Raw genomic sequence first — 285016 nt, 5'->3', positions numbered from 1 at the left:
CTTAGCCTGTTCTTATTTTCACAGTTTTGTAGTATTTTTGTCTATTTTCCTAAGAAATCGAGTGTTTTAGAGTCCGCGAAGCCTTATAAAAGGTTCTCAACTTGTTCTTAGTATTTTGATAATCGAAGTTTTATGTTCTTATATAGTTTGTTCTTATAAAAAATGTTAAATTGAAATTGGGCAAAGAATGATATGTTTGAATGAAATACAGTGTATGTCTTTTGATATTTAGGATTGGGTAATTTGCTGACAGACTTTTTACGATCTTGAGCAAGAAAATACTTTTTGATTTGGTTGATAGCGCTAAAGGTTTGGCAGCATTTTGGAATTCATTTTTTCAGTCAGTAATAGACGATATCGGCTTCATATGAAAACTCATATTTGACCCCCGAAAATTGTCCACAATGCTTTGCGCGGAAAAAAGTTCGCGGTGAAATTTTTTTTCGCACAAAGCATTGTGGGGAATTCTCGGGGGTCAAATCTGAGTTTTTTATGAAGCCGATATCGTCTATTTTGAACCACTCGATATTCTTAATGTAAAGCTGAGCAATACGTCAACGATTTGCAACGCAGAGGAATAGGTTCAAGTTTTCTGGGACAAAATGTCGGCAATAGTTGTTGTGTTAGTAGAGGAGGTCTTTAAAATTAAGACCATCATTTTAGAAATTAAAACAATCAGCATTACAAAAATACATAATCTAAATATTAACTCTTATCATTTAAGGGATAACAAAAAATAACTCTAGATCGAGCTGATTAAAATAAAAATCGAAATGGAAAACATTACGTCATCAAGTGATGACTATTTCGCTTCAAACTATACTGGAACTGAACAAACCGTGTTGGCAACTATACTCACATTTATTATAGTATTCTCTCTGTACGGGAACGGTGGCATGATTATCGTACTATACAAAAACGATCGTATGTGGAATAGTACAAACATATTAATCGGCAATTTAGCCGTTGCTGCATTCCTTACAACTCTTTTAATAATGCCGTTTAGTTTAACATCAATGGTGTTGAAATACTGGCCTTTCGCTGAAGGCCCTATATGTAAATTCAACGCATTTTTAGCGTCACAATTATTACTGTATACAATCTTTATACATACTATGATCAGTATAGATAAATATTTCGCTGTCGTGAAACCGTTTAGTAGAGCAATGACCGTGAGGCGCACGTGGACGAGTAGCTTCATCTTATGGACTATAGCAATTTTTATGTCTCTCGGGCCGTTGATCCATATTGGCGAATACCGTTACAACAGAACGGCCCTTGTATGCGGGGTCGGTTTCCCGAAGAACAAAATCGATTCAATTTACATGTTGTTTTTATTCGCGCTTGGATTTATTATACCGAACATTGTGAACGCGCATGTCTATTTCAAAGTATTCCGGGCTGTCCGTATTCATACTAAGCGGATAAGCAAAACATCGGTCACTAGTACGTGCGATGTTATGAAGCTCCAACAACGTTTAGTGTTAACTGCGTTTTGTAGTTTAGCATGTTTTCTATTATGTTGGACTCCCTTCGCTGTTTATGTTGCCATGGCAGTAACATCGAAATCGATTGATAGTATCCCACATGGTTTGGGCGTGTCCGCATATTGGTCCGGATACATGTATAACGCAATTAATCCACTCATCATATGTACGATGAGTACGCGATTCGGAGATGGGATTTACGAGCTAACAATCTCAATATTACGAGCTCCTTTCGATTTTTACGATTTTTGTAAACGTGGAGGAGGTTGGGAACAAGGAAAAGAGGGCTCAAATACATCATCAACTACAAATTTACATCAAATGAAAAGACTCGAACCCAGTCCTACAATTGAAACAGAGTTATCAACTTTACCGCGAACTCCAATTGGTTCGGATCCGGCACTTTATTCTTCTTCCTCCTCAGTTTCGGTCACGGCAGAAAGTTCATTGCTAACGATTGATTGTAAACAAAAAAGCAAGGAGAATGGGGCGAAAAACATTGTCTCGTCAGCTTCTATTGTTTTAACAACCAATAAGAGTCAAGAATTACTGCATACAGATAGTAACCCAGCATAATTTTTCTTATTTTTTGCACCATTGATGAGCTTTTATAATTGAATTTTCATGAAATATAACAATTTCTGAAATTAATTAACTTTGCATAGCTTTTACTGACATCCTGGTATCGCCTCAAGGATCCTGAAAATGTGATACACAGATTTTTTTGTATTTTTGGAATAACCAATACACGTTTTTTTAAGGAACCTTAACTTAGCTGGGATTCCTTATATTTCCAGAGAATTTCAGCCTCGACGTTCCTTATCGAGTTCTTTATTCAGCTGCTAAGTTTGGACTTGCCAAGTATGTAACTTAAGTTTACAATGTATAGCAATGTGCCCTCCCGGTTATTACCATATGGCTTTATGGCAACTCCTGAACTTGGGCACAGGATGTACGGTTAAGTTTAAGTATGACAATTTTAACTACAGTCCAGAAAAAGACGTTTATTTAATGTTGCTTCGTCAATATTTTGTCATCTTTTTGTTTAGGCTTTTGTGTAAATGTGTGCAAATTTAAATTTAACTCTCTGTTCCTTGGCTGGTTTTCTTATCCTCAGCCCAACGGATTAGAATAAGTGGATTAACTTCTCTCGTTGCTCCCAAGAGAGATCCATTGTCTTCTTATTGTTACAAGAAAAATCTGTAAATGACTCTGCGCACTCCTCGTTTAGTTTTTTCATTGTTTTTATAAGAACAATTTTCCAATTTATACAGTTTCGAAAACGAATTTGTCCTATGATTCGATCAATTTTGATGATTTTGCAAATATTTTAAATCCTGCACTTAAGTTTTAGCATCAACAAACGCTAGACCAGTTTTAATGTAAATTTTTAATCTTTTGTCAATGGCAATCTTCAGATAAGTGAAAATTAACGTATGGTCTATAACTAAGAAACTATCGATGGGTCACGAATGGGTTGCATACTGGTGAAAGAAGACTGTATTTAGAATTAGGAAAATAAATTTCAAATTATTTGGCTAATTTCTGCATTGGATAGAAAGGGCTAAAAAAGTGCATTTTCTTATTTAAAATGTACCACGTGATACGTAATGACCAATGAAAATGTTGAAAGTAATGATTTTTTACAACTTTTTTACAACTTATCAAGTTTTAATTGCTAGCAAACTCGTAAAAAAGTTTGATAACCTAACGAGGAGTGTTTTCTATGAGTTCTTAATCCACCTATTCTAATCCGTTGCTCAGCCTGAACAGTTCCTTAACAATTCCTTGATTTTTGAACAATTTTCAGCCTCGCGTACCTTATATAAAAAAACAACGTGTATTCTTCTTTTCAGTGTCATTGAGAATGAATTGCCCAGATGGACGTTGTGAACGTTATATAAACGTTGAAACAACATTGTGTGCCAGCTGTGTGATAAAAAATTAAAAATGTGCACCTACCTTTTCCACAAAACCAGACTTGTTCAAGATTTTCTACTTTTCTTCTCTACTGTACCCATGACAAAGGATCTAGATACATATACCAGCTTTTCAAGCCATACTTTTGTTATTCGTTTTATTTATTTTTCTATTTTGTTAGTTACACCTTTTGTTAGCTACACCTGAAAAAACAATAATGAAAGATCATGCAGTAAAGGGATGGTTATAAAATTCCATTTTTCATTTTTCGTTAAAAAGAAGATATCTTAAAAAACTCGATTAACTCTGTGTTTAGGGGGGAAGGACCCCCTCCATTTTATGAAATTTTAATGAAAAAGTGCTTCATACACGCTTTTTTTTAATAAGAATACACTTTATAAGAATGTCCATGATGAAAATGGCCAAAAAATTAAGAATATGCTAAGAATATCACCATCATGGAATTTTGCTACTCAAGCTAAGAATGCCATTTTTAGAGCATTTTCAATTAGGAAAGAAAGGCTCACGCCTTTCACAAAAATGCCAATATCCATGATGAAATGGATTTACACCATTCTTTAAAAAAAAAGCGTGTAGGGGTTTTGAGAGAATCACCCCAAAATCATCCTATCCTGTTCTTGCAAAGGCTTCAAAAAATTTGAATGTTCTTATAAAAATATGTGTTCATACATCTGGTACGTTGGACTACGTTAAAGTCTATTTCGAATTAGCTGGCAGTGTTTTTTCAAACCTCAATAACTTTTGATAGAATTTGAATTAAGTTAGCGGTTTTGTGCTTATTAAAAAGATAATCCGGAGTGGAATATTATCAAAAAAGAAAAAATTCAAAAAGTGGAAAAACGAAGATGAAAAATGAAAAGAAGAAAATCAACTTCTTGTAGAATAATGCTATGATCTTCATTAATTGTATCAGAAACTCTTCAATCTTAGAAGGTCATAAATGCGAAAAAAGATTTAAAAAATATTCTTTCAATCAAAAAATACAGATTAAAACTTTGCCCTAGTTGACTTAAAAAAGGGCTCTTTTTGGTTGTTTTTTGATGATTTTTGAAGTCAATCATTCATAAACTTTGGACTATATCTTTCGATGGAATAAATTTTTTTGAATTTTTTTTACAATAATGATGTTCTAAGATCAAAGAATCACTCGTGTGAAAATGATAATTATAGCACAATTATTGAAGAAATTGATTTTCTTCTTCTTAATTTTCAATCTTTATTTTCCGGTCTTTTTAACAATATTCCACTCCAGATTATCTTTTTAACAAGCACAAAATCGCTACTTTATTCAAACTCTATCAAAAGTTATTGAGGTTTGAAAAAACACTGCCAGCTAATTTGAAATAGACTTTAGTAAAGAATGGGGAGGAATAAATTTTTTCGGACATCTTTTAACTTTTTGCCATGCAAAATCTATATACAGTAAATAGTTAAATGTTATAATATAATTAATACTAATTCAAAAATTAGTCCAATCAATAATTCTGTGTAATCAAAAAAATCGGTTTATGTACAAACTAAATGTGTAGTATAAAGTGCCTTGTTACTATAAAGTAAATAAAAATCATGAAAAAAACTTTCTGAACTGAACTGACTGGAACTAGACTATCTAAACTGAAACAATATATATTCTAACTAACAAAGGAGATATTTTATGGCAAAACATAGTTGCTTGTTTGCAAACTGAGATTATCATCTCCCTGAAATAATATCTAAAAACTAAAGGACCTTAAGAGTCTAACAAAAATCTGCTACAGTTGACTGACGTTAATTCGAACTCGAACGGAGAATCTAATTTGTTCGAATTACAGAGAAATTCAAATTATAGAAAGTATTTTAAGAGTGTTTTCCCCCTTCCCCTTTCCCCTTCGTCCGTGAATTTTTTTGCGCAATGCATCATGGGTAATCATTCGGGGAGAATTCGGAAAGCCGATATCGTCTATTATAGAAAGATTCGAATAATAGAAGCTCGAATTAACGAAAGTCTACTGTACTCCTGTTTCTAGGTCTTATTCTAAGAAATTATCATCTATGACAACAAAAATGGCGTGCTATTTACAGTTAGGGTGTAATTTAAAAAACTATGTTTAAAATGATAGTCGCATTAAAAATGGTATGTAAAAGTAAAAAGTAACTTTTCAAACCTAAATGAAGGTTTAGATGGATTCCAAAGAATATAAGAAATACGAGATTCAAAATGTTCCAGACTGGTCATAAAATTTCAGAGCATAATCATATAATCCAGCCTTTTACATTTTTTTATATAAAGGTAAGGTATATAATATAAGATGAAAAACAGTAAATGTCAAATACTGAGGATAATATTGCTGCAAGTAAAAGTTAAAAAATTGTAACGAATGCCAAATAAAAAAGGGACGGGAAAATCTATAACAAAATTTCAGATCTAAAAAAAAAACGGATTATAAAAAAATAATGCACTTTACATACTGTAAAAAATACATGATCTCATAGAGCGTATGTTATTGGTAGAACATTTTGGTTGCTTTGCTGTGGACAGTGGCATGCTATTGAACTGATTTCTCTTTTACATTCTCAGCATAATCATTTCCCACTTTTTAAGAGTTTATTGTTTCATAGAATTTTTCCCCCAATTTTAAGGTCGAAAAAATCATTGCCCACAAAATTGAATTTGAAAAAACATTAACAAAGTAACGATCGGTTAAATCATTGAAACTATTTCATCGTTGGCCTCCAAATGGGAAGAGAGAAACCAGCAGCACGATAGCACGATCGACAAAATTCGATTTTTTTGAAAATTTCATGAGACTTGGTGTTAAACCAATACCACAATCTGGTGCTAAACCGATACCAAAATCTGGCGCTAAACCAATACCAAAGTCTGGTGCTAAACCGATACCAAAATCTGGTGCTAAACTGATACCAAAATCCGCCCTCAATGAAAGGCGAATCAATCATTACTTCATTTCAACATCTCTTCTCAACTCGGTTGATTTTTAGAATGGTGACTTCCATGAGAGTTATGACTACTATTATACGAAGGCGTATTACAGCCACCGCTATTTCCACGTGCACGCCCTCGGGACGATCCGCGGAAACGCCCACCACCCCTAGGCGTGTCACCTTCACTTTGTACGTATCTTTTGGGCTTATTTTGTTGATCACCGCCCTTGTGTGGTGGTTGGTCACTTTTACTTCGACTATAGCGACCACCTCCTCTCCCGCCACCACGGTAATAACCACGATGGGCGCCTTGAGGGTGGTATTGATTTGTCCTTTTAGTGGATTCCTTTTCAGAAGCTTTTTCACGTGAACTCTTAACAACAGTCCATCCTTGTGCGGTAGTGTTCTTTGATGCTGCATTTCCTGAGTCCACCGCTTCCTTTTCTGAGTTGGCGCGCGACCGTGCTGATGTTGGAGTGAGAAACCCATCAATAGGTGAGCGGCGAGTGGATACGGGAGAAGGTGTTGGTGGTGTACGCAAGAAAAAGAGCGGCGAATCTAAAAAAAAATGAATAGTGAGTCATAGATTTTCTTTTGCTATTAATCTGTAGCTCGACAGAGAAAAGAGTCTTGAATATTACAGTAGACTTCTAAAAGTTAGAGATTGTTATAACTACTCATTACATGAGAAGCACCCTTTCTCGTGCGCGTGCCACTTCACGACTCCCTCAAAAACCAAACCAGTGAACTACTCGTGACAGATAATATAAAGAAGATCGGTTTACTTAAAACAAGAAAACCACTTACTAGTCATATCCCTGCTTAAAGCAATTTCTGCTTTTGCGTCTGAAATTTTCCTCGGCGCAAAGGATTGAGGTGTTCCACCTTTGACTTTAGTTGCCCAAGAGATGGCAGGCTTCTCATCAGCCAGGTCCAGTTTGATGGAGTTAGTTGTGGTCGAAACGCGAGAAGAAAGCCGTGAACTTGTCTGAAATTACAAAAGTGGTATATCTATTGTCAAATATCTTTACAACGGTATTACCCACGAAGTGTAAGACTCTAACAGTTGCCAAATCATGGTTATGGAGCGGTTAATTGGAGTTCTATGCCGAGTATCAAACCTGCGTCTCACAGACCAGAGTTAAAAGCGAAGAAATCGCAACGTAAACACGTATAAAGAAAATGTTTTCGGTTACACGATCTTCCTTTTCTGCCTTAAAAAACAGCAGTTTATTTTCAATAAGAATTTCTCAACCAGCCGAAAAAAGGTGGAAGTGATCTTAAAATTAACATAAAGAAAGGACATAAAGAAACAAGTGATACTTACAATGGATTGACAAGGAGTTGTCGAATATCCTTCATCGCTGGTCTGTGCGTTAGCTACTTGCTGTTTCAACATCAGCTCGATTGTTGTTTGGTACACCGAACCACCTTCCTTGATCAACACTTCGTGCGTGTGTTTCGTTTGTTTTGGTTTTTTGACGTGTGACTGGTTGGTAAAAAGAAATATATGGTGTGAAGAGAAAGTATAATACAGAAAACTCTTTGTAGTGACTCTTCGAACCTAACCTTACTTAAATCGACTGTACGAATCTCTATCGTCTGATTAGCAGTTATACTTTTCTCCATATCTGGAGCCTACGAAATTCGGACGTATGTCTCCGTAACTCGAGTTTGGTTTTCTCAACTCTTTATAGAGGATTTTCACCTTTATTTTCATTCTGTAAGTAGACAAAGATTACTGATTTCCATACTTGAACCCCAGTAAACGTATGTAGTACTGAACATAAAGACCTAAACTACACAATTTTTGAATTTTCTTAGAAAATAACATAACCGACACGACAGAAATGTTAATACTGAAATTTTTTTCTCAATTACATGGATGATGAAATGCATACTTCGTAAGACACCAATATATCAACGAAAATCGGTGAATTGTCATGTCCAGCAGTTTTCCATTTGCTCATGACGAAAGGTTGCTAAAAACAAAGAGCAAATAAATATATATAAAGATGAATAATAAGTATTATAACGATATAAGATATCGGGAATAGAAAAATACTTTATGTAGAACTACCTGTTATCACAGTCTACTTAATTAAAGTGTTTCTCTAGAAACCTGAACTTGACAGAGTCCTCAAAATAACAAAAATGGACTGAATTCAATGATACACGTCTTCTTTTTTATAAGAACATTCAAATTTTTTGAAGCCTTTGGGTTTTCTTATCTTTTCAAGTTTTAAGCCTAATGATGTTCTTATCATCGGTATTGAATGCAAGCCTTTAAAAATGTTTTTAACCTTGTTCTAAATATTTTGTCCATTGAAGTCTTATGTTATTCTAAAAAACATTTACCTGTGTCATGACGACCTGTTCCTCCGTACTTTTCAACGTAACCTCCTAAAAAGCCAAGAAAAAAAACATGTCTTTAGAGACAGGTAGGATTTAAGAGTGGCTATTTTTACGGGAGATTAAAATTAAGAACCTAATAACAATTCATTAATTGTTCCAGGCGGCTCAGATTTATTGAATTTACTGACTAGTACTCTGACTCCTATAAGTTGTATCGATATTGTATTGTATTTAATTTCTAGACTGGTTGGTTTCCTTGGTTGAGATTTGATGGAACATTCATTTTTTACGATGCATGTCAGGCTTCTTTCATCGTCATATTTTTTTTTTTACATTTCACTGTACACATTTTGGTAGGATAATTTGGTGATACCTTAATAGCAGTAAGCACATCTTCATCTCCATCAACTTCTACATACACTTTCCACTTATGGTCCTGTGTGAAAAAAACGATTCCCGATCATACATGGTTGAACGTTTCTTAGTTCTCAACAAAAGATAGACAGATGATCAAGTTTTGGTCAAATTTTGTAACTATGGCCTGCTTAAGCTGCTCAAGGCAAATAAATGACTGGATGGCCCAAGCTCAGAGTAATTACCGCCGGGTTTACCCGAAATAAATTACCCTCTCTTACAAGGGAGATTTTTCAAAACTTATTTCGAAATCGTTTGGAGGAAAGCCTAACTAAAAATTTGGTATTTTACTTCATCGGTTCATAAGTTATGTTCAAAAAACTAAAACGACAATTTTAAAAATGTCAAAAAGAGCGAAATACATCAATTTATGAAAGGATAGGACACTAACGTATTGCTCCCCACCTTCTTCCCCACAATATCAACTCAAAGAGGGTAACTTATTTCTGGCACACCCATCCACCTATTCAATTCATTCTGAAGAATTTTTCTCAAATATAAGGCCCATCTGCTAAAATCTTATTTTCTAACATAGAAATCTTCCATTTTCTACGGGGTCTTACCATTGGTGTGGGACCGAGGCGGCAATGATTACCGAACAATAACGTTAGATTAACACATTTGTGTTGAGCGCAATCGTCCTCTTTACTTGGTACCTGAAAAATTTTGAAAGGCGGCATAAAATTAATCTACATTCAACGCGTCAGGTGCACTGACCTTTATATCTTCTGGACACTTCTGTTTTTTCTGACGAAATTCTGAGATTCTGACGAAACAAAATTTTTGATCAGAGTTTTTTGAAATTGGTTTTCTACTCGTAGCACTACATACTCAATGCTGGTGAAAAAAAATTAATAGGAATGTTTCATTGCAATACAAATCATGGTACCACTTTTCTCCCGTCAAATTTGTCACTTGTAACCAATCAATTGTTGTATAAAAGCCGTACTGTTAAAAGAAATTGCAGTGGTGTATGAATTCATGATATGCACCACTGCAATGTCTTCTGACATTACGTCATGGAACCAATAGCTCATTGGTTGGAAGTGACGTAAAAGCAGTCAATACGTCACTTTCAACCAATCAGCTATTGGGTGGAACGGAAGACATTGCAATGGTGCATATCATGAATACCTTTTGCAGTGGAGGGAAGTGTGAAAGATGTTCCAGTTCTTCTGTTAATTTCGCTATCTGTGCCTGAGAAGAAAATTAAGTTTATATACTAAGGTCCTTTCAGGCTATATCACAATTTAACGCATCAAAGTGTAAGATTAGACTGTAGAATTTCGAATTGAAAGTCCAAACGGATGGCGATATGAACCTATTTAGATTATTGATGGAACATCAACGACGAGGTGAAAATTTCAAACAGTTGAAAATTTGAATTTCTAGATATAACTGCTTACAAGTAAATCCATGCGATGGCCATACGATAAGATGTTCATTTCTTTCAAGTCTGCATCAGTCAATTGGATAAGCCTGGAGAGAGAAATAACAAAAAAAATCACCGGAAAGATTACGGTAAAGAATTAATTCATTGTTCGTCCAATAGCGTTTCGGTTATCATGCTCACAAAATGTTATTTGAGTGCCTTAATATTGTGGTAGTTAGTGGTAATACTCTTGTTTACTAGGGTTGTCAAAATTCATTACAAAAACAAGCAATATGCTGAATGGACCTACCTGATAATGAAACTTAGATAGCAAAAAGGAGAAAAACAATCATTAAGAGAATATAGCGGTTAGCAAAAATGCATTAAATTTCATCATTGATTTTTGATGAGGGGGGGGAGGGGTTTAGGGAAAAAAGAAATGATTTTATTTCGAAAACCGGGCTCCGTCACATTTCGGGTATACCATTTTGCATCATTGTGCCAAAAATCAGAAAAAACTAATGAGCCAATATCGAGAAAAGCTGGTAACAGACGAACGGACGGACGGACTGAACGAACGAACGAACAGACAACAGTTAATTCATAGGACCTCCACCGGGGCACCCGGAGGTAGGTCCAATAATACACGTTTTTTTATAAGAACAAACTATATAAGAACATAAGGCTTCGGTGGCCAAGATCTTAAGAACAAGTTAAAAACAAATTTTTAGGGTTGAAACCCGAAAAGTTAAGAACATCTGAAGGCTTCAAAATTGTTGGATGTTCTTATTGCAAAAAGGTGTATTGGAGAGACCAAAAGCTTATCATAGACTATAAAAAAGCGTTTTTTTTACATGTTTGATTCTCATCGAACCTTACTCCAATAAGAATAATACAAAACTAATTCATGTTTTACCGTCTACCATTGATGTGATTCTCTAAGAACACTTGTGCATATTGGTACAAATCCACAGCCTCGTTTCCCAGTTGTTCCATCCAGATAAGCACGTCGGTTGTAGCCCATTCAGAAAGTCGCATTTTATTCAACCGTTTAGAAATGTTCATTTTACGTTCTTTTTGGAGAACCCTCATTTCTCTGTCCTGGAGCTCTTTCTCTTTAGATGTTAGATTTCTTTCAACTTTCTTTAGCCTCTCGATCGTCATTTCAATCTCGTATTTCCAGTCTAGTTTTGCATTTAAGAAATGATTTGTAGCTTCTTCGAGTTCATTGTCAACGCACATTCGACCCAATATGTTTTGCATCTCATGAAAGAATGGCCTTGCCTATATCATATTATGAAAAAGGTTAAAATTAAGAATCAATTCGAGTTTACATAATATTGGAAGTTTCCATGATGGGAGAAGTATCTCTCGAAATGTAGCAAAACTAGGAAAACCAGGCCAAACTCAAATCTCGTGATCTACTTTCAGAATATCATTGGATTTATTTATTTAGATTAATCAAATTTGCGTTTTACTCCATACCATTTAGACTAGGCTGAACTAGTTAAAACGATAGCACCAATGAAACAGTAGCTACATGGTTATAAACTATAACGAAAGTAATATTTCTAGTCAGAGGTGACGGATAAAGCTTTCTTTTTAAGATGATAATACAGTAAATTCTCCCTTTGAATTCGAACTTCTATTATTCGAATCTTTCTATAATTCGAACAAAAAAGATTCCCCCCGAAATAGCGAGAGTCAAATGTACATACAGCGGAACCTCTAATTTGCGGACACCATCGGGAATCGGATTAGTGTCCGCTAATTAGAAGTGTCTGCCTTTTTCTTTTGGAGGGTTTTGAGTTTCACAGTGTTAACTTTCTTTCAAAATGGTGTTACCTTTGGGTCTTTGAGCCAACAAGATTTCAATAGCTTTGCAAATTCAACTGGACAGCTACTCGGAATGGTCAACCGCTATGGAATAAAGGAAAGTTGAACAATTGTTGGTTTTTAATAATTATAAAATGATTTGGAGAAATTATTGGAATGAATCTCGAGAACTAAAAAGCCGATAAGTTATCAACCTGAAAATCTGCCAGAGATTATTTTTTTTAATTTTTGCCATCTTAAAGCTTCCAAGGCAATGTATCAATGAATATAATTCTAGTAAATGTTTTTTATTTTGTTGTAAAGATTTTGCAGGATACTGTCAAATTGTTTAGGAAAGTTAACTGTGAGTTGTCCATGGTTCCTGTCGATGAATAAATTAAATTCGCACAGTACATCTCAAAATATCTTAGGAAAATGAAAATACAATATTGATAAGTCGTGAAGTGGACAAAAATATCATACCTCTTCCTTGACGACAACTAACCAAGCCACTTGTACACCTTCCATTCCTTTAAAAGGAATTTCACCGGTCAGCATTTCCCATAAAACAATACCATATGAATAAGTGTCGCACGTCTCTGACACAGGCATCGATTGAATGACCTACATAAACCACATATCATTTACTTTTACACACTAGATAGTCTTAACTGCTTACAGATTTCACATGGAAGTGTGTCCAGTCTTGAAGTCGACTATAGTGCACCATGATGTTTTCTATTTTTACCTTATAATTTCGAACATTCGAATTTCAAAACATTCGAATCGCGCTGTCGACGACCAGAATTGAAAACAAGATGGCAGATTAGTCAGCTCTGAACCTGGACAGGCTTTCTATTCACGAGAAGCCCGATCAAGCCAAGTAGGTAGAGATCAGTTAAATAAACAAAAACAAAAAGGGGAGAAAGTTGAAATTTAATTTTTGGGACTAGAGTAGCTCAGAATAAACTAAAGAAAAACTAGTAACGACTAGAAAATGTGTATAACAGTGCTGCAACCACATTTGGTAAATCTGGACGGAAAGTTCCAAATTATTTATAAAAGATTACAAAATTTTGTTCTTCCAGGACTTACAATCGGGAGGGAAATCTATGGGCAAATTTCAATTGGGCAGATTAGTGTGCACAGACCGAAAATTACCACACTGATATAAAATAGACTGCAGATAGGTAACAACTCCTGAGTTAAGTAAAAAAGCTATCTTCAAAATTCAGGGTTGGTACAGGAGAAAGTCAAGATGTTGTTATTAAAAAGAGGTTTTGCACTCTTATATATTTTTGTTGTACCTCAGGAGCCATCCAAGGGAAAGTACCAGCCATAGACATCTTAGTAGTTTGATCTAAGTACCTTGATGAGCCAAAATCGCAAAGCTGTAGGAAAACAAATGAGGATTTTACATAAACAAATACACTTTTAAAATCCACATGACTATACCTATTAGACATTTTATTTGTATTTTATACATGGAAATTCTCCATTTTCATATCTTTAAAAGGTTAAAAAGGTTCGAAAAACATAAACAATGAAAATATTCATGAACTTATGGTACCTTTACTAGCATATCTCCAGTAATAACAACTAAAAAATAAGAAAAGATGAGATGATCTTTGATTTTGTTTGAAGAGAAATATTAAAAATAAAAGACATAACCCTATGAATATCAGCCTGTGGACGACAAAATATAATTTGAGAATGATTTGCCTGGCATGAAATGGAGTAAGTCAAGAAAATAATGTTCGTCTTGTGGTGAAAGTGAGAGAATCTATCCCCCTTTTCTAATTGTGCTAGACTTTAAGTCAAATGCTTAAGTAAAGTATCACATATTCATCTATTTTCATTGCAAATTTTAACTGTGTCAAAAAGAGCACTGTCGATTAGATTTTGTCAGATATAGAGAAATGCTTTTTGATGCATGATGAGGTTGTTTAAAAAGAAAGACACATTGTTGAGTGAAAGAGTCACAAGAAAATCTTACTATTTTTCGACTTCAAATCACGATGAATGATTTTGAATGGTGCTTCATTGTGAAGATAGCTTAATCCTGAAAATACAAGAAAACAATATCAATAAAAAAGTAAGGCTGATCAGATTATAGGTGGATTAAAGTTATTACACGTTTTTTTTATAAAAACATCTAAAATTTTTGAAGAATTCAGGATGTTCTTAACATAACACGTGTATTTAGTAATAACAAATACATATAAAACATGTGAAATAATATTAAATACCAGGGACTGGTGTTTTAAAATTCGAATAAACAGGTGTGGGAACCTTGATGCCTTTGATTTATCAAACAGAAAAAACTCACCAAGAGCTATTTGTTTTGACCAGCTCAAAATTTGATGGAAATCTAGCTTGTTTTTTGCAATATAATCGTACAAGGAACCAAATCTGGCATATTCTGTGATCAAACAAAAATTTGGCTTCTGTGATACAGCCCCATAAAACTGAATAATATGCTTGTGACTCAAAACACACAGTACGTCAGCCTGAAAAAAAGCAATATGCGGATAAATCATTAACAATGGAGGTTAGTTCACATGAATTTGATTCTACGATCAATTCTGTGTCATTTGACAGAATGAATATTTCCTAACAAAACTCTATTATATTTGAACCATTGTTTCTGTTTAAAATTAATGTATTTTGAGACAAAATTTTATTGTAAAAGAATCATTAAAAGTGAAAAAATACTGCTTATTTGAATTTATTTTGTTAATTTCTTCAGACCTGACGTGACGCTGTTTTATAGCTTCCAAAAAGATTTTGTTTATTGTACAGCAAATGGATAGTGGAAAGACTGTTTTTTTATGCGATACAGTACTTAATATTTCAACAAACCTTAGTTGTAGGTCTTCATAACAATTTCAGGACTTTGCAAGAGAAAAACAAAAACTGCACATTACTACTGTTAAAACAGTGTTTGTTCTGTTACCCAAAATAATATCTTTTTGATTATCTTACACTATGCACTACATTCAGCTCTATTACTTGAATCTTCAAAATAAAGTTTCTGCTTCTGACTTTGGCCCAATGAATGAAACTCCCATGTCCCAATTGGAGTTTTATGTAAGTAGCCTTTTCTTAAGCAGCCTGCTAAAATATTTCAATTTCAATGTAATAAAAACTGAAAACTAGTTTGAAGAACAACTTCCCAAGAAAAAGATCTATGGGGGAGACGGAACCCACCTAGATTTTGTCTCATTTTTAAGTTTTAAAAGTTAAATAAATTAATTGTCTTGGGAGCTTGAACTTGATTCAGGTAACACTCATCCTTGTTGTTGCAAGTACATTCTGTAAATGACTGATGTTGTTTTTTCTGAAAGCTTGATTTCTTAGTGCATGACTAACTGCCTGGAGATCCTTGAGCCTCTAATCAAAATAAAATATAGACCTTATATGTCCGACATTTTTGCATACAATTAAAAAATATTTGATGCAATGACTTGTAGAAAGGTCTAAAGACTGATTCAAAGTGACCTCATCTCAACTTGGATCATCTATTTTTCTGAAAAAATAGCAGAAAGGATATGTATACAGGGTTAGTGATGTTTTTTATAAAAAAATATAGAGAGGGTTGTTTTAAAAGGTGGTACTGTACCATGGGGTACCCCAATGGTGTACCTTGTGGTCTACCCCCCAAATCCAAAAAAATTTACAGACCAGACTAGAAAGTTACAGGAATTTCAGTGCCTTTTTTTTGTCAATTTCTTTTCAATAGATAGTCCCTGCCTTCCTTCAGTAAAGCTTCCTATATATACCTTTTCTCCTTCAGAAAAACCAAACATATTGGCCTTAATTGTTTGCTTTCAGTTCCTGTAGCCAGAAGTGTGACCCCCTGCATCTTATCTCATTTATATACTTTAATTAGTAGAGGCTTCTTCAATGTTTGGGGAAGGTGAGTCTATAAAAGTTATTTGTTTTTCGGTGGAAAAAAGTGTTTAAAAAAGTATTTTTGGTACTCAAGGTTTATTTTTCTTCGCAAATTTTTGTCTTCAATCTTAAATAGATGAACAAATATTTCACTGATGGTTATGATTTTTTTCATAGAACATATTAAAACTATTCAGGTACTTGGACCTTTTTACAGAATCTTAAAAAGTCTATTAGTTCTGGAGATATATTGAAAAGTTTAGACATCAGTAGTTTGCGTTTGCATTCCCAAACCAAGCACACGCGAGACAACATTTCGCCACAGTAGGCCGATGAAATTTACATATGAGTTTACCGTCGTGAACTTACCCAAAAATAGATGCGGCATGATTTCATTATTCATTATTCATTATTTTCCCAACAGCACCTTATCCACCATTTCTGCCAATCATGCTCTCTCAAAATAAAAAACTTTGCTTCGCTTCAACCCTTCGCATCTTTTGCGAACGAAAAATAAAGATCGATTGCTACAGTGGCGCTAGATTTTGCAAAAAACTAAAATGGCGGTCAGGGCGGTTTGGCAGATATATGGGCGGGACGCCCACTGCAGTTGTAGGATTGAGGGCGGCAGCATTTTCTGTATAAATCTTCTTTGTTTACCCGTGTAAACATGCGTAGAGACGATTTTAACAAAGATAGAGGTTGTAGTTGTAAAGAAATATGGAAATAATGAAAAATTTATGAATTTTGAAAATAATGAAATTTTCATGCGGGTGCTTTTTAGAGATGCGGGCGGCCGACGGTAAACTCATATATAAATTTCATCGGCCTAATTAACAAGACTACAATAATTTCAAAATGATGGAACTCAATAGCCTGCTGTAGTCTTTTAATGCAAAAAAATAGTAGGCTGTCTAACCTGAATCGGAAAATATCAGGAAATAACATACACAATACATTTTCTGGCCTGTAAAATTTCAAAGAATGTTAGTAGACGTCTACAGTAGTAGTAGTAGTAGTACAGTAGTACTAGTACCCAAAAAAGGAACTGTACGTAATCATTGGGCCATTTTTGGTTTCATAATGGGCAAGGCAACAATACATGATCTTGGTTGATAATAACAGTTAGGGAAACCATCCAGGATCCTGCCATTCTATAAGCCAGAAAAAACTAAATGACACTTGTAAACTTAAGTTTCTTACTATTTTCCATCAAAAACAACCAAAAACATTGCTACTTCCCAAAGCTGGAGACCAAAACAAATTATCTTCCAAGATTATGGCGCCCTTTTAGATCTTTTGTTATGGCCATCTAAAATGGTGGAAAGAGTTGCGGAAAGACAGGGGCGCCCGCTAGCTTCAAGGGCGGTAACGCCAAAACGCCCAATACGATCTTCCAACAAAAGGCAAGTTATTTACCGCGCAAGTTACGTCATACACTCCACCGCAGCACACAACGAACGGTGTTTCAGTGAATATCAATAATTATAAGAATATTTTATGTGCTTAAATTCAGTAAACTTTGAGTTCTTCATTGAAGATTAAGAAGGTGAGAAGATAAAAAATGCGCTGGATAATTTTCATTGTAACAGTTTGGTCAATCATAGCTGAAAGTTTGAAAAAGTTTTTCCGACGCAAAAAAAAATTTCAGCCAATTAAAAGCACAATGTGCTTATATTTACTATGTTTGCTACATCGTCTAGGCTAAAAAAAGTGCGAAAAGACACGAACGTCATTTTTTAATGAGTGTTGTTATGATTTTTAAGATCGCGGTTGCGTACAGGAACTCGCCAAATGTTCCTAACTGAATAAAAGAAAAGTAACATAGATCTTTTCCATAGATCTGTTTGTCATACATTTGATTGAAACAAATTTAGGCTTTAAAAGCAACCCACAAATTAATGTCCACAACAACATCATAACCTACACCCCAAATTTTTTATTCTAACGACCTGCCTAAAAAAGGTCTATCTAGCCCATTACTTAATGGGCAGGTCTAAAACGCCTAATACCTACTACTTAATACTTACTACCTAATACTTAATACTGACTACCTAATCCGTTTGGATACTTTACAGACCAGAACTTCCAGGCGGCCCTGGCTCTCTCCTTCGCCTTCGAAATCTCTATTCTAAGAAAATTGGTTTCGTAGAATTTGAATGTGTTATCTAAAAGAATATTTAAACATTAACTAAATTTTTTCTTCGCCTCATATAAGTACAAAGCAAAAGGTTATTATCTTAGTTTTTCTTCCTTTTACTGCTCTTGTGACTTTGATTTAATTATAAGAACACATGTGCAAATATCTAAAACAGTAATATTCTTATACACACCTGTCTCCTTTATAAAGATCCAAATGGCTAAAACGTTATTAAAACGTTCTATGAGGTTAAATATAGGTCATCATATATTAAACATAGGCATCCTATCAAGTAAAGTGGTGTCATACATTAGTTTGTAGGGCTTTATCATCTCAACTGATTCTTATAAATAAAACTAATATGAATGAGCAAGCGAAATATTTTTCTCCTACGAAAAAGTGTGTCTTGACAAAATGTGTGTAGTCTGTAAACTTTATAGAAAAAGTGCGGGAAAATGAAGTGAAGAGAGAAAATATTTTCATGTCTTTAAACGCTATAAGACAAAAAGTTGAAATTTTTTTAACACCAAATTTTCAGATTTGGTCATATTTGGTATGCTGATTATTTTAAAGGTATTTTCGAGCAATTTTGAGGTATATACAGTAAATATTAAGTATTAGGTAGTAAGTATTAAGTAGTAGGTATTAGGCGTTTTAGACCTGCCCATTACTTAATTAGCATTTTAAGATGTTGTTGGTTACCTCTTCTCCCAGAGTTAAAATCTTTTTTATGGCAACTTCTTTGTCTTGAGATTTCCATCGTCCCCTGTAGACTGATCCAAAACTTCCATCACCAAGTTTTTCAAAAAACTCGAAATCATCATATGCAAGCTCAGCAAAAGGCATCCTTTGTTTCGAAAAGAAAGTTTACATCTCAAATTTAAAAATGCAGTAGAGGCAGTAGCTATAAATGGCTAAGCTAAAAACTGCAAGAAATTCCAGTGGATAGTTCCGTGCCCTGCGGGAAATATTTGTTTGCATAGCTTTGCTGCCATTATAGTACCTTAAAGCCCTGTTTTCACCTAAAGAATATTTCTATCTTTTAAGACCCGGTGCTCACTAGCAACATAAAAAACTCAATCAGCCTGAGCAGTATAGTAGACATACCTGTAGGTGGTAGGTAGAGGGTAGAAAGAGCCAACACCAGCCACAACCAAGCAAGAAATTCCACCAAACAAAGATGAAATGGTCAGGTTTTGAGGGAAGTTACTTTTTTTATATAGTATACTATTAAAGTTAAAATGCAATTTGTTTTATCATCCATCTAAAGACTGTTTTTTTGGAAGCAGTTTATTTCTGTATTTTTCTAAAAAGACAGAACATTCATTTCATTCTCAGTACATACACACCGTAAACGGCTCTGTAGCTATAGAACTTGGGACGATTGGTTGAAGCATGGGATTGTTGATAGCTGGCCTGTATTTACATCTCCCACCTTCTTGATAAAACAACATACTAAAACTAACTGATACGCAACAGGCAACATGGCTTTCGGAAAAATCGTTCATGTGAATCTCAGCTTTTACTCACCATTAATGACCTTGCAAAATCGCTTAGGGGCCGTCGACAAACGACTTTCCTTTTTTTTAACGGCCTGAGGCCGTTAAGGCTCAGACCCCCCCCTACGTCTTTTAGCGGCCAAAAAAATTCTTCAAAAGTAAATACTTTCACTGGTCCATGGCCGCCATGTTCTTTCGATTCGTAATCCTCAAAGTTCTTCTTTTCGCACGGAATAAACATGTGGTTTTGAGCCGTGACCTTGTAATTTTGAAACTCCAAGCCCCGCAGCAAGTCAGGGCGGGATGGGTGGAGCAAGGAGTCAACTAAGGCGGAGGGAAAAATTGCCGACTTTCGTCACGTGACAAGTCATTTTTCTCTTCGAAGCATTTAATTGGTGATCGGGAATAAGGTGAATGTTGTGTGGTTGCTTTGGTCTTAGCCTTTCTTCACATGTTTCTACTTTTTGGACTGATGAAATTTGTAAGTGAGACTTTCCCTTTTCTAAAAACTTTTTTAACGGCATTGCAGTGACCCCCTCCCACCCCTTACGGCCAGAAGCCGTTAAAAAAAAGGAAAATCGTTTGTCGACGGCCCCTTAATGAGGGAAGTCAAATCGATTCTCCATCTTGCTTGACTTTTCCAAAGCATTTGACAAGTAAGGTAGACCATGACAAACTGTGCATTAAGCTTGATCACTACGGAATAAGAGGTAATACTCTCTTCTGGATTAGAAATTACCTTGCAAACAGGACGCAAACTGTAGTTGTTAACAGCAAGAGCTCAGACAAAGCCATGGTATAGACCTTTTTTCAAAAAGGACGTCCTGTTGAATAATTATGTAGTCCAGCCATAAAAACAATGATAGAGCCATGCATAATTACTGTATCATGCATATTGTAATAATTATGCATGGTTTTATCATTGTTTTTCTGCTGGACTACATAATTATTCAACAGGGTGGCCTCTTTGAAAAAAGGTCTATTATCTGGTGTTCCCCGCCCAAGGGACAGTATTGGGACAACTACTATTTCTAGTATACATAAACAATTTGCCATTGTGTGTGAATTCTCAAATTTGTCTTTTTGCGGATGAAGCTCTATTATACAGAAAAATTGAATCAGTCAATGACGCTTATCAACTTCAACATGATCTAAATAATCTGATTGAGTGGGAAAAGCATTGGTCCATGGAATTCAATCCAGACAAATGCAAGGTCCTCTCAGAGTCACCAATAAGCGCAAGATCATCCTATCTGACTATTCCATGCATAACCAGATCCTTGAGCTTGTTGACTCAGCTAAATACCTCGGCGTATTTATACACAAAAAGTTATTACCCATGTCAACTACACCTCGAAAAAAGCCAACCAAATCAGATGCTTCCTCCAGCGTAACCTGCGTACATGTAACCAAGTAATCAAGCTCCAAAGTTATCGTACCTATGTGAGGCCGATTCTTGAATACGCATCAGTTGTCTGGGATCCTCATACTGCAGCAAACATCAACCAATTAGAAATGGTCCAACACAAGGCATCAAGATTTATATCTAATGATTGGAGATATTCCAGTAGTCCAACCACCATGATTCATAATCTTAACCTCAAGACCCTCCAGCAAAGACGGCTTGAAACTAAGCTGAACTACACGGTTTGTGTAATTTACGATGCGCGATCCAACGATTCACAATGCGCGATGCACGATCCATGCATATATTATGTTAATTATTCTAATTATGCACGAATAAGTTTTCATAATGCTAGCTACAAACATCATATAACAATAACGAAAAGAAAATTAAAAAAAGAAGGGGAAATAATTTATTATAATCATAATGATTAAAATAACTTATATCTTCTGTGTAGAAAAAACCAAAAATTGATAGCGAGAGAAAGAAAATGTTCGCCGCATGCCTCACTCGTTTTTAAAATGAAAGAAAAAAGCCTTGACGTCATAGAAAAGTTTTGGTGTGAAAAATTTATTAAAACACAAACTCATTTTTGTACGTTCCTTATTTTTTTAAGAACAGTGAATAAGGTAAATAAGGAATCATTGGCTACATTATTACTTTTGGCATGTTCTTATAAAAGCCTTTCGCCAACTGAATTGCAACTGGTGCTTTTATTTATTTGATATTTTTCTTTGTTTGATGATCAAGTTAATTCATTTGATCTTTCTCAAAAAAGGTGAGTTTATACACGCGCTCTTCATTAAAAAACGTCTTCCCTACTTTACCACAACATTGTAAATTTTTGTTTATAACCCTGTCTCAATCCAATGCATTTGGTTGGTTTAATCGGAGAAACATTTTTTTTTAAATAAAGAAAGCAAAAAGGTATTCAATTCAAAGCATGGGAAAAAAGTCTATGTTTTGATTTGATTTGATTGTTGAGGTTAAAATATATACACGCATGCTTTACATTGATTTTCCAGGAATACAAAAGAAGGAATTAAAATATGTGATTACTAAAACCTGAAAATGCATAATTAGAATAATTAACATAATATATGCATGGATCGTGCATCGCGCATCGTGAATCGTTGGATCGCGCATCGTAAATTACACAAACCGTGAACTACATCCATAAGATTCTACACGGTCGAATTGCTTGTTTATCTTCTGATGTATGTCGTGCTCGTACCGCTAACGCAAAAATGATACCAATAAATGCACGAATCCAGTCGTATGAATACAGCTATGTCCCCTCAACAATTAGGTTGTGGAATGCCTTACCAACCCATATCGTTAATGAAGAAGACCCTGATAAATTTAGCCTTAGCATTTCAAACTACGAATTTTAACTTGTGGAATATTTTTATTTCTTTTTATTTTTACTTTTTTCTATCCTGAGCTAGTCCTTTTTGTCTCAAAATCTGAACTGATTTCAAAATGTAGACATGTCAACAAGCACACCCTCGCCTTGTTTGACAGCAAAGACTGAAATGACGTCAATTTTGACAAATGAAGACACCATACTGTATAATTGAAGATTGACATTGCGAATGTCGTTTTTGTAATTTTTTTAAAATCTGACTGAAGACTGCCTGAAACGGCACGAAACTCTGAGTATCGGAAAATAAACTAGTCTCTATTATTGACTGATATATCGCTCTACCGATGGTATAGAGCACTTTCTTGAATCGCAAGTCAGATTTGCAAAAAAAAATATTATTTTCATAAATATACTAAATATTTTACAAATATTTTTATATAATAATCAATCAACTTTCCACACAATACATATAAAGCTAAAGATTTCTAAGAGAGATTGAGAACAACACAAAGCTCACATCTGCAACCTCCCAACCCTCTGAAGAATCAAAAGATCTCAACAAGACCAACAACAATACACCTCCAACCTGTCGATTCTATATGAAAGGAAAATGTAAGCATGGTATTCGCGGTACACCCATCCTAAAGCCTGTCCAAAACTCATGAAATACGGAAACAAAGGTCCAAGAGGATGTAATGCTGGAACTAACTGTGCACAATTTCACCCCAGAATGTGCTCTTCCTCAATTAAAAGTGGTACATGCTTCAATACCCACTGCACTTTTGCACACATCAAAGGGACCAGATCCATGTCAAAGAAATCAGATCTTCCAACAAAGAACCACAGAGAAACTAACGATTCATTGGATTTTCTCAAAATACTGGACAACTTTCGCCTGCAAATGATCTCATTCATCAACGAAAGTCTCAAACTACCACCCAAAATCACCCGTTCTCAAGAAGTTTCCAAGCTGGTAAATCAACAACGATACCAAACCCAAGCCACAATTCCACCACCACTTCACTTGGGGAATCTGAACTTCCACCATATCCGATTCCCATAATAATCACAACCTAATGTATTTTTAAGGCATTTTAAAAGTTGATTAACAATTTAATCACACACACGCTGCTCACATCGTGATGCCATTTTTTGTTTGTTTTTCTCTAGAGACTTTTCCCAGTGTGCGTGATTAAAGGGGAATTAACGTTTCAAATTTGTCAACAAACAAATGACAGATTCAAATAGAGCTCATTGAGACGATTTCAAATATATATGGTTTATAGGGCTTTACTCTTCTACATCCGGAATAAGAGTTGTTTGAAAATTCCCTTGTGTTGCTATGGATACGAAAAATGTGACGTAGGGTGCGAACTGTGTTTCTCTTTTTTATAAGGGAAGAGTGGTGAATGATGATTTATAAAATGCATTTTTTGAGTTTCTTTTTACCGTTAGAGAATTTACTGCACCTTTGGAATACTAACTACATTCTCCTAGTTTTATGTCTTCAACGTTTTGCTATAATTACTCTAAAAAAGATTCATTTCTAACGTTTTATATATCTTTTAAAACCAAATAGAATGTAACAGTGAAAATAGTTGGAGCACACTTTACGTCACAAAATACACAGAGGGGGAGTTTTTCTCCATTGTAGAGTCAAAATTGTAAGAAATTAAAGATTAAATAACTCAATGAATAAAAGACATTTTGAAGTGGTTCTTTTTTTGTTCGATCACATTTTTCTTCTACTTTAATGTTTCGAAAAAAAATTTCAGGGTTAAGGCCTGTTTCCATCGATCGCGCGAGCGTGCACGGTAGGCCAAAATTTCCTAAAATAGCACATCGACGTCACTATTTAAATTTTCTTGTACACAAAATGTGTACGCTCTTGTACGCTTTTGTGCTCTTTTCTACGCTGAAAATTTTCAACTTTTTTGAGCGTACAGGAGCGCACATCTCAATAGATAATTTTTCAACTAATCAAGAAAGAGAAAAACTGCTGAGTAAAAAAAAAATTATAAACATACAGATTGTGTTCGAGTCCACCTCTTTGTTGATGGAAATCAAACATTGATTGCGCGGAGTGTGCGGCCAAATCTATTTTAAGAATTTTGGCCTAGCGTGCACGCTCGCGCGATCGATGGAAACAGGCCTTTAATTCCAAACGTTAATTCCCCTTTAAACAATTTAATCACACATTGATTGATTGACATGTCAAAGTTACTGAGTTTCCATAACAGATCTCACTTTTTTTATATCTGTGTTCGAACACTTTCGCAATTGCATTTACACGTTTCTTGTTGCAAAGAATTGTTCCTTTTGTTTGCAGTGTGAAAGCCTACCGTCAACTGCTCTAACTTGGGATGATTGGTTGAATAATGGCACTGTTGATATCTGGCTTGTATTTTTACTTACTGAAGCCATAAAATATTATTTGTACCGTCAACTGCTCTAACTTGGGACGATTGGTCGAAACATGGGACTGTTGATATCTGGCCTGTATTTTCACTTACTGTTAAATCTCTTTGACAACAAATTTGTTTTGATAACTCCACCAAGTTTATCAATCATACTTTCTGTCATAACATGTCACGTTAACTTTCACTGATAGCACACCGCTTGCATTTTTTGTGGAGAAAGTGTTAGAAGTGGGAAGTGTATATTGCGTTCCTTCAAAAAGTTATTGAAATGATCGAAAAAGGGGCATTTCGGCATATAAAGAGTCAGCAATATTATAATAAAGTTGCTGAAGGAGTTTGCAGCAGTCTCAGGCGTCAGAGTTAGATGTCAACCGGGAGACAGGGTATTCTGAGTTGGCTCTGCTTGATATTAGTTCCCAAACACCAGACCATACTTTACATATGCGAAATTTTTGAAGAAAATTTCTATTAAGTGATATTTTTGCCTCGCTTAGTCAGAATGAATGACTATCATATCCCTAAATAGGTTATTTACTTGATACACCAGTTGTAAACAGAGACCATGGTAACCCATTATAGAATATTCCCTCGCTTTACAGGATTCCCTCGTGTAGGGAAATCCAGGAAGCTTTGGGTCATGTGATAAATCTGGACAAAAACGAAAATGAAAGTGGTTATATAGTATTGTTAGTAATGTCGTTTTTTGGAGTGACTTGAGGTCGGAAGTATAGTAGTAGAGGGCTCGAACTAGGGATCTTGGTGTTAATTATAGAATCTTTCTTTGGATTCTTGGGACTTACCTTTTGCTTATTTTGGAGATGATTGTGCTAGGTATTGAAGACTTAAATTAAGAATTTCTGCAGGTGTTATCCATGGTTTAAGTTTGTATCTAACTTTGTTTTGCACAATAATATTTATTTGTATTATACATACATTATACAGTTTTGTTTCCTGCAACTCCAGAAGAACTCATTTTTGGGCTTTTCAGGAAGCTCTAAAAACCCTACCCTATCAATTTTCTTGTTTACTCTTCATATAAAATCAAATTGTCACTAATTTTAGATTGATAATTAAATAAAAACATTTTCTTTGGAAATGGTAATTGATAATTTGTTGTCATCATGGATAAGTATGTATTTGGAATGTATGGCAATGAAGATCAACTAGATAATCATGACAGACTTTATAACAAGGTAAAGTAATATAATATCGGATTTATTTTCTTGCAACATTGATTGATTCTAACTGAACATTTTAACTGAACATTCAAAAAGACAAAGAGAATGGTCTAGGGCTAGTAATGTATAATACTTCAAATCATTTCCACTCTATTCTTACTTTAGTTTCTCGATATATTTGTGCTTAACCCAAGAACACACATCAAAAGAAGAAGAGCATTGTATACTGACTATGAAGTTCATGTCAAGGTGAAATTGAAAGTTTCCTGTTTATACTATTTTGAATACATAGCGTCAGCCTATGTTTAGATCCCAGGCAAAAATTAGCCCGCCTGAGTTTTCAGTCCCCCAAATATTCATGGATTTTTTTGTAGCCCCCAGGCTTTTTACCCTCAACACTTTCAAAAATTTGTTCTACCAAAAAAGTGTTATTCAATGTAAATTATGTTGCAGTTCTAAGCTTAAGATAAGATATTTTGCTCATTTTATATGAAAATATTGCGCCACAGGCAAAAGTTTTCAGCTTCACAAGCTTTGATTTGAGTAATTGACGCCAACCATTAAGCTGAAGTAATCAAAGTAATCAAGTAAAGTAGTAGACTTTTGGAGCGTAACTTCCCCCCGCCACTTTCCAGGGGGGAGTGATGGTCAGGAATATTCTCTAAAAAGACGAATGATTCTCATTTAATTACAGTTTATAGAAATTAAAGCGATTTTTAAATACTTTTCTTTTTACAATTAGTGCTTCAACTTTTTATTTACCATTCAAGTTTATTATTATATTTATCGTGACTACAGTAACTCTGGTTCTTAGGCCGATAAAACTGGTAGCAATATATTTCAAATTATTGAATAACATGTTTTTTTAATAGACAAACCATCCAGAATTTGCAATCAAAGATTCTCAAGTACGAAGAAGATACTCTGAATTTGCGTGGTTGAAAGCCCGATTGGGAATGAATGACATCATGATGACGTAAGTATTGGAGAATTTTAAGATAATAGTATGAATTTTAACAGTGCTTTTAGGATCCCAAATATGTATTACATAGACGTAGAATTGTTGATAAAAATAGACCAATTTCAGTGTAGTTTATTTGTTGAAATTGCCCAGCTATACCTTTTGTCACAAAACTTTTTTTATAATATCTTTCCTTACTGCAAAATATTTTGATGACATCAACAAACAACTCCTTCAAAACATTGGCCTAGAAAAAAATTGCTATAAGCAGACATGAATTTTGAGGCCGATTTCATATCTTATAACAAAACAAATCAAAGCAGATCAAAGGGAGTACTACTCACGTAATGCCAAATGTCCCATCGTTCAAAGACAATTCTTTCTCGGCTACCGTTTATTCAATATCAATCTTTCACCAATGAGTCTTTAACCTATTTTGTATATTATCTTTATTTCACATTTTAGATTTTTAATCTAATAATAAGGATTCTTTGTTTCAAAAAGAAGCTATTTTTTAGATTTCTACATTTTCATTCTATAGAACTGCACCAAGCCTACCTGGCAAGAAATATGTTGGCCGATTCAAAGACCCCTTTCTTATGAAACGCCAGATGGGACTGCAGCATTTCATGAATAAGTTTGTTTGTTTCTATATTTAATTTGTATTTAATGTATTGTCAGGTTAGCAGAATGACATTTGAAAAAATCTCAAATACTATATCTTCCGTCCAGGGTTATGGGTGAATTGTGTCTTTTTTAATCCATGTTTGGGCTTGTCATGCTTCTCACATCTCGTCTTCCTAATCTAATCTTCCTAATGTGTCTCATTTAAGTTAACAGGTTACAGTATATTAATTCTTTATCCTACACAATAACAATATTTTATTACTTTCATTTCATTTTCCAGGGTTGTAGAAGTGAATCCATTTTTGTCTGACCCTGCGCTTCATTTGTTTTTGCAAACTGAGCTATCAATATCACAAATGGAAAGTTATCTCAAGCACAGTGTATTGCTAAGTAATATTAGAGACCGTGTAATAGCTGAACAAAAGCTGAGAGAGCAGAGGAAGAAGAACAATGAAGATAACATGAACGAACTTGCATGTTCTGATCAAAATTGCCTTTTAACTCGTTCATTATCATTGGACACTATTTTATCCCTCCGTAAGGATGAGAAAACAAATGAGAAAGCTCCTGGGCGTGGCTGGTCTAATTTTATTGGAGAAAGGGGCCAGAGGAATCAGGTGTTTGCGGATAGAGATGTCATTGATTTTCATCGTAAGTTTTCACACTCATATTTTTCACGCACTACGTAATTTTCTTCATACATTTATTACCTTAAGGGAACTTATTTTGGCGGGAACTAATTTTGGCGGGCAGCAAATATCCTAAAATCTTTTAATTTTGGCGGGAACTTCTTTTGGCGAATAGTGAATTTTTTTAATTTTGGCGGGAACTAATCCGCCAAATCCACCAAAATTAGTTCCTGCCAAAATAAGTTCCCTTAAGGTATATTAAGATTGCTTTTAGGAATCCCCCCTGTTGTTTTACTTTGGAAATGTCGATGAACTCAAATTTCTCTTTTGAATGTTACAGGAAAAAAGAAAAAGATTAGACAGTGTTGCATGGCTAGGCATCTATTTTCGTGATTTTCTGCAAAAAAAATTCGGTAAATTTATTATTCTATTATTGAATCTACAATACAATAAAGGGCTGGATGTGATCGTTGCATGTAATTTATTGTTTTTATTTTCAAAGGTTTTGGATCTTCAGAGACTTACCATAAAGAATCCAAAAAGACAGCTTGTGTTTTACCAGGTGGTCAACTACAGCTTGCTGATACTGACGACTCTTGCGACCGAGTTGATGGTTTTGAACCGTCAAAACACAGGCGTTCGGCAAGTTGGCATGGAAAAACATTAGATATGATTGATTTCTTACTAGACAGTTATGACGTGATTGATATTGATAAAGCTAGCACTATAGACTCATTTTCAGTATCACAATATTCGAACCCAAACTCGAACAGCTCTGGCACTCTTGATGATAATGATTCATATAGTGATGATGGAATTGAAATTGACATTGATTCACGTTTATCTGAATATACCATCATATCTCCTCTTACGTCACCGAATAAGAACGAAATGCCTTATGGGCGTCAATTATTAGAAGCTGTTGAAGAATCGTTGAACAATGGACATGATATGGTGCTAAAATCTCCTACTCCAAGTCTGCGATCTAATGCACCTAAAGTTATCCAACAAACTTCAGAGAACACCTTTGCTTCATTGGATACTGAAGGCTTTCATCATAGTGATAGTGATAGTTTTAGTTCTTAACAAATTTATAATACATTCTTTTTCAATTTTTAGAAAGTTTATAATAATTATAGTAATTTAGTATTAAAAAACACCATGTCTTTTTTATACAGAGTAAAACACCAGGTATTTTATATTGAATTAATTTATTAGTTTTAAAAAATGCAAAATTTTTTTTTTTGAAACCATTTTTAAACCTTTTTCAAGTCCTCTACAATTCAAAACATACTTTCTAAAAAATAAGTAACTTTTTCACCCTTAAAAGTTTTTGATCAGTTATTATGAATTTGCCACGAGCCTTTGAGTCTGTTTGAGTAAGGATTCACAAGTAACAACATTAGAATCTCTTAAAATGTTTTTCCTCAAATATTTATTATAGTATAGAATTTTCAAATTATTTTTTTAACTTTCATTAATTTCTTACCTACATTTGACATTTTTATAGATGCATCAGATTTGGGGGGGCTAACTTTAGTTACATGTAGATTAGAGTTAGTATAAAAAAGGAAATTAAAGCTTTGCTTGTGTGAGTTTTATACTGAAAACACACTTAAAATTTCTTTTTTATGTACATTATTTAAGAATTTTACGTTCATGAAATAAAACAGGAAATTATGTTTGCTTTTTGTGTCTTTCTACTGTTTTGACAAATCGGACCGGGTCTTTTAGTGAGAAATTATTTGCCTTTTGGAGGTTAATTTGCGAAAGGGTTATCATATACCTTGTGAAAATTTGTCATGTTCTTGATGAATTTCCAATGTCCAGAAATAATATTATCGCTGAATCGGTGTTCGTTCAGTTTCAGGGACGAGAAGGCTTGGAGATAAAAGTTTTCAGTAAGATTGGGCTCTTCCAGAAAAAGATTTGAATATTGGGGGTGGAGGATATAAGATTTTTCAGAAATTTACCCCCGGACAGTGGATCTCACCCACATTTTCTGGAAGAGCCCATTATTAGGGATAATGTGCTTCAAGGATTGTTTTCTTATGAAAAGGACCCAAATAGTTGTTTCTGTTACTTTCTTAAATATTTCAACGTTATTGTGTTCATTACTTTCATCTTTCTTATACTTTCTATTTTACAGATAAATACATTATAAAAATAAGTAACAAAAAAAAAGAATAAAGAAAAAGAAAAACAAATGAAATCAACTTCGCCACCCAGCCATGGGTTGAGCGAAGGAAAGGAGTATAGTTTGAGGCTTGGTACAAGTTTTGAGAAAGGATCAAGAGCTCAAGAATCTTTCCACGTGCTCCGCTGTAAGTTTCATAAAATAATTAGCCTTTCAGGAATCAATTTTTCTTATTATCTTATTTGCGTTGGTCACACATTACAACTAAATGTTCATCAATTGAGGATGATGACAACATTGTTATATGACTTGCTTCTGTGAACCCTAACTTTGGTAACATTATACACGATATAAAGAAACTGTTGAACAAGTCTGGGGACTTGCAACAGAAAAATTGATGTGCAATTCATATCTAGACAGTACACTGTAAGTTGGTCTAATGCCGACATCCATCTTCAGTGCTGGGAATAGTATGAAGGTCGAAATCCCTGATTGAAACTTTGACTTTTCTTTGCTTAGTGGTAAGAGAAGAGAACATCTTTTTCAATCAGCGTTTTGGGCCTTCCTATTTTTCCTATCTCTAAAAAGGGTGTCGGAATTAGATGAGGGATGTCGACATTAGACAAACTTAGGGTACACCTATTCCCTGCAATACAATGGTGAGAAGGGGTCGGCCTACTTGCAAAATATTAAGTAGTCTTCCTGTGAGATGTATTTATAAAAACTTTTCATCATCAATTTTTTTGATTTCTTTTTCATACCAGATGATTTCAAACCAGCATCAATTGATACATCACAACCAGCAGAATTGACATTTGGAAGTAACAAAGAATGTGTTGTCACATATCCAAATCAAGTGAGAACACACCATTATCGTTTTCTCTTATATTATATTGCTCTTATATCTCTCATTGAGAGATGAAAGCCTTACCTAAGAAATCAATGCTAAATTTACGGTCAAAAGGGGAATAGTCAGTGAATAGTTAGTGTTAAGAAACATTTTTGTATGAATAAGAAGAGGTATAATCGATGAGATGAAATTTTTCAGACAGTAATAAAAGCATCTTTTTTAAAAGTTCCGTTCTCATTGGAAATTATTCTAATACTGTAAATATTATTTCAGCTCAAAACAAAATTGACTAAATTAGATGTTTGGAATATTTTTGGGTTGTTGGGCAGTTACAACTAAAATATAAGGGGGATATGAAAAAAGACTGAAGTTACAGATGAGATAAAGTTTTTATTAGATACTTTAATAGTTGGTCATTTGAAGTAATAAAAATGACGCGTTCTTTAGAAAAAGTAACAAAATTGTTTTATTACTGGTGAACGACCAACCAAATCAAATAAGACCTTGTATAAACTCCATCTCGTCCCTTTCAGGATCAAGGCTCAACGACATTCAAAGGTGGAAGAAAACCTGGTGCCAAAGAGTGTATCCTAATCATTGATAAAGAAACAGGGGTAAGTTTATATTGGGCTTTTCCAGAAAAAATTTGAATATGGGGGGGGGGGGTTGAGGATATAACATTTTTTGGAAATTTACCCCCCGGGCATTGTGACTTTTGACCCCCGGGCAGCAGGTCTAACCCCCCTGGACTAACATCACTTGACCTTATGAACTATCAAAATTACCCTCAAACAGAGCCCGGACAAAACAAATTTTGTAGATTTTTCACTACTCCATCCCCCATGTACGGACATTTTCTGGAAGAGCCCATTTGCCATTTAACCGCAGATATCATATACTTTTACACACTTGATAGTCTAACTGCTCAAAGATTTCCGTGGGAAGTGTGTCCAGTTTTGAAGTCGACTAGTCCGCCATGATGTTTTCTAGTTTACCTTTCACCGATTTTCGAACGTTCAAATTTCAAAATATTTGAACCGTGTTGTTGACGACCAGAATTGAAAACAAGATTACGGACTAGTCAGCTCTTAATCTGGACACGCTTCTTATTATACGGGTAGTCCGATCTAGTCAAGTAGTTGGAGATCAGTACCTTTCAAAGCAGTTTAAAGGTTTTATTTTTACATAAGTATTCCCGTTTCATATCAGGCACATATCCTATATCGGTGTCGATGGCCGGTGTCTCTTTTTATATTGTGTTCGATTTCATGCTGAATAAACAAAAAATTGTTTTTATATTCCTCTTTTTGACCAATCTTGCTCCATATCTGTCTCAATTCAATGTGAAAAAGCTCGTAAATTAAAATTAACGAGTAAGCAAACGATATCACTCTTATTTAAAAACCTTTAATAACATTTTCTACATGAAAGACTTAAATTGACCAATTTGATATTTATGTGAGAAATTTTTTTTGTTTATTGAGAGGCCCGGTAGGTTTTTTTTTCAGACAAATGATGGACCAAAACTCGATGGGGATTGATAGTCCCATGTTTCTTTATGTGGGCTGGGGATTTGAATTCAATTATTTTCGAGCCAGAAAATTCAATGGGGATGGAAAAAATAAAACAACATTTTGCAGTGAGGATTTGCTTATCTGGTTATTTTCAGCGGGGACAAAAGTAAGATTAGAGTAAGATCTCTCACTGAGGACGTTATTTTGGCCAATTTTTCCAGTTGGAAGGGGTTCCAGTGGGTATCTGTGAGAAGGGGGTGTAGAATTCGAGTAACTATGTGTTACCATTTAAAGAAATTGGCCAGATTTTTCCAATGTTGACAACATTCACAAAGACCGCATCCGAGCGTATTATAAATCTTTTCTAGGATATCACACTAGAAAGAGTATCAACCACCATACCATTGAAGAAGAGCCGAAGTGGAACTGTTGATAGGTAAGAACATTATAAGAACAAACTATATAAGAACATAAGGCCTCGATGGCCAAAATATTCAGAACAAGTTAAGAACAATTTTCTAAAACACCCAATTTCTTAAGAAATTGCACAAATTTTTAGGGAAAATGAGTAATTCTCGCAATTGGCCTTGGTATTTTCGTGTTACATTATCCTTCAGGTAGGTCCATTCAGCATGTAGCTTATTTCTCTTGAAATGAAATGTAACAGGTATTGACTTTTACCGATTATTTACCGTCGTTTCTTATAAGTTTCCCATTTCCGCACCAAAATTCTTCCGCTATTTTTCCCGGGATAAACGGCATGAGATTGGAAAGGAATTGTTTCTATAAAGGTACGGAAAATCTTGTGTTTATTCACGAAGCTTTCTCATTTGCTCATTTTTCAACTACCCGAAGTCCTGGTCTTTCTCCGCTAGAAAAGGGGCAAAGGAATCTTAGTGCGGAAATGGGAAACTTATTCAAAACGACGGTACCTCCTTCACTGATTCTTTACTTTCTGTATACTGATAGATCAGCTGAAATGACGAGAAAAACAAACACAACACCAGTGAGTTTACCACGTAAAAAAGCAACATCGCATAGCAGTAAACACAAATCACACGATACTTCATCCTCCTCAAACAATCAACAACATGACTCGTCCCAAACCTCCTCAGGTTTGCATATACGTTTTTTATGAGCTTCGATGGCCAAAATATCAAGAATAAGTTAAGAACATTTTATTAAGGCTTTGCAGACATCCGATTTCTTAGGGAAATGGGCAAAAATACTCAGAAAATGGTAAAAATAACATGTTCAGATCATTTTTAGGTTTCAAAAATTTTAGATATTCTTATAAAAAAATATTTATGCTGTCTTAACCCTATTAGCCCCAAGCTTTTTTGACTTTTGTATCCCCAGGGGGGGGGGTAGAATCTACCACCCTCGATTATTTTCGATCTAGAAGAGCTATGGCCATGAAATTTGGTACAGATGTTCTCCGTCATGATACAATTTTCCAGGAAGAAAAAAAAATTTGATTACGTCATTCAAAAACTGATGACGTCATCACAAAATTTCCAACTGTCGGAAAAAAGCCAAAATAATGGTTTACAAAAATGTCTATTACAGTCGAACCAATAAAGATATTTCAGTTCTGTTTGAAGATTCTGAAAGATAAAAGACTCTTCTTTAACATAATTGCCGGTTTTGCATATTCCATGAAGAGTTTTTCTTAAAATCTATGCTGAAGATGAGTAAAATTTTGAAAATTTGATGACGTCATAAATGATGACGTCATCATTTTCAAAATTTTCTTTTGATTTTTTGAATTTGTATTATCAATGCCTATCACGTGTCAAAATTTGAAAATGATTGAATAAATAGTTTAGAAGTTATCAGCCCTTTAAAATTTTGAGTTTTAAGCGATTTAAGCTGGGTTTTATGTCATGTTTCACAATAAAGTCATAAAACCTGATCTGGACAACCTATGACCCTAAAATTTTGCACAAGTACTCTTAATAAGATTTTATTAAAAGTCAGAAAGTTTCAAGTCGTTTGAAAAGTTTTTCTCCGAGATATAAACAAAAGAACTCCAGCGTGGTAGATTCTACCCCCCCCTGGGGCTAATAGGGTTAAAAAAAAAGTTTTACAACTTTTCGCATTTAAATTTCAAACTTTAGAACTCCTTTCCACATAAGCGTGAAAATTAGATGGCAGCTGTATACCACCGGAAAGCTTCTTCTTTTTTTTCCGAAATCGCTAAATTTTTGCGCCATTGAATTAAGTGGTCTGGTGCTAAGGCTTTAAGAATGGCTGCTTGCATTTTAAATGCCTTGAAGTAAGAAATTTTGGTGGATTGCCGAAAAAAAAATTTTTCAGATAGAATTTCATTTGACGCATGACTTACCAGTAAATAGTTTTGACGGGGACTTCGTTTTGGCTAAATCCGCCAAAATGTTTCCCTTTAGTGTATTTCATAATTCATTATGAACTTTCTCAGTATTTGCCTTAAGTATCATATTAGGCCGCACGCGACCCCAGAATTGATTTTGATATAGGGGATGTGTATCATGTATAAATCCCGTCCGAAGAACTACTCCAGAGGTCCACAGTATAAACTTCTAGCCATTCAAATTTTTAATTAAAAGTTAATGAAATTTAAAGATCTCTCATGTTAAAACTTACTTATCAAGCTAATCAAGTTTCTTTAACTCGATAACACGAAGACTGGGGTAACTCTTGGATGAGAATTTATACAGCCCCTATATCAAAACATATCAGAGGGAATGCGCGAATCCTAGTGTTATACTTATGATAAGAATGGAGTATTCAATTTGATATACATTTTCATATAAGGCTTGAAATAAAGAATATTACAGATCTATCTCAGTATTATCTTGTATCATCGCTTCTGATCTTTATTCGAATAGGATATGGGAGTCAAAACTCTGCTCAAAGTAAATCAAACGTTGCACAACAGCAAAGTAAACAGCCGCCTGTTCAAAAACCTGTAAGTTATGTTTTATTTAGGAATCCACTTAGTCCACTGGAAAAAAAGGTTTGTCACAAAAATCCTGACACACGTCTGGAATTAAAAATCTATTGTTTTACTATTTGGTCATTTCTTGGACCACCTTAGATTTCCCTCATTTTACTGACCCCCTGGATTTTTACACTCGAAAAACCAGACCCGCTGGATTGTTTTTTGCCTACACAGCATTTTTAAACAAAAGAAAAAAACAATTTTTTTCTCACTTCTATGCTACGTGAGCACAGATGTTGAAAAGTTTTATTGTTTATTCTACTTTTTCAACATAAAAACGCGCCTACTTTATATATCATAAAAAATAATATCTTTAACCTGAATGAGACAGGAACTGAACTTATAGTTGTTTCACAATATTTTCTTCACTGCAGGCACAGCCAAAGGATACAAGTGGGTCGAGTTCTTCGGATTCTTCAAGCGATTCGGACAGCTCCGACTCTGATTCGGACGTTGAAGAGCAAGGCAAAGTGCTCCTGGATCAGGTATACTTTGGACCTCTTAGGATACGCCTAGAACCTCTTAGAAGGCATAGTGTGGTATAGTGGTCACTGACCTTGGTTGTTGCACAGGCGATTGACTGAGGTTCGATTCCCACTCCAATGGTTCACTTGGTAAGTGAACGAGCTCTCGCCAATCCAGCCTTGTGAGGGGAATCGTGTAGTTAGTACAAGGTACTGACGGGGCTCTCATCGAAAGCGTCTATAGTTGCAAGAATAGCCCGCAGAGCCTCCTGCAACTCAACCAAATAGAATAGAAGAAATATCTGAGAAAGACGTGGCTCAGATTAAAATTCAATAAAACAACATACATTGGAAAAATGCGTTATATTGATGATTACTTGATTGGGTAAAACATATTGATAAACCATGGGCCCCGGCGAGGCATTTTGAGCAAGGGGGCCAGCATTTTGGAAAAAATGTCGCCCACCATGGTTGGGCGACGAAGAAAATTTTTCACTTTTTACACCCTCAAAACACCTCAAAACGATATCTAATTGGGGAGAATAATAGTTTTTGTGGTTTGATTTGGTTTCAAACCAGCCTAAAATAGTAACTCTTAAAAACGTATGACATGGTCTACCAAAAAGTATGTTAAACGAGGCGAAAATCCTTCTTGATCAACCTTCAGTTCAAGCACATCAGAGCTTCATAATTCAGAGAAACTCGTTTCAAACAAAGATTGCCAATATTCAGACATCAATAAGCATCGCTCTCATTTATCTTTTAGTTCAACGACAGCTCAACCCCGTACGAGCCACCACCACCTGCTCCCGATACTAACAAAGGGAATAATATCTGTAAGTTTTGCTTTTTATGGCTATCAGTATAAACTACACTGCGAACATAGTAAGTTTAAGATTATAAGGGGCGTTTATTCGAGGCGGCCTTTTTTATTTGAAGTATTAATAATGAGTCGGTTTTATTTAATGGATGGTGATCGCTGTAAGATTTGAAAACGAATAGATGTGTTATAAATGAAAGTTAAGGATTTCCATTGGAGAAATCCAAGCAATCCCTATCAGACAGATTTCGCCCGCCCTGGTGGGTGTGAGTTCCCGCCTCACTTCTATTCCTAACTCACTTGCCCAGAAGTGTTACCCAAAAACGATACGATACTTCGTATAGATTCCACTTGCATCTATGCCATTGTAGTAACTGTATCCATTTTCTTTTTTTCAGTGCAAGATTTACAATTGAGCGATTCGAATAGTGACAGTGACAGTGATTAAAATGGAGTAGATATTCCTCCACTATTATTCATGGTTTTGTTTATGTATTGCAATTGGGGAAATTATTCATATTTTCTGGTGAATGGTGTTGGCGTCCGTCATTGTGTTGAAACAAGCTTTTATATCGTTTTTTTTTTGACGACGGGGGACCACTGGAACGTCCTAACCCTTAAATTTGAAGACGATCTAAGATATTAAACGTATGTGGGTCACTCAAGCCTTTCTCTATCGCCAAGAAGAAGACTTGAAACAGAAAGATGTGTATTTACTGACATGCCCAGATACAAACCTGTGGACTCTTGTGTGAACTCAATAACTAATATAATATGATGGTAACAGATTTTAACGACGGTTTATTTATTATGTTATACGAGGGGGTTTATCTAAAGAATCCTGCATTACTAAAAATAGACAAAAAGAACGAAAAATTTCATAAAAAACGACATATTTCGCCGTCCACAACCCTCACAGAAATAAGTTAATGTAGTTAATTCCCGTTTATCACGGGAATTAACTACATGTGGTTTAAAAGAACGAAAAATTACGCATGCGTGTTACAATGCCGGATTCTTTAGAGGAACAGACTGATACTGTTGAAAGTACAACGGTGGTTCATTTTCGATTTATTAGTTTTGTCTCGAGTTTAATGTTTGTGAAGAGTGTTTCTCTGATCAAACAATCTTAAAATGGTCGAGGTGTTTCCTAGGCTGTTTGCATCCACTAACGAATTCGTACTCATTATGGACTACCTGCTGTTTTGTAGAGGTCTGCGATTCATACTAGGTTTCTTCTTCAAAATTTATATGATAATAACAGGTTTATCGATTACACATTTTTTTATAAGAACATCCAAAATTTTTGAAGCCTTGATATGTTTGAGTTTTAAGCCTAAAAATGTTCTTAACATGTTCTTATTTTCGCCATTTTTTGAGTACACGTTTTTTTTTTATAAGGAACCTTAACTTTGCTCTGAGCATGGAGTTCCTTATTTTTACAGAGAATTTCAGCCTCAAAGTTCCTTATCAAGTTCCTTATTTACATAGCTGCTAAGTTTGGATTTGCAAAAATTGGATTCCTTAAAACTTGTTTTCTTATTCTCAGCCTGAGCAGTTCCTTAACAATTCCTTACTTTTTGGACCATTTTCAGCCTCGAGTTCCTTATAAACGTGTTCCTTATAAAAAAAAACGTGTATTTTTATCCATTTTCCTAAGAAATTCAGTGTTTTAGAGCCTTAAAATGATCTTAACTCCCGGGGGGGGGGGGCACTCGATCTGAAAAAGACCATACGTTCGGCCCAAAATTTGGCTTCTAAAATCGGACCCTTACAGTGCAGTGAATTTCCATGAAAAATCATACCCTTACAGTGCACTTTTTCAAAATTTCTCGCTCGTAAGGGCAAAAATTTTTGCAATTTTCCAAGAAAATGTGGAATTTTCCTCCAAAATTGACCAATTTTGTGCCAACTTTACCAAAAAATTGGCCTTTTATCACAATTTCCTACCCTTACAGTGCAGTTCAGTGCAGTTTTGTAATTTCCTACCCTTACAGTGCACTAGCTGAACTATGAAAAACCTACCCTTAAGGGCCGAACGTCTGGTAGGTCATTTACCTTGAGTGCCCCCCCCCCTCGGGTCTTAACTTGTTCTTAACATTTTGGCCTTATGTTCCTATATAGTTTGTTGTTAAAAAAAATGTGTATGAGTCTTTAATCTGTCTCTGGATAATGCTTTTCCTGGAAATAAGACAAATAGGGTATCAAGAAAAAAATCATGAGTGAGATTAATAAGCAGCTCTCGAAGTTTGAATTTTTGAAACATATGATAATTTGAATTGCAATGTTATGACTTTTTTTTAATTTTCTATTTCAATGAAATATTTACTCTTTAAATTATGAGAAGAAACTAATTCTTGTTTTTATAGTTTGAGACTCTCTTTGTTGACTAAATACATATTAATGTTTTGGCTAATATCTCACCACCTGCAGATACTGACACCTATAAGACAGGACAATCAACTCCCCGAAATTTCATATTTAGAAGTCCTTTTTGGTTGGCTGAGTTAAGCATTCGCCTAACAAAGAACTTGAATTTATTAAGTTTTTCAAACGCTCTTTCATATTTTGTTTGTTACGAAGACACATTCTCATATCGATAATTATAAACTTTTTTTCAAGACTACGAAGATGAGCTTGATATTGTTAAACAAAACTAGAATTTATAGACCGACGCTACAAGAAATTGAAGTTCTACAACTTGCATTGAAAGTGAATAATACCTATTTTTACCAAGCAATCATTCCTGTATGCTGTGCTTTAGGTGCTTTTGGAAATGTTTTAGTTTTCATCTACTTTACCAAAATTCACCGGAAGAATATGAGAAAAATGAGCACCTATCATTTCCTATTAATCCAATTGGCTTTCGCTGATTTTTTGGTTTGTTCTGGAAATGCTATTATATCATATTGTGTAGTTGAGCCAACATGGAAATTATCAACGTTTGGTTGCATATTCCTAACTGAATATTTTATTGGTGTTTGTCCGATGGCTTCTTGTTGGATCGTAGTTTTATTATCATTTACAAGATATCAAGCTATTGTCAAGACATTCTATAATGGATTAAGCAAAACAAAGTTAACCTTGATTTGCTTTGCTATTTGGGTTATATCGATTGCTTTTCGAATTAACGCTATACTTGAAAGACGGGTAAAAGTTACGGATCAAGGATCCATAATTTGCAGTCATGACCAAAGAAAATCGTTTATTTTGGTTAACAATATTTTAACAACATTTTTTGTGGTGATATTACCAATTTCTTTGATGATTTATTTTTACCGTAAAATTGATCAAAGGTTAATATTAAATGATACTTTGAATTCAATGCAAATTAGCAACAATAGAAGTCGTACCAGAAATCAAAACGCCTTAAAAACCATAAGATATCTCATACTGATGTATATCATTTGCGTTTCGCCTGGATATCTTATAAACATTGTAACCTTACTAATAGATGTTTTCTATTTAGACGGATATCAACCTTCATTTCTGTTCATACTTATCAGTTATATAATTTTCTTGAAAACGCTATCATACTTTGTACTGTTTATGAACAACATGATAAATATTATTGTCTATGCGACAATGATTCCCGGCTGCCGTCGTTTTATAATAACTCTTTTAACACTTGGTTTGAGAGGAAGAAGAAAACGAGCAAATCAGCAAAACACAACTTCTTCTACTCAAAGCGGTACCACAATGAGATTGAGGAGGGATGAACATGGCACAAACTCTTCCTTGACAACCACATTTTAAAACTCTTATTGACAAGTTTGACTAGTTAACCACGTCGTTGTTCGCTGCAGCTTACCCTCCAATGGGCTCACTACGTTCACTGAATACTTTCCAAACCACTCTCCAGCGGCGATTTTTACTTTTTATTTCTTTAGTAATAGAGATGTTGGGTCCTGTTCCTTGTATACGTACGTCAGATCCCCGGACCCGGAGCAAAATTTCGAAAAAAAGTCGTTATCGTCCGAATTCAAAGAAATTACGCACTGCACATAATAAATGTTGTAGAAACTTACAGTAGACTCCCGGCTATTCGATCGAACCTTAATTTTTTTCTAATAATTCGGTTATTCGAGATGGCGTTCCCATTGGATCTGTTTATACCCAACTTAGGCAAAAACACCCTCGGTTATTCGAACTTTCAGTTATATATACGATCGAAGCGATTTCTATTCCCCTTACGGCCAATCATAGGCTAAATCACCCTCCGAATAAATCCATGCCCTCATGCAACGATGTAAAAATAATAGATAACCAACTACCTCTAGAAGGCACTTCTCCCAAGAGAACAACCATTGTTTTCCTATTGAAATGAGCACTCTATTAAAAAGCTCTGTGTGCAGTGCGTGTTATGCTTTTAGCTAGATTTTGACACACTTTTTGACATCCACTGAATTGATAGAAAATTTGAATTGCTATTTACTGCAAATTTTGGAATTTTTTTTCAAAAGATAAAGGTACCAATCTTTAGACAAATTGACTACGGATCGGCCTGATACCACTTAATCTTCATCTGGATAAATAAACGCTCATAAAATGCTGTTATCTGAAAAATATATGTGTGATTTGAAATGCGATATCTCACGTATGAAAAGTGCATAAAGGTTGCATGATGCAAAATAAACAGATGAATGTTTATAGAACAATAATATCTAATTAAAAAATTCCTTCTTTGAGGCTACCTATAGGAAAATACACTTTATCTAACCCAAATTTTGGAAAAATATACATCACGTGATCGATTCTGTCCAATGGAAGGTTGCAAATGAAGCAAGTTTTTATTTAATTGCCCTTTTTACGATGCAAAATGTCATTAATATTTTTACAACCGTAACACGGATGTTTTTTGAGAATCAAGGCAAGTTGGTTATCTATTATTTTTACATCGTTGCCTCATGTTTTCGAATTTTTCTTATTGGGAGATCGTAGAGTCATAACATTGCTTTTCTGTGATTTTTGTTGAATAAACCAGGTTTCAATATCCCGGCGGGGGGGGGGCACTCATATTGTCCGAACCACGGAATGTGCTGCCCTTAATGCTAAATGCACTGTAAGGGTGTACTTTTGATAAATAGCACTACAAGGGTCTATTTTTATTTGAATACACTGTAAGATGGTGTTAGGGAACTACTGAATTGCAAGTTTGACAGTAAAAATCTAATATATCTTTATTGTTTTGACTCGCACGCGTACCATAATTTTTTGTTTCGCACGTCGTGTCGACATCTCAGGCTCGTTTTCAGACGGCCTCAGCAAAATAAGATATAAAGTCAAACTATACTGTAAGGGTCAGAAACGTTCGGTAAAATGCACTGTAAGGGTACCTTTTCGCTGCTCAAGGACTGCACTGTAAAAGTCCGATTTTGAAAGCCACTTTTTTGGTGGCACATGCCGTCGTTTAGAAATCGAGTCCCCCCCCCCGGGTTAATATTCATGGCTATTTACACTTATCAAGCAATTTCTTCAAAAGTTCAATATCCTCAACTTAACCACAATGCCTCAATTACTTCAGAATAGTGAATTTTTCAGTTACCTTATCGACCCTTTTTACCACGGCCCTTATTACGCCAAAATTTTTAAAAATGGCTACTTTAGTCTGAATCGCAGACCTCTACAAAACCCCAGGTAGTATAGGTCTGCTTAATGATCTACCAACCGCTTTCCGGTTCGCAAAGGAAATCTTGACGAGTTAATAATTTGATTGACATTGATGCGTACGCAAAAACGATCATTTCGAACGTTTTCAATGGAATGTTTACATTCGAAATTCGAATCCCAGACCAGAAAAACAAAACAGAAAAAAAGATAAAAAACAATCTGATGCGCGCATTATGTACAGTCTGTAGATTTATTTTTGACTTTTGCTTTATAACATATCTGGTCTGTAAATTTATCAAAACTTTTCCATCAGCTCTTCGGTCGAAGCTAAAAAAATACAAATATGAACACAAAAGTGAAAGAAAACAACCAGAAACACTCCAATCTTATCAAAGAATTGAAGCTAAGTACCTGACAAGATACAAAGGCCACATAGTATTAAAAAGTGAAAGTGCCAAAGCTGAAGAAAAGTTCTTTGTTTGTTTGTTTTAACATTTAAAGGCCCTTGTTGAAGGAACAACAACACTCCCTTTTGTAGAATCATAAAGAACTAATGTCAGAAATATTCAGTATGACCCCCAAAATGTACTGTATATACATAACTAGAATACCTTGAAATAATCTGCAACATATCTGTAGAACTGACAAAACAATTATCTAGAGCCAAAGTGATCAACGAATCCAGTGTGGTAAAAAGTTATGCACTCATACAAGTCCAAATTCAAGCATCAAAATGTAGTTTTATGAAGCAAAATTTTGTTGGTGCACACAGAAGATACATCAGGGCACTTAAATTCAATAAATCTAATTTCTCATCTTTTACAAAATCTCCACATTAAACAAGAAAGGAGGAAGAAAAACAAGCAAACTTTCTTCCGCCTACTTTTTTTTCGAAATCCAAATATATTTTCCAATCTATGATTTGGTGCCTCACAGAAAATCTAAACATTACGTAATGTTATATTTGTAGACACTCGCCAGCTAAAAATGTCTTTAGCCGTATATCGGCTAAAGGCGGCAAATCTCTGGACAAAGGAAATATAGCTTATTAAGCATCCTCTATAAGGAGCACGAATCCGTTAGTGGATGCCAGCAGCCTATGGCTACTTATGCTTCAAATTAGTAAATAATGACTAAAATTTACATTAAAATGTCATTTTTCAGTAGTAAACTGTTGAAAATTCCATCGAAAATCACAGATTTTCAAATAAATTAAATATTTCACTGATGTTTTAAATATATGGAGTGAAACAATGGATAATTTTCGGCTTCGAATCATACCTAAAATCCTTTAATTAAGTTGAGAAATAATGATAAGAAATTAACGCCGCATTTAGGTTAAAATTGCGGTCCTTATTACGCCACGAGCCAAAAAATAACGCCGATAATAAGGGCCGGTGTAAGGGCCGATAAGATATTCGAGCTACCGGTTATTCGAAGAAGTAAATTCTTACCCACCCACCCTCCCCCCTGGAGCTTCGAATAACAGGGAGTCTACTGTATATTTTTATTTCATGTAGAATCCTGGAGGTAATAAGAAATAGATGGAGAATTAACTCCTTTTTATTTAATTGTACCTAATCATCGGAAGCAAACGGCTCCTTGGTTGCAATGGGAAAAAATGATCAATTTTGTGTGCACTCATGGGAATATTTAAGTTCATAAAAAACTGAATAAAAAGATGTTGGATTTTTAATAACTCTATTGCGGAGCTGGATAACGCACATTTGAAAAAGCCTTGTTCTATCTCTGCCCCTGACACTAAAATTTGATATGAAATTAAACTTTTTAATTTACAAATTCGTGAAATTTGGATTTCTTTTTAGCCAATGATTCTGCTGCTGCATTTATTGTTCACGATTAAAAACTTTTAATTATCAAGAGGGTTTGGAGGGTCTGTAAAACATTGGTGAATGACAATTAAAAAAAATGAAAAAAATTGTTTTCATTAGTAAAGTTATAAGAAATTTTTTCTGTAAGATTATAAATAGCTCTTTTTCATTTGAAATACCGCGCTACACCGCGGGGTGCCTCACTCTCTAACTGATATTTTCAGATAGCAAGTCGGTATGTCTGATTATGGAAAAAAATTCAAGTCAATTGAAACAATATTTGTCAAAATATTTACATCCGAAATTTTTAAAGAGAAATCATGAAAGCTTCTCAAATTCATAACACACGCTGATAAAATTAGATTTCATTTACAAAGAAGCTTTTGGGGTATATTTTGCAAATATTATTTTGATGAAAAGCGGGAACATCATAGCAAAATATATATGCAAACGTACTGCATGACTACTTTGTCTGCTTCATTTTTCTTATAAAAACAGAACACTCAAGGGGACAGAGATGGATTTCTATTATGAACAGTTTACAATTAGAAAAGACAAAGCAGCAATCTGCTAAGGAATTCTCGTCCTTCATCCAGCTCCGCTATAACATATCCCTGATTTCATAAAGAATTCTATATTACGATTAGGTAACCTTTTAATTAAGCATCCATCAGAATTTGAATCCATCTCCCTTTTAAAATTTTCAAGGAAAAGTGCTGAAGTGAAACTCTCAAAATTAGCACAGTGTTCGCCCAAAAATACATCGATATGAAATCATAGAACTATTGTAACCTTACTTTGAGAAAATTATTTTTGTATCGCGTTTGAACAAGAACTTTTTGTATAATAAATATGTTTATTTCAATCAGGATAAAATTCTCACTTTTGCTTCCAATGATGGCCTCAGGTGAGTTAAGGCAAGTCTCAAACATATTTTGCGTGACGTGCACCGCTTCCCATTGTTCCTTAACTTTCGTATATAGCTCAAAAGAAGCGTATCAAGGAGAGGATTTCGGAAAGTGCTGGGCCGAAAATTTAAATTAAGCCAATCTCAAGATATCGACTAGACGATGCTATCGTCCGTTTAAAGTAAATGCGAAAAAGAGTTAGGGCGTCAGGGCGGTTTAAGGGAAAAAAGTGGTGGTAGAGTTTTGGAACACTGTAAAAATCTCCGCCACTGCTTACTCCACCCGAATTTATCACGCCTCTCCTAAACTATTCCCTTTTTAGTGATCTTGTGTAGACGATAGGATCGTCTAGATATCGACCAAAAACTGATTTTGACGTTATGAAATATATCGAAAAAACACGTCATAAGTAAGATTCAAATGACGTCATTATTGAAAACAGCGATAACTTCAAGTCTATTAATGCAATCGACACCAAATTTTGACTACCCTGAGTATCAGAGGTTAAGTTTTCAAAAAAAATAGTAACCTCTGAAGACAAATAATAGAAATTTTATCGCGCATGTGTCAATCTCATCACTGTAGAAAAAATCAAAGATGAAGAGCAAATATTACCATATTAATGTCTAGCAGACTGTATCAGTATGCAGTTTACTATTTACGAATTCCCCAGAAACCTCCAAGTGTAGTTGAAATGAGTTTATTTCGAAAGAAATCTTTTACATGATCCCCAAATGTATAACAGTAATTACTAAACTTTTAATTATGGAAATGTCACTTTAATTGAATCGAAATAATAGACAGACTTTATGTTATGATTCTCTATCACTGACTCTTTTTACAAAGCATTGATGACTTTTTGTAAGTTGTGTTTTCAACGACGGGAATAAAAATATCGACTATGACGCTCATCCAAGATCTTGGATGGTCGTCATGGTTACTTTTGTCTTCGCTGATTGCGCGATGAATAGAATCTCGATTCGTCGGCACAGCGTAAATATATGATTTTGAGCTGTGCTTTTCACGGTAAATTTTGACTGGAGACGTTGGTTGTTGACGTTGATTGCGGTGCGCGTCACGCAAAATATGTTTGGAACTTGCCTTAACTCACCTGAGGGTACATCAAAGAAAAGCCGCTTTGAATAGATTTATAAAAGATTTCAACGACCATTCAGGTCATTACCGAGACGTTTTCTCTCCATCTATATCTTTATTACCTCATGGTAGAATCAACGTAATAATTTTTCACAAATGACGTCATAACTCGGGTTTTTTCGTATAACCCGGTTTTTTGACTCGGTGGAAATAAGCTCGGGATTTCCGAGCCTCGTTGTGTTATGATTCGAAAATGGATTGGAAGTAGCTGATCTTAATTTTGAGCGCGGGAAAAAAATCAACACGTGTGGAAAACGGAAAACTGTGGAAAACCAGGATAAAATTCTAATCTAATGGAGGATATAATTCAAGAGTATGCTTTAATCAGATCAGTGAGGTGAGATTTTACTTCTTTCTTCTAATCTTATAGATGTTTATCAGTATAAAATGGCTAGTGTGCTTAGTGTGATTGATGATGCCCAACAACTTCAGTTAGGTAGGGAAACCATCCAGGATCCCGCCATTCTATAAGCCAGCAAAAACTAAATGACACTAGTAAACTTAAGTTTCTTACCATTTTCCATCGAAAACAACCAAGAACATTGCTACTTCCCAAAGCCGGAGACCAAAACAAATTATCTTCCAAGATTATGGCGCTCTTTTGGATCTATTGTTAAGGCCATCTACATCTTAAATGGTGGAAAGAGTTGCGGAAAAACAAAGGCACCTGCTGCTTCGAGGGTGGTAACGCCAAAACGCCCAATATGATCTTCCAGCAGAAGGCGAGTTAGTTGCCGCGCTAGTTACGTCATGCACTCCACCGCAGCGCACAACGAAGCGTGTTTCAATGAATATCATTAATTATAAGAATATCTTATGTGCTTACCTTCAGTAAACTTCGAGTGCCTCATTGAAAAGGAACAAGGTAAGAAGATAAAAAGTGCGCTGGATAATTTTCATTGTAACAGCTTGGTCAATCATTGCTCAAAGTTTGAAAAAGTTTTTCTGACGCAAAAAAAAATTTCAGCCAATTAAAAGCACAGTGTGCTTATACTTACATACTATGTTTGCTACATCGTCTAGGCTTAAAAAGGTGCGAAAAGACACAAACGCCATTTTTTAATGAGTGATGTTATGATTCTTTTGACTACGGCCGCGTACAGGAACTCGCCAAATGTTCCTAACTGAACTTTAGTTTCGAAAACAAAACTTGCTTCTTTTTTGGGATATTGCTCTCCAGAAGAACTCTACTTTCCTTAATTCCAACTTCTCAGAAATGGCCTGGAGAAATGTGCGCTCCATGGTTGTGTATAAAATTGTTTTGGAGGTAAAATGTGTTTTTGCCTGCACTGGGAAGGGTTAGGGAAAGTCAATTTTCAGCTTCTAACACTACCAATATCTTTTTGGGAAAAAATTTCCAGGCTGGTATAATATCATAAATGGAAAGAACATATTAAAATTTCTGTTAGACAGAACTTCAGAAAAGCTAAAAAAACAACTTTCCCTAAAAGGTTACGCAGGCAAAAATGGGCTTGTTAGGGTTAAAATTGATTAGGGTTTTCAGAATAAGATCTGAAAACCCATTTTTACTAGCAGCCTAGGGCCAATGTTGTTTTTATTGGATTGACTTTGGGTGACAATTCCAAAAGCCAAATCCATTAATTTTTGGTACAGAGGTGCAAAATGGTGGTGGCCAAAATGTGACAGAGCTCAATTTGTGAAAAAAAAAATTTTAAAGTAAATTTCAGCCAAAAAATGGCTAAAAATAGGGTTTTTTTTGGACTTGGTGAAAATTAGATCTGATTGGATCACCAATTAATAACTAATTAATTTTTTCTCTTTTTTTGCATGAATAGGTAAAAGTTGGCTCTCTACTTACTTGAAGGTTACTTGAAATAAATTTTTCTAAATATTGAGACCACCTATCTCGGTAAAGGGTGCCATGACAGCCATTGTGTTTGTTTCAGCTTGCCTCATGACAGTGTAACCTGAAACTAGAGGTTAATCAGGGACCATACCCAGAAATTTATCAGTAAGTTTTCTTATTGCTTTTGGCAGACAATTAAACAGCTTGGCTGGGCAGACAATTATGGAGATGGTGTTATATTCGACTTTGGTAGGTGTTCCGCTTATGGAATATTGCACTTTCTCCACTGTCTAGGCTTTGTGTACCACAAAATGTCTCTGTCTCCACCTCCAAACTCCGCCAATATTTGGTGTTACAACTTCAGGGTCTTTAGTATTTCCCAGTAGTTTACTGTATATTCTTGAGACACTTGATTTGTCTTGTGAAAGACCTTTGTTCAATTGATTAGATAATCCCTTTTTCCAGTGGATTCCATAGTTGGGAGCAATAATCGAGATGGGGGATGACAAGTGATTTCCACAGTGTAAGCATTACTTCTTGATCTCTGGATTTGAAGGTTCGCATGATCCATCCCACAAGCCGAGTTGCAATTTTGATCACTCTATTGATGTAGTTTGTTTCGTTTGATATCATCATGCCCAAGTCATTGACAATTTTCTTTTCTCTTTGATAATTTTTGATTGTTCTGTGATGTAGGAGTTAATCTTGTACTGCTTCCCATAGTGTAGATGTTCAAATGTCTTTCCATTGAGCTTCATGTCGTTGACTTCAGACCATTTATATAATCGGTTTAGGTCTGCTTGGAGTATGAAAGTGTCAAATATGCTTTCTATAGCCTTTTTTATCATAGTGTCGTCTGCAAAACTTGATAATGAAGAATATCCTATGTTTTCATCAATATCACTGATCATAATGATAAATATAAGTGGTCCTAAAACTGATCCTTGAGTAACCCCAGACAGAACTGGTTCAGATGAGGCACCTTCAACAACAACCACTTGTTTGCGATTCTTCAGGAATGAATTTATCCAAGTTAGGAGTTTTCCATCAATACCAAACGCTTTCAATTTACTCAGTAGGATCTGCCCTTAAGCAGATTTTCATTAATAATTTTTTGGCTGTAAAACAAATCTTTTTCTATAAGAATCGTGTAAAGCAAACATGTGAACAAGTTCACTTTAAAAGTTCACGACATCAAGGACTAAAATGACGTCAATTTTTGACGAAGACCCTGCAATGTTATTTTTTGTAAGAGCAACGGAACTCTAGTTTAAAAAAAAAATTATTTTCAACTGAGGATTGTTTGTAAAAACATGAAACCTCCAGTATTGAAAAAATAACTTTCATTATTTTAACTACGAATCAATATTTATAAGCATAGATCAATGTTCTTAGCCAAATTATTATTTCTATATACTATTATTTTTTTAAGAAATGACCATGTCACGGTGGAGCACGATGGTTTGAGTTTTTTAGAAACACTTATCATTAATAAGCTGTGCATTTTTCTGATAGTGGGTTGTTTTTATAAAAAAAGCCCTTAATAGCTTTTTATTTATTTTTGAAAAGTCTTTTTCAATAGTGTTGCTAGTTTCTCCTAATTAATATAGAAATAGGCAAAAATCCATTTCGGCTGAATAGATGATGCCATCGACTTTCATAAATCGAGTATAGAATATAATAAAATAGTATAATATAATATAATAAATCAATAGAGGCTAATAGCAATCTTAATGATTTTTGTGAGTTTTATATACTATAACCAAATTAATTTATAATTTTCTTATGGTTGAGCAAAAAAGGTATACATTCAAGCAGAATAGATTCATTCTGTGGTTGACGTATCTCGGAGCAAGGATGACTAAGCAAATTCTAGAGTATTGTCAAAAATTGCAAAACCTTGGTTCAGGTAACTCACTTTTTTATTGGTTTAATTGATTAAATTGTTGATTTAACATTAACCATTAATCATAGCTTGAACCAAAAAAAATTAAACATGATTGAATGACTGTTTTTATCTTAACTTTTCTCATTGTATACAGATTATTTTTATGACATTTTCATGACTTTTGTAGATTTTTAGAAAAATTAACGATAAAATTTTTAATTAACAAACTATGGTTTTCGATCTCATGGCATTGAAAGAAGCATAATGGGAATATAGATTCTGTCAGGTTCTGATCTGTTTCATTGTACCTATTAATAATTGGATTTTTTTTGTTCAGTTGAAACAATCTCTGAATTAATATAACATATTTTGTAATTTAAGGTCTTTAGACTGCATCAAATTCCTCTTTCAAATTATCTGCTACTGATTCTAGCACTATTGAGCTCCCTGAGTAATGTTTTTAGTCTAATTTTTGAATATATTTGATAGCACATCCCCCTTATTACAGATCTGTTATGATTTTTTCAGCCAATAACAGACTAAAACTCATTGGGGATTTTTATATTTCCTTATTTTTTTTATGGCTGGAGATTTGAATTCTATTATTTCAAAGTCAAATAATTCAGTGGGGTGGTAGTGAGGATTTGTTAATTTCATTATTTTAAGCAGGGACAACAAATTAGAGTGTAATTTTCCACTCCCACTAGCGACAATATTACTTACTTATTTTCTATGGCACGTGCTAATTTGAAGTTTAAAGTCTTCAAAAATGGGGCAGAGGTACATTGAAGAATTTATATTTATTGATAGGCGACATAATGACAGTATAACAATTTTAAACTTTTAACATGAAATAAAATCTTCTAAAACATTTTTTTTTTTTTACAACAAACTTTGAAAAAAGTTTAGGTTAACATAGCACCTTTTTAAAAGAAAAAACAAGAACTTATTATTAGACACCTTTAGCTAACTATTGCAAAATAAATATTTTCACAAAGAATTAAAAAAAGATATTCTATAGTTCAGCTTGGTATGCCTATAATTTGTAGAGTCTTATTTATTTACCCCCTATCCTTCAGAGAGGAACGTGTATGTTATATAATTATTACCATTATGTCAAAAAAAAAAAATAACATACGAAGTCTATTAGTTTTTGGACTCTAAATAGTAACTTAACTTTTTTCTTATGTATTTTCAAACACCTGAGGTAATTTGTCCAATATATAAAGACACTTGAAGACATTTGAAATCCTTCATTCAACAAACTAGCTGAGTAGAAATCATACGCATTATAAAGGCTTCGTTATGCTGCTGAAGACTTTTCTCTTATTAGTCACAGGACTATGTTTGTTTAGCTCTTTGGTTAACGCTGCTTGTCTAAACAATTACAATTATAAATTTCAAAATGAATGGGCTGCCAATGGTGGCTGGAAAACCAATGGTGTTCTTAAACCAAATTTCAACTATCGCCTCAGGAACTGGAGACTGGAGATTGAATTTGCTCAACCACTGATTCGTGACTTTGAAACTGTTGTCACCAAAGGATGGAAAGGATCAAGTGGAAAATCGAATACAATATTGACTGCAGTAGCGTGGAATAAAATCCTTAATGGACAAAGTCCGTTCGAAATGTCGTATTTTGTTGTGTTCAAGAACAGACAAGGAAGGAATCATATCGTCTGCGCTCAATTTTGTGGAACAAGAACAGATACGGGAGAGAAGATATGTGATACTGCTCATGTAACCACAAGGAAACCTACAACTCCAGCCGTAACACAGAAGACAACTCGAGCCACGACTCAGAAAACAACACGAACCACAACCCAAAAGACAACTCGAGCCACAACTCAGAAAACAACACGTGCCACAACACTGAAGGCAACTCGAGCCACAACCCAAAAGACAACACGTGCCACAACACAAAAGACAACTCGAAAGCCTACTCTGAAAACAACTAAGAGATACACAACAGTAAAGACAACGAGGCGCCCAACAACAAATAATCCTACAACAAAGAAATCTACCACTCCAACCACAACAACTACAACTCCTTCCACAACAACAACCACTCCAACTACAACAACTACCACTCCTTCCACAACAACAACCACTCCAACTACAACAACAACCACGTCAACCACTCCTTCCACAACAACAACCACTCCTACTACAACAACGACCACTCCAACTACAACAACGACCACTCCAACTACAACAACGACTACTACAACAGCAACAACCACCACAACTCAATGTGCACCAAAGTACAATTATGCAGAGGTTCTTGAAAAATCTCTTCTCTTCTATGAAGCTCAAAGATCAGGCAAGTTACCTGAAGACCAAAGAGTTAAATGGAGACATGACTCAACTTTGACGGATGGGGTAATTGCTGGTAAAGATTTGACAGGGGGTTACTTTGATGCAGGAGATTATGTCAAATTTGGTTTCCCAATGGCTGCCACCATCACAAATCTTGCATGGGGAATGTTGGAATTCAAGAAAGGTTACACTTCATCAGGGCAATATGAATATGGATTGAAAGCCATCAAATGGGGAACTGATTACTTCATCAAATGCCATCCAGAACCTAACAAATTATATGGACAAGTTGGTGATGGGGATATAGATCATTCATACTGGGGCAGACCTGAGGATATGAAGCTTGTAAGACCAGTTTATTCTATCGATGAAAACATGCCAGGATCTGACCTTGCTGGTGAAACTGCTGCTGCTTTAGCTGCAAGTTCGCTGGTGTTCAAAGATGTAGATACTGAATATTCAGATATTTTATTGCAGCATGCCGAGGAACTATATTTTTTTGCAATGGATTTTAGAGGACACTACCACGAATCAATACCAGATGCAGCCGAGTTCTACAAAAGTCACAATGGATACAAAGACGAGTTAGCTTGGGCATCTTTATGGTTGTTTCGAGCAACTGGAGATGCAACCTACAAAGACAACTTCCTCAAAGAGTTTGACAACGATGCGTCCACTGAAAGCCCTGGTGAATTCTCATGGGATAACAAATGGCATGGGGTACAAGTTCTTGCACAACAATTGGATGTATCATCTGATAAAGATTACCTTGCAAACCTCAAATCAGTTTTAGAACAACCAAAGAAAACAGCAAAAGGGCTATTCTTTGTTCAAAAGTGGGGAGCACTTAGACATGCTGCAAATTTGGCTTTTCTTGCACGTGTCGCTTCAACAATGGCTGATGCAGAGTTCTACAATGAATTTGCTCGCAGCCAAATCCACTACATACTTGGAGATGCAGGAAGGAGTTATGTTGTTGGCTTTGGTACAAATCCACCACAGCAACCCCACCATAGAAGTAGCTCGTGTCCAGTCAACGGTCCTTGCAGTTGGGACAACCTGTTCTCATCATCACCCAATCCTCAGATCTTATATGGAGCTCTTGTTGGTGGACCAGATGCAAATGATCGTTACACAGATAAAAGAAGTGATTACGTAAAAAATGAAGTCACCGTTGATTATAATGCAGGCTTTCAATCAGCTATTGCGGGTTTGATAGAATTAGTTCAAGAAAATAATTGCTGATCACGTCATAAAGAAGATTATAAAATAAATTACAATAACTTGAAATTTAAATACTTGAGTACAAATTGTACAACTTGTTTGTTCAAAAAGTTATTACCCTATTATATAATGTTATTTTGAAATTTTAAGAGAAAAGAAGTATTAAATGTACTAGAATAATTAAATTATTTAAATAATTCTTTTACCAATAAGTAGGCTAGTGAGAATCTGTTACGCCGATGCACTATAAAAATTGACCAAAATGAAAACTTTCTTCCTTTGCTTGTACAGAGGAATGTAAAGAGATGGAAAAACAGTTTCTTGAAAACAATTGAAAAACGGCACGCTATATACCAGGTCTCTTGCCCTTAAGGGAGTTTATGTCAAGTTAATAGGTTTCTTTTGTTGGGATAAAATTCTTTTGTTTCAAGCCTGATTATGTGCAAACTTTTAGGGCTTATATTTTGGGTACACCTCTCCTATACGAAAAGGTACCTATATCTTCTTGCTCAGAATTTCCTAGCGATTCTACTGATGTAACCGCATCATGACCGCACCATTATATGAAAATCTAGAGCTCGATTATTCATCTTGATTTTACTCGATTCCTGACAGTTTTACAAGAATCAATTTAATATCATTGCGTTAAGAATTTCTTTTGCTATACATTGGTAAAAAAATTGCTCCTCACTCCTAAAAATTGAGCTAGTAATCGGTGAAAAAGGAAAAACAAATTTTCATTTTTATCGTCAAATCATGTAGAAACCGTCCGATTTGTATGGCGAGCCGTCTTTTCTTGACTTTCATTTAATGACCTAATCAGCGTTTTTAAAATTGAATTTTCAAAAGAAGTGATCGTTGAACTTTGAGTAATCAGAAAAGCTGTTTCTCTTTACATTCCTCTGGCTTGTATTAGTTGAAATTTGACCACCATATTATGAAAAACTTAATTTCATTTTTCATATGTCAAGGCTGGGTGACCACGAAAAAACTTCAGACAGTTTTTAAGGCAGATGAGATATCAAAGTTTTTGGATCCATGATGATTAAGTGAGCAAAAGTTGAATTGTAAACTAAAATCGTCTTTAGAAAATGGTTCCTAGAGTTTTAAAAGGTCTTTATTTTCCTAAATAATCAATAAATTACGGTTAAAAGGATATATGTGGTATGATTAAATAAAATTATATACTGAAAATGTGTCAATTTTTATGACATCTTACTATCACAGATGTGATTATGCTCAAGGTGTGAAATTTCACAGTATGTTATTGTTTTGTTTACGGTTGACTGTTAATTGATTTATCAATAAATTTCAACCGCGATGTCTTTGTAATTTTGATTTTCGTCATCAATCTTATCGATTCGCTGTTCAAAAACCTTGAAACCTTCATAAGTTTGTATCGGATCTACGTTGACCACATACTGCTGTTCATAATCTTGCTCGAAGCAAGAAGAACAACACTTTCCAGCAACATATCTATTCCATTCAAGCCAGTTCGATGCGATATACTTTCCTGGGTCTTTTTCAATCTCCTCCAACCTCTCCTTAAAGTATGTGAAATCGTCTTCTGCCATTTCTACAAACAAATTGGCTTCGATCCAGTAATGTTCGCAAGATTCTTTAATGACTTTATCCTTTAGGGAATTGAACAAGGCCCAGAAAAATTTGCCTTCAGTCCCTTCAGTCGGACGGCCGTTATTTTCCAGCTCATAAAGAAGAATGGTCTTCAAAACATAAGATGGTATAGGTTTTCTAGGTTTTTCATAACTCTTACCATCATCCTTGACGAAACGCTTTCTTGAACGATTGATATGTGTCTTGATAACAGCTTTGAAAGCCATATAACTTGTTCGTGCGGTCTCAGGCACATGATCAGCTAGAAGCATCTCAGCTTGTGAAAATGAATATCTCCATTCCAATACTGCACTTGCACCAAGGTAATTCTCTGAACTTTGTTCTATAAATTGATGAAGAAAGATTTTTTCAGGGACCAATGATTTCTATGCAACAGTATATTTAGTTGGAAATAAGGGCTACGGAGTGACATTATAGATTAACAAACATAATGATAGTTGTTGGTAATCATTGGTCATTTTAGAAATAGTAAGGGGCGAACCCTTTAGGACCCGTGACATCTTTTATGCGACGCAACCAAACCTTGTCGATTTCAAAGGATGGAATATTTAGAGACTAAAAATTCTGTCCTCTTTTCGTTTATATAAGTTACTTTTCTTCAAAAATGAAAATGCACACATTAAAAATCCAGAAAAATTGTTATTGCTGAGAAAGTTCAAATATATTGTTTACATAGTAAGAAGTATCTGTTGGATCTTACCTTGTTGGAAAGTTGCTAAATATTTCTTCGAAGGTTTAGGTACAACATGACATCCAAGTTTCTTTATATTCTCGAAAGCTTTTTCATCTTCTGGCCATCGTTTGCCCTTCGTCTCATCTTCCCAACGTTTTAGAAAAACTAAAAAGGAAGAATGAGTTATTTGGCTTCAACATGATTATTGCTCCGGCCTAGGAGCCTTAAATTCTCTCTCGTCAGACGACGACGACGACGACGGTCAAGACATTTTTGGTTTGTTTATCTAATCCGATGATCTATCCCGATCTAATAAAAACGGATTATCTGATTTGATTGGCCGAAAGTATTTAAGAAAAAGATGGCTGCCGAGAGTGGACTAGCTGACTGTGAAGCAAATACTGGCAAATCTCAGTGAAAAATCGATCATTTTCATCATTATTCATGATGTTTTGAACATGATTTATGAGAAGTTTGATGCATACTGGCTCTCTAACAATGTGGAAAGACTTTGGAGAAATTTTGGCCATGAATCGTCAGCTGATCGAGTTCTTAAAAATCTTGCATATGGCTATAACAAAACCATAACATAGTGCCGGGTTACACATTATTACAACATAAATTACAACATTACAGTGCAAATTTGAAAACAATCTGAGTAGTTTTTGTGGTGTTATGTTTATGGCTGAAAATGATCCTGTTTTGTATTCATCATTATTGTTGACTGGTGACCGTTCCTTTTGATTCTTCAAACCTGACACATATTTTTTGCAAACATGTCACTATGGGGATTCAATAAAGGATACTAAAACACAATTCCTGTGTAAGTTTGAACAAGAATGGAGAAATTTTCACAGTATTATGGCTGAAAATGGTCGTTTTTGGTCTTTGTCGTAATTTCATCGCGGCTTGCGACCGTTCCTTTTGATTTTTCAAACCCGACACAGATTTTTTACAAACATATCACTATGAGGATTCAATAAAGGATACTAAAACACAATTCCTGTGTAAATTTGAACAAGATTGGAGAAATTTTCAGTGTTATGACTGAAAATGATCGTTTCTGGACTTTGTCGTAATTTCATTGCGGCTGGCGACCGTTCCTTTTGATTTTTCAAACCCGACACAGATTTTTTACAAACATATCACTATGAGAATTCAGTAAAGGATACTAAAACACAATTCCTGTGAACATTTGAACAAGATTGGAGAAATTTTCACAGTGTTATAGCTGAAAATGATCGTTTTTGGACTTTGTCGTAATTTCATCGCGGCTGGCGACCGTTACTTTTGATTTTTCAAACCCGACACAGATTTTTTACAAACATATCACTATGAGAATTCAGTAAAGGATACTAAAACACAATTCCTGTGTAAATTTGAACAAGATCAGAGAAATTTTCAGTGTTATAACTGAAAATTATATTTTTTGGACTTTGTCGTAATTTCATTGGCTGGGGCGACCATTCCTTTGAAAGATTTTTCAAACCCGAAACAGGTTTTTTCCAAATATACCACTATTTATTACATACACACAATTGTACCATTTTATTTGGTTTATCCTACTCTCCTCCAAGTATTATCCCAACAGAAAAAATAATGCTTAGCTAAAAGCCGTGGCCTCTAATTTAGGCTATTTTTCTCCCCAAAATTGTATCCGGACAATCAAATCAACAGCGCATCATGGCTTCGCTATTGGCAAGTTTAGAAAAAAAAAATTATAAGAACTTGGAAATATTCACTTCTAAATGTTTATCTCCTTTAGCTCCAATTTTGAACTTTTTAGTGGAGGATGAGTGGGCGGGGGGTGGGGTTGGTTCTTTAGGCAAGAAAGTGCATGTGTAATCACTTAGAAGAGCTAAACTTCCAGCTGGTTTATTTATTTGTTAAGATTATTTCTCATACTCGCTCTGCAATAGAATTATTACTTTGCTTTCTGATCTGTTTTGATTAGTAGTTTGTGGGCAACGTTCTAACACAACTAACTCAACAAGCTCATCTTTCACATCTTTTAATCTCTTAAGCCGGAGCTTCCAGCGCAGCTGGTTTATTATCATTATTTTTTATTCGAAAATAGCTGTGTGGTGCTAGGGAGGAGACATTGTCCTAGCAGCCATTTTTGATTGATTGGTTTGATTGGTATCAAAGTGAAAAATTTTTTTTCTTCTAATTTTCCAGTCCTGGTTAAACCATCACGCTTCTATTAGAAAGGCTCTTAGAGGCTGTCCATGTAACGTTTCCAGACCATCTAAAAAGAACGACAAATAACTAATAAAAACGACAAATGTTATATTTCGTCGTCCACAATCCCGATCGAAAGTCTCATTTCTCTTTGTTTACCATGGGAATTAACTACACATGTGGTTTAAAAGAACGACAAATTACACATGCGTATAATTCTTATTTGGGTGAACTGGAAACATCACATGAACTAACTCTTAATAGAATACAACCCCATAATTACGAATACTTCACCTTTTTTATGTAATTCGTTTTTTTTTTCACAGTGTTTCATGTTTACTTCCTATATTTTCGAATCCTTATAGACTCATGCTCACAGAATTAAGAAGAAAAGGAAAAGTTTTCACAACTTACACTGAGCAGCATTTGGAAAATTGGGACAAGCCAACGCAATAGTGAAATCAACGTCCAAAATGGCGTTGCACACAACACTACCAGAATAAAAAGGTATTCTTTTTTTCTTTTGTTTTTCAGTGATTGATATATTCAAAGCAGGTCCTGTTCGTTCGCTTCGTACTGTGTATTTACATGATTGAGTACCAGCGAGATTTTCATCAATTTCGAAAATCTCTTCATTATCTTCTTTGTTGAGGTGGTGTAAACGATCTTTGAGTTGTTTCAGAAACTCTTTTTTGCCTATTTGTTGCATGATTATATCCAAAACTGCCAGTTGTGAAAGGTAATATACCACTAAAAGATAATATACCACTGTAAAGATAATATACCACTAAAAGGTAATATACCACTAAAAAGATAATATACCACTAAAAAGATAATATATCACTAAAAAGATAATATAATCACTAAAAAGATAATATACCACTATACCAGATAATTTTTGAAAAAAAAGGAGGAGAAAAATTAGCCATGTTAAAAATGATATCTTGGTATTTTTCTTTTTTCGGACTCTTTCCCAGGTTCTAAAGTACAAAAATGGCTCATTAAGGCAAAACCTACGTTTTGGGGGCCATATACTGTAAGGTCGAATAAAGTTTTTAACAAAACAAAATGAAGCCTCTGGTTTATTCTTTTAATCATTAAACATTTAACCCAAGGGCAAAAGTATTGCTAGCAAAAAGTATTCGAGTTAAAGATATTATGGAGACTCAACTTTATTAATCACTTACCTCCATTTTCCGTCATTCTTTCAAAACATAACTTTTTCCAAACATTTGGTGCTCTTTCCGATAGTTTTAACCATAAAAATCCTGTTTCTCTCTTTTCTTCAGAGATTTCTGGGTTTTTCTTCTCTTTGATATCTTCGGTAGTGAAAGATTCTAACTTGTCACCAACTGTCTCGGTATCCGCATCATAAACATAGATGCCATCCGGAACAAGCATCAAATCATAGTCACTAGCTAAAACTGACGTTGACGGAACAGGGAAGCCAAATTTTTCTCGGATACTTCCGGAAGGTAGGATCCGGAAATAAAATTTTGGTTCTTTTCGATTCAAATATTCAATCAGGAAATTAAGGTGAACATTTTCTTGAATTTGTTTGACCATTTCTTCCCATTCATTTGGTTTTCGTTCACCGTACCTTTGAACAGCTACCGAGATATCATCTCTATGAATATCTTTGGTAAAATTGAGTTTACACCAGCCCCATTGTATCAAGCAAGCCATATAACTATGCGCAAACCACGAAAATCCTTCATTTCCACGCTTCTTTTTAGTGTGCGTTACTGGTGGATATAATCTATTACCCTCGGGTCTTACAACAGTACAACACAAATTAATATTACGCGTGACAGTTCTTTTGTAGCGCTGATATAAATAATAAAGCCAGATGATCGGTAGAAAGGGTAAAGAAATCAACAAACAAAGGCAGTTTGCTTCTTTTCCACGCCCTCTACGCCCTCTGCAACAACAATAACAACAACATGTGAGTAGTATTCCGCTTGATACCAGACCTATTACCAATTTTAGTATAAAAGATGTTTCTCCACCACCGCCAATACTGTCAGTACTAGTACTGCACGACACAAATTGATTACCCTCCATCCTTAGACCAGCATAACAAAGACCTTTCTCCCATATTGTGCCTGCAGACATCTTGTATGACAGTACGCCGATCAAACGTTTGCCAGAGACAGTTAAACACACAATTCTTCAACCTGAAATCAATGATATCGTCATATATTTCCACTTGATCCTTTCATTTGCCTTCTTACTTGAGTCCAGCCTTTCGCTCAAAGACCTTGTTTAGTGTCTTATGCGCTCGACATCTTTTCATCGTCTAGTGAACAGGATAAGAAGGTACACGATGTTTATATCCTTGAAATTACTGTATTACGCATTCAATCAAACTCTAAGAACATTTCTGGGGACTTTTTTTTTATTCTAAGATTCTAATCCAAAGATAAAAACTCATGTACTTAACTCCTGTAAAACCTGTTTTGTGAATTAAAAATGTACGTTACTTTCATAGTAAATCTTTTCCATGAATACAAGTGTCAGGAAAGTACTTTTCCTTTACACGTTTTTTTATAAGAGTATCCAAAATTTTTGAAGCCTTTGGATGCTCTTAACTTTTTTGAAATTTGAGCCTAAAAATTCTTCAAATGTTCTTAATTATTCCATTTTATGATTACTGTATTAGAGTATCTTCCTAAAGAATTGGGTGGTTTAGAGCCCACAAAGCCTTGAAATGTTCTTTACTTGTTCTTATAACAAACGTGTACATTTTGTAAGGAAATTATGACGAAATTGGTAATTAGTAATAACTACAAGAATTTGATAATGATATTTATTTCTTTTATTTTATTTTTTTTTAATTTTTTTTCTCATTATTATTAATTTACTTATTCAAAAGTTTAATACACGTGCGTCATCCTTATCAGTCAATCAAGACCATAATGTGGGGGCACTTAGTAGGTGTGCACTCTTCCTCTCTAATAATCCTCCTCATTTTTCTTCGAATCTCCTCTAAAGTCTGTTCACGATAAGTGTGCACTCTTTTTTCTTTTACCTATAACGAGGTCCCCCCAGAGTACCCTCAATTCACGCAATCACGCAATTTTTTTTCGGAATTCACGCATTCACGCAAATTTTCCTCAAGTTTCACGCAATAACCCTCAGAAATCGGAAAATTTTTTTGGAAAAATCGGGGAAACATTGGAAAATCGGGAAGACTGCACATAATCGGTGGAAAATCGGGAAAATTCACGTATTCACGCACAAAATAGCCCAGATTCACGCATTCACGCAATCAAAAAGTGGATTTTCACGTTCACGCCAGTTTTTTCAATTCACGCATTCACGCATTTTTTTTTCAATTTTCACGCATTCACGCAACCGAAAATGCCCATTCACGCATTCACGCAAACCGCTGGGGGGCCCCTATAACTTTTGAAGGAATTCTTCAATCTTTATAAATTTGTTATCGACGATCCAAAAAATATCTGCAATCTGATTGGTTAAAAAGAGTACAATATATCTTGTATTTTACATGTAAAAATATAAATTGATGAAAAGATGTTGTTGCATTGTAGCGGTAGCAGTAATCTAACGTCACTTTGCTACAAAACTGCCTTGCGCTTTTTTCTAACACAAAAAGTGCATTTTTTGGGTCACCGATAAACTAGTTATCAGACACAAGCTCGTGTACAATACAGAAATATTTTACTCGTTCCGAATTTTTTTACATATTTTCCTCGCCTAAAGGCTCGGAAAATATTGTGCAAAAAAATCTCGGAACTCGTAAAATATTTCTTGTATTGTACTCGCAACTGTCTGATAACTATTACGTATCGTTGGAGAGATATTTGTGAGTGGAACAATTTGAAATAAAAAAGTCTTTAAAAAAATCCTAAAAACGAAGATGAAAATAAAGATTCACTTCAGTGAAAATGAAAGTTATAGCACTTTTCTACAACATCTTAATTTTTTTCATCTTCATCAGAATTTCTTAAACTCCACTTTTTGGACCTACCTTCTTGTCCGTTCGTTCGTCCGTTCGTCTGTTGCCAGCTTTTCTCGGGATCGGCTCATTAGTTTTTTCTATTTTTTTGCACAATGATTCAAAATGGCAATGCCCAAAATGTGACGGAGCCCGATTTTCGAAAAAAAAAATTTTCCGGTCGCCAGGGCCGGAAATGTCCCGGAAAAAGCGGTTTTTTGGGATTTTCTCGAGATTTTATCATTAGTTTTTTCTGATTTTTTGTACATAGAGGCGCGTTAGTACTGCCAAAAGGTTTCGAAAACCGTTTTCCGAAAAAAAATTTTTCCGGCTTGTAGAACCGGAAATCGCCGTTTTTTCGTATTTCCGTGACACTTTTCAACTTATTTGATCGTTTTTTTACAGAAAAAGGTTCTCTATGGTGATACCCAAAACTTTGCATCATTTAATTTTCAATAAAATCATTTGTTCAATCCGGAACTCCTTAAAAATCGTAAAACAGATATCCTTCATTTTTTCGAGTTATACTTGACAGATTTTCATGATTTTTTGCACAATGATGCAAAATGGCAATGCCAAAAATGTGACGGAGCCCGATTTTCGAAAAAAAAAATTTTTGCTGGAAATATGCCGGAAAAACTGTTTTTTTGGCATTTTCTCGAGATTTTATCATTAGTTTTTTCTGATTTTTTGCTCAAAGATGCATATTAACAATGCTCATCACATGACCGAGTCCGATTTTTGAGAAAAAATTTTTTCCGGCCGAAAGTGCCGGAAATATGCCGGAAATCGCCGTTTTTCTGGATTTTCATTGGACTTTTTCCTTATAATTAGTTGTTTTTTCATTCAAAAACATTATTAATAGCAATACCCACCATCAAGCATGTTTCAATTCTCAATAAATTGATTTTTGAAGCCGGAACTATTTAAAAATCGCCGGAACAACCTATTTTCGCCGGAAAGACAGTATTTCTTGAATTTCTCGAGCTGTACTTTATATTTTTTTATGAAATTTTGCACACTGAAATGACAATACCTAAAAAGTGACGGAGCTCGATTTTCGAAAAACCTTTTTTTCCGGCCGAAAATGCCGGAAATATGCCGGAAAAACTATTTTTTTGGCATTTTCTCGAGATTCTATCATTAGTTTTTTCTGATTTTTGGCTCAAAGATGCGTATTAACAATGCCCAAAAGATGGCCAAGTCTGATTTTTGAGAAAAATTTTTTTTCGGCCGAAAATGCCGGAAATATGCCGGAAATCGCCATTTTCTGGATTTTCATTGGACTTTTTCCTTAAATATTTGGTTGTTTTTTCATTCAAAAATATTATTAATAGCAAAAATATTATTAATAGCAATGCCCACCATCAAGCATGTTTCAATTTTCAATAAAATTGATTTTTGAAGCCGGAACTATTTAAAAATCGCCGGAACAACCTATTTTCGCCGGAAAGACAGTATTTCTTGAATTTCTCAAGCTGTACTTTATATTTTTTGTGAAATTTTGCACACTGATGCAATATGACAATACCTAAAATGTGACGGAGCCCGATTTTCTAAAAACATTTTTTCTGGCCGAAAATACTGGAAATATGCCGGAAAAACCGTTTTTTTTTATTTTCTCAAATTTTCATCCTTAGTTTTTTCTGATTTTTTGCAGAAAGATGCGTATTCGCAATGCTCAAAACATGGCCGAGTTCGATTTTTGAGAAAAATTTTTTTCCGGTTAAAAATGCTGGAAATCGCTGTTTTTGCAAATTTTCATTAGATTTTTTCATTGTATTTCTATGTTTTCCACACAAAACACAAAAACATTATTCATAACAATGCTCACCATCAAGCATGATTCAATTGTCAATAAAACTGATTTTAGCGACCAGAACTTCCTATTCATTATTTCCCTACAACCCTTCCCCCCCATCAACAATCAATGATGAATTTATTGCGTTGTGTATTTTCGCTAAACGCTATATTTTCTGACTGATTTTTTTTTCATTCTTCTTTTCGCATTGCTATCTAACGTTCATCATCAGGTAGGTCCATTCAGCATGTTGCTTGTTAAAACTTACGCGAACGAAGCGCGCACGAAAATTTTGGGGTGTTTTCTCTCTTTTATTAACACTTTGCCTTCATTACACTAAATCTGGACATGTATGAAATTAGTAAACAGAGGCGTCTTTTTGCGCCCTTTTAATTTCGGCCCCCCACCATAAAGATAATCGACCGCTGGGGGGGCTAACCCCGTTCGAGACGACTCTGCAATAAAACTTTTTTTCACGCTTCGCTTGTGTACATATGCGTTTCCTTAGCAACTTTATCGATAAATTCTTAAACTACTGATAACACTTTCTATTATAAACAATCTATTATAAATTAATTGACATCAGGCTTTAGTTATATCAATGTTTATATACGCTGTACAAACTTTGAATTTTGTATCGGTTGACCCATGAAAACTTTTTCTAACATTCTGAGACCTATCAAACTGTCCAGTTTATGCTCTCTTATTCGACATTTTACTATTACGATAAGCTACTTGTTAATACAAGTGACTCTCCCTGACTCGAACTTTTATTATTCAGTTAGGAAGTATTTCTTCAGTTTTTTACAGTGCTCAATACATGTGTAGAGCGATGTCAGTCAGGAAGAAAGAACACTTTTTTATTCTTCTTTCTATGACAAACAGAATAACCAGAAGCATTTTTGTTTTTTATTAAAAACTATATGTTCGACCTCACTCACAAGAGGTCATCATCAGAAGATCTTCTTTCTATAATTCGAACTATAACTTAAGTCCCCGTCAAGGAGGGGAAACCTTCTTAAAACGCTATCTATAATTGGAATCTTTCTGCAATTCGAACAAATTAGATTCCCCGTTCGAGTTCGAATTAGCGAGAGTCACGAACTTTATATAAAAATTCTCCAGCGAAGACTATCTGTAAAACTTCAATTAAAGTCTCGCCCGCTGCTGGTACAGTTTACTCTCTTTAATTCGATCTCAAGAGACCAAAAAAAAATTTGTTCGAATTAGAGAAAGATTCGAATCATCGACTTACAGTGAGTAATTTAAAACATTTTTCAGCTGAGGGGACCAATATTTTAGTTCGAATTAGAGAAAACTTCGAACCATCGACTTACAGTGAGTAATTTAAAACATTTTTCAGCTGAGGGGACCAATATTTTAGTTCGAATTAGAGAAAACTTCGAATAATAGAGGCTCGAATTAGAGAGTGTTGACTGGTATGTCAATTACAGTTATCCGTCAAAATGAGAAAAAAAAGACAATGCTTTCGGGCAACATTTCCAATTTGGTTGAATTTTTTTCTCACTTGATCCTTAGGTTTAGGGTAAGTATATTCTTTTATGGGCCTAGAGAACACCGCCAAAACGGGAAGAAGGATCGATATAATGTATGGAGGTTGAGAATATCATCTGCTTATACTGCTTATACTTCATTTTAGCTTATATATTTGAAACGAGACTAATGGACACTTTGAAAATGTTCCAATCGATTGAAATCTTGTACACATCCTTCTAAGGTCAAACCTTTTGAGGTCCTTGAGGTGTTTTATTTATTTTGTCAACACTTATTTCAGGGTTTCAGGGTCTTGAGCGAATTTCAAGAATTTAGCAGCTAGCCCTCGTACTCGTTCCTGCTTGTAAAATTTAAAAACAAGACAGATAATACTGAAATAATTTCAAGAAGATATTTCGAAATTGATTAAGAAAAAGCGTCGTATCATGCTTTATTAGACGTCTCACCTTGTAAGAAAAATAGTTTATATGAAAAAATTAACAGTCATTCTCTTCTTCAGCAAGTTGGATCAAACCAGCAATAGCTGATTGAAATCCAGCGTTATAATCAACGGTGACTTCATTTTTAATGTAATCAGCTCTTTTATCTGTGTAACGATCATTTGCATCTGGTCCACCAACAAGAGCTCCATATAAGATCTGAGGATTGGGTGATGATGAGAACAGGTTGTCCCAACTACAAGGACCGTTGACTGGACACGAGCTACTTCTATGGTGGGGCTGCTGTGGTGGATTTGTACCAAAGCCAACAACATAACTTCTTCCTGCATCTCCGAGTATGTAGTTGATTTGACTTCGAGCAAATTCGTTGTAGAACTTGTCATCAACAATTGTTGAGGCCACGCGAGCAAGAAAAGCAAGATTCGCAGCATGGCGCAACGGTCCCCATCTTTTCACATAGAATAAACCTTTGGCTGTTTTCTTTGGTTGTTCTAAAGCTGATTTTAGGTTGCCAAGGTAATCCTTATCAGATACATTCAGTTGTTGAGCAAGGACTTGTACCCCATGCCATTTGTTATCCCATGAGAATTCACCAGGGCTTTGAGAGTATGCATCGTTGTCAAACTCTTTGAGGAAGTTGTTTTTGTAGGTTGCATCTCCAGTTGCTCGAAACAACCATAAAGATGCCCAAGCTAACTCATCTTTGTATCCATTGTGACTTTTGTAGAACTCGGTGGCATCTGGTATTGATTCATGGTAGAGTCCTCTAAAATCCATTGCAAATGAATAAAGCTCCTTGGCATGCTGCAATAAAACATCTGAATAATCGGCATCTACTTCTTTAAAGACCAGAGAACTTGCAGCCAAAGCAGCAGCAGTTTCACCAGCAAGGTCAGATCCTGGTCTGTTTTCATCAATATCATAAGCTGGTCGAAGTAGTTTCATGTCCTCTGGTCTTCCCCAAGCAGAGTGATCTACATCTCCATCACCAACTTGTCCGAATAGTCTATGTGCAGAAGGATGACATTTGATGAAGTAATCAGTTCCCCATTTGATGGCTTTCAATCCATATTCATATTGTCCTGATGAAGTGTAACCTTTCTTAAATTCTAACATTCCCCATGCAAGGTTTGTGATGGTGGCAGCCATTGGGAAACCAAATTTGACATAATCTCCGCCATCAAAGTAACCCCCTGTCAAGTCAAGACTAACATCAGATCCATCTGTCATAGTTGAATCATGTCTCCATTCAACTCTCTGGTTGGCTGGTAGCTTACCAGATCTTTGTGCTTCATAAAAGAGAAGAGACTTTTCGAGGACCTCCGGATAATTGTATTTTGGTTTGCATTGAGTTGTAGTGGTTTTTGTAGTTGGAGTGGTCGTTGTTGCGGTTGGAGTGGTCGTTGTTGCGTTTGGAGTGGTCGTTGTTGTGGTTGGAGTGGTCGTTGTTGTGGTTGGAGTGTTCTTGCTGGTTCTTGCAGTCGGAGTAGAAGTTATGGTAAATCTCTTTGTTGTAGGATTATTAGTTGTCGGGTGTCTGGTTGTGTGCTTTGTTGTGTATCTCTTGGTTGTTTTCAGAGTGGGTTGTCGAGTTGTCTTCTGAGTTGTGGCTCGAGTTGTCTTTTGTGTTGTTGCTCGAGTTGTCTTTTGTGTTGTTGCTCGAGTTGTCTTCTGAGTTGCAGCGCGAGTTGTCTTTTGTGTTGTTGCTCGAGTTGTCTTCTGGGTTGTGGCTCGAGTTGTCGTTTGGGTTGTGGCTCGAGTTGTCTTTTGGGTTTTGCCTCGAGTTGTCTTTTGGGTTGTGGCTCGAGTTGTCTTTTGGGTTGTGGCTCGAGTTGTTTTCTGAGTTGTGGCTCGAGTTGTTTTCTGAGTTGTGGCTCGAGTGGTTTTCTGAGTTGTTGCTCGAGTTGTCTGTGTTGCGGCTGGTGTTGTAGGTTTCCTTGTGGTTACATGAGCAGTATCACATATCTTCTCTCCCGTATCTGTTCTTGTTCCACAAAATTGAGCGCAGACGATATGATTCCTTCCTTGCCTGTTCTTGAAGTCAACAAAATATGACATTTCAAAACGGGTATTCCATTGGTTGAGAATTTTGTTGTAATGTTCTGGTGTTAGTTTGACTGTAGATTGACCACGTCTTCCTTTATCTCCCTTCGTAACCCAACTTGTCAAAGGCTGTAGTAAGGGTTGGTCGAATTCTATTTCCAAAGTCCAGTCTTTCAAAGGATAGTTGAAGTTGGTTTTAATGATGGCATTGGTTCTATAGCCTTGCCCCTTTTTCCATTCGCTTGTGAACTGATATTGATAATTATTCAAGCATGTCGCATTAATTCCAACCAGCATAAAACTAGCTATTGGGAGCCAAGTCAATAACATCTTGACTTGCTGTTTTTTTGCCAATAGAATTATTTTGTGTTTGCCTGGATCCCCTTCTTTTATAGCCTGTAAAATTTGACTGGATTTTGATCTGATTTCATCCGAGTATGAATTGGAATTCTATTATTTTGATTAGGAATATAATATTTATTAACACTTTCTGAATAGAAATTTCTCAGCAACCTATATTATAGTTAAGATGTTACAATTCAATTATGCTGTGGAAAAGTTTTCGATTGTGAAAAATTAATAAACTAGTGAAAACTAACACACTCAAACAATTTTGAATTTGTAATTTTGCAATTCTACTCTTCTCTTTGACACGCTTTTTCTTTTAAGAATTGTGTCTACAGTCAACTCTCTCTAACTCGAACTTTTATTATTCGAATCTTTCCCGGGGCTGGAAAATGGTTTGAAATACTTCCTGTAATTCGAATCTTTCTCTTATACGAAGAAGATTCATTGTTCCTTAGAAATCGAATAAGACAGTCTGTGCCACTAACTCGATCGGGAAGATTCTTCCGAAATGGGAAGAACCTTCCCGAACGGGAAATTAACTTGACACCCAAACGGGTAAGAGTTAAAAAATGGACTTCCAGATCGGGAAAATAAGGAAAATTCGATCGGGTTGGAACTTCCCGTTTGGGAAGTTTACGCAGTATTTTCACAATTTAACAAGATTTCTACGGTAAAGTTTACTTTTCTTTCGGTGAAAAACCTTAGAATTTGATGCTTTTTCACCTCCAAAAAGTTTCAACTTTCGCCGGTCATCGTACAGCTTTGCCGAAGATTCAGTCAATTTTCAACTTCCCAAAGAGGAAGAATCTTCCCAAACGGGCAGAAAAAATTAGAGTAAGTTCTTCCCGTTCGGAAGAATCTTCCCGACCGAGTTAGTGGCACAGACTGTAAGAGACTGTATAACAATTCATAACCAGCCGATAATTTTAAAAACCACAAAACAAAAGCAAGTCCGAAAAGATTCACCCTGACATCAAAATATATATAAGTATAAAAATACCAGGACGAAAACCAGGGTGACAATCGACCAAATCGTAAAAATACCTTAAAGGACTTTTTTAAAGGAGATTTTTCAAATGGATAAGAATAATATTTGGGGAAATTAAAAAGAAGCATTCATCAACAAACTTTTTTGACTCTGGATATATAAACAGACATGGGAAAATAAAGTTACTACATATAAAAGCCACACTAAAATAAGATATCATACGAAAAATAGGTTATGAAAATAACAATTATCTCATCTTTAGTTTTGGAAGGGTATGAATTTCACCGATTTTTCGCTTCACTGTAAGGGTGCGATTCTAAAAGCCAATTATTTCGCCGCACATACCGTCAGTTGATAAAATGATAAAATCACTGCCCCCCCCCCATCTTATGAAAATAAGATCAAACTATTTTTGGACTTTTAAAAGCTAGAAGCTTTTACAGCGGAATTCAAAAAAAAAGATCAGAGCAATGAGCTTTTAATGTCTTTATCAAAGCTTATCGATCAGAGCTTTAGGGCCCTTTAGGCGTTTTGGTGGCAAAAAAAAAAGAAGGAAAAATGGGGAATTTGTGCATAATTCATGCAAAATTTAATACTTTTTTTACCACAAAACTTTTTAATTAAGAAAGTTGGAAATTTGCTGTGATACATTTTCTGCTCAGTTTGAACAGCTCTATAACGTGATGTAGGGTTTTTTTGAAGACCCCTCTCCCCCCGAAATACATGATTTTTTGGGTCTTACATTTATCTTGGAAAGCCGAGCCTCATCAAAGATTTTACTATATGGTTCTTATAAAAAAAAGATGTAAGCAATGAGAGTAGAAACACTTCTTGTACATTCTTGATGGTAATTAGCTGGATATCAATTATCACCATCATTCACACAGCAAGCGTGGGTAGATAAATTATAATGAATCAGACATCCTATTAAAAATCTTCCTCTTATAAACTTACCCTTAGACATGTAATTAACGTTTCAATTGTTCGTTAATTATGCATCACAAAATTTACATAACTTGGTAATTTTATACCTTCAAAATGTCATTCGATACAGAGGGTAGAAAAAACTATACTCAGCTCATTCGAAAAATTCCACAGTATCGCACGGTTTTACTTGTTTCATTTTGCAAAAAAAATTTTTTTGCATTTACAGCCCTGCAAAGAAGACCAAAAATCCACCAGTAAACCATTCAAGGTACAGAGTTTACTTCAAAAAAGTCACAAGGACCATCAGCAGACAGCTAAAAGTGCTTCCAAACCCAGATTACGCAAACTTTGAAGCCCTCTACAGGAGGTGCTAGAGATTTTCGGGGAAAATTTTGGAGACTCAATTTGATTTTTTCTGATTCCCTACAAAAGTTTCTTGAAATCCACTGTAAATCAGCTTTCTAATGTACTTAAATAAAAATTCATTGGCTTTCAAAATCTACTCCCTACCAGAGTTCATGATTTTAAGGGGTCAATTTTTGCCTAGTAGCCTATCTTTGAGACGCTGTATCTTTAATTGAAATATCAAGGTAATCTTGTCCAAATTTCAGCAAAATCCAAGAGGGTGAGGTATCACAACCTGAAGACTCTTAGGAAAAATTACTCTTAAATCACATTTGTTAAAATTAAAAAACAAAAGATTAGAATTATTGGTGGTTAGGAGCAAACTAAGCTATAGCTCAAAATCTTTGACTTGCCTTCGCAATTTAAATCTTTCTAGTTCATCTTTACCTGGTATTGTAGAAGCTTTCGAAGTTGACTGCAAATTCATAAAAAATGGCTTTAAAAGTTTCACTAATTTTTGACTTAAGGTAGAATTCTTTCTTATCAGAAGTTTTTTGGGAGTATGAGCTAATTTCCCCTTTTTAGAATTTATTAGGAAGGAAAATTACGATAATAACGATATTTTTGATAATAATTCTTATACCAGTCATATATTTTACCGTTGCGTTTGTTAATTAAGGAATCCTTAACACAAAGATGCCAGAAATCCGTCTCTGATTTATCACGAAAACATCTTCCCGTACTGGTGAACAATCATTTTTCAAAATTAGACTCTTTCGAGCCGCCATTGGCATTTGTCATTTGCGAACAAAGCCTTTAAATCAGTTGTTTTCTGAAACAATGGAAAGAAAATCCTTTGCTCTCCACCGTTTCATTCGATGTTAATCCAAAGTCTCTATAATGAATCCATGGAAGTCTCTCTTCTCTTTTTTTCTTCAACAATTTCAGTAACGCTTATTACACACATTGTCGATAATATTGTTAGCACTTTACAATATAGATTGCTAGTACTCACTAACATGTTGTTTCGAAAATATGTTGTTTAGTGTATATAGCCCTTGAGGTAATCTTCGTCTTTCTAAAAATCCCACTATTTTTTAAAATGGTGAAAAATTGATGCTGCTTTTAGATAATGGAGTAATAATGATAACTCGAACTCGCATGGGGAACAAAAGTTTGTTCGAGTTAAGGAAATCGAGTAATGCAGCAAGGTTTATATCGCATTGTTAACTAAAGGGACCAAAGAACTTGGTCGAGTTAAGGAGAGCTTTGAGTAATAGGTTCGAGTTAAAAAGACTCTACTGTACAAAAATTGACACTTTATAAAATATAAATACACTTCATACACTTTTTGACACACTGCATTTTTCAAGTAATTTTGCCGCAGTTAAGGCCGATAATAAATGCCAACAGGGGGGTGTTGTAGAAAGGGCCACCATTTGCCGACGAATTTTTTAGCGATGAGGTATACCAAGTCACGTTTTGATTTTATCCTTGTAAAACCTTTTTCAATGGTAGATTATATTCTACGGAAATATCATATAGAGCAATCCTTAACCTGAAATTATCGAGAAGGTGTCACAGACAGACATTTCTAAATACAAAAGATGATACTAATGTAATGCTACAAAAGCACGTATCGGCAATTCTTCCCTCTTATTACAGTTGAAGAAGATTCTTCCTCTTATTACAGTTTTCAATGAAGAAGATTATTTTAACGGATGATGACGCTGATTAAATTTCCTACAGTCGTATTCTTAATTAGATATCATTCATAGGGTGTACTCTTAGGTTCCGAATAAAGGAGGAGGGTTCGAATAAACGGGTGGGGGAGGGGGTGTTGAAAATTTTTCACCATTTTAATTAACGGGGAGGGGTTCATTTGGAACCTAAGAGTATACACTGTTGCTTGAAGGTTGCTGGAAAATATGGGAACTAAGAACACATTTTTCTATACTTTTTATGCCTTTCTTGACGCCTGAAATTAACGAATAGGTGTAATATGGCATCACATATCGGTTCATCTTTATAATCTCAGCCACCAGCAAACTGTTGACTACTGTAAGTAAACGTCGGGGTTCCAGGTACACTTCATAAATTCAAAATTTAATCTCCAAGTATTTCTGTCTTAAACTTCTGCAGAAACAATACATGAGATACCTTAAACTTGAAATCATCGAAAAGGTGTCTTAGACTTAGGCATAAATAAATAAATAAATACAAAATATGATACTAATGTAATCACGTATCGGCAATTCTCCCTCTTATTACAGTTTTCAATGAAGAAGATTGTTTTAACGGATGATGCTGATTAAATTTCCTCCCAGCCACCCATACAGATATATTCCTAATTAGATATTATTCAAACTCTTTGAAAATTCGATTCTTATTCATTAACAATGATGGTGAATTTTTTGATACTTTTTATGCCTTTTTTATGGTCTGAAATTAACGAATAGGTGTAACAGACAGTTTCACCAGTAAACCATTGACTACTTCAAGTAACGCCGGGCTTCCAGGCATACTTTAACAATATTTTAAATGAATAATGATCTTAGTAGTCTAAAATGATTCGGGTAAATTGTCTAAAATGATTGGTGGAAATTAATAGTCAGCAGAAAATAATTTTCAATAAACGATACACCATCTAACAATATTTTTTACCCGTGACCTAAAATAATATCTATATTTCAATGAGTCTCGTTTTGAATAATTTTTATAAGTAAACTTGAGTTTTTAGATACTAACCCTGCGTCAAACGTTCTCATATATGTGTAATCTCTTGAAAGCTTGTAAGCGATTGCCAGGAACGTTGTATATTTTGATGAATAGTAATCCCTTTATATATTACAGACAACCCCCAAAAACCTGTAACGATTGCCATGCAAATTATGTTTTGATGATTAGTAATGCTTTTATCGTTTTCATTCATTTAAGATTCGGACAAAGATGAAGTCTTCCTATCTGAGGAATTGGAAATCAGGACATCACGTTCGATGTTCCTGATACAATGATGCCAATTTCAAAAAGAGGATTTTCGTCTCACGGATACTAAAGCAGATCTCAGTCGTCCGACAAAGACTCTAAGTGGTATGTAAATTTCCTTTTATAGACTATTGACTGACAATACTACATATTGGTAGGTGTTTTGTCTTTAAATACGGAGCTTGGAAAGTTGCTACGGAAAACTGATCCATTGTTTTTTTCTTCTTTTATAATTCAATAGTTTCTTTGTCATTATGTCGGACACTGATTTCTAACCTTGTCAGTATCCGAAACAATCAGTTTTTAAATTCAGGCATCAAACGTAATGAGATTTATAAACCGGAATAAAACACGTATATGAAAAATACAATGTGGTTGACATATCTCTATAAAAGACCTGGATCGAACTCAAAATCTTCAGTCAAGAAGTTGTATCTTCACTTAGTGAGATACAAGTCTTTTAAAAGCTTCGCCATGAAGTGTGTTGCAGTGTTCTTGTTTGTAGCAGCCATCAGCTCCATCTTTGGTTGCCAAAGCAACTATGAATACAACCAAGACCCTCACCAATGGTTTCAGAATGAATATTGGGCCATCAATGGAAACGTAAAACTGAAATATCAACTGAAACTCAAAGATTGGACTTTGAGATTGGAATTTAATGAACCATTGGCCAAAGATATAACTGTTCATTCCGTGAATGGAGCAGGAGTTGGGACGGCCCAACAAAGTGTTGTAAATATTTCGCCAAACTATAAGCCAGCGTATTTACACAAAGGAGTGACTATATCTTACACTGCATTATTTGCAAGTAAGCAGGATCCATTCAACCACTTAAAATGCGCTCAATTTTGCGGCACGACAGAAACGGGTGACAATATGTGTGACGAGGGAACAATTATCACAACATCAACAACACCAACAACTTCCGAAGCTGCAACATCCACTTCAACGATACAACCAACAACGACAGTTGCTTCAACTCAATCAACATCCACTTTATCTACTCGACCAGCTACTCAAAGTTGTCTTAACAACTACGAATACAAATACGGAAACACTTGGAAAGTCGGAAGCCTATACAAAATCACAGGTGAAATCAAACCAAACTTTGAATATAAGCTGGACAACTGGCAAATCCAAATGGAATTTTCACAACCGTTAGCTGCTGATTTTGAAACTTACAGAGCAAATCCTACCACCGAGACTAAAGGACGAACAAAAATCACTCTAACAGCAAAACAATGGAATAAGCAACTGAATCCTTATGATGAAAACAGCTCTCTGCACAGCTACACAGCATCATTTGAAAATAACCCTGGATCAGGAAGTCAACATCTGGTATGCGTCCAGTTCTGTGGTACTAAAGTAGGTACGACTGAAAAGATATGTGGTGGATCTGTTGTAATCACTTCGACTCCACAAACAACTACCACAACGTCCACCACAGCATCGACTACCACAACGGCTTCCACCTCCACCACGGCTTCCACCTCCACCACAGCTTCTATGCCCTCAACGGCTTCCACCTCCACCACAGCTTCTACGCCCTCAACGGCTTCAACCTCAACCACAGCTTCTACACCCTCCACGGCTTCTACGTCCTCCACAAGTACTACAAAGAACCCAGGAGCTTGCACAACAAAATATGACTATGAAGAAGTCTTGGAGAAGTCTCTTCTATTCTACGAAGCTCAAAGATCTGGTAGATTACCAGACGATAATCGAATCTCGTGGCGTGGTGATTCTGCATTGAACGATGGTCAAGATAACAACATTGATCTCACCGGAGGTTACTATGATGCTGGTGATCATGTCAAATTTGGTTTCCCAATGGCTTCCACCATCACAAACCTTGCATGGGGAATGTTGGAATTTAAGAAAGGTTACACTTTATCAGGACAATATGAATATGGATTGAAAGCCATCAAATGGGGAACTGATTACTTCATCAAATGTCATCCAGAACCTAATAAATTCTATGGACAAGTTGGTGATGGAAATGCAGATCATGGCTACTGGGGACCTCCTGAAAAAATGGAATTGGAGAGACCTTCCTTCTTTATCGATAAAAACAGACCAGGATCTGACCTTGCTGGTGAAACTGCTGCTGCTTTGGCCGCAAGTTCTCTGGTCTTTAAAGATGTAGATTCCGAATATTCAGAAGTTTTATTGCAGCATGCCAAGGAACTTTACAACTTCGCCATGACGTACAAAAAAAAGTACAGTGACTCAATCACTGACGCTGCCAACTTTTACCGAAGCTGGAGTGGTTTTACAGATGAGTTAGCATGGGCATCTGTATGGTTGTACCGAACAACTGGAGATAACAACTACAAAACCAACTTCTTTTCCTTCCAAAGCCAAGGTCTCAACGCGAATGTTAAAGAATTTTCATGGGATAACAAATGGCTTGGTGCCTTCGTACTTGCTGAAAAAATGGGATTTGACACCAACGCAAAATACCTTGGAACTTTGAAAACCGCTATTCGTACAAACCCGTATACACCTAAAGGTATGATCTATATCCAACAATGGGGTACACTGAGACATGCTGCGAATCTTGCTTTCCTCGCTCGTGTCGCTTCAACAATGGCTGATAAAGATTTCTACAATGAATTTGCTCGAAGCCAAATCCATTACATGCTTGGAGATGCAGGAAGAAGTTATGTTGTTGGTTTTGGAAACAACCCTCCACAGCGACCTCATCATAGAAGCAGCTCATGTCCAGTCAATGGTCCCTGTAAGCAAACAGGCTCATCTGATCCAAACCCTGTAGTCCTACACGGGGCACTTGTTGGAGGACCTGACAACAACGACAACTACGCAGACTACCGTGGAGATTTCGTCAAAAATGAAGTCGCTTGTGATTACAATGCAGGTTTTCAATCAGCTATCGCTGGACTGATTCAACTTGCTGACGAAGGACAATGCTAAAAATGAAAAATTTCTTTTATTAGAAAAGCTCAATTTAATTTGCTTTTCTTCCTTAAAAACACCAATTTTCTAGCGTTTATTTATTTTGATTTTTTAAAACGCAGTTCTTACTAACATTGAATAAAAAATTTAAACAATGACTATATGATATTAACAAACAATTTTGGTTTCAGTTCTCTGTTTGGAAAAAATTTCCTGAAGCAGTCAATTGAATGATTGTTTGTTTCATCTTGAGCCCTAAAAATACGAACACATCTCTCTAATCCCACACGGTCAGACGTTCTGTATGTTTATTTTGTAGTCATTATGAAATGATAATAATAGGCCTATTTAAATTATCTACCTATTATTGCCTTATCGTCTTAGATGCATCTATTAGTGATATCTTATCCTCATAATTGCATGTCTACTGAAAAGTAGGTCATTAACATTTGCTGCAGTTTAATTAAGATAATCAATTTGTCTACATCATAAGTAATTTGAATTTGGTAATATAACAATCGGAACCCAATTTTTACGGACGATTGAAATTAAGTGTGTCTGGAAAAACAGGAACATATTACTTTTGAGGCCCCCTTGTTAGTTATCTTTTAGCTTATTTTGTGATCAAGTTCCCTTGGTTCAATCTGAAATCAAGAAATATGTTTTATGTAAAAAATGACAACAAACAACAACAACATTACTGTAGTGTTCAGCGAAAAATTCAAGAAATATTTCTTATGTCAAAAATGAGGATCAATGAAATAGTCTTCCAAGTCTTTGATATGCTCAAATTAATTTTCTCATTGGTCAATACAATTGTTATCCTTGTTTGCCAGGTCAGATAGACATCTTGTTTTACACCAGAAATTTCTACGCTAAGATTATGTAACTTTGCCAATGTGTGGCATACCTTTGTTTACCAGGCCAGACAGAAATAAATAAATGCTACGATTGTATAACTTTGTCATTGCCAATTCATTTCATAAAAACAACAACAACTTTCGTGTTCAGCGAAAAATTCAAGAAATATTTCTTATGTCAAAAATGAGGATCGATGAAAAAGTCTTTAATGTTCTCCATTAATTTTTTCATTGGTCAATAAAATTTATCTTTGTTTGTCAGGTCAGACAGAAATAGATAGATGCTACGATTGTATAAATTTGCCATTGCCAATTCATTTCATAAAAACAACAACAACTTTAGTGTTCAGCAGGACATCAAGAATTAGGTGATCGGCTTTTCGTAGGATTTCAAGTAACAGCCGTTGTAGCTACTGAGGAAAGAGATATATAGAGCTCTGCGAGTCTACCCTCAAAAAGCGATTCAAAACACATAAAACTTCGTTCAATCTGGAGAGATATCGGAATAAGACAACATCGGCTTTTTTGTAGGATTTTAAGTTACAGCCTTTGCAACCACTGAGAGTATTAATGGAGTTTCCTTCATATTGTCCTAGGATATTTTACTATCCCGTGATAGGGTCCATACTGCCCATATCTGCACCCTTCCTTCAACCCCTCCCAATAAGGCCTGTGTAAAATAGGAAGAAAAATTCGAGACGGAAAGCCTAAAACGACAGTTTACTGTGCAGCTCATAATGTTCATTACGTAATGTTTTCTACGGAAATATCCCGGTTTTTGCCAGTAGTGGCAAATCTCAAATAATTTTCTATCTCATATTTGCCATTTCTGGCAACTACTGGTTTGTTTCCGTAGAAAATGTTATGTCATGAATATATTAAATTTATACCATTGTGTAACAAACACCACCTTAAAGGCCGGTCTCCACTTTCGCGCGAAAATGAGCGAAAACTTTTTCTCAACCGTTTTTGCCCTCAGAAACAATGCACAATGATATAAATTCAACATATACGACCACTACGGTGGCTAATCAAAAATGTCACTAACTATCTTGAAGAGGTGTTTTTTTCTGTAATCACTTACTGATTTCTAACACTTCCTCTACACGTTTTATTTATAAGAACATAAGGCTTTGATGGTAAAAATTTTAAGAACAAGTAAAATGATTTAAGGCGTTATGAACTCTAAAATACCCAATTTATTGGTAAATTGCAGAAAAACACTCAAAAATGTTGAAATTAAGAACATTCCAAGAACATTTTAATGGCTTCAGAGATTTTGGATGTTCTTATAAAAAAACATCTATAGCTTTAGATCGGACACACAGTTATTGTCAGCAAAACTAGAAAGGGTTCTAATTATATCTTCCAAATACTCTCACGTGGAACAATTATCAAAAAACAATTATTGAACAAATATTCAATTAAAGCGGAGGTTTCGTACCCCTATAAAAAGCCTGTCTGGGAACAGAATTCTTCACTTCAAAGTATATCTTCTTCGAGATAACAGAAGATACTACGAGAAAAGCTACAAACAATGGCTTCACTACAATACGTCGTGCTTCTTTTGGTAGCTTTCAACCTGGCTTTGGCGTGCCAAAATAATGCCAGACTTATAAGAGCAAATGAATGGCGACAAGGTTCCCTATGGACAACCAATGGTGTTGTAGTACCTACTTTTAGCTACGAATTAAAAGATTGGAGCCTCAAATTGGTGTTCTATAACCCACTTGCTACTCACTTAACCACTTGGATAACCACTGGACAAAGCAGTACACAAGGGAAAATGGAGGTGATCTTATACGGTGACTTCAATCATCAAATCCTGACAGTTAACAGAGACGTCTCGTATTTTGCTCGATTCACAAAGAAACAGTCCAACACACCAAGAGGACATCTCCAATGTGCACAGTTTTGTGGAAAAATAAAAGGCACTAATACAGAAATTTGTGATGGAAGTGCCCCTGCGCCAGTTACCCAAGCACCATCAACAGGGGAAGGTGTGTGTTCTTCTACCTATAATTACAACAAAGTCTTGAAGAAATCTCTTCTCTTCTACGAAGCTCAAAGATCTGGCAAGCTACCAGCCGACCAGAGAGTCAAATGGAGACATGATTCAACTATGACAGATGGATCTGACGTTGGCCTTGACTTGACAGGTGGCTATTTTGATGCAGGAGATTACGTCAAATTCGGTTTCCCAATGACTGCCACCATCACCAATCTTGCATGGGGAATGTTGGAATTCAAGAAAGGTTACACTTTATCAGGACAATATGAATATGGATTGAAAGCTATCAAATGGGGAACTGATTACTTCATCAAATGTCATCCAGAACCTAACAAACTATATGGACAAGTTGGTAACGGAAAAGCAGATCATGGCTACTGGGGAAGACCGGAGGATATGAGAATAAAAAGACCTTCCTTTTATATTGATAAAAGCAAACCAGGATCTGATTTAGCTGGAGAAACTGCAGCTGCATTGGCCGCAAGTGCTTTGGTATTTGAACAAAAGGGAGATACTGGCTATTCTAACAAACTTAAAAACCACGCCAAGCAGCTCTACAATTTTGCAATGACATACAGAAAGAAGTATAGCGACTCAATCCCAGATGCAGCAAACTTTTATCGAAGCTGGAGTGGATATAGGGACGAATTAGCTTGGGCATCTTTATGGATGTTTCGAGCAACTGGAGATGCAACCTACAAAAACATATTCCTCAAAGAGTTTGACAACGATGCATTCTCTCAAAGCCCTGGTCAATTCTCATGGGATAACAAATGGCATGGGGTACAAGTTCTTGCACAACAGCTGAAAATCTCGAACAAAAATTATCTTGGCAAACTCAAATCCACAATACAATCGAAGCCAAGGTCACCTAAAGGTATGATCTATATCCAAAAATGGGGTACATTGAGACATGCTGCAAATCTCGCTTTCCTTGCCCGTGTTGCTTCAACAATGGCTGATGGCAAGTTCTACAACAAGTTTGCCCTTTCTCAAATCAACTACATGCTAGGAGATGCAGGAAGAAGTTATGTTGTCGGCTTTGGAAACAACCCTCCGAAACGACCTCATCATAGAAGCAGCTCGTGTCCAGTCAATGGTCCTTGCGGATGGCCTCAGGAGGGCGCACCAGGTCCAAATCCTCAAATTCTACACGGAGCACTTGTTGGAGGACCTGACAACAACGACAATTACGCAGACAACCGTGGAGATTACGTCAAAAATGAGGTTGCTTGTGATTACAATGCAGGCTTCCAATCAGCTATCGCTGGACTTATCCAACTGAAAAATGAAGAATGTGGCTAAAACGAACATTTGTTTTAAGCTTTTTTGTATTTTATAGTAAAATTTTCTTTTTCCGGATGTGTATTTCAAACATTTTACCTTAGATACTATGATGTTTTTGGTGTCTGCCGTAGATTCACCGCTTATCAACTTTTTCAATTTTTCGTAACTTTAGTTTGACTTTATTTTTATAAACTTCAAAGTATATCTGAAAAGCTTTCCTATATATGACATAATCTTTTTGGAAGAGACTTAAATTTTAATTAAATACTATTTGATTGATGTTCTTAATATTTTCATGATATGAATAATTATAAATTTCAACGGGAATTATCTTTTTGTCTAAATGAAAGATTCTTGATATTCACCTTTTAAACTACAAACAAACTAAGATTTCCAAATAAGCGAGCGACATTTCTCATGGTTGCAAAACGGAGAGATTTTAGAAATAAAGATACTGTTTTATCATTTATTTTGGGAAACGAATTTTACGATTTTTTTGCGGATCTATTAATCTTTCAAGTCGATTATCTGTTTTACAATAGTCAGGCGAAGCTCGATACTTAGTGTTTTGAGCACTCTATGCTTGCTTACCCGAGCCGCACTGATGAATTATGGGAGAAACACGTATCTGCGGATAGATGTCCAATGAAGGCTTTTGTTTCGTTTGATTGTTGAAAATTTGGGCTTTCGCACATGAATGAATTTGTGTTCCATATAGCTTTTAATCATGTGACACCTCTCACAAACCCGCTGGGACCCCTTCCCACTGAAAAAATTGTCCAAAATATCGTCCCCGGTGGAAAATTATTTTCCAATTTTTGTCCCAACTGAAAATAATTACATAAACCAATTTTCTGACTTGAAAATAACAAAATAACTGAAATTCTCAGCCATAAAAAAACATGGGAATTTTTTTTTGAAGCTTAAAGCTGAAACAAAAGCTTTTCAGTCCGAAGTTGTTTATATTTACTACGGTCATGCTGAATGGTCAGAATTCATATAGCTTATTGTTCACTATCTAGATATATTTGCTGCTCCGATTTTGCTGAAATTTTGGCAAAATACCTTTATCATCAATACCTAACACTGATCAACTTTCAAGTTAATAGCATTGCCCTGTAATAAACATTAATACAAAATTTAGCAAAAAGAGAAAATTTAGGCCGGTCTGTAGAATATAAAATATAAGAATTGGAGTGTCGAATATTGCCGATGTTTAATTGGCTAGTAGAAAAAACTCGTCTTAATTTTCAATCTAGAGGGGTGTATTTTTTTCTTAATTTCCCATTCAAACCCTTTTTTAAGTCATTAAAGAGGTCAATAAAAATACTTATTATTCAAAGTTGTAGCTTTCACATTACAAAAAAGAGTGAAATTTGCGTAAAGAAAAAAAATAAACTTTACAGTATGTAAAAATAAATCTGATGTCCTTTATAACAACCTTTATTTTTAACACTCTCCTTCGTCAGCAAGTTGGATAAGCCCAGCGATAGCTGATTGGAAGCCTGCATTGTAATCACAAGCCACTTCATTCTTGACGTAATCTCCGCGGTCGTCTGCGTAATTGTCGTTGTTGTCAGGTCCTCCGACAAGGGCTCCGTGTAGAATTTGAGGATTTGGACCTGGTGCGCCCTCCTGGGGCCAACCGCAAGGACCATTGACTGGACACGAGCTACTTCTATGGTGGGGTCGTTTCGGAGGGTTGTTTCCAAAGCCAACAACATAACTCCTTCCTGCATCTCCGAGCATGTAATGGATTTGACTCCGAGCAAAATTGTTGTAGAAATCCTTATCAGCCATTGTTGAAGCGACACGAGCAAGGAAAGCGAGATTTGCAGCATGTCTCAATGTGCCCCATTGTTGGATATAGATCATACCTTTAGGTGATCGTGGCTTCGATTGTATTGTGGATTTGAGTTTGCCAAGATAATTTTTGTTTGAGACTTTCATTTGCTGAGCAAGAACTTGTACTGCGTGCCATTTGTTATCCCATGAGAATTCACCAGGGCTTTGAGAGAATGCATCGTTGTCAAACTCTTTGAGGAAGTTGTCTTTGTAGGTTGCATCTCCAGTTGCTCGAAACAACCATAAAGATGCCCAAGCTAATTCGTCCCTATATCCACTCCAGCTTCGATAAAAGTTTGCTGCATCTGGGATTGAATTATGGTAATCACCACGATGATTCATAGCAAAGTTGTAAAGCTGTTTAGCATGAGTTAGACAATTCAATGCATTCATCAAGTCACCTCGATCTCGAAAGATAAGATAACTAGCCGCCAGAGCAGCTGCAGTTTCACCAGCAAGCTCTGATCCTGGTTTGCCTTGATCAATATAAAAGGAAGGTCTTTGTATTTTCATATCTTCTGGTCTTCCCCAGTAGCCATGATCTGCATTTCCGTTACCAACTTGTCCATAGAATTTGTTAGGTTCTGGATGACATTTGATGAAGTAATCAGTTCCCCATTTGATGGCTTTCAATCCATATTCATATTGTCCTGACGAAGTGTAACCTTTCTTGAATTCCAACATTCCCCATGCAAGATTGGTGATGGTGGCAGCCATTGGGAAACCAAATTTAACGTAATCTCCTGCATCAAAATAGCCACCTGTCAAGTCAAGGCCAACGTCAGATCCATCTGTCATAGTTGAATCATGTCTCCATTTGACTCTCTGGTCCGCTGGTAGCTTGCCAGATCTTTGAGCTTCATAGAACAGAATGGATTTCTCGAGAACTTCTGAATAATCGTATTTCGGTGAACACGATCCTGGGTTTGAAGTAGTGGTCGTCTTTGCTGTCGCAACTGTTGTCGGAGCTCTTGTCGTTTTTGACGTTGCAGAAGTTTTCTGTTTTGTGGTCGTGTGTTTTGTGGTGGTTTTTAGTGGTGCAGATGTTGTCGTTGGGTTTGGTGGAGGTGTTGGTATTGTTGTTGCTGGTTTTGGTTGAGTTGTTGTAACAACAGGTCCTTTGGTTGGAGCCTTTGTTGTAGCAACTGGAGGTGGTGGGCCAGAGTCGCAGATATTGTCACTTCCTCCAGCTTTGACCCCACAGAATTCCACACACTTGAGATGATCTTGACCAATAGGGTTTTTGAATGTCACGAAATAAGACATATCGAAGCCAGCTGGATACAGAATTCGATTCCATTGCATTGGTTTTAAAACGACTTTAGATTGTCCTGCAGATCCACCATAGCCTTTTGCAATCCAAGCTTTCATATCTCGGTGTAACGGCTCTTTGAATTCAATCCTTAATTCCCAGTTTCGGAGTTGGTAATCGAAGTTTGGTTTGATGTGAGCATTCGTTTTCCATCCCCCTCCTTCTTGCCATTCACTTAAGAACCGAAACTCGTAGTTATTTAAACACCCATGTGCCAGCGATGCACTTAGGGTCATCACAGCTAATAACAAGGTACGAAGCATTTTTCCAATACCTTTCTCGCCAAATTAAATTTTCATATGGTACATTTTAAAAGCTATCCTGTATTTATATAGATCAGAAAAGGTCGAATTTGCTTGGAAAAGTAAACATTATGTTTCAACATGGACAAATTTCAAATAATATCATTTTTGTTTTTTTCCAAAACTCTCCTGTTAACAAGCTTCCATTTTCCCTATAATGGTGTTTTCTCAAATAATGCCCCCTCCTCCGTTGGGTTGTTTCTGCCTAACCTTCCAATGCATTGAATGGAAAGTCAAACAAGGTTATGTTTGCAGAAAAAAAAGAAATTTTAATTACGATTTTCTTGTTTACATAGAACCTGCCAGCAACTGCTGTATTTTCACATTGTAGAAATTGATTCTCGTCATCAAGTGAATTTCAAAATTCATCCCACATACAAACTGTAATTGACAGGATATTACCTACTCTTTTTGGACCTAATTTTTTTTCACTTTCATTTTCACGCTTTAAATTTTATAAGGTAAAACCAAGAGACATATTTTGGGGGCGAGGAAAATTTTGTGGCACCTGCCAGTATCGTGTTTTTTTACAGACTGGCCCAAATTTCCCTTTTTGCCTGACCAAGCCTTAGACTTCCCTAGACTTTATTGACTGGAAATTTGGGCAAGTGTTAGGTTTGATTTTGCAAGCTGAGCAGTTGTCGGGGTTTTGCGGGTTTTATATTTACGAATTGATTACTAATCTATTTTAACTCGCAATTTCTAGTGCGTGACCCTATAAATATTTTGCTTGCAACGAATCGAGTGCGTAACCATATTAATATTTTGCTTATAACTTGCGAATCAAGTGACCTCTGCCTCTTTTGCCGCAAGAAATGAGTATACTGAGATAGATAGAAAACGGAAATCTTAAAACCTCACCTAGGGCTCTTATTTTGGTTTTGCGAAGGGGTGAATCTCGCCAAAGTGAGTGTACATTTTGTTCTGATTTTTCTTTTATTTTTATCTTTTATTCACAGATAAGGTAAGACAAGGAGGAACACGGAACCCAGTTGGAAAGCTATGGGAAGTTCGTTAAGGCAAAGAAAATGAGGTACCAAAAGTTTATATTTTAAGCAATTTATTTCGATTTTAAATAAAACACAAACAATAAATCGTGGAAACTGACATTCTGGTTGAAATTAAAATATTGCATATAAATACTAGGTAACAAGGCCATTATACAGATAAAGGTTGTACACGCTGTTAATTTACCACGATTATTAAATTTCACTTTCACCTTTTTTCCAACCCCGTGAGTAAAAAAAAAAATTCCCAGCAAGAAAAAGATATCAATAAAGCTTATTAAGCATTAGTGTTGTATTTCAAAGTCTTCTTTTTCCGTTTACCAACAAAGTTTAGCTACGAAGGTTTGGAAGACTATATCTAGTGCTAATGCCTACTGGGTTCTTTTTTTTAAAACAGGAAATAAAAGTAATAGCCTCTAGAAGGTAGCTCAGCAAACTTGAAAAAAGCCTGTTTTTCATTGCTTCTTTCTGATACAAAAAGAATAAATGAAATATAACGGTTTATGCACCAAAGAATAAAACGGTCGATTTTCATCTTCAATTCAGAAAAGAAACATTTCTGAAACAAGCTTTGTCAAAAATTGCAGTGCTCTGAATTTTCTTTTCAACGTTATATAATTTATTCAAATTACAAATTTCACAATTACAATGCAAAATGGGATTTCTATCGACTATTAAAGAAAATCCTAGTAATGAGGAAGAGTAAAATAAATCATATTTGCAGTACAGAAAAGCCTGAAATGGATATTTTAACAAAAATTGTGAGGAAAATTAAACACCATAAAATTAGTCTCTGACGACGTCTGAACGACTAGTTGAGGCGGTATTGAACTCCAAAACCGTAAATATTATATAATAAATCATTTATTTTTTCTAACAATCTCGTTCTTTAGATAATTGTATCAAACCAGCGATAGCTGATTGAAATCCAGCATTGTAATCACAAGCAACTTCATTCTGAACATAGTCAGTGCGATCGTCCACATAGTTATCATTTGCATCTGGCCCACCAACGAGAGCTCCGTATAAGATTTGTGGGTTTGGGTCTTTCGAATTGTATTGGTCCCATCCACAAGGGCCTTCATCAGGGCAGGAACTACTTGCATGGTGAGGTTTTTGTGGAGGATTTACACCAAAGCCAACGATAAAACTTCTACCGGTGTCTCCAAGCATATAGTTGATTTGAGAATGGGTGAATTCGTTGTAGAAATCTTTATCAGCCATTGTTGAAGCTACACGAGCGAGGAAAGCAAGATTCGCAGCATGTCTTAACGTACCCCATTTTTGAACGTAGAATAATCCTTTAGGTGTGCGTCTATCAGTTTGTTTAAGCAAGTAATGAAAGTTGAAGAGATAGTTCTTATCAGAAACTTTCAGTCGTTGAGCTAGAACTTGAACGCCATACCATTTGTTATCCCATGAAAATTCACCAGGCCATTGTTTCAAAGCTTCAGTTTCAAACACGTCTAGAAAGACGGCTTTATATGCAGGATTTTCAGTCGCCCGGTAAAGCCACAATGATGCCAAAGCTAGTTCGTCATTATAACCGCTGTAGCTCTTGTAAAAAGGAGCAGCCTTTGGAATCGAGTGCGAATAATTCCCACGGTATTTCATTGCGAAAGAAAACAATTCTTCTGCATGTCTCAGAAGCTCTTCAGAATAGTTAAAATCAGTTGTTCTGAAGACCATTAAACTTGCAGCTAAAGCAGCAGCAGTTTCGCCGGCAAGTTCAGATCCTGGTCGGGTCTCATCGATGAAGTAAGTAGGTCTGTTCATGGTCATATCTTCCGGTCGTCCCCAATATTTATGATCCATATCCCCATCACCAACTTGTCCATAGAATTTGTTAGGTTCTGGATGGCATTTGATGAAGTAATCAGTTCCCCATTTGATAGCTTTCAATCCATATTCGTATTGTCCTGATGAAGTGTAACCTTTCTTGAATTCCAACATTCCCCATGCAAGGTTGGTTATGGTGGCAGCCATTGGGAAACCAAATTTGACATGATCACCAGCATCATAGTAACCTCCGGTGAGATCAATGTTGTTATCTTGACCATCGTTCAATGCAGAATCACCACGCCACGTGATTCGATTATCGTCTGGTAAGTTGCCAGACCTTTGAGCTTCGTAGAACAGAAGAGACTTCTCCAAGACTTCCTTATAATCATATTTTGTTGGACAAGGGTCACAAATGTTTCGGTTAGTTTCACTTTTCACACCACAAAATTCAGCACATTTTAAGTATCCTCCTTTATGTTGATGTTTAAACTTCACTTCATAAGTCATTAAAAACCTCTCTGGGATAAAAACTTGATTCCATGATTCTGGTGTAAGAATCACTTCACTTTGACCAGTTGATCCTACATCACCATGAGTTATCCATGTCTTCATATCGGTTGCTAAAGGCTCATGAAAAATCATCCTCAATTTCCAGTCATGCAACTTATAATCAAAGTTAGGTTTTATCCGTGAAACACTGGTGTAAGTAACATTATCAAACCACTCACTGACGAATTGATTATGGTAATTACCTAAACACCAATTCTCATGCTTCGGTTTCTCCATCAGTGTCTTGGCTACTTTTGTCTTGTCAGCATTGGTGGTTATTGGTTTAGGGTTGTTTACATTACAAGTGTTAATTCGAGTCCTTCCTTCAACTCCGCACAACGAAATACAACTCAAAAGAGTTTCTTGTTGTTGTTTCTCCATAAAACTAGCAATAAAACGAATCCTTATTTTCCTCCTGGTCAACTTTGTCTTCTTCTTTGACTTCAAAGTTATGATATTTCGTCCTTTAGTTTTCGATACTCTTTGTAAACGTCTACTTCTGAAATTACTCTGTAACACATCCTTAAATTCCATGCTCAATTTCCAGTCTTTGAGTTTAGTTTTAAGATTCAAAGTGACCACAGCTGTTACTTTCCACAGTCTTCCCATCCTAGTCTGCTTTTTTATCTTAACTATGAAATCATCGTGACATTGTTGAGCTTCCACAATAGCCAGAGCTAATGTCACCATCAGGAGCAGTGTCTTCATCTTGAGAAGGCTACACAAAGAGTAATGAAATCCATTACTAATTTCTTGCTGTCCGTGGATAAATACAATATGAGATCTGGAGAAGGAGGGTGCTGTTTTCCCCTTATTCCCTATATGGAAGTCGACATTCTCCGTCAATGATATCGAGACAGTTCTGAGCCGCTACTATTGTATTAGCATTCACGAGTTGTCTTCCTGTTGTTGAAGGATACGGCTTCATTTGATATATTGAAAGTGATTTCAAAGAAGGGCAGTCTGATAATGAGCTATTGTATTGATTTGAAAGTTTTCATCTCATTGTTTTACAACTCTTCAACTCCGGCCATCTCATTGTTGTCTTTGAAAGTAACACCAAGACACAAAATCCTCAAAATTATTAATATCTTACAGATTATATCAACGGTACGGAGTAGGGTAGTTCTCCCATTTTTTGGTAGTCGAAGAGAAAGGGTTGTGGGGAGGGCACTCAATATAAATGACCTATCGTACTTGCGGCCCTTAGGTCTTTTTGTAAAGGTTAAAATGAGCAAAGAGTGCAATTTAAGGGTGTAAAATTTGGAAATCTAACCATATTTTGCCTTTAAAAATGGTAAAAAAATTCAAGGAAATGCACCGTAAGGGTCGATTTTTCGCCCAAATTTGCTTAAAATTGATTAAGTTTTCCCTGCTGAACTCAGTCTCCCCCCCCCGGGAAAGGTTCTATATAATGACTGGATATAAACTGTAAACTTCAGTTTCCCACTTGGATATGTTTAATCCTTACCTCCTTGTAGTCTCAAAGATTGGTTATTCAAATTTTATTAATAGCTATGTTCGGCCTCTAAGCAATTGATTTTCATCAGTCAATTCGGAGATTGGATGTTGCCAAAACCTGAAAAACCGCAGTGTTTTCTAATATTGTTCTTTGTCTTAATCTAAATAGGCCCAATTCTTTTTTATTTTCGGTCCCAGCTTTCTTTAACTTTAATATATAGCTAGAATTCTAATTAAAATTCAACGCTTGATATTTTCATGGTTTGAAAAATCCCTATTTACAGAATTATATCTATTTTTTCCTGATAAAGAAATATGGTCTGGAAATCTTGACCACTGTACCCTCTAATGCCTCACGTTTTACATCCATTAGTATTTCCTCTACGGAAATGAATTTCTTTTGACTTTCTATAAAAATAGGGTCTGATACAGTAATAATCTCCACTGACTACAAATATTACGCATTCCGCAATTTTCAGTTGAATTGAAAAGGTCATTTGTAGAGCCACTCAAAGCTCATTAGATCCAATTAATACTCTGTAATCGTTTTAAAAAAACTACTCAGGAAATGAATTCCAATAATTTGTCCTTATATATTTTCTAAATTTCAGCCGAATGAATGACTATTAATGTCCATGATGGCATAAAGATGATGGTAAGAAGTACCCAGAAGGCCCATTTGGAAGCCGTCGCCATGAGGTTAGATACTTTTTTGAGAATTTCCCTATTGCCTTGATTAAAAAAAAAAATGATTTCCTGGATTACCGTTAAAAACACCATTCTAGTAAGAATCACAAGTTTTAGACCACGTTCACACACTACGGTTCCGTTTTGCTCCAAAACGATATGAAGCCATTCTATTGGCTGAATTTCAGTTTTACGTCAATTTTCGAAGGAAAGCGGAACCGTTACGTGCGAACATTATTACCCCGAACATTAATATGAGGGGCTTATCTAGAGAATCCTGCATTACTACAAATAGACAAAAAAATTTCCCCATTGACAACCCCAACCGACTGTACCACCCTACGTATTCATTCCTCTTTGTTTATCACGGGAATTAACTACATGTGGTTTAAAAAAAACGACAAATTACGCATGCGTATTACAATGCAGGAAACAAACTGTATGTATCCGAAGCTAAAAAAAGTCTTTCTCATTTACAAATCATGATGATCTCATTTCAAATATCATTTACCAATTAAGTGTCTGGAATTTTGAAGAGTGAAGTTGAAGAGTGAGCATTTTACAAGACTGACTTTGATAACCTGATAACAGCTGGTCATCATGACTTTCTTACGGGCACGGCAAACCTATGAAGGCCCTTGAAAATTAACCATCTGAGGAAAATAGTCCTCCTGCGGAAAATTCTACAACAAGAATCTTGTTGTGCGCTGGAAAATCAAAAACTAAGTTTTCTGATACGGAGCCCTATTTTTTAACACAATCATGCAGCTTTGTTGTCATTCCCAGTCCTATTAGACGAGCGCGGTCCTTAAAAATTTGGTATTGCATATTCGCCAGATTGTTTTGTTTTCACCCATCCCTTTAGAGCTTCAGCGTGGGGGGGGGGGTAGAAAAAGGGTGACGTATAATAAGGGTTAGGTTGCTATACCATCCAATGTTTCTGTCCTCCCATATTCAACTGTTTTTTCATGCAACGAATCTTTATTTCTGCAGGGTGCAAAGTATGCCATCATTTATTCAAACCAATTATTGCTTCAGCCATGACATTCGAAGACAATATTCAGAACTGTAAGTTTTACCTTTAGTAGTTTATAATAACTGTCTCTTTCAAAGAGCTGTTTTTTTCGGAAGAGAGTGAGGGGAGCCCTAATCTTTCAAGAGATGGATTGTAGATTGATATCGGGGGATATCACTAGAAATGTTTTTTTGTCGAATTTATCGGATTCAACCAAAGTAGATCGGAATGATTGACCGAGTCAATCGAATCCAATCGCAGATGAAAATTTTTCCTTGGTTGATTTGATTCGATAAATCACTTCGACCGACTTTGAATTTGAAAATATTGGCTTTTAACTTTGAGTAGCCTCTACTTTAATTTTTTTTGTTAGGCCTGCCCTTATTTGATATCAACCATTTCAAAAACGTGCAGATTAATTAAAAAAATCCAAAATCCGCCATTTTGAAATTCTGCCATTATGGAAAATGCCTAAGTTGAGAAAAGTGGCACTCGACGGTTTTTCACTCCTAAGGACCTTAGTGAACTCATTTCAATCAAATAATTCCACGTGGGCGAAAATTTTGGGTCCTGTTAAAAAAAATTCTTCAGATAATGTGATCATATTTCCTTGCTTGAAAACTCAAGAATTTGTCGTGACGATTTAAAAAAAAGTCCCTTTTCCATCAAAAAGGAAAATGCATAATTAATCTTCGATGCCAACTTTTATGACTGCCCTTTTAAATAGAGATTAAATTAATGCTAATGGAAATTGGTTGGTTGATTACCATTGCAAATTGATTATAATGATGACCTATGAAAGCCAATTGCGATGCTAATCAGAAAAGAAAACCGATTAGATTGTAAGATGCGCTTATACTAGTGAAATACATACCTCTGCACTGAAGAATTTGTCGTCAGAAATTGTTTGATTATAAGGAAAAGATACGAGGATGTGTGTTGACTGTATTTCTCATTTTTGTATTTTTGTCATGGCAGTATTTACGCTTTGTCAATATTTTTTGGTTTAAAGTCCTATTCTTAAACTTGTATTAATCAAAAACACTCGATGATGGTGCGTTGGGTTGTTTCTTCACTTCGGTTTAAAGCTGGCAGATTTTTATATCCAGTAGAAAATGCTTTTGATGCTTCGTTCGAATTTTCTTTGGAAAATGTATTCATCGGTTTTATCTTGCGAATCTTGCGAATTTTATTCTCAGAAAGTTGTAATTGAAGATTATGAAATATTTGTACGAAACCTTCCAGAATGCAAAACAACTTTCATATCGAATCATTTTTAATTTATCTCTTGTGCAAATGCCGACTTCCTTGTTACCGCTTAAGAAGATAGGGAGCGGTGGCCCAGTGGTTCTGCTCGACTCCGCAGCTAGGTCACCTCTATCTCGTGCTATTAACCCTACGTGTCTCAGGGCCATATGTGAACCAATTCTACCGTTTGAATGAAACTCCAAACCCTAAGAAAAATCTCTCAAAAAAATATACTTTTATACAAAAACATTTTTAAAACATAAATTACAGTTAAATAAAGGAAGAAAGCTCAACAATGGAATCTCAAATGAAGACTCAACTAATCCAGAACGCAATCTTCTTTTTACTGGTTATATCTGGCGTTCTTATTATCGCTAAAATACAACAACAAGATTGGATGACAGAAGAAATTAATTCAGATTATCGTCACTTCAGATCCACTTTTGAAAAAGTTGCCAACAAAAGTAACTATTCAGCCTTATTATTCACCAGTATCTATCGTATACCTGATGACGCAATTATCCGTGCTCAACTATTGTTCGGAGTGAGAACCACCTGTCAAAGGTTTACCCTTCATAATTTGAAGTCGAAATATTTGGAGTTTGTCATTCCAAAGATTGAATGGTGTGTTGACAATGATTTGTTTACTAACCCGGAGAATTATGAGGTTCCGGAAATGGATTTATCATTTGCTGCTTATAAAAATGAAGCAAAAGGTATTATTGTGTATTTTTGAATTTCTTTCATTGTTGGTTTTTCTAATGCAGCTTTCACTCGTATTCGTCATCCGTCTGCACATGACTCGTAATTGGATTTATAGGTCAATTTTCATTAAACTCTTTAAAGTCTCTGAGCCATAGCCATACCAACTTTTTTTCCCGATTTTTAAGGCTAACATCACCAATCATTGACAAAATAATATGGCATTATTCTAGCAGTTTAGCATGAGGAGGGGGTGATCATTTTCCGGCTTCGTGCCATGGGTTTTGTCAATGGTTGTACTTCGAATTCACAGCTAGCTTCTCATTTTTCTCTTTTTAAAAAAACTGCTTTTTATTGGTTTGCAAAGACGTTTTCTTTAAGGCCAGATCGACTTTGACTAATCCCTGTATATTTAATTTCTTAGCATTGAACCAAGCATTTATATGCATGGTGATGGCAATGGTGCTGGTGTGTATAGCATTTATCATGCAGATCTTGAAGAATTTCAAATGGAAGATGAAACTCAACATCGCCATTATCATTTCCACACTGATTGCTTGTAAGTTGTATGTTTGTTTTTCAATGATATTCATTCGTAAGGATCTTTATTACACACAGGTGTATTTGTTCGAATTTAAAAAAAGTTCGAATTATAGAAGTTCGAATTGGCGAGAATCCACTCTAGAACATAAGGCTTAGATGATAAGTAAAGGCTTTGCGGACTCTAAAATACACTAATTCTCAGGAAATTGCACAAAAATACTCACAAGATGGGTGAATTTAAGTACATTTTAATGAAGAACAATTTCAGGCAAAAGGCTTCAAAACTTTGGATGTGCTCTTATATAAAAAATGCATACTTTCTTACGCTAACTTCTCTAAATAGACGTGCGGTGGGGTGGAGGTCCTATAAATTAACCTGTGTTCGTTCGTTCGTTCGTCCGTCCGTCTGTACGTTCGTCTGTTACCAACTTTTCTCAGGATTGAATCATAGGAATCTTTTGATTTTTGGTACAAAGGTGCAAAATGGTAGTGGTCAAGATGTGACGGAGCCCGACTTTCAAAAAAAAAATTTGGGGGCCAATTTGGGCTAAAAAACGGCTAAAAAACGGGTTTTTTGGACTTTGTGAAAAAATGGATCATTAATTTTTTCTGATTTTTTGCATGAAAGTAGGATACCATCATAGGTAAAACATGGCTCAAGTAGATTTTTTCAAAACAATTTTGTTGGCTCAAAAAACGCATGTTTATCTATAAGAATCACTATTAATAAGCATACATCAATGTTCTTAGCCAAATTACTCAATTTTTTGATGAGATATATGTTTTTTTGTTCATGAGGGCTTACTTTTAAAGAATATGTGTGACAGGAAATTCTGGTTGCTTGGTGTGTTTTTATAGAAAAACTGGCCAAATTCGTTATTTTTTTATAAGCACATTATCAATTACTTAGGTACTAGCTTTTCTCGAGATTGGCTCTTTCATTCTTTATGATTTTTTGCACAAAGATGCATAACTATAAATCCTTGTTTGTGACGGAGCCCGATTTTCGAAAAAGATGTTTTTGGGCAAATTTGGGCCCAAAAACGGTTTTTTTGGACTTGGAAAAATTGGATCATTAATTTTTTCTATTTTTTTGCATGAAAGTAGGGTACCATCATAGGTAAGAGATGGCTCAAGCTGATTTTTGCAAAAAAAATTGTTGGCTCAAAAAACGCATGTTTATCTATAAGAATCACTATTCATAAGCATATACATCAATGTTCTTAGTCAAATTACTCAATTTTTTTAAGAGATAGATGTTTTTTTTGCTCACAAAGTCTTGAATATGAAAGAATATTTCAAGACCACGAAATTTTGGTTTCTAAACGTTTTTTTTATAAGAAACAAACGACTAATTTTAATAGATCGTCACTATTTGTGTTCTGAATGATTGTTTAATGGTCACGTCACGTAGATATCAATTATAACTGTGTTAAATGCATAACCAGGTAGGTCCATAAAAGTATCACTTGCTAGGTACAGAAATCATCTATACTCGCAATATATCATTAATCTTAATTTTCTGAGAGCTTTTCAAAAATATACCATAGGTCTCTATTTTCTCAAGCTAAAATTTTTATTAATTTTGACCCTATAATTTTTGCCTTAGACTGTCATATTTGTCCGAAAACCAAGAAAAAAAATTGACACCCAAATTATTTTGATTCGCCCACCCCTTAGCTTTCCAAAAATGTATAACAAGTGCTTTGACTAAAAAAATCGAGCGATTTTACAAATTTCCCCCTACTAAATGACCAAAGTAGCAAATTTTAGTGTAGTGTAAGCACCAAATTTCTTTTTGTTAAACTATAAAAATGTCACGTTTGTAAATCCTTTAATCAAAGTGATACCGCGACTACATTAATCCATTAAATACAGACACACGTTTGATTGACATAATTGATAAACTGCTTAATCTATCCGATGATCCAATTCTTTTATAAATAGTATATATCGAATTAGCTCTGCTTTTACAAAAGCGGAACCCTTGGTAATTATTAATAACATTATCATCTCTTTGAGACCCATGGATTTTGAAGCAGAATCATTTTGCTGTGTTTGCCTACCTTTAATAGTATCACTGATTATCATTGCAAAATTTTAACTCAGTGAGTACAAAAGGAAACCTTACACGTTTTTTTTTATAAGAACGTCAAAAATTTTCGAAGCCTTCGGATGTTCTTAGTTTTTTGGATTTGAAGCCTAAAAATGTTCTTAAAATGTTCTTATTTTCAGCATTTTTTGAGCATTTTGATGTAATTTCTTAAGAAAATGCATGTTTTTAAGTCTCCAAAGCCTTAGAATGTTCTTAGAATGTTCTTAAATTTTTGGGCCTCGAAGCCTTATGTTCTTATATAGTTTGTTCTTATAAAAAAAAACGTGTATAGCTTATTGGAAATAGGGTGATCGATTGAGACACGTTAACCTGTACCAAACTCTTCTGCGTAGAAAAGACAACCTTCTTCTTCACAGGGGAATTATTTCCCAAAAGCAAAAAAATCCTCCGTCGGACGTTGGGGAGGGTACAGGTTAAAGGGATGCATACAATACCTCGCATTGAAGAAATTTTGCCTACGTGTGTGAGTTGCACGGAAGTCAACAAAATTAATTTGAGAACCATGTATAAGCAAGAATATTCATCCGCATTCTTAAGACTCAACAGTGCGGCTCGGGTAAGCGAGCATAGACTGTTGTTGTTACCAACGTGCTCATAAGACTAAGTATCGAGTGGAGAAACAGATTGCTCCTCAACATGGTCTATAGAAGAATAGAATATGTACACTAAAATTGTTAAATGATATCTTTCACAACAACGAATTCAAAACGTATACTTTGACTATAGCGCCACCGGACTTGTCATTCATTGTACGAATAAAGTGACGAGAGATACCATTAAAGTTGTTTATCGCTTTGGTCTTTATTGAGAAATCTGAAACATCAATCAAGAAATATTAATTATGCACACTCTTTAAGCATTGTGACGTGCCATGACACTCATAAAGTTCGGCCTCGCGTGAGCATCGCTCCTCCAGTGTCGTTCGAGTGTCATGGTATACGCCATGGTATACACCATGGTTTGACAGCTCGCCTCTGTCATGTCGCAGTGTATGTCAGCGCCGTGATTCCTACTCCTTCGTGGGTAGGATTCATCTCGAATGTATTTGGAGGGCTCATATCTATCATAACTATCACTCTTTAAATTTCAGGTTCCTTTATCATCGCTGCACTATCCATCGTACATACCAAGTTTAATTTCAAACGCGATTTCGAGAAGAACAGACAAATCATCAAACATCACCATCAACAGTTGAACTCAATTGACAACGATGATGGTAGTGGATATGGTATGGAACCAATGGAAGACAACGATTTTGGATATTCCCAACACTATACAAAGAACACATCCAATGACCAAACGAAAGGTTCTTCAAACCATTATAACAAAGACGCATCCAATAGTAAAACTGACAACTCACAAGGTTATTCAGGGCATTATAATGAAGATTCGGGCACTGCTACTACGGATAAACCAAAGGGCTATTCGGGCCATTATGTTCATAACACAACCAGTCAGGAGCCAGCTGGAGAAACGGAAAATGACCAACCATCTGGATACACTGGGCATTACCCTACAAATCATTCCATATTCATAAACCATGACCCTTTCAACTACACCACCACCACATTTGAAAATTATGCATCTTCATTGGAGAGAGGTTTTTATGATACTATTCTTTTATTACTGGTCCTCAATGCTGACTACCATGAATATATAGGAACACCATTAACATTGGGTAAAATCAACATAGCCTTGTTGCTATTGGTGATCTTGTTATCACTGTTGGACATACGTTGTATTAAGAAAACAGCTCATGGTGGAGATGTGGGAGTTAAGTATAGAAGAGCTTCATTAACAGAGGATGATGTTTGAATTACTGCAAACAAATCAAATACAATAAAAAATAAACAAGGTGCACTTTTAACAGAGTAAGTATTTATATTCGTAGTACAATGAATTATCCATAACTCGAACATGCATATGGGGAACACAAATTTGTTCGAATTATGGAAATTGATTTGTAAGGCATTGTTAAGTGAAGGGACCAGAACATTTGTGCGAGTTAAGGAGACATTCGAGTTATGGAGGTTCGAGTTACGAAGACACCATATAAGTATCTACCTTTGGAGAACGGTCGCCTATGTCAATACTTAAATAGCTCTTATGGAATTTATATGGAATCAATGAGATTTGGAATTTGTTAATATAGCCTCTATATACTGCAACTAATACCTAGGTACTGGTGTATACCAAGACTGACACAAAAATATAGGTAAAATTTGTAAATAAGAAAACCATAACGTTATGAATGGAGAGAAATTTACAGATATGTTATATAAAACACTAGAAAGAGTCTTATTCAAGCCACGACAGTTGAAGCCAAATAATACACCATTTTAGTTAAGTAGACTACATTAGTCACCTACCTTTATATATCCCTGGACCAAGTTTTTCAATCCCGGCCAACCAAAAATCTTCGATCGGAGTTTTTTTGAAATTGGTACCCTAATGGTGGCACTACTCAATAGCGGTGAAAATGCATCGAGATCGTTAGATCTACTTTTAATCGAACATTTTTAACATTGCAATAGCTTTTTCTTGGGTACCAATTCCAAAAAAAACTCCGATCAAAAACGGTGGATATAGCTTGGTCCAGGGATGTATAAAGGTCAGTGACATGAGTAGACCACAGTTCGGCACTGGGCAATTTGTTCAACTGACATGTCGGGAGAGTGGTATTGATTGTTCAAATCGCCGGCCGAATCGGTCTACTGAGCAAAGAGGGGCGTTATCTTGCTTCAATCAGGGACAGAGTAGCTCTATTTAGTGTTTTACATAAGATATCTGTTAAAAAAGTGACATTGCCGACTGGGCATATATGAATATGATATACGACAATCACAGCTTTCATTTTTCTCATGGGAGTTAGCCTTGACATCTGACAGGGACTTGCCGGTGAAATTTGAAAGTCGAGCCTGTTATACATTTGATTTTAACAGAAGTTGAATCCCGACGGGGTTTTCTTTTCTTTTTCTTTTTTAGTCTAGTTTGTTTTTCCGGCACAGTTGTACATAATTAATATTGATTTAAATAAATGACATCCTACATGAAATACATCAAAGTTAAAAGGCATTTTTCTCATGTCAAGCAAACACTTATCCGAGCTTTATGTTTAGTGGCGGTAGACATGAAAAACATTATGCTGGTCGCCCATGCACTGTTTTGCCAGTCCCTGTTTTCAGGGATACTACTAAACCCTAGAGTGCTGGATGTGTATTGCAGTGCGCAAATACACCCAGTTCTATTTTTTTGTCGAAGTACCCTCTTGCTCTTGCTTGCGTGCTTACACGTTTTTTTATAAGAACATCCAGCATTTTTCAAACCTTCGGATGTTCCAAAATCTTTGAGATTTAAGCCTAAAATGTTCTTAACTTGTTCTTAACATTTTTGCCATGGAAGCCTTATGCTCTTATATAGTTTGTTCTTATATAAGTGTAATTTGACTAGGGTCGGTTGGCTTTTCTTTTACCACATCACACCATTGTTATAAATCCACTTATAAATGAATTTCTGATGACATCATTTGTTTACATTTTGATTTAGTGGTTTACCCAGGATTGCCTCGCTTACCCCAAGCTCAATTGGGAAGAGTATTCAAATCTGACACTGGATTACCGAGTCTAAATCGAGACTCCCAAAGTGCCTGCAGTTACTAAATGTAAACAAACCAGGGAACCCTAGAAATCAATCTATAGAGGTTTCCCTATCTCAATTCATAGCAGGTCTTTTAGATCCTCCTTTTATTTATAAAACAGGAGACCTGTCCTGTATTTTTATAATCTGATACATACAGAACGGGTACGAGCTGTGAGGCAAATTTCTGCCTTAAAAATTTACAATGGGAAATTCGAATTTAGCGCTGTCCTCACTTGCTAAAATAAAAACCTAATTTCGGAACTTGCGCTTTCTCTAAGAAAGTGTGACCAGCAAAAGAATAACAAAATTTGATTGACTAATGTTTTCAACCGTCATTAGGATCTGGGAAATTCTAACTCTCAACCCAAACTAAGCTATATATATCGTCATCAGTATATAAAATAAGAAATCATAGGCTACCTCTCCAGGCTACCAGGCTACCTCTTATTATTCTTCGATAAGACGTCTCTTAGATAACCCTGAAAGAACTGCACTTACTGGGTCGGTTAAAGGTTCTAGTTTACACAACATCTCCTATTGTGTTCGACTTTTTGCTGAATAAACACAAAATTTGTTCTTTTTTTCCTTTTCTGACCAATCATGCTCCACATCCGTGTCAATTCAATGTAAAAAAGCTTGAAAATTAAAATTTATGAGTAAGCAAACGTTATCACTCTTATTTTAAGACAAAACCTTTAAGGATCCTTTTTACTCTTGCACAGATTTGCCTGTAACTTTAGTCTTCGGGACCTTTCTCCCTTAAGCACGCTACTTACGCTTAAATATTACCCCTTCCCTACTCTGCTAACCTCTCGGGTGAAACAAGGCATGTCCCAAATATATTTTGCGTGACGCACACCGCTTATCCCATTATTCATTAACTGTCATATATAGCTCAAAAGAATCGTATCAACGAGAGGATTTCGAAAAGTGCTGGGTCAAAAATTTACATCAAGCCAATCACAAGATATCGGCCAAAAACTGATTTTGACGTTATAAAATACATCGAAAAAACACGTCAAAAAGACAATTTAAATGACGTCATTATTGAAAAGTGGCGATAATTCCGATTAACTTACTACAATCAAAGCAAAATTTTGACTGGAAATGTAAATTAACGATTCTAAAATATTTCATGAAAAAAATCTTGAAAACTCATGATGACGTCAGCATTTTCTGACGTATTTTAATTTTTCCCGACAACAAATGACGTCATTCAAAGTTTCTGAAAATTTTTGAACAAATATTTCAGAATCATTAATTTACAACTCCAGTCAAAATTTGGTGTTGATTGCATTAATAAAATTGAAGTTATCACTGTTTTTCAATAATGACGTCGTTTGAATCTTACTTATGACGTGTTTTTTCGATGTATTTTATAACGTCAAAATCAGTTTTTGACCGATATCTTGAGATTGGCTTAATGCAAATTTTTGACCGAACATGATTCTTTTGGGCTATATATGAACGTTAAGGAATAATTGGAAGCGGTGCGCGTCATGCAAAATATATTTGGGACACGCCTTGTTTCACCCGAGCTACGCTCTTCCGTTCCCCTCCCCCTATAATATGGAACACTTATGAAAAGTTCTAAGAAACTAACTCTAATAGACGGCTTGAAAACAATTTGCAAAGCGTACATTTCTTCTTAATTGACTCTCCCCCATGCCTGCTTTAGTCCTCCTTTTAAAGGACCTCATGATTATTTTTTTTTTAAACAAAACAAATACAATGTTTATGAAAAAGGCTTCCAAACTCTGGTCATACCAACACCCTTCAGGAAGCCTCTCTCAGTTAGATTATATGATTGTAAGAAACAAATGGAAGAACAGTGTTCGCAATGCTCAGTCCTATTCTTCTTTTTCTTCTGTTGGTTCTGACCACAGAACTGTTACCTGTCGCGTTTCTCTTAGCCTCAGATCATCTAAAAATTTTAAAATTAGGAAAGGTCTAGCTTGGAAAGCTTGTAATGAGTTAAACAAGATATGGCACTCTAATTTGTCTAACGCTCTCAAACTTCAAATCTTTGAAGTCTTGTCGAGCCCATTCTTCTATATGGCTCGGAGACTTGGACCATGACAAAAACCATGCTGAAGAGCCTTAATGGTTGTTATACAAACCTTTTGAAAAGAGTCCAGAATCTTGATTGGCGCAACCACCCAACCCTTCAAGAGATCTATCATGGACTCCCAAGAATTTCCTCTGTCTTGACCAGCAGGATGCTCTCTTTCTCAGGTCACTGTTTCCGTGCGAAAAACGAAATGGTGTCTGAAATCTTACTTTGGTCTCCTACAGGCCCTATGCGCTCGAGAAAGCGCACATTTCTTGATTTTTGAAACCGGAAACAGGGCTAGAGATTCCATTCGGACCTAGGTCGAAGGATGATGATGATGAAAGGACCTCCCATCAAAGTACACATACCTTACTTGAATCGTCCCTCCGCAAAAATCACTTCAAATACATTCAACTTTCGAAAGTAGAAATTCATGTGGTTGGGGTTTAGAAAAAAGATTGCGTATTTTAAGGTTTCTTGAGGTTAACCTTATCTATTATTCGTCATCAAAAGATATCAATCCTTGAAATCTTGCAATCAGCACTGTGTAATTGAATAGGTGATCCAGAAGATGATGTTCTCGACGATGGAGATGCTTTTTCCGTTTCTAATATCCATATTTGGATGTGATAAATCCGATCTCGTTCGGATTCTTACCATATCAACAGAAAGCTACGAAAGAACGAAAATAAAGGAGTAAAGATTTTGCTGGTTCGTGAAGGTAATTTATCAATTTTTATTTCTTTACTTTTTTGTTCTTTGAGATTTAGTACTTACAGTAGTGTAAGAAGAAAAAAAATACACATAGTTAACCCTATTCGTACTAGGGGGGGGCTCTTTCTGTTCGGAAGTCAAACTATTGGTAATAGCTCCTGAAATAATAGAGCTTTTGCCGTGAAATTTTCTGTAAATTCCTAACTTTTATTTTGCTTCAAAATAAAAAAAAAATTTGACACCTAAATATTTTCACACCTTGAGCATGATGACATTTCTGACAGTAAGGTGTCACAAAAATTGACACTTTTCCAATACAAATTTATTTTTAATGTCAAATATATCGTTTAGACCGTAATTTATTGAATATTTAGGATAAAACAAGCATTTTAAACTCAGGCAACTTTTTTCTAAAGCCTTTGTTAGAATACAATAGCTATTTATAAGAACAATGGAAAATTTCGGTTTTTGCTCACTTTGGGCATGATGAGTGACGTCATCAAAAAAAATTTTTGTCAAAAGTTACCTTACGTGACAAGGATCTTGTGTGCCAAATTTCATCCAAAAAGACCCACTAGATCAAAAGTTAAGGGGTGGTACAGGAAAAGCCCCCCCCTAGTTCTGAACCGCCCCTAAAAGCCTAGTTTGAATAGGGTTAAGGTTTTCCATAACGAGCTTCTCAAGTTTTATAATATCTTGGACCTAGTCAAAAGATCTAAAGTCTATTCACGATAAGTGTGCACTCTTTTTTCATTCACCTATAACTTTTGAAGGAATTCTTCAATCTTTATAAATTTGGTAGCATTGGAAAGATATTAGTGAGTGGAACAATTTGAAATAATAAAAACTTTAAAAAGATTATAAAAATGAAGATGAAAATGAAGAAGAAAAAAATGAAGATCTTGTAGAAAAGTGCTATAACTATCATTTTCACTGGAGAGGTTCTTTGATCTTAGGAGATAATCACTGTGAAGAAATTTTATTAAAATATTTATTCAATATAAAGTTATGATACAAAGTTCATAAATAATAAATAAATTTTTTTAAAGATTTTTTTATTTCAAATTGTTCCACTCACTAATATCTTTCCAATGATACCAAATTTATAAAGATTGAAGAATTCCTTCAAAAGTTATAGGTAAAAGAAAAAAGAGTGCACACTTATCGTGAATAGACTTTAGGTACTTTTTGTCTTTTGAGCTCTAGCATTATCTATTTTATAGTCTAGTTGTAGAATTTTTCCCAACCAGTTAGAACATCGTTGATGTAGCTGATGATTGTACGCATGAAACTTAAAGTACTACAAAAAATGATGTTTTGAATTTTTGTTTTGTTATAAGGCTCCTTCTGGTAGAGCACTTTTATGTTGTTGACAATCATTTTCAACTTATTTGATATAGTCTAGTTGTAGATTTTTATGTTTTTTCTGGTTTATTGTCTGTCTGGTTCAAGAAGCGCTTCTGTAGTGCGGTCGCTCAATAACCAGACTTTCATAATATCCGTGCTGATCCTGATTACCCCGAGCATACTCCGGATACTGCGTCACTTCAAAGGACATGTATGACGTCATACACTGGATAACATCGAATATCTGAATTGGAAATTCAGAACGGCAAGTCGAAATGCACATTCTATTTTGTAATGGCGCATTTCGAATTAGATTTTGGTATATCAAACCAATTCTGATATATATTAACTTTCAAATCGATGTATTCCAACTTGAAGCAGGCTGGAATAGACATGGCTCCGTAAGAGATTCTGCCAAGTTTGAAAATTGATTCGATTTTTCCATGCGATTAGAATTTTCTTAATAGAGTTTTTGATGGGCCACTGGCACTGCCCACTTGTTGAGCACTGATCACCAAATTGTCTCGAAACGATACGAAACATGATTTCTTAAATTCTTGGCTCATGAATGCTTTTAGATTCATAAAACTTTTCCTGTGGAATCTAGGGCAAACTTGAATAAGTGATAACTTTTGGTGTTAGTCAAGCCCATGAATCTTTTTTGGCCTTCAAAATGTTTCGTACGAAACCGTTCAAGAGTTATTGTTAACGACTATAATTAGGGTAATTATTTTGACAGTATTAGAGTCAGGTTTAGAGTCGGGGTTAATACCCATTCGCTTGAAGTTTGCGTTAATTCAATTGCAATCAACTGTTTTGGTTACCAATATTCAACCAATGATGCAATTCTAACCTATCGTTGAAAAGATAATGAAGAGCATTTATAATTTTTGCAAGAATAATCTCAAAAACTGATGTTTTTCTTTTAACTAGATGGGCGTGTATTAAGAGGGAGCTTTTAGTCTAGACTTGAATAGTAGTAGTTTTCGAGTATTGTTTTTAGCTTTTTCCATAATTTGATTTTTATCATTGATTTCGATAAGCTACGTCATATCTTCCTTCGTTTCGAGCGTAAAACTCCTACTCTTCAAGAGTAAGGCCTAAAAGCCTGGATCTGTCTATTGTGTAGACTATGATTTCGACGTAATTTTTTTTCTTTCGATTGTTTTTTGTTATTTTTTAGGTTTACTTGTTAAACCTTTTCTATTGGAAAGGTGAACTTCAGTCTTCTTCAACAGTTCTGTTGCTTATTCATATTTCCTTTAATGGGATAGACTTTCGCGGGGATTAAATTTCGTGGATTTCGCAGATTTGGGTGTTATCTGCGAAATTAAGTCCCAATCGAAATTTGGAAGAGCCTAATCCGCGAAATATTTCTAAACAAAACTCAAATATGTCAAATAAATACTATCTGATTCGTTACTTGCATCAAAGAGGCGCAAATGATGTGCGAAATTTTTGAATTTTGCGGATAGGCCCAACCGCGAAATTTAATCCCCGCGAAAGTTTATCACATTAAAGTAAATTGGCAGATGATGTTTATATACATCTCTCGAACTTTGAACAATTTGAACATTGGTTTTATGTCAAAATAGAATGACGGCCCAATCATGGCCATAGCCATCGATCGAAATTCCTACTAACCCTTATATCTTATCCGGTTTCGAATAGAAAAAACAATAACAAACTTTAAACAAAATTAATTCTTAACTTTTCAATGTTTATTTTCTTACTTAATTTTGGCCCTTTTCTGTCACCTAATACTGTAGCCTCAATCAGATTTTTTGAAGTTTGGTAAATGGATACGGAAAGTCGTATTCGGGCTGATAATTGGTTACTTTGATAACGTTTGTTCGTTGATGGACTGTATGAGAGAAGTTAAAGGGATTATCAGATCTGATCTCTAAAAATAAGTCTTTACACGTTGAATTTCTATTGTTTTCAAGTAAAAATTTGAAAATTCAAAGTCGAATATCTCAGCTTTGGGAAATAATTGGGTCAAAAACTTTGGAGGTGTTTCTTAGGACAATAAAAGGTATCTCTAAGTCAAATATAAAAAATTATCTGATAATCCCTTCAAAAATTAAAAGGGTAATCGGATAGTTTGAGATCGTTTACGTGTACATTCGTTTCAGAGTCCTGAGCGAAACCTTGTAATCTTTTTGCCTAACCCATTTCCAAAGTCGAGAAATGACATCTCGAATCCTTTGAAAATGGGCTCTTACATGCTTCTTATGAAAGAATTACAGTTGACGCTCTCTAATTCGATCTTCAAGGGGAATTGGATTTTCATCGAATAAGGGAGCTTATCGATTAAGGGAACGTCGTTTATGAGAGTTTCTTGTTGACGGGAACTTTAAATTTCATCAAATAAGGGAGCCTATCGAATAGTAGAACGTCGAATGAGAGCGACAAGTGTATATTGTTTTCTTAAAGTAAAAGTAGAAAACTTGAGTTCCTCGATATTGGAAAAGGGTTAGACAAAAAGAAATAGAGGTTTTGCCCAGAACCATTGACGTAATCTACAGGTAAAATATCTCAAACAATGCCTTTGCTTTTTAAATCATGGTTAAAATAAACTAACAAGTCATATCTGTTTATTTATTTAAGCAGCAAGAAAGTACACAAGAATAAGCTAATAAATAAACAGGAAAATCGCAAATCTTTGGCTCCATATCATCGCAAATACAAATAGATTATAGTAATCAAATCATTATGACAGTTAGCTAAAACTCAATTTTTAACTTGTCAACTCTATCTGTAATGTATAGGATTTGAGCTAAGTTAAGTTAAAATTGCGTGTATTTTTACAAAAAACAATTACGTAATAGGAGACTAGTTCTTAATCACATAGATGTTCAGAACCTCTGCTCGGGGTATTCTATAGACTCTCAGTAGCGTAGACAGGAGCAGCGCAAAATTTGTGTAGGAGAGCAGATTTTTATGGCACAACAATTATATTTTTATATTATAAATAGATAATTACAGTGTAATGAAAATCTGTTCTCCTACACAAATTTTGCGCCCCTCCTGTCTATGCTACTGGACTCTGTTGTGTTGAGGAGCAAGCTTTCGACTTCATCGCTCACCGTAAGAGCTTATGCAAAGCTCAATGCATAGTGTTTTGAGCACTCTGGCGACAAAAGTTGTTTATGTTCGCTTTCCCAAGCCGCACTAATGAGTCCTGGGAAGGACGAAACACGTGTCTACGGATAGGCTGCGGGCATCCACTAACAGATGCCGTTTTGTAGAGGTCTGCGATTCAGACTAGTCTACAGATGGATATATTTCATTACTGAAAAGTCAAATTTTTATATTTTATAGAAAAGATGAATTTGAAGGCGACAGTTTTCTTTTGGAAATACACGAACAGAAAATCGAATGAAAATCCTGAATGTAAATGGTTAGTTACTAAAACCTGGTTACAACTAACACATGAACAGGTCCTACCCAGCTGGCACACAACGTTGTTTCAACGTTCATCTAACGTTATATGGACGTTGTGAACGTTAAATTGACGTTGAAGCAACGTTGCGTGCCAGCTGGGTAGCCACAGGTTTCTATAGCTCCGAAGGGCTAGATGTCGTGCTTCAAGCTCTTCCAAGCAAAAAACAATTGAATATCGAAAAATATAGCTGCTGCTATTGTTTTCGGAGACCCTCAAAGCTTCTTATTGTTCAAGCACTGAAATTCTATTGTATTGTAATGTAACGTGCTAGCCAAAGCACGACATCTAGCCCTTCGGGCTTTATAAATCTATGGTCCTAGCATATTTATGTATCAGACTTTTGATGGCGGAGGAGTGATCAAAACGTTTAGGAAAAACCTACGGTATCAACCCGCCAAAAGTGAGGACGGTCCACCGGTACCATCCACTGTCTTCCTCAGTCGGTCAGGAACAGAATAGATAATACCTTATTACACGAATATTACTAGGCAAGTATTCAACGGCCTTGAAATTAACACGCAAAAAAAAACACAAATTTTATTACTTTTTCAAGGACACCACGGCTGGTTTTTATTGAGGGGTTTTTATTAACCCGAAATTTTTCAATTCGTGTTAATAAAATGACTAGTAATATTCGTGTAATAAGGTAGTTAAATTCTAGACTATGTATCTACCCTTTTGAGAACACAGAGTGATTGATATAATTTGAAAACCCATGGTTTTGTGTTTTGACTTGCAAAATGGAGGACGATAAAAGCGCTGATTTATCGTCGTCCTCAATCAGTTAGAGTCTAGACGAATCACATACATGTCTGTTGTTGCACCTTAGCGACCGTAGCATATAGGTAGAGCATCCAGCTACGGTGCGCAAGGTTGTGGGTTCCATTCCCAGCTGGGTCATACCAAAGATTCCCAAAATGGTACTTGATGCCTTTCTGCTTGATGCTTAGCAATTAAGAGAAGTATCAAGGGTAAGTGGAGAAATCCAGGGAAAGGAGTGGCTCCCTCCCCTACCTTCGGGTAGACAGCTATCGAAAGAGGAGCCTTCGGGTCGCCCTCGACTGTGGTCGCAAGCTTACTTACTTGTTACACGGAAAACAACATACTTAAACCACGGCACACCGATCTAAAGTGCAGGTTGAGGCTACTGTTAAATCACAAATTAGGCACTTCCAACTAAAGGCGATACCTTATAAGTAAACAGGCTTTACTTAATTTATTTAAATCCTTATATCCTGTGATTTTTATTCCCTTTAAATTTCAGCAATGACAATGAAAAAGTCTTTACGGGAAGCCCAAGTAATCATTCTTTCAAAAGACGAAGCAGCAGGTATGCTTGAGTTTTGTTTAAAAAAAAAACGGTTAACAGTTGCGTCATTTTAGTAAATTAAATTAGAATTTTACACGCAGTAAAAATGGAATAAGGCCCAGGTGTAATGCTGTTACCGGGTGTCCAAGAAAAAAGTCCCCCTCTTTGAAGTGAATTTTCGAAAAAAAATTTAAGTTTATCCTTCTCTTTCTAATGCAAAAGAATTGATGCTTTTAAAGTTCATAGAACTCGAGAAAATTCACTTCAAAGAGGGGGACTTTTTTCTTGGACACCCGATAGAATCTTTTCTTATATAACCCAACATCTAAGAAAGATTGTGAAGCACAAAGCTACGCTCATAGTTATGAGTGCAATTATTTTAAGAGCTTAAGTATAAATATAAATTTTCTTAGGTCTAGGAGTATCAAATTCAGTTTAATTGGACGAAGTGGTTACTACAAAGATAATCTCCATCACCAAGCAGAGACGGAGGAAGCAGACTCAGCAGATGGGGGCGGCGACAGGGACATCCCTGAAAATGATAAAAAAAAATCAGAAATTTTAGATCAAAATGTTAGCGGATCTATTGTTTCACTTTCCAATCAAAATGATAGCACAGCCACTACTTCACCTTCGAATCAAAATGGTAGCAGAGCTACTGCTTCACTTTCGAATCAAAATGGTAGCAAAGCTACTGCTTCACTTTCAAATCAAAATGGTAGCAAAGCTACTACTTCAGAGGAAGTTAATCATATTTCGATAGCAACAGAGGTTTACAACCATTCTAAGAAAGAAGTTTGTGAGCGCCATCAAGAATTAATTTCCCATTATTGTATGCCACTTGTCAAAGTTGAATTTGCTGGTCAGTCAAACAGTGCAAAGGTAACATTTACCTTAACATTATCTTAGCGGTAACATTATCTTAGCAGGAGCTTATTTTCGCGGTCGAAAAGAAATTCGAAAAAATCATATTTTGCGTGAATTAATTTTGCGATTTTGATGAGAAATGGCTTAATTTGTAATTCGCGGGTTCTAATTTTCGCGGCTTTGCCGAAAAACCGTAATAAAGCAAAAATTAGTTCCGTATTAACTAGAGATCTTAGTCAGACTGTTTATACTTCAGTCACTTACCGCGCACAAATGCAGTCCTCAAAAACAAAGGATCCACTAGATACAATCCGTCGTTGTGATTGCGGTGTGTTCTAGGCGCATTCTAGATGGGAAAAAGTGGCTTTACTTTTTTTTGCCTGGGAAAGGTTAGAGATTCTACTCTAGCCCTTCGGGCTTCAAACTCAATGCACCAACCTATGCTAGGCAGGTCATCTTACAAAGTTTACGTTGTAACCAGCGTCTAGTAAGAGATCGGCCAAAATCTTTCCAGATTTATTCTTTAATTTCTTTTTCGGTGTATTTTTTGCAATTTTTTAGAGCGATAAATCAGACGAAGGAATTGTTCTCAATCTTGGTCTATATCTTTCATTACTTGATCGAGTTATTCGGAAATACAAGATTGTTAAAGACTTCACAGTGGAAGATGAAGAATTCAAACTACTCTTGAAACTTGTGGCTAGCAAACGAAAATTGAAGGATGAAAGCACAGATATGTGTTTTGAAAGACTTTGGAAAGACAGTCAGATTTTTGAGAAGATATATCATACCCGTGGAGGTTTGTTCACGCTTTTCTGCGATAGTTTTTTATCTGAGGATCGAAGATTTTTCATTCTGAGCTGCCTCTTTTCATAAAATAATCTTTACATTTAAGATTTGCTTATTTTCTTGGTTGAAAATTCATCGGCAAAAAAATTGTCAATAAAAAATATTCGTCGGTAAAAAATGTCATTGCTGCCTAAAAACGGTGTCACTTTTTACCGACGAACAGTTTCCGTCGACAAATTATCTTCCAAGGGTAACGTCGGCTTTTTAGAAGAATTAAGACTGGAAATCACCAATAAACTAAGAAATTTCTTTAGTTTCTGTGGAAAACCTTTCTTTTAGGTAGCACATAAAACGAACAATTTTAGTGCTAAATTACTTAATTTTAAATGAAATTGCTAAAAAAAGTCTAAATCATCATTTGGATATTCTTCAGGAAAAATCAATCTTCGGTCAAAAATTAATCATCGGCAAATGAATTCTTTGTTTGTGTGGTCTCGCCACTGTTCTTCCGATAAGGAGTAATTTTGCTCATTATTATAGATAAAAGCCTCTCTATTCGACCGTCCAATTCAATGAACTGTAAATTAAATAATTTTGTAGCCCGGGGTCCACTTAAAGCTTTTTGATAGCCTGGATTGCGCAATGAAATGACCCGGTAGTATATGGTAATTTTTCTTTCGAAATGGAACCCTCGTCAAATGCTCCTAGTCAAATCAAAAAAAAATGTTCAGCCCAATAGAATCTAGTCTAATAATTATGTAGATTCCCAATGAAAGGTAATTACCAAACTGTTCTCCTTATCTTTTCAGAAACTTCGGAATATTTGGGGACGGCAGAATTTTGGGGTACACGACAACAGTTGTTATGTGGCAAAGTGATTGCAGATTGGGTTAACTGTCATCTGAATGAATCTATTGATCCAATATTTGGTGCACTACTCTGTCCATGTGGAGGTACATGTTTTTTAATAAAATTTTCGCGGTATTTAATTTCGCCGTTCACAGTTCAGAATTCGAAAGCTTTGAGAAATGTTCCAAAAATTTGGAAAATAATAAGGATAAAAAATTCGTGAAATTTAGTTTCGTGGTTGAGAGAATTTTTTGTTTATAATAAGCCCTATTTTGCCTTAAAAAGAGCAATTTTAGTGGTGATTTTTGAATCCTTACAATATACGTGCTAAATTAAATTCCAAGAAACTTTATTCCCTCAAAATTTCTTCCCGCAAACATTTCTTCCCTTAAGGTACCTTAATCTGATAAAAAGGCACTATTGATTCAATAAGAACAAAATAATTCTAATTAATTGACTAAGTCTGATCAAGGAGGAAGCAAATACATAGTATGAACCCCCCTTTTTAAGGGGGGGATCCGAGTTTTCAAGCAAGGCTTTATAGGGGCGGGGGATGGGCAATTTTCCAGTTAAAATGGGGGGTTTGAGCTTATAGGGGGGGATAAAATAAAAATGGGGGGATAGTAACTTTTTGGTTAAAAAATTTTTTTTTTATGTTATATGTTGATTTAAGTCAATAAAATTTAATATCACATAATTTCGACTTATCTGATTTATGGTGCGGGATCAAAAAATTTTAAAAATAGGAGGGATACCTTTATAGGGGGGATGAAATATTAATGGGGGGGGTTCAGAGCCCTCTGCACACTATGAAATACTCTCTTCAGTTAAAAATATCAATTGACAGTTTTTTGGTTAAGTTGAACAAATCTTTTTCTTATTCTTCCTTTTTTTATCTTTATTATTTTTCAAATTTTTAAAACATTTTTCAAAGCTTACACTTTAAATTACCATTGAGGTAAACGTTTTTTTTATAAGAACAAACTATACAAGAAAATAAGGCTTCGATGGCAAACAATATTAAAAACAAGTTAAGAACATTTTAAGGCTTTGCGGACCATAAAAACCCTATTTTCTTAGGAAAATGGACAAAAATACTCACAAAATGATGAAAGTAAGAACATGTTAAGAATATTTTGAGGCTTAAAACTTTATCCGAAGGTTTCAAAAAATTTGGATGTTCTTATAAAAGAACGTGTATCATATTTATCAAACACCAATGTTTTAAAAATGCACGGACTGACAATTTCTTTCGATATACTTGACCACAGATTTATTAAGCCTGAAAGGTGGCTAGATGTCGTGCTTTAAGCCATTGCAGGCAAAAAAAATGAATATCGGAAAAAATATTGTTGCTACTTTTTTCGAAAACCCGCGAAAGCTTCTGATTGGCCAAGCGCTGAAATTCTATTCTAATGTTAATTACCTAGGGGTAGGATTTCCTACCTAACCATGGCACACTTTTCAGCCGAAGCACGACATCTAGCCTTTCGGGCTTTATAAATATAGATTTGTACTTGAACTCATTATCGTTTGTTTAGGTCGAGTTGGCCCTGGTGACAGTGGTTGGGTTCACAGTCTACTGTATGACGATCGAGGCTTTATGGCTTACCACGCTGCTGTACATGATGCCTTTGGGTATCTTATAACATTTCATAAAAAAGGACCTGGATACGACTACCTCAAGAAGTCTGTTCTAAGTAAATATAATCCGTTTTCTGGACAATATGATGGAATTAGTTTTTGGAAGAAAGTTTTGGGAGAGCAGCATGGTACTTTGGCTTCGGAAGTTGTTGGAAACACCTTTGGTCTTTTGTCAAATGGAAATGTGAAACAAAAAAAAGTCATCTGCTGAAAGAACATACAGTTGACTCTCTCTGTAATTCGAACTAAGAATTTTAAAACTTCGAATTAGAGAAAGATTCGAGTTACACAGATCATTTTATACAACTTTTTAGCTGAGGGGATAATATTTTAGCTCGAAGTACAGAAAGTTTTCAATTGTAGAGGTTCGAATTAGAGAGAGCAGTTGAAGTTTTTATTTTTACAAAAGTGTTTTCGTTTCATATCACACACATATTTCATATCAGGACAGTGTCTCCCTATTGTTAAATTGTGCTGCATAAACAAAAAAAAATTATTTTCCTCTTTCTGACCAATCTTGCTCCACATCCGTGTCAATTTGTGTAAAATAATATTGATGAGTAAGCAAACGCCATCACTCTTATTAAAAAAAACCTTTAACTGTACTTCTAAATTTGAATGAACTGCTTTTTAGTGTATAGATTTCGTAAATCGGCGCAAAAATTCGGTCTGCGATTTCTGTTTGAAAACTCCATTGCGTTTTATTGGCCCAGTGCGCAGCGGAAAAAACACAACTGGTCGAAAAGATTTGACTTTGTCGGGGCCTATGCGCGCAAGTATCAATTAACGAGTCCAGGCTAAAAATTGATGATCTTAATATTACGCGCATGCGTAAGAAAAAAACACATATAATTAATACCTCCCAGTGATATGGTCAAATCTTTCTATTTTAGCAATAAGAAATACTTATTTCCAAAAAATTAAAGTAATTAATTCTTTATTGCTCGCCCGACTCGAGTTGAATTCCCTCCTGTAAATCAAGTTGTATAGCAACTCTGCAATGAAAAAATATGTTGACACTACTAACACTGCTGGGCCTTTACGCCGCTTAGGCTTTCTTGTGTGTTTTTAAACTAGCCGAAGAAGACAGAAAATTTTGCTAATGATTTCTAACTTTCCAATCATTTTAATTTAGTTGTTAATTTTACCAAGCCTTTAGATATTTCTCGGAATTTCTAAATAAAAAGGCGTCAAAAATACTAACTATAATCGTAAATTTAATGTCGTTTTTATCTGCTTGTTTCTTTAGAATAAATTACAATAAAAATTACCCGTCAAAACTGAATTTTATAATGTACAAACGGATACAAATTTCATAAGGCTTTCTAGCTAAATACTTCCATATCATACAGACAAAAGCCAAATATGCAAGGACAAATCATAAATCTTGCAAAATAATGTCCATGTGTTTTATCAGAACTTTTCAAAAACAATTAATATTACCACTACAATACACGTTATGATCATAAGAGCAAGTGCGATATATTTAGTGGCCCTTTTTAAGGGGATTGTCTTTTTAAAGAAATCTGGATACTGAGGCATTGGTGGCGGGGGTGCTTTCTTCACCACTTCTCCGCCCTCACCAGGAGCAACACCCTCGGCTGGCGGAGCGCCTTCTGGGATTGTTCCCATGGGTGGTCCACCCATTCCACCCATCATTGGCATTCCTTCACCAGGTGGGAAATCATACATCATGGGTGCAGAAGGATCACCACCCCCTCCACCTCCTCCCATTCCATACATGGAGGTGTGCTCAAAATTGTTTAGTTCAGGCGACATCATGTATGGGGGCGGCATTCCACCCATACCACCTCCCATCATGTTATTCATGCTTGCCATATCACGCCTACTGTTTTGTTGCATCATACGCATTTGAGCATTCTGGGAGGAATTTGCTTGTCCACCACCGCCTCCAAAACGTCCACCCGCTCGTCCACGGGCGGCTGCGTTACGTGCCTTAGCGGCCATAGCTTTGTTGGCACCCATTTTGGCTCCACCGCGGCCGCCAGAGGCTTTTCTCATCATGCCTGCCTTCCGCATCCCGCTAAAAATGCAAAAGTTATTATTAATGCTTTATGATTAAATTTATTCCTTGTTCTAAAAATCTTTCCTTTAAAATTTAAAGTGAAAAAGACAGTTGAACAAACGAAGTGAGTTTCGATTTCAATTTTTATGCCTGTTTTTTTTTAATCCTGCCTACAAGCAATCCTACGATTCGAGTAACATTATTAAGAATACCATTATTTTTTAATGTTAGATATTTTTATACCAGTCCCGATGAATTTCCTGGTCTCAAAAGGGACTCTTAAACAACAAAACCTCGTGACTCTTAGATATGTTTCCAAGAATTACGGGGTTTCTCCCAGTTACAAGTTTTCCGTAGAAAAAAATTCGAATTGAAAAAATGAAAATACGAATAAAATTTAGTTTCATCTCGTAATTCATAGAATCCGTAACTTGAAAATGTGTTTTTTACGACAAAAAATCATAGAATTTCGCCGATCTTATCTTACCGTGAATCTTTGAACTGCACACCACTGAATAGTACCGGAAATATTGAAAATCGAAAACTCATTTTGCATCAATACTGAAAAATTCTTAGTGCAAATTTTACGCACAGTAATGTGTGCATTAAAATAGAAAACATTTGTTGAGAAGGCTATTCAGTCCTCAGAGGAATGGTGCCCTCATAATATCAATATATGAATTGAGATATTTTCCCTACTTACCGAAATGGCGCCTCCTCAAACGCAAAATCAACTCAAGATGGTACAAAGTCTGCGTCCAAAGTCTTCTTTTTTCTACTTGAATTTCAAAATTCAATATTTCACTACTTGACTTTATTAAAAAATTCGCTTCTGTTGAAAATATGTTTTACTTAAATTGTCCTACTTGAGGACAGTAACATATTTTTCTCTAATAAGAACGAATAATCAACGTTGCGCTAAAAAATAGTTAAGTTGTTATGATGTTATGTGGTCTAAGTCCGATTTGAGACATATGCTTTTCTTTGTTAAAAGATTTTCTCTCGCATATTCTTAGTTCTCGACTTGCTTAGTACAAGCGGTATATGACTGACTCAGTTAATCAAAATTTTGAAAATTCTTGTTCATTTTTCAGGCTAAATTTGAAGATCATACAAATTTATTTTCAAAAAAAATCAAAAAATTGGTATCAAAGTCACGGTCTTAAGGTGGTAGTCTACCCAAAAATAAAAAATCATCGAAAAAATTGTCGAATTCTGGTTTTTGGGTGTTTTGAGATCCTTAGGTCTTTCTGAACATCTCCTGAAAATTTCAGAGCTATATCTTTATCATTCAGGCCGCAGTGAGCATTTTTATCCTGTTGGGTGCTTGAAAAATCGCCCTAGCAACAGAAAAAATCCCGTTGCTAAGGACTTATTTCTTCAATCTCGGCCGAAACATAGCAATGTGATACGCCAAAAGAAAGCTCTTTTTACGCCCTTTTCGAGCGTCAAAATATTATTTTCCGTGGCATTACGTAATCCTTAAAATTAAAGATGGTAGCTGCAGTAGTGTAACACATCAAAACCAGCTGAAAAGCAAGCTGTAAGCATGATTCTGCAGATTTCTTGGCAAGTTTTAGATCAAATTTAATCTCTTTGATTGAAATGATTTATTTAAATGAAGAATGGACTCTACAGAATCTATAAAGTTGCTCTACATTGGTTGTGTTGCTGGATTTCTGCGAAAAACATTTAAGTTGTCGGCATTTTGTTTTGAGCATAGACAGTGTGCTTTTTGGTGGCTCACATATTGTTTTGTAGTGGATTTAAATGTAACTGAGATATTTCCAAGCACAACATGATGTAACAGAGATAGAAATGTGCATTATAATGAACTGGACGTAACTTCTGGAGACACACATTCTCATCTGACACCAGCCATTCATAACCGCCTAGGCGGTAACCGAAGCGAAGGCGCCGTCTTCGATCAAGCCAGCTCATTGTCAATTCAAGTCTATGTGAATAAAAATATGCACTAGAAAAGTTTCCATGTCTATAGAGAGTCATGCTGGAATTTCAATGAACATTTTGTCACACTTATGTGGCTGTTTTCACCCAAATTTGATGTTATCGCAAGATTACCGCAAAGTTTGCTATATTTACGTAACTTTTTTAGCGCAACATGTTTTGTTGATTTTTGGATAATTTATCAATTTTTGTGAAATGTTTTACTTTAACTTATGAAACCTGACTGGTTTGATGAGTATCCAGTGAAGAAATTTTTTGAAAAGAGCTTTCCAGCTTAAAATTATAGCCATTTTTGTCTTTTTCTTTGATTTTCTCAAAAACGCGTTTCCGGGGGTTCGCAAACACCTTGTCAGAAATATCTTAGGATTGAGAGTAGCTACAGACTTGAAATTTTCAGGGAAGTTTCCTTAAATGATTGTGCATTGAATGAATGGATTAAAAAGTTTTAAAATTGGTTTCCTGATTTTTAATCTCAAAAAAGCGTTTTTTTCAGTTTCTTACCCCCTGGAAAAAAAATTTAATTATTTTTTTCACTCATTCCAGACCTTTTCTAAATATTAGTCATTTAAAAAAAAAACTAACTTCATAGGTCAAGCCGACTATTCAGAAAACCTGACACAAGCAAAATAAAGTATTTTACCCCCTGGCTGATTTTACCCCCGTCTTTGGTTATTTTTAGATTTTTTTTTTATTTTTAGAAATGTTAATAGTTGATATACATTTCCTGAAAATTTCATTACGAAATGTAAAGAAGTTCTTGAGTTATTGCAAAAAATGTGATTTTTTGACTTTTGAAATCTGGCGGTAGACTACCACCTTAAAGACATTGAGAGGTATGTTGTATTTTTACCTTCGGGTTATTTAATTGTGTCACGTTTTTCACTTTGTATTATTTTTAAACTGTCCAGTACTCTGACGTCACTGACTCTCTGTTCAAAATTTATTTTTAAAGTTGATGATATAAGACTAATTGAAAGAACATCTATCAAAAGTCAAAGTCAAAGGCAGCTTAAAATTATTTCACCATTTCTTTGTTTTTGTTATAAACTATAACAAGCTCAAAATATTAAAACCTTTCAAAAATTGTTAAACATAGTAACGTAAGATTCTTTTAGTCTCATCGAAAAAGTTCAATAATCTGCGTGATGTTTGTCTTTTAACCTACCTTGTACAGGATATCCGAGATTCCTATTAACTTTCTAAACATTTTACAGTCAACTCCTTCTAAAAAGAACCTCTTTTATTCGAATCTCTCTGTAATTCGAACTAAAATATTGGCCCCTTGGCTGGAAAGTGGTTTGAATTACTCTCTGTAATTCGAATCTTTCTCTAATCCAAAGAAAATTTTTGGTCCCGTGAAGATCGAATTAGAGAGAGAGTCAACTGTAGTAGATCCAGGGGAAAAACCAAGAATTTTCGAAAATAAAGACGGAATTTTTGCTCTAAAGATGGTAGAAAAGATGCGTTACGAATTTCAGCGAGTTGTAGCCTTACTGTAGAGTGTAATTTTTAAAGGCTTACAAGCCCATTATGCCAGTACCGCAAGTTTATAAATACCATGGCTTATTAATGAAACCTTCAAAATATAATTTTAGACCCCTTCCTACAAAGTCCATGAAATGGGCTATTCCAGAAAAAGTGCGACGTCTAGTGTGGTCTGGGAAATACAAATCCAGGGTGGTCAGTAAAATGAGGAGGAAAATCCAGGGTGGTCAGTAAAACGAGGTTGAAAGTCCAGGGTGGTCTAAAAAATGGGAAAAAAATACAAGAAGGTGCTCGTAAAAAATTGAAAAAGAATCCGGCGGGGTCACCTTTCCCTAAGAAGACGTCCTCAACATATAGGGGGTACCATTTTTTTTTCTGGAACAGCCCAATTCCACTGCAGTGGAAAAACAATTTTATTCCCTTAAAAGGAAAAAAGGAACGACATAGGTGGTGAAATATCAACTTTGCTTCGTGTTGGATGGGATCGAAAAAGGGGTTGCGGAACGACAAGAATATAGAAAATCCACGAAATTTCGACTTTTTTTCTTATTCTCAGTCCCTCTAAAAGGTTCTAATACTATGATGTATTTGGAGAGAATTTCTTTGGAGAGTAGTCAGTCAAAACCAAGTTCTTAAAGTTGTTACAAAATGTATCAAAATGCAAACTAAATCCTGGCTTAAAATCATAACAAGTTGATGAGATTAATTAATCTTTTAGAATCGATAATACTGTCTTTAAATTTCAAATCAATTTTGAAGGCTACTTAATCCTGTCAAGGGCATCCCAAACTTTAATATAATCCCTTTTTAATTCCAGTATAGTCATAAATCATTGTTAATTACTTGTTATGATTTGATACTGTGTTACGGTTTATCAATCAATGCTATGTGCCTCATTAAATTTCGTCTTAGTAGCAATGTCAACAACATACACGTTTTTTTATAAGAACGTCCAAAATTTTTAAAGCCTTCGGATCCCCTTCGGATTTTCTTAACTTTTTTAGTTTTAAGCCTAAAAATGTTCTTAACATGTTCTTATTTTGACCATTTTGTGAATGTTTTTGACCATTTTCCTAAGAAATAGGGGTGTTTTTGAGTCCACAAAGCCTTAAAATGTTCTTAACTTGTCCTTAACATTTTGGTCTGCGTTGCGTAGCCTTATGTTCTTATATAGTTTGTTCTTATAAAAATACTTGTAGCCATGGGAGAGAGAGGGAGAGAGATGATAGGTATGTGCCGTCCGACTTGTGGTAACCCCGAGAATACAGAGGACGGATTAGGGTCCAGTATTCTTCGGATGAAAAATACATACAATATTTTTTCAGGATTAGAAATATATCAACCGATTACACTTGGGCTTAAAATGAAAAGCTGTATACCCTGCTCACATTGTTTTCAGAAATTTGCGAGGATGAAAAGATGCATCATTTTCATTTTCTAAAATATATTTTAAACCCTTTCTATTTGCAACGTCAACTTTGAAATCAGCATTTTTGGTAGGGGAACCACCTTAAGTTGGGAAATATCGAGAAAATCACGAAAAATGACCATTTTTACACAATTTTTTGTGATGACGTCATAAAAAAATGAGTTTTTTCCAGATTTTAAATTTTTGATGATTCTTTTCAAAATTTTGGCTAGTTTACAGAACCAAATTATCAGATACTGTAAAGACGCAATTTTGGAGCTAGCAAACCGTGAATATAGCTTCAAAAACGAAGAAAATACGAAAAATAGCGAAAATACAATATCACATGTTTTTAAAACACCACAATCCTCTCCAGATGGAGGATTTCCATTTAGTTGCAAATTTAGAACTTGAATTGACACTCAATTGACACTGGAACTAAAAAAATTTTTGGTTTGAATTGCTTCAACTCGAGTTGAAGAACTAAGGGGTAATTATCATCTTTTTTTCATTATAATTCATATAAACAAAGCTTTTCATTAGTCACAATTTACAATGATACGACATTACAAGAGAGATAAAATTAAAAAGATACAATATTTTACATAATTATATTTTCTACAAAAAATTAACAACAAACTATCATTAATCAGGATCATTAAAATTATTGGATTAGTATTTTACAAAATTAACAAAGAATACCCCCGTCTATATCCAAATGGAGACTATCAAAGCTTAAAATTTTCCTAACTACAACAAAAACTTGGTCTTGCCATCCTCATTTAAATTGTTTATATGGTCAAAAGACACGATTAACTACGAAGTTTTTGAAAAATTTATGTTTTTTGGGACATTTCTGAATTTGGAATGTTTTCTATTCGACGGTTTCAACCAAAGCACTTCAACTAAATTGATAAACTAAATCTTAAAATGTCACCTTTATAAGTGACATATCGAACTAAAAAGATGGCCTATCGATAAAAAAATGATACTAAAAATTCAGAAAATAATATTAGTGTAAAAAATTAATAATACGTAACTTTTTGAAGTGTTATAATTTCGTTTTTGAACCCAAAAGTTATTTTTAAAGTGTTTCCATGACAATTGGAGTGAAAACAAATGAATTGTTCTCCTATAAACTTAAGGATTTTTTTCTAAACGTAGCCAATATGCTCAGTAAATGGGATATTCCCAAAAATAGTCTGTACCCTCTATGTTGAGGAGGTGTAATGTCCAAGGGAGGTCTGGAAAATTATTTCCTAAGGGTGGTCTGGTTTTTCAAGTTGTCAGTAAAATGAAGGGGAAAATCCAGGGTGGTCCAAATAACGAGGAAAAAAATCCAAAGGGTCCAAAAATTTTTTTAAAAAAATCCAGGGGCTCGCCTTTTCCAAAAAATACCTCCTCAACGCATGGGTTAAAGTCTTTTCTGGAATAGCCCAATCTTTGAGATAAAAATTCTCTTTTTCCTTTCATTTTAAAACAGGTTTAAGAATAACCAAACTAGGAATGCAAATAATCATGATGATATTCGACTTGACATTTGCGTTACTTCTCGAATCAGACTAACAATTAATTCGAATTACAGAAAGATTGAAATAATAGATACTTATAGTTCGAATAAGCGAAGGCCACTCAAACTTCGGTCGCTGAAAGCTTAAATGAAAAAGTAATTATTCATTTTCATAGACCGAACTTCCATGGAAAACTTAGATAGGAAAAAAAAGCTAGGCCAGTAAAACTAATAATGTTAAAAATATTGCAAAGAAAACTACTGCTAATACCATGACAATTATATTGGTCATTGTTTTACACCCGTAAAGTTTCCCAAAATGGTCCACATGTTCTTCGGTTAGTTGGTGTGCCGTTGTTGACACATTTTTCAAATTATTCATTTGCGTTAAAGGTGGGCGGGAATTATTATTAAGGGCGGGATGGGTGTTTGGGGAGGGCGGTCCACTTTGATACTCAGGTGGTGGTATAGCTGCTGATAAAGGTTGGTCATAATACTGAATACTGTCTTTAGTATGTAAGATATTGGTACATTGTATATTCCTACAGACAAGCACGGGGTTGCCGTTCATATCAATCTTAGTAACCAAGCAACAGACATTCGTTTCAGCATTCAAAGGTATTATCGAGTCATCGTTACAACGTTGTTGAGCAGAACTACGCCCTAAAATGTTCGTAGCAACCCGCCTGTTATTATGAGCCATGTAATGGCGATCGTGTTGAAATCTCCCTTGACGTCCTCTCATATGGCCTCGCGCTCCTCCCCGCCCACCACGGCCTCTGTGGCCACCAATTCCCATTAAACTAGGGTTATCATCAAAATCAAGTAGACGGTTAGGTCTGAAAGGTCTATCATCTAAAAAACCATTTCCAAACGGCATCTTTCTGGTAGAATCTTCTACAATTCACGTTGCAAATCTCAAAATCGATTTCCCTTCAGATTCCGACGGCTTAACTATCTAAGAAAGAGAGAATCAAAAAATCCAATTCTAATAAATCAGTGGAATTGGAAGCTAAAAAATCAAGACTCGCTTCCTTTTTTCTCTCTATATTCTCCTTACATCTTTCCAAAGATCAAAAGTAACAGTATGACCACGATTACTACCACGGCCACACACACTGAAATATAACCTGCAATGCGTTTGCAGGGGATGGTATATTTGAAGAAATCTAAATCTTCTTTTTCATCATCGCTGTTGTTATGGGTGTTGACAAGGCGACGCTGCTCTGGACTCATAGTGATAGTCGTTGGATAGTAAGGTGGGGCTGTGGCGTAGGGTGGAGCATAAGGTGGTGGCGCCCCAAGATCCATGGTATTTTGATCGAAATGGAAAGTTGGTGTTGCTGTTTGTGAGTTAGGATATTCTGGATTATTGTTGTTGATAAGGTCGTCGCAATTTGTTGGAGCTGTTGGTCCTGTATTGTTGTTGTTGTTGTTGTTGTTGTTGTTGTTATTGATGTTTGTCGTAGAATCACTCATATTGCAGTCGTTACTGCTACTGCAAGGTTCATAGAGAGATCAAAGAAAAGAAAATAATGATATAAGCTGAACTGGTAACATAAAGGATAGCATTAGCTATCCCCAGGCCCATTATTCCTCGTTCATTTTTTTGCCTTTTTAAGATTATTCTTTTTGACGTATTTAAAATATTCAATCCGATTGGTTAAATTTTGGATTTTAAACGTTTTGATTGGCTAGAATTGTTTCTTTTTGTTTAAATCTGATACATATTAACATTTAAGCCAATCTATTTTGGAATTTCTTTGCTGAAAATGTTTTTAAGATTGCTTGCTTTTACTTTGCTTTAGCAATCCTATTGGAATTAGATTATGAAATTCTGATAGTGTTTTAATTACTAAAGAGGTAATTTTTTTATGTCAAAATAAGCTTTATGAAAGATAAAATGTGAAGGAATAATGACCCTTAGTCAAAAATCAAAAATCCTCTCAATCAATCGATATGGCGAACTCCAGTAGCCGATCATGGTCAGAATGATAAAATGCGGTGTGTGTTATAGCAAAAATATTTGGATTTGATTTTTTGGGCTTTCCCACCAAAATTCTTTCAAAAAATGCATGAAAGGGAGCTTTATTCACCAAACATTGAAAAGAGGATTTTTAATTTTCTCAATCAATGAAACCGTGTAAAAGTGATACCACATTCATGACTTAGATTGTACACAGCAATGTTTGTGGTAAACGTTTTTTACACGTTTTCACACCCCTATAAAAACCTCTAATCTTACGTGCTCGGAATTTCAGTTTGATTTCCTGAACATCATTCACAACAAAGCAATCGGCATGTCTCTCATTAAAAATGACGTCATCACACAAGAGCCTCCTTGACCAAGTTTTTTATTGCTTCAAATCTTTTGAATTTTCTTAAATCTTTTGCTCCAAAAACGTCCTTTAAAGTCAATATATGTCTGTATACAAAATGTTCAAAAGCTTTTATATTTGATCTTGTACGGTTCCCTTCTGGGTTTTTTTGACAACAATATTTTACAATATTTTTCCTGTTTTGATCATATAAGATATCATCTAAAAATTCTTCGTCATATATTTTCAATCTTCTTTTTCTTTTTTGTACCAATATATGAAAAAGTCGTTTTATTAATTAGAACTAATCAATTTTCTCCCTGGCGTTTCTCTCCCTTTTTTAAAGTTTTTTTTTTGTGCTTTATTTTCATTCGATTCCAAACTCCTTCTGTCATCTAATCAAACATACGAAACACAAAAAATCCATTTTCCATATAGTTTAGTTGTTGATTTTAGTTTTCTCTTTTGTGTATTATTTTTTTTCTTGAATATTTTTCCTCATCATCGAAGATATGGTACAAAATTATTTCCCCTTTGTTTTGAGTTATACATATTATCTTTCCTTTGTGTTTTCTTCTTTATTATTCATTCTTATATTTTCTCTCCCCTCATTTTCCTCGATAAAAACCAAAACTGATCTCATCATAACAACTTTTTTTTTTCCAATCTCTGATTTGGTCGGACCCTTCAGTTTTTTCTTGATAAGTCAGAAACCACAAAATAAGAATTTTTTTTCGAAATAGCAGATGTTTCAATTTTGTCCTCTATGCTTCGCAATCTGTGATAAAAGAAACAGTTTTGTTTTTATCTTTAGCCTTAGAACCCAGTTGTTTCCAACTAGAACAATCTTTAATATCAGTCTGTCTAGTCTTACTGACTCCAATGAAAAAATATTTCAGTTGGGATCTTCTTGATCTCAAAGGGAAAATATTTTAGTCCTTGTGTACATCCCCTTCTCACAGACCCACTGGGAAAATTAGCCGAAATATCGTCCAAGCAGAAAATAATACCCTGATTTTTGTTCCCTCTGAAAATAATCAGATAAGTAAATCACTATTTGAGTTAGAAATAGCAAGAGTCAACTTGTAATTGGGATCGAAATTTTAAGTCTGATGGACAAAAATGCAACGAATTTCGTTTCAGACCCCCCCCCCGCACATAACGCACATAATGCTCACTGAAAAATATTGTGCTATTTTTTCTTTCTCCTCTAAATATTCTGGTTCGAAAACAATGGAATTCACATCCCCCAGCCATAAAAAAAACATTGGAATATCAATCCTCGTCGAGTTTTGGTCCGTTACTTTTACCCCAACCCGGCTGGAAAAATCCTACCGGGTCTGTCTGTCTGTCTGTCTGTCTGTGAGCTGTCAATAAGTAAATCCTCACTGCAAAATATTGTGCTATTTTTTCTATCCCCAAGAAAAATCCTACTGGGTCTGTGAGAAGGGGGTGTTTGTGTCACTTGCAGTTTCAGTGTGGCTTTAATAACTGTCTCTTAGAATTATCGAATTATTTTGTGTTATAGTTGCAAATAAATGACATCATTGGTTACGACATCGAAAAAAAGTTTTCTCGATACTTTCCTTCAAGGAACAGGCCCGGCGGAACAACCGTTAAAGTGGGGGAGGCTGAAGGCTCAAAATGAGATAAAATTTGATAGCAGGAATTTGAGAAAAGAATCTCATTTGCTCTGAAGTCTCAGTCTCACCGCTTCCGCCAGACCTGAGGAATTTTGGGGACTGAACCGACTGAAGAAACTTGATAATAGATAGGTCTCATAATCTCATAAACACAAAAGCATTAGGGTGTGCCATTGAAGCTTAAAAAAAGACCTTTTAAATTATTTGCAAAAGTGATTGTGAATTTTACTAAAATCGATCCCAATTACAGGTTGACTCTTGCTAATTCGAACTCAAATGGTGATTCTTATTTGCTCGAATTATAGAAAGTATTTTAAGAGTTTTCTCCCTGATATGGACTGGAAAAAAGTTCGAATTATTGAGAGATTCGAATAATAGAAGTTCGAATAAGCGAGAACTTACTGTAATTTTGGATGGACAAAATACATAAAATTTTGCAAGAAATGCTGTTTTTGCTGATTTTTATCTTCAATATTGAAAATCTTTAAAAACTTTTGGAAGGATAATGTTGACTACATGAGTCATCAAAATTTATGGTAAAAGTATATTTATTATAATCAGCTAGCGTCAACAGTCAACGTTTTATTGATCTATATTTGCAAGAAAATTTTATGTCGCTGTTTAAAAAGTCAATTTGTCTATCTGGTCACCGCTGCAGATTATATTGGGCCAATCCATTTTAAGGACGAACATTCCTAGGGGGTGATACGAGAAGAATTTCCAGGAGGGTCTAAAGGAGTATTTATTATTTTTTCCAGAGAGTAAAAAGTTATTCTTAGATTTCCAGGGAGGGGGGGTGGTAAACAACAAGCATCTCAAGCATGAAAAGAATTTTGCCAAGGATTTTTTCGCAAATTTTCCGGAACAGCTCATTGAGACAGACTTTACAAAAAGTTTCACGGTGGCCCTTCTGAGTTTTCAAAACACTTTTACTTACCGGCTTCATTTCAAAACTCCAGAAAATTACAAAATGCGATGTCATCAATCAATATAAAGTAATGATAACAAATATCTTGAAAATTTTGTCACTAATACTTTAATACCATCAAAATATTCAAATACTTTTGAAAATTACACGGTATAATTTCAAAGCCAAATAGTTTTTAAAGTATCACAATTTTTACAGCATTCGATCCAAAGCTGTTACTTTAAGACAAACATCAAAGGAATAAAAGTATTTCTTAATCCATGGCGTCGATTAGAAAAAACTCCACTCCTTATTAAAAATTTCCCTTGTCAATTGCCAACAAGATATATTATTTTAATTTTTAATCTATGATATATGGAAAAAAAGATTTAATTATTAATAAAACTTCAATACTAATACACAGTTAACTGAATGGACAACAAAATTTATTATTCAATATTTCTGAATAGGGAAAACTGTTTGGGAATAGAGTCCCCCTTGGGGGAACCCCTTACTGGGTAGCTTTATCAAACGGAATTTTAAATAATTTAAACTTTGTTTCACACCATTTTTTAAATTCCTTTAAGATCTCCATAGCCCTCTCACTGACTCTAACTTATTAAGTGCGTTTTTATCTAAAATAAAATAGCCTGAATATAAGGGCTGTAGAACGATTTTATTTTTGATGTTTTTGGTTTACCGCCTAGTCTTCATAATGTCATTTGCATTGTTATATCAGAAGGCAACAACGCATACATACTTTTTCAATTCAAATATTGTGCTAAGCTAGAAATTTTCCCATTTGCGCAACTAAGGTAGACCAAGTTGTAAATAGCAGAAACATCTGACATCTATCCAGGCTAGAAATAGAAAGGATTTCTTGAAAATTTTCGATCTGACCCACTAATATGTGTTTTAAATGATCACGTGTTCTCTTCCACGGTCTGATGGCTCGATCCACTTTCATCAATTAAGTACCCCTGAAGGTCTCATCCAGAAAAAAAAGCTAATCGAAAAACTTTCCCACCAAAAAGTCAATATTTACACACTTTTTTTATTAGAACGTCCTAGCAACGATGTAAAAATAATAGATAACCAACTACCTCTAAAAGGCACTTCTCCCAAGAGAACAACCATTGTTTTACTATTGAAATGAGCCAACGATGTAAAAATAATAGATAACCAACTTGCCTTGATTCTCAAAAAACATCCGTGTTACGGTTGTAAAAATATTAATGACATTTTGCATCGTAAAAAGTGCAATTAAATAAAAACTTGCTTCATTTGCAACCTTCTATTGGACAGAATCGATCACGTGATGTATATTTTTCCAAAATTTGGGTTAGAAAAAGTGTATTTTCCTATAGGCAGCCTCGCAGAAGGAATTTTTTAATTAGATATTATTGTTCTATAAACATTCATCTGTTTATTTTGTATCAGGCAACCTTCATGTACTTTTCATTCGTGAGATATCGCACTTCAAATCACACATATATTTTTCAGATAACAGCATTTTATGAGCGTTTATTTATCCAGATGAAGATTAAGTGGTATCAGGCCGATCCGTAGTCAATTTGTCTAAAGATTGGTACCTTTATCTTTTGAAAACAATTCCAAAATTTGCAGTAAATAACAATTCAAATTTTCTATCAATTCAGTGGATGTCAAAAAGTGTGTCAAAATCTAGCTAAAAGCATAACACGCACTGCACACAGAGCTTTTTAAAGGAGTGCTCATTTCAATAGGAAAACAATGGTTGTTCTCTTGGGAGAAGTGCCTTCTAGAGGTAGTTGGTTATCTATTATTTTTACATCGTTGAATGAGCACTCCTTTAAATAGCTATGTGTGCAGTGCGTGTTATGCTTTTAGCTAGATTTTGACACACTTTTTGACATCCACTGAATTGATAGAAAATTTGAATTGTTATTTACTGCAAATTTTGGAATTTTTTTCAAAAGATAAAGGTACCAATCTTTAGACAAATTGACTACGGATCGGCCTGATACCACTTAATCTTCATCTGGATGAATAAACGCTCATAAAATGATGTTATCTGAAAAATATATGTGTGATTTGAAGTGCGATATCTCACGAATGAAAAGTGCATGAAGGTTGCCTGATACAAAATAAACAGATGAATGTTTATAGAACAATAATATCTAATTAAAAAATTCCTTCTGTGAGGCTGCCTATAGGAAAATACACTTTTTCTAACCCAAATTTTGGAAAAATATACATCACGTGATCGATTCTGTCCAATAGAAGGTTGCAAATGAAGCAAGTTTTTATTTAATTGCACTTTTTACGATGCAAAATGTCATTAATATTTTTACAACCATAACACGGATGTTTTTTGAGAATCAAGGCAAGTTGGTTATCTATTATTTTTACATCGTTGGTCCTAGTTTTGCTGAGCCTGGATATGCTTATTTATTAAGCAATTTTGAGCCTAAAATGTTCTTATCGGCGTTCTTGAAATTCATTGACTTAAATATATAAAATTAACAAAACAAAATTAATGAAAAAATCTGCTCTAATTTAAAGTTGGTAAGTAAAAAATAACTACTGCAATTACGATAGTATCGGATTATTTTGAGCAAATTGCTCAAAGAATACACGTTTTTTTTTATTAGAACACCTAAAATTTGGCTGAGCCTGGATGTGCTTATTTTTTTAGAATTTTTCAGCCTAAAATGTTCTTAAATGCGTTCTTAATTTTTCAGACTACTCTAAATCGACAATATCATGCAAAATAATAAGCACTTAAAATTGGTAAAATTTGGACAATATTTGACTCTCGATTTTAGAAAATCCATCCCTAAGTTCAGTTAAAACTGCTTGAAAAGAGGAAACAATTGTAGTTTCTTGTCATTTTTTTCCAAACTGAGGCTGGGCATGTCCTTACGATGTTCTTAATTTTTCGACGAATTTCAGCCTCAATGTTCTTATAAACTGGGTTCTAATAAAAAAAACAACGTGTAAGCCTACATGCTGCTCAAACAATTCGATCATCTCTTTAAAATCTACTTTCCAACACTTCATTTGGCACTAGCACAAAAATGATACTCCAGTAACTCATATTGAAACTGAAAATGTATAACCTTTACCTTCGCCTGTGAAAGAATATTATGTCCTTTTAAAAAAGGCTCGAAATAAAACTTCAAAATATCATCTCTCTATATTTCTCAATCCATCAAGTCCTTAAACCTTAAACCTTATTTCTCGAACAATAGGCTTAAAAGTATTAGACCGCAAGATTTATTTCAAATAAAATCTTCAGTTTATTGAAAGAATTTAGAATTAAAATAATAAATAAAAATTGACCTAAACTTGAATTTAGAAAAAAAACTTTGTAAATTTGAGCAAGGGTGAGCTTGACTTTATAAAGGATTTGACACGTTTTGCAAGCCCGAAAAAGGATTCCCTACCATCTGCTAAAGGGTTGCGCTGCCCCGTATCAAAGACCCATCAGGATTCATACCTAATATTGGCACTAGAAAAAACGTTCTTTTTGTTTACTTGCTAAAAAATTCCCACCAGGCCACTAAGCCAGGGGTGTAATTATGAAACATAGGTTGTTTTAGTTTTTCTGAACAGATATTTGGTGACTACACCCCTGTGTCAGCCCCACTGAAAAATTTGGCAAAAATTTCGTTCCCGGTAGGAAAATACCCGGGAATTTCAGCCCCACTGGGAAATTGACTTTCATCCCAATCCGAAAATCAATGTTTAAAAATTGCACTCCAAAACCATACCCACTGGATTTTTTAACCTTATTTATACCCCCACTTCTTGAATTTCGATAGGAAAACGTCACTACTCAATTCCTGACCCCAAAGAAACAACAACTATAAACAAATCAACTGATAATCTTTATATATCTTGAAAAAAACACAAAACAACTTTAATCTTTCTTCCCCAAAGATTTGGAAAAAATTGACTTATTTTTATGTCCCATCTGGAGCGCCCCATTTTTGAATAAGCTTCTTAAAAATTCGCCATATTTTTCCCTTTAAATTTTACAGTCTTTTTATCCTCATTTCTTGACATTTCTTGTACAATTCTTTTTTTTGCGATATTTTCTTTTCTCATCTTTTCTTTTGATTCTTGTATACCATTCTAATATAGTCTTTCCACCTGAATTTTACAGTTATTTTTATTTGCTTTATTTCTTTTTTATATTTATAATTTACCTGCTACTACCCCCTTTTCTTCTGAGGCTAACCCTCTCTCAAAAAATTTCCCTATTTTTTCTTCAAATTTTTTGAATAAAATATGAAGAAGGTACTAAAAATATTGAAGGACGAAAAAAAAGAAAAAGAACGAGAGAAGAGAACGTAATAATATTATGCGAGCAGGTGAAATTTCTCATATCTTTGCTTCTTCTTGCTTGCTTAGCCAGAAAATAAGTTTAGCATATCTCTGTCTGCTTTTACTGGTTCCCCCTCTTTTTATTTCCAAAGAAAAATGTTTTAATTATGGGTGACTTCATAAATCTATTGTGTTTCCAAAGTTTCTATTGGATTCGTTTTTAAGACCAGGTCCTCCATAAATAAGGGGAGAAAAAGATCTGTTTTCAGTGTTTGCTTTTTTTAAATATCTGGTTCTTGTTTTTAGAATATTCTATTTTTAAGAAATTGACCATTTTATCTCTATAAAAACGCCCCCACGAAACTGAGAGTTCGTTTTTTGCACCAATTTTCATATTGTGTTTATACGGCCACTCCCTTTCCTGCAACTTGTTAATTATTTATCATCTGGAAGCCGTAAAGTTCAGTCTGTTAAATGACGCGCCCTTCACTTCACTTCAACTTTGGTCAAAATAATTAAATGAGGCGCTTATAAAAGCCACCCACAACGCCACAACAACGGCGTAATTTGTAAATGTTCTCAAATCGTGTTATGCAAAAGAATGAGCTTTTTGTTTGGCTCGGTGGAGTTATCTCTAGGGTCATTTTTGCGATCCAGTAAGTTAGTGTCGCAAAAGTTTTCTGTTTTTATGTTGATATTTTAACTAATATATTGTCGTTTTGTTAATTAATATATTGTTGTTTTGTTGACTAGTTTGCATTTGTTAGAGAGAGGAGAAGTTTAGTGAGATCATTAGGACCTTATGACCTTAGGACCTATTTCTTACGAGTCTTTGTAAGAAAGATTTCAAAGCAAAACATCACTCACCTGTAGGCTGGAGGCTTGCCAATACATCTGCAAATATTCTGTTGGCCTGCTAAAAGCACCTGTTGTGTTCCGAAATCAATCTTCGTCTCAGCCATTCTTAACTGTCCGATTAATGACATTATGTGTGTTTGTGTCCGGTAAAACAAAGCAACAGTATCAAAGGAACTGCAGTCCAATGTGATTTATATCAATTGAATTAAAAAATGAAACATCTCATAGACCTGTTATGTGATACCTCCACCTATTTATTACAACTGATAATTATACTGCATAATTATGTCACCATGGTAATAAATTATATTAGCATGCAATCTTATTACGTACGGTAATTTTGAACTACTCCCAAAGGGAGTTTAAAAAGCTAATTGGTTTGATGCTATAAACTTTTTTACAAATTATCTAAAATGTGGTATTCTTTTTTATTGAAATTATCTCAAACACTTGCTTCAGTTTTAATTGCTCTCTAAACAATTATAGGTTCAATATATTAAAAAACTTTCTTCAATGCTAATATTTTGTAGCTTAAGTTTTTTGTAGAACTTCCGCGATTGAATGAAAAATAAACGTTTTTTTTATAAGAATATTCAAGATGAAATATACTAAGAATATCACCATCATGGAATTTGGCAACTGAATTTAAGATTGATGAGTTTTAGTTACTTTAGTACCAATTTTCCCCAAAAGTGCCAAATCTTTGCTTAAGGTATTACATACTAAATTTTGGCTGGGTTGGATCTTAACCTAAGAATACACGCTTTTTTTTTTATAAGAATGGTGTTTTTTCATTTCATCATGGATATTCTTAACTTTTTGGAGAAAATCATCCAAAAATATTCTTACGGTATTCTTATGTTAAGATCGAAGTTGGCAATCTACAGGTTAAAATGCATTAAAAATGGCATTCTTAGGTTCAGTTGCTAAATTCCATGATGGTGATATTCTTACCATATTCTTAATTTTTTGGCCATTTTCATCATGGACATTCTTATAAAGGGTATTCTTATAAAAAAAAAGCGTGTACACCGTGAGAATATTTAAGATGATTTTCCAAATATTAATGATGAAAAGGAAAACACCATTCTTATAAAAAAGCGCGTATCCAAACTTTCAGATATTTATTGAAGTTCCATTTCATCTTTGAAAAAGTTCAGCATCAAGCGTAACCATGGGAACATTTAACATTTAACTTTTCTACAAAATTCTACTCTTGGATGATTCTTCAAAAAACTATCGCGAAAAAGTAAAGGTATAGAAATTACTCAAACTCCGCCCAATATAAACGAAAGTTTTTCTTTTACTGAAAAGGAAATCATTTCATTTCCCATGTTGATCGTTTTACTTTGCAATCATTCGGGACTCTGACATTTTATGGAATCCCAAGGTGCCCATTAACCATGATGTTGTCCTCATTCGATCAATAATATTCTTTTAATAAATTTTATATTTATTTACATCCCCAGTGTCATAGACCCGGTGGGACCCCCGCCCACTGGAAAATTTAGCCAAAATGCCAAATCCCCCCTCTACAAGTTCAGCCTAACTGGGGAATTGTTTTCATCCTAATATCGAATTCAATGGAAAAATATTGCGCTCAAACCATTTCCACTGGAAATGTGTAGAAATATAGAATTTCTAACCTAATGGGATTACGATAGAAATTTTAGTCTCCACTGTGGGAAGAAGTTTCACCGGGGCTGTGAGACAGGGGTTTCCATTTGAATATAGAAGATCTTCAGAGTGAATTGACATATAAAAGATATATATGAATTTTCTCTTAAATTTAATACCGTTTGGCAAATTACATAGAATCGTAGCGCTGAGAAATTCCGCAACTTAAGGTACGCAATTTAAAAACGCTATTTGAAGAACAGCAATGTACTAGAAAATTGTATAACAAAAAAAAACCTAAAGTTCAAATCATTTTCGAATACTTGAAAACGGGACGGGGTGTTGATAGGGAAGGCGATCGAAAAGCAACCTTATAGCTCTGTGAACCCCTGTTCCGTATAGTATTGCCTTGATATGGAAGTTAACGAGCGAGCATGAAACAGATTTATTCTCTGTTCCGTATGTACACTCTGGATTCCTAATTTATCATAGCTTTATGCAGTATAACTTGATATGTAATGATATAATGCCAGACATTGTGGTGTGTGGTGTCACTCATCTCGTTCTGCGGCTGCGACGAGCTATGTGCTCTTCCGTGCAGCTCGAGTGTCACCACTATACATCATGGCATCTGTGTCACGCGTGCACAGAACCAGCGGTGTCTGGACAGCACTAAGCGTTTCAACTTGAAAAATGAGGAGAACCCATTCCCCAGTGGGGAAGGCTCATATCATATCATATGCAGTTTAACAACAGAGTGAGGCTGAAGAGGTTTATATGATATTTTTGAAAATATGTTACAGGCTTTCGGTGAGATTTCGGTCCAGAGTTCTTAGAGAAGATTTCTTTTAACAATTGGAAATCTTGTATAAGAAATCATTCATCACAAATTTCATTACAATCGAGTCTCTTTATTGATGAACGACTTAGAAGCTGAAACAAGGAAAATGATAAAAGAAGAGATACAACAGGCAAAAGATTTTATGAAAGAGTCATCACGTAAAACCTACGCTGATATAACCAAAGGACATAAGGAAAATCTTAAATATGTTGTTGCAGAACAATAAGAAGAGGAGAGGAGAGAAAAACGAGATCAAGGAAAATAAACATTATAATTCATTGACTCCCTGAACAAATCGAAGAAACAAAAGAAAAAAATTTAGAAGAGGAGAAAAAGGAAATTGAGGATCTGCTCTAAGATATCGGCATCCGCGACATCAAACCAACGCATCAACATCGTGTTGGGTTTGAACATGAAAATGGGCCGGGGAAATGGCGTCCAATAAAGGTAAAACTTGCAAAGAGAAGAAGAAAAATAAAGAATCACGAGCAACCTAAAAAACTTGAAAGGGCTTGGGTATCATCTATATCACCGATGATTTTACCATCAATGAAAGAAGAAAAATCAAAGAGATGTGCGAAAAAACTAAGAAATGGAACTCTGAATGTGATGGTGATTTCATTTGGCGTGTGAGTGGAAGTCCCAGATAACCTTCGCTTGATAAAAATAACAAACAAAAACTTTGCCAACCAAAAGATGTCAATATCTAGCCTCAGTAGCAGCGATGAGCTGCAAAAGCCTTTGTTCCTACCTTTTCGTCAACATGAAATAAAATATTACATACATACATACAAACCACTATAACTCAAATACTTCCTTAACTTGAAATTTTGCAAACTCCCTGTGCGTGTTTGAGTTATGGAGACTCCACTTTATACTATTATCAAAAGCCGCCAACCTGAGTAGATCCTTTGACAAAGCCCATCTTTAGAGTAAATACGTGCCATGCGTAGAGTATAAGCAGACTCTCTCGGAGTCCGCTGATAACCCCAAATTCAATCTTTTGTCTTGTCTAAGTCATATGTTTTATTGACTGGATAGGTTTGCTGTGACCTGTAAAAGTATCCACATACCCCAAGTATTAGATCTATTCGTAATAACGAGTAGTGTGAGAAGTTATTCCTCCAATTTTTAACCTTCTTGGACAATAATAAAAACGACTTCTCATTTTCTTTTAACGTAATTAAATATTAAACTAAACACGCATTATTGTCATGAAAATCTGATTAGAAAAAATAAAAACTTGAAAAATTTTAAGCTACTTTCTGTGTTATATTTCTTGAAGATTTTATGAATTTTGCCACCCAACTAATTGACCATTAAACAATACCATCTGTGTATGTTCGGTAATCATTTATTTGTTCATCCACTAAGCATAAAAACAACCTAAAAACCCCAGAAGTAGCGGGTATGTTCGAGTGGTTTTGCACAAAATTTGGTCGTTTTAGCCAAAGCTTTCGAAAATTGTGAGACCTTTAAGAATTTGGGATCCTTTTCAGGGCTTTGCTTAATCTTTGTAACCTTTCAAGAAATTTTTTTGGTTTAGTTAAGGTACTCTTAGACCTTAAAATATCAAGGTCTAATAGTCCAACAGGAATGGACTATAAGGTGGTAGTAGAATGGCTATTTCCACAGTAATATAGAGAAAGCATAAGATAATTCTGTATAATACAAGTAAAATTTTATAAAAATCATAAGTTTTGTAGGATTTTGTCATTCGTTATTACTTCAGGTATACGTTTGAGCCTTTGAATAACACTAATTAAAAGAGTCGAGTTATCCCGAGTAGCTCTAATTTTCTGAGATGTTCTTGTGATTGTATCACTCTAACTCCAACAGCGATATGTAACTTTATAGATTCTTGTAACCATTGTTTATTCAAATTTATTGTTTCATTTAATAATCAGTTTTCTTCATCTCCTCTGGTTCATCAGATTTAAAAAGATTCATAAAAGTTTTACTGGCACCTAAAAAGTTATTGACGCTCATCCGTTGATTTCTAGGTGCAATTGGTCGTGATGATCGATCACTGACTTGACTCTCATCATCACGTGTGAACGCATCATTGACGTACATTTGTCGTAATTTCTTATCGAAATCGTCCAATTCTTTTTTCCCTTGGTTCTTACGATGCATCCACCAGAAGATAAACAAACCAATAAACATGATAACAATAAGTGGAATAGCCGTTCCCAGGGCGATCTTGACTGCTTTGTCTGATTTGACAGCTGAAGAAGTAAGAAAAGTCACTCTTCTGTTAATCTCAGATTCAAACATGGCTCTAGGAATGGTTATATTATCAGAACTCTACCCTGTAAAGGAGCCTATCATCAGGCATGACGCACCGGTTATAGCAGGTACGGTGGCCTGCAGCCGTCGTACCAGATTCTCACAAAATCCCGAAATTTCCCTCGGTAAAATCGCTTACATTTTCTGATTCGCCATACCAGACTTAAAAAGCTTCCATCGTGCATCCCACTAAGAATCAATAGACTAAAACTGGTGCCCTAACTTACATTATCAAACTTTCGTATCAAGATCATTGAATTTTGTGGCAAATGTCATTAGGTGATTTGCATTGGGCTAACATCAATAAGATTCAAGACTGTAGGAAAAAGTAACCTTCCTATGTAACACCAGACTTATCTAAGTCTGTTTTTCTACGACGAAGACGGGTGACTTTTGATTTGTTTAGATCCTGATTGACTGGGTATCAGCACTTAAACCATCCTCGCAAGTCAAAATTTTGGATTGTTCCAAATCGTTCCCGCTGTTCTCAGAGTTAGCTCTAGTTGAGACGGCTGACTTTCTGCCCTGCTCTGCCAACTTAATTAGAATAGGTATAGCGAAAAGTGGGCCGTCTAAATTAGAGCTTAAAGGTTGATAGAAGTATACAATATGAATTAGTTAAATACTTACTGACGCATGCGTAACCACCATCAGTATTGGTGCACACTTCACTTGTTCCGTTACATAACAAATGACCACGCGGTTCACTACATTCATCGATATCAATACATTTCTTAACTGTTGGTGTCGATCGGTAACCGTTTACGCATGTGCAATCGAAATTGCCTATAATAAAGTTCAAAAATTATTGATGATTTTTTGGGTATTTTACCGCTTTTAGGAATTTAACGTTCGGGTGAGAATTCGGGTGAAAATGAGGTGAGAATCGCGATTTCAGCACTTTATTTAATTAGATATTTCAATTTTGGAGAGATTTAGTGGCTTCTTGGCTATCTTCCCAGCCTTATTATAACAATTTTAACCTTTTGAGTCCTGAGATCGTAAGGTCTAAAATTTTGCAAGGGAATTCCCTTACAGATGTTATGCACTTCCTTGACCAGTCTTCTAAACTGGATTTTGATAAACTTTTGATAAATCAGACGTCATGTTTAATAGTTTTTGTGTTAAGATGTGGGAGTGGATTAATTTTTCGAAACAGGCTACATGGGTTTGATTCTGTATCAAGTCAAGGGTCTTTGTTTGTTTTTGCAAGACCGAAGAAAGCTAGATTAGCTTAGACAAAGTTCTGAATTACGGGGTGATGGTTTCTTAATGTACTAGGTGTATGATTGCTTTAAATATGAGCCAGTTGAAATCATTGGTACTTAGTTGAAATGGAAATGCTCCTCGAATAAACAGAATGAATTTCTTTCTCACCTTTTGTGTTACTGCATCTTCCTCTGCCACAAACATTGGGTGTTTCAATGCATTCGTTGATATCTTCACATGTCTTTCCATTCCCTCTATATCCATCATTACAAACACAATAACCTGCCAGACAAATAGCATCCAAATGGCAATTTCGTAGATTGTTTTGTCGACATTGTCCACATGTTTTCCCGTCATCCGTCAACACACTTGGTGAGATGCAATTGCATTTGAAACTACCTGAAAATAATATTGTCATTGGATTTTAGAATTATTAGTTATTTTCAAAAATTTACAAATGATATCTACTTGAATCAGTTATTTTTCAAATAATTTCCACTTTGACCCGCAACAAGAGGTTCTGGGTTCAAGTTCTTTAATGTTACCGCAAGATATCTGAGTTAGCCAATGAAAAGACTTCCATTATTTGACGTATTATATCTGGTAAACTCGAACGCCGTTATCTAACTGTTGACTCAAAGGTTGATTGTCGTATTGTAGACTTGAGTTGTTTATTATCCGTGTAATACAGTAATATGGGTGTTATATAATAATATGATAATTGTAACGGGATAATATCAGTTCGTACAAACTACAAGCATACTGGACTACATATTGTAACATACCTAACGTATTAACACATTGTGATTGCGCAGGACAATTATCTTCATTTCGTTCACACTCGTCAACATCCAAACAAAAGCGACCACCTTCTCCTGCAAATCCTTTCTTACATTCACAATTGAACGAGCCTGAAAATAAAAGACAAATAGACCATGAACATCACTTGCCTCGTTTTGAAATTATTGCCATAGTGATTACTTAAATCCCAGTGGATTTTATTAAAACTGCTTTCTATTCATAAAAAAATCTTTTAATCTCTCAAGGGACATAATCACCATGGTAATTGTTTGAATACGAGGCAAGTGATGCCTATGACGTAATTTATGAAAAGGTCTATTGATGTTGAATTGAAGTAGACATATCCCAACCTCTTTCCTTGTGTATCATCAGATTTTTTATGTTTTACTGACCGCACCAGAAAATTCTCTGGCGTCTATCAGTAACGTAAATAAAGCCTGGAATACACGGAGACGAGGTTGGACATTCTTGTGGGTATTTAGGATTTAACAGCCTCTTTCTAAGGGCCGGTTTTCATCAAATCTCGACTCGACCAGAACTTGACCTCCGGTTCTATCGGTTGAACCAGCACATAAAATATCAAAAACTTGACTATGAAATAGTTTACAGCCTGGATATCCAGGCTACAAACTTGTCAGAAGCCAAAAAAAATACCAAAGTTTCTTTTCTGTTTACATGTTTTTCGGGTGATTTTTGATCCTAAATGATTCAGTCCAATCTCCGTAAGGTAAATTTCCCTCGGATCATGCTTATATCCTAATCGATTTCTATTACGTGAGATTGAAGAATTTCGCGCAATAGATCCACTCCCCAAGCTACGACGTACAGGTCAGATTTCACGGGACAGAGTTAGCCTTGAGATTTGGGCGCTAGCCCGGGAAAAACTCACGTAATAGATTCCGTACGTAATAGATACTTCTTCTTGAGACAGTCCCTATGAGTGTCAGAGACAGGGACACATCTTTTGTTTTTCTACTTTTACTCTGTTCAAAGCCTCAATCTCGAATAACAAATCTTTGTCCGAAACCTACCTTCCACATTACTGCATTCAGCATGTCGATGACAATTATGAAGACCAGTAATGCATTCATCCACATCTTTACATTCGCGCCCATTCCCTTCATATCCTAATTTACAAGTACACGTGAACGCTCCTTCCGTATCAATGCACGTGGCGTGTTCGTGACAATTATGCGTGCCTTTTTCACATTCGTTGATATTGGTACAACTATATCCATCTCCGGTGAATCCAGTTCTGCAAGCACATTCGAATGAACCTTTGGTGTTGATACACTCAGCGTTCTTATGACACGTCACATTTGTGAATAAACATTCATCAAGATCTGTAAAGGCGAAGAAAATACACAATTTCATTGTTTTAAACGAATTCGGAAATTATGTCGGGGACTTATCACGGCTTTTTTCTACGCAGTCTATTCCATTTTTGCAACTTTTTCGAATGTTTTGAGTTTTGAGCTCCAAACATTCGTTTTTTTCACGTCACTTTAAACTTTCGAATCCCCCGCAGTAGCAAAAATTGAATTTGCTTCTTTGAAAGGCTTCTATTTTTCGAAAAATATCAAAGTGGAGGTGAGGCAGGTCACATATTCGCAAATAAACATTCATAAAGATCTGTTCGTGCAGAATACGACAAATGATATTTTAGACATACCTATGTCTCTGATGTTAACTAAACCCTTCTTATATTCAAGGTTCAGCAGGCATGTCGTATTGGTTAGTGCAGGTACCGCCGTACCAGATCTCAATAATTTTTTTTTCACTATTTGAAATTGTTGCTACTAGTTTAAATGGAAATGCTCCTTGAATGAACAGAAATAACATGTCCCTCATATTTTCTTTGGTAAAAGAATTCCTTTATTTCCTTACTCTCTGTACCAACCAGCTGTAAAAAGATGTCATTGTGTCTAACTGATTTTTGGTTTTGATCATTGTCAGTAAATCGTGAACATCAGAATATTTGAAATGAATACATGTTTTCTCTTTATATATAATGTTTATAAGCATATGCTAGGCTATGTCATATCTTCTTTCGTTTCGAGCGTAAAACTCGTAAGGCCTAAAAGCATGGAGCTGTCTATTGTGTAGACTAGCATATGCAGGCACAGTTTTCGGTACCTAAACAATGGCTCTATTGTTTGAGGACAATAGAATACTAAGCATAATACGAGCCTGATAAAGGGGTAGACACCTGCTTATAAAAAATATGTAATCTTACCAATACATGTTCTATCTTTACTGAATCGGTATCCATTTTCACATTTGCACCGATCACCAACTGGTGTTCGTTCACATTTCTGTAAAGCTGCACAGTATTTCTTTTTGTTGATGTCGCATTCCTCTCCGAAAGCTAATATTTGAAAGAATGAAAATCTGATTAGTAAGTTGACCCAACCCAACTGGCACACGACGTTTTTTCGACGTTTATCTAGTGTTCACAACGTCCATATAACGTTAGATGAACGTTGAAACAACGTCGTGTGCCGGCTTAGTCTAGCAAGCTAGACGATTAATTTATACATAGTAGAAATAAAGCAAAAAGTAATGAATGGAACAATTTTATACAAACTAAATCCCGTATTATTATTAGTAGTATTGGTATTGTTAGTATTACACGCATTATAAACGACTCCAGTCTAGTGCCGGCTGGGAAACCGATAAGGAGCGATGGTCAAGTGGTCAAGGCGTCAAAATTATAAACTGCGGGTTTTATGTTTTGAAACCCTGCTCCTTTCAATATAGATAGCCCAGCCGGCTGGTCGCGGATCGAAAGATTTTTAAAAGTCCTAGATTACTGGGCTATTCACGTAAAATATCAATTTTTTTCTATCTAGAAGGGGAGAAGTTTCGAAGCCTTACGTAGATTCAGTACATAAGCTGGCTTACGGGCAAAAACCGAGCCCTATATTCCTCTCTTAAGTATCACTGGTGGCCGTTAAAAGACTTACAAATGACCACAGTGTTGATGATATCAATAATTTTCATGCCAGCTAAGACTGTGATTTCAATCTTCAACCTTTGACCAAGTTGTTTCAAACTTTCTTCTTTAACAATTCTTGAAGTTTCATCAGATTTTGACCAAACTTTAATGTATGCGGTAAAAGCTTGTGCAGAATCGATTGGTTTATGATAGGTATCGACAATTTGTGGAATACTAAACCGAAGGTTTTCTTCCAATGTGCTTTCACCTGATGAAAAATAAGTATGTTTATTTTAAGTGATAAACATAAACAGCCTGGATATCCGGCCTCCGAAAATAATGCCCATTCTTCTTCTAGCAACGTGTCCAACTCTCCTCAGTAAAGTTTTATTACGTTGGTTGAAAGCAGATTTTATCTAAAACTTTCTCAAAATCTTGCGACATAATTTTATTCAAAGTACCATATAGAAAACTCTCCGAGGCCTCCTACTGGGTACATCTTGTCTTGAAGAATCAACCATTTGATAGAAAAACGCTTTTAATGAAAACACATACATGGAAGAACAAGCTGTACCCAAGCTGTACTAATGAAGGATAGTAAGGCTCCTTTTCTCTAACTGTCTACCCGAAGGTAGGGGAGGGCGCCACTTCTTTCCCTGTATTTCTCCACTTACCCTTGATCCGTCTCTTTAGTTGCTGAGCATGAAGTAGAGAGGTATCAAGTACCATTTTGGGAATCTTTCGTGTGACCCGGTTGTGGGGGGGATGAGTCGAACCCCATACCTTGCGCACCTTAGCCTACGGACACTAAAGATGAAGGATAAAGCACCTACCTTCTTTAATAAATGCGGTTGGCGAGACCAACATAGCTTCGGCAAATGTCCAGTCAGGTTTGATCTGATTGACAATTTGTTTGATACTGAATCGTTCCATACCAGAGTACTCAAGACCAAGCAAAGATGCATAATCACGGAGAATAGTTGTTTTGAAGAAATCCGATGCTTTAGAATCAATACCGAAATATTGTAGAAACTCTTCTAAACGTATGCCGAACATTTCATTACAGACATTGAATAGAGTTTGTTCTTTCATCGTGTCTTGTTTCAAGAGGTAAAGGTATTTCAGTGATAACAATGGCTTATCGGCTAAGGCCAAGACATTAGCTTTGTAGGCTGCTCTTAAAGCTATTTCATTACTTTTTTGTTCCATTGCTGCGAAAATAGTTTGAGCAGATACGGTCCGGAGACGTCTGACACCAACCAGGAATGAACTTTTGGTACCTTTTACTACCAGAGCTTCTAAACTGATAAACGGGATGAACTGGAGTGAATTGAGAGACGCTTCCGAGACACCGTATGCTTTTTGTAGGACACTCCATGGCAAACCTTGGATTCTTTCCAGAATGACACTAATAGGGTTTGATTCGATTTCTTTCCATGAGATATGAGTAGATCTGGCGTATTCGTAATACGGTAACTCCTTAGATTTGTCAATCTTCTGCAGACCACCATTCATCTTATCAATGAAGCTTCTGGCAGGTTGAAGAGTTGTATTCTGGAATGGTGACTGAGCAATAATACTTGCAGATGACATATCAAATTTACCCAAGAATCGTCCGCGTTCTTTATTGATACCATATAAGGTATGAGCTGTCTGGGAGAAGGGTAAATTGAAACAACGCTCTGAGATTGAATCTAAAGTTGTTGTTTTGAAGTCTACTGGCTTGATACTTGTCCAGCATGTTAAAGCCCAATGATAGACACTTGAATGAAGAAGCTGAACCTTACTGGTGATTGCATTAACTCTGGTCGTGTACTCTTCCTTCATTTTGGTATCACGTTGGATGGAGTAGTAAATCAATCTTGATGTCACCTTATTGACATAATCGAAACTTAGCCCGGTGAGATAGTTTAACTGATTTGTAACATTGAAGAGCTTGAGTAGATCTTTAGTTTCATCAAATTGGATAATTTCAATCAATTCTAATATACGTTTATTGATTGCTGTTTTCTCTTGTCGTTGAATATAAGTGGCATTTGGGTATTGAGCTTGGAATTGGTTAATTTTCTTGGCAACATCAATATCATTTTTGAAATAGATTTTCTGTAAAAGCTCGAAAGTCTCTTTAGTACCATTTGGAGAAAAATAATAAGCGGTTCGGTAGACTAATGTCTTGATTGGTGCATTCCAAAATTGGTCTAAATTGAATCTTGGCATTTGGTTCATTAGATAAGAGATATTCATGGTTCGAAGGTATTGGATATCGTTTTCATCGAAATTGTTTCGGTGAAAATAGTGTTGGAGTTTCTCCGTCCAATCCAGCTCTGTACAATGTTGTAAGAAGTCATCGAATCGGAATTTCAGGGCCTTCTCCTTATCCAGTTTGGCGATTGTTGCTCGATCACGAAGGATGGAATCGTAAATCAAAGGAAAGTCTAGAAAATGTGAGATATAGAATTTAATTTTTCTAATTTTCTAATAATAAGCAATTAGTAGAGTCTCAAAGAAGAATGGATATTAGAAGCGCAGTATATAAGATTTGGTCTTATAGTATTTAAAGTTTATTAGTATCATTGTTTCATTCATAATTTAAAACCTTGGGCTCTTTAAAATTGGATAAGCACCGTAGGGATCATAAGAAAATTATTTAAATCCATTAAAATTAACTATCCGGCAGTAAAGGATTTTGTTTAAAATCTTAATCGATCACTTTGAATGAGTCAAAAACAGCTCGAATCAAATTTACAGACCGAATCAATTTTACAGACCGGAAGACGATCTATTAGACAATGAAAAACCACTCTACCGGAAATTATTTAATATTTGAATGATTCCGTAACAGAAAATCCTGATGGGCCGGTAATCATTACTCCTCAATTATATAATTTAATGGTTTCTGTTTTTTTTTTCTCGTATTTTTGAAAAGAAAAGTCCCCCATTCTATAAAATGTAAGCGGAAATCATATTGCCGAAAGAACTTGAAGTAATATATTTTTTCGATTGATAAAACGAATTAAAGTAAATTCGCAATTAAGGTTTTTCTTGAAAATGGTAAAGTAAAAAAACAAATCAAGATTTCCTTACCCTTTTCAACGAATGCTTAGTTTTAACATAATTGTTGGAAAGATAATTCTGATCACTATAATTTCATCCTTTTTTTTAAAATTGCACCTAATTGCAACTGGCGTTTTTGAGCTGGAATAGGGATAGGATAGATTTTCTATCCCTATTTGGATTTTGATAGAAACTTTCGTTCCCACCGGTCCTTTAACATTAGGCCTTAATTAGCGACACGCTCAAAAATAAGGATATAATATTTGGCCGATTTATTTTTCCTATGGTTTCTGATACTGTAGGGTTTTATATTTTACATTTCTTACCATCTAATCCATAAGTTTTATGTGCCAACTTGAAGTTGAAGTTAAACCAAGCATCAGTGCATGGCAACAGTAACGTTAACACCAAGTATAACATCATACTAAAAATAATGAACAATTAATGATCGATTATATAAGACTGTATGGAGGTAAGGAAGTTTTTTAATGAAACATTTTTGGCAGCGTTACGTGTTTTTTGATTGTTCAGTGGGAGAAATAAATAACCAACTACTCGTAATGTTGTGTTTACTAATTAAAAGCTTGTTTCAATTCCTATTTAATTGTAGGATTTTATTTTCTTGATTAGCCTTTGCCTTGGATTAAATATTTTTCTTGTACCTAGTAGAAATTTCATGATTTAAAAATTTTCAGGCACAAAATATTTAAAATTGTGAATCCCAAAGGAAACAAAGTTAAGATTAAAATCCCCTAGCTGAATCAATTTTAGCTTAATGACTTGCCACTAACAGGTATATTACCGAATATACTATCAACAATCGAAGTGTATGATGAAATTCATTACAAAAATGAGAATAAGAGACAAAGGGAGAGTTAGCTTTTCGTCTAAACTTAAAACCCTTGATTTTTATCAAGCTTAATTTAAACCCTTGATTTTTATCAAGCTTAATTTAAACCCTTGATTTTTATCAAGCTTAATTTATTGTAACATAGGAAAATTCAAAATCGGTTTTAATTATAATACATACCTTGCTTTAAATTTGCATTCGTTCCCAGTATATGATTTCTTCTTTTTTATTTTCTATTTTATTTTTTCAATTTTCTTACCAACTGACTAAACCAGCATACAAAAAAGTACAAATTAGATTTTCATATGTCTCTAGATACCGTCAACATTCTAACAAATTACGACATTCGATTCGCATACAAAAGAAAATGAATTGAATTTTCCTAATGACTTCTGGTAGCCATTAAAAAGGGTTACGTAAGACATATTACAATATCATATTAAAATACAGAAACAAAAAAAGAGAAAAAAACATTTCTCATCATAAACAATAGTAACAGTATCATTTAGGTAATGTAATTGGTCATCCAATTAATTCCCCATCTACACTATGAAGGGCTTTGATTAATTATTAAGTTTTAAATTTTTTTACTTTTTCGTGATTAACAATAAGTTATATTCTTACTATATTCTTAATTTTTTGGCCATTTTCATCATGAACATTCTTATAAAGTGTATTTTTATAAATTCCAAAAATTGATATCTGAAGTTTGTTCCAGAAAAAAAATTTGGCAGACCGTACTTTTCAAACTTTCCTCTTGAGATAAAGAAAGATAGTGAAAAATAATACCGCGTTGGAATTATAAGTTTGAGCGGCTTAATATAAGATTTCTAGAATGAAAATGGAAAATGAAAAAGAAAAAAACTGAATTTTTTTACTTGGCTAAAATCTTTGAACCCCACTGATTTCAAATATGTATTCAGATTTCTCGCATCTCTTTTGGATCAAAAGTTAAAACCCTTGAAATAGGTCCAATTTAGCATTTTAAGCAATTTATTCCATCTGTTGATTTTTAAAAGATAACAATTTTCTAGCCGTCAGCAGATTTGTCATACCAACCACAACACCCAGACTGTCACTTTACTCACAATCTTTACAATATAATACTAATTTATCATATGGCAATGGAAAATGTATTGAAAATATTTTCATCTCCAGGAAATGAGTAATTTTTGAGAAAAGTCGAAAGTTGTCGAAGTTAATTTGACATTGATGAATAGGGAAATCCGAGAAAATTACTTTTTCTTTTTCATTAATTTCGTTTGCAGAATAGACATTTTTATTTCTTTTTTTTTAATGATGTTAATGCACTTTTGGCTGTTGTACAGTCAACACTCTCTAATTCGAACCTTTATAAATCGAATCTTACTGAAAAGTGGTTTAAATTACTCTCTGTAATTCGTATCTTTCTCTAATTTGAAGAAAATCTTTGCCCCCCTTTGAAGATCAAATTAGAGAGAGTCTGCAATACTTATATTGTACACTAGCTATTAAAATATTGATTGATTGTTTTGATTATTTATCAGATTTAATAAATGATGTTTTAGCCTGGATGGCCTCAATCTTTTCTTCTATGTATTTAATCAAAGTCAACAAACCTTAATTAGCCTGATTAAATGATTGAGCCCTTTATTCTTTCATAAAATGAAGAACATGTAGTTAAAGAATACTCTCGCTAATTCGACCGAACTTCCATTATTTGTCTCAGGGGAATAGAATCCTCGTAGAATACTTTTTATTTATCCAATCTCTCTCTAATTCGACCAAATTAAACTCTCCGTTCAAAGTTGAGTCAGCAAGGATTAACTGTTTGTCTATTCGAACTGGGCAAATTACATCATTATAGCATTTTACACCATCATTAAAATCAAAAACTCCCCAGAATAATCAAGCCACGGCAACTCCTGTCACCAAACTTTAACATCGTTTTAAATTGATGAAAATTTCTTTTTGATTTATATCTCATCCGGAAATAGCTTTTTGAAAAATTATAATGACTGATCTGTGTGATGTAAGACTCATTAAAATCATTATTAGTAACGAAGAAAATTCTTTTTCTGACCACTTTAAGAGGTTACAAAACTGCTACAATATCAGAGAAACTAGAATATAATGTCATCATTGATAGAGCATATCATCTAAGTGTCCAAATTCTGTGAAGCCTTCGGATGTTCTTGACTTTTTGAGATTTAAGTCTAAAAATGTTCTTAACATGTTCTTATTTTCGCCATTTTAATTTGTTTAAGAAATCGGGTGGTTTGGAGTCACCAAATCCTTAATGTTCTTAACTTGTTCTTAACATTTTAGCCATTGATGCCTTCTCGGGTAAGTTATGGTAAGTTATTTCCTAATTTCTGCTGACGCCATCAAAATTTCGAAAAACACAACAATGTCGTTACGGATTGCTGAAGCTGTGAACAGGGTAGACCAACCCTGACCAACTGAGCCCTTATGGACAAAACGGTGTTCAATGCAACAAACATCAACGGACTTAACTTATCATGAAGAAGTTTTTCGAGTTCAGTTATTCAGTTGAAGATGTGACAGGGTTTGGAATGACCTACTTTCGGTTTGCGACGATCGAAGCTTGTCATGGTTTAGGATCGGCTCTTCATCGGTTATAGTACGATTAATACTATCGTCTAAATTTGAAAACGGTAGTTAGCCCGGGCGGAGTAGGCAGTGGCGGAGGTGTTTACAGTTTGTTCCAAACTATACAGCCACTTTCTCGTAAACTGCCCTAACGCCTTGACTCTGCGCATATACATTTTCCCGCGTTTACGGACCTCTAACGGACGATAGCATCGTCTACGACGAAGCTTAAAATGGTGAAAATGAGGAAGGGCTAAAGATTGGTTTTGCCCAAAATATTTCCTCAACTCGATAAGGTGTACAGTGAATCTCATAATTTGGTCCATTTACTCTCGTTCTCTTCAATGAAAAGTAACTGATTTTGTTTGTCATAAGAAATCTCAAGGTATATAAAGATTGGCAAGTTTGATATCATTTATGATTGTAAGAATATATTTGAAAAACATAATATCTTAAAAATACTACAACGTATATTATTGAACTTAAAAATTCTGTTCCATCTCAGATACAAGCGCCCATTCAAATGTCTTTGCTATAGTTCTAGAGCTATGGTTTTTCTCTATGTACACTTTTCTTCATATTTTCCAGCAGTTATTAAGGACGGTCATTACTGTTGACGCTTGTTGTCTTTGCATAGATTTTAAATCTCGTTTTGACCTTCAATCTTTCTTTCATGAAATTCATGGTATGTACCATTGCAATGTCTTCCACGGACCCAACAGCTGATTGGTTGAAAGTGACTTATTGACTGATTTTACGTCACTTACAACCAATCAGCTATTGGGGTCCGTGATATAATGTCAGAAGACATTGCAATGGTGCATATCATGAATTTGACGAACCAATCATATTTGTTAAAACCACTGATAAAATATTTACAATCCAATTTTTCACAGTTATTATTGATCTCCAACACAAGAATTAATTCAAAAGCCATAGATGTTATGAGTAACTGAATAACTTTTACCGGGTTTAAAATAATCATTGTCGATGTATGCTGGTTGTGTGCGTTTGGGTGGTGCACCTTTTGTGTTCACGCTCGCCGTTTGCCGTAAAAGACCATCGTCAACTAAAAATTTGAAGAAGATGAATAGTTTATAACGTGGTTGTGAGTCATCATAGACTAGTAAACCACGTCGTTGTATTTCGCTGCAGCTTAAGCTTGTAATGGGCTCTATGTTTATATGTTCACTGAATACCTTAAGGGAAGAAATTTTCGCGAGAAGAAATTTTCGCGGAATTTAATTTCGCGAATCAGAGTTTCAAAATGGCAAATTTCTCGGAATTTAATTTCGCGAATGAGCCGATTTCAAAAGTTTCACGGAATTTAATTTCGCGATTAAGAAGAAGTTATCAACTTAAATTAACTTTTAACCATCACGGAGTTATTTATATTTGTTTATATTTGATAAGAAATACACGTTATAATGCTTAAATATCAATTGTGTCCATATTTTTTGGTAATACCTGGTCAAAAACAACAAAATAAAAGAAGAAGAAAAAAAATCGAATTTCGCGGAATTTAATTTCGCGATTGAACAATTTTGGTGTGTTTCGCGGAATTTAATTTCGCGAATTACACCCAAATTCGCGAAATTAAATTCCGCGAATATTTCTTCCGCGAAAATTTCTTCTCGCGAAAATTTCTTCCCTTAAGGTACTATCTTTCCAGGCCACTCTCCGCGTCAATTTCTATTTTTTATTAGAACTCTTTTTTTATAACTCTTTATAAGCACTATTCCCGTGCTCCTGTGTCCAAGGAAAGACAGACGCTTGCGCTAGAGTCGCTAGAGTCATCAAGATTCATTGTTTATCTAAATATTAGGAATCCCCTAAAGACGAAGTGAAATTTCACTAGATAGGAGGGTGGTGTCTTACTGGAATATGTGGTGTTTAGGTTATGTATCAACTCGAATGTTACAAAAACAACAAAAAGTAAAAAATTCTCTCTTGGGATAATTTGCTCTGAGGTTTCCGGAGTTCCGGTCCACACATACTACGAAGTTCTTCAACACCCTAGTACCCCCTACCCCCGGTTTGACTATGGAACTATTGAACTTGTGTTCTTGGTGTATGTTTTTATACCCCCTTCCTTTAAATTCATCTATTGATTATTATTGCTCATTTTATTAGTGTTTCTGGTGTCCCTTCCTCTTGACGGTATGATCTACAATCCTGGACAGAACTGTTTGTCTACCCCCCTTCCCCAATATCAATGCTGATGGCAAGTCTTGTGAACGTGCAAAAATTCAACTCCAACATTGATTTTGATGGGAGAGGGGGGACTTGCCGGTGGAAAAGGGTCACGACACCAGTTTTGACCATGATTTTAGTGGTCTTTTTGCGGGAAGTAAGAAACCCTTAGTGTTTTACATTTTTGTTTGTTTGTTTGTACCTATATCATAGGTATATATTCAAAAATACCTCTGGTCTCTTTTGCTTCTTCGTACACGTGGTCAAATGAAACTCTTCCTTCATCTTCTATCTCCAATGTGTTTGAATGCTGAATGACACCTAAAAAATAATATTTGTTGCATCTTGAGTCAGATCATTTAAACTATCGAATCTTAACCACCATAGTTATTTTTTTCAAAAACTTCTTTGAAATTATGAAGACGAAAAAGTCTTTCGAAGAAGGAAATCTTTTCAAAATTCTCTTTTTGGATCCTTTTCGTCGAAATTTAATTCTTTCTATACCCTGCTGGCACAAAACGTTGTTTTAACGTTTGTCTAACGCTCACGACGACCCATATATATAATGTTAGATGAACGTGTTGAAACAACATTGTGCTCTAGCTGGGTAGGAAGGGTCAGGGCTTGGGGGCTCGGTTCGCATATAATTTTGTGCTACATTCTCAAACCTAAGTACCACTAGGCTTTTTTGCTATTCTTATAGCCTCTATTAAAAATCCACACTTACCTAAGGTTTTATCTTTTAATGGATCATTTAATCTTCTCTTAAGACGTTTGACCATTTTTCGTTCGACTGTACCATCTTCTTCCACAACTTCTTCTTCAACGTCCTCCATCAACTGAAGATTTCGTTCGAAAACACCTCGCATGTTTCCTGGTGGGTCATATCTTGCACACACGTAATGTTTTCCTGTGAAAATTCCAAAAAAAAGATGAAGTTTGCATCATTGGGAGTATTCTTCGAGCGAGAGAGTGACTCTCGAAGAAACGTCCAAATATAAAATATGTTTGTGTACTATCACTGGGCGAAATAATGTCTTTCAAATCGTCGGAAAGATGTAGGAAGGTCACATTTCCACATCTTTCGACAGAGTTGAAAGTTGGTCTTTCAACAAAAATTGGAAAGATGTGCACCTTACCTTTCAACATCTTTCGACCAGATCATCTTCCCATCTTTCCAAAAAAGTTGAAAGACGACCTTCTCAAACTTTCAAACAGGCTGGGAAAATGAAATTCCCAACTTCCTAATATGTTGAAATTTCATATTCTGACATCTTTCGACAGGTTTTAAAGTTGGTCTTTCAACAAGGATTGGGAAGTTGTGCACCTTACCTTTCAACATCTTTCGACCAGATCGTCTTCCCAACTTTCCAAAAAAGTTGAAAGACCACATTCTCAAACTTTCAAACAGGCTTGAAAAATTAAATTCCTAACTCCCTAATATGTTGAAATTTCATATTGCGAAACTTTCCAAATACTTTGGAAGATGATTTTTGCTTTTTTCGAAATCTTTCATTAACAAGTCTTCAAAAGTAAATGAGAGATCTTTTAAATAATTTGTGTTTATGTGCGGATAAATTTTTTCTGTGACATTAAAACGAACAATTGATATATTTACAAAGCATAGAATACAGAAAATATGAAACAAAATAGTACGGTAGTGATGACTTTTTGCTAAAAAAATTAAGCAGTCTAAATAAAATAATTCTGAATGACAAATTACACGTTTTGTATAAGAACAATTTTATTAGAACACGAGGCTGAAATTTGGCCAACACCTAAAAACAATTAAGAACAATCTGAGCCTCAGCTTTCAGAAATTATTAAAACACTTATTTCAATAGATTTTAACTGATTCTTAAGTAAAGAAACTAAGCGGCTAAGAACATCATGAGAAGAAGCCTGAAAAATTGCAAAAATTAAGAACAGCCCAGCCTGAGCAAGAATTTACTGGTTCTTATAAAAAATGCGTGTAATTTCTATAATCTAATTTCCTTTTCAATAATATAATAACTAATCTAAATTATAATTTTTTAGAATCTTAGTCCCTATCAAGGAATAGATTGGCCATAGGGCTTCAAAAGACATTAAAGGATACATTGAAATTTCCATTCCCGTAAGTGCGAAATCCTCGTTAAATACTTTGGGAATACTCTCTAAATGGGGATCAATTCTACTAAATTATAGACATTTTTATAAGCATACTGCTAACAAGCATATCCAGACTGATCTCTTGGAAAAACTAAACATTGCCTATAAAGCATATGCTGAGCCTCAGTTAACAAAGTTTCAAATAATTTAATCTCCTAAATCACAAAAAAAAACAAGCATAATGTGTAAATTGCACTATTTAAAATACCCTTATACATAAGTATAAAAAATTGTGTGATCCCTTTGCGAGTTTGAGAGAGAGAGAGCAAACTTTCAATGTTTGGGAAACTGGAATTGATTACTCACATCGTCGTCAAAAAGGTTCAACCGGGTGTTTCAAAACTATTTCTAATATTTTTTTGATAATTAAAACAAGACTCTCGAATCCGAGTGGTAAGTCAAAATTCCTAGAAAAAGTCAAAAAGTTTCTTGAATGGGCGGATGGTGGAACAAAATTATGGGCGGTGGGGTTTTAGGGAAGATTTGGGCGCCTGAGGGTATTAGCCAGTATTATAAATATAAGAAGTAATGAAGTAAAAAATAAGAAAAATATAAAAATACTGTATAATAAATTAAAAAAATTATGCAAATCACTCTAAAAGATGACACTATGAATAATGAAAGCTATGCCAAATAAACTCTTTTGTGCTCAATTATAGGGGAGGGTAGAAAAACCATAAAGTACAAGTCATTATTAAAAACTGATATTAAGATGATTTTCCCAAAATGCCCTAGTCTGAATAAACGTCCCACCTACTTTGTAATTTTTTTAAAAAAATTGTGGACTCAGACATTTTGACAAAATTAATTTCAGGGGTAAACCGAAAGTCTCCTCATTTTCTCAATTTAACATATTCTGGGATATTTTTGAATGCTTTTGAAGAATATTTTCAAACCTCAAACACATTATCCAACGAAAAATCTACACAGTAAAAGAAGCATAAATCTGAACCAGACCGAAAATTTTTTAAACTCCACCTTGTTATTCAGACCCCCGCTTTTATTAGATTTTGCCATATTTTATCATAATTTATAATATACTTGGGACCTAGAGTAGTCGAAAATGAAGGTTTTTAAGCCCTTTTCAGAGAAAATTCATAAAATGGGAGGGGGTCTTATAAAATTATATTACGGTGATATTTTCCAAAAATATGACCCACAATCTCACTCCAGTCCTCAGTTTAGTTGTTCACTTATTAGACTGAGGTTATTGTGCTATACAACACGTGATGGTACAGTATTGTCAATCCGTTGAAGATGGTACAGATTGACTCTTACAATTAAGCATTAAAGAGTACAAGAATACCTTCTATCATTCAGCAACCAACTATTGCAATGAAAATATTACCAAGTTATTATTTTCGAAGTTGAAACGAACTACCACATGAAGCATATAAATATCTTGATTGCATGGCAGCAACATAAATTTTTGTTTTGCAGCATCGTTTTTCAAGTGCATTTCAAAATCAGCCAGTAACTGTCCTTACGTCATGACCCTAATAAAACAAATAGAAATTGAATCAGTATTGAAATCCAGGCATACAAAACGGTGTATAACTAAAAGAGGTTTGTAAAATTGTTGATAAGTTATTTACAGCTTTCAGTAGACTATAGTAGAAAGACCCTTTAGTAAGACAAATTATTCAGATTGTTTCTATTTCTAAAGAGTTCTAAAAAAGGTTACAACAACCTATTTTCAAAAATATTTTGAACTTAGGTCAAGACTTTGTGTACTGTAACAAAATTTTAGCTTCTTTTGATGCACAATGGAATAGTATCATCAATAGTCTTGTATTACTGGATTATATTACAAAAAATACTTACCGTGTTGTATTTTGTTCCTTGTTCAATGGATAAAATGAATCTATTTTCAATGAAATCCCCAAAACTTCAATGGCTCAATGTCGACACACATTCAATGTACCCTATAAACATGAAAGCTTTATGAAAATTTGACACACTGTAAAGGTTGCCACCTCAGAGTTTAAAAAGTAATTTCCCTGTTCTACACATTTTTTATAAGCAATCAGGCTGCTAAGGCTTGAGGCCTCAAATTTGTCAATCTCGAAAAGTGACAGCTGTTTTAGATGATCTAACCATGGCAAACTATAGCCCTTTGACCCAATACACATAAATATGGTATAATATTAGGGGTATTCAAAGCAATTTTTTCAGAAAATGGACCAGAATGCTAAGTAACCCTAGGCCTGACCAGAAAATTGGAGTTGCTTATTAAAAAATGTGAATTTAATCATGTCATCTTTTTCAGTTCCATAGCAAAAACAAAAACGTCAACATTTCTTTTTTTTTAGACTAAAAAAGGCCAACCTTCAGCTATGTTATCATTTGATATTCCACGTTGAGTTTAATTTAACATCATTTTTTACTTCAACCATGTTATGACAAAATCTTCATTAATTCTAACAGGGAAGTCAGAATAAGAATTTTCCAAAATAAAATGATCTGACAGCTTGCATTCCAACCAACCAACTTTTACTTTATCTCCTGAAAACAGAAAGACAACTAGTTAAAACAAAAGTGACCAGCTTTGGTCCAGGGGGATCAAGCAGTTAGTACAAGACATCATACCAGTTGCTACCAGGTGGTGTGTTATGTGAATTTGAATTCCTTACAAAAATCTTAAAATCGGTTTGCGGGTTGTCAGAGAAATTTATTATCTAAAATATTTCCTAAAATGTTGTAATCTCCTATTGAAAGATGAAAAAATTCAAAGGTTCTAGAGGGACCAGATATTATTTTATCTGATTATATTCTTTTTATCTGTCACTGTAACGGTCAAAAACCTACTTTCAAGGGTAGTACTAAGTGTATACCGTGAGTGGTCCTAAATTCGACAGCCTTGCTTAATTCCAACCCCCCAAATAACGGGTACGAAAAAATTCTATGTTTACAAACACTCCCTCTCCAAGTTGAACAATAAACGATTGCAAGAACTCTCAAGAGTACAAGACAAATTCAAAACATCTAACAAGATGGCTAGAATGATGTCAAGATGTCAGATTCGGCTAATGCTTCAGATGCAAATATACCCCCCGGAGCTTCGTCACCCTGGTGCATATCCCTAACCCCTCACCCGGCCGGCGGTGCACCCACCCAGCGGTGCACACCTGTGGTGGCTTCTTCGGAGTAATGGCGATCATAACAGTTAGCCTAACTCGTCAGTCAGACTTATCTATATATAGTACTAAGACCTTCGTAAAAGTAACCCCAAATAACGATTTTTCGACAGCTGGCTTGGCCTAGTGGATAGGGCAATGGTTTCTAAACCTATATGTTCCCGGTTTGAGACCCTCTTTGGTCACTATTCAACTTAAAAAAAATTCCAAGTCCAGCCGGATGGGTTGGCAAACGATATCATCCACCAGGATGCATCCTCTCTTATTTTCCCCCTATTTTCTACTTTCCTATCTTCTATCCTGATTTTCTGACTTTCTCTAGTGTTTCTCTAGTGTTTTTGTGAAATTTGACCGTACCGGTGAAAGTGGTCTCTGACCCCGGCTCGAACCACCAAATGCAAGCAACCTTCATTTACAAGCCCGATACCTAACCGCTTGCGCCACCGAGACACGGCAGAAAACTGTCATTCACAAATACTTATAGCGTGTAATTTACAGACCTTTATTAAGAAAGCTCCCAACCCTACCGGTGCCCCTACAAGGATCCCTACGGGATCCTAAGTTAGGTCACAGGGTACGGATGCCCCTAAGAAGGCCTTCGGCCTTATATTGTGACTCTCGAGCTCCAACCCTAACCCTAACTGATAATAACCGAACCCCCGTCTAGGTCCGCAGATTGAAAAATTTCACTTGCATCCTGGTGGATGATATCGTCTGCTAACCAGCCGGATGCATCTGAAGCTTTAGCCAAATGTAAGATGTCAATAATGTAATTAAAAAGTGTGAGTTGTAAAAGTAATTACTGTATATAATCTCTCAGTTTAGTTAACACTTTGTTGGTATCTACATTGTGTCACAGCAAAAAATTTTGTTTTCATTTTAGTTTGTATCTTTGAAAGACCACGTCGGATTTAGGACCACTCACGATATGTGTGATGATTTTACCAGCTTCTTACGAAAAGGCATTTAGATGACATGTCTCGTACTAGCTGCTTGACCCCCTACTTGGTTGATTATCAAGAAGAATTCCTGTATTCATGATATTCATGATGTAATCTTTTATACGGAAGCACACAAAATAGTCCGGAACTAGTGGCAAAATTTGCCACTAGTCTTTTGTTATTTTGCCACTAGTTCCGGGTTATCTCGGGTGCTTCCGTATGAAAGATTACGTCATGAATATCATGAATATACATTACACATTATAAAAGAAAAAAACTGGAAAACTTTTGAAAAGGAGGCTTTCACCTAGGGGATGGGGCACTAATCTAGACAGCCGACAGGAATGTGCCATTGGAGTTTGAAAAGTGGACCCTGTCAGATATGAATTTTCGGCAAAATTGGGACTCTGTCAGAACGAAAACTGAAAATTTTTCCCATTTTCACCCTGAAAAGTGGCAAAAATTAATAAAAGTAGATGAAAAATTAAAAGATTTTCTGTTTTCCACCCTGAAGATTGTCCAAAATAGTCAAAAATCTAAATTTTTGGGAACCTGTCATATACCGTGAGATTGGGCAACTTGCATCAGTGGAGGCTAACATGCATAGCTCTCGAATGATTTACCTGGCTGGTTGGTCATTAAAATACAACATTAAATCAAAACAAAAATGGTAGAGTACTACTACTAGCAGATGGCAGAGCTGCGTAGTTCATTTGTTTTGAAATTTTTCTGATTTAATTGGTCAGCCATCTGATGGCTATGGAGCCTAAAAATGGGATCCTGTCACCAGCAGCCACACATACCCAATTTTGCCTAAGTGCCTCACTAGTGCCTCCCCCTGGGAGGCTAATACCCTGAAGTTATTCAAAAGTAAATTGTTGTGGAAAATCCACATCGTCCACTGGGGGTTAACAGACTATAACTGGAACTGCCCATAGCTTTGAAAAGCTGTGGTGTAGCCATATTGTGTATCACACTTCAATCATACTTTTTTGTGTCCAGACTGGACACAAAAAGTATGATTGAAGTGTGGTTGATAATTAGAAATATATAAAAAGGAGCTCACCTTAGCATCTTTTGATTCATATTTCATATCTTTAGAATAAAGTTTCCATTTGCACTGCATTTTGGCTTTGCTTTGGTTTGCTGTCTTCCTCATCACACGCCTTCCACTCATTGAGTTTCAAGCCCGAAGGGCTAGAGGTCAATCTCTAACCTTTCTCAGGCAAGAAAAATTGAAGCCTTAAAATATGCGCCGTATTTTTGATGACGGATTGAATCTAGCAATTCCTTTGTTTTTGAGTGATATATTTTTCGAAATTAAGCGGTAAATTTTAGTTTCAATCTATTATTTGTGTAAAAACCAGGCGGGTCGCTCAAGGCCGCGCAACTTTGGTAGGATTTGTTGGCTTCAAATCCTACCAAGGAGATTGACCTCTAGCCTTCGGCTTGAAACTCAATGCTTCCACTCCACGGCTTCCAGTTTCAAAATTACAAAAAGAAATTTTGCCGGCAATCATAAATCATAACATTCGAAAATAATCTAATTTTTTTTCCGGGGATTTACAAAAGTAATTCCATTGATGTGGATATTATATTTACAGTATTTAACCATAAACTGTGTATGTAATACACTTAGAATTATTTCATTTTACAAGAAATTTAGATATTTTAGTATTTTCTTGTGTTTTAAACGTCAAAAAGTATGCTTCAAATAGTCTTTTTGATCCCCGGTATTCATCAGTGCGGACTTTGGTTCGTAAACGTTTTGGCGCGTCCTTCTTTCAGCAACATGGAAAAACCAAGAGAAGTTCATCTTTCGAGAAGTTGAAAGACGTCGAAATACGAGCGTCGAAATTTTTGCTTTTTTTATTTATAAGTCTGATAAGTAAGAAGAACCAGAAAATTTTGGCTCAGGCTGGGCTGTCTGGACTGTTCTTAATTTTTCGAGGTTTTTAGGCTTAAATGTTCTTACGATTAGTTTTTTTTCTTAAGAAATTAAAATGGCTTAAAATCTATTAAAACCCATTAAAAATCAGCAAGCTCGTGTTCTTTTAAAATTGTTCCTATAAAAAAGCGTGTATTTAAAAAATATTAAATAAACATTAAACATTAAACGTAAAAGTGTAAAAGTTCGCCTTTCGAAAAGTTGGAAGACGTCGATATACGAGTTTTAGACATCTTTTTGAAAAATTGAAAGTTCATATTTCGAAACTTTTGAAATACAGAGAAGTTCATCTTTCGAAAAGTTGAAAGACGTCGATAAACGACTTTTCGACATCTTTTTGAAAAATTGAAAGTTCATATTTCAAAACTTTTGAAATACAGAGAAGTTCATCTTTCGAAAAGTTGAAAGACGTCGATAAACGACTTTCGACATCTTTTTGAAAAATAGAAAGTTCATATTTCAAAACTTTTGAAATACAGAGAAGTTCATCTTTCGAAAAGTTGAAAGACGTCGATAAACGACTTTTCGACATCTTTTTGAAAAATTGAAAGTTCATGTTTCAAAACTTTTGAAATACAGAGAAGTTCGTCTTTCGAAAAATAGAAAGTTGTTGGAAGATGAGTTTTCAACAAAATTCAACAAACTTGTAAGTTCGTCTTTCCAAATCTTGGAAAAAAAGAGAAGTTCATCTTCCTAAAAGTCGAAAGACATCGAAAGATGAGCTTCCAATATCTTTCAACAAATTTGAAACTTCATCTTTCGAAAATTTTGGAAATTTGTTGAAAGTTGATCTTCTCAACATCTTTCGAAAATGGAAAGACAAGATTTCGCCCAGTGTATCGCCAATGCTTTCATTCAAGTCACGCTTCTTGAAATATCGAAAAAGGGCCTGGTTGCTCAATTGAGAATCCACCAACATTCTCGAAAGTCTTTAAATGAATATAGTACAACGCCATTTTAGCTGAAGACAACTTGAATGGTTTTTTTCAGCCGATCGCCTTTATTAGGTCAATAATAAGGGCTCTGCATGGGCCCCGGCGAGCCATTTTGAGTGAGGGGGCCAACATTTTGAAAAAAAATGTCGCCCACCATGGTTGGGCGACGAAGAAAATTTTTCACTTTTTACACCCTCAAAACACCTTAAAACAATTTATATTTGGGGAGAATAATAGTTTTTGTGGTTTGATTTGGTCTCAAACCAATTTAAAATAGTAACTCTTAAAAACGTATGACATGGTCTTCCAAAAAGTGGGGGGGCCATGGACCCCTTGGCCCCCCCGCTGAGTGGGTAATATGTTGCAAGATTTAAGAGCCAAAAATGTTTTCTCAGCAAGAAACGTAGAAACCAACCTGATTGGCTGGTTGCCATAGCAGCTCCAACTTTCTTTGAATGTTTCCACACAACTTGTGTAAAATGTCCTGTCTGAACTTCAAAATGATCTGAATGCTCATAATCGAAATTTTTTATCTCTCCATACCACTGTTCTGTTGCATCTTCACCTGTGAATATTTTCCCTGAAGAAAGAAAAACAGAGTATGAATTTAATCACACCACTAAATATTCGAAGTGAAAAAGTTATTTTCTATACAATACATACTTAGTAATTTGCAATCAACCTTCGGCCTTCACATACGTAATTTAATCAGCAATTTTATTTTGAGACATTTATCACACCCCTGTCTCACAACCGCGGTGGAGCTTTTCCCACAGATCTTCACAAGATTGTGAAGTGTATAGTGTAGAAAGCATCTCTGCCATTAAATTTCTCTATTATGACCAAGACGACACCTATACCTAAACACTTATGAAAACAAAATAGCAACTTACTGTTATTATTTGCCAAGTTCTCTCCGAGATTGTGTCTGACATCAACAGAAGAATGATAAAGATTCTCTTCTCTGGCCAGTTTGTCAGCCCATGCTTGAGCCTCAGCTGCTAGCGTGTTATCCCATTCTAAAGGCGACACACCGTGCTCATGGCGACGTTTGTTGTGCGATTCTAACAATTGACGTTGGAAGTCATCGAGATTTTGTGTATTGTTGTTTGTTGTTGTCGTGGTCTCACTTTTGGGTTTTGTATTGCACATGTTTGTAGGTTCTAGATATTCTGTTTTGTATCTTGTTTGTTTTTAAATCTTTTGTATCTCTTATTATATCTATGATGATGGAATAGAATATAAAAAAGTCGTTATTGATATTACCTCGGCTACTCCTGGTATCCATGAGAAAGAAAAGAGCTTCTTCAACCATCAAATACAGTGGAGTCTTTTTAACAATAATTCAAATGTCTCCTTATCTCAAACAGGTTTTATCACCCTTTCAATAGGCAATTTCACGGTCGAAATCTTTAGATGTTTTTGCGTCTAGTCAACGGGAAGCCGTTATGAAAGCGGAACCAGTCCTGATTACCCATGATCCATTTCGACTGTGAAATGGCCTATTAAGAATGCCTTATAAGCCTTACTCCGAAACTCGAAATTTCCTTAACTCGAGCGAATTTTAGTTCCCCGTGCGGGCTCGAGTACGGAAACACCAATTGGTGTTCTGTAGGGCTCCCCGATCAGTAGTGTAGTGGCAGGGGTGACGCCGAAATAAAAATGGCGCAAAAAACGCCTCTGTTTGCTAATTTTAGCGCCCCTTTACTCTTTCACACCTTAGATACGGCAGTTTTCGACCAAAAAGAGAGAACCATCTTCAAAAATCTTCTAAAATTGTCTCCCCAGTTTGCACGAAATTTAGTCGACCCACCTGCTACTGTCCCTGATTCAAATCTTGCCTCAAGCGGAAGATTTTACTCTTCTAAAGCAAATAGATCTTTCTCAACTCTCTTCTACCTCTATGCAAACATTATCGTAGTCTGTCGCAACCGAAATAAATTCTTTCTATCTGAAGGAAACGATTTTCCGTTAAATATGATCTACAAAATAACACAATGAAGCTTGCATGCTATTTCTGCATACGATACTTAAAAATTGCGGTTATTTTTGCAGACATTGTCATCATCTATTGTTTCTTGTAAAGTAAACAAATGATTGATTTACACTGCTAACAAATCTCATACAAGTTTAGAAACTTTATCACAACAATATTTGCCTTTGTATATCTCTTATTGTTCTAATTGCAAAAGCACAGACAGTTAAAAACGACACTTCTCTACGTCGAAGGTGCATAATTTCAACGCCAAGCCATTATTTACTCTGTACCAGTGTTTTTCACGTATAACGTATAGCGTACTACGAAAATAAGTTTTGAAATTTCCATAGATATCGGATCAATGTTTCTAGACAAGTCCTTAGTACACAGCTACAATCGTTCACTAAATATTTGAGACAAAGGGGAGTTCCCGGTGTAAATTTGAACACCACAATTGATTTTAGCGCCTTAAACTACACTTGGAAAGTAGAGTTTTAACTCTGAGTTTTAACATGAGACTTAAGACCTGAGGATCTCAGGATTTAAAAGCTCAAATTTGCTCGAATGAGGCTTGGAATATAGCGTAGAAGCCACCGAACCCCTCTAAAATCGAAATATTCAATGAAAGAAAGTGGAAGTGCTAAAATAGCAATTCTCGCCCGAACTTTAAATTCTGAAAAACGTTAAAGTACACTAAAATCTCAATATATTTCGAGGGAGATTGTAGCTATAAATAAAGCCGGTAAGTTTAAGTCGTCCAACAATATTCACAACGCAATGTTTTCTACGGAAAGACCCCGGTTTTTGCCAGTAGTGGCAAGTTTTATACAACTTTTGTCTAGTTTAAATTTGCCACTACTAGCTAAAACCGGGGTATTATCGTAGAAAACATTACGTCATGAATATCATGAATAGTTAGATTTAGCTTCCTCCGTACTGCAGCTATCATTGACTCAATGTTTTATTCTTTACTTTTACTGCATATGTATCTCTGAGCGAATAGCGCTTTTTTTTATAAGAATACACTTTATAAGAATGTCCATGATGAAAATGGCCAAAAAATTAAGAATATGCTAAGAATATCACCATCATGGAATTTTGAGACGTATGTACTAAATGTTAAATCTAGTCTGAATTAGGATCCTAACCTAAGAATGCTGTAAGAATATTTTAGGATGATTTTCCCGAAAAAGTTAAGAATATCCATGATGAAATGGATTTACACCATTCTTATAAAAAAAAGCGTGTATCTACAGACAGAGATATTTTTTTATCCTTAAAAATAAGCGATAAAACGAGACCGAGTCTTGCAATTTGATACCAAGAACTAACTTGCTTCTAATAATCTAGCTTAATAAACTGAAATTCTATAAGATATATCGTATGACAATACTAACAAGAGCTCAATGAACAACTATTGTTTTTCGCCAACAATGTAGTTTTGGTTAGCTCCTGTCACGACCGATCATGTTTGTTTATACACGTTTCGTGATAGTAGTTGTCATTATAATTTCCGAAATATATAGCTTATTTCTATTTTCCTGCTTCGGCAGAAAGCACAGAGCTCTATTCCTTTCCAAAACACTCGAGTTTTTCAAGAGTTCAAAAAAAAAACGGAAACTTATTTGATTGTTGAGAAGTTCAAGCTTAACTTTTCTTTTTTCTACAAATACATAAGCGATATGTCGCAATTATTTGCGGGACCATTACTTGCTGGAGTGTTTTACGGTTTTGGCTTGATAGCAGTCCAGAGAAAAGAGAACAATACAATTTACTGTATTTTGATGAGATATCCCCAAAGATTGAATGAGTATATGAATATCACTTGGACCTTCAAAACACATAACGTTATTAATTTGTTATTCAAAAATAGTCATTCATCTATGTAGATATGAGAGATGAAAGAATCAGTGTTCAAAAAATTTTGAAAAATGATTCTCCAAAACCAACATATTACATTTGAAATCCCAAATACAACTGAATACAAGATAACAAACCCAAGCTTATAAGATTCTCCTAAAGATTATTTTTTCTCATTTTAGTCGTATATATATGTATGTTCAATAATAAAACCAAAATTCATCTATTCATCTATAAACCAAGGAACTTGTATAAACCAAATATTTCTTTTATTTTTCAAAAAATATTTCACAAAATAGTAAATACAGCTTTTATGCAAAATAATATGGAAGATTTCCATTTCGTTTTTCAAATCTATACCCAGATCCTTTTATAACGCTTAACATTGAATTCATGGAATTTCAGCTTGAATAACGTACGCAATGAAGAGGGAAAAGGGGGTTTAGCAAAAGCGTACGTTAATTGTTCGAATGACGTATTTTTGCGTACATATAGCATATACAGTATATGGCCCCCAAAACGGAGACGGCCCCCAAAACGGAGGTTTTCATTAAAATGAAGATTCTGACTTGTAGATTTATCAGAATTAAACGATTTTTGTTTATTTTGAAAGAATGATGGTTATACTTAAAAATGAGCATGTTTTTGCTGGTTTGAGACGGATTCAAAATAACATATTTGCGTCTAAAGGAAATATTTTAACACCAAAATTAGATAAAAATTGCATATAACTCACTCTAGCACCTTGGATATTGAAAATAAGTTATGAAAACGGGGTATAGGAAACTTTCTACACCTGATACCGTTCAGAAAATGCAAATACATCTGTGACTTTAAAGGCTGGGTAAAAGATATAGCATCTTGAAGGTCAACCAGTATTTTGGAGCCCTAGAATCAGCATTGACAAAACCGAAAATTCTAAATACGAGAAAAAGCAAAAAATCTTGGAATTCTATTCCTATCACCTTGAGTTAATAGTTTATAACAAAAAATTAACATTATATTTAAAATTTTTCGCTGAATCAGCAAAAACGGCAAATTCTGTCATTTTTTTGCAAAATATAGGAGAAAAATATCTTTAAAGCTTAATATTTTCAGTTTCAGTTAAGCTTTTTTTCTAAAATTTTCACAGCTTATTCCATACATGAATGGAACTATTTTCAAAAGAGATTTGTTTTCAAAAACTTGATTAAGACGTTGTTAAATCAAAATTGTCATTTTGAAAGTTTCTAAATTTTCAGTTTGGACTTTGCAATATCGAAAATCTTGAAATATTTCATAAAAATCATAAATTTTACATCCATCGGGTCGTAAATTTAAGGAAAAACACAAATATGTTCATAGTTTTCCCCCCTTTCACCACTGGGCTTAATAATTTGATTTTAACTACACCTCCGTTTTGGGGGCCCCAAACCTGCATTTTGACAACCAGGGGTATACTGTAAAAATTTTATCAAATAAATTTATGCCCAAAACCCTCTAAATCACATTTCCAAACTATGATCAAAATTTTGTATTCATATCTTAAAGATATCTCGAGAAATCGCTAAAATTTCAAACCTCCGTTTTGGGGGCCATTAGAAAAAAGCTACCTATCTTTAAGCGATTGAAAAATATTGTTGAAATTGAAAATTTTGAAAAAGAACTTCCAGGAAATAAAGAAGAGATGTTAAAGGTTTTCATGCAGCAAAAATTTTTGTAAAATCTCTTTTCCTCTAGATTTGAGAGAAATTTCAACTTTGATCGCCGTTTTGGGGGCCATATACTGTACATATAGTACATACAGGCAGCTGATGACATCAAAAAAAAGTGAGTAAGTGAAAATTCGAGGGACAAATATTGAGTACTTATTTTGAAATATTTATAGTTTAGAGAGTCAGAAAAATTTACTCGGCGTGTTTAAAAATCTTTACCGGACATGTCCGAGAATAATTTATTATTTGATGACGTCACAAGCAAAAGTGAAAAACTGATGTTGCAAAATTTCAAAGTTTTATATACCATTCGAAGCGTTTTTTGATGCAGATTTCAAATAACATCAATCTCAATAAGTAAAAATTTGAATATGAAAAGTTATTGAGGTCCGTAGCTCTTCTATGACGTCATTTATGAAAAAATGCCTCATTTTATAAGGAATTACAATCTCAATTTTCTCGAGTTAGGCTGAGAAATCGAATATACCTGTTTAATTGTCTTCTATATAGTTTTTGACGAGCTTTCGAATGGTGTAAATTGTTTTTCGATTTGATGACGTTGGAATTTGACATTTTTAGGGGGTGAGAGGGTCATGATTGACCAAAATCACATGTCAAATTTAAGTCATAACTTTTGAAATCTAAAATTTTACCTATTGAGACTGATGTGATTTAGAATCTATATCGAAAAATGCGTCGAATAGTATATATATCATTATTATATGCTGAAATCAAATTTTCACTTTTGGGGTTGACGTCATCATTTGACAAATTACTACCGGTCATGTCCGTCAAATAAATTTTCGGACGCCAAGTAAAATTTTTAGGATCAGTAGATATACGGGAACAAGAAAAATTAACTCGACGTTTGTCCCAAAGTCGTCCAGATTTTAGAATCGTAGAATTAAAACTTCGCACTCAAGTTGAAGAGTTGGCATTGCGGAGATTGTCCTTCAAGTCATATTCCTTACTACACGTTTTTTTTTATTAGAGCCCAGTTTATAAGAACAATTAGGCTGATTCGTCGAAAAATTAAGAACATCGTAAGAACATGTCCAGCCTCAGTTTGAAAAAAAATAACAAGAAACTACAATGTGTTCCTCTTTTCAAGCAGTTTTAACCGAACTTAGGGATGGATTTTTTAAAATCGAGAGTCAAATATTGTCCAAATTTTACCAATTTTTAGTGCTCTTTATTTTGCATGATATTGTCGATTTAGAGTAGTCTGAAAAATTAAGAACGCATTTAAGAACATTATAGGCTGAAAATTGCTAAAAAAATAAGCACATCCAGGCTCAGCCAAATTTTAGGTGTTCTAATAAAAAAGCGTGTAATGGTAAAATAATCTAAAAGGCTTAAAAAGTTTGGTGTGACAGGGGTGTTAGAAAGGTATGATACTTCATTCTAAATCTCCTCTCACCCTCTCACGAGCAATGCATTCATTCTAAAAAACAGCGAGACAGAGGTGTTACAAAGTTAGAAAGGTATGATACTTCACCCTACATCTCCTCCCACGAGCAATGCGCTCTAAAGGATTTAGTGAGACAGGGGTGTTAGAAGGTATGATACTTCATTTCACATCTCCTCTCACGAGCAATGCATTCTAAAAAGCCTAGCGAGACAGGGGTGTTGGAACAGTATGATACTTCACCCTACATCTCCTCCCACGAGCAATGCATTTTAAAAGATTTAGTGAGACAGGGCCGTTAGAGAGGTTCCGCACCCCTTCTCAGGTGGTTGGCAGACGATATCATCCACCAGGATGCAAGTGAAATTTTTCAATCTACGGACCTAGACGGGGGCTCGGTTATTATCAGTTAGGGTTAGGGTTGGAGCTCGAGAGTCACAATATAAGGCCGAAGGCCTTCTTAGGGGCATCCGTACCCTGTGACCTAACTTAGGATCCCGTAGGGATCCTTGTAGGGGCACCGGTAGGGTTGGGAGCTTTCTTAATAAAGGTCTGTAAATTACACACTATAAGTATTTGTGAATGACAGCATTCTGCCGTGTCTCGTTGGCGCTAGCGGTTAGTCATTGGGTTTGTAAACCAAGGTTGCTTGTATTTGGTGGTTCGAGCCGGGGTCGGAGACCTATTTCACCGGTACGGGCAAATTTCAGAAAAATACTTAGAAAACAATTAGAAACACTAGAGAAAGTCAGAAAATCAGGATAGAAGATAGGAAAGTAGAAAATAGGTAGAAAATAAGAGAGGATGCATCCTGGTGGATGATATCGTTTGCCAACCTTCTCAGGTAAAACAATCCTGAATTGATACAGGGATTATAGAAGTTATGATATTACATCCCTTCTCATTAGTAAAGGAAAGCGACAGAGTATATATTAGTACACCCCTGTGTCACAGACCCACTGGGACCCCAGCCCCACTTGAAAATCTGGAAAAAATGTCGTCTCCGGTAGGAAAATACTCTGGAATTTTAGCCCAACTGGAAAATTGACTTATATTTCATCCCAACTCTAAAATAAATGTTTAAAAATTGCATTCCAAACCATCCCCACTGGCTTTTCTAACCTTTGAACAATAGAATTCCTATCCCCATTGGGATTTCAATAGAATTCCTATCCCCATTGGGATTTAAATAGGAATTTTTATCCCCACTTACTCAGGAAAAAAGTTTCAATGGGGCTATGAGACAGGGGTGGAGCAATGCATTCTAAAAAACACAGCAAGATAGGGGTGCTAGAAAGGTATGGTGCTCCTTCTACTAGCAATGTATTCTAAAAAGTTTAATGAAACAGGGGTGCTAGAAAGGTATGGTACTTTACCCTACATCTTCTCTCACGGACGAGCAATGCATTCTAAAAAACACAGTGAGACAGGGGTGTTAGAATGGTATGACACTTCATTTCACATCTCCTCTCACGAGCAATGCATTCTAAAAAGTTTAATGAAACAGGGGTGCTAGAAAGGTATGGAACTTTACCCTACATCTTCTCTCACGGACGAGCAATGCATTCTAAAAAACACAGTGAGACAGGGGTGTTAGAACGGTATGATACTTCATTTCACATCTCCTCTCACGAGCAATGCACTCTAAAAAGTTTGGTGTGACAGGGGTCTTAGAAAGGTATGATACTTCATTTCACATCCCTCACGAGCAATGCATTCTAAAAAGTTTTAAAGAGACGGGGGTGTTAGAAAAGTATAATACTTCACCATCTCCTCCCACGAGCAATGCATTCTAAAAGATTTAGTGAGACAGGGGTGTTAGAGAGGTTCCGCATCCCTTCTCAGGTAAAATAATCCCGAAGGTTTAGTGAGACAGGGATTATAGAAGTTGTGGTATTACTTACATCCCATTAGTAAAGGAAAGTAACAGAGTATATATTAGTATGGCAAGCGAAACAGGGGTGGTAAAAGAAAAGTGATAATGGTGTGGTGGAAATCTTGGGTTCGGTACCAGACTGAAAAAGCGAATGAGAAAGGTTAGAAAAGCTCTTTTCTCCTCTTCGCCAAAGCCAACAAATCAAATCATCCATTGCAATAGAACTGTAACTGTTTACAACAAGTTTCAATTTGAAAGAAATGTTCATGTAGATCTGATTGTCCGATGCTTTATATTGCCTCTCAAACTATGAGCTATGACGTCACATTTTCCTCAATTGTCGTGATAGCTTTACGTTTTTTGGATTTGAGGAAAATTTAAGTCAGGACGTCAAAAGACAAAAGCTTTCATAACTAGACAGGATGCTATCAAAATAAGAAATGTACTTATAAAATGTTTTTGTGTTTTTTAATAGAAACATCATTTTATAGGAACTTATAATTTTAATTGATGAATGCTAATTGTGTTAACCGACTATTGGCACCTGAATGTGTTCGATTTCTAGATACCAATTTCGACAATTTAAGGTAAATTTTCTTTAGATAGTAGAACCGACAGAACTACTTTATAATGCAAATTTTAAATCACTTGGAATTCCGACTTTACATTCCCCTGGTTTGCCATTAAAACAGTAGACTCGCGCTTATTCGAATCTTTCTATAATTCGAACAAAATTCCCCGTTTGAGCTCGAATAGACGATATCGGCTTAACGAATTCTCCCCGAATGATTACCCATGATGCATTGCGCCAAAAAATTCACGGACTATATTGACTTACTGAATTTTTTTGCGCAATGCATCATGGGTAATCATTCGGGGAGAATTTCGTTAAGCCGATATCGTCTATTAGCGAGAGTCGACTGTAACAACAGCTCCCTATATCATTTTGCTGTTCTGACTCTAATAGGGATTCTGGTTCTGTTTTTGATGTAGAATTAAGTTAGCCAGTACCTTTCCACAAACCAAATTTTTCATTTTTTGGGTTTGCGAATAGCCGTTAACTCATGATTGAATAGATTTAATTAGTTTCGCTAGGAAATAAGGCTTACACTTTCTTACAAGAAAATATGATAATCATACGTTAAACACTTTCCGTTTTGGCCTTTATTGCTATTTGCGCGTCTACTGTCGTCACTTGTAGACGTTTGAATTTAGTGAAATAAAACTTCATACCTAGCTGATGTTCTTTTTCTATTACGTCACACAAATGTTATGACGGTGTTATACAACCAGAATCTGTTTCATTAATATCTACCTTAAAAGAAGAAATTCTGGCGGAAAGAAATTTTACCCAAAAAATGCCAAAAAAACATTTTATGCCTAATTTAGGCCTCAAAAAATGTTTTAGGTTGTGTAATAAAGATTTTCGCGCAAAAATATCATACAACCATCAAATAAATTTTCGTCATGGATATTCTTTTCGTCCATCCACTAATTCCTACTAAGTTTTTTTGCTTTAAGGTGGTACTTAAAATTTGGAAAATAATCTGTTCAATGGTTCAAAAGGTTGGGAAAATAATGGCAGGGCCAAGTATCTTTAAGAAACTAGTATCTGATTACTACCCAGGGCCGGCGAATCAATTTTGAAAGTGGAGGGGCCAAATAGTAAGTGTCTAAAGGAGGCGCCACCATGGTTGGTTGGTTTTTTTTTCTTAGCAAAAAAGTGGGGGGCCATGGCCCCCCCCCCGGCCCCCCCAGTTTCGCCGGCCCTGCTACCCATATCTGCAACTACATTTTTAAGTCTATAACTTGATCTTTCAAGTTTCTTTAACCTATTCATATACTAGGCTTTTAGGGGGGGGGTTCAAAACTAGGGGGGGCTGTTCCTGTACCACCCCTTAACTTTTGATCTAGTAGGTCACAAGATCCTTGTCATATAAGGTACTCTTAGGTTCCGAATAAACGGAGGGGGTGGAAAATTTTCAAAATTTTGAAGAACAGGGGACCTAATTGTCGGGGGTGGGGGTTGGAAATTGTAATTACGAAAACCCCCCAAAAAGATAATACCTATATAAGCTAAAATCAGGATATTTAGCAGAATATAGGCGAGACCAATTTAATTTGTTGTTCTACGGGCCCGACAGACCCTATTTTTGCTAAATCAAAAAAAAAATAATATTGAATTTCCACTACAATATATTTTACACACTAGTTATTTTTAAAAATTAAATTTGAATAAAACTGAAAATTATTTCAAGAAATTAAAAAATTTAGAAAATCAAGCATTCCATACACTAAAATTTTATTGTGATTTTCAGTACCTTACCTAACCCTGATAGAAAAAATTACTTTTATTTTACCGACCGACCCATATTTTTCTAATGATCTGCCCGTAGAACAACAATTTAAATTGGTCTCGCCTAAGGGACCTTCTCTTTGAAAGCTGAAAAAATTCTTAAAAATTAATAAACGGGGGAGGGGGTCCTAATAAGGTCCGGGGGTTGGAAAACTTTCGAAAAATTAACAAGCGGGGGGGGGGCGTTTATTTGAAAACTAAGAGTAACTTTTGACAGAAAGTTTTTCGATGACTTCACTCATCATGCCCAGAGTGAGCAAAACCGAAAAGTCCCTTTGTTCTTATAAATAGCTATTTTATTCTAAGAAAGGCTTTAGAAAAAAGTTTCCTGAATCTAAAATGCTTATTTATCCTATATATTCAATAAATTACGGTTTACACAATAAATTTGACATAAAAAATTAATTTGTATTGGAAATAATTATGTCAATTTTGTGACACCTTACTGTCAGAAATGTCATCATGCTGAAAGTGTGAAAAAGTTTAGGTGTCAATTTTTTTTTAGTTTTGCTTTTTTAACTTCGAGGTAGGATACAGTATATAGTGTGAAAAGAATAGTGATGTGGAATATAGCCTTCGAAGACCACTGTCAAAGGTAGTGTTTTCTCTCACTCTATTACTTGTGTCATCCAAAGTGACGAATCGAGTTTGGATTGATTGAACCCTCACTAATATTACTGTTTGCCCTTTTTTCAGAACAATCATGGCGGTCGGGCGCGAACAACAAAGCTGATTAATTTCGTCCTTTTAAAGAAACCGAGACTACAGTTGAAAATCACATATGAGGTACGTGGAGAAAGTTTTTCACTGTGCAGTTTTTTTTAATGGAAGATGAAAATTTTAGCATTAAAGTGAAAATCATATTTATTAGACTCCTATACAATGCAAAAAGAAGATTTACAAAATATGAATCACGCGAAAAAATAAGATAAAGGAACAATAATGAAAAACCTGAGTAAATACCATGGACGAAATTTTCACATTATACCATGGAAACTGTTGTATGGCTTTTGTTAACGCAAATGAAGAAATCAAATTGGTGCAATGTTATTACATTTGACCTAATATTGAACTTATTGAACTGAAATGGGACAAACTAGGTCGCAGAAATGAAATTTAACAGTGTTGTTGTTGCCTGAATGAAGCTGAAGCTGTTTTCAAGCATGGGAAGATAAAAGTGGTATGATTGTTTTCTCCATATTTTGCGTGCAAGTTTTTCAGTAGAGGAAGAATTTTTTGTTCTTCTACTTTTTTTCATTCTCACTTCTTGACCTTCTTATAACATATTTTTGATTATGGTTTAAAGTGTTTTTATGGTAACTTTTCAAAATAGTCACTTCAGGGAAGGGGAAACTATGTTTTGACTGAATCAACAGTTTTGCTTGGTTGAACCCCGGGGGGGGGGTACTAGGGTTGGCGAATGAGGGGTATGTGCGGACGGAAACTCCAAAATCGACCCTTAGAGAGACTGATTTTTGCTGAAAAGGTGACCCTTAGAGAGACTTTTTGATTTTTTTTTTCGATTTTTCAAAAAAGTCATACCCTTAGAGAGACTTTATTACAATTTTTTCTCTGGAAATCAAAAAATTTCCTAAAAATACTGAATTTTCCGACCCTTAGAGAGACTAATTTAAAACTTTCTGATTTTCCGACCCTTGGAGAGACTTTGAAAGGTGAAAAACCGATCCTTACCGTCCGCACATACAGTACTCATCATCCATTTTTGCCTAAGTACCCCCCCCCCCGGGGGTTGAACAGACAAAATTTATCATTAAGGAGTTAAATTACAGTGTGTAAAGATTCTTACATCTATTACATAATCTGCGTGCTTTTCGCGCGCTTACAGTTTCATGATAATCGGAATGAGCCGTCGGGCGGATGAGGCGGAATAGATTATATCGACTTTGTTTTCTATTGTTATTTTATATTTTACGGGGAGATCGAGATTAGCTCGACCCTTCTCTCACTGAACACTGTAGATATCAGATGTCTTAGATTTTATATCATGTAAAGAATCATAAACTACTATATCAATCGCTTCACTTTAATCCAACCCAACAATTTGTACATGGTCCACCGAACAAAACATCACTAATATGGTAAGTATTTTCTAAATTACAGTCCTCACTCCTTTTTTACAGCAGTTCAAGGGGGATACTTTGTATTTACGCTGTTTTTCAGCAAGGCATTTTATTGTTTCCCTTTTTATTTATGACATCCATCTATGGATAATCATTTGGGAGGGTGCATTCCATCTATTTTTGTTCTTGATAGTTTATTAAACCTATTTGCTCAAGAAACCCCCAAAATTGTTGCAAAATGTTTCCTTCTATCGGTGTTTGTTCTGTCTGGCTCAGTTGATTGTAGTGAGAGTCGCTCGACACCTCTTTGTGAGTATCTTCGGGTCACTGGTTTTGAAATTAGACTCTGAAATAATTCAAAACATTCAAATAATTTGTCTGAAGGTCTTTCTCTTTCACAAAACATTTTTCCCTCTCTCTTATCAACAAAATTCTCTCAAGGATTTCTAAAATAATTTTCAGAGATTCTTTAACAAAAGGATATTGTGATTGATTTTCTTCTCTTTTCCTTTGTTTAAAAGAAGTGAAAATTGTGAACCACCTTTCTCCTTTTGATCTCTCAATTTATTTAATTGGATCAATTTACTGTGAGTGTTCTAAATGAATCTGAATTTTCCTACAACTTTGTGTTTTTTCTGTCTCGTGGAGACGTCTTTTGGATTGTCGTGAAGACAAGGCCATAAAATTCATTTCTTTTTTGTCTCGTGGAGACGTCTCTGGATTGTCGTGAAGACAAGGCCATAAAATTCATTTCTCTTTTTGTCTCGTGGAGACCTCATTTGGATTGTCGTGTGGACAAGGCCATAACATTTCATTCTTCCCTTTTTTGTCTCGTGGAGACGTCTTTTGGATTGTCGTGTAGACAAAGCCATAAAATTCATTTCTCTTTTTGTCTCGTGGAGACGTCTTTGGATTGTCGTGTGGACAAGGCCAAAAAACTTCATTTTTTCACATTTTTGTTGTGTGAACATACCATAACTGTCTTATCTATTCAAATATTGTATCATGTCTGAAACTGAAGATGACAAGACATTGAGACTCGCTCGTCGAAAACGAAATGGTAAGAAATCGACTTGTCATCACTACATCGATGACATCGAGAAACATCTTTCGCAGCTAGATCAACTTGAAGAGTCAAAACAAGTGACAGTCCTTGGAGCTCTGAAAACCTTAAGGGATTCTCTCGTCGATTTGAAGTCTGAATTCTTAGCATTGGATATGGAATATTTAAACCTTCTTGAAAGTGACGATGATTACGACCATGCGTACGGAGAGTCTTCCCAACTGCAAGCAAAAATCGACGTTACCACGGGTTCTGTCACCAATCTGTTAGATTCGTTGAAATCAAAAGCTTCCAACACCTCTATCTCATCTCATGAACACAAGGTTCCAATTTCTGTGAAGTTGCCAAAACTTGAAATTAAAAAGTTTAGTGGAAATCCAAGTCAGTGGAGATCTTTTTGGGATTCTTTCCAAGCTGCTGTAGGGAAACATTCGTACATCGAAGACGTCCAAAAGTTCAATTTTTTGAAGGGCCTCTTAGAAGGAAGAGCTGCCATGGCTATCTCTGGGTTAGAACTTTCTGATAAGAATTACAAGGAAGCTGTGTCTCTTTTGTCTGATCGTTTCGGAAGCAAACAAGTCGTGATCACCCATCATATGGACACGCTTTTGCAGATTCTGCCAGTTAAAGCAGGTACTGATGTCAAACAACTCCGTGCAGTTTATGACAAGATCGAAATCAACGTCAGAGGATTACAATCACTTGGGATAAAACCTGATCAGTATGGCTGCTTACTCGTCCCTGTCATTATGAGCAAGGTTCCTGAAGACATTCGTTTGATCATTTTAAGGCAATTTTCTTCAGAAAATTGGACATTCGAAGTCCTCTTAAAATGCTTCAAACAAGAGCTAGAGGCACGTGAGAAATGCGAAGCAGTCTCCAAATCCTCAAAGTCAAAGGAACCCCCAGCAGACAAGGGTAGTGGTAAAGGCAACAAGGGTAGTGAAGGTAGTCAAAATGGTGGTGGAGGTGGCAGCTCCCGAAATTTGCTTAATCCCACCGGAAGACAAGACAACAAGATCAGGTGTTCATATTGTCGAGGTGAACATAGCTCTGCAAAATGTGATATCGTTCAAGACGTAAATACCCGATGGAAATATGTGAAACGCAATCACCTCTGTTTCAACTGTCTAGCAAAGAACCATGGCTTGAAAGAATGTACGAAAAGGAGTTGCAGAAATTGTGAGGAGAAACATCATGAAAGTCTGTGTCAGGGAACGCCTTCGACTGGGCTGATTGCAAGGGCAAAAAAGTTGACACTCTTACAGACAGCGAAAGTAAAGGTCTACCACCCTAACGACAACAACCAAGTAAGTAAAGTACGTATTGTATTCGACATGGGATCAAATGACAGCTATATCACCAAAAGTATCAAGGACAAATTGAAACTACCCAGTCTTGGCAAACACAAGATGGTCATCTCAGGTTTTGGTGGGTCGTCTAAAGGCTCGAAGGAGTATGACATGACTGCTTTAAATTTAAAGAGTCGTTTTGGTGGTGGTTCTTTTCCTCTCTCTGCTTTAGTTGTTCCGACGATAACATCTTCTCCCTTAAATCCTTCTGTAGAATTTCAACATCATGAACATTTAGCTTCTCTCGATCTTGCAGATGACTTTACTACACCACAAGAGGAGATTTGTGTGTTGATAGGGGTTGATCAGTACCATCGCTTTGTTAGTGGAGAAACCGTACGTCGTTCTTCTGGACCCGTTGCAACTAAATCTGTGTTTGGATGGTTAGTTAGTGGTCCAATAGAGGGTACATCCTCCTCCTTCTCTAACTCCCTTCTTCTCTCTTCCCAAACTCCTTCTATTGACGAACGTCTTTCTCGCTTCTGGGAACTTGAATCGATGGGTATTGTTGATGAGTCGATTGAAGATGAGGTAATGACGAAAGAATTCAAAGACTCCATTGTCCATAACGGAGAGAGATACGAGGTTCCTCTTCCACGAAAGGATGTACATCCTGATCTCCAGGATAACTTTTTTGTTGCCAAACAACGTCTTTTTGGACTGAAGAAGAAATTCAATCATAACCCTGACCTCAAAGCACAATACAACCAATATTTTGAAGATCAGCTTGAACAAAATATCATCGAAAAAGTTGACACAAAAGACCATGGAAAGCAAGGCTGGACACATTATCTTCCACATCATTGTGTCATTCGTGAGGAACGAGAAACAACAAAAATGAGAATTGTGTTTGATGCCTCCTGTCAATCGAATGACAATCCTTCTCTAAATCAGTGTTTAGAAACTGGTCCATCTTTAAATCCTGAGCTTTTTGATATTCTTTTACGTTTCCGTCTTTTTCCAATCGCACTTGTTAGTGATATTGAGAAGGCTTTCCATATGATCAGTGTTCGACCCGAAGATCGCGACGTTCTGAGGTTTGTTTGGTTTGACCCAAAGGATAACAACAAACTTGTCACTTACCGTCAAAAAAGAGTTTTAATGGGATTGAATGCAAGCCCCTTTATTCTTACTGCTACTGTTCAAAATCACCTAGAGAAACAGAAAGGAAATAACTCGAAATATCGGTCCCTCGTTGAGGGTATCACAAACTCCTTGTATGTTGATGATCTATGCACCGGTGAGTTTGACGAAGAGGCTGCATTTCAATTCTTTAAAGACTCGAAGAAACTCATGGAGGAAGGCCAGTTCAACCTTCGTAAATGGAAAACGAGCTCATCTGCAGTGTCAGAGAAGATGGTGAAGGAGGGTGAAACATTGGGTAGTGATGACTGCAAGGTTCTCGGTATTCCTTGGAATCCAAGATCTGACGTTTTCTTCTTTTCTTTACATGAATTTGCTTCGAAATTTCTTGATATGGTTGTGACCAAGAGAAGTGTTGTTTCGGTAGTGGCTCAACTCTTTGACCCTCTCGGTCTTCTTTCACCTGTTTTTATAACAGCCAAAGTTCTTCTCCAGAAGATTCACAAGTCCAGCTCCGACTGGGATAAGGTTGTTGAGAAAGATCTCCAAGATGAGTGGAAAGACTGGCTAAATCTTTTGATTGAAATTGGTTCTGTCAAGATTCAACGCTTCTATTTCTTTGGGCTTGATTCCTTCAGTAGAGAATCTCCCATAGAACTCCATAGTTTCAGTGATGCCAGTGCTGTGGCTTACGGAGCTGTCGTTTATGTTGTCGAAAAATCTTCTAGAAGAGCAGTCACAGTCACGAGCAAAACAAGAGTCTCTCCTCTAAAAGAAACCTCAATCCCTCGTCTTGAGCTCCTTGGTGCTTACATTCTTAGTGTCCTCATTCAGAGAGTTGAACAGGCCATGTCAACTATGGTGAATGTCGATAGTATCCACTGTTGGACTGATTCAATGGTGGTACTCTATTGGTTGGACAGTGGCAAGGAGTTGAAGCAGTTTGTCCGTAACAGGGTGAAGAAAATCAAGAAACATACACAGGAAGGAATTTGGAGACATTGTCCAGGCAAAGAAAATCCATCAGACATGACAAGTCGAGGTGTGTCATCAAAGGAAGAGTTCGAAGAAGGTCTGTGGTTTCGAGGTCCAGAATGGCTTTCTAAAGATCCAGAACACTGGCCTAAACAGAAACTTGAGGTGGATATGTCGGTGAAAGAGAAAGCAATGAAGGAAGTAAAAGTAAGTAAGGTATTGCTGGCAAGAGTAACCACTGTCCAACTGATAGAATTTCAACGTTTCAGTGAATTCAAGTCACTTATTCGGTCAGTCGCTTGGGCTATTCGCTTTTGCCACAACTTTGAGGTTTACCACGGTTCTCGCTTTTCTCTGGGACAATTAAGAAAAGGTCCACTCACTGTCGATGAATTGAAAAAGGCTGAACTTGACGTTCTACATCAAGTTCAAAATCAACTCTCTGACGACCGTTTGAAGGAGCTGGAACGTTCTCTTAGCGTCAGGTTGAATGTAGATGGTCTTTTGGAAACTGTAGGTAGACTCGAAGAAGCTTCATCTTGCAACCGCATCCTCATCCCACGTGACAGTCATGTCTCAGCGTTGATCATTCTGCGGGCTCATCAAAAGGTCAAACATTCAGGTGTCGCAGCAACTCTAGCTGAAGTCAGATCTAGATTTTGGATTCCGCAAGGTCGTCAATTCGTGAAGAAAATCTTGAAGAATTGCATCGTCTGCAAGAAACTCAACTCAAAGTCGTTTTCAACCATTGAAGGGTTGCTTCCTGAGTTTCGAATTGATAAAAATGTCACTGGTTTTGAACACGTCGGCTTAGATTATCTTGGTCCACTGTATGTTGTTGAGAAATCATCTTCCACTTCTGTAGAAAAGAAAGTCTGGGTCGCTCTCTTCACGTGTGCAACTACTCGCGCAGTCCATCTTGAGCTTGTGAATGATATGACGACTGACTGCTTTCTCAACTCTTTTCGGAGGTTCTGTGCTCGACGAGGTATTCCTTCTTTCATTGTATCAGACAATGCCAAAACGTTCAAGGCAGCTGATAAATACCTCTTAAAGTTGTCGAAGGAATCCGAGGTCCTTGACTATTTTTCATCTTTGAAGATCACCTGGCACTTCATTCTCGAAAAATCTCCTTGGTGGGGAGGCTTTTGGGAGAGGATGGTCAAGTTGACAAAATCATCTTTGAAGAAAACTTTGGGTAAAGTGAATGTCTCTTTTGAAGGGTTGCACACCATTTTGACTGAAATTGAAGCCGTGTTGAACTGTAGACCGTTGACGTATGTTGGTGCCGATGATGAGATCGAATGCCTGACACCATCACATTTGATTTGTGGGAAAAGAATCATCAGCCTCCCAACCGGACAAGTCGTGAAAACGTTGGAAGAAAGCTATCAACACGTCAAAAAATGTTTTGAAGATGCGCGGGAAAGATGGTACCGAGAATACCTCACAGAGTTGAGAGTACATCACAAGAAAGTCAAGAAATTCGAAACCCCAAAAGTTGGGTCTTTAGTTTTGGTTAAGGATGAAAACAAAAAGAGACAACTATGGAATGTGGGTAAGATTGAAAATTTAATTTTTGGAAGGAAAAATGTTGTTCGAGGAGCCTTGATTAGTTTTGGCATTGAAGGCAAACATAAGGTCAAACGTCCTCTTGAACTGCTGTACCCCCTAGAGGTCCATGGGTGGGATTCTTTTCATTTTTCAGGACAAGAAACATCAACAGGATTACCAAATGAAATGCAACAATCTAAGAATCATGTCAGTGTAGAGAAGGAATCCCAGCCAATTATACCGGCTGTTGTTCAAAATTTAGTTTTTTCTCCTAAACATCACACATCTATCTCTTCTAAACCATCAATTGTTGCCTCTTTTGAACCTTCAATTGTTGCCACTTCTGGTCCATCAGTTCCTGTCGTCTCTGGTCTATCAGTTCCTGTCGTCTCTGGTCCGTCAGTTCCTGCCGTCTCTGGTCTATCAGTTCCTGTCGTCTCTGGTCCGTCAGTTCCTGTCGTCTCTGGTCCGTCAGTTCCTGTCGTCTCTGGTCCGTCAGTTCCTGTCGTCTCTGGTCCGTCAGTTCCTGCCGTCTCTGGTCCGTCAGTTCCTGCCGTCTCTGGTTCGTCAGTTCCTGCCGTCTCTGGTCTATCAGTTCCTGTTCCTATCGTCTCTGGTCCGTCAGTTCCTGTCGTCTCTGGTCCGTCAGTTCCTGCCGTCTCTGGTTCGTCAGTTCCTGCCGTCTCTGGTCTATCAGTTCCTGTCGTCTCTGGTCTATCAGTTCCTGTCGTCTCTGGTCCGTCAGTTCCTGTCGTCTCTGGTCCGTCAGTTCCTGTCGTCTCTGGTCCGTCAGTTCCTGCCGTCTCTGGTCTATCAGTTCCTGTCGTCTCTGGTCCGTCAGTTCCTGTCGTCTCTGATCCGCTCATTCCTGTCGCCTCTGGTTTATCAGATTGTTATCAATATAATCAAGATGAATTGATTGCACTTCCACGCACTCCAAAAAGAGATTTACGAACAATTTCTACTGGTCCATCGACATGTAAACCAGTACATACAACAAGAAAAACGTCCAATGAACAACAATTGTCAAACAGTAAAACAAAATTGAATCCATTAGCAAAGACTTATAACTTGAGATCGTTGCGATCCAAAACTTCTTCTTCGGGAGTGTAAAGATTCTTACATCTATTACATAATCTGCGTGCTTTTCGCGCGCTTACAGTTTCACGATAATCGGAATGAGCCGTCGGGCGGATGAGGCGGAATAGATTATATCGACTTTGTTTTCTATTGTTATTTTATATTTTACGGGGAGATCGAGATTAGCTCGACCCTTCTCTCACTGAACACTGTAGATATCAGATGTCTTAGATTTTATATCATGTAAAGAATCATAAACTACTATATCAATCGCTTCACTTTAATCCAACCCAACAACTTGTACACAGTGTTCACTGATTTAAACTACTATCATGCTTTTGGTATCACATATTATATCAAAGTTTAAATTTTTCACCTTTAGCCTACAAGCATTACAGACGATGGCATCAAACAACCCACCCCCTTACAATGCCATATTCAGACAAGTTAAAACCCAAGAAGATTTCTCTGAAAACGAAAGCGAAAGTGACGTCAACAATTTAACTTCAATTTACGAAGAAGAGCAAGATGGTCTCTTTGGTGGACTTTCATTGTTTTATTTCCTCTTACACAGCTCATTTTCAGCATTGTTTCCATTCTTATCCATCATATTACATCACCGTGGACTTTCATATTCACAAATTGGTACCGTCTACACGTTAATGTTTTTAACATCATGCTTATCGTCGTGTATATGGACCGCTATTGTAAGACAGGCACAAATTAAGCATAGTGTAATGTTAGTATCGATAGGATCTTGGCTTGTGGCTTATGTTCCGTTACTATGGGTTAAAAATCGTGATCCTTTAGTCAACTGTGTAATCACAAAGTCAAATACAAGTTTCAATACATCCGAAATATTCTTATCCGGTAATAACCGAACTCCTAATACTCCTGGCAGCGTTTACAAAACATCAAATCAAGCTTTTGCAATGCGAGAAATCATCGATCAATCTCTTGGTGTTCTTCAAGAATGGGGTAACATCGAATCTTCATTCTTAATCGTATTAATTGTTATTGTCGCTGCCAGATTATTTCAATCCACAACAGACTATTTCTATTTCGAACACAACCGGTTATTGTATCCAGAAACTATCCACAAAAAGCTCTCAAAACCTTCATATCATGTTTCAACAAAGATCTCCGCAGCTGTTATCACCATATTTGTTGGATATGTTTTAGATTCTGTTATCTTCTGCAATCCGACCATTGGTCATTTTCAAATCGTTTTCTACATGTTTATCGTTTTTACAGCTTTTGCATTATTTGTACTGTATTTCTTAGATTTCAATCATTTTGAAGGATCCTCGATGTCGATCAACATTTGGAGTGATAACCGGCAAACTGACATCCAATGTCCATTCGTCTTAAAATCATTACTCATTACCGGAATGATCGTTTCTGGATTCACGCGTGGTTCTTATTACACCTTTATCTCCATAAGGTTAGCATCCTTCAACGCATATTTTATGCAAATTGGATCTGTTTTTGCTGTTCATAAAATCACTGAAACTTGTTTGAAAATGTTGCGTAAGTCACTTTGTCAGCGGTTGGATGCTTATCAGATCTTTATCATTATATTTACAATGGATTCTATACGGTATTTATATTTCGGTTATATGGAAACTGGTCTAATGGTTTGGTTTCTGTTACCGTTGGAACTTCTGTCTGGTTTTTCAGCATTATTATATCCCAACGTATTGCGATGTTTGAAGATCGATAGCGATGGTCTCATAAGTGAAAAACTTTTCTTCCTTTCTTATTGGTGCATTGGGTTTAGCATTGGACCAATCATATTTGGTTTTGGATATGAGATGTTATCAGGCAATGTCATTTTCAAAATGGTAGGACTGCTGAATTTGACATTGGCATTTTTGTTTGGGTGTTGTTACTGTTGCCGTGACAACGGTGAAACAAATTTGGATGAGATCAACAATAATGATTTTGATAGTTCCGATGAAAACCGATTTCTACTGACTCAGGAAAATTCTTTTTAATGGTAACGTTTCTCTTAGATGATTTGGTATCTATATATTAATATGCTAAAACGTGTGTGTTTACAACGTTTTATAAAAAGTTTTTGAAAATCTAACAAAGCTCTACAAAGCCTCCTCTTCATGGCGTTGAACTTTTTTCTCCTTTCTTTTATAAAATCAAAATCTTATCATCAATCAGCAGCTATCTTTCTTCCGTTGGGTTTTTTCAGCGGGGTCTCCATAATTCGAACCCCCGCACGGAGAACACACATTTGTTCGAGTTATGAAATAAGGTTTATTAGACATTGTTCACTGAAGGGACCATAAAACTTTTTCGAGCTATAAAGTTCGAGTTAAAGAGACTCTGAATTAGATCTATATTGAAAAATGCACAATTGGGCTCTTCCAGAAAAAATTTGAATATTGAGAGTGAAGGATATATAACATTTTTTGGAAATATACCCCGGACATTGTGAGTTTTGACCCCTGGATAACGGATTTCACCCCCCCCCCCCAAAACAAGCATCAGACATTCAAAATAAACCCTAATCAGAGCAAGTTTGCCCCTGAACCAAGGCAAATATTGCAGATTCTTCACTACCCCAAGAACAAAATATCCAATATATCGTATTATATAGGTCCAATTGTAGCAAAACAAACTAACTTTAAAACTCATTATTGAAGTCATATTTCCAGACTTTGGCCAGGAACAAGCGAGCCAAATTTCAGCCAAATTTCAGCCAAATCTGATAATTTTTGAAGTCTCCAGGCTGCCCCAAAGTTTTGGTACATACACAGACAGACAGACACACAGAAATTCTCAGATTTTAATCCAACTGAAGTTGAGAATAAATTTTGACTCTCAAGCCCAAAGAGCAAAGCTCAGAACTGGAAATTGAAACTCGACTCTATATTATATACTTAGAGTAACTGTGCATATTTTCAGCCGAATTTATAATCCTTTAAGTTAAGGGGTACCTCGACATTTGCATTTCCAGCTCGAATTGACATGCACATTCATCACAATACCTCAAAATTAATATTGAAAGGTGGTCAATTATTCGATTTTTAGCATTATGTTTTGCAAAATAGAAATAAAAATATTAGAAATTTTGTTAAATAAAAAAAAAAGGAAATAATTTCATAAAACAAACAAATTTATCATACAGTAGAAATTACTTCTATAAAAAGCTACAACCTCAGTAAACACCTTATGTCGCCCTGTTTGTTTTTTCATCCAGACATTTGAACATTTTTTATAAAAAAATTCTTTTCCATGAAAATTGAGCAAAAAACCCTTTTCTGGCAGCTTGAATGTTCCAAGAAAGCTATGAAAAACCTGAACAACTCACAGCAAGTTTTTTCTTCACAAATTTAACATTTAGGAAAATAAAACACATTCGACACGGCATAATCTCTCCAACAAGATACACTCCAGATACACTGTTTTATGTACTAGCCTCTGGGAAATGCTTTCCCATAGGCCTTTTTTGTAGCTAATACTAAAGCATGGAAAATCATTACAAGAAGCGAAGAATGATCAAAGTCGCAATGAATAGAATATGTTCTGAGTTGGGAAGGAAATGAAAATTATTTGAAAATGACGAAAAAAAAAATTAAAATCCTTACTTATCTATTTACGTTAAAAAATATGTTTCTGTAGTAAAATTTATAAATTCTTATACATTGTACTCTAAATAAAATGAGTTATCAAGAAAAAATAATTGTAAACTCCAATTCACCCCCAGAGAAAGAATAGGCCATTTCACAGTCGAAATGGATCATGGGTAATCAGGACTGATTGCCCCTCCATAACGGATTTCTGTTGGCTAGACGCAAAAAACTTCAAAATTTTTCAAAACATTGGAACGATAGTAAGTCGTTATTAGTGCAGAGGTCCTGATTACCCACAACGCTTTGCGACTGTGAAATGACCTATTACCTCATTCAATTTGTACAAAGCATTATAGCAGGAATACTTTCGTTGTCACGTTTTAAAAACTTTCTGTTTCTTCACTTGCGATAGAAAATCACAAACATTGGATGAAAGAAAATAATGTTGGCTGGGTCAAATTTGTAAGTGTTTACAGTTACACGTTTCTTTATAAGAACATCTGAAATTTTTGAAGCCTTCGGATGTTCTTAACTTTTTGAGTTTCAATATATTTGCTATCGATGTTATTTTGGCCTTATGTTCTTATATAGATTGTTCTTATAAAAATACGTGTATTTCACAGGAAAAAATTTTCGATTTCCAAGGTTGGAAATTCAATATTTTTGGGTTGGAAATTTTGGTTTTATAATTGAAGGTTGGAAATTTGAGCGATTACTTTAAGCTGATTTGGAAAACGTAAATTACCCATAGGTTTTGTAGAATAAACCAATGCCCTTGAAAAATCAAGTGAAAAAAAACCCATGTAGAAATGACAATTTTCCAAGGCTGGTTGGAAAACATGACTTTTTAGGTGGGAAATTTTTACTTTCCAAACAGTTTGGGAATTGAAAAAAAAGGTCAAAAATCGATGTGAAAATACATATTTTAGTAAATTTGATACCTCAAGTTGAAAAACTAGACTTTTTGGGTCGGAAATTTGTGTATACTAGCTGTTGAAATGTTGTTTATTTGACAGATTACACGTTTTTTATAAGAACAAACTATATTACATAATAAGAACATAAGGCTTCGATGGCCAAAATGTTAGGAACAAGTAAAGAACATTTTTAAGCTTTGCAGACTCTAAAACACCCGATTTCCTAGCAAAATGGCCAAAAATGCTCAAAAACTGGTCAAAATAAGAACATATTAAGAACATTTTTAGGCTTAAAACTCAAAAAATTAAAAACATTCGAAGACTTAAAATTTTTGGGTGTTCTTATAAAAAGAACAACTTGTAAAATTGAAACTTCCATATTCGCACTAAGTCTCAGTATTGTATACGGGAATAGAAACCCTCGTAAAATACAAAATTAAACTCTCCGTTCAAAGTTGAGTCAGCAAGGATTAACTGTTTGTCCTGCTTTCTTGAATGTCTATTCGAACTGGGCAAATTACATCATTATAGCATTTTACACCATCATTAAAATCAAAAACTCCCCAGAATAATCAAGCCACGGCAACTCCTGTCACCAAACTTTAACATCGTTTTAAATTGATGAAAATTTCTTTTTGATTTATACCTCATCCGGAAATAGCTTTTTGAAAAATTATGATGACTGATCTGTGTGATGTAAGACTCGTTAAAATCATTATTAGTAACGAAGAAAAGTCTTTTTCTGACCACTTTAAGAGGTTACAAAACTGCTACAATATCAGAGAAACTAGAATATAATATCATCATTGATAGAGCATATCATATAAGAGTCCAAATTCTGTGAAGCCTTCGGATGTTCTTAACTTTTTTAGATTTAAGTCTAAAAATGTCCTTAACATGTTCTTATTTTCACCATATTTTAATTTGTATAAGAAATCGGGTGGTTTGGAGTCACCAAAGCCTTAATGTTCTTAACTTGTTCTTAACATTTTAGCCATTGATGCCTTCTCGGGTAAGTTATGGTAAGTTATTTCCTAATTTCTGCTGACGCCATCAAAATTTCGAAAAACACAACAATGTCGTTACGGATTGCTAGCTGTGAGCAGGGTAGCCCAACCCTGACCAACTGAGTCCTTATGGACAAAACGGTGTTCTTGAATGCAACAAACATCAACGGACTTAACGTATCATGAAGAAGTTTATCGAGTTCAGTTATTCAGTTGAAGATGTGACGGGGTTTGGAATGACCTACTTTCGGTTTGCGAAGATCGAAGCTTCCCCGCCTGTCATGGTTTAGGATCGGCTCGTCATTGGTAATAGTAGGATTAATATTACCGTCTAAATTTGAAAACGGTAGTTAGCCCGGTGCGGAGTAGGCAGTGGCGGAGGTGTTTACAGTTTGTTCCATACTCTACGGCCACTTTCTCGTAAAGCCTTGGCTCCGCGCATATACATTTTCCCGCGTTTACTGACCTCTAACCGACGATAGCGTCGTCTACGACAAGGCTTAAAATGGTAAAAATTGACCAGTGTGGTTTTGCCAAAAATATTTCTTAAACTCGATAAGGTGTACAGTGAATGTCATAATTTGGTTCATTTACTCTCGTTCTCTTCGATGAAAAGTAACTGATTTTGTTTGTCATAAGAATTTTCAAGGTATATAAAGATTGACAAGTTGATATCAATAATGATTGTAAGAATATATATTTGAAAAACATGATGTCTTAAAATACTACAACGTATAATATTTATTGAACTTAAAAATTCTGTTCCATCTCAGATACAAGCGCCCATTCGAATTTGCTTAAGTTCTAGCGTTATAAGCTATTCTTTATGTACACTTTCCTCCACTTCTTTCCAGCAGTTATGGAAAGGATGGTCATCATTATTGACACCTGTCTTCTTTGCATAGATTTTAAATCTCGTTTTGACCTTCAATCTTTCTTTCGTGAAATTCATGGTATGCACCATTGCAATGTCTTCCACGGATCCAGCAGCTGATTGGTTGTAACGTGTGACGTATTGACTGATTTTACCCCACTTACAACCAATCAGCTTTTGGGTCCGTGATGTAATGTCAGAAGTCATTGCAATGGTCCATATCATGAATTGACGAACCAATCATATTTGTTAAAACCACCGATAAAATATTTACAATCCAATCTTTCACAGTTATTATTGATCTCCAACACAAGAATTCATTCAAAAGCCATAGATGTTATGAGTAACCGAATAATTTTTACCAGGCTTAAAATAATCATTGTCGGCGTATGCTGGTTGTGTGCGTTTGGGTGGTGCACCTTTTGTGTTCACGCTCGCTGTTTGTCGTAAAAGACCATCGTCAACTAAATATTTGAAGAAGATGAATAGCTTATAGGATTGACGTGGTCGCGAGTCATCATAGACTAGTAAACCACGTCGTTGTATTTCGCTGCAGCTTAAGCTTGTAATGGGATCTATGTTTATATGTTCGCTGAATACAACTGTCTTTCCAAACCACTCTCCTGCGAAAATTTCTATTTTTTATAAGAACTCTTTATTTATAAGAACTCTTTATTAGCACTATTCCCGCGCTCCTGTGTCCAAGGAAAGACAGACGCTTGCTAGTCTAGAGTCATCAAGATTCATCACTTATCTAAATATTAGGAATTAAAGACGAAGTGAAATGTCACTAGATAGGAGGGTGGTGTCTTACTGGAATATGCGGTGTTTATGTTATGCATTAACTCGAATGTTACAAAAACAACAAAAAGTAAAAAAATTCTCTCTTGGGATAATTTGCTCTGAGATTTTCCGGAGTTTCGGTCCACACATACTACGAAATTCTTCAACACCCTAGTACCCCTTTCTCCCGGGTTGACTAAGGAACTATTGAACTTTTGTTCTTGGTGTATGTTTTTATACCCGCTTCCTTTAAATTCATCTATTAATTATTATTGCTCATTTTATTAGTGTTTCTGGGGTTCCTTCTTCCTGACGGTATGATCTACAATCCTGGACAGAACTGTTTGTCTACCCCCTTCCCCAATATCAATGTTGATGGCAAGTCTTGTGAACGTGCAAAAATTCAACTCCAACATTGATTTTGGTGGGAGAGGGGGGACTTGCCGGTGGAAAAGGGTCATCGACACCAGTTTTGACCATGATTGTAGTGGTCTTTTTGCGGGAGGTAAGAAACCCTTAGTGTTTTACATTTTTGTTTGTGCATCCTATATCATAGATATATATTCAAAAATACCTCCGGTCTCTTTCGCTTCCTCGTACACGTGGTCAAATGAAACTCTTCCTTCATCTTCTATCTCCAATGTGTTTGAATGCTGAATGACACCTAAAAAATAAGATTTGTTTCATTTTGAGTCAGATCATTTAAACTATCGAATCTTAACCACCATAGTTATTTTTTTCAAAAACTTCTTTGAAATTATGAAGACGAAAAAGTCTTTCGAAGAAGGAAATCTTTTCAAAATTCTCTTTTGGATCCTTTTCGTCGAAATTTAATTCTTTCTATACCCTGCTGGCACAAAACGTTGTTTCGGGTGTTGTTTTAACGTTTGTCTAACGTTCACAACGTCCTATAATGTTAGATGAACGTTGAAACAACATTGAGTTCTAGCTGGGTAGGAAGGGTCAGGGCTTGGGGGATCGGTTCGCATATAATTTTGTGCAACATTCTCAAACCTAAGTACCTTTTTGCTTTTTTGCTATTCTTAATAACCTCTATTAAAAATCCACACTTACCTAAGGTTTTATCTTTCAATGGATCATTTAATCTTCTCTTAAGACGTTTGACCATTTTTCGTTCGACTGTACCATCTTCTTCCACAACTTCTTCTTCAACGTCCTCCATCAACTGAAGATTTCGTTCGAAAACACCTCGCATGTTTCCTGGTGGGTCATATCTTGCACACACGTAATGTTTTCCTGTGAAAATTCCAAAACAAAGATGAAGTTTGCATCATTGGGAGTATTCTTTGAGCGAGAGAGTGACTCTCGAAGAAACGTCAAAATATGAAATATGTTTGTGTACTATCGCCAATGTTTTCAAGTCACGCTTCTTGAAATATCGAAAAAAGGGCCTGGTTGGTCAATTGAGTTCCAGCAAGAATCCACCAAAAGTCTAAAAAGTTTTTAAATGAATATAGGTCGACGCCAATTCAGCTGAAGACAACTTGAATGGGTTTTTTTCAGCCGATCGCCTTTATTAAGTCAATAATAAGGGCTCTAGAGTGGGAAATATGTTGCAATATTTAAGAGCCAAAAATGTTTTCTCAGCAAAAAACGTAGAAACCAACCTGATTGGCTGGTTGCCATAGCAGCTCCAACTTTCTTTGAATGTTTCCACACAACTTGTGTAAAATGTCCTGTCTGAACTTCAAAATGATCTGAATGCTCATAATCGAAATTTTTTATCTCTCCATACCACTGTTCTGTTGCATCTTCACCTGTGAATATTTTCCCTGAAAATATCAAGAGAAACAGAGTATGAATTACACCACTAAATATTCGAAGTGAAAAAGTTATTTTCTATACAATACATACTTAGTAATTTGCAATCAACCTTCGGCCTTCACATACGTAATTTAATCAGCAACTTTATTTTGAGACATTTATCACACCCCTGTCTCACAACCGCGGTGGAGCTTTTTCCACAGATCTTCACAAGCCCCCTCACAAGATTGTGCAGTGTATAGTGTAGAAAGCATCTCTGCCATTAGATTTCTCTATTATGACCAAGATGACACCTATACCTAAACACTTATGAAAACAAAATAGCAACTTACTGTTATTATTTGCCAAATTTTCTCCGAGATGATGTCTGACATCAACAGAGGAATGATAAAGATTCTCTTCTCTGGCCAGTTTGTCAGCCCATGCTTGAGCCTCAGCTGCTAGCGTGTTATCCCATTCTAAAGGTGATACGCCGTGCTCATGGCGGCGTTTGTTGTGCGATTCTAACAGTTGACGTTGGAAGTCATCAAGATTTTGTGTATTGTTGTTTGTTGTTGTCGTGGTCTCACTTTTTGGTTTAGTATTGCACATCGTTGTAGGGTCTCGTTGTTTTCTGTTTCGTATCTTGTTTGTTTTTAAATCTTTTGAATCTCTTGTTATATCTCCGTTATACCTATGAAAGGAAGAATATAATGTGTTGAACGGTGAAAAAGAATGCGGCTATATTATATTTTGATTTTTCCCTGATGATGAAGGAAAAAGATAAAATAGGCGTTATTGATATTATATCGGGTTAAAATTAAAATTCATCAAATACAGTGGAATCTCTTTAACTCGAATCTCTATAACTCGAATGTCTCTTTAACTGGAACAAGTTTTATAGTCCTTTCAATTCAGAATGTCTTATAAACCTCACTCCCAAACTCAAAATTTTCTTAACTCGAACTAATTTTATTTCCCCGTGCGGACTCAAGTTACAGAAACTCCAACTGGTGTTCTGTAGAGCTCCCAGATCAGTAGTGTGGTGGCAGGGGCGGCGCCGAAATAGAAATGGCGCAAAAAGACGCCTCTGTTTGCTAATTTTAGCGCCCCTTTGCTCTTTCACACCTTAGATATGGCAGTTTTCGGCCAAAAAGAGAGAACAATCTTCAAAAATCTTCTAAAATTGTCTCCCCAGTTTGCACGAAATTTAGTCGACCCACCACGCTACTGTTCCCGATTCAAACATCACCTCAAGAGGAAGTTTTTACTCTTCTAAAGCAAATAGATCAACTCTCTTCTACCTCTATGCAAACATTATCTTAGTCTGTCGTAACCGAAATAAATTCTTCCTATCTGAAGGAAACGATTTTCCGTTAAATATGATCTACAAAATACACAATGAAGCTTGCATCCTATTTCTGCATACGATAAGATTGCGGTTATTTTGCAGACATTGTCATCTATTGTTTCTTGTAAAGTAAACAAATAATTGATTTATACTAACACAAATTTCATACAAGTTTTTGGACACTTCATCACAACAATATTCCCCTTTGTATATCTCTTATTGTTCTAATTGCAAAAGCACAGACAGTTAAAAACGACACTTCTCTACGTCGAAGGTGTATAATTTCAACGCCAAGCCGTTATTTATTCTGTACCAGTGTGTTTTTACGTATAATGTATAGCGTACTACGAAAATAAGTTTTGAAATTTCCATAGATATCGGGTCTGTTTCTAGACAAGTCCTTAGTACACAGCTACAATCGTTCACTAAATATTTGAGACAAAGGGGAGTTCCCGGTGTAAATTTGAACACCACAATTGATTTTTAAGCGCCTTAAACTACAGTTGGAAAGTAGAGTTTTAACATGAGACTTAAGACCTGAGGATCTCAGGATTTAAAAGCTCAAATTTGCTCGAATGAGGCTTGGAATATAGCGTAGAAGCCACCGAACCCCTCTAAAATCGAAATATTCAATGGAAGAAAGTGGAAGTGCTAAAATAGCAATTCTCGCCCGAACTTTAAATTCTGAAAAACGTTAAAGTACACTAAAATCTCAATATATTTCGAGGGAGATTGTAGCTAAATATAAAGCCGGTAAGTTTAAGTCGTCCAACAATATTCACAACGCAATGTTTTCTACGGAAAGACCCCGGTTTTGCCAGTAGTGCCAAATCTTATATAACTTTTTGTCTAGTTTAAATTTGCCACTACTAGCTAAAACCGGGGTATTATCGTAGAAAACATTACGTCATGAATATCATGAATAGTTAGATGTTAGATTTAGCTTCCTCCGTACTGCAGCTATCATTGACTCAATGTTTCATTCTTTACTTTTATTCGCTTGCATATGTATCTCTGAGCGAATAGCGCTTTTTTTTATAAGAATACACTTTATAAGAATGTCCATGATGAAAATGGCCAAAAATTAAGAATATGCTAAGAATATCACCATCATGGAATTTTGAGACGTATGTACTAAATGTTAAATCTAGTCTGAATTAGGATCCTAACCTAAGAATGCTGTAAGAATATTTTAGGATGATTTTCCCGAAAAAGTTAAGAATATCCATGATGAAATGGATTTACACCATTCTTATAAAAAAAAAGCGTGTATCTACAGACAGAGATATTTTTTTATCCTTAAAAATGAGCGATAAAACGAGACCGAGTCTTGCAATTTGATACCAAGAACTAACTTGCTTCTAATAATCTAGCTTCACAAACTGGAATTCTATAAGATATATCGTATGACAATACTAACAAGAGCTCAATGAACAACTATTGTTTTTCGCCAACAATCGTAGTTTTTGTTAGCTCCTGTCACGACCGATCATGTTTGTTTATACCATAAACTTGCGCGATTCGTGATAGTTGTTGTCATTATAATTTCCAAAATATATAGCTTATTTATATTTTCCTGCTTCGGCAGAAAGCACAGAGCTCTATTCCTTTCCAAAACACTCGAGTTTTTCAAGAGTTCAAACAAAAAACGGAAAACTTATTTGATTGTCGAGAAGTTCTTGCTTAACTTTTCTTTTTTCTACAAATACATAAGCGATATGTCGCAATTATTTGCGGGACCATTACTTGCTGGAGTGTTTTACGGTTTTGGATTGATAGCAGTCCAGAGAAAAGAGAACAATACAATTTACTGTATTTCGATGAGATATCCCTCAAAGATTGAATGAGTATATGAATATCACTTGGACCTTCAAAACATAACGTTATTAATTTGTTATTCAAAAATAGTCATTCATCTATGTAGATATGAGAGATGAAAGAATCAGTGTTCAAAAATTTTTGAAAAATAATTCTCCAAAACCAACATATTACATTTGAAAGCCCAAATACAAGATAACAAACCCGATCTTATAAGATTCTCCTAAAGATTACTTTTTCTCATTTTAGTCGTATATATATGTTCAATAATAAAACCAAAATTCATCTATTCATCTATAAACCAAGGAACTTGTATAAACCAAATATTTCTTTTCAAAAAAGTATTTCACAAAATTGTAAATACAGCTTTTATGCAAAATAATATGGAAGATTTCCATTTCGTTTTTCAAATCTATACCCAGATCCTTTTAAAAACTTAAAACGCTTATCTATCATTGAATTCATGGAATTTCGGCTTAAATAACGTACACAATGAAGAGGGAAAAGGGGGTTTAGCAAAAGCGTACGTTAATTGTTCGAATGACGTCATTTCTAATTTTAAATATTGCGTACAAGGTGAAGGGGGTGTCAATTATTTGGAAATTCTTTGCGTACATACTGTATGTGTGACCCCTATGAATGACCGACTACCCATCAGGAAAATAGTCCCAATTTTATACCATCAACCCCTTAAAAATAAATTTTGAAGCTGAATCGTAGAATTAAAACTTAGTAGTCAAGCTGAAGAGTCGGCATTGAGATTGTTCTTCAAGCCACATTCTTACTAATGGTAAAATAATCTAAAAGGCTTAAAAAGTTTGGTGTGACAGGGGTGCTAGAAAGGTATGATACTCCATTTCACATCTCCTTCTAAAGAGCAATGCAATGCATTCTAAAAAAGTATATTGAGACAGGGGTGTTAGAAAAGTATGATTCTTCACTCTACATCTCCTTCTACGAGCAATGCATTCTAAAGGATTTAGTGAGACAGGGGTGTTAGAAAGGTGCGATACTTCACCATCTCCTCCAACGAGCAATACATTCTAAAAGATTTAGTGAGACAGGGGTGTTAGAGAGGTTCTGCATCCCTCCTCAGGTAAAACAACGCCGAGGGTTTAGCGATACAAGGATTATAGAAGTTATGGTACCGCATACCTTCTTGTTAGTAAAAGAAAGTGACAGGGTATATATTAGTATGGCAAGCGAAACAGGGGTGGTAAAAGAAGAGTATTTCTTCGGTACCTTAACTGAAGAAGTGAAAAAATGATCACTCGATCAATTTAATAGATAGATTAGAAAAGCTTTTTTCCCCCTCTTCGCCAAAGCCAACAAATCAAATCATCCATTGCAATAGAACTGTAACTGTTTACAACAAGTTTTAATTTGAAAGAAATGTTCTCATGGTCATGCAGATCTGATTGTCCGATGCTTTATATTGCCTCTGAAACTATGAGCTATGACGTCACATTTTCCTCAATTGTCATGATAGCTTTACGTTTTTGGATTTGAGGAAAATTGAAAAGTATTGAAGTCAGGACGTCAAAAGACAAAAGACTTGCTCGCCAGAAAAATATTCATGATTCATGTTGTTTCTTCAGTTTTTTTCGTGATATTTTTTTTAACTTTCGTGCATTTTACACAGAGCACTTGTGAAAGCGAGAAATCGAAAGTCTCGTTTGCACCCGTTTGCACTGCCAGTCTACACAGTTTAAAGGTTTCACAAACAATAAGCAGCTCACAAGATTTTTGCTTGGTTAATATCTTTTAAAACTAAAACTGGATTTAGTTGAGGGACATTGTTTGCTACTGAATGAATAACTATCAAACTACTGATATTGGATCAAACCTTATACGATTGTCGTCAGAATGGATGACATCTTCAATCAATGTACAATGAATGACAGTGTGTTTTACACACACAGTCTGACAGTGTCTGGACAGTTTTATACGCTGCTCTACCGAAACCCTACTGAACCCAGTACCCTATATATGGATATTGCATGCGCCGAAAGTAATTTTTCAAAGAGTAATCCTTGCGCCAAAACGTGCTAAAAACTGATGATACCAACATTGAGTTTCTTACAGAAGATTTAGTGAGTGAGACATGCCAATGAGAATATACTATGACTAACATGGAACTGATTAATTCTCGTGGACATTTGAAGCACAGTGTTACAGCAAAAAAATGGTTGAGCATGGGGAGCAGCGAAGCAGCGAGCAGAAAAATGTAAACAGAAGCGGAACAAAAGCCGAAAAAACGATGGATTATGGAGTATATATTTGATGCTATTTTGTGAATAATTTTTTACGCCAATATTAAAGTTTTAGCAAACTTTGAAAATGATGTTTATGCCATGATGAATGATTAATGCCATGCAAAGTAATGTTCGATAAAAATCAAGAAAACAAAAATTTGTTCAATTTATTGTAAAAGCTTTTCGACTATCGTCATCGTCAGTACAGTACAAAATACATAAGCGTATGAAAAAGTATCTACAATTTATAAAGCACGATGTTTATGCCACTGTGCCAGAACGGTACTTTGATGTCTATGTACGCCAAAGATTTTCAGCTTAGTTACCTGAATTCCAGACTGGGACAAAACATTTCAAGCTTCTAAGAAAAGCTTATTATTACACACACTATTGGAGTAATTTCAATTTGAATTATGTTTTGTCACATATTATGAACAGACTCGAACGCTGAACACTCTCTCTACTAATACCACCACTGCACACTGTACCGTGTTGATGTTAAACGTAACGTAGGAGCGTACTTTGCTCAAATCAAAACTGAACAAACTTTTTGACTTTTTAGAACCAGACGTCCAATAAAATACAAACACAATGTTGTACCCACCTGTGAAGTGAAAAGTTTTTAACCATGTTGACGGTGGTTACAACAGGACACGGTGTCTGAAATAACAGTCATTTCGTTGAAGAATCTCCGCTTTCTTGCTTGCCAGGGAAGTGGAAGTGGATTACAGCGATAGAAAAAAATTGTGTACAGTGGCGGATTAGATGTTATTTTAATATTTTCATGGTGACCAATTTTTGCTGAAGGCCCCTTTTCAGATTTTCTTAGGATTTTATTTTTATGGTCTTTTGTAAATAAAGTACAAAGGCTGTGAAATCCGACAAATTTAATCCCTGAAAATTAATAACTTTATTAAAATTATCTGATTCAACTGCCAATTTTGAGAGCAACTACACGTTTTTTTTTATAAGGAACCTTAACTTCGCTCTGAGCCTGGAGTTCCTTATTTTTACAGAGAATTTCAGTCTCAAAGTTCCTTACTACATAGGAAATTTTGAACTTTTTGCCCCTTGAAAGATCAAAATTTGGTCAAATTAGTCCCAATAAGGAATTTAAATTCACTTATTCTCAGCCTGAGCAGTTCCTTAACAATTCCTTATTTTTTGAACCATTTTCAGCCTCGAGTTCCTTATAAACGTGTTCCTTATAAAAAAAAAAAACGTGTATCAAATTTATATCTTTAGTAACCATGAAGAAATTTTATTCAAGCTAACTGAAAACTTTTTGCAGAAACACGTATAAACATTGTTAAAGTTTTTCAGATAATTTTTTGTAACCTTTGATACAAATAGATTATATCTACAGTATGCCACCAGTCCAAAGTTACTTACTTTTTAAATTTCAAATCAAATGAATGCATTCAATTTCATTTTGGAATTCACCTTTAATCTGCATTATGTTTTCTTTATGGGAGGGAAGCACTTTCAGTTTCACAGTACACATTCTTATGTTTGGGTTTTCCAAATATTTTTATCTGGTGATTGAAGAAAATCAACTTTGATATCATTCTAGTTCTTAACATGTTGCGAAACCTGTACAGTAATGGTTTTATTCAGGTCACTTTGCATCAGAAAGTGTAGATTAACACTTTCGTTATGTATGGATCTTATTGAGGAAATTTTAACCGCATCGGCTCGTGTTTCTTAACTTTAAACAGCTCTAGTAACATTGAGCACTTTCTATGAAGACTCATTTCACCAATTTACAGTCTGATTATGATTCCCTTGCTCTCTTCATGGCTAAATTCCTCTGGGCTAATATCTGCTATCAGCGGGGCATTCATAGCGACAGCTAATTGCTGGTTTTATAGGAACTGATAATGCTAATGGATGAATGCTAATTGTGTTAACCGACTATTGGCACCTGAATGTGTTCGATTTCTAGATACCAATTTCGAAAATTTAAGGTAAATTTTCTTTAGATGGTAGAACCGACAGAACTACTTTATAATGCAAATTTTAAATTCCGACTTTACGTTCCCCTGGTTTGCCATTAAAACAATAGACTCGCGCTTATTCGAATCTCTCTGTAATTCGAATCTCTCTATAATTCGAACAAAATTCCCCGTTTGAGTTCGAATTAGCGAGACTCGACTGTAACAACAACTTCCTATATCCTTTTGCTGTTCTGACTCTAATAGGGATTCTGGTTCTGTTTTTGATGTAGAATTAAGTTAGCCAGTACCTTTCCACAAACCAAATTTTTCATTTTTTGGGTTTGCGAATAGCCGTTAACTCATGATTGAATAGATTTACTTAGTTTCGCTAGGAAACAAGGCCTACACTTTCTTATAAGAAAATATGATAATCATACGATAAATATTTCCGTTTTGGCCTTTATTGCTATTTGCGCAATTAACTTAACAGTGTTTGTTTACGGCCGTATATGTCTGCTGTCGTCACTTGTAGACGTTTGAATTTAGTGAAATAAAACTTCATACCTAGCTGATGTTCTTTTTCTATTACGTCACACAAATGTTATGACGGTGTTATACAACCAGAATCTGTTTCATTAATATCTACCTTAAAAGAAGAAATTCTGGCGGAAAGAAATTTTACCCAAAAAATGCCAAAAAAACATTTCATGCCTAATTTAGGCCTCAAAAAGTTTTAGGTTGTGTAATAAAGATTTTCGCGCAAAAATATCATACAACCATCAAATAAATTTTCGTCATGGATATTCTTTTCGTCCATCCACTAATTCCTACTAAGTTTTTTTGCTTTAAGGTGGTACTTAAAATTTGGAAAATAATCTGTTCAATGGTTCAAAAGGTTGGGAAAATAATGGGAGGGCCAAGTATCTTTAAGAAACTAGTATCTGATTACTACCCATATCTGCAACTACATTTTTAAGTCTATAACTTGATCTTTCAAGTTTCTTTAACCTATTCATATACTAGGCTTTTAGGGGGGGGGGTTCAAAACTAGGGGGGAGCTGTTCCTGTACCACCCCTTAACTTTTGATCTAGTAGGTCACAAGATCCTTGTCATATGGTACTCTTAGGTTCCGAATAAACGGAGGGGGTGGAAAATTTTCAAAATTTTGATAAACAGGGGACCTAATTGTCGGGGGTGGAGGTTGGAAATTGTAATTACGAAAACCCCCCAAAAAGATAATACCTATCAAGATATTTAGCAGAATATAGGCGAGACCAATTTAATTTGTTGTTCTACGGGCCCGACAGACCCTATTTTTGCTAAAATCAAAAAAATAATAATATTGAATTTCCACTACAATATATTTTACACACTAGTTATTTTTTAAAATTAAATTTGAATAAAACTGAAAATTATTTCAAGAAATCAAAAAATTTAGAAAATCAAGCATTCCATACACTAAAATTTTATTGTGATCTTCATCGAAGATAAAAAAAGTGAATTTTTGATCCAGATATTTTTTTGGAAAATATTTTCAGTACCTTACCTAACCCTGATAAATGAAAAATTTATTTTTATTTTACCGACCGACCGACCCATATTTTTCTAATGATCTGCCCGTAGAACAACAATTTAAATTGGTCTCGCCTAAGGGACCTTCTCTTTGAAAGCTGAAAAAATTCTTAAAAATTGATAAACGGGGGAGGGGGTCCTAATAAGGTCCGGGGGTTGGAAAATTTTCGAAAAATTAACAAGCGGGGGGGGGGCGTTTATTTGAAAACTAAGAGTAACTTTTGACAGAAAGTTTTTCGATGACTTCACTCATCATGCCCAGAGTGAGCAAAACCGAAAAGTCCATTTGTTCTTATAAATAGCTATTTTATTCTAAGAAAGGCTTTAGAAAAAAGTTTCCTGAATCTAAAATGCTTATTTATCCTATATTTTCAATAAATTACGGTTTACACAATAAATTTGACATAAAAAATTAATTTGTATTGGAAATAATTATGTCAATTTTGTGACACCTTACTGTCAGAAATGTCATCATGCTGAAAGTGTGAAAAAGTTTAGTTGTCAATTTTTTTTTAATTTTGCTTTTTTGACTTCGAGGTAGGATATAGACGATGCTATCGTCCGTTTAAAGTAAATGCGAGAAAGAGTTAGGGCGTCAGGGCGGTTTACGGGAAAAAAGTGGCGGTAGAGTTTTGTAAACATCACCGCCACTGCTTACTCCACCTGAATTTATCACGCCTCTCCTAAACTATTCCCTTTTTTAGTGATCTTGTGTAGACGATAGGATTGTCTAGGTAGGATACAGTATATAGTGTGAAAAGAATAGTGATGTGGAATATAGCCTTCGAAGACCACTGTCACAAAGGTAGTGTTTTCTCTCACTCTATTACTTGTGTCATCCAAAGTGACGTACCAAATTTGGATCGAAACCTCACTAATAATACTATTTTTCCTTCTTTAGAACAATCATGGCGGCCGGACCCAAACAACAAACTCATTTATATCGTCCCTATAAAGAAACCGAGACCGCCTCCCTGCGGTTGAAAATCACATACAAGGTACCTCGAAAAAGTTTTCCACTGTGCAGTTTTTTTAGAAATAAATGCGAGATGAAAATTTTAGCATTAAAGTGAAAATCATATTTATTAGACTACAATGCTTACAAAATATGAATCACGCGAAAAATTAATAAGATAAAGGAACAATAATGAAAAACCTGAGTAAATACCATAGACGAAATTTTCACATTATACCATGGAAACTGTTGTATGGCTTTTGTTAACGCAAATGAAGAAATCAAATTGGTGTAATGTTATTACATTTGACCTAATATTGAACTTTTTGAACTGAAATGGGGCAAACAAGGTCGCAGAAATGAAATTTAACAGTGTTGTTATAAAGCTGTTTTCAATCATGGGAAGATAAAAGTGGTATGATATTTTTTTCCATGTTTAACGTGCTTGTTTCTCAATAAAGAAGAAGAACAAGAACTATTCCTTCTTCTACTCTTGCTTGCTGATATATTTTTTTCATTCTCAGCTTTTGTAATATCTCTGACGGCGTTAAGGCGTTTTTTCAGTAACTTTTCAACCAATACAAAGATAATCGTATTGTTTTGGAGGGGAGAGCAACGACTTGTTTTGACTCGATTAATTGTTTTTTTATAAGCATACAAAATACCAAAAACTGGCTCGGAGATGCTCAGATTGAGAGATTGACAAGGCTGGAAAATGCTTGAAGGCTGCTTATATCCTAAGTAAAATTTTAGGGAAATATCCGTGAAATCTCAGCCAACTACAGTGTTCGCTGACTTAAATCAGCTTTGACATCATGATTTTGCTTTAATTTTTTTACTTCAGCCCACAAACATTACAGACGATGGCATCAAACAACCCACCCCCTTACAATACCATTTTCAGACAAGTTAAAACACAAGAAGATTTCTCTGAAAACGAAAGTGAAAGTGACGGCAATAACAATTTAACTTCGATTTACGAAGAAAAACAAGATGGTCTCTTTGGTGGACTTTCATTGTTTTATTTCCTCTTACACAGCTCATTTTCAGCATTGTTTCCATTCCTATCAATAATATTACATCACCATGGGTTGTCATATTCACAGATCGGCACCATCTACACGTTAATGTTTTTAACGTCATGCTTATCGTCGTGTATATGGGCCGCTATTGTAAGACATACACAAATTAAGCATAGTGTAATGTTAGTATCGATCGGATCTTGGCTTGTGGCTTATGTTCCGTTACTATGGGTTAAAAATCGTGATCGTTTAGTCAACTGTGTAATCACAACGTCCAATACAAGTTTTAATACATCCAAAATATTCTTATCCGGTAACCAAACTCCAAATACCCAGAGCAGCGTTTACAAAACATCAAATCAAGCTTTTGCAATGCGAGAAATCATCGATCAATCTCTTGGCGTTCTTCAAGAATGGGGTAACATCGAATCGTCATTCTTAATCGTACTAATTGTCATTGTTGCTGCCAGATTATTTCAATCCACAACAGACTATTTCTACTTCGAACACAACCGGTTATTGTATCCAGAAACTATCCACAAAAAGCTCTCAAAACCTTCATATCACGTTTCAACAAAGATCTCCGCAGCTGTTATCACCGTATTTGTTGGATATGTTTTAGATTCTGTTATCTTCTGTAATCCAACCATTGGCCATTTTCAAATCGTCTTCTACATGTTTATCGTATTCACAGCATTTGCATTATTTGTACTGTATTTCTTAGATTTCAATCATTTTGAAGGATCCTCAATGTCGACCAACATTTGGAGTGATAACCGGCACACCGATATCCAATGTCCATTCGTCTTAAAATCGTTACTCATTACGGGAATGATCGTTTCCGGATTCACACGTGCTTCTTATTACGCCTTTATCTCCATAAGGTTAGCATCCTTCAACGCGTATTTTATGCAAATCGGATCTGTTTTTGCTGTTCATAAAATCACTGAAACTTGTTTGAAAATGTTGCGTAAGTCACTCTGTCAGCGGTTGGATGTTTATCAGATGTTCATCATCATATTTACAATGGATTCTATACGGCATTTGTATTTCGGTTATATGGAAACCGGTCTAATGGTTTGGTTTCTGTTACCGTTAGAACTTCTGTCTGGTTTTTCGGCATTATTATATCCCAACGTATTGCAATGTCTGAAGATTGATAGCGATGGTCTAATCAGTGAAAAACTATTCTTTGTTTCTTATTGGTGCATTGGGTTTAGCATTGGACCAATCATATTTGGTTTTGGATATGAGATGTTATCAGGTAACGTTATTTTCAAAATGGTAGGACTGTTGAATTTATCATTGGCATTTTTGTTTGGATGTTGTTACTGTTGCCGTGACAACGGTGAAACAAATTTGGATGAGATCAACAATAATGATTTTGATAGTTCCGATGAAAACAGATTTTTGCTGACTCAGGAAAATTCTTTTTAATGGTAACGTTTCGGATGTCTTGGATGCGCATAACCTCGAACCTGCACGGGGAACACACATTTGTTCGAGTGAAGGAGACATTCGTGTTAAAGAGACTCCACTCTGTATTTCGTCAAACTTTTATAAATTGTGAATGTGAATTAGATCTAAATTGAAAAATGCACAATTACAGATATATGACGAATAAATTTCGACTCTCGGGCCCAACGTGCAAAGCTCAGCACTGGAAATTGAGATTCTGAAAAACTCTTCTCTATATATACTCAAGACCAATTTTCAGCCATTTATAATCCAGTTTTAGGCCCGGTGGGAGGGGGCACTCAATTTCTAAACGACGGAATGTGCCGCCAAAGAAAATGGCTCACAAAATCGGACCCTTACAGTGTAGCCCTTGATCAGTGAAAAGGTACCCTTACAGTGCACTTTATCGAACGTTTTTTACCATTACAGTGTAGTTTGATTTCATATCTTATTTTGGTGAAGCCACGTGAAAATGAGCCTGAAATGTGGACACACAAACGGATGCGAGTCAAAACTACTAAAGATACATCAGATTTTTCCCAAACACACCCTTACAGTGTATCCAGCTAAAAGAAACCCCTTGCAGTGCATTTTAAGGGTCTTGAAAACCTACCCTTAAGAGCGGCACATGCCGTGGGTTGGATCATATGAGTGCCCCCGGAGGTTTTAGGACAGTTAGGGGTACCTCGGCATTTGCATTTCAGCTCGAATTTATATGTAAATTACTCAAAATTCTCCAGAACTAAATTTGAAACATTGCTCAATCATTCAATTTTTAGCATTATGTTTTATAAAATATAGAAATAAAAATATTAGAAATTTTCTTAAATAAAAAAAAAGGAAATAATTTCATAAAACAAACAAATTTATCATACAGTAGAAATTACTTCTATAAAAAGTTACGACCTTAGTAAACACCTTTTTTTTTTCATTAAGACATTCAAAAAATTCTTTCTAAGTGAGCAAAAAAAACCATCTTCTGACAGTTTGAACACATGATCTATGTTTCAAGAAAGCTATGAAAAACCTGAAGTATTCGAAACTTTTTCTTCGCACCAATTTAACATTTAGCAAATTAAAAACACTTTAAACAAGGAATAATCTCTCCAACATATACACTCCAGATACACTGTTTTATGTACTGGCTTCTGGGAAATGCATTACTGGACAGACTATTTTATCGTTAATACTAAAGTATCATTACAAAGAGAGCGAGAAAAATGAATTGTAATGAATAATTATTTGAGAATGACGAAAAAAAAAATTAAAATCCTTACTTATCTATTTACGTTAAAAAATATGTTTCTGTAGTAAAATTTATAAATTCTTATACATTGTCCTCTAAATAAAATGAGTTATCAAGAGAAAAATTGGTAAACTCCCATTCACCCCCCAGAGAAAGAATACACGCTTTTTCTTTCATAAGAATAGTGTATTTTTGTTGAGGGTGAGCATTGTTTTAATTTTTCTATTGTTTTAAACAATAGTCCTATTGTTTTAAACCCGAAATCTCGCCCTGATATTCTTATAGAAGTTATTCTTATAAAAGAAAAAGCGTGTAGGCCATTTCACAGGTGAAATGAATCATGGGTAATCAGGACTGATTGCCCCTCCATAACGGATTTCTGTTGGCTAGACGCAAAAAATTTTTCAAAACATTGGACCGATAGTAAGTCGTTATTAGTGCAGAGGTCCTGATTACCCACAACGCTTTGCGACTGTGAAATGACCTATTACCTCATTCAATTTGTACAAAGCATTATAGCAGGAATACTTTCGTTATCACGTTTAAAATCTTTCTGTTTCCTCACTTGCGATAGAAAATCACAAACATTTGATCAAAGAAAATAATGTTGGCTAGGTCAAATTTGTAAGTGTTTACAGTTACACGTTTCTTTATAAGAACATCTGAAATTTTTGAGTTTTGATATTTGCTATCGATGTTATTTTAGCCTTATGTTCTTATGTAGTTTGTTCTTATAAAAATACGTGTACATAAAACCGATTCAACAAAGTGAAATCTAGTAAAAGTCTAATAATCAAACAGAAAAAAGCTGATTAACATTTTATACTTCTTACTGACACGCTCTATTCTATATGTATACTACAACTGATGTACATAGGATTCTGGGAACAAACCAGTTTTTCCATTCAATTCACCTTTCCACCATCCGTCATCATGACGTAATGTTACATTGATGACGTCACCGATTCTGATTGACAGCTCGTCTTTCTCAGTAGCTTCGTAATCGTAATCAGCTTGACATTGATCGATCGCTGAATACCCTAAAAATGAAAATCAGGATATAAGTTGGTTGTTAAAAGTTGAATTAAGGCTGACCTCTATCACACAAATACTCTGTGAGCACTTTCGGTGGCTTTGTTCATGTATGTATGTTAAACGATACTCGACCGTTCCAGTTCCGATTTAAAAGAAATCTAATATGAAGGAAAAGTATCTACAGTAAAGTCTCCATAACTCAAACACGCATGGGGAACACAAATTTGTTCGAATTAAGGTTTATGAGGCATTGTTAACTGAATGGAACATAAAACCTGTTCGAGTTAAGGAGACTCTACTGTATTTAAATAAAATGTTAGATGATTTTACAAGACTTTAAGCGTTTCTTTAAATGTTATTGCTAGGTCTGACTTTTCTACAAAGGTACATTTCTTAAAGGAACTAATTTTGGTGAATTTTGTTAACCTTGACCAAAATTAGTTCTCACCAAAATTGCTACCTCGCCAACAGTGAGTTTTCACAATTTTCAAAAATTAATCTCATTTCAAATGCTTGATTTAATCAAAATAAACCAATTTACCCTGCCGTTTTACAAAATTATTTCTCGCCGAAAGTTAAAAAAATCTTTCATTCGCCAAGATGAATTCTCACCAAATTAGTTTCCTTAACATGTATACCCAGAAGAAACTTACAATTCTCCTCCTCGACTTGTTGTATGTTATTTCCTAATAGAAATATAGAAAAGGAGGTTGAATGCAATCCAATCTGTATCTTCTATTAACAATATGGAGTGGTTGCAGTTAATTTAAAGTTTAATGTTACTGTAGGTTTATGTTAAGTTTTGAATGTGGTTAACATGAATGTTTGGGTGTTATATATGTAGTTTGTATGTGTAAATGGAGCTTTAAAGCGTGTGTGTGTATGTTTTGTTTGTGCGTAAGAAAAGAAAAATCATAGCAGTGCTAAAATGTTTGTGATGTCTCTTTTATCTAAGTTTCTTGGTGTATTTGAACACTTTATTCCTGGCTTGTTTGTTGTGTTTGTGCAATGGGTGGTATAAAGTTATACCCTATGACCAAGCTACTTACTACTACTACTGCTGCTACCTATATCTATTCTTAAAAGTTTTCAACTTTTATTGTCATATAATCTTTTAGTCAACTAAAAATATTTTGAAGGACACTTAATACCTTGCCCTCAACCTCTTGTACACAAAAGTCAAAACTCGTTTTGAAAGCAAGCACTAAAGATTTGCTCAAAATTACCTTACAGCTCAAACTATGCAAAACTCTTTTCATACCTTGTCCACCGGTTGTGTTTACAGAATCCACATGTTCTTCGAATTCAGGATCAATATCATCGAACTCATCATCAAAATCACCATCACCACCTGAACTCAACCTTCCATATGTACTGTTATTATAATCAGCCGGCATGGCGGCTGTGTATAAACTCTCATCTTCATTTTCATCACGTGGTATAAATGAACCAATAGGGATCCGAAGGTAACAAATTACAATGCCCTAGTAAAGGGAAAAATGAAAACAGATGTATAACACATTGGGCTCTTCTAGAAAAAAATTTGAATATGGGGGGGGGGGGAGGATAAAACAATTTTCAGTGATTTACCCCCGGACAAAGTGACTTTTGGGCCCCCGGACAACGGGTTTTACCCCCCAGACAAGCAACAGTTAACCCCCCCCCCCCGGAAAACCGAAATTACCTCCTGACAGAGCAAACTTACCCCGGACAAGGAAAATTTTGATTATTTTTCGCTACCCTTCGGACAATATATCCTCCACCCCCATGTACGGACATTTTCTGGAAGAGCCCATTCATGAAAATTGAATAGATGTTACAAAGAACTTATGCACATCTATATCCATTCAGGAGATTTGGGTGGCAGAGCAGGTGTATGTATTTCGTCCTTATCGGGACTCCTCAGCACTGTGTACTGCACTTTGGCTGACCAGAGCAATTTTCATCTTCTGAAACCACAACATCGACCAGCATCAACTTGTGGTTTAAACTGAGAAAAATAGTGAACAGAAGGGAAATTCCCTACGGAAAACTATACCTGTTTATCTTTTCGTTCAGTAATATGTGGCGCCAACGGGTGCTCGGGCGGATTATATGAGTCTAATTGCGCCAATGCCACATTTATTCGATATATGCTTGCATCCAACATGTCAATCACTGCTTGCGACTGAAAAATGAATATTTTGAATCGAAAAACTAATCTTTGAAACCATTTGGGAGGAGGTTTAAAAGTTAAAGGTTTTTTTTCTTCTCTTTTATACACATTCAATCAAAAAGCACCATAGTAATTTAGTGTATCTTTCTATCCTGGGAAACTTAAAAGATTAACAAAAAATCTCACATGCTCTAGTTTAAAGCCGACATCTTGTTGCGATTCTTTTGTACTAAAACTTGGCGTGTCTTGATAAACTGAATTCAATCGTGTCAAACCTGTCAACAAAAATGAGGGAAAAAGTTTGGAGTCATTATTGCAAAGACAGTAGATAATAACTTCTTTAAGTTGTTGAGAAAACGACGAGCAACGCTTACTTAAGGAATTCATAAAAAGTCTAGTACCCTATTATAAAATGAACACTTGAAGACTCAAGGGGTTCAATCACCTTGGTTTTGGTTTCAAAACGAGGCAGTTGTTGAACTCGAAATTTATGATAAGGCCTATTGGATAAAAACCTATTCCAAACTCTCCAGTTGTCAATTGAAAAGCTTTCTTCTTTACTTTAGGACTCTAAAATGAAGAAGGAACCTGTTTTCGCTTTCCGTTCGCCTTGTATGATACGTGCGAGTTTTTCACGCTTTCGTTCGAGCGCACTTTTCCGTCTACCGTGGTCCATTGGGTTGCTTAAGTCTTCTTCCTAGAACATTTTAAACACAAAGGAAATTATATCAATTCCTTCCTTTTTAAATACAAACGAAAAATAAAATAATCAGTGTTCAGCAATCAAAATTACAATACACCGACTTTTTCGGTCGACACGAAATTAGAAGAAAAATAACAAACGATCTAAATCAGTGCACACAAAATTGGCTTTTATCAGTTAGGGCACAGAATTCAATTAATCCGGAAATATCACAAAGAACTACACACATAACTGGCAAATAATAGTTGTTCACAAGGTTGTCTTGGTGTCCCACGCTGTTCAACCAAAACTTGTATGTCAGCACCAGGATTGATGTTTTGTATATTGTAGTCCATTGTTTTATAACACTGAAACGACACAGCAAAATGAGATTTAGACATATTTATTCATATTTGCGAAAAAGAAGAGGTCTTTTCAGAGAAAATGTAAACCGAACAAAATCGTTATAAAAGGCAACAAAAATGTCTCAATAGTTAAAATAAATGTAATCAAACTTTAGTACCTCGTCTTTCTTGGGCATTACACTCGTAAAGAAATTTGTGAAATTCGTCAAAGTGCTTCTGAAATAACTAATTCTCTCATCTTCAAGTTGCTCCAGTGTCTATTACAAAGAAAAAAATATAAAAATCGTATCACAAGAACACAACAGATATACCGTAATGATGTTTTCTTGATGGTACTAAATTTTCTCGTCTTAGCTCTTTCATGGGCTTTTGATATTTTGAGTCCACACCTACTTTTATGCTTTTAATCTTTTTACCAGCGTCTAAACAACATCTGCGCTAATGTTTTTAACTTATTTATTTTATTTTATGCCTTATGTTTAAAGTCACGAAAATATACTTATGTATTATGTGATAATTTAATAGAACTAGAACTAAAATTTCGGACGGGCATCCGAGTGACACGCAGTTTATCTTGCAAATAGATACCAAAAACAAACCTACATCCAGTACAAAATTTACGAAAAAATAGATTGCATTATATCAAAGCTTGTCAACATAGTATAATAAAAAAGCTACAATGTTACTATATATCAAAATTAGTCGCTAGAAAGTCAAGTGTTTCTAAATCACTTACAAGCCTAGTTCACTGAAGACGAGAAAGCTTGATGAAAATAATGAATAGTTTTACTTACATCTGTCGCAGTTTGTATTGAAGAATCGAGATCTAAACGCGCTCGTTCGCCATCAACCAATTTTGTGATGTAATCTTTATCTGAAATCAAAAAGTATTTAGCTTTTAAAAAAACTATTTCTATCTTCAGTTCAACGAAAGCTATTCATACAAGTTTTAAAAAAATCTACAAAAAATAAAAAAAACTTTAAAAAATTTCAAATATAGACCTTTTCATAAATTACGTTACGAACATCACTTGCCTCGTATTCAAACAATTACCATGATGATTATGTCCCTTGAGACATTAAATGATTTTTTTATGAATAGAAAGTAGTTTTAATAAAATCCACAGTGAGTTAATCACCATGACAATAATTTCAAAACGAGGCAGGTGATGTTCGTAACGTAATATATAAACAGGTCTATACAGAACAATGTTGGATAATTGTAAAAAGAAAAATAATTTTTACCTGATTTCTCAACAGACTCTTCTGCTTTTTTACATTTCGAATCGAGCTTAGAGAAAAAAAAACAATCGAGTTTAGAGAACAGCATAACTTTGCTTGGTTTACTAAGAGGGCCCCCTACTAACGTATCCAAAAGCCAACTGAATCCACTTCCACATCTTGCCACAGTGCTTTTTAAATTGAATTGTTCAAAGCAAAGTGTTTCGTCCTAGCTGATAAATAAACCTTAGCCTATACAGTAATAAGTTTATGGAATTTCGGTGAGTTTTGAGACAGGCCTCTTCTAAGATGAAAATTCGAACACTACATAAACACACCAACCTTTGTTAATTCTTTGTCTGAGATAGCTTTCCCTCTTGACGTTTCCAATTGTACTGTGTAAGTTTCAGATTCTTTTGCCTTAGAAAAAGCTTGCTTTTTTGCCTGATAAAAGAAGATTTCAACAACTTTATGAGCTTTGGTGAATTTTTCAAATGCTTCAAGTACCTTAAAGGAAGAAATTTTGGCAGGAATTTTACTTGGCAGATGAAGGACATTTTTGTCAAAAAATGGAAAAACATGTTTTAAAGCCTGAAATAGCACACATTAGGGATGAATAGAGCAATAAATAGAGCAATTTAAATTTGGGGGGAATTTAATTTGGCGGATGACGGAAAAATATTGAATTTGGCTGGAACTTTATTTGGCAGATTTTGACCAAATCCGCCAAATTAAGTTCCCACAAAATTTCTTCCCTTAAGGTAGTCATAAAGTAATAAAGTACTAATCCGCACAAATAATTCACGAAATTAAAATTAAAATAAAATTCAAATACGTGAAGAAGGTACCTGTTGTTCTTTGGATCGTTTCTCTGTCAATTGTTTTGCTGATTTATCAACCATATGTTCTGCCTAAAGAAAATTTTGTGAGAAAAAAATCCCATACAACGTGTCCCGAAAAAGTCAGACATATTTTTATATAAAGTAAAATAGTCATAGATTATACAAAATTGTATGACTTGTTTACGCCTAAAAATCTCGAAAACCTATTAAATCATCTTAGGAATAGAATGTCTATTGATTAAACAGAGAATTTTAATCTTATTTCAATCATTCTTAGCCCAGTTAAGATGTCGAGTTTTATACGAGTTTTTTAAATAAAGGTTTGTCTGCTTTTTTTGGACATACAGAATGTAAGACATGAAAAATTCACTACACCACTTCACGTATTATAGTATAGCGGAAAAACAGAATCAATGAAAACGAAGGGAACTTGAATAAAATTAGATTAAACTTTGCACACGTCATTAGTCATAGCCTGGAGATGCATGGTATGATTTCTTATTCTATATACTGATGGCGAAATATATAGCATGGTATGGGCTGAGAGTTTGAATTTCCCAGATCCTAACAAGGCTAATAACGGTTGAAAACATAACCAATCAAATTTTGTTATTCTTTTACTGGTCACACTTTCTTAGAGAAAGCGCAAGTTCCGAAATTTGGTTTTTATTTTAGTAAGTGAGGACAGCGCTAAATTCGAATTTCCCACTGTAAATTTTTTGAGGCAGAAATCTGCCTCACAGGTTATACCCATCCTGTATACATCAGATTATAAAAAAACAGGACGGGTTTCCTGTCTACATTATTCAATGTATGAAAAAGGAAAAAACAGCTAACCACTTTTCTTGCTTCTTTTTGATTTTCAGCGAACGATTTCAGTGGTTTTGTAATTTCTTCGATAATGTCACTGCTCAAAGTTCTAAATAAAGGGAAAATTTTCAACTTATGAAATTTGAAAAAGGAAAAATAGCACAGATGTAAACACTTAGTCGTTATATGCACATTTTTATCTGAAAAAAAGTTTTCCTGATTTATCTGTAGAAATGCCTGATGCTAAACAATCAATTTGTCATTATAATTCCCATTCCGGCCAGAGAAATAGATTTAAGGGGTAATAAAAATGACATCTTTTGCTTAGATAGTAGAAAGCTGCATAAAGCAAGATTAAAATTATGACATAAAATTATTAGAACAGTTTACTTTTAAAGACATTTCTCTACTAGAAATATATCATTACATACTTGTGCAAATTTGCTTCAGCGTCTGTTTGGGAAGCTATTTCTTCCCATGATTTTCTTAATGTCCTGTAATACAATAATTTTTAAATACAACATTGCTGTATCATAACTATGCAGTGAGAGAAATAGATAACAAAGAATCAACAACTGCCATCATACTGCCGTGAAGGTTTATATCAATAATGAGGATAATAAGTAATATTCTGTGAGTAAAGAATTATATTGAACTAACTTTAGTACCACTTACCCAATCGCATCACCGCATATTTTTCTAGCTTTAGTTGCAAGCTTCTGTAGCCCTTCAGCATAAACTTGTTCAAGTTTGGCCCTAGGTTTATAATTGAAAAATATATAGTATCTAGCTATATTTTTGTGTCGAAGATAGAAAATACACTACTACAAACAAAAATAAGGATATACAAGGACAATAAAAACCTACAAATAACATAACACATTTACAAATTGGTTTCTCCATATTAACACCTGGATGTCATACTGTCATACTTAAAGGTTGAACTGATGTATGTCTTAAATACAAAATCAAATGGAGTAACTGGTCTAATGTTGACAACCTCCTCCAAATTATGTTATCCTTTTTAGGGATAGTAATAAAAAGAAAGGTAGGAAAATAGGTCTGTTAGAAAAATATTTTTTAGAAGTAAAAGCCACATTAGAAATATATAATCAGCCATTGGGCTCTTCCAGAAAATATCCGTACGAGGATATATTGTCCGGGGGGGGGGGGGTAGCGAAAAATTATCAAAATTTGCCTTGTGTGCAGGGATAAAACCCTTTGTCCGGGGGCCAAAAGTCACTATGTCCGGGAGGGGGGGGGCAAAAGTCACTTTGTCTGAGGGTAAATCACTGAAAATTGTTATATCATCCGACCCCATATTCAATTTTTTCTGGCAAAGCCTATTCAACCCATCCTTTCTTTTTCTGCTCCTTAAAACCATGTGTGGGTTGTTGACATTAAGCCAAGGGAAAGTATAGCATACCTTTCAAAGAATATTGCTGAAGCATCTCTTAGAAAATCATTGTTTTTAGAAGAGTACTTTTTCAAATCTTCAAAACCTGATGGATTCTGAAATGAGTAAAAACATCAGAAAAATAAATAAAATCAAGAACATTGACCAATTTTGTTAAAAACACAAGCAAAATCAGGCAAAATCTCAATTTCATGAACAAAGCAGCTTCACTGTCAAGAATGATTTGTGAAAAATCCTTAGGTAGGAATTTTCGATAAAATTCAGTTGTTTTGAAACAGTATTTTGGGACAACCCACCCTTTTGGGCCTCTGTGATGTGAGCCTGTCTGCCTGTGAGCAACTGAAAAAAAGTTGGCGATCTGAGTTTTGATTGATCCTTGAAAAAGATTACATTATTGCCACCAAAATTTCTCTGCAGGAAAGTAGAAAGTACCGTTAACTACTCTAACTTGGGACTACCTGATAAAACATGGGACGGCAATCCGGCCACCATTTCACCGAACCTCCAAACCAAAGTCATTTGATTTGACTTAATTTAATGAACAGCGTATTAAAAAATACACGAAAACAAATTTGTTGTCGAAGAGATTCAACAGTATATAAGTGAAAATACAGACCAGATATCAATAGACCTTTTTTCAAAGAGGCCACCCTGTTGAATAATTATGTAGTCCAGCAGAAAAAGAGATAAAACCATGCATAATTATTACAATATGCATGATAAGTAATTATGCATGGCTCTATCATTGTTTTTATGGCTGGAGTACATAATTATTCAACAGGACGTCCTTTTTAAAAAAAGGTCTATTGTCCCAAGTTAGAGCAGTTGACAGTACAAAGGGTATAAATTACTTTAGAGAAATATTTTCCTGTTTTTCTGATTTTTTTGGGAATCGAAGGTCTCCCTACTAATTTTCTCTGATTTTTAGAAAAAAGTTTACCGACTTTTTTGAAAAAATTTCTAAATTTCCAATTTCGCAAAATCATAGAATAGAAACCAAGCTAAGATTTCAGGTTTTGCTTCTAAATTTTTATCTCGCGCAAAATATTAAACATCTCTCAAGTTGGCAAGTCTGTGTAGCTATTATATATAATGGCTAGCTATACTATGAAATTGCATAAATGAAAATTGACGTCTGGAAAAAGTTTCAACTTATAGAAATAGAAACAAAAAGAGGTAAAAAGGTGGGAAAAGATTTTCTTACCCAGATTACATCTTTCAATTGAGTCATATCTCTTTTTATGAATAATAAACACTCCTATCCTACATATGCTTGGAATGTATTTAGGGATAACAGCTGGAAAACACTTTATCTACAAATAAAAACAACAAACTGATACTGATATGATCAGCACAAGTCAGCAAGAAGATTCGAAGTCGAAGATACGCCCTTACTTGAACGCCTTGCACTACTTGGCCGCCATTTTGAGAATCCAATCACAACCCGATAGAACGAAACGGTGAACGATAGTCCCGATCGGGTTTTACGGCAGAGTCGTGATGATTTTATATGAAGTCACTTTCAAATATTTTTTCATTTGAAAATGGCGGGGAGCTTGACAGCGAAGACGCTTAAAGAAATCCCATCATGCCCTCAACATGGTAAGATTTAAGTTTTATTTAACATTTCCAGACAATGTCGATTCATCAGATCGAACCACACTTTTATTCTTTCATTATTTTGTTGCCCATAAGCCTATCGATTTAAGGGGTTGCACTTAGCCCGATGAAATTTACATATGAGTTTACCGTCGTGAACTTACCCAAAAATTAGATGCGGCATGATTTCATTATTCATTATTCATTATTTTCCCAACAGCACCTTATCAACCATTTCTGCCAATCATGCTCTCTCAAAATAAAAAATTTTGCTTCGCTTCAACCCTTCGCATCTTTTGCGAACGAAAAATAAAGATCGATTGCTACAGTGGCGCTAGATTTTGCAAAAAACTAAAATGGCAGTCAGGGCGGTTTGGCACATATATGGGCAATTGCAAGCCCACTGCAGTTGTAGGATTGAGGGCGGCAGCATTTTCTGTAATAAATCTTCTTTGTTTACCCGTGTAAACATATGCGTAGAGACAATTTTAACAAAGATAGAGGTTGTAGTTGTAAAGAAATATGGAAATAATGAAAAATTTATGAATTTTGAAAATAATGAAATTTTCATGCGGGTGCTTTTTAGAGATGCGGGCGGTCGACGGTAAACTCATATATAAATTTCATCGGCCTTAGGCGGCAATCACAAATATCTTCGTTTCGCGTCGCCCGACCGACTCTCGAAAATTGAGTAAAATTGAGTCGGTGAGTCGGTAAATTTGTCGGAATTTTTCTGTCAATGACCTTTCCTTTGTTCAAAAATTTTATTATTACTGATTTTTTATTATTTTTTATTATTGCGATTTCTAGCGCATTTGCAGCATTTTGACTTTGTTTATAATTAAATGTGCCATTTTGGGGTCGGAGGTCACAGTGTTCAAAGGTCATAATTTTAAACCACCCATTACACGCGATTGTTTTGGCTGCTGGCTGGCTGGCAGTTTTCTCCAAGAATGCACTCTACTGTTAGGGTGTATGATGAAATGACTTTTTTTCAGAATTGCACTTTGGACAAATTTTTCTGGTAATTTAATCTATTCTAAGACTTTCTGTGAAAAAAATAATTCAAAATCTTCAAAATTGACTGTTTGCCCCAGGGTTTTGTAAAATCGATATTTTCGAAAATTTGCGAAAAACAGGGTTTTTGCCTGAAAAAAAATCCTAAAACCAACTGTGTTGGTGCTACAGCCCTTGAAATTGGGCCTAATGTTACTTTGAAAAAAGTAGGATTAGAATGTAACAATGATATAGCTATATCATACATGAAAATTATTAAAAGTAGGTTTTTAGGCCAAAAATGACCGAAAACGCAAAAAAATGGGGTTTTGCCTGAAAAAAATCCTAAATCCTACTGTGTTGGTGCTACAGCCCTGAAATTGGGCCCAAAATGTTCTTTGGAAAAAAGTAGGATTATAATTTAACAATGATAATAGCTCTATCATATATAAAAATTACAAAAAATGTAGGTTTTAAGGCTAAAAATGACCGAAAACGCGAAAAAATGGGGTTTTGCCTGAGAAAAAATCCTAAAACCTGCTGTGTTGGTGCTACAGCCCTAAAATTGGGCCCAAAATGTTCCTAGGAAAAAAGTAGGATTAGAATATAACAATAATAATAGCTCTATCATATATAAAAATTACAAAATAATAGGTTTTTAGGTCAAAATTGACCGAAAAAGGTGAAAATTACTCAAAATGGGGATTTTCAGTGCTTAAAGCATATTGAATCAATTTCTGACACTCTTAAGTGCTTTAAAGTAATAAAATAGATGTTTCATTATATATAATTTAGTACAATAAGCTATCCTAATGGCAAAATTGAGCAAAAATTTGGGTTTTTAAGGGATTTTATCAAAAATACCCCCAAAATAGCGAAAAATAGCGATTTTTGAGCTTTCATAACTTTTAAAGGCTCAATTCAAGACTTTGAAAATTTGGCAAAATTAAAAAAAGCTATTGGAACTGCTATTTGATCAAAAACAAAAAAGAATTGATAGCCAGCAATGTTGATGAAGAAGATGCAGCCAAGCTAGCAACCAGCAACAAAGTTATAAGGTGTGTATCTGCTTGCAAAAATTCCCACCAAGGGCAAATCACTACAATTGAAGAGCTTGACACCCTGGTTCAAGACTGGAATGGTACAGAAAAAGGGCTTCAAAAAGCATTGGATTTGGAGATCAGGTTCAGAAAGTTCACCTTTTATAAAGTGAAGACAACGTGTCCCTTGTTTAAACAATGTGGCTTAACATTTGAGCAGAAGGTGAAGAATTTGAGGACTCACATCTCAACTGGAATTTAGAGTTTTAGCTGACATGATGGATCTTGAGAAAATGCAATCAATAATAATGCAAGCAAAACTGACAATGAATGAAGCAGCGGTGGAAGGAGAGCAAGATGAATTGATGGATGGTATTACTCAACACGATGAACAAGAAAATTCTAGAGGAAAAGAGGTAACTTTAAATCTTAAACCCACCTATTCCATGAACCTTTGTGTTTTTCAGGATAAATGAATTGATTTACCAATCAGAGGAGAAACAAGCACTTAAGTTATCATTTCAATATGCTCTAGATTTAAAAGTTTATGTATCATTTTCTTCAATATATAGGTTAGAAAGGCAAGAGATTCAGATTGGCCACCCATTGTCGGAGATTTTCTTATTGGAGCATTCGAGGATGGTTTTTACTCAGGTTAGATTTTATTTCATCTTTAAGTATACGTATAATACTGTGTTGAATAATGAAAGAAACACCTGATCTTTTACTTAGTAATGACACATTCTTTTTACTTTTTAGGTGAAGTTGAAGAATGAGAGTTGGTACAGAAGATGTGAACTGCAATTTCATGACACCTGTTAGTGTAAATGACCAAATGAAAAGTCTTTGGAAATGGCCTTCGAACTCTGACAATGTAACCATACATAGAAACTCTGTAGTGCGCATCAAGCCTTGCTTAGAAATAAGCAAGTCCAGCACTCACAGACTTATTATCTAATCTTTGAATGTTGATTTAGTGGAAAAATTTTCTGAATTGGTTTTTCTTTTTGCTAAGTTTTTTTAGTTCTTTCAGTTCCAATGGTCGCTTTGTTAAGATTTGAGATTGAGAATGAGTTTTGAGATTCATTACTTTTAGAAATTATCTTGTTATTTTAACAGTTCAAATAGTTTTCATTAGTTATGCCAAGTCTGAAAGTTCAATTTGAGCCTTTAAAAGTTATGAAAGCTCAAAAATCGCTATTTTCCGCTATTTAGGGGGTATTTTTTATAAAATAGGGGGTAAACGGTCAATTTTGAACATTTTGAATTAATTTTTTTGCAGAAAGTCTTCAAATAGATTAAATTACCAGAAAAAGTTGTCCAAATTACATTTCCAGAAAAAAAGTCATTTTTTGCCATTTCATCATACACCCTACTACTGTAAAAATGGATGGAAAAAAGGAAACCCGAAAATTTTTACAACCGACCGACCGACCGACTCACTTTTTAGACCCAACGAGGACGCGAAATGAAGATATTTGTGATTGCCGCCTTATATACATGAAAAATAGAAAAACTTTTGCCAAAAGTTTTGGATATTTGAATTTGATTGAGTTCCCCAAACATTGTAGAATCTTTTAGTACACATGGCAAAAGAAAAATAAATAATTTTTAAACCTTAAAATTAGCTGAATTCTTTCAATAATTATCAATTGTAAAAGGGGTTACGCACGATACCAAAGTCTCGTGTTCGCAAGCGAAAGGTTTTTTAAACACTACCGTAGGAAGCTTTCTCATTCCCGGGGAAATTTTCCATTGCCAGTTTACAACAGAAAAGGACCGAAACTAACCCAATTTTTGTTAACTTGTTTGAAAATAAGGCAACATCCGAATTTTGCAATTTTGGCGCTTTAAATTATTAGGGGTACATACGGCAAAATTCAATCTAAGGGACCCCAGCCGTTTGCGTCATTTGTGATCGCGGGAAATAATTTGAGGCATCATGGTGCGTGATTTGGGCTATTTTCATTATATTTGCATGATGTATCAACCACTTTTGGTGATTTGCATGGTTGTAAAAACTTGATTTTGGGACATTGAGCTTCTTTCGCGAATTTAACATATTTTTGAAAATTTGAGAATCTATTTTCAAAAATTAATGAAACTATATAATATCCGTGTAATAAAACACTGAACATTTTTCTGAAACCACCGACTAACCTCAAATTACATACTGCTAATGATAGACTGACCCTCCCCGGCTGATTGGCTATAAAATCATCAAATGTTAATGTTATGGTGAATTTTAATGGAAAGGAAACTCGTTAACTACACAAAATGTCAGAATGTTCACTCTAAAACCTAATTAATGAAAAACTTGGAAAATCCTGATGGAATACAAGATAGAATGACATATTTCTTTAAAAGAACGATTTCATGAGAGTCGAGAATCAAATCGCCAGGGTATAAAAACAACTTTAAACGGCTGAATCACAAGAATTTGAATTGCAAGAGTTCTTACAAAATATTAACAATTGAGGTGAAATAAGCAAAAATCGTATGCTTTTTTATTATAAAAATTCAATAAATACAATTAATGGAACAAAGAAAGTCTCAAATATCTTAAAATTTCGATCTAAAATAAGAAAGTCATAACGATTGTTTGGTATAAAAAAATAAAAACATCCTAGGCTCAACAAAGAGTTTTGGAAGAAAATATGAGTAACTCGAGCATGTGGTAAACAATAAAATTGTAATCAAATAAAGGATTTATTGATTTATTATCTTATTGAAACTCGGAATTATAGAAATAAAAATGAGATAAAAAATGAGAACAGCAAGTTCTCAACAAAAAATTACTGGTTCAAATAAACGAGACTGTAAAACCAAGAGGTCTTAGAAAAATCCGCAAAATCTCCAAGAGTCCTAAAATTTCCTAAAAATAAAAAAAAAAGAAAAGTCAAAAATTATACAATATATAAATCTATTTCTTTTGTTAGAAATGGTCCTTCCAGAAAACTCATTCATTTGGGTTGGACAGTGAAAGATATATTATTTTTTCCATCATTTTACCTACTGGACAAATCGACCCCCTGGGCCTGGGTATGACTGTTTTTTTGCAATTTTTTCAAGAACTGGGCGGGATGGTTGGTATTTTAAAGGTAAATTGGGTGTCTCAAGTATGTGCAAAATTCATTCTCTCACAGGGTCAATTTTCAATTTTTGGCATGGACATACCCATCACCTACCGTGAAGTCGGGTGCATGCATAGCCCTCAAATGAATGACCTGGCTGGTCCTTAAATTACAAAGTTAAATTAAAACAAAAATGGTAGAGTAAAGCTGTGAGCGGAGCTGCGTATTTCATTTGTTTTGAAATTTTGCTGCTTTGATTGGTCAGTCATTTGAGGGCTATGCATGTTAGCCTCCACTGATGCAAGTTACCCGACTTCACGGTAGTTACCCCTGGTGCCTAGAAAAATCACCCAAGCCCTATGAAGAGTTTTTCCTGGCACAGCACAATCCTTTATACCATCAACTGCTCTAACTTGGGACTACCTGACAAAACATATGACAGCAATTCGGCCACCATTTCACCGAACCTCCAAAGTCATTTGATTTGAGTTAATGAACGGCGTATTAAAAAATACACGATTTCTCTTTTGCACCGAGTAGGCTTTTAAATTGAAATATGAAAAAAATTTGTAGTGAAAATACATGCAAGTGTCTGGAACGAAGAAGAACAAATTACTAGTGGCAAAACGATGGAGCAATACACCGTTTAGGAGTGTCTGCGCACACGTCAATCCAATTTTCCATTGTTTTGATTTCAGCGACCACAGAAAATTCACTCTCCTCCGTAAAAGAACGGTAGGTAAACATCTGGTTCTCATAACCATAAGGAAACATAGCAGAAAAACAGTAGGTAAAGAACTCCTTTTAATCATAATTTTTTTCCCTCTTGATGAATTTTTGTGAAACTTTCAGGAGAGACTTATAAAATTATCTTTGATATCATGGTCAAATATCTAAATCATTCTCTTTAAAGGAGAGAAAAAAATTCACAATGTTTACATTCCTCTAACCTTTCACAGTACTAAAGTGCACATTTTTACCTACCATTTTTACCGGCCTCTGTGTATTGACAAGTTAATCCCATCAGGTGATAGGCGGTTAGGCGGCGGGCGTTCTCTAATTCTCCAATTGGCGCTCGGTCATTTTGAATGAAAACAAAAAAGTTAAAAAGGGCGCGTTATCAGTGAAAGTTGTTGTGACATGCTATGACAGAAAGTAAGATTGATAAACTTGGTGGAGTTATCAAAGCAAATTTGTTGTCAAAGAGATTTAACACTAAGTGAAAATACAGGCCAGATTGTCAACAGTCCCATGCTTCAACCAATTGTCCCAAGTTAGAACTTGACAGTAATATACAGCTTTTAGAGAAGAAAAAGATCCAAGAATTATCCATTAACAAGTTTATATTGAAGCAAACAAATCCCATTTGATTCACTTTAAATCAGGCTGTCAGTTATCATCCATTCAACCGTCAGTTACCGTCCGTCAAACATCAATAATAATCATATCCAGATATCATAACATAACTTATCAGAATCAAGCATATGCATGCACGCTATGCATGATGCAGCACACGCAGGTATTACGTGATTAATATATTGAACTTGATCATCAAGCCGCTGTTCCCTTGTTTCTTCCATCCACTTGATTAAGCTGATATTTCTAGTCTTTACCAGCTGTGACTGTTCCATGCCATTTCCAGAAGAATTGTGAATTTAGGAAAATCAAATCTTCCAGTACTCGCTCCTCAACAAAGCAACACCAACAAGTGAATAGGTAGCTACAGTTTCAAAATTTGAAGAATAAGGTACAAAACTGAACCATCATAGTTCCTAGATATATTTGTTCTGTTTAACTGTTTTTGACAGCTGCAATGCAAGCAGGCAAGTCACAACCAATTCTGCTCTGATCAACAAAAAAGTGATGCTGGAGGTTGCTGGAGCTAGCCATTTTGAATATTCTGCCTTGACATTTGCCAGTTTTTGTTGGATAGAAAAAACACCAGGATAAAAAACAGCAGTACTTTTAATGTTGTTGATAATTTTAAAGCAAATTGAATCAATTCAATCTTCTAGTCAAAGCAAGACAAACCCAGCAAACCATATGTCGCCAAAAGTTTTCAGGTTTTTGGTTTTGTTGACAAAAATGTTTTGTTTAGTTCTTGTTGTCGGGGGGGAAACCCGATTTGCCGATTACTGACTTTCCCACCTATTTCCCGATTTCTTTTGGTTGCACTTACCATGTTAAAGTACAAATTCGTAAATGTAAAGTTATCTTAGTGAGTTTGTCCGTAGAACATTCGAATCGTTCGAAAAGTTGTAAAAAAGTTGAAGATTTGAAAAATGCAACACGCATAGTATAGATTTTCGGGTTAATTTCGGTTTCTTTTCGCACGCCCGCCCGCCATGGAAAAAGGGACGGACTCGCTCGCTGCGCTCGCTCGTGCGTAATAAACATGAAAAAACGTCCTTTCGCCATTTTGTTTTTCAAAAAATGTGAAGTCGGAACTTCTTGTCATGTCAGCCGTCCATCTCATATAGAGTCCCCTGCCCAGTTGGGGACCGGTCTAGTTGGCGACCGAACATCTTTGAACCCAGAAAAGTCATACAAAAACAAACCTCTGGAGAATTTCTTTTGGTAGTTATATGCCTTGACCTATTTCCCGTACTGTGTACCAGACTCCCGCGCTCTTGATAGGATCGATCATCGGAACGGCTCAATGACGGATCAATATGTGATCGATGGATTACTCAACGATCGGGATAGGAGATTGATGGAAGATTCAGCCATTAAAAAATCTTGAGAAAAACAAAAAACATGCAAAAGGGAAATGTAAGTGAGCTATTTCCCAGTGTGGAATCCATGCAAAAGCCACACCGAAGATATTTTGAGGATCAAGAAGGTTACACCCCAATTGAGGGCATTCTCACGCTGAATATATTTGGCGTACTGTGTATGAATTCCAGACTGGGCTATTTCACGACCCTCGACATGGCTCGAGAATTCTCGGGCCTCTTCGGGCCATGTTCAGGCCGAGAGACCCTATCAATTCTTTTGGCCCGAACATGACCCGAGTCATTCGGGCCATGGTCGGGCCATGTTCAGAAGATTCCATATTTAAATTTATTCATCATGTCCACTAAAACAAAATAGTACAAAATAAGATTTGTCTGTTTTGTTTATATCACTCAAAAAAACTTTACGAGCTTCCCGTGGACACGCTTCAGTTTAAAACCAGGACCAGTTTACTAGCAAATATTTCCACCCTAAGTATATTTATAAATGTTTTCACACCAAATAAGACATTTAATATTTATATGAATTTACAACATTCATATATTTAATACAATTAAGAGAAACCAAGTTCGGGCCATATTCGGGCTTTACGCGAATTCCAATAAAAGTTTTGGCCCGCGAATTCTCGGGCCATGTCAAGGGTCGTGCTATTTCAAAACAAAAGAACGAGTGTAAATAAATTTAATAGGGGAAAGCTTATGAGTTTTTTTTATCATCCTGATCAATTAATATGACCTTACCTTACTTACCTCTTTCTTGCGATCGGTTGCAGACTGGTACGTCGGTTGGGAACTGAGCACTAGTACCGCTCGCTTCAAAAGTTTTTTATTCTAAGAAGATGGCCTCAAATAAAAAATCAAAACAAACACGAAGAGCATGTTAAAAGTTGTCTAACCGTTGGTCGAAAACGATTTTCAAAAAAGTGAAAAGTAAGTGAAGAATTTGAATCAAAAAATTTGGGTCGCCAACTGGGCGACTCTTTAGAAGTTATGTTCGCGTCAATTCTATTAAAAGTTATTGGCAAAGAAAGTCACCTTTTGAGGTTGAAATTATGGTTTTTCTTGCACAACTTTTTATTGCAGTACCCCCGTCTTATCCTGGTTTAACTGCGAGTAGTCAAGTACATAAGAAACATACCGGAATGTTTACACATGACAGGATAAGTTTTCACAAAGCCCAAGCAAGAACAAAAGTTGGATTTGGCTGAAAATGGCTGAAATTTCAGGTCTCTAGCTACACTAGAAAAAAAGACTGGCTGACTGGAAAAAAACTTTATTATTTGACACATTTTTCGAATTTTTTCATGCTATTTTCCGGGTTTCAACAAAAGCTGGCTCGCCTTGTTGGCCCAGGGAATTTGGCCCACTATATGGCCCACCTTTTGGCTTGCTGATTTTGCTGAATAAGCAGTTTTTAAAAAAGCGAGTAAGAGTCAATCGTCGGTATAGGGGAAAATTACGAAATTTGGTGCTGACGTACACCTTCAGCCCCAGTTCGAGTCGGGTTAGGGGCACGTCTTTAAATCTTTATCCAGGTTTTGATAATTCATGTTTTTTTGGGTGTAGATTCCGAAAAAATAGGTCCAAAGTCCTGAAAAGTTGACGGAAGGGCGTTACAGGACCGTAAAGGACTTGTACGGGATCGTAAATAACCCCTTCCCCTAGCGCCGGACTGGGTGGGTCTCACAACCCAAATTTCATCACTCAACCGTCACCGGGCTACGGGCCGCTGCAGGACGTCCCCGTAAGGACAATTGCCGGGCTGTCCGGCATTTATAGCCGGTCAAACTGTCAAACTTTCCGTGAGGCATCTCTACCAAATGGAGAACAAATCTGCAAAATATATTTGAATATCTTTATAACCACTTCCTCTGGAGGCCTATGACCCCTCATTTTCTTTCTTTTTCAAAGCTCTACAAGATAGGATAGGTTTTGAAAAAAATATTAAAATTTGAAAAATCTTCTGGAGTTGCTATCCTAGATCAGGATTAGAAACTAGGCTAGTCCTACCTCTTTTATCTTCCCCTTTACAACAAGACAATGCTGACACAACACATTGACAAGTAATGACTGACTGACTGAGAGAAGTTTATATTGAATTCTGCAACAAAAACGAAAGTGGTCTCTTCTACTGATTGCTTCCTGGCGCTCCTTCACAGCTGTTTGTAAAATTTCCACCAATAAGGTTGCTGCATTTCCAATGGCCCTTCTTTTTGGCACCCTTGGCTTCTCAGTGCCTTGCACAACGGGCGGCTGTAAAATTCCACCCTTCATATATTTTTTTCAATCTGTGATTCTAAGGCTTAGGTTTTTTCTCATCTTCAATTTACTGAAGAAAGCGGGAATTTGATGTGAGAGTTAGATTGTCAACAAAGTGCCGTAAAAAAATCATTGAATAAAAGAAGAATTTTAAATCTTTAATATTTTCATTTTGAAGAATTGGTGCAAAAAAGTTGCAAAAAAGTGAAACATGGAAAACTTTCATTTTTTATTGGTTTAATTGAAATAGGGGATTTGGAAAACTCTCTATGTTTGTTTTTTTTGTACAATTACCTGTAACTATGGGCAAGCACCCGGTTGCGAAGATGTTGGCTTGAAATCGAAAGTGAAACCACTGAAAACAAAAGTAAAATCGGCCGGTACTCGAAATCCCGTAATCTTGATATACAAGTTTTAAGTCTATACAGGGGGTGGCACGCAGTTACTACAAGACATGATGTGTAGTAAGTGCTTTTTCAACACTTTTTTTCAGGACCACCACCCTTTGCAGTTACTACACTTTGGTAGTAACTGTTTTCAGAAAAGATTTCCAGGTACCACCCTTGTTTTTAAATGATATCATCAAAAACATGCTCAAAATTACCCTAAATTGTGATTATTTTTCAACCCAAAGCCATTTTTTGTGCTAAATTTTCTTTTAATTTACTTGGTTAACAGCTTTTGAGAACATTTTAATGATAATTAGGGAAAGCATAATTTCAAAGTTGGGTCTGAGAAAAATTTCAAATTTTTTTCGTCCATTTATAACAAAAATATTTTTTTTAACAAAGAATTTTTTCACAAAAAAAATTCATTTTTTGTGAAAATTTTTGGAAGTTTTTTAAAAAGAATTAAAATATAAGCACTTACTACACCAAAAGTGCCAGTTTTAGTGTTTGGCACCACCCCCAAATAGCAGTTACTACACTGTGTAGTAACTGTTTTCATAACTTCTGAATACAGTACCACCACGGTAGTAAGTGTCATACTGTCTTGTAGTAACTGCGTGCCCCCCCCTGGTCTATACTGTTAAATTGGGCCTAAGCTAATTTTTTGCCCAATAAAAAGTTCAAAAAATGTGTCAAAAAATTTTTCCAGTCATTCTTCTCTAATTTTACATATCTCTCTTTCTAGTTTAGCGATAATATATTTAAGTAACATCAGGCCTGAAGGTCCATTCTCGCTACATATTCCTCACCCTTTTTCTGATAACATACATATCTCTCTTTCTAGTTTAGCGATATATATTTAAGTAACATCAGGCCTGAAGGCCCATTCTCGCTACATATTCCTCACCCTTTTTCTGATAACATACAAAGTTTCAGCCTTCAACTATGTTTTCCTCCATTTCCAGAAACATTTGTTTATCAATAGTTGCAACTTTTTTTTCTCCAAAGGCAAATAAATTTTGTAATTTAGCAAAAACATTTGGCAATTTACCAATTTGTCCACAGTGCACTTTCTTTTAAAGTACATTTCAATTTAGCAAGCATAGCAGTAAATTTTCAATTTTACGTATTACTTTTAATAGATTTCGAATTAGATAGCGATTTTATATGTTTTGGAAAGGCAATCTGGAGTGGAATATTATGCGTATGAAATTTTTCTAAAATTTTCAAACACAAAGATGAAAAACGAAAAAGAAAAAAATCAGCTTTTTATCTAGCAATGCTATAACCAGCATTTTTGAACTTGAGAAACTTCAATCTTTGCCTATGTCAGCTGTGAAATCATTTTTCTAAAAAAACAATTCAGTCGTAAAATATTGGACACGAAAGGAGGCTAGGTAGGCTTTTCCAACGTTTTTTAGGTCTTGTATTTGTATGGTGCAAGATGAAATACAGCATAGCATTTATGTACGTGTTTTAGTCAATCAGATTGCTCATATTGTTGACGATAAATAATGATATTCTAATGTCATCAAAGAATCTTCCCTCCAAATTTCAGAATTCTAGCTACACTAGAAAAAGAGATATATGGAAAAATAAAGAAGACATTTTTAGACAAATTCCCGACAATAAAGTTTGAATGTCTCTCACTTATCCTCTAGAAGCCTTTAACCCCTCATTTTCTTTCTTTTTTAAAGCTCTGCAAGATGGCAAAGGTTTTGAAAAATAATTTTAAGCTATCTATTGAATAACAAATTACTACATCATACCTTATTGCCGTTACCATGATTGTACAAACTAACCTCATTAGATCAGATGCCCACGCTAAAGCTTTAAGGGATGGGTGAAAATCAAGAAATCTGTCGAATCAATCCATCTCAAATTTCGCTGATAGGACTGGGAATGAAAACAAAATTGCATGATTGTGTTTAAAAATAGGGTACTGTATCGGGAAAATTTAGTTTTCCACTTTCCGGTGCACAACAAGATTTTTGTTGTAGAATTGTTGTAGAATTTACCGTGCCGTAAGAAAATTATGACCAGATGTTATCAGACAGCTGTATTTTAAAAGACTAATCAATTAGATGCCACCATTATAAAAAAATAATGCTGTAGTGATTAGTTATTCATAAGTAATTAGTAGGTATCATTTCTTAAGTTTCATCATCATCAAGTTTCACATTTTAGAAAATTTCTTTAGCAAAAACATCATTCCATCATTTCAACAGGAGTGAAATAGATTTGTCCTCTACTTTTTGTCTTATTTAGCTCTTTTTTGATTGATTATCATTAAGATGATGACGTATGCTTTCTAGCTCTGTATTCTTTTACAATTACAGTCATACTCAATCTTAGTTTTCATCTTTTTGAGCATTTAGGCTATGTATAATGAGACTTTGGCCTTCTCCAATGAGTAAAATAAATGATTACAATCTAAGAACATGTTCGCACGTTACGATTTCGTTTCGCTCCGAAACAAAATGAAGCCATTTATGTTTTATGGTTTTTATTGTTACAGTTATGTTTTAAGTCACTTTTAACCAATAAAATGGCTTCATTTTGTTTCGGAGTGAAATGGAATCGTAGCATGCGAGCATTACGTCTAAGAATTATTTAGATGTTATGTTTTTTGGAATATTCTGCAAAAAGAAATGCAATTATATCAACATTCTTCTCTTTTTTCTTCATCTTACAGGGCCATGTTTTGTCAAAACTGGAACCAAGCCAGCCTCATTTGGTTTATGTTTCTTCATATGCTCGAAATGCTCCTTTTCCAAAACAGCTCCGTAAGTTATGCTCAAATTTCTCCTAAATCTATTTTTGCTTTATATTTAAATGTGGTTTACTATTAAGGTACTTTGTATCAGAGTGTATCTCACGTTTATCGCTTCGTAGTACACTCTGTGCACATTGTCTGTTTGATAAAAAAATCCTGTACGGAGACCTCTGCAATGAAGTATGATTTATAGAGAGCAACACTTCTCTCATTGTCTCCCCTCTCTCACCAACACTCCATTGCAGCGGTCGGTTTGAAAAATCTCAAATGAGAAAAGACAATGACATCAGACCCTCTACGCCAATGAATTTTGAAATCAGCCGTAGATACTGGGTTTGTACAGACAACTATTAAGGTAAACTGCCATGGAATATCCTGTTCACAGATATTTTATGGTTGAGGTGAATATCTAATCTTTATAATCACATTATGATTTCTGATTGTTTTTTCAGAAAGGACTTCAAGACTGTATGCCCAAAACATGAACAACTTGTTGAATTGAAAGCAGTTAACCACGATAAAACAACAACTGCCCTGAGGTATGCGATTTTCCGGATAACCTTTAAAAATGATGCAACTTGTGGTATTATTATCGTATATAAGTCTTATCTTTGGTATTTTTAAAATCATGCTTCCTAATCTTCTTTTCAGGTGTTACTTCAGATGTATTCAGGGAAAACAACTTGGTGAAAGATGGTGTGGTCATCAACTTGTTCCTGTTAACAACCCTAAGGTAAGTGGAAATTTTTCTATTATTTCTCAAATCCTCTTGAATTTAAACTTGTTTTTTTTTACATAAAACCCTCCTTTCTGTTCAAGATAAGTATACTTTTTGGATTTCTCTACAAATAATTTAGTTTTAGTTTGCCTTTTGAATGCAAAACTAACGAAAAAGTATCATTCTTTATTTTTCTCCAGCCTATTGATAAACTGAAAGACGTAACCAACACACACGACGCTGTCAAAGATAAAGAACAGCCAGCAAAACCTAAGCAAAAAGAACCCATTCAAAATATTCCTAAGACCAATAGAGAATCGGACAATTCTAAACACACCAATAAAGATGTTAGAACAGAACCTTCATCTGAAGACGAAAAAGCCTCTTCAAACAAAAATTCAAACGAGGACCAGCTTCTTTCAACAGCCAACACAAAAAGCTCAACTAATGATAAACAAGCCGCCTCTGAAGCTAACAAAGACAACAACAAACCAAATGACGTTATAAAAATACCTTCATCAGATAGCGTCAGTGTAGAAAATCAATCAGAGGAGTCGTCAGTTTTACCTCATTCGTTTTATGAAATGAGATCATCTAGATCTAGGGTCAGTGATGTGTCAGATGCAAGTTCCCACGACTCAAGTCATTCATCGACCACAAGTGAATATTTTCAACAAGAGCAAAATAAGGTCATTAACAGTAGCAGTACCACTAGCAATAACAAACAAACTATTGAGATTCTAAGTTCTGATGAAGATGAAGATGATGGTCTTCCCAAAGCCATCTCATCCAGTACTGCCAGCAATAATAAACAACTTGCTGAAGAGTTTTCACATATGAATATCATGGATGCAGCTTCGCATGAACGAGAATTGAAAACATTGGAGTTCACACTCAAGGGACAACAGGTAAAAGGGAATAAAGTGACATTTACATGGTCGTTATATCCTTTGTTAGTTTCATATCCTGGGTTATTGATTAAGTTTCAATCCAAATCTTTGAATTAGTTGATTTTTTTAATCAGAGAGTAATAATCGTTTTCTATCAAAATTTTAAAGTAGTCCATTAATTATTCGTCCACCGAATTATGTAATTTTATACAGATGAGCCAGAGTTGGTCTTACTTGAAATAAAAATTTTATGATCTATTCCTGACTTTTTAGCAACTGCTGAAATTCTTTGGTCCGAAAACAGCAGATGGTGGACAAAAGATGAAGGATAAGATTGACCAAATTACCAAAAGAATTGATTATCTTCACTCCCATCCCCCAGAGCCAGGTATATTTTTTTTGAAAAAGTAGTTTTCAAAGTTTTTATGGTTTTGAAACTAGCTTAAAATCATTCTCGAAAGCAAACCAAAGTATAAGAAAATGCTCAGGATGAATTTTAAATTGATTTTTTTCAAGTTAAAAATTATATTGTTCCACTCAATTTATTTTTATGTATTTTAATACAGGAAGTGAAACAGATGATAGCAGTCTGAAGGTTCAACTACCATCTATGGGAGCCAAAATGCTAGATCATCCACCCCCTCCCCCAATGCAAGCAACTGCAATGACTGGTCATGGTGCACAAAAAGAATATTTCGGTGGTAGAATGACATCAAAGCGGTTACAAGAAGTTGGCAAAATGACCAAAGAAGCTATCGAACATTTGCACAAGTAAATCTGTCCATTTTTGCTTATAAGATTTCTTTTATGCGAAAACTTCAATTATTCAAAACCCCATTAGACTAGATTGGATATTTGATTTTTTAGAATCTTCCAAATTTTTTAATGTCCATCTACAATTTCAGTTAGTTATGACTGCGCATTCTTCCTACATATTTAAATCAATTCAATGAAGGAGAGATTCATCTCATCAAATAGACCCGCTTATTAAAGGGATAATCGGATGGCTTGAGATATTTAGATTACTAAAACCTTCTGTGGTCCTTAATAAAACCTAAAAGTATTTCTGTGTAACAATTTTCCAAAATCGAGATATCAAAATTTGAAATTTTTGAAAATGGGTTCTTACACGGTTCTTACGTTGAAAATCTATTGTTTCGACTTTGGAAAATAGTTAGGCAGAAATATTTTGAGATTTTGCTCCGGATAATATAGAAGGATCCTACATGCCAAATATAACAAACCATCTGATTATCCCTTTAAGTTCTTTATCATTATCTTCATCTTTTTTTTTCAGATCTCTTGACACATGCCCAGCTCCTCACGAGGAAGCAGAGGACCCCGAGAAACTGAAAGTTACCTTAATGACTCATCAACGTCAAGCTCTTGCATGGTTGACTTGGAGAGAAACACAAATACCCTCTGGTGGGATTCTAGGTATAGAAAGTTTTTTAGCGGAGATTCTTTTCTTTTGGAATTCTCCAAGTAGGTATCATAGCATAGCGTGGAAGGGGTCTGTCCCCCTTGTGGAAACAATGTTTAGACTGTTTAAAAGTGTTAGAGATAGCTTAGATAACTGAGGCTCAATGTTTTTACTTATGAATCTGTTTGTTGCTTTTTTTCTTTCTAGCCGATGATATGGGTCTTGGTAAAACCCTGACCATGATTTCATTGACCTTGAAAAGTAAACAAAAGAACCTATCCAAACTGACAGGTAGAGTAGATACTACATTTTTATGAAGGAATCCGATGTTTAGATTTGTTTAATTTCAGTTGAAATTTCTTTTTGAGATTTTTCGCAAAATAATCGAGTTATCTTATAATTTTACCAAATTTGCTTCTTGACAATGAATACTATAACACAGACGAACCTGATTATTTTACCTAATTCTTCATTTTCAACTTCTTGTACCCTAACTCACTCTTTTATATTTCATTTTAGAATTACCGAAAGACTCAAAATTGATAAAGAGCAAGTCAACCATTATCGTGTGTCCTGCATCACTTGTACATCAATGGCACAAAGAAATTGAAAAACGTGTAGAAAAACTACAGCTTCGAGTCCATCTATACCATGGTCCAAATAGAGAAACTAGACCTAATCGGTGAGTAAATTGACAATTTTTGGACCTACCTCTGGGTACCCCGGTGGAGGTCCTTTGAATTAACCCACGTTCGTTCGTTCGTTCGTTCGTTCGTCTGTTACCAGCTTTTCTCGGGATTGGCTCATTACTTTTTTTCTGTTTTTTTTTGCACACTGATGCAAAATGACAATACCTAAAATGTGACGGAGCTCGAATTTCGAAAAACATTTTTTTCCGGCCGAAAATGCCGGAAATATGCCGGAAAAACTGTTTTTTGGCATTTTCTCGAGATTTTATCATTAGTTTTTTCTGATTTTTTGTTCGAAGATGCGTATTAACAATGCCCAAAACATGGTCGAGTCCGATTTTTGAGAAAATTTTTTTCCGGTGGAAAATGCCGGAAATCGCCGTTTTTCTGGATTTTCATTGGACTCTTTCCTTATAATTGGTTTTTTCATTCAAAAACATTAATAATAGCAATGCCCACCATCAAGCATGTTTCAATTTTCAATAAAATTGATTTTTGAAGCCGGAACTATTTAAAAATCGCCGGAACAACCTATTTTCGCCAGAAATGTCGAATATGCCGGAAAACCCGGTTTTTTGACATTTTCTCGAATTTTCATTCTTAGTTTTTTCTGATTTTTTGCAGAAAGATGCATATTCGCAATGCTCAAAACATGGCCGAGTTTGATTTCTGAGAAAAAAATTTTTCCGGTTGAAAATGCCGGAAATCGCCGTTTTTGCAGATTTTCATTGGATTTTTCCTTATATTTCTATGTTTTTAACACAAAAACATTATTGATAACAATGCTCACCGTCAAGCATAATTCAATTGTCAATAAAACTGATTTTTGCGACTACAACTTTATATTTATTTTTTCCTTACAACCCTTCCCTGTCCCCCAATCAACAATCAATGAAGAATTTATTGCGTTATACATTTTCGCTAAACGCTATATTTTCTGACTGATTTTTTTCATTTTTCTCCTCGCATTGCTATCTAAATTTCATCATCAGGTAGGTCCATTCAGCATCTAGCTTGTTAATTTTAAGGAGAATTGCTTCTTCTTTAGTTCCATGTACCAGATTATGAAGTATTCTTTGTATGAAATTATGATTTTTCGTGTTATACTTTCGACTGGATCCTTTTAAAGTTTTGTGCTTCTCATTGTCCAAGACTTTCCGGCTTACTTACATTATTTATTGGTAAGTAAGTCTGTGACCGCCACTCTTTCTCCCTGGATTACTCTGCTTACCCTTAATCCTTCTCTCAATTGCTGAGCATTATGCAGAGAGGCAAAGCACCATTTTGGCACATAGGCACAGATAGTCCAATATTTCCCGTAGAACCTTTCGGATTAACTTAAAATACGCTTATAGCAACTTTCCGAATATTTAGTTATCGGAACCTCGAATCCTCGAACATTTTGGAAACCTTTGGTGTGACCCGGGTAAGAATTGAAGCCGAGACATTAGGCACCGTAGCCTTTTCACTACGCTGTTTTAGCTATTTTTTATTTCATCAATATAGGTTGGTTAATTATGACATCGTGGTAACAACGTACAACATTGTCAGCATTGAAGGAAAACCTTTTATTGAAGAAGAAAAAGAAAAGAATAATAAGGTATGGCATGTTTACAATTTTCCATTTTGTATTTTGTATTTTGTTGATGTAATAACTTTCCCGTGAAATCATGAAAAATATCACCCAATATCATCAAATGAATTCGTTCTGTATCCCTTGAAACATGTATTTAAACTATTTTCTTACACTTTTTTAGCCTGCTCTAGGTGAATGGCTTGACTCTACCCAACCAAAGAAAGCAGAATCTGGACCTATATTCAAGGTTTTTTGGAGGCGAATCATCTTGGATGAGGGTCACACCATAAAAAATCATAAGACGAACGTATCCATTGCCATATGCTCTTTAGAAGCAGGTATGTTCAGTTAGTAATCAGGTATGTTCATTCAGTAATCATGTTTATTACATATGGCTCTTCAATGTTCCACTTAGCTTGTCGCAATAAGCACACTATTTTGAGATTTTTTAGAATAGAGTACTCAAAAACAATTTTTTTAAATAAAGTACAGCGGACTTTAAGTCGAACACGCACGGGGGAAACGCAAAATTGTTTGAGTTATGGAAATTTCGAGATATGGACTTAAGAAACCGGATAACTTGTTCGAGTTAAGAAAACACGGGATGAGGTGGAGTTTTTACAAGCTCCTATTTGATTTGACTGGTCGTTAACCAGTAATAAAACAATTTTGTTACTTTTTCTAAAGAGTGCGTCATTTTTATTACTTCAAATGACCAATTATTAAAATCTTATAAAAGCATCCATCTGGAAAACATTCGAGGTTCGAATTATGGAGACCCCAATGTAGATTGTTTAGAAACCATTTTTCATACTCTCTTTTCATTTCTAGAAAGTCGATGGGTTGTCACTGGTACTCCGATCCAAAACAACACCATGGACCTCTATTCCTTGATCAAGTTCTTGAGAGTTTCACCATTTAATGAGTTGAAGTTTTGGAAACACGAAGTAGACAATAAAACAGCTTCGGGCCGGAAGCGTATGAATTCCATTGTGACTAGTATCTTGCTAAGACGAACCAAAGATCAAAATGACGCTAAAACGGGAAAACCACTGGTATTCAAAAATAATTTTTTCGGTTTTGTTAAGGACCACTGACCTTTACATCCCCTGGGCACTGCTTTATCCGCCATCCTTTTTTTTTCAAAGTGGTACCCGCAAGAAGCCATTGCAGTGTTAAGAAATTTTATCCAACGTCAAACATCATAAACGTTTAAAGAAAAGTAGATCTAGCGCTCTCGATACATTTACACCGCTATTGAGTAGTACTACCATCAGGGTGCCAATTTCCAAAAAACTCCGGTCAAAAGATTTCGTTTGTCAGGATTGAAAAAATGCTGCCCAGGGTTTTACAAAGCTCAGTGTTTAGGACAGGCTGTTCAATTCCATGTCAAACTTTCATTGACAGACATTTAATACATCAACCAATATGAGCGTTTTTGGAGCTTTTTTTCGGAATGGTCGTTTAAAGTTATCATTCTTCTATCCAAAAATGATTAGATATTATCTCAAGAAGATTAGTGTTTTCGTTATCAAGTACAATTCTTTGCTTAAATGGCGTTAAAAGATCATGTCAACTTGTAATTGTACCCCGTTATCATATTATTCAATGAATAATTAGATAGAAGCAATGTCCTTTGATTTGTTATCGATTTTCCATAGGTATCACTTCCCAAAAGAAGTTGCATTGTACATAAACTCAAACTTTCAGAATCTGAAAAAGACGTATATGAGGTCATGCAGAAATTTTCAAAGTAAGTTTATTTACTTAATTTATTCTACAGTATAACTTTAACCATTCATTGACGGATTGGATCTTCAGAAAAACTTTTGAGCAGTTGACTATACAATCACTGCTTTATTATGTGAATAACTATTCTACTCGAGGTTAGTTGATGACTGATTCGAGTGGCATGGTAAACTTGTAACAGTCAGAAAATCTGCCGTATACTATCTTTGCTTTCTGATTTGAATGATGGCGTCCCCATCACCAACTTCTGGACTACTTTATAATGCTAGCGTATGTCTGTTGTTTTTGTCTATTGTTCGTTTTATTTACTTCCCAAAATTTTGTTATCTATTTCAGGTATTTTTTTTAAATTAATGCTCGAATCAATAATTCTTTTGCTTAGTGAGTTTCATTTTCGAACTTTTTAGAAATATGTTCACTCAATTCATGAATTCCAAGAAAGACGGCGAATCGACCTCATCCAAGAAACATCAATTATCAGATTCTGAAATGCCGAAAGAAATCCTTGGTATGGATGTGGACGAACTATTGAAAATGATTGGTTTGAGTGTTGTTAACGCACGGAATGCTGGTTGCCTATTGGTTCTTGTGTTGAGATTGAGGCAGTGTTGTAGTCACATGTCGCTTATGTGTCAGGTATTTATGTCATATGGTGTGACCTAACAGTTTCTAAAAAAGTAAAGTAAATCTTATTACTCTGAGGTTCCAAATAAAGGGGGGGGGGGTGTTCGAATAAAAGGTCGCGAAAGGTCGCAAAAAGTCGCGAAATTTAGCGAATTTAAGTTTCGCGAGTTATGATTTTAGCCGAAATTTCACAGATAGAACTTTCGCGAATTTTTAGGTAACAAAAACTCATTAAACACGCTAAAATTTAGCAAACAGTGCAAAACTGAGTAGGAAAGTTTATTTTTCACGAAAAAAAACTCACGTTTTTCAGGTTTAATTTCTTACCTGGCAGAAACTTTCGCAAAAAAGGATCAAAATCGCGAAAAACGCGAAAATTTCTGCCCGCGAAGGTTTCTGCCCTTAATGGAAATTGTACTTTTGAAAATCCAAAAATAAGGTAAATATAGGCTAAAATCAGGCTATTTAGAGCAAAATAAGGGGCCTTCTCTATGACAGCTGAAAATATTCTTAAAAATTAATAAACGGGGGGGGGGTCCTAATAAGGTCCGGGGGTTGAAAATTTTCAAAAAATTAACAAGCGAGGGGGGGGGGCGTTTATTTGGAGCCTAAGAGTATAAGTAAAACTTTGATTTCATTGAAGGTAGCACCATGATACACTACGATAGTAAATCAGCGTTTTTATCAAGGTTTTTCTAAGTTTTACTAAGTTTCCTTCTCTGCCTACTACCTTATTCAGAGCGAAGCCCCTAATGGCGTAAATTAATTTGAATTTGATTCCTTAAAGAACATAATTTGACTCATATCCTAACATTTATTTACAACTTTTCTTCTTTCGGCGCCACCTGAGTATATAACTTTTGTTTATTCTGCTTTGTCAACATGGAGGTGCGCCTCCCTTCTATATCGTAAAAAGAAATATCCTTTATCTCCCTTTTCTTTGTATTAGCCACTGGATAGCGACTTGTGTAAAAGCGAAGGGATTGATATTCCACTTGAAGAACAACTTGGTAACATGTCCATAGATGAAAGTAGTCCAATGGTAATTGAGTTCTTTCTTTGTTTTGCTGTAAATAAGTAAGGAAGTCGGAGGCGACCCGAATGCTCTTCTTTCGATAGCTATCTACCCAAAGGCAGGGAAGGGCGCCACTCTTTTTTCTTGGATTGCTCCATTTGCCCTTAATCCTTCTCTTTAATTGCTGAGCATCAAGTAGAGAGGCATCAAGAACATTTTGGGAATCGTTGGTATGACCCGGCTGGGGGTTGAACCCACATCGTTGCGCACCGTAGCCATCCGGCTCTACCTTTGGTCGTTTGTTTTTCATCTTTAGGATTATTCGCTTAAAATTTGAAATGCGTTTCTTTTTACTCGAATTCTTATATATTATAACTCAATCTTGCTTTTTCAGTTTTCAAGACCAACGGAATTTAAAGGAGGCTATGCAAGCACTAAGGTATTTATTGATCTTTATTACTTAGTAAGACATTTTTAACGGTAAATTCCATACAAATTGAAAATATTGTTGAAGCTCCCAACTGATACAAGATATGAGCTCAACGACATTCAACTTTCTTAACATCCATGGGCTATTCCAGAAATAGTTTGTACTCTATGTTGAGGAGGTGTGACGTCCAGGGTGGTTTGGAAAATGAAAATCAAGGGGGGTCTGGGTTTTCAAGTGTAAAAATTCAGGGTGATCAGTAAAATGAGATCGAAAATACAGGGTGGTCCAAAAAATAAGAAAAAAATTCCAAGGGGTAGCTATCCCCAAAAAGATCTACCTCAATATCGGGGGTATAATTTTTTCTGGAATAGCCCTACAAATACACCACTTTTATAAATACACTTTTAAATGTTGCAAAACAAACTTGTAACATTTTTCATCAAAAATTACCATTAACGAATGATGCTCTTTCGCTTTCAGATTCAAACACTACTAAAAGAATTGAAATCAATGGGCCGTACATCACAGACTAGAAAGCCAATCAAAAGGTACCGATAATCAAATAGAAATGAGTATTGTTTTACGGATTATATTTCTATTCTAGAAGATCAGAGTCTCTTTAACTCGGACCTCTATAACTCGAACAACTTCTTATAAACCTTTCTCTGTAACTCGAACAAATTTGTGTTCCATAAGTTATAGAGACTCCATTGTATTCCAATTCAATTTGACAGGTATCGGAGATTTTATAGTTCCTAGATGACTTATAACATTGAATAAGGGAACAAATTTCTTTACACTTTGATTATCATGAATTTTGCCCTCATGTATTACATTGAAGTGAATACAGTCGCTCTCATGTTGTCTTCTGACCAGCCACCAGAACCGTTGGAAAACCAACGGATCCGGCGAGACTCAAAGTCACAACTTTGATTATCAAATTTTCGGTAATTGATATCTGTTTTATTTTCACGGCAGTGTTGTTGTCTCACAGTGGACTAGAATGTTAGAAATTGTCGCTTCTCATTTGAAACGGAGTGGAATCAAATACGAATTCATCACTGGAAGGTACATGTTGAATTGATAGAAGCTTTTTTATTGGCCGCAATAAGAATTTGCAGCAAACAGGGTACTAGAATTTAAGTTTTTTTTATCTCTTTGAGCCCTTTTTATATATTATATTTCTCTTGCTGGAAAACGAATTCTCGACAAGTTTCATGATTTTGAATACAAACTTTAAAAGAGTCTTAAAGGTTTTATTTTTACATAAGTGTTCCCGTTTGATATCAGACACATATTTCATATCAGGAGAGTGTCTCCCTATTGTTATATTATGCTGATATAAGCAAAAAATTTTGTTTTTCCTTATTCTGCACGATCTTGCTACACATCCGTGTCAATTCTATGTTAAAAAGCTTGTAAATTAAAATTGATAAGTAAGCAAACGATATGACTCTTATTTAAAAACAAAACCTTTAACGAGCTTATAGGGGGGGACCAAAACAAAATAATGCGTTAACGAACCGTCAGTATTTACCTTTATTTCTTTTAGTGTGAATGCAAAGAAACGAGCTGATATCGTTGAAGATTTCAATAATGAGATTGACCCGCAGGTATTTCATTGCTAAACCCTGTTTCTCTGATTAATCTTTTATTTTCCTTTTAATCAAACTTTGGTTCAAAAACATTTTTCTGGTTTAAAACATTTTAAATACCAAACGAGAAGAAATAAAATGAAGATCCTCTAATTTATTTATTTCAACTATAATATTTTATTTTTTTATATTTGTAGGTTATGTTGGTCTCCTTGAAAGCTGGGGGCGTGGGCTTGAATTTGATTGGTGGAAGCCATTTGTTTTTGATGGATCAGCATTGGTAAGTATATGGTTGGGTTTTAAAAATGTTTTCTGTTTTTTTTTGAGTCATCAAGTATCTTTACTCGAGGCTCGATATAAAACCTTTTTTAATTCTTTTGGTCGATTTTTTCTGGGCACCAAATATTTTACGTAAGGTGCGAAACTTTGTGAAATTCGTACGCATTATATTGATCGTAGTGCAGTGGTAGAGCATCCGGCTACGGTTCGCAAGGTTGTGGGTTCGACCCCCAGCCGGGTCATACCAAAGATTCTCAAAATGGTACTCGATGCCTCTCTGCTTGATGCTCAGCAATTAAGAGAAGGATCAAGGGTAAGTGTAGAAATCCATGAAGAAAGAGTAACGGCCTTCCCTACCTTCGGATAGATAGCTATCAAAAGAGAAGCCTTCGGGTCGCCTCCGACTGCGGTCGCAGACTTACTACTTACTTATATCGCATATACTTCATCCAATCCAATAGTAAATCCTCTTAAGGCTCGCACAAAAAAGACTTCATTGCGAAAAAAAATTTTCGAAATTATTTTTTTTTGTAGGAATCCATCTTTGGAAGATCAAGCTTGTGATCGAATTTATCGTGTTGGACAACTCAATGACTGTGTCATTCATAAGTATGAATAAAAAATACCGTGCATTTGCCATTATGTGTATTAAAAGCACAAATTTAAAACCATCACGTTTGAAAAAAAATATGGAATATCCATCCATATTAGATTTTGCACTTCTCATTCTTTTAAATTTCAATTCCCCGGCTTTTTTTGGAAAATCTCAACATAATTTTTTTCGTTACATCCATATAATAGTTCCATTTATACTGAGACGGAAAAATCGTCTGAGACGAGTAGTGTGTAAAATGTGATCTGTGGAGGAGATCCTATTTATTGAATCCTCCATAATGCTCATTTTCTAAATTGCTCGTCTCAGACAAATTAATCGTCTCAGTATAAATAGAACTTATAATATCTGTGTTACAAATTCTACTGTCTCAGACAGATTCTCAGACGAATTTCCGTGGTTATTCATGATATTCATGACGTAATCTTTTATACGGAAGCACCCGAGATAACCCGGAACTAGTGGCAAAATAACAAAAGACTAGTGGCAAATTTTGCCACTAGTTCCGGATTATTTTGTGTGCTTCTGTATAAAAGATTACATCATGAATATCATGAATAAAAAGGCTTTCCATCTTAAAAATCTCCATGATTCACCTAAATTTCAAGAATATGTGTTAAATTCTCTCTGTAAAATCCATTCTCGACGAAAAACCCTACTTTGACCACTGATAATATGCAACTGTTGTCACATTTCAGGTTCTTATGCGAGGATACGGTAGAAGAAAGGATCGTCCAATTGCAAGAAAAGAAAAAAGCGCTCGCAGATACTGTCCTCTATGGGTATGCCTGGGTTAATCATTTTCATTTTATCAATATTTGCCGCTGAATTTATCACATAGATAAGAAGGTTTTTGTGAGGTTCTCTATTTTGGAAACTAGTTTTAGGTCTTGTTCTTGAGGTATTTTCAAAGGGTTGTGTCCACTTATCTAAGAACCACTTGGATCGGGCTTCCCATATAAAAAGAAGCGTGTCCAGTTTTAGAGCTGACTAGTTCGCCATCTTACTTTCAATGCTTCCCTATGGGCACGCAACGTCTTATGGACATTCAATGGACGTCTTTAAGACCTTTGGACGTCCTAGAAACGTACATTAGACGTCCAAAAGACGTTTGTGCCCATTGGGTTGTTGTCAACAGTGTGATACAAATGTTTTGAAACATGAGCACTCGAAATTCTAAGGTAAAATAGAAAACAATATGGCGGACTAATCGACTTCAAAACTGGACACGCTTTCCACGGAAATTTTAGGAACAGTTAGCCTATCTAGCATGTAAAAGTGTGTAAAAGAATATGATATCTGTAGTTGTGTCAATTTATTATAACAGAGCTTTACCCATTGCCTTTTTATTTGTTGGTGGATATAGCTCAACTTTGGCAACTACAGTAGTTTTAGTCCTCTAGAATCATAAATTTTCACAATAAAATATTTTTTCTTGTTTACTTTCAGTGGGAAATCTCAAAAGCTGACTCTTGATGATTTGAAGTTGATTTTTGGTATTGGATCAAGATAATAATGAGATTCACACATCACGGATCTGGACATACAAAGCTAGACACACGAGTACCAGTGAAAGACTCTATTGTTACGGTTATATAGTTTTATTTGGGTTGGAACAAAAATTGTAAAATATTTTTATGTAAAATTTTGATGGCTTCAATCAACCCTTAGTGATTTTATCTACCATACTGATACTCGACCTATTGAGATTGAATTCCTTTACAAAGCTTTCGCTATTTTTTTGACAGCAGAAATACCATTGAATTTAATGACCCCCGAAGGGTCTTGAAGTGAAGATTTTACCAATGGGCACGAGGGTTGCATATTTCTTCATGGATTGAATCTCAGATTTGATGCGTTCTTTTCCTTCATAACACTTGGTTTGGGGTTTTGAAATGATTGATGAATTTTAAAGATTTATCTAAGAAACTTTGCTAACATTTTTTATTTTTATTGACGTAATATCTATTTTGTAAATAAAAAAATTTCGATTGAAAAAGATGAAGCATTTATTTTTCACACATTTACTTCAAATCTGTATTTTTTTTGTTGAAAATCTGATTAGTTGGTCCCATTGCTGGTTAAACAGGTTGACCCAATGAGAAGTATAACAAATTGATTCATACCTGAGCCCAAAATGATATGAACCAAGAATTTTATGATTCTCTAGTCTTCAAATTGAAGTCAAAAGTAACCTCTAAAACAGTCAAAAATATGTCAAAAAGTCATTGAAGCTCTTCGGTATGTTATTGCGCAAAAAATATTAATGACTTTTTAAAATGTGAATTTCAACTTCAAAATACTGAACCATATAGAGAATGAATTAGATATTCATTGCTTTGCACACAGCTAGCCAGCAAAAACTTTTTCTTGGATCGCCTGGTATAATGAAAATCAGTCAAACAAAATAACCAACGTGCTTGAAACACATCCATTTAATATTTACTTTTATTTCATTTTAGCACAAAATAAACTTTAATAATGTAAGATATACTGACAAAACAAAATCAACGAGTCATCATCTTGTAGTGTGTGCACTGGAAGCATCAACCCTTCTTCTCCAATCATATCTAACGTCCATAGCTGTTGGTAGAGAAGCATCCTGTTTCGAAGCAAGTGGATTCCACAAGATCGTCTTGCTTGCAAGCTTTGATTTGGCTCTCCTGCAGTGTCCAGCAAAACCTCTATCCAACTTGTGTTGAAGCAAGTTGATCTATGTAGCTAAGTGCAGATCGACCAATATTAGCTTTTCAGTTGGATGGATTCCACAAGATCGTCTGGCCTGCAAGCTTTAATTTGGCTCTCCTGCAGTGTCCAGCAAACCTCTATCCGACTTGTTTGATTTGATATCCATACTATACAGAAATAGTCCATTATTCAAATCCATCTTTTACATGGAAGATAGCGCTTGAACTCTTTACGGTAACTGCTCATCTTTAAACCATAAACCAATGGATTCAATGCTGGACACAAATACAAAAACAAAAGCATAACCCTGAATCCAGTGGATTTCACATTAAGAAAAGGTACGAATACTTTTAAAGTGTTTATAATGATTATTGGTGCCATACAAAGCGTGTATATACCTACAGTCAGGCATATCACCTTAGCGTATTTCAGCTCTCGTAGAAAAGCCTTCAGCCTTTGATTGTCTTCAGCTGTTTTGTTTTCTTGATGATTATGAGCTCTTATGTCTTTCTTCTTCGATTTGTAAATCTTCCTTAACAACAATGCATTTAAACACACAATGATCACCCAGACTGGGATAAAATTACCAAGCTCTATAAAAACTATATACTCATATTCTAAGACGACTGAAAAATTACATCTGGTTGATTCTAAATATTGACTGTCGATTTGGCGTTCTCCAATAATTGCAAAAGGAAAGATCCCCAATAACAAACTAAACAACCATGATAATCCAATACCCAATTTCAATTTCTTAAAAGATATCGTCTTATATTTCAAGGGCCAATGGATATTGAAGAATCGATCAAAAGTCACCAGTAGGAGATTGGTGTTTGATAATGTGAAGGTTGTGATAGCTGTAAAAACTTTGATACGACAAACAACGAGCAAATGTTGGTGTTCAACAAAACCATAGATTTGGAAAGGTAAACTTAATACTATAATCAATATGTCTGATATTGCCAAATTACTGATTAATATATTTGTAAAGGAACGTAGTTTTGGGTTATGTATTGTAGCCATGATGAGTAGAAGATTACCACAAGTCGAGACAGTTAATATGGCAAGACAAGAACAAATAAATATTACTTCTTCGATTGGTCCACTCATTTTTATCTTTTCTACTTTGGTACTACTGCGATTTTAAAAAGTTTCTAAATCTTGTGTTAACAATGACGGTGTCATGTATAGAACCAGTGCTGTATGATTTTATTATTGTTCAACAAATTTTGACCCCAATTATTTTTATCAGATCGTATAGATCTCGAGTACAAAGAGATTATTGATTATTCGTTTAAATTGAAAAAAAATCTATTCCTATCAAAGGCCACCATTAAGCTTTTAATTAAAACAGCTGTATAGAATTAGGACATGGTTCGTTTTTCATATTTCATTTGATATGCTATTATTTTTATATTTTCATATTACTTTTTCCCATCAAATGATTAACAATTGTTTTCGCCTTTTCTTCTCAAGAAAAAACCAATTCCCATTTGAATTTTCATTAAAATGATTAGATTTTCACGGTTTGAATACTGCGATATCAATAATAGTATTTTCAATTAAAACTAATAATTAATCAAGATATTCCATTTTAAAACATTTAATTTCAAGTAAGGATTGTTTTCAAAAACATGGAACTGCCAATAACATAGGCGGTTTTAGACCATATCGAACTTGTCAGAGGAAGAGATTTGTAATTGTAATTTCATTGTCTTTTAACGAGACTTGCTCTACTTCACTTTTGTCCGACGTAGCTGCTCTATTGTCTTAAATCCGACAGTGAATAAATCGTTTTCCAGTCTCAAAATGTTCTGATTTTTGGTGTACATAACTTGTGATAATGTGGGGCGCTGGAAACATCTTGTTCACTATCGTTTACACCTGTATACTGTCGGTATCGTTCATCGGTAATCTTTTGATCATCGTAATCATCATCCGATCAAAGCAATTACGTCAACGAAATACAAATCTGTTGATTTTCAATCTGGCAATCTCAGATCTACTTGTAGCCACCATCAATGTACCGTATAATATCAGTGTCCTGATAGGCGCAACCAAGGATATCTTTACCTGCAAACTGGCTGTTTTCGTGGCTGTATTATGTTTCACAGTGGCACAGTTCAACCTTTTGTTAATCACAGTCGATAGATATTTGGGAATCAATCATCCTTTGAAATACAGGGCACGAATAACCACAAAAAAAACAATATCAGCTATTGTTATAGCCTGGATTATTTCTAATGTTGTAGCCGCATTCCCGGTCATACATCGACCAGATCCTAGCAGCCTTGTCAAACGAAACACAAAAATATGCTTGTTAGCTGATCTCCTTGCACCAATCACGTTATCGTGTTTCTTAATGGTAGTCTTCTATCTTCCCGTATTGATAACCATTGTTTTATACCTACGAATCTTAACAACAATCGCTAGAGCCAGAGATAGCAACATTCGTACTTCTTCAACATGTAGAAATCAATCAAGCTCATCTAAGAAAGGACTAGCAAAAACTGAAAATAATGGACAACCACCTCACAGTAAATGTAAACGAATTGCAAATATCTGTAAACATGAGATTAAATCAGCCAAAATTGTCCTAGTACAAATTGCTCTTTATGTAGGCTGCATGCTACCTATAACGATTTACGACATGTATGTTTCGTTTTCACAAGACTTGACTAATAGTGACGTGATAACACAAATGCTGCTTCTATTGGCTTATTGTAGCTCAGCTATTAATCCCTTTTTGTATGGAATAAGAGATCCAAAATATAGAAAAGCTATCAAAGACTTGTTTCATTGTATGTAACAAGACAACAGGAAAAATCAAATGTCACGTTTGCCTGGAAAATACACTATTTTTTTTACCTAAGAACAAGTTTACAAGTTGAGCTTCGGCTGTTCTTATTAATTGTCACTTTTAGCCTCAAACTTTTCTTATCCTGTTTTATTTTAGGACAAATTGGGGTTATTTTTGCCTACTCTTAGGTTCCCAATAAACGGGGGGGGGGGTTGGAAAATTTTCAAAATTTTGATAAACGGGGGGGGGACCTTATTACCGGGGGGGTTGGAAATTGTAATTACGAAAACCTAAAAATAAGGTAAATGTATGCTAAAATCAGCCTTCTCTTTAAAAGCTGAAAAATTCTTAAAAATTAATAAACGGGGGAGGGGGGTCCTAATAAGGTCCGGGGGGTTGTGAAATTTTCGAACAATTAGCAAGCGGGGGGGGCGTTTATTTGGAACCTAAGAGTAGCCTCATACCCAAATTTTACCGTTGTGACCTTTAATTTTCCCAAAATTCAGTCGTTTTAGGCTGAGGGTTGTTTTTAAATTTATTTTTTTGAGTGTATTGTGAATTAGCAATTTGCATACCGTGCAACCCCCGTTTTTAACTAGCGAGAGAGCCTTTGTAAAAGTAATCGAAGGAAATGGGGGAAGTAAGTTAGCATAAAAAGGGTAGATTATCAAAACAAAGAGAGGTAAAGATTTTTTTCTAAATCATTCGTAACAAATTGCAGCGACATAATTTTTGACAAATTTTTGGTAAAACGCTTTGCGAGAAGGGAGAGAGATAATTTTTTTAGTCATTTTGTTTTAGCTTGAATTTTTCCTTTAAGAAATTATGTATATATTATGATTTTTTTCAGCTAAAAATTGCTATAAAATAAAAAAAGTTGTACAAAAATTATTTCACATCGACATTCTCTTTTCCAGTAAAAAAGTCACATTTTAAAATTTAGAGCATGATAAAAACACTTAGACCGCTACACTTCACATAATAACGTCACCACAGAAGATTATCATCGTCTTAAAGCGGTTGATAACCAATAAAATTCCACTGTTTATTACGAATATTTTGTGCTCTAAAATGTATATTTGAACATAATCTCCAAATTCAGTTTTTGAAATTTTCCATAAATTCATCATGATCTGTCAGAGCGACTTCCACAAAACTTTTCGTGATTTCTCGAAAATGTGAGAATACTTCGTTCGATAAAGTATCGCAATCTGTCGAGTTACGAGCAACATCATTTCCATTGACGTCTTGTTTATTTTCGTTGTCACAATCTTCGTCGAAACTTGGTCCTCGGTCGTAACGTAATGTGACTTTGGAAATGCTTGAAATAAAAGTCATTTAGGCTGGGCTTAAAAATTTGTTGGTTTGCCGTCACCCTAGATTTTGGAGGTGGGTCGGTCGGTCGGAATTTTTTTTTATTTTGGCGATTTATGAAATTTTCGTCCATGGAATGTTGCAATGGATGTTTACATTTAGGTAATCTTGAATAAAAAAAACAGAAGTTCTAGCAGGGAATTTACGATTCTTATGCTTGAGACAAAAAAGATACGAGTTTTGATTTTTTATTGTTTGAAGTTTTTGAAGTGAAAAAAATCTCCTTTAAAATGGCAATAAAATTTTTTGGGTCGGCAGGTTTCGAGGTAGGGTCGGTCGGGTGACGGCAAACCAACAACTTTTTAAGTCCAGCCTTAATGGTTGTAGTTTATCTTCTCATAAGCTTTCCTACAAATTCGAACCCAAACGGGGAACATAAATTTCTTCGAGATATGAAAACTTCGAGAAATGGAAGAAGGTTTATAAGGCATTGTCAACTGAAGAGATCATACATCTTGTTCTAGTTAATGAGACATTCGACTCGAGTTGTAGAGGTTCGAGTTAAAGAGGCTCCACTGTAATTTGCAATAAATAATAGATTTCGTTGAATCAATTTTCAAATATTCGATTTATTTTATAATCCAAAATAACTCCTCATCCCTGTAGAAGCATTTCGTCTTGAGAAATCCATTTTGAAATTTAAGTATAAATTACAATGGGCTTTTCCAGTAAAAAAATTAGAATATGAGGGAGTGAAGGATAAAACGTTTTTTGGAAATTTAACCCCCCCCCCCCCAGACATAGTGAATCATGACCCCCCCCCCCGGGACATTCAAAATTGCCCCTGAACAGAGCAAATTTGCCCCCAAAACAAGGCAAATTTTGCAGATTTTTCACTACCCCCGGACAAAAAATCTAATATATCATCCACCCCCATGTACAAACATTTTATGGAAGGCCCAATTTGTAAATTTCAAAAAGGAGTTTACCTTGGTTGGTCATCTTCCCTATTTGTTTCTTCGTTGATTGACCTTCTCTTTTGCAACTGCGGGATAAGACATATGTATATAGTTCATTTATATTTGACTTGAATACATATAGCAAATTAAATGGTCTTATAATAATTATGACGGGTAAGCTTCAGGTCCGGTGGAACAACCGTTTAAAAGCTCAAAAGTGGGGAGGCTGAGGTCTCACCAGTCTCCCCGCTTCCACCAGGCCTAGCTTACAGGTGGGGAAGCTAGAAAATTCATTCTGGGCTTTGCTACTTTTGTGTTAGTGTCAAAACGTTCAATGTAAAGAAGGATCTAAGGAGATTAGGGGAACCCTCCGAAACCCTTCATCAATAAATAATTTATGGACAGGAGGCATATGGTCCCGGGGGGGGGGGGGTACTAGGGTTGGCAAATTTTCTTCCATTTTAGAAAAGAATTCTACCCTTAGAGAGACTTTTTTACAATTTTTTTTCTCGAAACCAAAAAATTTCCTAAAAATCGTGAATTTTCCGACCCTTAGAGAGACTAATTTAAAACTTTCTGATTTTTCCGACCCTTAGAGAGACTTTGAAAGATGAAAAAACCGACCCTTGCCGTCCGCACATACCCAGCACCGATTTTTGCCTAAGTACCCCACGTTTTTTAGCCTTAAAATGTTCTTATCTTGTTCTTGATATTTTGGTCATTGAAGCTTTATGTTCTCATAAAGTTTGTTCTTATAAAAACCATGTACTTCGTGGGTAAGAAAATTAACGCAATTATAAGTTCTATCCATTAGTATGACAGGTTTTTTGAAGATCAATATATCGAATAAATGCTATACAAGTTTTGTGTGTTAAAATAAGGTCAAATAATTGGTTAATATAGGGATAAAATAAACTTTTTCTATTGTATATTACAATGTTATTATAATACAAGGTGTTATTATATCGAAAACAAAGTCTTGTAATTATATATTAGTACATAATGAAAGTTAGATAATTAATAAATAATACAACCCACTCTTTCGGGTAACTATTATTGGGCACTTGCCGGGGAGTTTTCTACTCGAGTTATTCTTCAGTATTTTAACCCCTATGGTAAAATGTTTTTTGTCAGTTTGAATTAAGTCACTTAGCTCTCATTTTCCAGGATATTCCTTGTTCCAGCCACTGACCTTTATATACCCTGGACCCAGCTATATCCGCCATCTTTGATGGGATGTTTTTTGGAATTGGTACCCGAGAAAAAAGCCATTGCAATGTTAAAAATTAACGTCTTAACGGCGCTACATCATCAACGGTTTTCGAGGAAATCTAGATTTAGCGCTCTCGATGCATTTACCCCGCTATTGAGTAGTGCCGCCATTAGGGTACCCCTTTTCAAAAAACTCTTATCAAAGGATTGAGAAACTTGGTCCAGCGTATATAAAGGTCAGTGGTTCCAACCCCGACGTCTTTTAAGAATAGTTTCCAACCCTTCTTTTTCATTTAAGATATTCTATCTGGCGTACCCAAGAATACAGTGCACTCTCGCTAATTCAAACTTCTATTTTCGAATCGTTCTATAAATCTCTCTGTAATTCAAAAGGAAATAGATTTCCCATTTGAGCCCGAATTAGCGAAAGTTTAGCATAGTTAAAAAACACTGTTGATCGATACCTTCAAAAGAACCGTTTGAAAATTGGTAATGTGTTTCAAATACAACACATAACTCGTTACTCGAAACTCCCTAATGAAAAATCCTCAAATCTAAGATTCTAAAAGCCACTTTAAAATGTATACATTCAACTTACAAATTTCAGTTCATCAATTGCCTTTAACCACAAGTCTTTTGCTTCTTGAGTCTCGAGTAAAGTATATAAGACACGACCTTCGTGTTTGGGAAGCTCCCAACGGATGATGTTCGGACAATCTCGATATTTGGATGGAACATCTTCTGTAATGTGATCAACTGATTCTATGATGGCGTCCGTAAGATTGAAGTATCCTGAAAATAAATGGACTTCAGTTATGAATAGGACCACGAAGCCATTGAGTTTAAAGTTCCGAAGTGACTAGAATTGAAACTCGTGGATGTTTAAGGGCTTAAAATGCGCGAAATTTTATAAAAAATGGAAAAGACTTCTGAGTTTTATTTTGTGAAGCAAAAATTAACAACAAATTTCACAGCTCAGGCTACCATTTTGAGACACGACTCAATCTCGTCCAAACAAAAACATATCTACCATATTGATAACGAAACTGCTTTGGAAATGGTCATTCAAGTCTTATTTTTAGAATTCAGTGGTCGAAATTCATTTTATTAACTACTCTTTAGGAAGTAGATTATTATCCGCGGTTAACGTCTAACAAGAGCCATAGTTCGAAAACTTTGTTAGAGGGTTGGCATCTTTCGAAAAACTCGAGTGAGGGGAGGAATACCAACATAACAGGTGTCCCTTTGAAAGGGGGGGGGGGGTCAACATGATTCCTACTTTTCTGATAAGGAATAAAAATCTTATGTATTTTCATACATTCGAAGGGGAAATTTATCCATTTTTAAAAGCAATTTTAAGTATAGTATGTCAGTAGTAAGTGTTTCATACTTAAGTTTCTAATTTGAAAAAGATTGTACCCCCTATGTTGAGGAGGTCCTTTTTGGGAAGGACGACCCCTGGATTTATTTTTCTCACTTTTCAAACCACCCTGGATTTTCGACCTCGTTTTACTGACCACCCTGGATTTTCGACCTCGTTTTACTGACCACCCTGGATTTTCAACCTTATTTTGCTTACTCGAAAAACCAAAACCCCCTGAAATTTTTATTTTCCAAACCACCCTGGACGTCACACCTCCTATCAACATTGGTGGTGCAAACTATTTCTGGAATAACCCAATTTTCAAAACAAATTTCTGAATATAAAAATACTTTCATTTACCTTTCAATGTCGATTCTGATTGGTCTGTATAATAAAAAAGCATTGTACACTCCTTATCACCACTTTCATTTTTGTTTTCATCTTTGGTGCAATTGCTACATCGATCCACTGATGATAATACCAGCCATCTTGGACGAAAGCTTTTCTTCTTTAATTTGTCATTTGGAGGTGATTTGATTGCATTTCCACTATGGAAAGTTCTTTTCTTTTGACAGAGCTGACAAAAACCTCCTCCTGTTCTCATATTTGGCACCAAGGACTTCTACATATATATTTTTCTATTTTCTATTTTTTTGATCTATTTTTCATCTAAAAGGAAAAATACATGTTTTCAAACTTGGCTTTTCATCAGTTTTACGTCTGATTTTTTTCGCAAAACATTGGCACTTTTCAACGAATCAGAAAATTTTCCACAAAGTTTAATTACGTAACAAAAAGTTTCTTTTCCGTATTTTAACGATTTTCAAAGTTTTCGAGGGAGATTGGCCATTTCAGCATTTTCACTTCAATTTCATTTGAAATTCTCATTTCGAGGCCATATTCCCAGAATTTGAGCTCCTGAGATCCTAAAGTTGTAAGTCTAATGTTAAAACTCAAAATTCCAAAAGAGAGCACAAAAAATCGTTTTGGTTTTTTGAAGTTTTTTGCCTGGAATTCCTCTTTTTTATTGCTATGATTGTATATCGATATTTAGTCTCTTTTGTATAGACTGAGAGTATGAATAGCATTTAATACTTATTTAAACCCTATAAAAAGGGCTTGGGTTCAAGGTAACCAAGATCTCGGATGACGTCATACGTTTAAAATTTGAGTCGCTTTCGAATAATGGTAGTCTAGACCCATAATCCTTTGTGATATTACACTTTTTTTATAGAGCAAGTATAATTTTGCTGAGGCTCGGCTGTTCTTATTTTTTTGGTACTTTGAGCCTCAAATTGTTCTTATCCTGTTCTTTTTATATGGTGCAATCAAGGTATTTAAGCGTTTTACCGCCAATTTGTACTCCTTTGACCCTTAAGTTGCTTGAAATTGAGTAATTTTAGGCTCAGCATTGTTCTTAGATTGTTCAACGGATTAGAATAGGTGGATTAAGAACTCATAGAAAACACTCCTCGTTAGGTTATCAAACTTTTTTACGAGTTTGCTAGCAATTAAAACTTGATAAGTTGTAAAAAAGTTGTAAAAAATCATTACTTTCAACATTTTCATTGGTCATTACGTATCACGTGGTACATTTTAAATAAGAAAATGCACTTTTTTAGCCCTTTCTATCCAATGCAGAAATTAGCCAAATAATTTGAAATTTATTTTCCTAATTCTAAATACAGTCTTCTTTCACCAGTATGCAACCCATTCGTGACCCATCGATAGTTTCTTAGTTATAGACCATACGTTAATTTTCACTTATCTGAAGATTGCCATTGACAAAAGATTAAAAATTTACATTAAAACTGGTCTAGCGTTTGTTGATGCTAAAACTTAAGTGCAGGATTTAAAATATTTGCAAAATCATCAAAATTGATCGAATCATAGGACAAATTCGTTTTCGAAACTGTATAAATTGGAAAATTTTTCTTATAAAAACAATGAAAAAACTAAACGAGGAGTGCGCAGAGTCATTTACAGATTTTTCTTGTAACAATGAGAAGACAATGGATCTCTCTTGGGAGCAACGAGAGAAGTTAATCCACCTATTCTAATCCGTTGGATTGTTCTTATTTTTTGGCGATTTTGAGCCTTATGTTTTTATAAAATTTTTCTTATAAAAGAAAAAAGTGTAGGGTTGATAAACAGGCAGTCAGAAAGGGATTGGAGTTAATTGGTTCATTTTATGTTTCTTCGTGTTAAATATCGAATTCTTACAGTAGTTTTATTACATTGGAAGACGTTCATGACCCTACTAGACCAACTTAGATTTTTTGGAAATGCATAAAAGGCCGCTATGGTACACCCCTGTCTCACAGCCCCGTTGGAACTTTTTTTCTCAGTGGGAATAAAAATTCCTTTTGAAATCCCAATGGGGATAGAAATTCCTTAGTTCAAAGGTTAAAAAATTCAGTGGCGATGGTTTTGAAGTGCAATTTTTAAACATTAGAGTAAAAAAAAGTCGATTTCCAAGTGGGGCTGAAATTCTAAGGTATTCTCCCACCGGGGACGAGATTTTTGTCAAGACCCAAGCGGGTCTGTGACACAGGGGTATATCATAATATATCATAATAACTAACCAAACAAAGAAAATAACAAAAATGTAATACCTAAAACATTAACCATACCCTAATACATCTTTTCGACCGTAGCCGCCAATTACCGCGCGGGCATTTTTTTGTCCGCTTTATCCCTTTATCCCTTTAGCCTAAACTCGATCCAATCCTTTTTTGACACATTTTTCTATTGTCTATAAGTGCGAAAAAAGGACTGGGACGGTTTTAGTGGGATAAAGCGGACAAAAAATGCCCGCGCGTCAATTGGCGGCTACGTTCGAAAAGGTGTATTATAACATCATTTTTAAACAACGTGTCTCGTAAAAAAGTACTTTTTCCAAATAACACTTTCTTTATGAGAAACCACGCAAAAGTCCAAAACATTGCGCTTTTTTGTAAAATAATCCATAAAACTTTATATTATGTTTATGAGGAGCTTATAAAGATATCAAAATACACATACAAAGTCGATGCCACTAAGAAATTGATACATTGTTAAAGCGCGTACGATAAACACTCACAGTACTTTCATGCTTACAATACAAGTAAGAGCGTGCTGTTGTTATTACGAAATTCTGGAACATATAAAACTCGCTTCGATTTTCGATCCGGTAGAACAAACAGAACATTCTCCTTACCCTATTGCATCTCAATTTCGCGCCATTATATAACATTCAAGAGAGGAGGGAAATTTTAGTACACGTCTTTTTTTATAAGAACATCAAAAATTTTTGAAGCCTTCGGATATTCTCAGCTTTTTAGATTTTAAGCATTTTTAGATTTTAAAAATGTTCTTAGAATGTTCTTATTTTCTCCATTTTGTGACCATTTGATCCGTTTTCCTAAGAATCGGATATTTTCGAGTCCGCAAAGCCTTAAAATGTTCTTGAATTGTTCTTAGCCTTTTGACCATCGAAGCCTTATGTTCTTATATAGTTTGTTATTATAAAAAAACGTGTAGAAGAAAAAGAAGATATAACTTATTCGTAAACATTTGCTAAAGGGATAATCAGATTTCACGTGTAAGAACTCATCTTTAGAATTTCAAATTGTGGTAAAACCTTGATTTTGGAAAATAGTTACATGGACAAAAGTACTTGGAGGTTTTACTTAGGACAACAGAAGGTGTCTACATCCCTACTTTAAACTCACCAAGAAACTTAAGGAGATTATCAGATGTTTTGAGATATTTAGATAACAGAAACCTTCTGTGGTTCCTAGTAAAACCTCAAAAATATTTTTGTGTAACAATTTACCAAAATCGAAATATCAAAATTTGAAACTTTTAGAGATGGGTACTTTCACGGTTCTTACGTTGAAATTCTATTGTTTTCATCCTAAAAGCAAAAAACTTGTATCTTAAATATCTCTACTTCGAAAAATAGTTAGACAAAAATATTTTGAGATTTTGCTCAGAACAATAGAAGGATCCCACATGCTAAATATTACAAACCATCTGATTATCCCTTTCAATGAAAGACTTGTCGTAAAAGTTGCTTAAATTCATTTTCATACAAAAATTCCACAAACAAGATTTCCATACAACACTTAATATCTCATATTTCCTTGTCTGGTCTCCATATGATAACCTTCTATAACCTTTCTATAAATCCTCATGCAAAATGGTTTTTATAATATGAATTTCTGGTATGTATGAAAACTATTTTCCATGGATACAATGGATATAACTTTAAATTCAAAATAGTCTTAGATAGTTTTAATCCATTTTAATTAAAGCATACACAGCCATTTTTAATTTGTCTTTACAATCTTTTATGCTATGACGTAGTTATTATCATGCTACTACTTCCACTATGCAGTACACTCTTTTGTTTTTATGAAGAGAACCAGTACATTTTTTGCTCGGCGTGAGAATGCAGCGCATATTTAAGGAAAGCTTAAAAAAAAGGGAAAATCCCAAACCATACACAGTACCTATTTTTGCCTAAGTACTCTCCTTCTCTGGGTCTACGCCAACGTAATGTCTTCTGATACACGTTGTTTTTTATGAGAACAAAGTATGTAAGAACATAAGGCTTCGATGGCCAATATGTTAAGAACAAGTTAAGAACATTTTAAGGCTTTTTGGACCCTTAAACACCTATTTTCTTAGGAAAATGGACAACAATACTCTCCAAATGGCGAAAATAAGAACATGTTAAGAACATTTTTAGGCTTAAAACTCAAAAAGTTAAAAACAGACGAAGGCTTCAAAGATTTTGGATGCTCTTATAAAAAAACAACGTGTATTTGACTTCATTTTGATCCTTGTAAAGTCAAACCTCATCTCCTTTCACGAACCAATTGGCGCAAGGGATGATACACGTCTTTTTATAAGAACATCCAAAATTTCTTAACTTTTTGAGTTTGAAGCCTTAAAAATGTTCTTAATATGTTCTTACTTTGACCATTTTGTGAACATTCTTACCCATTTTTCTAAGAAACCGGCTGTTTTAGAGTCGGCAAAGACTTCTTCGACAAATGTTCTTATATAGTTTGTTTATAAAAAGAACGTACGTATTTTGACTTCATTTTCGTCCTTGTAAAGTCAATAATCATCTCCTTTCACTAACCAATTGGCGCAAGGGCTGATAAGCACTGTGAAACATCTTCAAGTAAAAAAAGCAGAGCTCCTAGCTCCTAGGAATTGAAATGCAAATCTTTTTTAAAGGGGAACTCAACAAATTTTGGATTTTTTTGTTTCTATCCTGAAATGGTTTGTTTCAATGATAAATTTCAAAATTTCAAGGTTGCAACTCTCCTTTCACTCTAAAAATTTGTTTAATGAGCTTTTAAAAAGAGGCTCCCCTCTACTAAAATGAAATTGTTTATCAAATAAAAAAGACGCACTTTCAGCTGTTTTATGACGTAGCTGCATTCAGAAAGAGGAAGATGCTTATCTTCTCAGGCTAAAAATCAGCGAAGACAGGCCCTTCAGTAGAGGGTTTGTGACTAAATTTTTGTGTTTTTTGTTGGATTTTTTATTGTTATTCAGCTAAATCACCCACAATTTACCAGGAATACTTTTTTATGTATTTATTTCTTATTTAAAACAGAACTCTGAAAACATACTGTAGTCATAACTGAATTTGTTCTGTTTTCTGAATACTTTGACGTCATAATCCAAAGAGAAGTCGATCTTTTTTAAAAAGAAAGGGGGTGATTTTTCGAACATATTTTTAACTGAAGTTAAGAGAGATTTTTCATGATTTTTATTTGAGAGATCGAACCTATATACTTTCTTTCTCATTTTTATACTTAATGTTACCAAAAATCAGGAAAAAAATAAAAATGAAAAATTTGTTGAGTTCCCCTTTAAAGAAATTCATTTTAACGATAATTTATAATTTTCATACGATTTACAAACAAATACGAAAAAAGTACAGGATAAATCATGCGGTATCTCTCTCTATACAAATTATACTAGCCATAGCTTTCACTAACTGCCACCCGCTTGTACAAATGCTTGTAAAAACTAATTAATGCTAATTAAGGCTTTTTAATGCTTTATAGCAAAAGTTTGGAAATGATTTGGAATAGTTAGAATGATTCTTCTCAACAGCATTTTCTTTGAGATATCAATGAATAAGCTAACATAAATGAAACATATTTTTTTCTAAACATGTGAATTACTTTTTACAAAGAATAAAATACGAATCTTAAAACATTCATTAGGAAAAGTGTCCAGGTAGAATCAATTACAGACAGTTACATAGATACTAAACCAGTCAAAAGACATGCAACTATATTTATTTCAACCAATTTGAAATATACCTTAAGGGAAGAAATTTTCGCGAGAAGAAATTTTTGCGGAAGAAATTTTCGCGGAATTTAATTTCGCGAATTTGGGTGTAATTCGCGAAATTAAATTCCGCGAAACACACCAAAATGGCTAAACCGCGAAATAAAATTCCGCGAAACACGAATATTCTCACAATTAAAAAAATCACCCCTAAAATTGGTCTTTTTAGGGCAAAATAGGGCTTTTCGTAGACAAATGATTCCCTCAACCGCGAAATTAAATTCCGTGAAACTTTTGAAATCGACTCATTCGCGAAATTAAATTCCGCGAAATTTGCCATTTTAAAACTCTGATTCGCGAAATTAAATTCCGCGAAAATTTCTTCTCGCGAAAATTTCTTCCCTTAAGGTAAATGAAACATAGTAGAACCAAACAGCATAAGAAATGCTATGAGCCAGAAACATAACGAGCAGGAACCAAAAATTGACAGGTAACAACGTACTTAGGAGTTTTTCCAACGGTTTAACAAATGATATCGTGATACAAAATTGTTTACATTAAATGGATTTACCAGTAATCTAGAAGCTGTAACAGCGTCGTGTAAAGGATGGAAGATGATAGGACGTAACGTGGTAATAGTATCAGTAACGAGGCAATATTGATGAGCAGGAAGCAGGTATTAACAGGAAATAGCGTACATTCAGGACTTTTTCCAACGACATGATAAGGGATCTCATGGACAAAATTGTTTTACAATAAAAAGATATGCCAGTTATCTTGCAGTTGTAACAGCAATATCGTGTAGAAGGATGGAAAATCATGACGTAACGTGGTAATAGTAGCAGTAACGAGGTAATATTGCGTTGTCAATGTAAACAAATCCTCATTCATAAAAAGCTTAAAGGGAAAAATAAGAAACATGAAATTAGATGTAATATGGTGAGTGTACTGAAATTTCCTCAAAAATAGTTCACAAAAGTTTCTTTCAATCTTTGATAATAATTTCCCAAATAGTGCCTGGTAAGTATCAACAAGAACACAGGTTAATAAACATAAAAGATTAATAAAACCAAGTCTTATAAAAGTAGACAAAGAAAAAAATATTTGTACTTACTGTCGAAGTACCATTTACCATTTATAGTTACAGTTTGGTTGCCAATTCAACCACCAACAATAATCACTTTTATCCATATTCAATCATTGTTCTACTATTATCATTGTAATCATTGTTCATTATTGGGGATAAACTGTTTTGTTTAATCCCAAAGTCAAAAGTAAATCATAAATGCGTTTTGACTGCATGAGGAGAGAGCTTGAATTTAAGAAAACTTCCAGAAACTTCTCCATTCCATTTCCTGCATGTTGACCAATCGGGCAAAATTCTACAAGCGGAATAGAATCTACTCTCGAAAGCTGAGTAAAATGCCCGCGGCGCCTGCTATAAAAAAGAAGTTTTTAGGCTAGCAACTGCCGTCCCGGAAAAAAAACCGAACATTTACGGAAGAGACTAACTACGGGGATGCTTGCGCGACAAAACAAAAAAACAACAAAATTTCGAGATTCCAGTCCAATATCTATGCGTGAAACTATGAGTGCCTCCTCGTCGCTGCGCTCCTGCGGGGGCAATAATATATTCAATGATTTTAACATGTAAATGCGAAGATTGTATAAGAAATGATTTCCCGACAAACCGCGAACCCTTTTTATTTACTTTATTTTGTCTAGTTGCTAGTTCTCAGAAAGACATTATCTAACCTGAGGAAATACACTCGGATAAGTTCTAAAATAAATCAGCGTTGATGTATGATTTTATAGGCCCTTTCAAACCTTAAGAATCCCGTTAAGCGTCGACTAGCTCAGATGTAGCTCGCTATACCAAGCCAGAGACTGATGAATTTCAAAAACCTCAGTGAAGATTCATTGTCAACTTCAGTGATGTGTGGTAACTTTGTGGCAAGTTTTCTCGAACAAAACTACTACGATTAATACGGAATTATGGGATTGCAGTGATAAAAAAAGTGTTAAAAACGACATCTATTCCTATTTCATATACTTGTTCTAGATAATCTGATAGAACACCCCCGTGTCAAAGATCCGAAATTTGACCGAAATTTCGTTCCCGATGGCAATTTTACCCTACAATTTCAACCTCACAGGGAAATGGACTTTGATTTTATCACCGTTTGAAATACATGGGAAAAACTTCCTCCAAAACCACCCACTGGATTTTTCGAACAAAATTATATCTACCCTCATTGAAATTTTCATCCCCACTTGTGAAACAATTCTTACTGGGGCTGGGAAACAGGGATATGATAAACTAATATTTGAAATTAACGTAACTTTTGCCATCATTGCCAGCACTAACACCACCACCAGCAGTGAGCTTTTTACTTCCATCGAATACTGGCTTCTTCATATTGTTTTTTGCTATCATTTTCATTTGTTGTAAGGGCTGAAAATTTATATAACTCTCATCTTGAGCATTAGAATTATCAGAACAATCAAATCCATATCGATTATTGGTCGGTGTGTGTTTCTCGTTTTGAAGTTTATTGGGGAATGTCAGATTCCCATATGAAGGTTGCATTGTCGGTGGACTTTTTGGTTTAACTGTTGCCGGAGCTGGCAGAAAATCATATCCAGTGTCTGATTGCTCTTGAGGTGGCAAATAGTCATACCCATTCGATGGTTGTGGTGATTTTGGTGTTGAAGGCTTTGGAGGTGGTAGAAAACTGTAATCTCCATTTTCCTCTTGGGAATTCTGTCTTTCTTGTTGAGGATTTCCTGAATTTCCCCAAAGGTTTGTCATGTTGTTGATTGGAGTGATTGGTTTTGGTTGTGGAACAATATCATAATTATCTGAAGAAATTACAGCAGTATTTTGTACTCTATTCAATTTGTCAGCTGCCAGTTTGTCCCGTATAGACAGACCTGGAGATGCGGGTGTTGGTGGCGGCAGAAAAGTGTAATTCTCAATTCCACCTTCAGGGCTTGATTTTGCTGGTGTGTTTTTAGGAGCTGGCATAAAATTATAATTCTCGTCATCTATTTTGCCGTCAGTGAAATCTAATTTTTTGAATTGATGTATCTTCTTCGGTGACGGTAAAAAAGAGTAGTTTTCGTTGCTTTCATCTGCACCTTCGGGCGTTTTGGGTGTGTTTTTGGGTGGTGGCATGTATGTGTAACTTGAGTTTGGGGATTGGTCGGTTTTGTCTTCGCTTGATTTTCGAGTTGTTTTTTGTTTGATTGATATGTGATTTATGGGCGGTAAATAATTATAACCTGAAGGTGTTTCATCTTCGAAACTATCACGCTCTTCGTTACGTATGAAAGAACCGCCTGATCGCTTTTTGGTACTGATGGGATCAGGTGGTGTCTGTCTCCTGGTGGTAGGGGATGAAGGAGCATGGTCAGGCTCGTCTAAAGGAATATCGTGCTCTGTGAATGAAGGCTGATAATTTCTGTTTTTCTTTGATGCTGCTATCTCTCGTTGGATTCTGAAAGAGGGATCGAAACATAAGAATAATAAAGGAATTAAAATGTAATTTGACGCATTTGTCTTCCTCAGGCTGCTAACCATATACCCTGAGTATCAGAGTTTTTCAACCTCTGAAGACCAATAATAGAAATCTTATCGCGCATGTGTCAATCTAATCACTGAAGAAAAAATCAAAGATGAAGAGCAGACATTGCCATATTAATGTCTAGCAGACTGTATCAGTATGCAGTTTACTATTTACGAATTTCCCAGAAACCTCAAAGCGTAATTGAAATGAGTTTCTTTCGAAAGAAATCTTTTGCATGATCCCCAAATTACTAAACTTTTAATTATGGAAATGCCACTTTAATTGAATCGAAATAGTAGATAGGCTCTATATTATGATTCTCTATCACCGAATTTTTTTAAAAAGTATTGATGACTTTTTTGAGTTGTATTTTCAACGACGGGAATATTAACATCAACTTTGCACTTCATCCAAGATCTTGGATGGTCGTCATGGTTACTTTTCTCTGTGTTGATTGCGCGCTGAATAAAATCTGGATTGGTCGGCACAGTGTCGATATATGATTTCGACATGTGCTTTTCACGGTATGCTAACCATACATAGGTTCAACATTTTATTTTATTGTATAAACACCATAACAGAAAATATATTTTAAAGTTCACTGGATTTAAGACAATAGAGCAAGTACGTCAGAAACATGCGAATAAGTGCAACGCTCATTAAAAGACAATAAAATTATAATTACAAATCTCTTCCTCTGATAAGTTCGACATGGTTACCGCCTATCAAGTTAGGATAATATAAACCCTAGGGACGACGTTTTTACTATCTTTTCTATGGAACAGTCTTCTTAGATAGCCACCACTTACTTATTATTGACGTCAGGTTGAAATTTTTGTACTTTCTTTTCCACTAAATCGTCATCGTCAACCTTATCTGCAGTCTGATCTTTCATCTGAAAACGAAAGTTCAATTTTTTACTTATTAAGTCAAGGGGTACTGATGCATAGCCGGGTGGTGGTGTCTAACTTTGAATCTCAAAAAAAGTTAGTACCTGTGGTAACAGGTGGGGGTGGGCATATCACCGTTCAATTTTTGTTTCAAAACAACTTATTTCTAAAACTAATCCTAAAACTTTTAAAAAGTTTGTCCTATTCAAGTTTAAGTAGTAGAGGAGAATTAGCGAGGAAATCACCCAAACAACGAAAGAAAATAGTATAAAGCTGTAATTTGGCACAGAGTTGGGGGGAGGTAATTGGAACTCCATATCAAACCCTCCCACCTTCAGCACCTTGGTGTCACAAGTAACGACGTCATAATCCATAATGGTTGCTAGAAAATTTGGTCAAAATTCAAGTTGTTCTAACGATGTAAGTATTTGGAGAGATTTCAGTAATTCAAATTTTTGATTTGTGTCTTATTTTGGGCAGTCCCGTAGATTTTTATTGCAAAGTAAATGCTTCTTTTTACTTTAGCCCGGCAATAGATTATACCCCGGGAGGGCGGGGGTCGTAGCACTACTTGCCTGTGGGAGTAGGAAAAATGGGTGCCGGGTATGTACGAGCCCTTTTTCGCACCACACAAGTCTCTAAAAAGGGTACAAAATCCATTAAAAAGAAAATTCAGTCTCTGTAAGGGTCCAAAAATCATTCAAAATTTCCTCTCTCAAAGGGGTGCGATTTTCCACAATTTGGATAGAAATCGAGGGAAAATCGACAAAAATTTTGAGGAAAGTCTCTGTAAGGGTCCTAAAAACGCCAATTTTTCCTCTCTCTCTATGGTTTGATTTTCGATTTTGGCACATCACCTCGCAAATCTAGTACCCCCCACCGGAATTATACTACTTCGAAAAAATAATGCTCTCCATGTCACTCCTATCTTAAGTCCTTTTCTTTCAATAAACTCTATGTTTGTTGGGGGTTAAAAAAAGTCAACTTTCATACCTGAAAATAATTTTCAAATGCTTTCAACCATAATTTCATTTCATTTTCATTTTCCAAGATCATGTACAAAATCCTGTTTTCGTGCAACGCTAACTCCCATCTCAAGATGTATGGACTTTCTTTATATTTAGATGGGCAATCTTCGGTGATTTGTTGCACATTCTTCACTGCTCCTTGCTGGTGAAGATAGAATTGACCTAGAAGAGAGATCAAAACCGTTAACTTTCTATTAATTCAAATGAGGATACGTCTCAAGTTTTTCTTTTGGAGTTTTCTTAAAAAAATAATTCCTCGTGTAACTTATGGCATGTCCAAAAAGGACATAAGTTTGGCGCATGGTCATTTATACGTCAAAAGAAACGTATTAGGGTGTAGATTTCAGAACTGCCTGTTAATAAAATTAATTTTTTGGCTTTTCCCTAATTTCTCAAAAACAAAAAAATAATTTTATTAACAGGCAGTTCTGAAATCTACCTCCTTTTACGCTTCTTTTGACGTATAAATGACCATGCCTAAGGCCCCCATTTTTCTGCGCCAAATTTATGTCCTTTTTGGACATGCCATAATTTAAACGAGTCGTGTTTTTTGACAAAATTTAGTATACGTTGCAGTAGCTTCTAAACAGTCAAACAGCATAAAATAAAGAAGAAAAAACACTATTTTAATGTATACAGAAAATCTTTAGAGTAATTTTTTCAAGAATCGATTTTACCTTTTAGGCTGTTCTCCGTATCGTCCTTGAAATACGAAAGAACCAAAAACTGTTTATCTGAAGAACCAGAAACACCGCCAGCGCTTGCAGACCCTGTTGTAAAGCCTGCCAAGTCATCCATCCAATGTCTATTACAGACTTCAACAATACTTAAAGTAAGCCAACGTCTTCTGAATCTTTTCTTCTTTAATTGGTCTTGAGGCGGTGACTTGAAAGCCCATCCACTTTTCAAGGTTTGTATATTTTTACAGAGTGGACATTTTTCATGCTTTTTATTCGTCATTTTGTTTCTCGTTTTAAATTCGTTTTTCTTTTTTTATAAGAACAAACTATATAAGAACATAAGGCTTCGATGGCTAAAATATTAAGAACATTTTAAGACTTCGCGGACTCTAAAACATCCCCGATTTCTTAGAAAAATAGACAAAAATACTCGAAAAAATAGCGAAAATAAGAACATGTTAAGAACATTTTTAGGCTAAAACTCAATAAGTTAAGAACATCCGAAGGCTTCAAAAATTTTAGATGCTCTTATAAAAAAAACGTCTACCTCACTAAACTATGTACACACCTTAAACTTTACTCCGAGCCTGGAGTTCCTTATTTTTCCAGAGAATTTCATCCTCCATCGTCCTCATCTAGTTCCTTATTTACTTAGCTGCTAAGTTTGGTCTCCTTAGCAGTTTCTTAACAATTCCGTTTTTCTCGGACGATTTTCAGCCTCCAGTTCCTTATAGATGTGTTCCTTATAAAAAAACAAACGTGTAGCACCCATGTTAAGACTGAAAGTAAAAAAAAAATTAAATTACAGCATTTTTTATACTTCCATATTGTTTTTTTACTAACAGTAATTGACTTCATATAAAAATTATATAGGCACATGCTTGACAGAATTCTTACCGTTTTTTCCTTCCTTTTAAAATATTAGCTCATTTAAAAACCGTTTTATATAAAAAACACCGATATAGTCAAACAACACTTTCCAAAATATCAACATACAAACCTATCTATTTTACTTTTCAATGCTAAATATATACAAAACAAAATGTCAAATGAATCCTCTATGCAAATCCAAGTCACAATATTGACATTATGATTCAAGCTCGAATTACCGAACAAGTTTTTTTTTTACTCTCTTCGTCCTTTTGGCATCAAAGAATTGTTATTGTTTCAAAAATTTATCACAAAAAATAAAACGTTTCCTACCTAACAACAAAAACTTTCGGTTTTTTCTTTCTTAAAACTTTGTTATGAAGTTTTATTACAGAATCCAAGTCATCGGAATCACTTAATACACCCCTTCTCACAGACCCACTTGAAACCCTTCCCGCTGGAAAAATTGGCCAAAATATCGTTCCCGGTGGAAAATTTTCCTTCAATTTTTGTCCCCACTGAAAATAATCAAATAAAGCAATCCTCACTGCAAAATATTATGCTATTTTTCTCATCCCCACTGAATTTTCTGACTTGAAAACAAAAGAATTTAAATCCCGTTCATAAAAATTATGAGAATATCAGTCCCCATCGAGTTTCAGTATCCGTTATTTTTATCCCCACTGGCTGATAAGATCCTACCGGGTCTGTGAGAAGGGGGTATCTTAATTTGTTTAAACCCTCGAATAAGAAAAAGTCCTGAAACTGGATTTTGACTTCATAGATCTTCAATTCTATCTCCCTAAAAATATCTTTCCAACGGTGTTAAACCTTTTGTGCATTAATTGGTGCTGAGAAAATTCTGAAATGGTAAATTTGTCAAAAGATTTCTGGTTGTATCGGCTGTATTTCTGTGATGCCTTCTAATTCAAACTGTCTCATCTCTCATCGATATGATCTGAATTATACTTTATGCACACGTGGCTTATCAGTCCATCAAAAAATGTATCAAAATTTGTGTCATCGAGATTTACAATCAAAGCTCAATTTTAAAGGGTAAGAAAAATTTCTAGGTAAGCAAAAACAGATGAGTATAGAAAGATAACAATATAAAAGTAGTATAAAGGAAGTTTATCAGAAAACCAAAATTCTTTTTGATTCAAGTCTTAAACTTTTATGACAATAATATATTTACAAGGAAAAATGTCTGTATAAGCACTATATATATTATAGCAAAATTTCTGATACGTTCAAAGCCAGCAAGAGGTTATCAGAAAATTAAATCTTAAAATAAAAATCAATAATCATGTCATTTTTAGTATACAATATAAGTCAAAAATAAGTAACTTCTACAACTCTGTAAAATCTAAAACCCTCTAAGATAGCTCTCCATATAGCTTTAACTTGACCACAAAATTTAGATAGTCTAAACCTTATATAACTGACGTGATATCAATCCTCTTTTGTTTTGAATGTAACTCAATACTTTCCCAGCTGGCACACAACGTTCTTTCAACGTTAAATGGACGTTGTGAATGTTAGATGAACGTTGAAACAACGTTGTGTGCCAGCTGGGTTGGTAAGTGTATTGTAGCAGGTCACATGTCATGAGATTAGATACCCTTCGGCAAATTTGCTGCCATAATATATGATTCTTAGAAGCAAATTAATCCCTGGGGGGGGGGCAATCAAGGTAAACAACCTACTGTACGTACCGCCCTAAAGGGCCCTTTTTCCAAATTTCCCAAAGTACATTGTAAGGGTCGAAATGAGCAAAGATGAGAAAAAGTGCACTCTTAGGGTGTAAAATTTGGAAAACCTGGCCATGTGTTGTATTAAAAGGGTCAAAACTTTTCAAGAAAATGCAACGTAAGGGTGACAAAATTTACTCATTATTAAATTTTCTTTGCATGCACAGTAAGGATTCGATTTCAAAGGTGTAATTTTGGGCCGCACGTAAATTTTCTTTGCATGCACAGTAAGGATTCGATTTCAAAGGTCAAAAAGTCCCCCCCCCCCCCCGGGAATTAATCAAATAAGCGGTGGATATATTGTTATCGAATCAGATTTGATATCAATGTTCCCCCAATGTTCCCAACTCTTATTTGAATCAACAAGTCTTATACCAATAAGTCCATTAAATTCATGTAGCCAATCTTCTTGCATCTCTACTCGTTTGAATAAAACATAATTTTTACTATTTTTTTACTTGTTTGGCAATTTTAAAAATTATGACGTTTCATGTAAAGGTCGGATAAGAAGTACGTCATCCCTGATCTCTTTGGACAAGGTATTTACTTTCAAAACAATCTCGATAACTTTCTGTGGTTAGTTTTGTAGACACACCATTCTAGGCACGTGATCGTCTCTATAAAAAACTTACTACTACAGTGGAGTTTCCATAACTCGAACATGTACGGGAAACGCAAATTTGTTCGAGTTAAGGAAATTTACGAGTTACAGAGAAAGGTTTATACAAGGGACCGTAAAACTTGGTCGAGTTACAGAGGTTCGAGTTAAAGAGACTCCACTGTAATGTAGTCTAAAATCTTCACCTTCTGCCAGTAAAATTTTGGTGAAAATGAGGTCCTCTCCCAGTTGAGAGATATTTTTCTGATGCTATCTGGATGTTAGTTTAAAAAGTTTTGTACCAGTTGAGTAAAAGCAAAGAGACACTATTTCAATTAAAAGTAACATCTAAAATTCAGGTTCGACTGTTAGAATTTTGATAAAGATGAGAATATGCGAAAGAACATTTGAAAGCATATCAATATAAACCATACCACTGCACCATGGCGTTCTCATTCCATTAGATTATCCGTGGAATTAGAACCCTTTGCCCTCTACATATTTTTTTTTCATCACAACATATTAATCGTATGTTAGTAATTAGATACTGTAGCATTGTGTTCTGTACTGTGATAGAGCCTCCTTATAGAGCTCAGTACCATCATTTTCTTGTTGGTACTTAAAGTAAGTTCCAATTCAGTCCTTCTTTACAATTAAATCACTTCGTTCAGTCCCAAAAGCTTCCTCTGATTCTGGATGTATAAATATCGCTTAATGGTGACGTTAAACGATAGCCCCAACGCAAGATGACGATAGCATTACGACTTTTCTTTGGAAATCATTGTCAATTTCTCCATTAAGTTTCCATTGCTAATCATCTTCCATTTCTCCTAATCCCTCTACTCCTGCTCTTCCAATTTTCGCCACTAAAAGTTAAAATGTCACCACGTGTTCAAACGCCATCTTTCTTTTTGTTCACCTCTTCCTCATCTTCTTCATCAATTTCTTGAGTTTCATTGAAAGAGTCCGAAAAATCCATACTTCCACGGCTCTTATTAAATCCTCCACATAGAGAAGACACGTTACTTGAAGATCGATCAGAAAACACTCCACTACTCGTTGCACTGCTTCTCCAACTGCACGCTGAACTTCTGTTACTTGATGTACCCATGTATTTACAAGGGTCAAATTCACCCTCGAAATCAGGGCTGACATCTGGTGGTGCGTAACTATGTCGTACGTTTCGTAAAAGTGTTAGTTCTTGGGTTAATCTAGAAACACAAAACCCAGTTAGGAAAGACGTCGATAAGAAAGCGAAATAATAAAAAAAAAGCGTTGCTTTGTCTTTTATTCCCAAATATCATCTTTATGACTTTCCAACTGATTTACTAGATGATATAAAACACAAGATCTACCCAAACGAGTTCCCCTTACAATTGTAAGAGCTACACTATACTTGGTGTCGTAAAGCTGTAGAGGGTTCCATTTTTATGGAGAAATCAAAAGCTAAATTGTGTCGCAGACCTCTACAAAATCGCCGGTAGATAAGGAGTACAAATCAGTTGGCGGATGCCAGAGCAGCCCACTTTAAAATCGAATTAGAGAGTATCAACAGTACACATTTATCAGTAAAACACGTACCTGTCATTTGTTTGATGTTTTTGAACGGTTTGATCGACAAAAAGATGATCATCCTCATCATCATCAGATGAAATATCACCACCTTGTTTTTCATGGTTATCAAGATCTGGGTACAACATCTGTGATGAAAGACAATAGGAAAAGGCTTGTAGAAGAAACTTAAAGAAGCTCTATACTCACTTTATTTTTACTTTAGACAACCCGCCCACTGGCGGATTTAAGACAATAGAGCAAGTATGTCGGAAGGTCGGAAGCATGTGAAGGAGTGCAACGCTCGTTAATTGACAATGAAATTACAAATCTCTTCCCCTGATAAGTTCGACAGGGTCTAAAACCGCCTCCACCCCCATGTCACAGATTACTACTAGAAGATTCAACTCAAATTTTGTCCCCGGGGGAAATTGCCCAACCTCATCCCCGTGTATCCCAGGCTTTATTCACGTTCCTTATTGACCCAAAAGAAGTATTAGCTGGCGCTATTTATAGGCACAAAAAAGCTGATAATACGTTGGGAATGAGGTTGAAGGAAATCGCCCTCGTTGTTACCGATCTATTACACTCTTAATATTGGACGCCGAATTCTCAATTTTCGAAAAATCTCCTCCCCAGTTGGGCCAATTTTGGTTGACCCAAAACGCTACTGCTTCCAATAGCTTTATTTCTGGACAAAATCAGTCTGAAATATGTCAGTGTCATCGTATTTACCTCGCGGTTTTCGTAAGCTTTTAACCAGGCTTCTGCGTCTTTTTCATCATAGTGATCAGTGTACAAGGAACGATCGTATCTTTTGCGTAAATGCCATTTCAATAAGTTCTTGTGTTGTTGATATTTTTGTGGATTTTCATCAACAACTCTAACTCTTTCGATTTCCACATCATCTTCCAGTATGAATTTCCCTAATGGATGTGGAGGAAAGTGATGCTAAAATGATTTTTTCCATCATAGCTTAAGGCTTTATAAACAAAGTTACCGTGCTCGTTTAAAGCCCCCCCCCCTAATGGAGTCTCTGATAACGCAGTAGTTTAGACAAGGGGGACGCAAAATTTGTGTGGGAGAGCAGATTATAAAAAGATAATAACTGTGTCATAAAAATCTCCTCTCCTACACAAATTTGGCGACCCTGTTGTCTGCACTACCTTAACACCATTACCAAAGAAGAATTAATCACTCCAGCACGACTCCGACACTTTCTTATCAACACGGATAACATTTTTTGAAATCACGCCACCACGTCAGAAATAAGCCCAATCATACAATTACGCATCTAATATCTAGATAATGAAATAAGTATAAAAGGACTTAAGCGACCGTATTGCAGTGGCGGAGCATCCGGCTACGGTGCGCAAGTTTGTGAGTCAAACCAAAGATTTCCAAAATGGTACTTGATGCCTCACTGCTTGATGCTCAGCAATTAAGAGAAAGATCAAGGGTAAGTGGAGCAATCCAGGGAGAAAGAGTGGTGCCACCTTCGGGCGATAGCTATCGAAAGAGGAGCTTTCGGGTCGCCTCCGACTGCGGCCGCAGACTAAATTAAAATGAAATCTTACCTTTCAAGTCTTTTTCTTTGTCATCTTTGTAATACGACAATACAAGACATATCGATTTAACCATCCCTTCATCAAGAGCACATCTTCTGCATATGATATTCCAACCAAGTGTATGCCAGCGTTTCTTGAATTTGTATTCTTTTATCAGTTTATCATTAGGTGGAGATTTATCATTATAACCAGATTTAATATTACGCAAAATTTTACAATCACACGATGCCATTTCTTGCTTTTTGTGTCTCTCTATTTGAATTTTTGTATTTTGTATTGTTTTATTATTGCTATAAATATAAAACATAAATTGATAAATGTAACTAAAGATCAAAGAACATAAAAAAGTCAGACTTGATTAAAACGTTATAACATTTATAATTACATCTATCCGCAGACACGTGTTTCGTTCTTCCCAGGTCTCATCAGTGTGGCCCGGGTAAGCGAGCATAGACTGCTGTTGTCACCAGAGTGCTCAAAACAATAAGTGTTAAGCTTCGCATAATCGCTTGTTGTGACACATTTATAATTATGATCTAAATTTCAAAATTAAAGGTTTTATTGGCCCAGCGCTAGCAATAGGGCCTTTCATTAGCACTTTTCCGTCCGTGTATCTGTCTGTCCGTTTTGGTAGAAACGGCGCTTAAAACCAGTAACACACTTTTTAATTTCGCCGTCTGGAGAGGGAAAAGCTTGCTAAAGTCGGATACTGGCTATAAAAGATATATTTTCTGATTCCGCGCTCCTTCAAAACAATTTTCAAAACAAAACAAGATGGCAGTCGAAGCGAGGAGGTTGATTCATACTTTCTTGAACATTTTCTTTGCTTTAGTGGTCAAGAGACTTTCAAACCAAAGAAATTTTGTAATTATTTTTCTTTATAAACCTTTTTACAACATTCTGCCATACCTTATAGTCTTTGCTCAAGTTTTTATAAAGTTTTATGAGTGAAAATTCTACCTTAGATCACTTTCATTTTTAGTTTCTTGTTTTCAAAAAGACTTTATAAATTTTTAGGAAATAATGGCTTCTGATATAGAAATAAATAAACTGAAATGCAGCTGATGTGTAAAATTGAATAAGATTGGAACTTTTTTCTTGATGCTACATAAGAAAACAGTCACTTCTGGATCTGTCGCTGTTCAGGCTGTTAACAAGAAACAACGGTGGTCAGCAGTGGTGGGACGTGGTATGATTTTCAAACTCAACACATAATTATTTCAAGTAAACTGATTCTGGAATTTGGTAATGGACACTAAAATGGAGCCCATGTGTAAATTGGAACAATATTGGAACTTTTTCCATGATGCTACGCGTGAAAATGGTTATTTCTGGATCTGTCTCGTTTGACGATTGGTGGCTTGATTTGTCAAACTCGACACAGAATTATTTCAAATAAGCTGATTATGGAATCATGTTAATGGAGACTAAAATGCAGCTCATGTGTAAATTTGAACAAGATGGGGACTTTTTTCATGATTCTACACATATATTAAATAAAATGGTCATTTCTGGATCTGTCGCATTAAACGATCGGTGGCTTGATTTTTCAAACTCGACTCACATAATTATTTAAAGTATAAACTGATTCTGGAATCTGTTAATTGACACTAAAATGCAGCTCATGGGTAAATTTGAACTAGATTGAAACATTTTTCATTTAGCCTTGATATGCAGACCGTAAACTATTTTATTGTCTAGTTTTTTAAAGATTATTTTTCTGGTTTACTGTCTGGTCCAACTAACATGCCTGCAGGGATATATCTCCCTGAATATGTGAGTGCACCTAATTGGTTAAAAAGCGCCCACTGATTTATGGAAATTTTCCACCTAGGACATTTTTATAGACCTTTTTTCAAAGAGGACGTCCTGTTGAATAATTATGTAGTCCAGCCATAAAAACAATGATAGAGCCATGCATAATTACTGTATCATGCATATTGTAATAATTATGAATGGTTTTATCATTGTTTTTCTGCTGGACTACATAATTATTCAACAGGGTGGCCTCTTTGAAAAAAGGTCTAAATCCACCCCCCCCCCCCTGAGATTGGGTAACTTGCATCAGTGGAGGCTAACATGCATAGCCCTCAAATGAAAGACCTGGCTGGTCATTAAAATACAAAATTAAATCAAAACAAAAATGGTAGAGTAGAGCTGCGAGCAAGCTGCATAGTTGTATTTTAGTGACCAGCCAGGTCTTTCATTTGAGGGCTATGCATGTTATGCATGTTATGTTAGCCTCCACTGATGCAAGTTACCCAATCTCACGGTACCTGAGAGTATTCAACCGGGTGAACCTGCGCCGGTTGGTAGGAGACCATTCAATAAAATTTCAAGCGTCTAACCAATGAGAAGTACAGCGGTGATTTTGGAAAAATTTTCCCTGTCTTCACTTTGATCCATGTCAACAGGGCCATACATTTGCTGTTTTGCACGCTCTTTATCAACACGTTTCTTTTCGCTGGGCCTTCAAGCCAACAGGCTTCTTGTTTTTAATAAGTGTTCCCGTTTCATATCAGACACATATTTTATATCAGGATAGTGTCTCCCTATTGCTATATTATGCTGATATAAGCAAAAAATGGTTTTCTTTTCCTCTTTCTGACCAATCTTGCTCCACATCCATGTCAATCCAATGTGAAAAAGCTTGTGAATTAAAAAATTGACGAGCAAGCAAACGATATCACTCTTATCTAAAAACAAAATCTTTAAGGGGAAACTTTTGAAGATTGAAATGTAGTTTCGGTTTCATAGAATCACAAAATGTTATGAATAAAAGCCCCCCTAGCAAATTAAATCGAAGTATTTTCGATATTGCACTCACATACTTTCTCGAGTTTATTATTCTGTTAGTCAGGTCACACTATCTACCAACTTTCTACTAGCTAGAGAAGCTAGAGAATCTCCAAACTTCACAATTCTTTTAAAAAGATGTTGAAAATTTTAATATAAAAGTGAATACATAGTGAATAAATATTGATATTTACGTTATTTACAAACCGTGGAATGATATAAAGAATATAAAATTTATTTTTTTCCTTTTTTTAAACATCATTCTCTACAAGAATTACTGTATACACCTTTTTGACATTAGCCGCCAATTGTTGGGCGGGCATTTTTTTGTCCGCTTTATCCCACTAAAACCGTCCCAGTCCTTTTTTCGCACTTATAGACAATAAAAAATGTGTCAAAAAAGGATTAGATCGAGTTGGGGGGGGGGAGTAATTAAATAATTAAGTGGCGCGCGCCCGACCGCGCGACTACGGTCGAAAAGGTGTATCATACTATACCAGTGAGCAGTTTATATAAATAATGTTCCTTACTTATAAATCTCTTAAAATAGAAACTAATATGGAGAGACCTTCCTCCTAATTTAGGAGTCCAGCAGGGTGTGGTATACAGTGTACCCGGAAAAAAAGCAGAAAAGGATTCCATCGAATGATTCATATAAATAAAATTCCGTATACTTTAAGAGCAGAAACTTTCACGAGGCTGCAAAATCGCGAAATCTCGCGAATTTTACTTTTGGAACGAATTTAGCGATGAATTTTAGCGACGATTTTCTTAAAAAAACTTAGAAAAAAGGACCGTGGCACTTAAAGGGTTAATTAAATATGAATTTGTGGATAATGTTGCTTACCAAGAAATTCATGCTATTCATACGTAATGTTTTGAAAGAAAGAACTGGAAATTTCCTGGGTGTTTGCTAATAGTGTTACATATTGTTCAAATTCAAAATTAGAGATTTTTGGGTGCTTTCATATAAAACATTACGTCATAAATATCACGAATAGAAATTTTTGAAGGTACTCTCTCTACCTTTCAGTAAAATCAAATTGTGATATTTTTTATCTTGAACCATTTGAGCTGTGTCTTGAACTTCCACCGTGACTTGAAGCCTCTGACGTATCACTTGATTGTCTGCTTCGACTTCTTCTTCGATTCTAAAATTATTGTGGAAAAATGAAAGAAAATATATAACCAGTTTTTCACCTGGTCACGTCCTTAGGTATGATCATTATTGGTGGTGATTTAAAAAGTTTATTTGATGTTTATTATTTGATGAAACAGCTTTATATTATCCTCGATATGGGATAGTTACACCCCTGTGTCACAGACCCGCTGGGACCCCAGTCCCACTGGAAAATTTAGCAAAACTTTCATCCCCGGTGGGAAAATACCCTCAAATTTTAGCCTCACTGGGAAGTTGACTTAAATTTCACCCCACTTGAAATTCAATGTTTAAGAAATTGCACTCCAAAACCATCCCACTCGAATTTTTAATCTTTGGAAAATAGAGTTGCTATCCCCATTGAAATTCGATGGAAATTTTTATCCCCACTGAGGAAAAATATCCCACCGGGGCTGCGAGACAGGGGTGTATAGTTGTAAGTTAAAAAAAAATAAAACTCTTGTCAAAAGAAAATTTGCCCACAAGTTGTTACTTTTCCAAACAATCGTATATAGAATCTACTCCTATTGCATAGGTGTACCTTTAACCCCTTAAATCCAAAACGTCCTTTTAATTTGTTATTTTTCAATGTTTATACCTTTATAAGAGGTCTCAAAGTGTGTACTTTCCCTTTTTAACATCAAAGAAAGTTTAGAAACTTAGCAGAGAAGTAATGTAATGTCTATTTGATAAAGTAAACTTTATGACAAGGTAATGATAACCAGATTATTTTTGGATGCAATGTTATTTCTGAGAGCTGTTGCTGAAAGTTTGTTTTTGCATGTTAATGTAAACGAGCTCTTTTATTTTATTTAATGGATTTAAGATGAAATTCTAGATTATGTCTGGATTGTACTTACCCTTTTTATGTGAGGTCTCTCTAACTCGAGGACACAAATTTTTTTAGCAAGTTTGGTTTCTCAAAGGGGAATACCCGTAACGAATTATACTGAGGGCTATAATGTGAATCTTCTGCCTACGTATTTGCCAGAGGTTTTTTTGAAGTATATTGAAAGTTTGATATTTTGAACTAGATTTCATTAAATAACACAGTTGAATAATTAAAGTATATTTCAAAGATGTTTTTCATAATTATACATTTTTCATCTCAAAGTAAACACATAACAGTTATATTTCTGATATTTTTCAGAAAATAAAGCTAAATGTGATGGTAAGCTCTGTGGAACCTTAAAAAATACGAACGGCAGTTAAAGGGTTTAAGAAAATTGCTAGTTCAAACTTTAAAGGCTGCGCAGACCTGACTGAATGATGGATGATTCCCAGTACGCAGTAGTAAAACTTCAAATTAATTCGCTAGAGGACAGAATCAAGTAAATCAGGGCCAAATTTGGATGTTCTTGGATCACTCGTTGACAAAAAATGCTCTAAAAAACGGTCAAAAGCTTTGCATTTCTTTGACTTTTTGGCTTAAAATCTCGCCGGAAAGACTCACTTTTGATTTTTTTTTTGCTTGACGAAGCCCGATCCAATTCCTACGAGTTATACCAAAAATGACGATTTCTAACTCAAACTGGGCATTACAGTATAGCCCATGTCCGATATACACGACATTGGCACTTAAAGCGTTAATAGGCCATTTCACAGTCAAAATGGATAATAGGTAATCAAAACTGGTTGCGTCACGATAACGGTTTCAAAATTTTCAAAACATTGGAACCTATAGTAAGTCGTTAAGTGAAATGCCCTATGCACTTACCTCTCTGTAATCTTTGAAAACATTCAACAATTGTTTCCCTTCTCCTTCGTCATCCCATATCAAATATAACACCCGGTCATATGTTTTCATCGTCCATTTCAAAATGTATTTTCTGTCAAAACAACTTTTCGGTAATTCTTCGATTTCGTATACTCGTTCCAGTTTACTATTTTCAACCTCGAATCGACCTGTTAGGAGTCAAAAAACTGTTTTAACTTTGCACGTTTTTCTATATAAGAACAAACTATATAAGAACATAAGGCTTCGATTGCGAACTCTAAAACACCCGATTTCTAAAAGTTAAAAAGTTAAGAACATTCAATGCTTCAAATATTTTGGATGTTCTTTTTAAAAACATGTATCAATTTTAAAAGGGATTTGACAGAGTTTAGCAAAGATGAGTGGTGACAAAATTCACTGTCAGTAAGAAAATTAATGTTTAACGACTTGAGATTTTTGACTTCAATCCTTCATGGTAAACCCTAACCCAGTCTCCTTACGCTTAACCAAAGGGTTAATAAGTACAAAACTTGCATCTCCTTAAAATTATTTTCGGATTTATCCATTAGCTCACTCTCAATAATAATAAAATCGTGATAAATTTTCAACTCATTATCCTTTCGTGTCGTGTTGACTTGATTTGATATATAAACGTTTGAACAAATTTTTGATACAGTTTAACTGTTATAGTAGTTTCTGATCCCTACCTTTTCAACCCACGTTATTATAAGAAATGATAGATAAAAAAAAATGCATGAACCGAAGGCGTGGGTGTAGGCAATTTAAGTTTCTAAAAATGACTGTACACGTATTAATAATAAGTTTTAGATTTCGATTTTCGTTAGACGCTTTTTTTATAAGAACCCGTAAATTTTGGTTAGGCTAGGCTGTGTTCTTAATTTTCTGAAATTTTCTGAAATTTTCCAGCTTGAATATTTTTACACAATGTTTTCAATACGCTTAGTTTCTTTATTTTAAAGCTTAAAATGGGTTTTAAAATCTGTCTGAATTAGTACTTCTCTTAGTAATTTCTGAAATCTGAGGCTCAGATTGTTCTTAATTTGTTCGAATTTAAGATAAGATTCGAGCAAATGAGATTCTGTTCGAGTTCGAATTAGTCTATTTCTTTAAAATCAGATCTAACCTTTTAATTGTTGTTGCGTTTCATCTATGTAATATGAGAAAACCAATTTCCTTCCCAGACTCTCCAAATTTCTACAGCATTTCATACAAATATCAACCAGCCCAAGTGTATAATATCTCTTCTTGAAACTATAACCACGACGTAGTTTCTCGACAGGTGGTGATTTAGCAGCATAACCATCAACAAAATTGGTGATGATTGTACAGTCACAATTCATTACGACAGATTTGCCAGAGCTAATGGTTTATTGTTGTCAACGTTTGAATTATGTCGTTGTGTTTTGTAATATTCTAGAAAATTCTCAAAAATTTGAAAACAAGTCAAATTCCCTGTCTTGAATGCTTTTCACCTTTATTTCACCTTTAGATATCAAATATCTGTCTAAGTAGTATACGGTTTCTCTGTGAGAAAAGTAAAGGAGACTTGATAAATAATAAGAGGGATAGGTATGTCAGCGCTTTCACCTCTTAGCATTTTGAGCTAGTACAATCATGGTCGTAATATTTGAGAAAAAAGGGAAATTCCTACGAAATCTTATAACCACAAACGATTTGGAAGCGCTCTAAATTAGGTTGGAAGGGTAGAGTTTTAACGCTAGACTTAGGATTAGGCTTAGGATCTAAGGATCCAAAAGTTCAAAAATGGTCCAATAGGGCTCAGAATATAGCTTGGAAGTCTAAGCCCCTTCCGAATTGAAATACTCGACTAAATTTATCAATTAGCCCAAAAGCGACTTTCTCGCCTGAACTCCAAATTTCAAAAAACAAGGAAATAAGCTAAATTCTCAATATATTTTGACCATGATTGTAGCAATTAAGCAATTCACAGAGCAAATCTACAGACAAAAGTTACTGTAAAGAAATCTCTTTTTGTTATTATCTCCTGCGATTCATCTCTGCTATAAACCATTGTGACTCAACTCACTCGAAAATGATGTGAAATATTTATTGAAAAGCCACAAATAAAAATAAAAATTTGAAATGAATAAATGTAACATTTCTCGGAAACGTTGTGGGTACTTTTTGTATCGAAAGTCTCGCAGTATGCATCATAATGAATATCTAATGTAATACAGCATAAAGAAAAAACACTTTCAGTAATATGCTACTATCTAAGCCTTTGTTTTTAAAATTACTCACATCATAATGGGGGGCCAATGGATAGCGTCGATATCCAAAAAAATCTTACTTAAATTCTAAATTCTTTGGATAAGATCGAAATCTCTGAAAAAATAGTTTCCCCAGCTGGCACACAACGTTGTTTCAACGTTAATATAACGTTATATGGACGTTGTGAAAGTTAGATAAACGTTGAAACAACGTTGTGTGCCATCTGGGTTATGAAATGTAAAACAACTCACATGATAACTGAGCCCTTAAGCAGTTTTTGCGATGGCGTGATTTCTTTTGGGCGTGATGACGTGATTTATAATTTCAAAAGCGTGATACGTGATTCATAAGAGATTTATTTTGGTCTGATGGCGTGTTTGGAGTAAGCGGAGTCCCCCTCAAAACTTCCGCATAACATTTGCAAAGAATATAGGTCGTGAACGTTAAATAAACGGGTCGAAAAAACGTTGTGGGCCTGCTGGGTCATTTTCTCTTACAAGTTGAAAAATGTGCTAGAAGTTTAAAAGTTTTTCGTGCTTATTTTCCCATGTAAACTCGTATCATCTACTCTCGGGTACGTAATAGCCGGGAGGGGGGGGGGGGGTTAATAAGCGGGGGTTTGAAAAAATCTCAAAACTTAATAAGTGGGGGGTTAGAATAAAAATGTCCTGGGTGGAAAATTTTGAAAAAAGGAGGTTAATACAGCAAAATTAGGGCAAATAAGGGACTTTCAAAAAATATTTCCCAAAAATCAATAAGTGGAAGGGGGGTTGGAATAAGAATGTCCTGGGTGGAAAATTTTCGAAAAATTAATTAGCGCTCCCCCCCCGGCTATTAGGTACCCGAGAGTAGTTAGTTTCCTAGGATAGAAAATTATTTTTACGAAATCACGTGCAATAAACGAAACAATAATTCATTTCAATTAAATTTTACCACAAAACTAATCCAAACACTTCATTGTCAGTCTCTCAAAGCTCAAAGTATTTGCAATTCATTTCGGATTCTTTCACCGCATTATACTATTGTATTACCTTGTACTATACTATTTCATTATACCAAACCAAAACTAAAACCAAAAGACTTTCCCCTTTTTGTTTGATTTCGAAATTGTTTTTGTCAATGTAATCGGATTTCTTGCAATACTTTTTAGATACTTTTTCTGGTATTTTAATGCTTTCATTTACTAAGGTCTTGTGACTTTTATCATTAATGAGTATAAAAATGTATGCAAAACTTTGTACGAAAGTCAAAGAGTCAGGTATTTTTTCCCGAGATGCCTTGGAGTTTTTACAAGATGCTTAACTGATTGGTTATTTTTAAACAATAGGGATGACGCGTTCTTTAGAAAAAGTAATAAAATCGTTTGTCTCAACATTTAACGACCAACAGAGTCATCAAAGAACTTGTAGAAACTCCAGCTTGACCCATTTTCCCCCAGTCAGAGAATTGTCCTGGCGGTCTTTTTAACGCCCTTCAAAGCCCCTTGAAGAGTACAAAACGATAAAAAGCAACTCGGTTGCGAAAGTCGAAAATTGACCCCTCTAGGGTAATAAATACACACCAATAGCATTACATATGGGTTTAAAAAGATTTTTTAAGTATATTTCAGAACTTTTAAGTCAATTTTGAGAGTATAGTCTTTTCTACCAAACTGCCTTTTTTGGTGGTAATCTCTTTTTCGCCTTGAGTTTGATTCCAGATGTTTTTGAATGTCAGATAGAGAGACCATTACTTTTTGGTGTCTTTAAAAAAACTTTCGATGATTTGAAAGGTCTTTCACTAATCATTTTACGTGTTTGCTGCCTTTGCCTACGTTGATCGTCCATCCTTCCAGTCGCTAACCTTCTCAGCAAGTTAGCGTGTCAGGTTTTTTCCAAGTCACTGCACGATACCATTAACATCGTGCTATTTTCATATAATAACCAATCATTAAGCGTGTTAATGAATGTCCTTTAGCATTGACGCGCCCCCATATATAATACGAAAAAAGCTTTTCAATGCTTTTTAATGAAATCTTATTTATATATTGATTAAACAGACGACTAAATTTTGGAAAGATCAAAAAAATATCTAGCCTATCTCTATCCCAACACGCGATTTTTTTATCACTGGTGACGAGGAAAAAGCCGTGATCGTCTGGTAAAGGCAAAGAAATATCGTGCCATTTTCAAAAACTAAAATCGAGCCGAACAGAAATCCTTACAAACATACTTATTTACCTTTCAAAGCAGAGATAGCTCGGAGGTATTCAAAGAAAGCGATCCACCATAGGTGCAGCCTTTTTAAAGATGCATTTTTCAGGCTTCCAAAAGTACACTGTAAAGGTAAAAGTGAACGAGGATGAGAGTAAGGTCACTCTAAGGGTGTAACAATGAGCAAAACGAAAAGTATCCCAATTGGGTCCCAAAGAATAGAATCTTAATGACCATTCCAGAAGTAAGAAAAGTCTTTCTTTCACAAGCTGCAGTTCTTATCAAAGAAATTGCTAAAAAGATTTTCATATATTTTCTTTTTCATTTTGCAAATTTTGAAAATTGTAATCGTTAAGAAACTCTTCGAGCTTGCAACTGAAGTCAAATATAATTCTGCATTCAAGTGTTTCTAAATAATGCTTCCAAGAGCCCCCCCCTCACAGTGGACCTTCAATTCACGCAACCATGCAATCTTACCCTGAGTATCAGAGGTTGAGTTTTCAAAGAATATATTAACCTCTGAAGACCAATAATTGAAATTTTATCACGCATGTGTCAATCTAATCACTGTAGAAAGAATCAAAGATGAAGAGCCAATATTACCATATTGATGTCTAGCAGACTGTATCAGTATGCAGTTTACTATTTACGAATTCCCCAGAAACCTCCAAGTGTACCTTAAAGGAAGAAATTTTGGCGGAAAGAAAATTTGGCGGATTTGGCGGATTTGGCGAATTTGACTGAAATCCGCCAAATTAAGTTCCCGCCAAAATTTCTTTTTTCCGTCATCAGCCAAATTAAATTCCCGCCAAATTTAGTTTTTTCGTCCATCCGCCAAATTAAATTCCCTCTGAAAATACTTTTTTGGCCATCCGCCAAATTAAATTCCCGCCAAAATTCCTTCCTTTAAGGTAATTGAAATGAGTGATGAGTGCGATTTGTCGGGGATTTGTCTTAGACTATAGCATATAGTCTATTTCTTTTCACGCAAAGTTTTCCAATTCACGCCGCTTTTTTTTCTCGCATTCACGCAAACAGCACCATGCTTTATCAAATTTTAAAAAGTCCAATTTCATTTCATCTAAATTCAACATTCCTATACATAAATTTACTAACCAACCAATATCATGGTAAACAATTTTTACTTGAAACTTTCCAAGAAAGAATAGCAGGTTCTGTTATGATTTAATTGAAAGAATGCTAGCACAGATATTAATGTTTAAAGCAGAGAAACAAACAAACTAGTCCTAAGCCTGCTCCGAACCAAATAAAACTAAAACACTAATGAACTTTGTACTCAACAACAAAACATAGACTCGACTAAAATCACGACGACACGCATATGAATTTATATCTGACCAGCTAAGACCTTACTACAAATCACAGTCTTTTAATAAATAGATTTTTAATACCTGTTCATTGATAAAAATGAGATATCTTATGATATCAAAAGGAATTAATTCGTTGTCAAGTAAGCATTGCTTTAAATCATCGCTTGACATCATAAAAATCTATAAATCCAAGAGATTTTTTTAAAGAGCCTGCCTTAAAACAATGAAGATTAAAGTAAATGCCTTTGCTATTAAAAGCCTCCAGGAATATCGAAAACACTTTAGCCTTATATTATATGTCCGAGAATGTGTGAGTTTTTTTTTGAAAATGTGAATTTAGATACCCAAAGGGTACCAGCCTTCCCGAGCGACAGAGTTTGTCGCTTGGCTGATGCTCGAAAAATGTATGCTACTTTCTTTGGACTTTGGAAGATTTGTGAAAAAAGAGATCCTGAACGGACCTAGAATTTCAAAATGTTTTCAAATTTTCCCAAAAAAGCACCCTTTATGAACAAAAACAACCTCAACTTTCTTCAAATCCTGCTTCTGGCTTTGTCTGGCCTCAACCGACATGTTCAGATAGCTCACTTCATTCAATTAACTTCCCATTTATGAGCCCCCCTCCCACCAGTGGTAACTCTGATCACGATATCACGCAATTTTTTGTCTTCAATCACGATCACGCAAATCAGCAGAAAAAAGAATGGACAATCACGCATCCCTTTGAAAAAGTCCAAATCACGTATCACGGCTCAAAAATCGTTCAAATTACGATCACGTTTTGACCTCTCATCACACACGAAGAAAAAATTATCAATGAGTAGAATTTCCCTGTAGTCCAATTTTCTCAAAAAAAATAAAAAGTATCGAAAATTCATACCAAACTGACTGCATCCATACATACAATATCAACTCCACCCATCATGTTAGCAAGCCACCTTGCCTTGCAGAAATTGAGGAATACTGCACTTAGTGTATTTACTATCTCTTTGCATTTGTAAGTTTTCTCATGTATGCAATGAGTACTATGATTTTATTAGCTTATTGTCTCAAATTCAGCTTTAAATGCTATTTTGCCACCAACCAATAAGATCATTCTCACAAATATGTGCTTACCAAACGGTTTTAATACTATTCTCTATACAAATGTTGGAGTCTTGCAATAAAAACCTTTTTTATAATCCCTTTGCATTTTAATATCCTCTAGACTGTTTTATTGCTTAGGGATTCCCCCTACAGTAGAAGCTTTAAGTCTCTTTAAGCAATCTATTTATGACTATCAGCAACTTTCAGTTTCATCTCATATTGCCACTTTTTATAAGAAAGACATTTTAAATAAGATTACCAAAGAGAATTGACATAATTGACAGTCTTGTACTTGTTTCAACAAATGGAGAACTTTGATAAGTTTGCTTATCTCTAGAACGGCCATTTATCCCACGTATTTCAGGCTAACTCGGTCATGCAATAGCTCAACTTTATCTACAATTGGTGACTAAATATGTGGTAATTTCTTGAAAAATCCCTTCCCCCTAATATCAGTGTTGATTTGAGCTTTTTCTGAGCATGGTGGCAACCTTTCCACCCATCAACATGGATACTAGGGGGAGGGAGGTCTTGCCACAATATTTAGTCACAGATTGTAGATAAGAATTGGGGAAATTGTTAAACCTTTCATACAATCAAATCACAAAATGTTTCATATCGTAAATTGAAGTTCTTCCAAAAAGACTCATTTGTTAATGAACATTCCAGGGAGAAAGAGTGGTGCCCTTTCCTATCTTTGGTGCAGATAGCTATCGAAAGAGGAGCCTTCAGGTCGTCTCCGACAGTAGTGGCAGATTTACTTACTGACGGGCTTTTCCTTATAAGAATATTTCGAAAACCTAAGATTCTAACCCGGATTTTAAAGTCCAAAGAAATGTATCATGAAGTTCATAGAGTATTAAAGGTCTCTCTGCAATAGAGTTCTTGTAAAATGACATTACCTCAACATATACAAAATTATTTTAGATTAGATTTTTACATGATTAAATTGTGCTTATTATAAAAACCCTTATTGTTATTTTCAAACGATTAAAATAACTGTTTGGAGTCAAGGTATTTCTTTTTTGCCTTGGTTTCAATTTCTCTCTTTATAAACTTTCCATTAGTTTTGATATCCCATCATTTTCCTGACCATAAGAATTTAAACCCAATGGGAAGTATAAAACTAAAACTTATTCGTGACATTCATTACGTAATGTTATTTTTATACGAAAGCCCCCAAAATCGCAGGGTAGTTTTATTGTTTAAATTCAAAATTATTGGTAAACACCCGGTCCCGTATAAAGGGGGGGGGGGTTTCCAGTCAAAATTTTTGCTGAATCCCGAAATCCCGAAAATTGAGAAATATATTAACACCGTCACACCGGTTTGTACAGGTTCAAATACCGGCAAAATGACAAAAAATAAGGCCAAATACCGTCACCGTCTGATTTTAAAATACCGTTTTCCCATCTTTTTTTTCGTCAAATCTCGTAATATATAAATCCCGTAATAAACAAGAAACTTAGTAAAAAACATTACGTCATAAATATTCACGAACTTATCTAAGTTTGACATTAGAATTATTTGACTAAGCCATCATTATTTTTGTCGAGATTTTCCCTTAAAATGAAGAAAGCTGCCTTTTGGCTTCATCGTTTTCCTCGCTGAGTAGGATGAAGCGTATGTTTGTAAGTTTGTATTTGATCGAAACTGCGTAGAAAGCCGTCATCAGACCCCTGAATAAAAATTTCGCATCAACTTTTATGCCATATACCTAATAAGTTTGCTTCCCTTCTTTTAGTAAATTTCCAAACTCGTTTAAATCTCTGGAACTAAAAGAATTGAGAACAAAAGAATTAAGAACAGCCCAGGCTGAGCCAAACATTTCTGGTTCTTATAAGAAAAGCTTATAACACCCAGACTCCTTTTCCAAACATTTCCAGGATAGAACTTGCTCGACCAATTCAAGGAAATACTATCTTTACTTTAAAACCTTTTAGATTTTTCTAAAGAAATGCGTATTGTTAAGTTTCTACCCAAGGATAGGAGAGAGTGTGCCACCCTTTCTCCTGGATTGCCCCCACTAAACCCTGTTAATCCTTCTCTAATTGCTCATCATCTAGCAGAGAGGCATAAAGTACCAAGTACAAACTCTTCGGTATGACCCGGCTGGGGATAGAACCCAACCCGGGGGGGGGGGGGTAGTAGGTTTGCGAGGTGACGGGTATGTCCGAGCCGAAAAACGAAAATCGACCCTTTGAGAGACAAAAGTTTGGTGATTTTGGGACCCTTTAAGAGACTTTTCCTAAATTTTGGTCTATTTTTTCCAAATTTTGGTTTGATTTTTACCAAATTTTGGTCAAAATATTTGGAAATCGTGACCCTTTGAGAGAGAAATTTTTGATTTTCGTGATTTTGGGACCCTTTCAGAGACTAACCTTTGAATTTGTACCCCTTTCAGAGACCAGGAAACCAACACTTTGCGCACCGTAGCCAAATACACACCTGTGTCACAGACCCGCTGGGACCCCATCCCCACTGGAAAATCTGGCAAAAATTTCGTCCCCGGTAAGAAAAAAACCTGGAATTTCAGCCCCACTGGGAAATTGACTTATATTTCATCTCCACTCGAAATTAAATGTTTAAAGATTGCACTCCAAAACCATCCCCACTGGTTTTTGTAACCTTTGAACAATAGAATTTCTATCCCAATTGAGATTTCAATAGGAATTATTATCCCCACTGAGGAAAAAGTTTCACCGGGGGCTGTGAGACAGGGGTGTCCAAATGCTTTACCTTTGCGCTTATGTCATTAAAGAAATTGTGAAACAGTTCTTCTTGAGTATAAATTTGAGAAATTTTAAGAAAAAAGTGGTTTAAAAGTAAAAGGGTCTGGTAAAGACAAAATCGAAATAATTCAATCACATTCTATTTTTCTCGTTTTAAATTTGAAATGTGCTTTATTTTTAAAATTGTAAGTTTTTCCCTATATAACAAAATATCATGAAAAAATTCCCTAAAATATCATAAAAGTCTATTTACAGTATGCAGAGGTAGGTAGATCTTGATAGGGAGCTCAAAACGTAATAAGACATAAATTTCGAACTCCTCTTATCTTATCCATCCTCTAAATTTTATTTTCAAAACCTAATGTTTTTTGACACAGATTGTTTGCTTGGCTTGGGAGCAAGCAGCTGGCTTAGCACCAGTATATGCATTGCAAATGGTTGCTAACATGTTACTACTCAGTCCATTTTGAATAGCAGTGGTGTGTTGACCATTCATGGTTAACCAAGGAACGTACTGATGTGGTGGGTTCAAAGCCTCTGTTTTGAGGGCCATTCGATGTTCTAATTGCTTGCCTTCATCGCCTTCGGAGCACGTGTAGATTGTATTATAATCGATTTTAGCAATTCCAGCACAGTATTGAGCGTTGGTTTGTGTTGGGCCGTATTCTTCTAAGCAATGTAAGAAAGGGATGATTTTGGATGCATCTGGATTGTAATGGATTGCACATGTCTCGATGAGGTTTCCTATAATGAAGAGGATAGGTTTGATTTACACGATAAACTCGGTTTTGAAGATTTCTTTTTCAATTGAATTTGTATGATCAAATACGTCATAATTTTGATATTAATGGTAAGTACTGCATTTGGAAACTTTCAAAGATTATGGATTACTGGACGAGTAAAAGAAAATTACAGACGCAAACTCTTGGTGCTAACGGTTTGAAAATCATTTTAAGGGAATACATACACTACAAAATATGCTGTCAGCTTGAGGGATATTACATTACGGTTAGCAAAAACTATGTTGTCGAATATTTTTCGTCAACATATTGTGTAATCTGAGCAGCCTTTAAGAAAATTCAATAAATCTTACCTAAGCATTCAGCCGATCCATGTTGGCAAGTGAAGTACCATGAGCTACCGTACGGTTGTTCTTGTGCATTACCATATGGGATAAATTCAAAGTTGACGATTCCTGAGCTGGCAAGTTTTTGGTAGGTTGGGTATAATTGATCACGCCATACTCCACGACATCCTGGACATAACGATTCGTAGTAGAAAGACACATTAACTGGAGGTGGTCCAACTTCGACTGTCTTCTTTGGTACTGATGGGTGGAACCGAATCTTACCATCCTTGATGATATTACAGAAAGACTTTACACCACATTTAGTTGCAATGACGTCATTTTGACACCAGTACGATGGACCTTTATGGCATTCATTTTTCTTGGATTCTGCAGCCAAGGATAAAGCTACCAAAGCGCTTGCAAGAACTAAAAATCGTAACATGTTTGTATCCTTGTGTGTTCAACCTAGAATATGACAACGAAAAAAAGTTCATCAAAACACAAACTTTATACAGGGAAACCACACTGTTTGACAAGCATGACAACCTCGTGATCTTTCTAATGTTTTGATGACATAACAACCACTTATCCCATGATGAGAAATCAATTAAAAGCATAGCGAGGGAGAGCTTTATACATCATTTGATATTCTAGACACTTCTTCTTAAAAGGGTTGCACTCCTCCGGAGATGTTTTATCAGTATAAATGATTGCTTTATGGAACTTTCTTTGAATTATTTGACAAATAAAGGATCAGCATTTTATTAATTTTGCTAAAAAGAACTCATATCGTCATGTCACATGATTATCATTAGCTATGACCCTATGCTCCTCTTACGGTGGTCCTTTTAATGTCGTACCCAGAGCAACTTGCACCACTTTTTTCTATTTTACTGATGGATGTGATTCTATTTAATGTCTTTAATTGGCAAGTGCTATCAGAATCATAAAGAAACGAACTAAAGTCTGTCTCAATTGCAACGGAGAAAAAATTTACTAAAAAGAACTCATATCATATCATCATAGGTGTATCACATTCAGGCCAGGTAGAACAAACCGTAAAAATCGAGGGGGGGAGGCTGAAGGCTCAAAATGAGATAAAATTCGCTAGGAATTCGAGATAAAAAATCTCATTTGCTCAAAAGTGGTGAGGCTGAAGTATCGCAGGTCTCCTAGCTTCCGCCGGATCTGTTTTTTGTTTTCACTGACGGACTTGATACAATTGAATTGGTGAGCACTGCTATCAAAATCATAAATAAACGTACTAAGAAGCCTCATCATTCTTATTAGGCTGCACGCATCCCTTCTGATATGTTTTGATATAGGGGACGCTCGTCGTGTATAAAACTCCCGTCTGACAGTTACCCCAATGTGTTCTTATATAAATATAAATCTTACTTATGTAAATTGTGTAAAAGAGTCTATCTATAGGTCCTATAGCATCAAGGAGGCCTCCCCAGTAGACCTTCAATTCATGCAATAACACGATTTCATTTCCAAATTCACGCATTCATGCAAACCGCTGGGGGCACCAAGCTAACTCAATAAAATCGAATTAAATCCAACTCAGCAAAAAGTTTTATTCAAGAGAAGAATAATATTCCCAACCATATATGAACAAAAGAATTTGAAGAAATACTCAAAGTGCCGAAATTATTCTAGAGCCTAGGTTTATGCTTTAAAAGTAACCTAGGTTTGTACCAACCTCGTTCCCTGCGCATTATCAGCTTTTTGATGCTTACTGATAGCGCTAGATAATATTCTCTGGCGTCAATCAGTAGTAACGTAAATAAAGCCTGGGATACACGGGGACGAGGTTGGGTTTGTACTTTAAAACTTGGGTTTGCGATTTGTAAACTTAGGTTTGCGCTTTGACTACGTGAGTTGTTTTTGAATTATAGCATATATAGTCCTCCAACATTGTTGAAATTGCTGAGTGGGCGACATAGGCCTGAAATAGGTTCGATAGGTAATATTTTTTCGGGCGTCTTTTTTGTTTGGCGGCTAAAAACGATCGTGACCGGTTACCGGGTATACCGTTCTCCTTACTTTTATCTTTTCATCCGGAGCTTCAAGCTGTAAACAAAAACATTCAACTTTCAAAATGGCGGAAAATTCGAAGGTAGAAAAATCTGAAAATTTATCAACAGACCATCAACTGGGTCATGACAAGGGTATGTGTTTAAATACTTTAACCTTTTCACTCCCAAGATTTTTAGAAATCGACTTTTCTTAGATAAGGTTGTTTTTTTGCCTTGGTTTCTGCCTTTTTTCATGTGTTGGCCGTTGTTAACTTTTGACTTTTTTCAAAGTCAAAATAAATTATGATAAAGCGACTTCACCACAGCCGTAATCTTTGACATGCATTGGATGCTAGTATTATATATGTCTTTTAACTCTTGCTCAACACAATGTCATGATGTTGGATAATTACCGTCAACTGCTCTAACTTTGAATTGGGACAATTGGTCAAATCTTAGAGGGGATATGGTTGGTTGATTTCTGGACTGTATTTTCAGTTACTGTTTAAATCTCTTTGACAACAAGCTTGTTTTGATACTTCAACCAAGTTTATCAATCAAACTTTGACCACCCCATAATCACAACCAAATGTATTTTTAAAGCATTTCAAAAGTACTTAATTTAAAGAAGTAATAACAATTTAATCACACTCACGCTGCTCATCATATCTTTGATGCCATCTTTTGTGTTTTTTTTTCTACAAAGACTTTTTTCCAGCGTTTGTTATTATTGACATGTCAAAGTTGGTCTAATATTGACATCTCTCATCTAATTCCGACACCCTTCTTTAGAGAAAGGAATAATATGAAAGCTTGAATCACTGATTGAAAAAGGATTATCCTCTCTGACCACTAAGCAAGAAAAACAGTTTCAACCTTTCTATAAATTTCAGCTGATAAAAAGGGTGTCGGAATTAGAGGAGGGGTCTCGACATAAGACCAAGTTACGGTACAGATCTCACAAGAAGAACGGAAGAACAGACTTTTTTTTATATCTGTGTTTGGACGCTTGTGCATTTACGCGTTTTCTCTTAAAGATTTGAACCTCCAAAGTCATTTGATTTGAATTAATGAACAACGTATTAAAAAATACACAATTTCTCTTTCGCACCGAGTAGGCTTGTTTTAAATTGAAATATGAAAAAAATCTGTTGTGGAACACACGCGAATGTCTGGAATGAAGAAGACCAAATTAGTGGCAAAACGATGGAGCGTTTGATGTCCCTCGCGCGGCAAGTTACACACTCGTTTTTTGTTAATAGAACTGGAAGCTGGAACCTCGATATTCCAGGATTAGAAAAAGCTATATATACCTGTTATCTTTTTTCTTTAAAGAATCAACAAGCCATCAACATCGATACATTTTTTCTTCTTTCTTTTATTGAAATTCTTTTGCACACGGTACAAGAAAGTTAAATGTCTCTTCTGATTGGCTAATTAAAAAAGAACAATAGAGAAGCTGCACAGCTCAGCAAAAAAAGGTGAAAAGTTTCAACTCTTGTTGCGCTCAAAGCGACAGCCTTTGAAGGCTTAATTTATGTAATTCATGCAATAAATAAGCCGCGTTCCTTGCTCGCCGACCATAAAATGCTGAGTGGGT

General features: G+C 35.3%; 31 protein-coding genes and 4 long non-coding RNA genes across 38 annotated transcripts in view; 16 read left to right on the top strand and 19 right to left on the bottom strand.

Moving 5' to 3' along the window:
• Positions 1-726: 726 nt before the first annotated feature.
• On the top strand, positions 727-2138 carry LOC136800227 (histamine H2 receptor-like). The gene has a single exon (XM_067056846.1). The coding sequence runs from the start codon at positions 774-776 to the stop codon at positions 2061-2063; it is 1290 nt and encodes a 429-aa protein (XP_066912947.1). The 5' UTR covers positions 727-773; the 3' UTR covers positions 2064-2138.
• A 3276-nt stretch (positions 2139-5414) lies between these two features.
• LOC136800226 (mitogen-activated protein kinase kinase kinase 20-like) lies at positions 5415-19312 on the bottom strand. The gene is made up of 17 exons (XM_067056845.1): positions 19043-19312; positions 14636-14816; positions 14303-14368; positions 13877-13905; positions 13614-13697; positions 12790-12930; positions 12337-12411; positions 11408-11775; positions 10526-10598; positions 10254-10316; positions 9683-9775; positions 9079-9141; positions 8709-8753; positions 8252-8332; positions 7678-7839; positions 7158-7338; positions 5415-6908 (listed from the first exon to the last, which is right to left on the bottom strand). The coding sequence occupies exons 1-17, from the start codon at positions 19184-19186 to the stop codon at positions 6388-6390; spliced, it is 2370 nt and encodes a 789-aa protein (XP_066912946.1). The 5' UTR covers positions 19187-19312; the 3' UTR covers positions 5415-6387.
• Positions 19313-26092: 6780 nt separating this feature from the next.
• Positions 26093-29609, top strand: LOC136800225 (uncharacterized). The gene is made up of 6 exons (XM_067056844.1): positions 26093-26223; positions 26374-26457; positions 27081-27184; positions 27711-27806; positions 28077-28447; positions 28928-29609. The coding sequence occupies exons 1-6, from the start codon at positions 26152-26154 to the stop codon at positions 29509-29511; spliced, it is 1311 nt and encodes a 436-aa protein (XP_066912945.1). The 5' UTR covers positions 26093-26151; the 3' UTR covers positions 29512-29609.
• Positions 29610-30572: 963 nt separating this feature from the next.
• LOC136800223 (ELL-associated factor 2-like) lies at positions 30573-39559 on the top strand. The gene is made up of 9 exons (XM_067056843.1): positions 30573-30749; positions 31327-31418; positions 31946-32026; positions 33295-33362; positions 33896-34041; positions 35797-35876; positions 36284-36394; positions 37140-37209; positions 37592-39559. Exons 1-9 carry the CDS (start codon positions 30632-30634, stop codon positions 37639-37641), a joined length of 816 nt encoding a protein of 271 aa, XP_066912944.1. The 5' UTR covers positions 30573-30631; the 3' UTR covers positions 37642-39559.
• Positions 39560-46935: 7376 nt separating this feature from the next.
• On the top strand, positions 46936-115319 carry LOC136800222 (uncharacterized). The gene is made up of 7 exons (XR_010845684.1): positions 46936-47035; positions 58791-58932; positions 73731-73883; positions 85271-85344; positions 89722-89809; positions 90791-90865; positions 115201-115319. It is a non-coding gene; the product is annotated as an uncharacterized lncRNA (long non-coding RNA).
• Positions 51655-54296, top strand: LOC136800216 (uncharacterized). The gene has a single exon (XM_067056836.1). The coding sequence runs from the start codon at positions 51699-51701 to the stop codon at positions 53955-53957; it is 2259 nt and encodes a 752-aa protein (XP_066912937.1). The 5' UTR covers positions 51655-51698; the 3' UTR covers positions 53958-54296.
• On the bottom strand, positions 54996-60798 carry LOC136800218 (cyclic GMP-AMP synthase-like receptor 1). Its single transcript, XM_067056839.1, has 4 exons — positions 59613-60798; positions 58840-59175; positions 56272-56409; positions 54996-55893 (listed from the first exon to the last, which is right to left on the bottom strand). The coding sequence occupies exons 1-4, from the start codon at positions 60538-60540 to the stop codon at positions 55238-55240; spliced, it is 2058 nt and encodes a 685-aa protein (XP_066912940.1). The 5' UTR covers positions 60541-60798; the 3' UTR covers positions 54996-55237.
• Positions 66175-68544, bottom strand: LOC136800217 (uncharacterized). The gene has a single exon (XM_067056838.1). The coding sequence runs from the start codon at positions 68513-68515 to the stop codon at positions 66179-66181; it is 2337 nt and encodes a 778-aa protein (XP_066912939.1). The 5' UTR covers positions 68516-68544; the 3' UTR covers positions 66175-66178.
• Positions 74204-76868, top strand: LOC136800215 (uncharacterized). 2 transcript variants are annotated; one of them, XM_067056835.1, is made up of 2 exons: positions 74204-76500; positions 76669-76868. In XM_067056835.1, the coding sequence occupies exons 1-2, from the start codon at positions 74253-74255 to the stop codon at positions 76710-76712; spliced, it is 2292 nt and encodes a 763-aa protein (XP_066912936.1). In that variant the 5' UTR covers positions 74204-74252; the 3' UTR covers positions 76713-76868. The 2 variants fall into 2 exon arrangements, with proteins under 2 accessions (XP_066912936.1, XP_066912935.1); XM_067056834.1 differs by having other exon boundaries at positions 74204-76826.
• LOC136800213 (uncharacterized) lies at positions 79040-81174 on the top strand. The gene has a single exon (XM_067056833.1). It carries the CDS (start codon positions 79092-79094, stop codon positions 80868-80870), a length of 1779 nt encoding a protein of 592 aa, XP_066912934.1. The 5' UTR covers positions 79040-79091; the 3' UTR covers positions 80871-81174.
• LOC136800219 (uncharacterized) lies at positions 82170-84304 on the bottom strand. Its single transcript, XM_067056840.1, has one exon. The coding sequence runs from the start codon at positions 84270-84272 to the stop codon at positions 82302-82304; it is 1971 nt and encodes a 656-aa protein (XP_066912941.1). The 5' UTR covers positions 84273-84304; the 3' UTR covers positions 82170-82301.
• Positions 86192-88357, bottom strand: LOC136800076 (uncharacterized). Its single transcript, XM_067056685.1, has one exon. The coding sequence runs from the start codon at positions 88355-88357 to the stop codon at positions 86192-86194; it is 2166 nt and encodes a 721-aa protein (XP_066912786.1).
• Positions 91668-97899, top strand: LOC136800220 (uncharacterized). Its single transcript, XM_067056841.1, has 3 exons — positions 91668-92776; positions 93187-93321; positions 96512-97899. Exons 1-3 carry the CDS (start codon positions 92356-92358, stop codon positions 97234-97236), a joined length of 1281 nt encoding a protein of 426 aa, XP_066912942.1. The 5' UTR covers positions 91668-92355; the 3' UTR covers positions 97237-97899.
• Positions 106501-112585, top strand: LOC136800212 (uncharacterized). Its single transcript, XM_067056832.1, has 6 exons — positions 106501-106577; positions 107887-107952; positions 108345-108813; positions 109360-109597; positions 110397-110540; positions 111978-112585. The coding sequence occupies exons 1-6, from the start codon at positions 106504-106506 to the stop codon at positions 112289-112291; spliced, it is 1305 nt and encodes a 434-aa protein (XP_066912933.1). The 5' UTR covers positions 106501-106503; the 3' UTR covers positions 112292-112585.
• Positions 113297-115129, bottom strand: LOC136800061 (uncharacterized). Its single transcript, XM_067056674.1, has 2 exons — positions 114810-115129; positions 113297-114124 (listed from the first exon to the last, which is right to left on the bottom strand). Exon 2 carries the CDS (start codon positions 114118-114120, stop codon positions 113494-113496), a length of 627 nt encoding a protein of 208 aa, XP_066912775.1. The 5' UTR covers positions 114121-114124; positions 114810-115129; the 3' UTR covers positions 113297-113493.
• Positions 115320-119461: 4142 nt separating the features above from the next.
• LOC136800221 (nuclear transcription factor Y subunit beta-like) lies at positions 119462-130748 on the bottom strand. Of its 2 annotated transcripts, none has more exons than XR_010845683.1 (2): positions 125376-125708; positions 119462-121975 (listed from the first exon to the last, which is right to left on the bottom strand). XR_010845683.1 is itself a non-coding variant. In XM_067056842.1 (2 exons), the coding sequence occupies exons 1-2, from the start codon at positions 130640-130642 to the stop codon at positions 121534-121536; spliced, it is 561 nt and encodes a 186-aa protein (XP_066912943.1). In that variant the 5' UTR covers positions 130643-130748; the 3' UTR covers positions 119462-121533. The 2 variants fall into 2 exon arrangements, 1 of the variants encoding a protein (XP_066912943.1); XM_067056842.1 differs by lacking the exon at positions 125376-125708 and adding an exon at positions 130524-130748.
• A 3347-nt stretch (positions 130749-134095) lies between these two features.
• LOC136800208 (uncharacterized) lies at positions 134096-144487 on the bottom strand. Its single transcript, XM_067056828.1, has 10 exons — positions 144294-144487; positions 143590-143687; positions 141043-142644; positions 140238-140477; positions 139508-139639; positions 138303-138614; positions 137256-137381; positions 136639-136869; positions 135892-136047; positions 134096-135200 (listed from the first exon to the last, which is right to left on the bottom strand). Exons 2-10 carry the CDS (start codon positions 143684-143686, stop codon positions 134869-134871), a joined length of 3228 nt encoding a protein of 1075 aa, XP_066912929.1. The 5' UTR covers position 143687; positions 144294-144487; the 3' UTR covers positions 134096-134868.
• A 3060-nt stretch (positions 144488-147547) lies between these two features.
• Positions 147548-159233, bottom strand: LOC136800210 (uncharacterized). The gene is made up of 5 exons (XM_067056830.1): positions 158904-159233; positions 158426-158590; positions 149626-149808; positions 149130-149219; positions 147548-147774 (listed from the first exon to the last, which is right to left on the bottom strand). Exons 1-5 carry the CDS (start codon positions 159160-159162, stop codon positions 147632-147634), a joined length of 840 nt encoding a protein of 279 aa, XP_066912931.1. The 5' UTR covers positions 159163-159233; the 3' UTR covers positions 147548-147631.
• On the bottom strand, positions 151167-156322 carry LOC136800206 (uncharacterized). Its single transcript, XR_010845682.1, has 4 exons — positions 156194-156322; positions 153378-153554; positions 152874-152974; positions 151167-152545 (listed from the first exon to the last, which is right to left on the bottom strand). It is a non-coding gene; the product is annotated as an uncharacterized lncRNA (long non-coding RNA).
• Positions 159234-170270: 11037 nt separating the features above from the next.
• On the top strand, positions 170271-180382 carry LOC136800209 (major facilitator superfamily domain-containing protein 6-like). Its single transcript, XM_067056829.1, has 2 exons — positions 170271-170362; positions 178753-180382. The coding sequence occupies exon 2, from the start codon at positions 178772-178774 to the stop codon at positions 180365-180367; it is 1596 nt and encodes a 531-aa protein (XP_066912930.1). The 5' UTR covers positions 170271-170362; positions 178753-178771; the 3' UTR covers positions 180368-180382.
• Positions 172170-178503, top strand: LOC136800207 (uncharacterized). Its single transcript, XM_067056827.1, has one exon. The coding sequence runs from the start codon at positions 172269-172271 to the stop codon at positions 178401-178403; it is 6135 nt and encodes a 2044-aa protein (XP_066912928.1). The 5' UTR covers positions 172170-172268; the 3' UTR covers positions 178404-178503.
• A 4111-nt stretch (positions 180383-184493) lies between the features above and the next one.
• LOC136800211 (uncharacterized) lies at positions 184494-187996 on the bottom strand. Its single transcript, XM_067056831.1, has 5 exons — positions 187659-187996; positions 187170-187334; positions 186616-186798; positions 186116-186205; positions 184494-185222 (listed from the first exon to the last, which is right to left on the bottom strand). Exons 1-5 carry the CDS (start codon positions 187915-187917, stop codon positions 185080-185082), a joined length of 840 nt encoding a protein of 279 aa, XP_066912932.1. The 5' UTR covers positions 187918-187996; the 3' UTR covers positions 184494-185079.
• A 10061-nt stretch (positions 187997-198057) lies between these two features.
• LOC136800100 (major facilitator superfamily domain-containing protein 6-like) lies at positions 198058-199653 on the top strand. The gene has a single exon (XM_067056710.1). It carries the CDS (start codon positions 198058-198060, stop codon positions 199651-199653), a length of 1596 nt encoding a protein of 531 aa, XP_066912811.1.
• Positions 199654-201615: 1962 nt separating this feature from the next.
• LOC136800201 (nostrin-like) lies at positions 201616-210702 on the bottom strand. 2 transcript variants are annotated; one of them, XM_067056822.1, is made up of 17 exons: positions 210652-210702; positions 209457-209542; positions 208706-208786; positions 208462-208524; positions 208058-208139; positions 207227-207289; positions 206721-206822; positions 206403-206448; positions 205952-206031; positions 205316-205414; positions 205041-205160; positions 204699-204807; positions 204297-204385; positions 203994-204122; positions 203217-203439; positions 202609-202641; positions 201616-201960 (listed from the first exon to the last, which is right to left on the bottom strand). In XM_067056822.1, exons 1-17 carry the CDS (start codon positions 210676-210678, stop codon positions 201779-201781), a joined length of 1614 nt encoding a protein of 537 aa, XP_066912923.1. In that variant the 5' UTR covers positions 210679-210702; the 3' UTR covers positions 201616-201778. The 2 variants fall into 2 exon arrangements, with proteins under 2 accessions (XP_066912923.1, XP_066912924.1); XM_067056823.1 differs by lacking the exon at positions 202609-202641 and having other exon boundaries at positions 201617-201960.
• Positions 210703-210711: 9 nt separating this feature from the next.
• LOC136800200 (transcription termination factor 2-like) lies at positions 210712-237595 on the top strand. Its single transcript, XM_067056821.1, has 24 exons — positions 210712-211049; positions 224235-224325; positions 224768-224854; positions 224967-225048; positions 225234-225941; positions 226197-226311; positions 226490-226694; positions 227221-227360; positions 227554-227637; positions 227866-228028; positions 229542-229635; positions 229793-229949; positions 230443-230666; positions 231273-231364; positions 231768-231996; positions 232934-233026; positions 233394-233438; positions 233910-233977; positions 234408-234497; positions 234982-235042; positions 235222-235304; positions 235838-235912; positions 236615-236698; positions 237366-237595. The coding sequence occupies exons 1-24, from the start codon at positions 210992-210994 to the stop codon at positions 237427-237429; spliced, it is 3192 nt and encodes a 1063-aa protein (XP_066912922.1). The 5' UTR covers positions 210712-210991; the 3' UTR covers positions 237430-237595.
• Positions 213429-213860, top strand: LOC136800060 (uncharacterized). The gene is made up of 3 exons (XR_010845667.1): positions 213429-213498; positions 213655-213736; positions 213842-213860. It is a non-coding gene; the product is annotated as an uncharacterized lncRNA (long non-coding RNA).
• A 1198-nt stretch (positions 237596-238793) lies between the features above and the next one.
• LOC136800099 (adenosine receptor A1-like) lies at positions 238794-239719 on the bottom strand. The gene has a single exon (XM_067056709.1). The coding sequence runs from the start codon at positions 239712-239714 to the stop codon at positions 238794-238796; it is 921 nt and encodes a 306-aa protein (XP_066912810.1). The 5' UTR covers positions 239715-239719.
• Positions 239720-240443: 724 nt separating this feature from the next.
• Positions 240444-241413, top strand: LOC136800203 (D(1A) dopamine receptor-like). Its single transcript, XM_067056824.1, has one exon. The coding sequence runs from the start codon at positions 240448-240450 to the stop codon at positions 241411-241413; it is 966 nt and encodes a 321-aa protein (XP_066912925.1). The 5' UTR covers positions 240444-240447.
• Positions 241414-242216: 803 nt separating this feature from the next.
• LOC136800204 (uncharacterized) lies at positions 242217-246919 on the bottom strand. The gene is made up of 4 exons (XM_067056825.1): positions 246613-246919; positions 245488-245681; positions 243708-243763; positions 242217-242725 (listed from the first exon to the last, which is right to left on the bottom strand). The coding sequence occupies exons 1-4, from the start codon at positions 246854-246856 to the stop codon at positions 242503-242505; spliced, it is 717 nt and encodes a 238-aa protein (XP_066912926.1). The 5' UTR covers positions 246857-246919; the 3' UTR covers positions 242217-242502.
• Positions 246920-252137: 5218 nt separating this feature from the next.
• LOC136800205 (uncharacterized) lies at positions 252138-253965 on the bottom strand. The gene is made up of 2 exons (XR_010845681.1): positions 253670-253965; positions 252138-253452 (listed from the first exon to the last, which is right to left on the bottom strand). It is a non-coding gene; the product is annotated as an uncharacterized lncRNA (long non-coding RNA).
• Positions 253966-254875: 910 nt separating this feature from the next.
• LOC136800097 (uncharacterized) lies at positions 254876-259082 on the bottom strand. The gene is made up of 4 exons (XM_067056708.1): positions 258720-259082; positions 258008-258204; positions 256934-257019; positions 254876-256055 (listed from the first exon to the last, which is right to left on the bottom strand). The coding sequence occupies exons 1-4, from the start codon at positions 259000-259002 to the stop codon at positions 254876-254878; spliced, it is 1746 nt and encodes a 581-aa protein (XP_066912809.1). The 5' UTR covers positions 259003-259082.
• Positions 259083-262827: 3745 nt separating this feature from the next.
• Positions 262828-265346, bottom strand: LOC136800199 (uncharacterized). The gene is made up of 4 exons (XM_067056820.1): positions 265070-265346; positions 264228-264418; positions 263523-263641; positions 262828-263152 (listed from the first exon to the last, which is right to left on the bottom strand). The coding sequence occupies exons 1-4, from the start codon at positions 265290-265292 to the stop codon at positions 262834-262836; spliced, it is 852 nt and encodes a 283-aa protein (XP_066912921.1). The 5' UTR covers positions 265293-265346; the 3' UTR covers positions 262828-262833.
• Positions 265347-268870: 3524 nt separating this feature from the next.
• LOC136800059 (uncharacterized) lies at positions 268871-272162 on the bottom strand. The gene is made up of 3 exons (XM_067056673.1): positions 271877-272162; positions 270733-270920; positions 268871-269007 (listed from the first exon to the last, which is right to left on the bottom strand). Exons 1-3 carry the CDS (start codon positions 272091-272093, stop codon positions 268912-268914), a joined length of 501 nt encoding a protein of 166 aa, XP_066912774.1. The 5' UTR covers positions 272094-272162; the 3' UTR covers positions 268871-268911.
• An 8288-nt stretch (positions 272163-280450) lies between these two features.
• Positions 280451-281955, bottom strand: LOC136800197 (gamma-interferon-inducible lysosomal thiol reductase-like). Its single transcript, XM_067056819.1, has 2 exons — positions 281420-281955; positions 280451-281070 (listed from the first exon to the last, which is right to left on the bottom strand). Exons 1-2 carry the CDS (start codon positions 281835-281837, stop codon positions 280685-280687), a joined length of 804 nt encoding a protein of 267 aa, XP_066912920.1. The 5' UTR covers positions 281838-281955; the 3' UTR covers positions 280451-280684.
• Positions 281956-283457: 1502 nt separating this feature from the next.
• The window catches only part of LOC136800196 (E3 ubiquitin-protein ligase rnf146-like), a 5766-nt gene continuing 4207 nt past the window's right edge, over positions 283458-285016 (top strand). The window contains exon 1 of the mRNA XM_067056818.1: positions 283458-283569. Coding sequence (XP_066912919.1) covers positions 283500-283569 — 70 coding nt within the window. The 5' untranslated portion in view covers positions 283458-283499. The remainder of the gene's footprint in view (positions 283570-285016) is intronic.

The sequence above is a fragment of the Clytia hemisphaerica genome, unplaced genomic scaffold (genome assembly GCF_902728285.1).
Source record: "Clytia hemisphaerica strain Z4C2 unplaced genomic scaffold, Clytia hemisphaerica genome assembly, whole genome shotgun sequence".
In the NCBI taxonomy this organism is placed as follows: domain Eukaryota; kingdom Metazoa; phylum Cnidaria; class Hydrozoa; order Leptothecata; family Clytiidae; genus Clytia; species Clytia hemisphaerica.
Note: the sequence above shows the minus strand (reverse complement) of the source record. Positions and strands in the feature narration are given on the sequence as shown.

Bases quoted from the DNA above. Each gene is read 5' to 3' on its own strand.
- LOC136800227 (XM_067056846.1), top strand. From the start codon at position 774: ATGGAAAACATTACGTCATCAAGTGATGACTATTTCGCTTCAAACTAT.
- LOC136800226 (XM_067056845.1), bottom strand. From the start codon at position 19,186: ATGCCTTTTGCTGAGCTTGCATATGATGATTTCGAGTTTTTTGAAAAA. The intron at 13,698-13,876 runs GTACCATAAGTT...GTTTTCCTACAG, and splicing joins CTGGAGATATGCTAGTAAAG to CTTTGCGATTTTGGCTCATC. The intron at 8,333-8,708 runs GTAAATGTTTTT...CTTTGTTTTTAG, and splicing joins AACAGGTCGTCATGACACAG to CAACCTTTCGTCATGAGCAA.
- LOC136800225 (XM_067056844.1), top strand. From the start codon at position 26,152: ATGGATAAGTATGTATTTGGAATGTATGGCAATGAAGATCAACTAGAT. The intron at 26,224-26,373 runs GTAAAGTAATAT...TTCTTACTTTAG, and splicing joins ATGACAGACTTTATAACAAG to TTTCTCGATATATTTGTGCT. The intron at 27,807-28,076 runs GTTTGTTTGTTT...TTCATTTTCCAG, and splicing joins CTGCAGCATTTCATGAATAA to GGTTGTAGAAGTGAATCCAT.
- LOC136800223 (XM_067056843.1), top strand. From the start codon at position 30,632: ATGAAATCAACTTCGCCACCCAGCCATGGGTTGAGCGAAGGAAAGGAG. The intron at 34,042-35,796 runs GTTTGCATATAC...TTATTCGAATAG, and splicing joins CTCGTCCCAAACCTCCTCAG to GATATGGGAGTCAAAACTCT. The intron at 35,877-36,283 runs GTAAGTTATGTT...TCTTCACTGCAG, and splicing joins AGCCGCCTGTTCAAAAACCT to GCACAGCCAAAGGATACAAG.
- LOC136800216 (XM_067056836.1), top strand. From the start codon at position 51,699: ATGCTGCTGAAGACTTTTCTCTTATTAGTCACAGGACTATGTTTGTTT.
- LOC136800218 (XM_067056839.1), bottom strand. From the start codon at position 60,540: ATGTCTGCAGGCACAATATGGGAGAAAGGTCTTTGTTATGCTGGTCTA. The intron at 59,176-59,612 runs GTAAGTGATTAA...ATTATCTTTTAG, and splicing joins AAGAATGACGGAAAATGGAG to TGGTATATTACCTTTCACAA. The intron at 55,894-56,271 runs GTAAGATCCAAC...ATCAATTTATAG, and splicing joins TTTAGCAACTTTCCAACAAG to AACAAAGTTCAGAGAATTAC.
- LOC136800217 (XM_067056838.1), bottom strand. From the start codon at position 68,515: ATGTTATTGACTTGGCTCCCAATAGCTAGTTTTATGCTGGTTGGAATT.
- LOC136800215 (XM_067056834.1), top strand. From the start codon at position 74,253: ATGAAGTGTGTTGCAGTGTTCTTGTTTGTAGCAGCCATCAGCTCCATC.
- LOC136800213 (XM_067056833.1), top strand. From the start codon at position 79,092: ATGGCTTCACTACAATACGTCGTGCTTCTTTTGGTAGCTTTCAACCTG.
- LOC136800219 (XM_067056840.1), bottom strand. From the start codon at position 84,272: ATGCTTCGTACCTTGTTATTAGCTGTGATGACCCTAAGTGCATCGCTG.
- LOC136800076 (XM_067056685.1), bottom strand. From the start codon at position 88,357: ATGAAGACACTGCTCCTGATGGTGACATTAGCTCTGGCTATTGTGGAA.
- LOC136800220 (XM_067056841.1), top strand. From the start codon at position 92,356: ATGGAATCTCAAATGAAGACTCAACTAATCCAGAACGCAATCTTCTTT. The intron at 92,777-93,186 runs GTATTATTGTGT...TTAATTTCTTAG, and splicing joins TTATAAAAATGAAGCAAAAG to CATTGAACCAAGCATTTATA. The intron at 93,322-96,511 runs GTAAGTTGTATG...TTTAAATTTCAG, and splicing joins CATTTCCACACTGATTGCTT to GTTCCTTTATCATCGCTGCA.
- LOC136800212 (XM_067056832.1), top strand. From the start codon at position 106,504: ATGAATTTGAAGGCGACAGTTTTCTTTTGGAAATACACGAACAGAAAA. The intron at 106,578-107,886 runs GTTAGTTACTAA...TTTAAATTTCAG, and splicing joins GAAAATCCTGAATGTAAATG to CAATGACAATGAAAAAGTCT. The intron at 109,598-110,396 runs GTTTGTTCACGC...TTATCTTTTCAG, and splicing joins GATATATCATACCCGTGGAG to AAACTTCGGAATATTTGGGG.
- LOC136800061 (XM_067056674.1), bottom strand. From the start codon at position 114,120: ATGCGGAAGGCAGGCATGATGAGAAAAGCCTCTGGCGGCCGCGGTGGA.
- LOC136800221 (XM_067056842.1), bottom strand. From the start codon at position 130,642: ATGTCATTAATCGGACAGTTAAGAATGGCTGAGACGAAGATTGATTTC. The intron at 121,976-130,523 runs GTGAGTGATGTT...TGAACCTTGCAG, and splicing joins GGCAAGCCTCCAGCCTACAG to TAGCAGTAACGACTGCAATA.
- LOC136800208 (XM_067056828.1), bottom strand. From the start codon at position 143,686: ATGATGTTATACTTGGTGTTAACGTTACTGTTGCCATGCACTGATGCT. The intron at 142,645-143,589 runs GTAAGAAATGTA...CACATTTTCTAG, and splicing joins TAAAACTTATGGATTAGATG to ACTTTCCTTTGATTTACGAT. The intron at 139,640-140,237 runs GTAAGTCTTTTA...TTCAAATATTAG, and splicing joins CATCAACACTGTGGTCATTT to CTTTCGGAGAGGAATGCGAC.
- LOC136800210 (XM_067056830.1), bottom strand. From the start codon at position 159,162: ATGTGCAATACAAAACCCAAAAGTGAGACCACGACAACAACAAACAAC. The intron at 149,809-158,425 runs GTTGGTTTCTAC...GAATTTTCACAG, and splicing joins TATGGCAACCAGCCAATCAG to GAAAACATTACGTGTGTGCA. The intron at 147,775-149,129 runs GTATTTTTGAAT...TCAAATTTTTAG, and splicing joins AGAAGCAAAAGAGACCAGAG to TTGACGATGGTCTTTTACGG.
- LOC136800207 (XM_067056827.1), top strand. From the start codon at position 172,269: ATGTCTGAAACTGAAGATGACAAGACATTGAGACTCGCTCGTCGAAAA.
- LOC136800209 (XM_067056829.1), top strand. From the start codon at position 178,772: ATGGCATCAAACAACCCACCCCCTTACAATGCCATATTCAGACAAGTT.
- LOC136800211 (XM_067056831.1), bottom strand. From the start codon at position 187,917: ATGTGCAATACTAAACCAAAAAGTGAGACCACGACAACAACAAACAAC. The intron at 186,799-187,169 runs GTTGGTTTCTAC...GAATTTTCACAG, and splicing joins TATGGCAACCAGCCAATCAG to GAAAACATTACGTGTGTGCA. The intron at 185,223-186,115 runs GTATTTTTGAAT...TCAAATATTTAG, and splicing joins GGAAGCGAAAGAGACCGGAG to TTGACGATGGTCTTTTACGA.
- LOC136800100 (XM_067056710.1), top strand. From the start codon at position 198,058: ATGGCATCAAACAACCCACCCCCTTACAATACCATTTTCAGACAAGTT.
- LOC136800201 (XM_067056822.1), bottom strand. From the start codon at position 210,678: ATGACTCAATTGAAAGATGTAATCTGG. The intron at 208,525-208,705 runs GTAAGTGGTACT...ATTGTATTACAG, and splicing joins ATATGCGGTGATGCGATTGG to GACATTAAGAAAATCATGGG. The intron at 204,386-204,698 runs GTTCCTTCTTCA...TTTTGTTGACAG, and splicing joins CGAACGGAAAGCGAAAACAG to GTTTGACACGATTGAATTCA.
- LOC136800200 (XM_067056821.1), top strand. From the start codon at position 210,992: ATGGCGGGGAGCTTGACAGCGAAGACGCTTAAAGAAATCCCATCATGC. The intron at 230,667-231,272 runs GTATTCAAAAAT...GATTTTCCATAG, and splicing joins CTAAAACGGGAAAACCACTG to GTATCACTTCCCAAAAGAAG. The intron at 231,997-232,933 runs GTATTTATGTCA...TCTTTGTATTAG, and splicing joins ACATGTCGCTTATGTGTCAG to CCACTGGATAGCGACTTGTG.
- LOC136800099 (XM_067056709.1), bottom strand. From the start codon at position 239,714: ATGAGTGGACCAATCGAAGAAGTAATATTTATTTGTTCTTGTCTTGCC.
- LOC136800203 (XM_067056824.1), top strand. From the start codon at position 240,448: ATGTGGGGCGCTGGAAACATCTTGTTCACTATCGTTTACACCTGTATA.
- LOC136800204 (XM_067056825.1), bottom strand. From the start codon at position 246,856: ATGAGAACAGGAGGAGGTTTTTGTCAGCTCTGTCAAAAGAAAAGAACT. The intron at 243,764-245,487 runs GTAAGTTGAATG...CTTATCCCGCAG, and splicing joins CAATTGATGAACTGAAATTT to TTGCAAAAGAGAAGGTCAAT. The intron at 242,726-243,707 runs GTAAACTCCTTT...TTTTATTTCAAG, and splicing joins AGGGAAGATGACCAACCAAG to CATTTCCAAAGTCACATTAC.
- LOC136800097 (XM_067056708.1), bottom strand. From the start codon at position 259,002: ATGACGAATAAAAAGCATGAAAAATGTCCACTCTGTAAAAATATACAA. The intron at 257,020-258,007 runs GTATGAAAGTTG...TTTCGTTTTCAG, and splicing joins CATTTGAAAATTATTTTCAG to ATGAAAGATCAGACTGCAGA. The intron at 256,056-256,933 runs GTAAGTGGTGGC...TCCCTCTTTCAG, and splicing joins CAACCTGACGTCAATAATAA to AATCCAACGAGAGATAGCAG.
- LOC136800199 (XM_067056820.1), bottom strand. From the start codon at position 265,292: ATGGCATCGTGTGATTGTAAAATTTTGCGTAATATTAAATCTGGTTAT. The intron at 264,419-265,069 runs GTAAGATTTCAT...CACATCCATTAG, and splicing joins CAAAGAAAAAGACTTGAAAG to GGAAATTCATACTGGAAGAT. The intron at 263,642-264,227 runs GTAAATACGATG...CTTTCATCACAG, and splicing joins AAGCTTACGAAAACCGCGAG to ATGTTGTACCCAGATCTTGA.
- LOC136800059 (XM_067056673.1), bottom strand. From the start codon at position 272,093: ATGAATTGTGACTGTACAATCATCACCAATTTTGTTGATGGTTATGCT. The intron at 270,921-271,876 runs GTTAGATCTGAT...GACTCCTAACAG, and splicing joins AACGCAACAACAATTAAAAG to GTCGATTCGAGGTTGAAAAT. The intron at 269,008-270,732 runs GTAAGTGCATAG...CAATAATTTTAG, and splicing joins TTTTCAAAGATTACAGAGAG to AATCGAAGAAGAAGTCGAAG.
- LOC136800197 (XM_067056819.1), bottom strand. From the start codon at position 281,837: ATGTTACGATTTTTAGTTCTTGCAAGCGCTTTGGTAGCTTTATCCTTG. The intron at 281,071-281,419 runs GTAAGATTTATT...TCTTCATTATAG, and splicing joins TGGATCGGCTGAATGCTTAG to GAAACCTCATCGAGACATGT.